This window comes from Engystomops pustulosus, chromosome 11 (genome assembly GCF_040894005.1).
Source record: "Engystomops pustulosus chromosome 11, aEngPut4.maternal, whole genome shotgun sequence".
NCBI classification, from domain to species: domain Eukaryota; kingdom Metazoa; phylum Chordata; class Amphibia; order Anura; family Leptodactylidae; genus Engystomops; species Engystomops pustulosus.
The window spans coordinates 40,782,276-41,070,633 of record NC_092421.1 but is presented as its reverse complement, the minus strand read 5'-3'; the positions used below and the strand labels follow the sequence as shown (position 1 = coordinate 41,070,633).

Below are 288,358 nucleotides of genomic sequence, written 5' to 3'. Positions count from 1 at the left end.
GAAGCCAGAAGATATGCTGGAAGAACAGACTGGCAAGGCATGGAGCTGACGGCAGACTTGGCAAAGGAACAAAATCGGACATCTTGGAAAACTGATCCATTACCACCCAGATGACTGTATTACTGGAAGAAGATGGGAGATCAGTAAAAGAGTCCATAGCTATGTAAGTTCACGGGCAAGTGGGTTTCGGCAACGGTAGGAGCAGACGTGACAACTTGTTACAGGCACAGGAAATGGAGGAACTCACAAAATCTTGGACGTCCTTGACCAGATCTGGCCACCAATAATAGAGAAATATGAGAGCAACAGATCTCTGCACCCCAGGGTGCCCAGCCACATGAGCGCAACGTCCCAAAGTTAGTTTCCTCTTTGGAAGAGCTGATCGGACATAGGTCTTGCCAGGAGGAAGCTGCCATAGGTCCACAGGAGCAGCAACAACTGGTCGTACTGGGGGAACAACATGACGAGGAGCCGGTTCTTCCCCCACAACATCAGCCGCACGTGGAACTAGTGGGACTCAAGGTCCGTAGAGAACACCTGGATATTGTCAAGATAGACCACTACACAGGAGTATAGCAAGTCTCTGAAAATGTTGTTGACGAACTCCAGAAAAACAGCTGGTGCGCTGCAGAGTACAAATGGCATGATCAAGTACTCAAAGTGCCCATCACAAGTATTGAAGGCAGTCTTCCACTCATCGCCTTTGCTGATCCGAATGAGATTATGCACCCCACGCAGGTCTAGTTTGGTAAAGACCTTGGCTCCACGTTCTGTGATCAAAGGCAAAGGATAGCGGTTCTTCACAGTGATCTTGTTTAGGCCCCAGTAATCTATGCATGGACGGAGTGACCCATCCTTTTTGGCCACAAAGAAGAACCTTGCACCGGCAGGAGAAGAGGACTTATGTATGAACCCCCTCTGTAGATTCTCTTACACGTAGGCCAACATTGCAGCGGTTTCGAATACAAACAGTGGGTACAACCAACCCCATGGAGGAGATGTGCCCAGCAGCAGGTCAATCGGGCAATCGTAGGATCGGTACATTGGCAAAGTCTCTGCTTGTTTCTCTGAAAAACCATCAGAAAAGTCCACATATAGAGCAGGGGAGGACTTCGGAAGCGAGAAGGTGGAAACTCGACAAGGTAGTTCCAGACAACGTGCCAGGCATTCCGGTCCCCAGTGGAGAACTTCATCCGTCTGCCAGTCGAGCACCGGTGCATGGCGCTGCAACCACAGAAGACCCAGAAGAACTGAAGACATGCATCGGGTAGGCACATAGAAGGAAAGTCTCTCCTTGTGCATAGGGATTCAGTGCGGTACCGGGTCAGGTATAGGAGAAGCTGCCCACTGACTGATGAGATGCCCAGCGGCTTCTTGAGATGGACTACAAGAAGATGGTACTGAGAGACCAGGGCAGCATCCACAAAGTTTCCTGCTGATCCAGAATCAAGGAAGGCAGAAGCTTGAAACTGATCACCTTTCCTGGAGATTTCAATAGGTATCGGTGCACTTCAGATAAAAAGGAGGGTGCTTGTGGATTAGGCATTCCAATATATACAGAAAATGTAATCCATGCACTCCAATATGCAAAAAAGGGTTTTACTGGGGCATAAGGCCAAACTTGAAGTGTAAACGTTTTCGGCTGGTACAACAGCCTTTATCAAACACTGAAAATGTGAACACACAAAAAATATAATCAATGATAGCAATGACACAATAGTACCTTGGTTACAAAATATAAATGGATTCAATATGCGTATACAGTCATGCGTAAAGTAATATGGATTCGTGGACTTTTACCTCCGTCCATGTGTGGAAGAATTGCCCTCATATATTTGTGATTCCACAGACATTTTAAAACGTCTGGAAGATGTGGTCCTGGAATCAGACATGTTTTTGGTCTCTTGTGATGTCGAAGGACTTTATACTTGCATAGGCCATGATTTAGGGATTAAGGCTGTAAAATTCTTTCTGGAAATTTGAGATCTAGATGAAGATCTAGTTATGTTCCTCCTGACACTGATGAAATTTATCCTCAATCACAACTATTTTCTCTTTAAGGAGAAATTTTACCTGCAGATGAGGGGGACTGCTATGGAGGCCACTTGTGCCCCCTCATATGCAAATTTATTCCTAGGACACTGGGAAAGAAATGAAGTGCAGGAAGCTATGGACAGGGCCTCAGGACAGGTGGATGAGGTTTATTGACGATGTTCTATTTATGTGGCAAGGAACTAGAGAAGGTCTAGACACGTTTTTGGAAGATCTGAACTCGAATAATTTGAACATCCGCTTAACAAGCAATGCCAGCCGAGAACATATCAAATTTTTGGATATTCGGATTGATGTAGGACAGGAGGGACATTTGAATTCAACAATTTATCGTAAAGAAACATCGGTCAATGCTCTTCTACATGCAAATTCCTTTCATCCCTCTCATACAATCCGCTCCAATCCCACAGGTCAATTTTTGAGAGCAAGGAGAATTTGTGACAGGATTTTGAAAAGGAATCGCTGATTTTAAAAGAACGGTTCAAGCAAAGAGGATATTGGGATTCAGATGTCCAAAGGGGATATTTGCAAGATAAGACATCCGATCGTAGATCCCTTCTGACCCAACAGAAGAGACGACCACAATACTCCTATCAGATCCAGAAATTGCAAAACATATAGCGAGTGCACCACAAATAACCTCCAAGAGAGCTGATACTATTGGGAACATGCTGGTGAGGAGTCACTATGCACCTCCCAAACCCAAAAAGTATATTTTTGGGTCAAAAGGGCCGGATTGGGGTTCGTTCCCCTGTGGACATTGTTCCATCTGTCCACAGATGGTAAAAACCAAAACATTCCAAGACTCAATAGGAGAACGAAGTTTTAACATCGTACACTTTGTAAATTGTAGTACTACAGGTGTGGTCTACATTGTGTGCTGTCCCTGCGGGTTGAAATATGTGGGCATGACCACACGAGAATTGAGGGTCCGCATACAGGAACATCTGAAGGACATTAGAGCGGCAGGCAAACTTCTCTCCACGGACTTGGAAAAAATAGCAAAGCTGAAACCCATTCCTAAACATGTTATGGAACATCATGAAAACAGGTGGAAGGATTTGCCTGCATATGGCATAGACAAGATCATTTTGGGAGCTCGAGGGGGTGACACCTTCAAGAAACTTGAAAGGATTGAACTAAAGTGGATAGTCAAACTGGCCACTACATTTCCCTCTGGACTAAATGAGAAATTATCATTCTCTCCATATATATAATCTTTACCCCACATCGCTGGTTTTAAATTGTCTGTTATTCCATTGTTTTAAATTCTCTGGAAGGGACAAGTATGTTGCTGTGTGATACATAGTCATGTCGTGAAAGTTTGGGCTATAAAAACTTATAACTTGGGTGCAGGGTTGATCTCTAGCCTATGTTTTCTTCTTTTTTAAGGCGAGTTTTCTTGGTGATGAGTCGTCGAACTTTATGGAGGATTTTTCTCTCCAACATTTAAGAAACAAGTTGGACAATCATGCTTGCATCGCTTCTTTCCATTGGGGTGTCCGCCACAGTTCATAAACTGACCTGGCCTTTTCTCACGGCCATTTTTTCGCATGATACTATTCAATTCACTTAAATTACTGTACCTATTGATTTGCACGAATTAGGTTTATCCACACGGGTTATAGACTCTTCAAGGTACACTTCTTCCGGCAATATAGTCCCATGCCACCCTATATCACAGCCATATCCTTAATACCACTTTATTCACACCACTAACATACATGATTATGTGATTTTCCAGCATACTCAGCACTTTAAGTACTGAATATGTATTTACTCAATTTCTCATTCTATTCACTTAATGCACTTTATGTATAGAATATTTCTCAATTTAATTTTACACACATTATCTTTTCACAGGTTTTAATTGCACTTTCTAATCTATACAGTAGCACATTTTTCTAATATATAACTTATGCTTCATACAGATATTTATAAGTAGTAATATTTTATGTAGGACATGGTAATTGTTATGTGTGCATCCAGCTCTTCAATTTTGTATTGTATTGTAGTGTTCACAGCTGTAGTTAGATAGTTTATTGTGATTCTCTTTTTTGTTTGTATTCACTATTAGCACTTTATTACAGCACTTCATGTAATGTACTCATATATAGAAGTATGTAATAGATAGATACCAGTGATATATATACATACCATTATTGTCATTGTCATATTGTGTACTTTTATATTTGCACTTTAGGGTGATTGAAAATTATTGTATTTTAGGATAAATGTGACAATAGGCCATGTTTGTTCTATTTAATTTTTATATATAATGGTCATCATTAATAATGTATCATACTTTAATACATATTTTCCATAGCTAGATTTTGTCTAACGCTCGTATTTTTGCTGCAGTCCATGTATGTTATTTGATTAAACCCAGTACACAGCTTGCCCAAACTATTGCCCTTACCTGACATGGCCAGTAACTGCGCAGTGCTTCGGCGCGTGCGCGTGTCCCGGCGGCGGTTCCGGACTACCAGTTCATGATGTCGCGCACGTGTGCGCGTCATTCGTCTTTCCGGAATCCCGGTTCCCATCCCCGGATGCGAGTATGACAACCGCGGCAATGCGCTAACACGCATATCGGCCATGCTGTTTCAATTCAGGTAAACAAACTACTTTATTGGCCCAAATCGGTCACATGATTGTGCTACTTTTGGTATATATATATGCTGTCCCTACCACACCACGGCAAAACGTGCGTCGGGGTGCTGTGGTGGTGGTCAAGCCTCTCTCCTGCAGTTTTGCACTGTCACGCCCAGGTGGGTAATATGAATTTGCACAAACTTGGTTTTGCATACTAGGTTATTACATTGTATATGTATATTGACTTGCCTTGGACCACCACATTATTTTGTGTTTTGTGGAATTTTTATGTATAATTTTTAATAATATTTGTCTTGATTGCTGTAATTCGTATACAATAAAGATTGTTGATATTTTAGTCCCAATAGTAGTTTTTGGTCTGTGACTAAGGGTTGACTTTTGTCCTATATACCTTCATTGGTATCATTACAATATGGAAAAGGACCTACACGATTAACAGATAACATTGAGGCACATGGTAGTCGGGTATCAGATGTAGCGAAGTGGTCCTCAGGTGGGGTGTGAAGCCTGATGGAGATCCTGGTTGTAGGGAGTAAAACAATTTAAAAATTAAAGTAGGAGTAATCTTACCATAGGCCAGTAGTGGGCAGAGATGCAGATTGGTGGCACCTGGGAAAAGTTCTACAGTACTCCTGGAAAAAGGCGCTAACTTGATAGTGGTTCTGCCTGCTATTTGAAGGGAGCCGCGGCTGTGAGCACGTGCTGTGGAGGACCCGAAGTTGCGTAACTCTGGTACTTCCGGATCTAGGGTGTAGTGTGGTTGGCATCACTCTGGGTGTTTGGCGTCGTTGATCAGAAGTTGCGCAATAGCCTACTTCTGGTGTCAGTGAGAAAAGGTAACTAAGGACGCTGGCTGAAGGCTGCGCTTGCGCAACTAAGCTGACAGCTGTATGTTATTATAGGGAGGTGTGGATGCAACAGAGAGATGCATTAGGGATCAAAGAACAGGGGCAATAGAGGCAGCCTGCATGGAATGTAAAATGAAGAGAAATTTATGAAAGAGGGGAAAGAGGAGGGTAAGGGGTTAGGACAAGTGGAAAAATAAAGGAAATAATAGTAGTGGTACAGGCATTTATGGAAGAAAATAGAGAAGAGAGGGGAGGGGGCTGTGTTTATCTTACCACCCCTCGAGGACTAGGACACTTATTATTAGTGATTCTGAAACGAAAAAACAAAAAATAATGGACATTGAATAGGAAATAACGAGTATAGGGCATACCTGGTTAAACAGGATAGTAAAACAGGATATGCGGTTATAGGAAACTCGCTGTATCGTATTCTCGGTTAAGTCCATGTGGTTCCCTGCTCTGTAGAGCATGGATCCAAAAGGATTCTCTCTTCTTGAGGAGTTTCACTCCTAGGTCGTGGGATATGTTCAATCACTTGGTACCGCAGTTCTGGTTATGTTTATGAAAATGATACAGGACAGGTAGTAACAGATTTTTCGTGCGGATGGTGGATTTGTGTTGACCTATTCTGGAGCCCACTGGCTGGGTGATTTCTCCTACATAAATAAGTCCACATGGACACTTGATTAGGTAGACCACAAAGGATGACAGGTGAACCGATCCTTGATCGGGAGGGTTTTACCCGTGTGAGGGGGAATTTATCTCCCTTGATAAAATTAGTGCATTGGGAGCACTGGAGGCAGGGGAAGGTGCCTTTTCGTGGAGTTTGTCGGAACCGTTTGCGAGGGACACAGGTATTGGAAGTGATGTCAGCTTTACTGAGCAGGTCTCTTAAGTTTTTTGGACGTCAAGCGCATGCCAAAGGGGGATTTTGGAATGCAGTCACAGTGGGATGAGCTTTGGAAAGAATCTTATTGCTTACAGGGTGTAATGCATGTACAAAAGGTATGCAGCGTTGTTTCTCTCATGGGTTGTGATGAATCGTGGGTGGTTGTAGATTTTTTTGGATGACCTGCTTGAGATAACCGTGTGCAAAAAAGCGTTCTGTCATTTCATTAATTATGGTAGTTTGCGTATTGAGATTACTGACGAGTTGTTTAACCTAGGAGAATTGTGAGCGAGGAATCTAGTTTTTGGTTGAGGGAGGGTGGCAACTGGTATAGTGAAGTGAGCTGTTCCGTTCAGTGGTTTTTCTATAAATGTCGGTGGGTAGTCTGTCGTGTTGGTCTTTGATGACAAGAATGTCAAGGAAGCTGATTTGTTGTGAGTCATGGTGTAATGTAAATTCCAGTTCTGGATAAATGTTGTTCATGAAGCCGTGAAATTGGTTGAGTGTGGCTATGTCGCCTGTCCAAATACAGAAGTTTTCATCTATGTATCTTTTCCAGACCATTGCGTGTTGTTGGAATAGTGGGTGAGGGTAAATGTGGCGTCTTTCAACTGAATCCATGTACCAATTGGTGTAGGGTGGGGCAACGTTGGAGCCCATGGCCATGCCTTGTTTTTGGATATAGAATTGATCCTGGAAGAGAAAGTAATTCTCCTACAGGACCAAGTGCAGGAGATCAATGTAGAATGAGATGTGTGATAGTAAATGGCCGGGGGTGTTGAGTAGGTCAGTCACTGCTGCTATGCGTTTGGTGTGTTGGATAGAGGTGGATAGAGAGGTCACATCCCAGGTGACTAGGAAGCTGTTAGGAGGTAGCGTGTCAATCTAGTTGATGATAGTTAGGAAAGAGGATGTGTCGAGAAGGAAGGAGTACTTTTTCAAGTAGACTAGAGAGGGGGGATAAAATGGAATCTGTGGATGCTACTATCGGTCTTCCTGGTGGTTTATGTAGTTTTTTTTGTGAATCTTAGGTAGTATATAGAATACCGGGATGATGTGGTGGGTATTGGTCAGGAATTTGGCGTCTTGTCGGTAATTGTGTCATTTTGGGTGCATTGTGAAATGAGGGAGGAGATGGTTTTGCTGATTATGAAAGTTGAGTCATGTGGAAGTTTGCTGTAGATCTGTTCGTCATTAAGTTGGCATAGTGCCTCTTCTATGTATTCCTGTCTGTACATAATAACCAGTGCCCCTCCATTATCTGCTGGTTTGATAATGAGGTCCTTACTATCCATGAGAAATTTCAGGGCTTGTCTGTTGTTGTCCATGTTGGAGTGTGCCTTGTATTTGCCTCGTTGGAGATAGTGCCTAAAGATATCTACATCTCTTTTTATGAGTTGTATGTAGGTTTCTACTTATGGTGAGTTTTTAGGTGGCATGTAGGTGCTTTAAGTCCGAAGTCTTAGAGTGCGTGTGTCTATGCGTGGAGGAGTGACTTTGTCAGTGGATGAGATGTCAGGTGGGAAGTCTTGGAAGTGGGCTTGTAATCTGAGGGATCGAAAAAAACGTTGAAGATCCAAATCTAATTGGAAAGTGTCGAAGTGATATGTGGGGCAAAATGATATGCCTTTCTGTAGGAGATTATATTGGGCTGAGTGATTGGGAGGAGATGTTGATTACTAAACAGTTATCGGTGGGGTTTGTGGGGGATCATACCTGGGATCTGATGGTCATCCGGATTTTGTCCCCTCCTCCGATGCCCGCCTTGTCTTCTTCTTGTTCGGTTTCTGGAGTGTTGGGCTAAAAAAGGTTCTGGGTTTATAATTTAGTTTTCTCCCCTCTCTCTACTAGCCTATGGTAAGATAACTCATACTTTAATTTTTGAATTATTTTACTCCCTACAACCAGCTACATCTGATACCCGACTATCATGTACCTTAATATTATCTGTTAATTGTCTAGGTCCTTTTCCATATTGACATATTACTTTATGCATCACTATATACTGATATGTGTTCTGTCTACCTGATTGTCTTGCAGAGACTATATATATACTATGTACGTATATTGACTCTATATGGCTTTGATCCTTCAAAGAGCGCATATTGTGCACGCATATTGAATCCATTTGTATTTTGTAACCAAGATACTATTGTGTCATTGCTTTCACTGATTATTTTTTTGTTGTTCACATTTTCAGTGTTTGATAAAGGCTGTTGTACCAAACGAAAACTTTTACGCTTTGGCCATATGCCCTAATAAAACCCTTTTTTGCATATTGGAGTGCTTGGATTACAGGTAAGCTGAGTAAGACAGGTATGTTCAGACTTGAAGAAGCTTTGTTCCCACCTAGGGAAGCTTCTTCCAAGAACCCTAGGTGCATGCGTTTCCCGGACGCTGAGGAAGGAGATGACAGGACTGAAGGAAGTGTTCCGGTCTGGCACAGTAGAGGCAGAGGTTCCCCTGATGTCGCCTGGAATGTTCCTGGGCAGACAGCCGAGCTCTGTCCATCTGCATCGGGTTCCTCTGCAGTGGTCACATGTGACTGAAGCGTCTTTGGAATGCGAAGCAAGTGTCAGACCCGGACTTGCGCTAGCTAGAGGCATTGCTCCTCAGAGAACTCCAACTGGATATAAACTGGGATCGCTCAGAGTAGACGGCAAGTCACATGCAGACAGCACATCTTTAACTTGTCCCGAAAGTTGCTTTTTAAAAGTCGCAATCAGGGCTTCATCGTTCCAGGCTAGCTCAGAGGCCAGAGTATGGAACTGAATCGCTTAGTCAGCAACAGATGAGTCCCCTTGATGCAGGTTCAGTAGTGCAGGTTCCTCAAAGATGGCCTGGAACTCAGTTAAGAAGGAGGTGATGTCAGCTGTAACCGGGTCTTCTCTGTCCCAGAGGGGAGTAGCCCATGCCAGGTCCTTCCCGGAGATTAGGCCACTGATGAATGCCACCGTTCTGTGATGAACTGTGTCGGCATAAGCTCAATGTGCAGGGAGCACTGGGTAATGAAGTAACTTGGTGTCCCCACCATATTTAGACGGCATGGATAGTCTCAGCCTTGGTTCAGCAACAGGTAAGCTAAACAGAATATCAGGAGGAGCCACAGGAGCTTGACGCTGTTGCTTAGTTGCCATCAATTGCTGCAACATAGAGGTGACTTGACCAAGCTGTTCACCTTGCACGGCAATCTGCTGGGACTGCTGATTAGCCAGTTCGGGTCGCAGGACCTTCGAGGGATCCATGGTCTGCTCTTACTATCAGGCTTTAGGGGTAGTGGACCCACTGGACCACCACGGACAATAACGTAAGCTGACACCTTGGACCGGAATCTAAGTGGAACTCGGTTTTCACCAGAGCCTGCCGCAAAGAGAGTTGGCCTTGCTGGGGCATGGTACCACCACGTCATTCGACGTGCAACTTTGTCAGCGGTGGCAGCCAAGGCGAGGTACAAAGACGTTAGGCAGAATCGTTGTCGGGGACAGGCAAGAGGTCAAGACTTGCAGCACGGGAACAGAGTCGGGGACGTAGCAAATGGTCAAGGCAGGCAGCAGAGGAGCATAGTCAGAAACGGTCACTACAGGAAATTACAATAACAGTGCAGGGCACGAGACAAAGCTTTCTCTAAGGCACAAGGCACGAAGATCCGGCAAGATGTGCAGGGCGAGGCAGGTTTATATAAAATTCTGGGAAATGGCCAGCGCCAATTAATGGTGCGCTGGCCCTTTAAATTTTCTTAAGCCGGCGCGCGTGGATGGACAGTTCCCAAGATTAAAATGTGTTTATTTTCAGAATAATTCCTTAGTTTTTACCATATAGACTATATAAAATGAAACCAAATTCATTAGAACATGATAGATTGCAAAGAACAATGCACTTGAATCGTATATACTTCAAAAAACATGAATAAAACTTAATGTTAAATGAGTACATCTAAAAAATCTGTAAAAATTAATGAGATTGAATTAATACATATTGTATTAATACATATCATATTGTAATGTAGATAAAAATGATTGTGGGGTTTGAGGACTATGAACGGAAACTTATATGGATTACCAACCTGCTTCTGACATAAACACACACAATCCAAAACTTCTGTCTTGCCGTGTAATAATTTAATTTTTTTGGCGCACATATTGTACATCTGGTATAATACTGCCGGAAGTCTGTGTGCCACATTAATCTTTTATAGTGTAGAAGATGACAGCCAGTCTAAAAACACCACAGTCATACCCTACGACGGAGGTAATAAATTCACCTGTTTCTTGGATGTATTTGGATACATCTGGATGCTGCTGTTTTTATTGACTCTTTTTGGTAGGGAAAGGAAACCATATAAAGAAGTTATCTTGGTATAATTAATGCTCTTATTCAGCATATGGTCACAGACATTCTTATGATTAGCACAGGCTTTATAAAACCAGTTATTAAAATACTTCACTGTACTGATGTTGGGCAATTGCCGCTTCCCAGTTTCAATTAGATTGAAATGTGTTTATCTATCAGCTCTACCTCTTCTAGGAGTCGAACACAAAAAAAAAAACTGTTTACCAGAATAAGAACAATACATAGCAGGGGTGTAAATACAGGGGTAGCAGCCATAGCAGCTGCTATAGGGCCCGCAGTGTCAGGGGGCCCTGGGGCCTGGCCTACCACACTAATAAAAATGAGTATATGCACCATTACATACATATGATGCTGCACAATATACATAATGTACAATGTACATAACAGTGCACATCTACCATAGTACAAAGCATAAATCTGCAGCTCAGATAAGAAATATCGATGGAAAAGGAGGGGAGAGTGAAACAACAGGACTAGGTATCTCTCACCATGCCCTGTATTTTCACCAAGTGGTCAACAGCTACTGAAACAGATCTGTTTAAGTGTATAAATGTGTATGTGTGTAAGCTTGTATAAATGTGTGAGTTTGCTAATACAGGCGGCCCCCTACTTAAGAACACCCAACTTACAAAAGGACCTCTGGATGTTGGTAATTTACTACACATTAGTCCCAGGCTATAATATAGTAGTTATCGAAGGTGTCTGCAATTTAGCTTTATAGTGACAATCCAACATTTTTAACCCCTTTCCAACATTGGACGTAAAAGTACTGCATGTCGGGAGGTGAGTTCCCGCAATATGCAGTACTATTATGTCATGCATTAAAATGATCATTGTGTCTACAGACACAAAGCTCAAGAGGAGACTGCTGTTGTCCCTGCCAGCAGACCATCTCCTGTCACAGACCGGGGGGTTACTCCCCCTCCCCATGCATACCATCGCTGCAATCAGCTGGTCAATTCAGACCAGCTGATTGCAGCAATGCAATAGTGCAATAGTTAAAAATGCTCATTGGAGCATTGCTGCGTCAAATCAGGAGGTGGTCGGTGCTGTCCATGTTAGCACCGATCACCTTCTTCTGTCTGATGTCGGAGGTGGCACATCTGCCAACCTCCTAATTGATCTGATCTGTCTGTACGACAGATCGGATCATAGCTGTCAATGCCGCTTACCAACTTTGCTTGGAGGCTGGACTGCCGGGCGGAGGGAGGAAATGATGACACACGTCATCTTTGAGGAGTGACAGCCTCTTCCGCCGGCCCTCCATCCCTGCTCCACCCCGATCTCGCTACACAGTAGCGATAATGTAATGCATGGACACCACTTAGTCCCTGCATAGTGTGCCACAGTATAAATGGTGATCGGGGCTGTGCTAGAATTTAAAAACACCCGTTCACCAGAATTTAAAAAATTCTTGACCGATATCGATCCGATCGGTTGGTGAGTAGTGACCCAGTACTTCTGATGTCCCTTTGTACCAGGTCAACATTTCCCCGGCGAGGTACCACAAATGGGAGGACGAGGAAGGACTCAAAAAAGTTCCAAATGGGGAAAATGAAGGACACAACTTATCAATGTGACACCTGTCCTGAAAAACCTGGCCTCTGCATGAAAGAGTGCTTCAGAATCTATCATTCACCTGCATTTCAGTTATAATTTTTTCACTGTGGTTACCATCTCCTTATACCCATCTGCCCTGGTGCATATCACCATTCTTCCCTTCAAAGTCCTGCTGTGTGTCCCTACAGAAGTTTATATCCACATGTGGGGTATTTCTGTGTTCATGAGAAATTGTTGAACAATTTCTGTGAAGCAATTTTTCCTTTTGCCCCTTGTGGATAACAGAAAAATATGGAAAAGTGAATTTTTGAGAAAGAATATTCATTTTTTCAGGTTTCAGCCCAAATTTCTGAACACCTGTGGAGTCCAAATACTCATTTTACACCTTGACAAAATCTGTGAAGGGTGTAGTTTCCATAATGGGGTCCTTTATGGAAGTTTTCACTGTTATGGTATTTCAGGGGTTCTCCAAATGCATCATGGCCACTGGAAACTATTTCTGTCCAAATTACCTTTAAAAAGCCAAACGGCGCTTCTTCCCTTCCACGTCCTGCTGTGTGTCCCTACAGAAGTTTATATCCACATGTGGGGTATTTCCGTGTACAGGAGGAATTGTTGAACAATTTCTGTGAAGCAATTTTTCTTTTTGCCCCTTGTGGATAACAGAAAAATTGGGATAAAGTTAATTTTTGAGGAAAAAATATTCATTTTTTCAGGTTTCAGCCCAAATTTCTGAACACCTGTGGGTTTCAAATACACATTTTACACCTTGATAAAATCTGTGAAGGGTGTAGTTTCAAAATTGGGGTCCTTTATGGGGTTTTCACTGTTCAACTATCTCTGGAGCTCTTGAAATGTATCATGGTAACAGAAAGGTATTCCAGCTAAATCGGCTCTGCAAAAACCCAGTGGTGCTCCTTCCTTTCTATACCCTGCTGTGTGCGTATAAAGCAGTTTGCCAACAAATGTGGGGTATTGCTATACTTGGGAGGAATTGCGTATCAAAATTTATGGAGAATTTTAGTATTTTATCCAATGAGAATGTCTACATTTTTGGAAAAAATCTTTAATTTTGCCAAAAAAATTTTAAATTTCAAAATTGTAAATGATTTTGTTTTAACTTGTGAAACAATTAAAGGTTTAACAAATTTCATAAAAGTTGTTTTACATTCTTTAAGAGATACATTTTCTAAAATGGAGTCATTATAGGGATTTTTCTCTCATATAGGCCTCTCAAAATCACATCAAACGTATCTAGGCCCTCAAACCATAGATTTTGGTGATTTTCACAAAAATCTGAAAATTCACTTGTATAGTTATAAGCCTCCTATCTTCCTAAAAGAAGTAAAAGATGTTTAAAAAATCATGCTAACTTTAAGAAGACTTATGGCAAATGTTAGTTAGTAAGTTATTTGGGGGGTATGGCAATCTGCCTGCAAAGCAGAAATATTTGAAGTTTGAAAATAGCGTTTCTTTCCAAATTTTCACCAATTTTTCATTTTTTTCATAACTAAACGCAAAAGATAACACCCAAATTTTTCAACTAATATAACGTACAAAGTGTCAAGAGAAAACAATGTCAAAATCACTTGGATATGTGGAAGCGTTCCAAAGTTATAACCACAGGGCAGATTTGAAAAATAGGGCCGTGTCAGGAAGGGGAAAAGTGGCTTCAGCAGTAAGGGGTTAAAATCCAATTGTCACAAAAAAATTTGACTGGACCTGCAATTATAAAGTATACAGTTCCGACTTGCATACAAATTCAACTTAAGAACAAACCTACAGAACCTATCTTGTATGTAACCCGGGGACTGCCTGTATGTATATTTCCTGAGGAGCTAGGGGGGCCCCATTCAGAAGTCTGCTATTGGCCCCTAATACACAACTATGTCACCAGAGCATAGACTCAACCTGTACCCTAACCCAAGAATCCCCTTTTTTGGGTCATTGTCAAAGTTACAGCCACCAGTTTGGGTCCTCACTACATGGCCATTAAATAGATCTCACATAAATGGTAAAATATGACAATGAACAGCAACTTGAATCTCGGGGCTATGTAAATGTATAAAGTTGTGAAAATATTCACACTTTTTTTTAGCCTGCTTGTTCCAACAATCTACAGTATTCAGTGTAATCAGATCTCGGCCAGTTAATACAGTGACAAGCACGGATACACTGTAAGACCCGCTCACAAAGCATGGCTTGTGTTTTAATAAATCCACTTCACATGCCTGCAATTACACATGGTTGAAAGCAGCAAGACAAGAGGTCAATGTTAAAGCAAAATCAACTGTACTCTAGAATTTAAAGGGCTGAACCATTACATCAAGACCTTCGTAAATTTTCTGCTAGATGTTGATCCTAAGAAATGCTTTGCATTCTAGAAGCAAACAATTGCAACCACAATGAAAACTAACATATAACCCCCCTGTAGGACAGTCTCACTGCCTATAGCAGATTCCCCCGTTTCCCCAAAAATAAGAACTAGTGCAATTTTTTTTCAAGCTTAGAAATATAAGGCCTACTTGGAAATAAGAATTCAAAGCTACAGCTTCCCCTATTCCATACATTAACATTAGTAGATCATACAGATACTACAAGAGGCTGTGACATAGGTGAAGAATCCATGGGACAAAATCACTGACTATTGCGGTACAAATGCTCTACAAGCAGCTGCCAGGACAAGACGAGCCATCGCTAAACATGAGAGACTGAGATCAATGATCCAAATAGAAAAAATTAAGCAAATTCAGTGGGGGAGATTTATCATAAGTCTCTTAGAGCTCTGGTTGATTAACCAGTTCACCACCGCCCGTCGGACATGGAGAGGGCTCACGGGCTGAGCCCTCTCCATAGCCGGTAAGTTTTTGCTGTATATTGCAGCAGAGACTTACCAGTAACACCCGCGATTGGTGCTCGATCTTGCCGAGGATCATCACTCCCCATGATCATCTCGTTTTAACCCCCATATGCTGCCATACTGTAGTATGGCAGTATACTTTATGATAGGATCTGAAAAATAGTAAAAAGATAGGTTTTTTTAAATAATAATTAAAAAAAAAAAACTTTAAAAGTTTAAATCACCCCCCTTTCCCTAGAACTAATATAAATTAACAGAAAAAATCATAAACACATTAGATATCGAAGCGTCCGAAAATGCCCGATATATCAAAATATAATAACGTTTTTTCACTGCATTTAACACTGTAACGGAAAATAGCGCCTTAAGTAAAAATGGCACTTTTTTACCATTTTGAAAAATATTTTAAAAATCTAGAAAAAAATTATCAAAAAATGAAACCACCCTCAGCTCCATACAACAAAGTATGAAAATGTTATTAACAACAGAAGAAGGCAAAATTAAAAAAAAGAATTTGTATGAAAACATTATAAAACCTATACAAATTTGGTATCCGTGTAATCGTATCGACCCAAAGAATAAAGTAGACATGTCATTTGAAATCGCTGTCAGCTATCTATAATGTTTGGACAGCTAAAAAGAGGTGTAGAAGTATAACAAATAGTATTCTTCCAGCTACAATATAATTAAATTAGGATAATGAGAATGCGATGGTGCTAGTCTGAATGGTGACATACTTTCAGCAGGAGAAACTGCGGATTAGTGCTGTTCATCGGTGGAATAACGAGTGAGAATAGTAATATTGGGAGCTCCGGTCATAGTGATAATTATTTTCTCTATTTCTGTGAGCTATCTATAATGTTTGGACAGCTAAAAAGATATGTAGAAGTATAACAAATAGTATTGAGTGCACCATTCATTATAAGTTGGGTCTGGGTTCAGCTTAAACCCCTCCCTTTTAACACTGAAAGCGCCGATTAACACTTTAGGCTGCAGTAACACGTGGCGCTAGCGCACAGGGGTGGTCCTCGGCCCGAACGCACATGCATTTCCAAAGAGACACATGCGATCGGCTTATCAATCGCATGTGTTTCCCTGGAAACACATGTGCATTCTGCCTGAGGACCGCCCCTGTGCGCTAGCGTTGTGTTATGAACGGACGCCTAGCGGTACGTGTGACCGCGGTCTGAAATGGCGCCGGCAAAACCAGAGGTATTTAAATTGCTGTGGCCGCAAGCACCATCATATTGGGGGAGGGGGGGGTCTGCGTGGCCCCAGTAATTCAAATGACAGCGGCAACACAGTTGCCACCTACACAGATTTTTAAAATTTACAGGGTCCGTCTGTCATTAATAGCAAGTATAAGCATTATTTTGTGTTTTGTGCTTCCTTCTCACCAAGGCATCAGTGAGTGAATCAAGTACATACTTATTAAAAGCTATCTAGGCGGTTGTCAGATGGTTTAGAAGCTGTATCATTTCTAGGTAATATTGCTAAGTCTCTGAACTGCGCCACTTTCTTTCAGCAATAAAGCTTTAAAGGCATTGGCACCCTCTAGTGGTCCAAGTAAGGCATTACCCACATTATAAGTTTACTTCTGCCCAACTTGTATTATATTAGGTAGCGGGGTAGTCATCTCCTGGAGTAGACAGGAGACACCACAACGACACAATCCGTTTGGTTCAACTGGCTGTAACCAGTTTTGTGTTCAATAAAATATAGTAATAAAACAAAGAACTAACAAAAATAAATCTTAGACCATCTGGCCACTAACTATACATCAGGCTCCTGACCAGAGACTGCACCTACTACACAGCCTCCCAAACAACACAGCAGTACACTCACAGTTATTTCCCCAGGTGCAGAGAGCCTTAAATTATCCCAGCACACCTGTAGACCAGGTAATGAGGACAGCCAAAACCCGGACTGTCCACATGGAGTGAGGTCCACCCTCTACTCCAGCAACACAGGTGCCTAGGTTTTTCCCAAAACCTCAATGCAGAGGTGTCTGACATACATCCTGGTTGCTTTTAGAAACTTGTAGATGTGAGGAACCTTTGGCAAATGTATACCCCATCCACCACTTCTCCTGACACTCTGTCACAATATGTAAAAAAAAAAATATTTTTTAAACTAAATATATATATATATTTTTACAAAATACATAGCTTTAGTGACAGATGAAAATTGTAAGGTATGCTGAAGTGTATAATGCATAGCTTATTGTTATACACACTAAGGGTGAAGACACACATGGCGTTTTTGGGCCGTTTTTGGGCCGTTTTTACTAAGTGCGTTTTCAGATCGTTAAAAACGCAAGCGTTAAAAAACGCATGCATTTTTTAAAAACGCATGCGTTTTTGTCCGTTTTTCCGAAATTGCGCAATGAAAAACGGACAAAAACGCATGCGTTTTCAAAAAACGCACGCGTTTTTAAAAAACGGACGCGTTTTTTAACGCATGCGTTTTTAACGATCTGAAAACGCACTTAGTAAAAACAGCCCAAAAACGGCCCAATAACGCCATGTGTGTCTTCACCCTAAGGCCGCGGTCACACGTACCGCTAGGCGTCCATTCATAACGCGACGTTAGCGCACAGGGGGAGGTCCTCAGCCCGAACGCACGTGCGTTTCCAGAGAAACGCATGCGATCGGCTTAACAGCTTAAGAATCCCTGGAAACGCATGTGCGTTCGGGCCGAGGACCTCCCCCTGAGGGCGCGTTCACACGTTGCGTTTTGACCTGCGTTTTCATTGCGTTTGAAACGCATATACAACAGCTGAGGAGAGGTGATTTGCCTAATTTCATCACTGTTAACGCATGCGTTACCAAAACGCATTGTAAACGCCATGTTAACGCATGCGTTAACAAAGCGTTTACGAACGTAAACGGTAATGTAATTAGGCAAATTACCTCACATCAGCTGTTGTATATGCGTTCCAAACGCAATGAAAACGCAACCAAAACGCAACGTGTGAACGCGCCCTGAGCGCTAGCGGCGCTTTATGACGGACGCCTAGCGGTACATGTTAATAATACAGGAGTACACAAAAAGAGGGGAGAGCCAAATGGGTGCGCTTGTAACCGGAAATGAAATAAAATCTTCAAATGTGATGGAATTCACACTATTTATTGATATCTAATGTTAAAGAAACCCCGCACTGCTCAATATATACCAATTCGATCCGTAATGTAACCAGGCCCACACACTCAATATCAATTAGGGAAAAAAAAAAGACAAGAAGGAAGTGTGTATAGTGGCCAAAAACTATATACAAGCTTTTATTTCATTTCATAATACAGTACCAAACAAAACAAGGTTAAAAACATCTAAAAAAGTACATGAGTACATGTGAAAAAGACGGTACATGTGTACCAAACCCTGATAAGCAGGTACATAACATTGCAAGAAATAGACCTTAATAAATATATATTGCCACAAGCCCCATCTGTAAACAGCAATTGTGCAAAGCAGTGTTTAAGAAAGTAACCAGTGATAACATGTAGTAGGTTGAAAAGAAAAGATGGCACAACCTAAAGAAGTCTAGCACTTAGCTGAAGTATAGTTACCACGTCAGAAAGGGAATATCCCTGGAGCATAAGGGCTAAATGGATATGGAGCAATGTATGGGAATACCCCACGCGTTCCGTCGCAAGCAGCGACTTCCTCAGGGGTCAGTTAATTCCACAATGTGTACATCTCCTATAAATACCTCCCCCAGGTGTCCACCCAGCCAATGAGAAATAAGTTACATACCCTCAGTTCAGATCCACACACCTGTGTGCTAAATTATCGGCGCGAACTGGTGAATAGTGTTTGATCACATGATTTAGGTCATGTGATATCCTATCGCGAGAAGGCGACACAAAACTGGCGCATGCGCAAGGTTCCGATTTTCTGGCGCATGCGCGAGAAACTCTCTGTGGAAAATACAAGGTAAGGAATAATGTTCATTTTAGTTATGCGCGTGCGCCAGGTACAAGGCATTATCAGCACAGGAAGACATTCAACAACAAAGTTGTAATTCTATGTAGTCCGTCTAATATCGTGCAAGAGCGACACAAAAATGGCGCACAATTAGAGCCTAAGCAACTCACACACACAATTAAGGCGCATGCGTCAAAACTTGATTTCAGTGGTGGAAGTTTATAAGGTGAGTAATAAAAAATCTGGATTATGCGCGTGCGCCAAAAATGTGTGAAGCCAAATATGTGTGAAGCCAAATATGGAAAAATACCAGGTGGAAGCGTCGATCTGCCAAAAATGCAGAAGTAAAGCATATTTATCACGATTTGTACATAAACAATATATCTAAAGGCACCAGATCGAAAAAATAACAGAATAGTATGAGCATCATAACTATATATACGGTGTAAAAAGATGTTATACTAGAGGAGATGCTATACAAGTTATTTATACTTCATTTGCAATGTAGAACAATTATTTATTTATGAGGGCTAAAGATCATATATGAGGGCTGAAAGTGGTGGACACCAATGGGGGAGGTAAAGATAACAGTATTAAAAACATAGTTGTTTGGTACAAAAAATAACAATAGTAGATCTATATACATAAATACATAAATTCATCAAGTGTATTCTTAGAGTAAAGGAAAGCACTCGTGAAACAAAGTCGTCCAAAATCAGTGCGAAACATGATATAGGTCGTGGAATTCATAAAGGAAAAGAAAAAGAAAAAAGAAAAAAACAAAAAGAAAAAAACGTAGGGGTTCCGTTCCCAGAAAACTTGAGCCTATCTTAAGATGAAAAGAGATGGTTGGTTATTTTGAACATGTCTCTGAGATGATCAACAAACTGTATGGCAGCCAGGAACAGGGGTTCTCTCTCGTTTCTCGGACGGATTTCTGTAGATGGACCTTCAAGTATGGTTTGTTGGAATAGAAGATATCACAGATTCCCAATGGTTGATGGACCGCCCATCATTAAAGGAAAAGAGATTAGTGGTGAGTGTAGATAGTCCAAGGTGTATACAATCAATGTTAGTGTTCTATAAAAAAGAAGAAATTTTACATGAATAAATGAAGAAATATACACATGTTAATAAGGTAAACCCAAGATTAATAAACTAAATCAAATCAAACCGTTTCTTATATTGGTTATTTATATTTGTATTTTTAACTATGATCTCTTATATACTTACCAGTCAAATGCTTTGTGAGGGTGTTCCAAAGTGCTATGGTTGAATCACGTGTAGCCATAATCAATGAAATAATGGCGTTTTTCCAAAGTGTGGGTGATAAGGGACCAGAAGGGTCCTAATGTCTAAAAGGGGGTAAAGGGAAGAATATATGCAATACAATACATTAAGATACCCCAAATGTGGCAAAAAAATATATAAAGTGAAAGAGACTAAAAGATGAAGAAAAGTGAAAATGTGAAATACTAAAGACCATTACGGAAAAAATAATATAACTCACCATTTTCTAAATGATTCTTATCCTAGCGTTGTTTATAAAATCCCGTGAAAAGGAGGTCCTCATTTATTCCCGTGGGTGCAATACAGCCTAGGTTATAAATCCAACGCGCCTCCCGGCGTAGTAATTCCGGTGTAGTATCGCCCCCTCGGATATTTGTTTGGGCCTTGTCAATGCCGACTATCCGAATGCCATTCGTTTGTCCCCCATGGAACCGTCTGAAGTGGGTGGCTACCGTGGATAGTGTTTTTCCCTGGCCAAAATGCTTTGTAGCATTTCTAATGCTTGAGAGATGCTGTTGTACCCTTTTCCTTAGTTGTTGTGTAGTCTGTCCTACGTATAATTTCTCGCATGGACAAATTAGGCCATAGATCACATTCTGGCTTTTGCAATTTATGTAGTTACGGAGGGTGAATATTTTATTGTTGTTGGGGCTAGTTACATGTTTCGTAGGACTCATCAGGGGGCAGACCGTGCACTCTCCACATGCATAGGAGCCAGTAATCTTAGTACCACGGTTGGATGATGTTCTTTTTCTCTGAAAGTGGCTTCTCATTAAGCTGTCCTTCAGGTTAGTCGCTCTCCTTGCGATCAACCTAGGTCTTTCCGTGATGAGAGTCTTTAGGCGTGTTTCAGCCATTAGGATGTTCCAATTGTTGTTCAGGATTCCCTTGACAGCTCCCCATTGATTATTGTATGTGGTGACTATTCCTCCTTTAAAGTCCCTAGGTTTTGTGCGTGGTCTCAAAAGGTCCTCTCTCTTACTTTGGGCCGCCCTTTCGTAGGCCCTGGAGATAGTCTTTTTGGGATATCCTCTGTTTTTGAACCGTTGGGTTAGTTCCAAGGCATTTCTGCGAAAATCTTCATCCCTAGTACAATTTCTTCTCACACGTACAAACTGACCTGTGGGTATACTGTTCCTTAGATGCTGTGGGTGGAAACTGTTGTAGTGTAGGAGACAATTGGTGGCGGTGTCCTTCCTGTATAGATCCGTATGGATATGATTATTCTGGATACTGATCTTTAAATCCAGAAAGTCGACGGAACTCTGTGAGATATGGGAGGTAAGGAAGATGTTTAATCCATTATTATTCAGTTCTTTAATGAAATCATGACAGCGTTCTATAGGTCCTCTCCAAAACAGTAGCACGTCGTCAATAAACCTATACCATCCCAATATGTGCTGTTGAAAAGCGTCAGATGGGTACACCTGTGCGTCCTCCCACCATCCCAAAAAGAGATTGGCGTAGGAGGGCGCACAGCGTGCACCCATCGCTGTTCCTGAGGCTTGTCTGTAGTACTGTGAGTCAAAGATGAAATAACTCTGTCACAGTACGAATTCCATTAATTCCAAAAGGAAGGAGTCATGTCTTCTGTCTCCTGTGCAAAATTTATCCAAATAAAAGGCCACCGCCCTAATACCATCATGGTGTGCTATGTTGGTATATAAGGCCTCGACATCGAGGGTGACAATCCATGTGTCGTCCGGTACGGTCAGGTCAGATATCTTACAGATCAAATCGGTAGAGTCTCTGATGTAAGAACGCTGGCGCAGCACCAGAGGTTGGAGGTAGTAGTCAATGTACATGCATGCTTTTTCGCAAAGGCCCCCAATCCCCGACACTATAGGCCTCCCAGGGGGGCATGTCAGGGATTTGTGGACCTTTGGCAGCATGTAAAAGGTGGGTACCACAGGATGTTCCACTGTCAAAAAACGGTGTTCATTCTTAGTAATTATGCCATAATTATAGGCAGAATGTAATATTTTATCCATCTTTCTCTTAAATACCTCAGTGGGGTCCGATGGCAGGGGGCTGTAATAGGTCCTATTTCCCAGTTGTCGTTTGGCCTCATCCAGGTACATCTTAGTGGGCCACAATACCACATTGCCCCCTTTATCCGCCTCTTTTATTATGATATTGGGGTTTTCCTTTAGGGACTTGATAGCCATTCTCTCTTTCTGAGTTAAATTTTCTTGTGTGTAGTTGTTAGATGGTAAAGCTTCAATATCTGATGCGACCTTATTGAAGAACAATTGGAGAGCTGGAATTAACCCCAAGTTCGGGGTGATTTGAGAGGGTATTCTCAGAGGACAGGGTTGCCTACCTGTACGGTTGTGTGTTTCATTTTCCTGCAGCAGGTCAAGAAGGTCTCTCAAGGTCTGGCGATCCTCATCTGGTATGTTGTCCATAAGTGACGGTTGTTGAAACATCACTTTAAACGCCAGCTGCCTGCAGAAGAGAAATACATCTTTTGTCAGCTCGAACTTATCGAGTTTGTTCATGGGAGAGAAAGTTAATCCCCTGGTCAGAACATCAATTTCAACAGGATTTGGTACATACTGTGATAGATTAATAATGCGTAATTTGTTGGTTGCAGAGCCCTGTTCATTGGGGGTGGATTCTAATTCCGTTGTTTCCCCCTCTTGTAAATGGGCGATTTGGTTCTGTTCCGTGGTTGTCTTTTTCTGGGGTTGATGGGGTCTCGATTTGCCCCTTCGGGTCTGTCGTCCAAATCGCTGCTTCCTGATAAAAAATCATCACTTGATGTACTGTCTGTGATGTTTTGCACCCTTGGTGGTCCCCTGAAAAACCTCCTGCGGTTACCCTTGTGATTCCAATTATAGGGTCTATTGCGATCAAAGTCCATTTTATCGCGTGACATTTTCTCACGTTTCTTCTGTACGACTTCCCTTTCTAGTTTATCTATGGTCTCCTTTAATTGGTTTTTGAAAGGCTGTACCATGCTTACAAGATCAAAATTATTCAATTTGTTCTCCAGTTCCTTTATTTGATCCCTAGTTTGTGCCATCAATTCTTTATCATGTGTTAATAGCATGTGCATAATGATATGGGAGCATTGTGACAGGCCCTTCTCCCAGGTCTGTTTAAACTTTTCATCCACTTCCCAAGAGGGAAAAATTTGAACTCTCAATCCCCTATGGATCAAATTCAATTTCATATACTCTTCAAGACACCTAATGTTCCAATAGGTCTTGGTTAGGGTCTTATGTGCTTCCGTTAAACCCCTTGTAACGTCTTGAAATTCATTTGAAGCAGTCCCATCTCTGGGCATATCAAACAGGGAACCAGTCTGACTGGACCAAAATGTTTCACGAGCTTTGAGATCCATCTAAAATATATTTGACAATATTTAACCATAATCGTCCCAGTGGACTGCGTGCAAAAGGGTTTATAGAAAAGGGTCTCCACAGAAAGATGAGACCCAAAACAACAACTCTAATGTTAAAGAAACCCCGCACTGCTCAATATATACCAATTCGATCCGTAATGTAACCAGGCCCACACACTCAATATCAATTAGGGAAAAAAAAAAGACAAGAAGGAAGTGTGTATAGTGGCCAAAAACTATATACAAGCTTTTATTTCATTTCATAATACAGTACCAAACAAAACAAGGTTAAAAACATCTAAAAAAGTACATGAGTACATGTGAAAAAGACCATTGTACCAAACCCTGATAAGCAGGTACATAACATTGCAAGAAATAGACCTTAATAAATATATATTGCCACAAGCCCCATCTGTAAACAGCAATTGTGCAAAGCAGTGTTTAAGAAAGTAACCAGTGATAACATGTAGTAGGTTGAAAAGAAAAGATGGCACAACCTAAAGAAGTCTAGCACTTAGCTGAAGTATAGTTACCACGTCAGAAAGGGAATATCCCTGGAGCATAAGGGCTAAATGGATATGGAGCAATGTATGGGAATACCCCACGCGTTCCGTCGCAAGCAGCGACTTCCTCAGGGGTCAGTTAATTCCACAATGTGTACATCTCCTATAAATACCTCCCCCAGGTGTCCACCCAGCCAATGAGAAATAAGTTACATACCCTCAGTTCAGATCCACACACCTGTGTGCTAAATTATCGGCGCGAACTGGTGAATAGTGTTTGATCACATGATTTAGGTCATGTGATATCCTATCGCGAGAAGGCGACACAAAACTGGCGCATGCGCAAGGTTCCGATTTTCTGGCGCATGCGCGAGAAACTCTCTGTGGAAAATACAAGGTAAGGAATAATGTTCATTTTAGTTATGCGCGTGCGCCAGGTACAAGGCATTATCAGCACAGGAAGACATTCAACAACAAAGTTGTAATTCTATGTAGTCCGTCTAATATCGTGCAAGAGCGACACAAAAATGGCGCACAATTAGAGCCTAAGCAACTCACACACACAATTAAGGCGCATGCGTCAAAACTTGATTTCAGTGGTACAAGTTTATAAGGTGAGTAATAAAAAATCTGGATTATGCGCGTGCGCCAAAAATGTGTGAAGCCAAATATGTGTGAAGCCAAATATGTGTGAAGCCAAATATGGAAAAATACCAGGTGGAAGCGTCAATCTGCCAAAAATGCAGAAGTAAAGCATATTTATCACGATTTGTACGTAAACAATATATCTAAAGGCACCAGATCGAAAAAATAACAGAATAGTATGAGCATCATAACTATATATACGGTGTAAAAAGATGTTATACTAGAGGAGATGCTATACAAGTTATTTATACTTCATTTGCAATGTAGAACAATTATTTATTTATGAGGGCTAAAGATCATATATGAGGGCTGAAAGTGGTGGACACCAATGGGGGAGGTAAAGATAACAGTATTAAAAACATAGTTGTTTGGTACAAAAAATAACAATAGTAGATCTATATACATAAATACATAAATTCATCAAGTGTATTCTTAGAGTAAAGGAAAGCACTCGTGAAACAAAGTCGTCCAAAATCAGTACGAAACATGATATAGGTCGTGGAATTCATAAAGGAAAAGAAAAAGAAAAAAGAAAAAAACAAAAAAGAAAAAAACGTAGGGGTTCCGTTCCCAGAAAACTTGAGCCTATCTTAAGATGAGCATTTGACTGAACACTAACATTGATTGTATACACCTTGGACTATCTACACTCACCACTAATCTCTTTTCCTTTAATGATGGGCGGTCCATCAACCATTGGGAATCTGTGATATCTTCTATTCCAACAAACCATACTTGAAGGTCCATCTACAGAAATCCGTCCGAGAAACGAGAGAGAACCCCTGTTCCTGGCTGCCATACAGTTTGTTGATCATCTCAGAGACATGTTCAAAATAACCAACCATCTCTTTTCATCTTAAGATAGGCTCAAGTTTTCTGGGAACGGAACCCCTACGTTTTTTTCTTTTTTGTTTTTTTGTTTTTTCTTTTTCTTTTCCTTTATGAATTCCACGACCTATATCATGTTTCGTACTGATTTTGGACGACTTTGTTTCACGAGTGCTTCCCTTTACTCTAAGAATACACTTGATGAATTTATGTATTTATGTATATAGATCTACTATTGTTATTTTTTGTACCAAACAACTATGTTTTTAATACTGTTATCTTTACCTCCCCCATTGGTGTCCACCACTTTCAGCCCTCATATATGATCTTTAGCCCTCATAAATAAATAATTGTTCTACATTGCAAATGAAGTATAAATAACTTGTATAGCATCTCCTCTAGTATAACATCTTTTTACACCGTATATATAGTTATGATGCTCATACTATTCTGTTATTTTTTCGATCTGGTGCCTTTAGATATATTGTTTACGTACAAATCGTGATAAATATGCTTTACTTCTGCATTTTTGGCAGATCGACGCTTCCACCTGGTATTTTTCCATATTTGGCTTCACACATTTTTGGCGCACGCGCATAATCCAGATTTTTTATTACTCACCTTATAAACTTGTACCACTGAAATCAAGTTTTGACGCATGCGCCTTAATTGTGTGTGTGAGTTGCTTAGGCTCTAATTGTGCGCCATTTTTGTGTCGCTCTTGCACGATATTAGACGGACTACATAGAATTACAACTTTGTTGTTGAATGTCTTCCTGTGCTGATAATGCCTTGTACCTGGCGCACGCGCATAACTAAAATGAACATTATTCCTTACCTTGTATTTTCCACAGAGAGTTTCTCGCGCATGCGCCAGAAAATCGGAACCTTGCGCATGCGCCAGTTTTGTGTCGCCTTCTCGCGATAGGATATCACATGACCTAAATCATGTGATCAAACACTATTCACCAGTTCGCGCCGATAATTTAGCACACAGGTGTGTGGATCTGAACTGAGGGTATGTAACTTATTTCTCATTGGCTGGGTGGACACCTGGGGGAGGTATTTATAGGAGATGTACACATTGTGGAATTAACTGACCCCTGAGGAAGTCGCTGCTTGCGACGGAACGCGTGGGATATTCCCATACATTGCTCCATATCCATTTAGCCCTTATGCTCCAGGGATATTCCCTTTCTGACGTGGTAACTATACTTCAGCTAAGTGCTAGACTTCTTTAGGTTGTGCCATCTTTTCTTTTCAACCTACTATATGTTATCACTTGTTACTTTCTTAACCCCTACGGGACACAGCATCTTTTGGCCTAAAGGACGCGGACCCATTTTTCAAATCTGCCCTGTGTCACTATAAGTGGTTATAGCGTGGGAACGCTATGAGAAATCCAGGGGATTTTGAGATTGTTTTCTCGTGACACATTGTACTTCAAATTAGTTTAAAAATTTGGATGAAATCTTTTGCGTTTAGTTATGAAAAAAAACAAAATTTGGCAAAAAATTGGAAAAATTCTATATTTTCAACGTTCTAAATTCTCTACTTTTGATGCAGATAGTCATAGCACCCAAATAAATTCATAACTTACATTTCCCAAATGTCTGCTTTATGTTGGCATGGTTTTTTTAAGATTCCACATATTTTACTAGAATGTTCTGAGGCTCAGAATTTAGGTATCATTTTTCACATTTTTTGTAAAATCACCAAAACCCGTATTTAGATGGACCTGCTCAACTTCTAATTGACACTGAGAGGCCTAAATAATAGCTAGACTCATAAATTACCCCATTGTGGAAACTACACCCCTCAACGTATGAAAAACCACTTTTAAGAAGTTTGTTAACCCTTTAGGTGTTTTATAGGGGTTAAAACAAAACGGAGGTGCAGTCTGAAAATTGTAATATTTTTTCACAATACACTCATTTTGGGTGGAAAATTAAACATTTACAATGGATTAAATGAAAAAAGGCTCCACAAAGTTTGATACCCAATTTCTCCCGAGTACACCGATACCCTATATGTGGTGGTAACCTGCTGTATGGGCACACGGCCGGGCATAGAAGGGAAGGAGGCGCCATCCAAATCAGATTTGCTATGTCACATTGTACAGGCTATAATTTTTTTCTTTTTTTATTGAGGACCTATAGGGGCTTATTTCTTTTGCCACATGAGATGCACTTTTCTGGTACATAATTTTGGGGCATCTATAGCTAATTGGTGAGATTTAATTAAAGCTTTGTTGGTGGAGGAAATGAAAATCGTCAATTTTTAGGAACATTTTTATGTGGTTTTTTTTGGCCGTTAACCATACCATAAAAATAGTATATTATTTTTATTCTATGGGTCGCCACGATTACAAAAATACTTCATTTATATATATTTTTAATTTTTTCCCATTTTTACTGAATAAAAAGTAATTTGGCAAAATTGTTGTTAATTTTAGCATCACCGTCTTTCATATGCATAACTTTTTTATTTTTCACCTCACAAATCTGTTTAAGGGCTTATTTTTTGCGAGAAGGATTGTTCTTTTTAGTGGTCTTATTTTAGATTGCGTAACTTTTTTAAATCACTTTTTAGAGCATTTTTAAAGGGCATTAATAAAAAATCATCTTTTTTTCAGAGAGAGTTTTTTGAGGTTGTTTTTACGGGGTTCACTTTGCGGATCTAATAACGATTCTGTTTTATTATGCAGATTGTTACGGACGCAGGGATACCAAATATGTGGGGGTTTTGTGTATTTTATTCAATTGTACTGAATAAAAACTAATTTGGAGAAAATCTTGTTCATTTTAGCATCACCATCTATTCATATGCATAACTTTTTTATTTTTTGGCTGACAAATCTGGTTAGGGGCTTATTTTTTGCGAGAACAGTTGTTCTTTTTAGTGGGCTTATTTTAGAGTGCATAAAATTTTTTAAATCACTTTTTAGAGCATTTTTTATAGGGTATTAATTAAAAATTATCTTTTTTTCGGAATGTTTTTTGCGTTTTTTTCCTCCGGCGTTTACCGTGCGGGTCCAGTAACAATTCTGTTTTATTATGCAGATTGTTACGGACGCGGCAATACCAAACATGCGGGGGTTTTTTGTGTTTTTATGTTTTTTATACTTTATTAAGTGTTTTTATGGGAAAGTGACATTTTAGGGGCTTATATTTTTATGTATTTATTTTTTATTTATTATAATGTGTAGTGTTAAGTGTTTTTGCATAATTTTACTTCTACATACTTGAACTTAAACCAGTGATACTCTGATCACTGGTTTAAGTTCAATACACTGCTCTACAATACTATTTTATTGTAGAGCAGTGTAAACTGTCTGAGCAAGCTTGCGCATGCTCAGACAGTTTACAGCCAGACCCGGAAGGGTTCTGGCTGCCATGGAAACCGGGCAGCTCCGGGGCACATGCCAGTCCTCGGAGCTGCCCAGGAGAGGATCGGATCCCCCGGTAAGCGGCACGGGGGATCCGATCCATAGGGGGAAGACCCTTACACGCCGCGGTCATGCTTGACCGCGGCGTGTAAGGGGTTAACACCCGCGATCGGAGTCGGCTCCGATCGCGGGTGTTAGCGCAGGCTGTCAGCTGTACTAGACAGCTGACAGCCGCTGCTTCTGGTACCGGCTCCGTTCGTGAGCCGGTGCCAGAAGCAGGACGTTATAGTGCGTCCTGGTGCGCTAAGTATCTAGCCACCGGGACGTACTATAACGTCCTGGTGCGCCTAGGGGTTAAACACTGCTTTGCACAATTGCTGTTTACAGATGGGGCTTGTGGCAATATATATTTATTAAGGTCTATTTCTTGCAATGTTATGTACCTGCTTATCAGGGTTTGGTACACATGTACCGTCTTTTTCACATGTACTCATGTACTTTTTTAGATGTTTTTAACCTTGTTTTGTTTGGTACTGTATTATGAAATGAAATAAAAGCTTGTATATAGTTTTTGGCCACTATACACACTTCCTTCTTGTTTTTTTTTTTTTTTTTTTTCACTATTTATTGATATAACATAAAAATCCAATGGTTACGCGTTTCGGGGAGACCCCTTCGTCAGACCAAAAGTGTGAACGCTGGGTTCTTTGGAGAGCGTAGGAGTTGCTGCAGTAACCTTGGTTTACAATTAAGAAACCTCTTTCCCTCCGATTGGATTTATTTATTTACCGCTTACTAACAAGTGGTCATCAGGTGAGCACCCACCTTCTTACCTCAATCGATACTGACCTATCCCTACGTTATTACGCGAGGCGCCGTCCTCTTCCGTTGTTGTTTTTGTTTTCTTTCTTCTAGCGGTACATGTGACCGCGGCCTAACTCCCTGATCTGCTCCATCTTAGGCACTCTGGAGCTCCATCTGGGGCGCCCTCCATGAGGGCGCGTTCACACGTTGCGTTTTGGTTGCGTTTTCATTGCGTTTGAATAGCATATACAACAGCTGATGTGAGGTAATTTGTAAACGCAATGTTAACACATGCATTAACATCGCGATTACGATGCGTTTTGTAAACGGAAACGTTAACAGTGATGTAATTAGGCAAATCACCTCTCCTCAGCTGTTGTATATGCATTTCAAACGCAATGAAAACGCAGGTCAAAATGCAACGTGTGAACGCGCCCTCAGAGCGCGTTCACACGTTGCGTTTTGGTTGCGTTTTCATTGCGTTTGGAACGCATATAAAACAGCTGATGTGAGGTAATTTGCCTAATTACATTACCGTTTACGTTTGTAAACGCAATGTTAACACATGCGTTAACAAAACGCATGTGTTAACGCTTTGTTAACGCATGCGTTTTCCATAAAAACGCTGATGCGATCGGGCTGTGGCCCGCCTCGGTGGGTGCGACTTGGTCTGCGTTTGCAAACGCAGATGAAAGTGCATGTGTGCCATTATCCTTTGAGTGATGTCACACGTTTTGAACGCGTTTTTGGCCCGTTTTTAAGCAGTCTGTCAAAAAATGGAAGAGTTTTGTGAAAACACATCAGTTTTTGACAGGTTTAACCAATTATCTCATTTCAAACTGGTCAATAAAAGCATGTGTTTTTTGACAGGACGCGTTCAAAATGCCACATGTGCCATCACCCCAATACTTAACACCTAATGACTTCATACGCAAAGCCGATAAATCAGAATGAAAATATACAATAAAACATGGTAAACTTTATTGCTGATAATCAATGTTACATAAAATACAATAAAACTGTAGGCAGTGTAAAGGGACAGACAGACAAAAAAAGAGTACACACAGTTCAATCAAGGTAACAATAAACACTAAGTATTCCCAGGTAAGTATGGCTACGGAAAGTAAATGGTGGACACAAATAACGCCACCCACACCTAAAACCGCAGTAAAATAACATAAATCCAAAGTGGAAGGCTTAGGAAAAACAAATATGCAATACAGACCAAGAGCGTGTGTACCACCCCGACACGTGTTTCGCACAATAGGCTTCTTCTGGGGGGGGAGTATACTTACAAGAATACACAAATTTAAAAATAAATAATCTTTCTATAGAAAATTGGTTACCTCACTGAGGGCGCATTCACACGTTTCGCTAGCGTCACGTTCATAACGCTGTCCCTAATGGGACTCACAGTCTAATAAACCTACCAGTATGTTTTGGAGTGTGGGAGGAAACTGGAGGACCCAGGGGAAACCCATGCAAACAGGGAGAGAACATACAGTGCCCTCCGTCCCTCAGGGCGCTAACATTACGTTAACAAATGCAAACAATAATATCATTAGGCAAATCACCTCTCATCAGCTGTTGTAATGCGTTTCAAACACAATGAAAACGCAACCAAAACGCAACTTGTCAACACGCCCTCAGGGTGATGGCACACATGGCGTTTTAAACGCATTTTTGGTCCGTTTTTAAGCAGTCCGTTGAAAAACATACGTTTTGACCATTTTGAATTAAGATAATTGGTCAAAGCTGTCAAAAACAGATGCGTTTTCAAAAAACCGATGCTTCTTTCACGCGTTCAAAACGCCACGTGTGCCATCACCCTCATAGCTCTTTCCTGCTGGATGTGACATACACTCACCGGCCACTTTATTAGGTACACCATGCTAGTAACGGGTTGGACCCCCTTTTGCCCTCAGAACTGCCTCAATTCTTTGTGGCATAGATTCAACAAGGTGCTGGAAGCATTCTTCAGAGATTTTGGTCCATATTGACATAATGGCATCACACAGTTGCCGCAGATTTGTCGGCTGCACATCCATGATGCGAATCTCCCGTTCCACCACTTCCCAAAGATGCTCTATTGGATTGAGATCTGGTGACTGTGGAGGCCATTTGAGTACAGTGACCTCATTGTCATGTTCAAGAAACCAGTCTGAGATGATTCCAGCTTTATGACATGGCGCATTATCCTGCTGAAAGTAGCCATCAGATGTTGGGTACATTGAGGTCATAAAGGGATGGACATGGTCAGCAACAATACTCAGGTAGGCTGTGGCGTTGCAACGATGCTCAATTGGTACCAAAGAGTGCCAAGAGTGCCAAGAAAATATTCCCCACACCATGACACCACCACCACCAGCCTGAATCGTTGATACAAGGCAGGATGGATCCATGCTTTCATGTTGTTGACGCCAAATTCTGACCAAGAAGTAGAAATCGAGACTCATCAGACCAGGCAACGTTTTTCCAATCTTCTACTGTCCAATTTCGATGAGCTTGTGCAAATTGTAGCCTCAGTTTCCTGTTCTTAGCTGAAAGGAGTGGCACCCGGTGTGGTCTTCTGCTGCTGTAGCCCATCTGCCTCAAAGTTCGACGTACTGTGCATTCAGAGATGCTCTTCTGAAAATCCCAGTAGATCAGCAGTTTCTGAAATACTCAGACCAGCCCTTCTGGCACCAACAGCCATGCCACGCTCAAATCACCTTTCTTCTCCATACTGATGCTCGGTTTGAACTGCAGGAGATTGTCTTGACCATGTCTACATGCCTAAATGCACTGAGTTGCCGCCATGTGATTGGCTGATTAGAAATTAAGTGTTATCGAGCAGTTGGACAGGTGTACCTAATAAAGTGGCCGGTGAGTGTATGTATTCCATAATAATAATGTTGCAAAGACAACATGTCCCGCAAAAAACAAGCCATCACACACCTCCATAGCCAAAAAAGTAAAAATGTTATGTCACCCCCCACCCCACCCCACGTAATCGTATTTACCCATAGAATAAGGATAACATGATTATTAGGCTATTGTTATGGGTGCCCCAGCGATCCATGTCACGAATCGCGGGTACACCCATGCGCCGCTATGTGGATTTTCCCCCTTGCCGTACTTACTTCTCCAGGCTGTGGTCCAGTCCATTCGGCACGGCTCCTCCAACTAGGCAACGCACTCCGGCTGCTAGGGCGCAACGACTCGTCCTGACTTAAAGGGCCAGCATCCTCCTAATTGGCAATGGCTAATCCAGCGCACCCTTATAATCCCTCCGTTCAAGTCATTTCCCTGAAGTGAAATCCCTCCTGTGTTTCCTAGTGTTCCTTCGTGTTCCTGTATTCTAGTGTTCCTGTGGCTTACCGTGTTCCTGTGGTGTTCCCGTATTCCTGTGGCGGTCCTGTATTCCTAAGCTCCTGCCGAGGTCCTGCCATCCTGAGGTCCTGCCGAGGTCCTGCTATCCTGCCATCCAGCAAAGGTCCTGCCATCCACCTGAGGTCCTGTGTCCAGCTCCGGTGGTATATCCGTGTGGGTCCTACTCCGGTGATCCATCCCTTGGGTTCCTGTGTCATCCTGTTTTCTCTTTTTCCTGCTTCCCTACCTTGGTTGCCACCGCGGGCCTAGTCGCAATCGTGGAACGACCTAGTGGCACCCCACCGCAGCAAGACCATCCCGCTTGGGGGCGAGATCTGGCGAAGACCAGATCCGCATGGTGGTCCAGAGGATCCACAGACTCTTCTCACAGAGACTTGGTGTGTATAGGTTCAGAAAAAAAAAATATTAAACAAATTTATTGAGCACAATATATACACAAAGATGACAAGAATCAGATGGAGTAAAAGCAATTAAAAGTGTACAAAACACACATCAAAATTACACATGTGGACCCCACCTAATAGGGTCCACGTACAACCACAAGTAATGTCAAGTAAAAGACTATCCCAACTATTATACATGGTGTTAAATGCAAAACAAGGGTAAACACACAGTAATAGCATGGGGAACCCCCATCAATATAAAGTCAAATGCAATATAAGTAATAAATAGAGAATGAGGCTCCCTAATGCTAGAACCAGGATCACAGACGCCAGATACAAAATACCAGAATCATGGGAATCATGGGATGGGATGGGACAGGAGACAAGTATTGTCTCAAGCTTGTGGCTGGAGGCACCTCACGCATTACATCGCAGACATGCAACTTCCTCAGGGGTAAGGTCATGTATCCTGCTAAAGCCCTGGACTGTGCCAAGGACGCACTTCAGCTACTGGCATATTTTCCCAGAATTCTTGCCCAGCATTCTCGCCCAGCATTCTCAAGAGACTGCTGCCCAAAGAAAACTTCTAGACAAACTAGCTGCCATTCTTCGATGGATGATTGACTCCCAGCTTCAGGCTCCTGCAACTCCTCCTGCTGCTCCAGTCTCCCCACCATGTTTCCCAGCAGCAGAGTATAGACCCAAATTTTCTATGCCTAACAAATTTGTGCAGGAGCTTTGTTTCCCAGTGCTCGCTACACATTGAACTAATGTCGTCCCAGTTCGCCACCGAAGGCTCTAAGGTGGCATTTGTCTTTTTTTTGCTCTCCGCAGAGGCCCTGGCCTGGGCTACTCCTTTGTGGGATAGTGGTGACTCAGTCATGGCTACCCTTACCACGTTCCTGGTAAAAATCTGGTCCGTGTTTGAGCAACCTCAAGTTCAGCTTCCACGTCTGCCCTGTGTGCCTAGAGCCGCTCCAGTCTCCGGTGTGCCAAGAGCTGCTCCAGTCTCCGGTGTGCCAAGAGCTGCTCCAGCCTGCGGCTTTCCAAGAGCCGCTCCAGCCTGTGGCTTTCCAAGAGCCCTCTAGCCTGCGGCTTTCCAAGAGACGCTTCAGCCTGCGCAGCTTCCTGGTGCTGCCCTGGCTTCCCAAGAGTCGCTCAAGCCTCAGCAGCTTCCCAGTGCTGCTCCGGTCTCCCAGGAGCCAACCCAATCTCTGCAGCTTCCCTAATGCTGCTCCAGCCTCCCAGGGGCCAACCTAGCCTCCACAGATTCCCAGTGCTTCCCTGGCCTCCCAGGGGTCAACCCAGCCTCCGCAGCTTCCCAGTGCTGCACGCTCTAAGGTGGCATTTGTCTTTTTTTTGCTCTCCGTAGAGGCCCTGGCCTGGGCTACTCCTTTGTGAGATAGTGGTGACTCAGTCATGGCTACCCTTACCACGTTCCTGGTAAAAATCTGGTCCATGTTTGAGCAACCTCAAGTTCAGCTCCCATGCCTGCCCTGTGTGCCTAGAGCCGCTCCAGTCTCCGGTGTGCCAAGAGCTGCTCCAGTCTCCGGTGTGCCAAGAGCTGCTCCAGCCTGCGGCTTTCCAAGAGCCGCTCCAGCTTGCGGCTTTCCAAGAGCCTCTCCAGCCTGCGGCTTTCCAAGAGCTGCTCCAGCCTGTGGCTTTCCAAGAGCCCTCTAGCCTGCGGCTTTCCAAGAGCCCTCTAGCCTGCGGCTTTCCAAGAGACGCTCCTGCCTGCGCAGCTTCCCGGTGCTACTCAAGTTTCCCAAAAGTCAGCCCAGCCTGCGCAGCTTCCTGGTGCTGCCCTGGCTTCCCAAGAGTCGCTCAAGCCTCAGCAGCTTCCCAGTGCTGCTCCGGTCTCCCAGGAGCCAACCCAATCTCTGCAGCTTCCCTAATGCTGCTCCAGCCTCCCAGGGGCCAACCTAGCCTCCACAGCTTCCCAGTGCTTCCCCGGCCTCCCAGGGGTCAACCCAGCCTCCGCAGCTTCACAGTGCTGCTCTGGCCTCCCTGGGGTCAACCCAGCCTCCGCAGCTTCCCAGTGCTGCTACCGCCTCCAATGGGCCAACCCAGCCTCTGCAGCCTCCCAGTGCTGCTCCGGCCTCTCAAGAGCCACTTCAGTCTCTGGCTGTACTGCTTGCAGAGGAGTCTGAGCAAGTTTTCAAAGTCCGTCTGTCAGTGAGAGGACACTTCAGACGCCTCCAGGATAGCCTCAGCTTGATCCCAGCCAGGTCCAAGTACCTCATTAGGGTTTGTCCTTTCTTCACTGTTCCTGCTCTCCCCAGTCGTCCCGTCTCTGAGAAGAATTGGAGGAGGCGGAGGAAGAAGAAGAGGGGGCTGAAGAAGAAGAGAAAAGAGGCCCTAAAGAGGGGGTCCTATCACGGGTGCCCACGCGATCCATGTCGCAGATCACAGGTACACCCGTGCTCCACTATGCGGCGTTTCACCCCGGCCTGTACTTACCTCTTTAGGCTGTGGTCCCATTCAGGCCGCACGCCTCCTCCAACTAGGGCGTGTCGACTCGTCCTGGCCAGCGTCCTCCTAATTGGCGCTGGCTAATCCAGCACCTCCCTTATAATCAGGAACCTCCCTTCACTCTCTGCCGGATCTTCAAGTCATTTCCCTGAAGTGAAAGCCCTCCTGTGTTTCCTAGTGTTCCTTCGTGTTCCAGCGTTCCCAGGTTTCCTCTGTGTGTCTGTGCTCCAGTGTTCCTCCGAGTTCCTGTATTTCCATGTTCCTGTGGCATTCACATGTTCCTGTGGTGTTCCCTTATTCCTGTGGCATTCCTGTGGCCTACCTGTGTTCCTGTGACGGTCCTGTATTCCTGTGGTGGTCCTGCCATCCCGAGGTCCTGCCGAGTTCCTGCCATCCCGAGGTCCTGCTGAGGTCCTGCGTTCCAGCAGAGGTCCTGAGGTCAGTACAGAATTGATGCTTTTCTACAGTCATGGCCATAAGTTTTGAGAATGACACAAATATTAGGCAGGCTTATGTGAAGTCACACAGGCTCACAGCCCTATAAAAACTGTTGGCCATTTGCAATCCCGGCATTTTACACTGGATGTGCTGTCTGTAGCGTCTAGCTGCTGCTAAAGTACTGTGCAGTAGCGATTTGCTCCAATCCATGGTTGTTCTTTAAGGGGGATCTGCATACCCCAAATAGCAGTTCTATTTAGTGACAAAATCGAATAGGAAGAAATCTGTTTCACATTCAAGCATCTGCAGTAGTGATTTGTGGACCTCTCACTGGGTGTCAGTTGTGGGGTATCTGTATAACGGAAATTGCCATACCTTTTTGTGTCTATAGCAGGGGTCCCCAAACTTTTTACATAGGGGGACGTTCACTGTGCCTCTCAGACCGTTGGAGGGCCAGACTAAAGTTTAAAAACAAATAGCAGTACATGTGACCGCATCCGTAATACACTGCCCCCCCCCCCCCCTCAATTATTCAATATACACCCCTTTGTGAACTATTTTATATATTGGCCCAATTAATTAATTGGGTCAATTAATTTTGAAATAAATGGGGAGCCCTCTCCATTAATTATTGAATAATGGTGCCCCACCCCCATTAATTACTAGACTGCCCCTCATAATTATTTCATATGCTGCCCCTCCATCATAAATTATTTTCTGAGGTCCCTCCATCATAAATTATTTTCTGATGTCCCTCCATCATAAATTATTTTCTGATGTCCCTCCATCATAAATTATTTTCTGATGCCCCTCCATCATTAATTATTTTCTGATGTCCCTCCATCATTAATTATTTTCTGATGCCCATCCATCATTAATTATTTTCTGATGCCCCTCCACCTTTAATTATTTTCTGATGCCCCTCCATCATAAATTATTTTCTGATGCCCCTCCATCATTAATTATTTTGTATAATGCCCCTCCATCATTAATTATTTTGTATAATGCCCCTCCACCATTAATTATTTTGTATAATGCCCAAAGCCGCCAGAATCTATTTGCTGCTGGTAAAAACAAAAACCTATACTCACCTCTGGCAGCTCCCGTGTCTTCATTCTTCGTCATCACGCGGCTGCGCCTCCAGGTTCAAGGAGCGATGTATGCTGGGGTTGTCTTCCGGCCACATTACTCCACCTGCAGTAATAGTGCTCGAGTGGCCACGTCGGCCACATCGAGCACTATAACAGTGATGGGCAGAAGCTTCCTGTCAGGACGGATGGAGGCCTCAGCAGGAGCCGCTGGCGCTCCAAGCCCTGGATGCGGCGGGGGCCGGATAAAAACGGTCCGCAGGCCGCATGTGGCCCGCATGCTGTAGTTTGGGGTCCACTGGTCTATAGTTTAGCCAGATTTACGTGTCAAATCCACAGTTTATACAGTGATTTTCTCTGTAATTGCAGAGTGTCAGTTGAGGGGTATCTGTATAACGCCAATTCCCATACCTTTATGTGGCTATAGTTTAGAGCCACAATTGCGTGTCAAATCCACGTAGTTTATACAGTGTTTTCACGGTAATTACAGAATGTCAGTTGTGGGGTATCCGTATAACGCAAATTCCCATACCTTTTTGTCGCTATAGAGCCAGATTTACGTGTCAAATCCACGTAGTTTATACAGTGTATTTCGCGGTAATTACAGAGTGTCAGTTGTGGGGTATCTGTATAACGCAAATTCCCATACCTTTTTGTGGCTATAGTTTAGAGCCAGATTTACGTGTCAAATCCACATAGTTTATACAGTGTATTTCGCTGTAATTACAGAGTGTCAGTTTTAGGGTATCTGTGTAACGCAAATTCCCATACCTTTTTGTGGCTATACAGGCAGTCCCCGGGTTACGTACAAGATAGGGTCCGGAGGTTTGTTCTTAAGTTGAATTTGTATGCGAGTCAAAACTGTATATTTTAGAATTGAAGTTCTAGACAATTTTTTTTTTTTGCCCCAGTGACAATTGGAGTTTCAAAATGGGACCAAGGATTATCAAAAAATCTTCAAATACAGACACCTTACAGCTGATCATTGCAGTCTGGGACTATAGTAAAGCGTCAAGAGAGCTTCACCAGAGGTCACAGTGGGCAGAGGGGTCCGTCTGTAACTAGGGGTCGTCTGTAAGTCGGGTGTCCTTAAGTAGAGGACCGCCTGTAGTTTAGAGACACATTTATGTGTCAAATCCACGTAGTTTATAAACCACTATGTCAGACAGAAAGGTGGCAGGTGGAGCAGGAAGAGGTCACAGCACAGTAAGGGAGCGTCGCAGCAGGGGTGACTCTGTGAGGTCAGAACTGCCGTTGTCATCTAGCGGCAGTGTGTTAATGAACAACCCAAAGGTTGTTGAATAAGTCATCCAGTTCCTCAAATATAACATCTGAAAACCCCAGCCAAGAGTTCGTGGGTTCCTCAGATAATGGCTTGTGCCGAACCGAGGTGGAGAGTTCTTCACCCTTCACCAATATGTACAACAGAAGGTGGGCCAGTCCTTGAGCTTATCAGTTTCTTCCAAGTTGCATGACAGCGTGGACGAGTGGAGCTGTAACTATGGTCTGGGACAGTACATGTCCTTTACAGCCCACTGGGTGAATGTGCTTCCCACCCAGCCACACCAACAACTTCCACAAGAGACGGCGCTTTCTCCTCCACATTGTCAAACTGCTGCTCCTGCGCCAGTGTACGCCTCCTCCTCCTCCTTCTCCATCACCACATCAGCCTCCACAAGTGCTGCTCCATAATACCACATGTGCAGGGCACAGTGGTGTCACGCAGTTCTACACCTGGTTTGCCTGGGCGAATAAAGTCACACAGGGGAGGAACCGTTCCATGTCATTCAAGAAGAAATCAATGTGTGGCTTTCTCCACAACAACTAAAAATTGGAACCATGGTGAAAGACAATGGGAGGAACATGGTGTCCGCGCTGCACCGAGGAGGGATGGCTCATGCGCCCTGCATGGCACACGTGTTCAATCTGGTAGTCAACAAGTTCCTGAAGTCTTGCACCCATCTGCAAGACATTCTAAAAATGGCCAGGACACTGTGCACGCACTTCAGCCATTCTTACAAAGCCAAGCACACCCTCCTCAAGTTGCAGCTTCAGAAAGGCCTACCCCAACATAGTCTGATATGCAATGTTTCCACCCGTTGGAATTATAGCCTTCACATGTTAGACCGCCTGTATGAACAGAGAAAAGCCATTAATGATTTTTTGATGATGCAAGCGGACCGGAATACACCCCTGTGTAACTTTGATGTAAGCCACTGGTAGCTCATGCGTGACACTTGCATTATGCCACTCTGTGGGCTCCTGCTGTTAACGCCAACTCCACACTATTACATTATGCCACTCTGCGGGCACCTGGTGCTGATGCCACCTCCACACTATATCATTGTGCCACTCTGTAGGCTCCTGCTGCTGCTGATGCCACCTTCACACTATATCATTGTGCCACTCTGTGGGCTCCTGGATGCCACCTTCACACTATATCATTTTGCCACTATGTGGGCTCCTGCTGCTGACGCCACCTCCACACTATATCATTGTGCCACTTTGTGGGCTCCTGCTGTTGCCACCTTCACACTATATCATTGTGCCACTATGTGGGCTCCTGCTGCTGCTGACGCCACCTCCACACTATATCATTGTGCCACTCTGCGGGCTCCTGCTGCTGACGCCACCTTCACACTGTATCATTGTCCCACTATGTGGGCTCCTGCTGATACTGCTGCTGCTGACGCCACCTCCACACTATATCATTGTGCCACTCTGCGGGCTCCTGCTGCTGATGCCACCTTCACACTGTATCATTGTGTCACCCTGTGGGCTCCTGCTTCTGCTGATGCCACCTTCACACTATATCATTGTGCCACTCTGTGGGCTCCTGTTGACGCTGCTGATGCCACCTCCAAACTATATCATTGTGCCACTCTGTGGGCTGCTGCTGCTGCTGATGCCACCTCCACACTGTATCATTGTGTCACTCTGCGGGCTCCTGCCTCTGCTGATGCCACCTTCACACTATATCATTGTGCCACTCTGTGGGCTCCTGTTGACGCTGCTTATGCCACCTCCACACTATATCATTGTGCCACTCTGTGGGCTGCTGCTGATGCCACCTTCACACTATATCATTGTGCCACTCTGTGGGCTGCTGCTGCTGATGCCACCTTCACACTATATCCTTGTGCCACTCTGTGAGCTCCTGATGGTGACACCACCTCCACACTATATCATTGTGCCACTCTGTGGGCTCCTGCTGCTGCTGATGCCACCTCCACACTATATCATTATGCCACTCTGCGGGCTCCTGCTTCTGCTGATACCACTTTCACACTATATCATTGTGCCACCCTGCGGGCTCCTGCTGCTGCTGATGCCACCTTCACACTATATCATTGTGCCACTCTGTGGGCTCCTGCTGCCGCTGCTGACACCGCCTCCACACTATATCATTGTGCCACTCTGTGGGCTCCTGCTGCTGATGCCACCTCCACACTATATCATTGTGCCACTCTGCGGGCTCCTGCTGCTGATGCCACCTTCACACTATATCATTGTGCCACTCTGCAGGCTCCTGCTGATGCTGATGCCACTTTCACACTATATCATTGTGCCACTCTGTGGGCTCCTGCTGCTGCTGATACCACCTCCACACTATATCATTGTGCCACTCTGTGGCTTTCCCTGTTGCTGCCACCATGTTGCTGCCACCTGTGGGCTCCTGCTGCCACCACCTCCACACTCTCATCATTGTGCCACTCTGTGGCGTTCCATGTTGCTGCCACCATGTTGCTGCCACCTGTGGACTCTTGCTGTTGCTTCTGCTGGTGCCACCTCCACGCTATTTTAATTGTGCCAGTTTGTGGCCTACCATGTTTCCGCCACCTCCATAATTTGTCATTGTGCCACTCTGCGGCCTACTCATGCTGCTGCCAACTGACCGCTGTCTCCCTGGAACACCCTGTGATTTTCAGAATGCTGTTTTCACCTTCCATCGCTCTATGACGTTGCCACTATGTTTAGTTTCCCCCTACGTTTCATCTGTCAGAAGAAATGAAAAGCCTCAGGATTGATAGCCAAAAGCAGGAGTGGATACAGGACACAGAGGACATGCAAATATCCCATTTACTGGTCATTTTGGATTCACTCCTGTTTGATTTTGGCTTTAGCAATACTGATGATGCATTATTGACTGAAAGCGGACACTGACTGACAAAATGAAAGGCAAAATGATCAGTGACGTCAATGCAGAATTACTGACGACACCCTCTGCACTCTTCTGGAGGGTTTCTACATGTATCCGCTTTTACCAGAACAGGTTCTGTCGTAATCTATGGATTTATCTGATGTCAAAGTAAAAAGTGTGCACTCTTTGATGTTATAGTGGGATCTTGGCCCTCAGCTCAGTCCTTTTGAGCTGGCACAGACATTGCCTTGTCAGGCTGCGTTCCAGCTTCGCTTATTTGGTGAAGTTGGTCTCTGTAAGTGCACATGGAAGTGAAGCGATTCTAAGAGCGTCAGCTGTCATGTGCGTGTCATACTAAAACACAGCATTGTTTGAAGACCAAACCAAGCTCCCTATGCATATTAAGCATGACACAACATTCTACAACACCCCACAGGCTCTCTGCAGCCAGAAAATACCTGTTTTTAACATGATTCGTCATGATTCGATTCGGGCCGAATCTAATTTTTTTAAAAAATTGGGACGAACCGAATTTTAACAAATTCTAACAATCTCTAGCCATGACTGTGCAGCTGCCCTCAAAAAAAAAGTTCCTTAATTTTCAACAATAGGGGATACCAACCCCAAAATGGTAACACTGGAAAAAACATCTCCTCCCGGAAAAAAAAATGCTGTCACGTGGCTCCAATAACGAAAAAGCTAAATTTTATAGCCTGCAAAAGGGGCCAACGAGGAAACTAAAATCCTGACAGCTGCAGGGTGCTCCTTCCCTTCTGGAAGTAACGGCCACATGTGGGGGGTCTGTGTACTCGGGAGAAATTGCGTAACAAATTTTAAGGTGGTTTTTCACTTTTTATCTTTTGGAAATATGTACATTTTAGGGCTAAATGAACGTATAACCAACAAAATTTGACCATTCTGAATTTCACCTCTATTTTGTTGTAAATACTTTGAAGATCTCAATCGGTTAAGAATCTTCCTAAAAGTTGTTTCTGACAAATTTGAAAATGGGTTGATAATATAGGGGTTTTTTATGTTAAGTATGTAAAATTTCATTCAAAACAGTATTTAGTCAATTCTGAAAATACGGAAAACCGATTTGTAAGCTGCGTGACATCAAAATACATTATCCAGACATTTAAAAAATTATGAAAATATAAAGTAGACATATGGGAAATGTTATTCAGCAACTTATTTAGATGGTAAATCTATCTGCCTGCAACCACAATGACTTTCGAATTTCTAAAATGGCAAATTTTTCATTTTTTTATAAATAAAACGGCAAACATTTACCACTTAAATGAAGTACAACAGAAGACTCGGAGGCAGAAAGCACAGGAGAATATTCAGACACTGGTGCAGAATCCACACAGGTACCGGTGTGAAGTATTGTTTTATGTTTAATGAAAATGTTTTTATTTTTCATATACTTGCTGAGTGTTGAAATTAAGAAGATGTTTGACTATGGCTGAAGCTGAACAAAGTCCAATGCTGTCCACCAAAGGAGTGAAAGACCCCCCACAGCTGCTGTTTGCATCTCTCTTAGTCAATGTTTACATCTATCAAGAGGGATTTACGACTGTGTATCCACTTCAGAGAAGTGTCTCCGATGCCCATGTAATAATTTACCAACCAATGGACTATGGACACTACTTCTTTATCCCTAAGTAATTTAGCCTTTGTCCTGCCCCACTGCAGATTTCTGTATAATACTGTGTGACACAAATAAAGCATCTCACATCTGCCTTACCTTTGATGGCAACAGTACGCAGAGACTGAGATATTATACCATGCGATTGTCTTGGTTTGATCTCTCCTGAGCTCAACTCTGTGAATGTTATCAGTCATTAGAGAACCTGAGGTTGTGTGAATAAGGGCAGAACTTGACAGCTGGTGCCGAACCCGGGACTACACTCGAGGAGCCGAGAGGGCCCCTGGACCGGCAATCAAGGGGTGCTTTCTAGCCATTCTCTGGACCGACCTGAGCCTGATCAACTCCACTGAACACGGTGAGTTCATTGATTTTTTGAATCTTTGTCTTACCTGTGTCGTTGGTCCGGGGTTTGAGTTAGTTGCGCTTCTGAGCCGACCCGAGGGCCGCACCTAAGTGACAGGTCTCGGACTCTGCTGTGTAGCTCCAAGAATTTATATATTGTTATAGTGTCACTGCCAACCCAGGTTACTCTAAGCCTTCTCCCGACCAGTCGTGGTTATGGTTATTGCTGCAGCGGTGAAGATCGATATTGAGTATTGAAGATATTGAGTATTGAGTTGTGTTCGGGTCTCATATAGTAGACACTGACGTTGAATTGGTTGAATTTTGATTTTGGGCGGATGGCTAGGTAGGGAGGGATAGTTAGGAGTCCCAAGCCTTGAAGCTTGAGTAGGGGCTTGGGACTGCCCCAAGCCTTGAAGCTTGAGTAGGGGTTTGGGGCCGGTACTGGTACTTTGTACTGGTACCCATGTGGTGTTGCCCATAGACCTGGTTCCTTTTTGGTAGGGACGTTAGAGAGGGATAGAGAGTCGACGCAGCACGCTGAGAAGCACAAGGCCCTCATAAGTCGTGGTAAGACGTCATGAGGTTGCAATTTCACAACCGGAGGAACCAGGGGTGATTTGACGGCGGGAGAACGTGAAACTGTATTAATTCCGGAAACTGAAACTGATTGTACATTGAGCAGCTGCTATGAAATTCTTTGTAAAGAGGACAGAAAGGGTTAAAGCTTGTCTAGGTTTCATAGTTTCATAATTTCTACGGTTGAAAAAAGACACTTGTCCATCAAGTTCAACCAAGGAAGGGAAGGGATTGGATGAAGAAGGGATTTAGGGGAAACAATTCTATATAACATAACCATCAATGTTATTTAGGTGTAAAAAGGCATCTAGACCCTTCTTGAAGCTCTCTGCTGTCCCTGCTGTGACCAGCGCCTTAGGCAGGCTATTCCACAGAGTGACAGTTCTCACAGTAAAAAAGCCCTGTCGCCTCCGGTGATTAAACCTTGATTTCTCCAAACGGAGACAGTGCCCCCTCGTCTTTTGATTTGATCTAATCTGAAACAACTTACCACCATATTTTTTGTATGGACCATTCATATATTTAAATAAATTAATCATGTCCCCTCGTAGTCGTCTCTTTTCCAGACTAAATAAATCTAGTTGTTTTAATCTTTCCTCATAACTAAGACCCTCCATACCCCTTATCATTTTTGTGGCTCTACGTTGAACCCTCTCCAGCTCCAGGGCATCCTTTTTATGGACCGGTGCCCAGAACTGGACAGCATATTCCAGGTGTGGCCGAACCAGTGCCTTGTATAGTGGTAATATTACATCCCTATCACGAGAGTCCATACCACTTTTGATACATGACAAGATCCTACTGGCTTTAGAGGCAGCTGATTGACATTGCATGCTGTTATTCAATTTATGATCTACTAGTACCCCCAGGTCCTTCTCAACAAGGGACTCTCCCAGATTTACTCCCCCAAGGACATATTTTGCCTTTGGATTATTGGCCCCCAGGTGCATAACCTTACATTTATCCACATTAAACCTCATTTGCCAAGTGGATGACCAAACATTCAGTTTGTCCAAGTCACCCTGCAGCCTATGAACATCCTCCATAGACTGTATTATACTACACAGTTTGGTGTCATCTGCAAAAATAGACACAGTGCTATTAATTCCTACCTCTATATCATTAATAAATATATTAAATAGTAGTGGGCCAAGCACAGAACCCTGAGGTACACCACTCATAACTGGTGACCATTCAGAGTATGAATCATTGACCACAACTCTCTGGATACGATCCTTCAGCCAGCTTTCAATCCAATTGCAAATGATTTCTGCCAAACCAACAGCCCTAATTTTACCCATCAGGCGTCTATGAGGGACAGTGTCAAATGCCTTTGCAAAGTCCAAGAACACAATATCCACAGCTGCTCCTCCATCCAGACACCTGCTCACCTCTTCATAGAAGCAGATAAGGTTAGTTTGACAACTTCTATTCTTAGTAAACCCATGCTGGCTGTCACTTATTATACTATTTGATGTCACATACTCCAGTATGTAGTCTTTTACTAACCCTTCCAATACTTTCCCCACAATGGAAGTTAAGCTTACAGGCCTGTAATTGCCAGGCGAAGTTCTAGAGCCCTTTTTATATATTGGCACCACATTTGCCTTGCGCCAGTCACTTGGTACCACACCAGACATTACGGAATCCCTAAAGATTTTAGACAGCGGTACAGCAATAACAGAACTGAGTTCTTTAAGAACTCTGGGGTGTAACCCATCTGGTCCAGGAGCTTTGTACACATTGGTTTTATTGAGCTTAGATTGTATAATGTCTACATTTAGCCAGTCTAGTATATTACAGGGTGCATGACCCGCACTGGCACCACCCAAGTCAGAAGTTCTCTCTTCTATTGTATAAACGGAGCTAAAAAACCTATTAAGTAACTCCGCCTTCTCTTGGTCTCCAGTCACCGATGCCCCATTTTCAGAATAAAGGGGTCCAACCTGTTCTGACCCATTTTTTTTTGCATTGATATACCTAAAAAATTTCTTGGGATTTGTTTTGCTATCTTTAGCTACCTGTCTTTCATTTTGTATTTTGGCTGATTTGATTTCTTTTTTACAGATTTTGGTAAGTTTTTTGTAAGTATTGAAAGCCTCAGGTGACCCGTCAGATTTATATTTTTTAAATGCCCTCTTTTTCTCATTAATTGCCCTTTAAACTGTAGCTGTAAGCCACGCGGGGTGTAATCTAGCCCGTCTATACTTGTTACCTATTGGAATAAATTTAGAAGTATAAAAACCCAGGATAGATTTGAATTTCTCCCATTTAACATTAGTATCACCATGTGACAGTATCTGATCCCAGTCTATATCCTGTATTGCTGCCCTGAATTTTTGGAAATTAGCCCTCTTAAAATTCAAAGTTTTCGATTTTCCCACCTGTTTCTGCTTTTTAAAGTTTACGAGGAAAATAATTATATTATGATCGCTGTTCCCAAGGGGTTCCCTGATACTGACATTTTGGACAATCTCCTCATTGTTAGAAATCACAAGGTCCAACAATGCGTCACCTCTTGTGGGATCTTCTACAATCTGCACCATAAAATTATCCTGCAGAAAGTTGATAAAATGTCTCCCCTTCATAGATGAAGACGAGCCCTGACCCCAATTTATATTTGGAAAGTTAAAGTCTCCCATTATCACTACGATCCCCTCCTGTGCAGCCCGCTCCATCTGTTTATATAGGTGACCCTCTATTTCCTCAGAGATGTTAGGGGGTCTATAAATTACACCAAAAATAATTTTTTCAAAGCTCTCTTGGCTTTGAATTTCAACCCACAAAGTTTCAGCCTCCTCACACTCTGAGACCACAGACTCATTCACAATCGCTTTTAAGTCTCTTCTGACATACAGACATACACCACCTCCCCTCCTATTTGCCCTGTCTTTCCGAAAGAGTGTAAAACCTTGAATATTAACAACCCAATCATGCGATGCATCAAGCCATGTCTCTACTACACCAACAACATCTAACTGTTCCTCTAATATCAGAGCCTCAAGCTCGCCCATTTTGCCTGTGATACTTCTGGCATTTGTGAACATACAATTTAATTTTCCACAGTTATTTATCTGATTTAAAGTAATTTTACTGGCACATATATCCTCACCACTGTTCTGCAACTTGTGGATCTCCTTATCCACTGCCTTGGTCCCACATACACCGCCCACCTCACCACCCACCAACATAACCTGCCCCCTCTCTGACCTGTCTACCCCTTCAGTTTCTTCCTTTTCCTCCTCCCCCGAGCCTAGTTTAAATACTCCGCCACCCCTGCTAGGATCTTCTCCCCCAGCACAGCAGCCCCCCTTCCACTTAGGTGCAAGTTATCTGCAGAAAACAGCTTGTACCCCAGTGAAAAGTCAGCCCAATGCTCTAGGAACCCAAATCCCTCTGCTCTACACCAGGATCTGAGCCATGCATTTAACTCCCTGAGCTCCCGCTGTCTGCTCTGTGTAGCGCATGGCACAGGTAGGATTCCGGAGAATACTACCTTGGAGGTCCTTTCCTTAAGCTTTGAACCTAGTTCTTTAAAATTATTCTTCAGGCTCCTCCACCTACCATCTATTCTGTCATTGGTGCCAACATGGACCACGACAGCTGGGTCTTCCCCAGCCCCTCCCAGTAATTTATCCACCCTTTCCACCACATGCCGAACCCTAGCACCAGGGAGACAGCAAACCATTCGGTTGAGGCGGTCTTGGCGACAAATTATTCTATCCGTCTTCCTGATTATAGAGTCCCCTACAACCACTAGCTGCCTTGGCTTACCTGCACTCCCATCCACCCTACTACTAGCTGGTCTGCTCCCCCGGCTGTGAGGGAGAGCAGGATCCGCTAGGGCTGCCATTTCTGACACTGACGTCCTTACATCATTGCACAATTTTGCAATTTTGCTTGGATGTTCAGAGTCAGAGTTGGCCTTCCTTTTCTTTGACCCCTTCCTACTCCCTCTATTTATAGTAACCCAGCTACCCACCTGGCCCTGCTGGCTTTCCTCTCCACCCTCCACTTCTACCCCGCTTATTGCTTGCTCAGTGAGCAGCATACTCCTCTCAAGATTGTCAATTGCTCGCAGCCGTGCAATATCTTCCTCCAGATCTCTAACACGAGCTTCCAGTAGAAAAATATGGGCACATCTGTCACAGCGGTATTCACCCTGGAACTCCTGCTCCAGCAGTGTATACATGCGGCAGAGTGTGCACTGGAGCATACCACCAATCTTGCTAGCCATATCCTAGTAACAAAACTGTGATGAGTATATAAATCAAGAGATATAAAATGTAGGTTACTTACAGTTCTGTGGACTTCTCTTTTTCAAACTCCGCTTTTTTCAACTCACTTAAGTTCACTAGCCACTTAAAATCACAAGCCAAAACTGAGCGAGCTCAAAAGTGAGTTGCTAGACCTTAATTTATCAGGTGTGAACACTAATCCCTCCTCCCAATTAGCAGACCAGGCAAAGAAAGGAAAAAAAAAATCTATTTAAATTGTGACACTAAGAAAAGTGCTATTACCTATATACTCAGTCCACAATCACCCAAACAACAGATTCACTCTTAACACACACAAAACTCCGCTTTTTTCAACTCACTTAAGTTCACTAGCCACTTAAAATCACAAGCCAAAACTGAGCGAGCTCAAAAGTGAGTTGCTAGACCTTAATTTATCAGGTGTGAACACTAATCCCTCCTCCCAATTAGCAGACCAGGCAAAGAAAGGAAAAAAAAAATCTATTTAAATTGTGACACTAAGAAAAGTGCTATTACCTATATACTCAGTCCACAATCACCCAAACAACAGATTCACTCTTAACACACACAAAACTCCGCTTTTTTCAACTCACTTAAGTTCACTAGCCACTTAAAATCACAAGCCAAAACTGAGCGAGCTCAAAAGTGAGTTGCTAGACCTTAATTTATCAGGTGTGAACACTAATCCCTCCTCCCAATTAGCAGACCAGGCAAAGAAAGGAAAAAAAAAATCTATTTAAATTGTGACACTAAGAAAAGTGCTATTACCTATATACTCAGTCCACAATCACCCAAACAACAGATTCACTCTTAACACACACAAAACTCCGCTTTTTTCAACTCACTTAAGTTCACTAGCCACTTAAAATCACAAGCCAAAACTGAGCGAGCTCAAAAGTGAGTTGCTAGACCTTAATTTATCAGGTGTGAACACTAATCCCTCCTCCCAATTAGCAGACCAGGCAAAGAAAGGAAAAAAAAAATCTATTTAAATTGTGACACTAAGAAAAGTGCTATTACCTATATACTCAGTCCACAATCACCCAAACAACAGATTCACTCTTAACACACACAAAACTCCGCTTTTTTCAACTCACTTAAGTTCACTAGCCACTTAAAATCACAAGCCAAAACTGAGCGAGCTCAAAAGTGAGTTGCTAGACCTTAATTTATCAGGTGTGAACACTAATCCCTCCTCCCAATTAGCAGACCAGGCAAAGAAAGGAAAAAAAAAATCTATTTAAATTGTGACACTAAGAAAAGTGCTATTACCTATATACTCAGTCCACAATCACCCAAACAACAGATTCACTCTTAACACACACAAAACTCCGCTTTTTTCAACTCACTTAAGTTCACTAGCCACTTAAAATCACAAGCCAAAACTGAGCGAGCTCAAAAGTGAGTTGCTAGACCTTCATTTATCAGGTGTGAACACTAATCCCTCCTCCCAATTAGCAGACCAGGCAAAGAAAGGAAAAAAAAAATCTATTTAAATTGTGACACTAAGAAAAGTGCTATTACCTATATACTCAGTCCACAATCACCCAAACAACAGATTCACTCTTAACACACACAAAACTCAGCTTTTTTCAACTCACTTAAGTTCACTAGCCACTTAAAATCACAAGCCAAAACTGAGCGAGCTCAAAAGTGAGTTGCTAGACCTTAATTTATCAGGTGTGAACACTAATCCCTCCTCCCAATTAGCAGACCAGGCAAAGAAAGGAAAAAAAAAAATCTATTTAAATTGTGACACTAAGAAAAGTGCTATTACCTATATACTCAGTCCACAATCACCCAAACAACAGATTCACTCTTAACACACACAAAACTCCGCTTTTTTCAACTCACTTAAGTTCACTAGCCACTTAAAAGACTTAAAGTCTTTGTTTAAAAAGTCCTCCTGGAGGCAGAGATAAGGGAGCTAATTATAGGGGATCTATTGCAAGAGAATCTTACTGACAATGGCCATGTCTGTGTGATTCTTTACGTACACATTATTTAATATATATATTTATATATATATATATATATATGTTAATATCCAATTTGGAGCAGAGATCAATACATTCATAGTGGCACACAGGTTTTAGTGTGCAATCCAAAATAGTTACTGCAATAATTTGCTGCCAGAGCAGAGTACAGGGTTGTGCAGCCGCAAGAATGGACTGTCTGACTGAATAACGCAGGAGGTGGGGACTGCAGCCCCATAAAAAGGTAAGAAAATACATGTCATCTTGCCTATAAAACCTCCTGTGTCTCCGGTCAGGATAGCTATATAGTCGGCTTCTCACCTGTACAGTTTTGACCAAAGTAAAGCTCTGGTTATTGAACCTGGTCATATACAAGTATTGATCTTCTGTGGGTTGCTAATAGTTAGGAGTTGTGTAGTGAAGTCATCAGCCATCATCTGTCTCATTAGTTATTACACCATCATACAGGCTGATGTATAAGATATTTCCCCAGCAAGAAGCAGAAGTCAAATATTCCTGCTGGAATAATAAATTATCAAAAAGGAAAGTGCAACATCCCCCACCGGGGCCTAGCCCTTGAGGTGAGGCCTGGAGACAGCCGGGGCCCGCGGTACCGGAGTGGCTGGCGGTTGCGGCCTAAGCACGCTATGGTCACGGTGCTTGGTACGGGGGAACCGGAGGGCTGTCCTACAGCCTGGCAGGTCTCCAGCAGGGTGGTGTTGGCAAGAAAAGATGAGGGAGAGGCTGCTACAGCGGATCTCCCTGGGGCAACCCCTTAATGTCCCGAGTGTGAGTCTCTGGGTGATGGACAGGGTGCCGGTGATGAAGGCAGGGGTAGTAGCAGGGACCAGACGGAGGCAGAAGTTGAAGAAAACAACTTACAGTTCGTTTATTGGAACCGCAGGAACATCAGCAACATGCCTTTAACAAGATGGTGGAGTACTGGAGAGGTATTTGGAGGGAGCCACAGGATGTAGTTCACCAGCCTGGATGTATAGGGCAGGCTGGGAGGCAGCTGTGTCCTTAGAGGAGGCTTCAGCTCGGTCCTGGATCTCTTCAGGTATCACCCTTGAAGGTAGGATGATACCCCTTTTCCTCACTACACTAGCTCTAGTCTAATCTTCCACTTCAGGCAGGGGCTAGGCTCTTCCTGCGCTGGTCTGGTATGCTAGAGACTCTGAGCTGCTGCTCAGCTAACTACACTCTGCTTATGTCCTACAGACCCAGAGGGCCTGACTAGGACCGGTCTCTCTCCTGAGAGAGATTTCTCTCTTTCTCCTCTGGGGAGAGTCTCCTCTAGAACATTCTGGGCTAGGGGGTTTTATTACCTCCCTTTGGTCAGGTGGTGGCTGCTCCTCCAATTACCTCTCAGTGCACAGAGACAGGATGTAACACAGACATTGGTCAATAGCATCTTGCATTATACAAAATACTTAACCTCTGCCTTGCCAGGCAGGATTAACCACTGCAATTTCCCCTTGATCCTATAAGGACCATGTAGTGTAATGTGATGTTACCTACAGGTGGGACGTATTCGCAAGCACTACCTCGCCATTGCATCGGCGAGGGTGTTGCAAAAGCAACAAAGATATAGTAGGTTGTAAATTATGAGATCTGGGTGGAGGATCCCTTAGAGTGCCCGCTTAGCTCAGAGTGCTTGATAGAAAGAGACGGGTGATAAGAGACAGTTCAAAGTTGTTGTTGTGGAAAGCAGTTTGAAGAAAAAGAGATTTTATGTGTTTTTGATCCCTGAAACAAAGAATAAAGATGGCAGAGCAGTGTCCTGCTAGACTCCACCCCCTTTATCGCATATCATAAGAAGGGTGGATTAATGGAGTCAGGAGAGACTTGTTATAATTATTGTTTAAGGTTAAAGCCACTCCCCACAGTGTATTAATGGCGGCCATCTTTAAACAGCATACCTGTGGCCGAGCCCGGCAGCCATTTTATAGTCACTTGGAGGGTGTGGTTTCTCAAGGTTTTGAGGTTGGTCATCTGTGGCTTTGCTCTGTTGGAAGCCATAGAAGCTGGTTGGGGATAATAAATTTTGAGAACAGTATGTTGTTGAAATTCAAGAGTAGGAAATGTCAGTGATATTGGGAAACTGAACTTTGTTCAGGTGTTATAGAGAGGATCCTAGAACTGAATAGTGATGTTTGTATGTTTCATGGTTAAAGAAACCCCCTGTGGTTGGAAAGATTATTCATACAAGGCAGTGGGCAGTAGAAGAATTGATTTTAAAATAACATTTGTAAAAAGGTATTCCCTTGTATTACTTTGTTTTACCCCTGAGACTTGTAGTCCGACAGGGGGAGACAGGGGGGGATGAGACTGCAATGATAAGACAAGGTTGGCAGCATTCCAGCCCATAGCAAAGTGTTATATTGTCTTGTCAGATAGAAGGTCAAAGGGGGAGACTATGAGATTCTCCTCCCCACCCTCCAAGCAGCAGTGAAGAGAAAGATTAGAGAAAAACTCAACAAAGCTAATTACATTTCATCAAGTTATTGGTAACCAGTGACATTAGAAACTATTTTTGAGAAGTTAATTTGGTTTACTTTGTGAGCAAGTGTTGAGTACCAAAAGATCGTGATTTATTGTTTTCTAATATTAATCTTTGTGGAATTATGTCCCTGAATATTCTGCAGTGCAGTTAAAATTCTCTTACCCACAAATGTAGGACAATTCCACATTTATCTGCAGAAGTTAAAATTCCTTGCCCCAATAAAAGAAAATGTATCCATTAAGATTGAGGATTTTCTGTTTGCAGAAGTAGTGTCCCATGATTATAGAGCAAGCAGTTGCCGCCAATGTCACACTTATTGGCTCAAATTCTGTACTTTTTGTATTTTTGCATCTAGATTTGTATTTGTTTTCACACAGTAAGGGAAGTAATCTGTGTGGTAAGTCTTGCCACCAGGTGTCCAGTTTTCTACAGCAGTTATACTCTCAAAGAGTAGAACAGTAGTCTAGTTGTTCTGTTTTTATATGTTTATGATCAAGCCACCTGACCTGATTTAAAACCTGATCTAAACTTATATTGTCCCCTTTGTGTTTTTTAGCCCAGAGAGCTGATTCAAGATCAAGGTTCTCATGTTATGTATAACCACTGTTTTTCCCTCAGTTTATTCTGGAGACAGTTTAGAGCTCAGAAATATCAGCAGAACTCCATATAGATAATTCTAAAAAGACCAGTGATCCAAGGTCACCAACAGTGAGAGGTACTGGCTCTATGCCAAGGACAGTACAGGAAAATGATAAAGGCTCATGGCTAGAGATGAGCGAACATGCTCGTCCGAGCTTGATGCTCGGTCGAGCATTAGGGTACTCGAAACTGCTCGTTGCTCGGACGAATACTTCGCCCGCTCGAGAAAATGGCAGCTCCCGCCGTTTTGCTTTTTGGCGGCCAGAAACAGAGCCAATCACAAGCCAGGAGACTCTGCACTCCACCCAGCATGACGTGGTACCCTTACACGTCGATAGCAGTGGTTGGCTGGCCAGATCAGGTGACCCTGGGATAGACTAGCCGCTGCCCGCGCTGCTCGGATCATTCTGTGTCTGGATGCCGCTAGGGAGAGAGCTGCTGCTGGTCAGGGAAAGCGTTAGGGTGTTCTATTAGCTTACTGTTAGGCAGGAGTGATTCTCAAAGAACCCAACAGCCCTTCTTAGGGCTACAATAACGTTCTACTTTTTTTATTTTAATTTGCATCTAGTACCATTTTGTGAGGAATTAGCAGGGGGACTTGCTACCGTTGTGTTTAGCTCTTAGTGGCACACATATCCATAGCAAAGACCGAAGTGGGAAAATTTAGTAGGGGTTGGATTTCAATTAGGCACTAACTCAGTGTCATCTCATCTGACAGTAGTGTGCTTTGATACTTGGCTAGAAAATAGCCATAGGAGAATACAAAGAGCTTACTTACGCATACAGTAGCGTTCTATATATTTGATTTCTGGTTGATCTGCTGGTGGCTGTACTTTCTGCAGTGCATGTACTAGCCAATTCTGAGCAATTTGTAGTGAGACTTGCGACCGCTGTGTTCTGCGCTTAGTGACGCACATATCCATAGCAAAGACCGAAGTGGGAAAATTTAGTAGGGGTTGGATTTCAATTAGGCACTAACTCAGTGTCATCTCATCTGACAGTAGTGTGCTTTGATATTTGGCTAGAAAATAGCCATAGGAGAATACAAAGAGCTTACTTACGCATACAGTAGCGTTCTATATATTTGATTTCTGGTTGATCTGCTGGTGGCTGTACTTTCTGCAGTGCATGTACTAGCCAATTCTGAGCAATTTGTAGTGACGAGACTTGCGACCGCTGTGTTCTGCGCTTAGTGACGCACATATCCATAGCAAAGACCGAAGTGGGAAAATTTAGTAGGGGTTGGATTTCAATTAGGCACTAACTCAGTGTCATCTCATCTGACAGTAGTGTGCTTTGATACTTGGCTAGAAAATAGCCATAGGAGAATACAAAGAGCTTACTTACGCATACAGTAGCGTTCTATATATTTGATTTCTGGTTGATCTGCTGGTGGCTGTACTTTCTGCAGTGCATGTACTAGCCAATTCTGAGCAATTTGTAGTGAGACTTGCGACCGCTGTGTTCTGCGCTTAGTGACGCACATATCCATAGCAAAGACCGAAGTGGGAAAATTTAGTAGGGGTTGGATTTCAATTAGGCACTAACTCAGTGTCATCTCATCTGACAGTAGTGTGCTTTGATACTTGGCTAGAAAATAGCCATAGGAGAATACAAAGAGCTTACTTACGCATACAGTAGCGTTCTATATATTTGATTTCTGGTTGATCTGCTGGTGGCTGTACTTTCTGCAGTGCATGTACTAGCCAATTCTGAGCAATTTGTAGTGACGAGACTTGCGACCGCTGTGTTCTGCGCTTAGTGACGCACATATCCATAGCAAAGACCGAAGTGGGAAAATTTAGTAGGGGTTGGATTTCAATTAGGCACTAACTCAGTGTCATCTCATCTGACAGTAGTGTGCTTTGATACTTGGCTAGAAAATAGCCATAGGAGAATACAAAGAGCTTACTTACGCATACAGTAGCGTTCTATATATTTGATTTCTGGTTGATCTGCTGGTGGCTGTACTTTCTGCAGTGCATGTACTAGCCAATTCTGAGCAATTTGTAGTGAGACTTGCGACCGCTGTGTTCTGCGCTTAGTGACGCACATATCCATAGCAAAGACCGAAGTGGGAAAATTTAGTAGGGGTTGGATTTCAATTAGGCACTAACTCAGTGTCATCTCATCTGACAGTAGTGTGCTTTGATACTTGGCTAGAAAATAGCCATAGGAGAATACAAAGAGCTTACTTACGCATACAGTAGCGTTCTATATATTTGATTTCTGGTTGATCTGCTGGTGGCTGTACTTTCTGCAGTGCATGTACTAGCCAATTCTGAGCAATTTGTAGTGAGACTTGCGACCGCTGTGTTCTGCGCTTAGTGACGCACATATCCATAGCAAAGACCGAAGTGGGAAAATTTAGTAGGGGTTGGATTTCAATTAGGCACTAACTCAGTGTCATCTCATCTGGCATAGTAGTGTGCTTTGATACTTGGCTAGAAAATAGCCATAGCAATAGGATAGCATTGTTTGGTTTTAAAAACTCAAAAAAAAACAAAAAACACAAAAAAAAAAAAAAAACACAAAAAAAAACAAAAAAAAGTAAAAAAAAAAATAAAGTTATAACTCTCATTTTAAAAATGTTTAACCCGAGGGCTAGGGGTAGAGGACGAGGGCGGGGACGTGGGCGTCCAACTACTGCAGGGGTCAGAGGCCGTGGTCCTGGGCGGGGTGAGACACCACCTGCTGATGAGGGAGCAGGGGAACGCCGCAGAGCTACACTCCCTAGGTTCATGTCTGAAGTTACTGGGACTCGTGGTAGAGCACTGTTGAGGCCAGAACAGTGCGAACAGGTGATGTCGTGGATTGCTGACAATGCTTCGAGCAATTTGTCCACCACCAGTCAGTCTTCCACGCAGTCCACCCATGTCACCGAAATCGCCACTCCTCCAGCTCCTGCACCTCAGCCTCCTCCCCCCCAGTCTGCCCCCTCCCAGGAAAATTTGGCATTTGAACCGGCATACTCTGAGGAACTGTTTTCTGGACCCTTCCCACAGTCACAAACCACTTGTCCGGTTGCTGCTGAGCAATTTTCCGATGCCCAGGTTTTCCAACAGTCACAGTCTGTGGGTGATGATGACCTTCTTGACGTAGTGGAAGTGTGTAAAGAGGTGTCCGACGATGAGGAGACACGGTTGTCAGACAGTGGGGAAGTTGTTGTCAGGGCAGGAAGTCCGAGGGGGGAGCAGACTGAGGGATCGGAGGATGATGAGGTGACAGACCCAAGCTGGGTTGAGAGGCCGGGTGAACACAGTGCTTCTGAGACGGAGGAGAGTCCTCGACCAGAACAGGTTGGAAGAGGCAGTGGTGGGGCCAGACGGAGAGGCAGGGCCAGAGCTGGTGCATCAGCGCCAAATGTGTCAACTAGTGAAGCTCCCGTGGCGAGGGCTCCTGCGGCGAGGGCTAGATCTTCAGAAGTCTGGAGGTTCTTTAAGGAAACACCGGATGACCGACGGACTGTGGTGTGCAACATTTGCCAAACCAGGCTCAGCAGGGGTTCCACCACTACTAGCTTAACTACCACCAGTATGCGCAGGCATATGAATGCTAAACACCCCACTCAGTGGCAACAAGCCCGTTCACCTCCGGCCGTGCACACCACTGCTCCTTCCCCTGTGTCAGCTGCTAGTCAGCCCCCTGCCCAGGACCCTGCCACAAAAACCCCATCGTCGCCTCCACGATCCTCCACAGCATCCACCAGCGTTCAGCTCTCCATACCCCAGACGCTGGAGCGGAAACGCAAATATAGTGCAACCCACCCGCACGCCCAAGCCCTTAATGTGCACATCTCCAGATTGCTTAGCCTGGAGATGCTGCCCTATAGGCTAGTAGAGACCGAGGCCTTTCGCAACCTCATGGCGGCGGCCGCCCCTCGGTATTCGGTCCCCAGCCGCCACTACTTTTCCCGATGTGCCGTCCCAGCCCTGCACCAGCACGTGTCAGACAACATCATCCGTGCCCTGACCAACGCCGTTTCTGACAAGGTCCACCTGACCACGGACACGTGGACGAGTGCTGCTGGGCAGGGCCACTATATATCGCTGACGGCACATTGGGTTAACTTGGTGGAGGCTGGGACCGAGTCTGACACTGGGGCTGCTCATATACTGCCGACGCCGAGGATAGCGGGGCCTACCTCGGTCCAGGTGTTTCAGGCCTACTATGCCTCCTCCTCCTCCCACCCCTCCTCCACCTCCTCCTCCGAACTACCATCCGTGGGCACGGCGCCATCAGTCGGTAGCTCTAGGCACAGCAGCAGTGCCGTCGCTAAGCGACAGCAGGCGGTGCTCAAACTGCTGAGCCTAGGCGACAAAAGGCACACCGCCCAAGAGCTATTACAGGGCATCACGGCGCAGACTGATCTGTGGCTGGCACCGCTGAACCTCAAGCCGGGAATGGTTGTGTGTGACAACGGCCGTAACCTGGTGGCGGCTCTGCAACTCGGCAGACTGACACATGTGCCATGCCTGGCCCATGTGTTAAATCCTCAAGACATACCCCAATCTGTCTGATTTGCTCACGAAGGTGCGCCGCATCTGTGCGCATTTCAGGAAGTCCAGCCCAGATGCTGCCACTCTCAGGGCAGCGCAGCGCCGCCTCCAACTGCCCGCTCACCGACTGTTGTGCGACGTGCCCACGAGGTGGAATTCAACACTGACCATGTTATCCAGAGTTTACCAGCAGCGCAGAGCGATTGTAGACTGCCAGATGTCAACTTCCACCAGAACTGGTAGTCAGGTCAGTCAGCTTCCTCAAGTCTACAATGAGGAGTGGACGTGGATGTCTGATATCTGTCAGGTGCTGAGTAACTTTGAGGAGTCAACACAGATGGTCAGTGGCGATGCCGCCATCATCAGCCTCACCATCCCGCTGCTTGGCCTGTTGAAAAACTCTCTGGTCAGCATGAAGTCGGAAGCTTTGCGCTCGTCACAAGAGACAGGGGAAGAATATTCCCTTGTTGATAGCCAAAGCACCCTCAGGTCTGTTTCTCAGCGCATATCGGAGGAGGTGGAGGTGGAGGAGGATGAGGAGGAAGAGGAGGAGAATGTTGGTGAGACACAAGAGGGGACCATTGTTGAGTCCTTTACTGTTCAGCGTGTATGGGCAGAAGAAGAGGAGTTGGAGGAGTTGGAGGAGGAGGAAATGGACAGTCAGGCCAGTGAGGGGAGTGAATTCTTACGCGTTGGTACTCTGGCGCATATGGCAGATTTCATGCTAGGCTGCCTATCCCGTGACCCTCGCGTTCAAAGAATTTATTCCAGCACCGATTACTGGGTGTTCACTCTCCTGGACCCACGGTACAAGCAAAATCTTTCCACTCTCATCCCTGCAGAGGAAAGGAGTGTGAGAATGCATGAATACCAGCAGGCCCTGGTGCACAAGCTGAAACAGTATTTCCCTTCTGACAGCGCTAGCGGCAGAGTGCGTAGTTCTGCGGGACAAGTAGCGAGGGAGAGTAGGCGAGCAGGCAGCTTGTCCAGCACTGGCAAGGGTACGCTTTACAAGGCTTTTGCCAGCTTTATGTCACCCCAGCAAGACACTGTCACCTGTCCCCAGTCTCGGCAGAGTAGGGCTGATCTTTACAGAAAGATGGTGAGGGAGTACGTAGCTGACCATACCATCGTCCTAAATGATCACACAGCTCCCTACAACTACTGGGTTTCAAAGCTGGACATGTGGCACGAACTGGCGCTGTACGCCTTGGAGGTTCTTGCCTGCCCTGCCGCTAGCGTCTTGTCCGAGCGGGTTTTCAGTGCAGCTGGTGGCATCATCACCGATAAGCGTACACGCCTGTCGACTGACAGCGCTGACAGGCTGACGCTTATTAAAATGAATAAAGGCTGGATTTCTCAGAATTTCCAATCTCCACCAGGTGAAGGAAGCTCAACCTGAATAATTGATCCACTCCTCCTCCTCCTCATTTTCCTCCTTCTCCTCCTCTTTGTACAGTAAAGCAGAGGAAAATGGCTATTTTTTGACAGGGCCCACTGGCTCTTGCTATAGTACTTCATGCATTTAATTTTTCTGGAGGGCCACCTACCCGGTCCTCTGTTTGAAACAATTTTTGTGAGTGCCACATACAGGCACTCAATCTATTCCATTTTACTGCAGGGCCACCTACCTGCTCCTCTGGTTTGAAACATTTTTGGGACTGCCACATACAGGCACTCAATCTATTCCATTTTACTGGAGGGCCACCTACCTGCTCCTCTGGTTTGAAAAATTTTTGGGACTGCCACATACAGGCACTCAATCTATTCCATTTTACTGCAGGGCCACCTACCTGCTCCTCTGGTTTGAAACATTTTTGGGACTGCCACATACAGGCACTCAATCTATTCCATTTTACTGGAGGGCCACCTACCTGCTCCTCTGGTTTGAAAAATTTTTGGGACTGCCACATACAGGCACTCAATCTATTCCATTTTACTGCAGGGCCACCTACCTGCTCCTCTGGTTTGAAACATTTTTGGGACTGCCACATACAGGCACTCAATCTATTCCATTTTACTGCAGGGCCACCTACCTGCTCCTCTGGTTTGAAAAATTTTTGGGACTGCCACATACAGGCACTCAATCTATTCCATTTTACTGCAGGGCCACCTACCTGCTCCTCTGGTTTGAAACATTTTTGGGACTGCCACATACAGGCACTCAATCTATTCCATTTTACTGGAGGGCCACCTACCTGCTCCTCTGGTTTGAAAAATTTTTGGGACTGCCACATACAGGCACTCAATCTATTCCATTTTACTGCAGGGCCACCTACCTGCTCCTCTGGTTTGAAACATTTTTGGGACTGCCACATACAGGCACTCAATCTATTCCATTTTACTGCAGGGCCACCTACCTGCTCCTCTGGTTTGAAACATTTTTGGGACTGCCACATACAGGCACTCAATCTATTCCATTTTACTGCAGGGCCACCTACCTGCTCCTCTGGTTTGAAACATTTTTGGGACTGCCACATACAGGCACTCAATCTATTCCATTTTACTGGAGGGCCACCTACCTGCTCCTCTGGTTTGAAAAATGTTTGGGACTGCCACATACAGGCACTATCCAAATTAAATTGTCTCCATAGCAGCCTCCACACGTTGTCTCCATTGCTACCTCCAAAAGTCGTCCATATAGCTGCCTCCATACATCGTCCCTTTATCAAACGAGGTGTGTCAGGCAGAAATTTGGGTTGTTTTCATGGATTACACATCAAAGTTGTTAACTTTGTCGCCACCCTGCTGTGTTATCCACAAAATATACTGGCAAACTTTTACCATTTAGGGATATTATTTCAGCGCTTCTTGCGCATCTGTTTACATTCCCCTCACCCGCCATATCCTAAACTTATAAGAACGCTACTACACTTGATCTTATACAAAAGGTTCTTAGAAGTGCTGTTTGGGGAGTAGCCTAGAGACAGGGGCTTGAATTGGCGAAAGCTCGCCTGGCAGCGGAGCGCCAGCTCCATGCGCATCATGCGCTTCTTGCGCATCTGTTTACATTCCCCTCACCCGCCATATCCCAAACTTATAAGAACGCTACTACACTTAACTTGGTGCAGGCTGGGACCGAGTCTGACCCTGGGGCTGGTCATATACTGCCGACGCAGAGAATTGCGGGGCCTACCTCGGTCCAGGTCTCAAAGGCCTACTATACCTCCTCCCACCCCTCCTCCACCTCCTCCTCCTCCGAATTACCATCCGTGGGCATGGCGCCATCAGTCGGTAGCTCTAGGCACAGCAGCAGTGCCGTCGCTAAGCGACAGCAGGCGGTGCTGAAACTGCTGAGCCTAGGCGATAAAAGGCACACCGCCCAAGAGCTATTACAGGGCATTCCACATCAAAGTTGTTAACTTTGTTGCCACCCTGCTGTGTAATCCACAAAATATACTTGCAAACTTTTACCATTTAGGGATATTATTTCAGCGCTTCTTGCGCATCTGTTTACATTCCCCTCACCCGCCATATCCTAAACTTATAAGAACGCTACTACGCTTGATCTTATACAAAAGGTTCTTAGAAGTGCTGTTTGGGGAGTAGCCTAGAGACAGGGGCTTGGATTGGCAAAAGCTCGCCTGGCTGCAGAGCGCCAGCTCCATCCCAAGATCCAACTAACATAGTTGCAGCACCTTTAATCTACTACTAGTTCACTGCCTCCATAATAATAATAATAATAATCTTTATTTATATAGCGCCATCATATTCCGTAGCGCTTTACAAATCATAGGAAACAAATACAAATGTATTGTAACAGAGCACAACATTTGTATGGAACAACAGGAGTGAGGTCCCTGCTCGCCAGAGCTTACGGTTTATGAAGATGATGGGGTAACACGAGGTAAAAGAATATTTAACGGTCAAGCCATTCTTCTTAGGGAATAGAACAAAATATAATAAATGGAATTGCTGTCGCTTGAACCACTCAGCCGTCATCTTATATACCAGGTCCAGGGTGAATGGGACTGCAGAGAAGTCTGGTGCCTGTTGGTTGCTGGATAACAGATGGGAGGACGACACAGGACGGGTTAGTAGAAGAGTTAAAACTTCATGCAGTTAATGAGTGTTATAGGCTTGCCTAAAGAAATGGGTTTTAAGAGCACGTTTGAAACTTTGGAGGTTAGGTATTAGTCTGATAGTCCAGGGCAGAGCATTCCATAGAATTGGTGCAGCTCTAGAGAAGTCTTGGAGACGCGAGTGGGAGGTCCGCACTAGGGTAGAGGTTAATCTAAGATCACTGGCGGATCTAAGAGCACGGGTTGGGCGATAGACTGAGATAAGAGAGGAGAGGTAGGGGGGTGCAGCATTATACAGAGCTTTATGGATGAGGGTTATTATTATTTTAAACTGTATTCGAAAGGAGACTGGCAGCCAGTGCAGCGACTGGCATGAACTGTAAGCATACATGGTCCCCTTATCAAACGAGCTGTGTCAGGCAGAATTTTGGGTTGTTTTCATGGCTTCCATGTTAACTTTGTCGCCACCCTGCTGTGTAATCCACAAAATATACTGGCAAACTTTTATCATGTACCGATATTATTTGAGTGCTTCTTGCTCACCTCCTTTGGTTCCTCTCTGACACCCATTGGTTTGAAGCCTGAGTCCAATTAGGGTATGTCGCCATGCCACTCTCTAGCCTGCTGCCGCTGCCTCTGCCTCTGCATGCCGTCCCCTGTAGTGTCAGGGTCAATTATTGGATGTTTTACATGCTATCTAGCTTCATTCTGTCACTCTGTCATGGCCATGCTGTTGCCCATAATTTCGGCATAATGGTGCGATTAAGCAGCCTCAGAGGCATCCATGCATGCTGCCCCTGCTGTTTCCTGTCCATTTCCGTGGTGTTTCCATCCTTTTCTGAGGTTCCCAGGTGTTTGGCCAAGCTTCCCTGTGCAGAGCCTTGGTCCCCTTGAAAAATGCTCGAGTCTCCCATTGACTTCAATGGGGTTCGTTATTCGAGACGAGCACTCGAGCATCGGGAAAAGTTCGTCTCGAATAACGAGTACCCGAGCATTTTAGTGTTCGCTCATCTCTACTCATGGCTTATCATTTAGTGAGATGAGACCCTCTAGTGTTTGAGCAGATAGTGGCAGCTTATTCATTGTTATAATTATCTCTCAGATTTTTAGCAAATTGCAGTTTATGTACCATATAATATTTTAGCTGTGTGCTCATAAGTGCAGCCCAAACACTTAAACAGCCTGGTACTAATGTTTACAATATGTTTTCTTTTTATTTCTGAGCAGATTTTGTCCTTTTATATGCATCCAGTTGACATACTGCCTTTGGAGCAAGGGGGGGAGAAGATCCAGGTATTTGGTTAAATTTAATTTACTTTCCTCCTCTTATGGAGAACCATGATTATGTGGGATTTTCTCACAGATTCAGTACCCTGACCTTATACTCTTTGTGGATGGTTCCAGGTATTAATATGAAGGTAAATGTTATTAACATGTTATATACTGTCATTGCACAACCCAACAAGGAACCAGGTATAAGAAACAGAAGCACTTCCATTACATATTACATTAGTGGAACAGAACTGAAAGTATTGATAGAAGTACGTCCCTTAGCTTAGGGTAAGACAGATATAGCATGTACACAGATTCAAGGTACGTTTGGAACAGCTTATGTTAACAGCCCTATGTGGAAAGCCAGAACGTTCATCACACCAGCAGCAGGCACCTAGTGAAACATGCAGACCTAAGATACTTGGAGAGGCTACTAGAGCTTACAGCAGTAGCTATTGTTAAAAGTAAGGCACACGCCAAGGTGAACAGAAACACAAGGGAATGACTAGGCAGATAGAGCAGCCAAAGAAGCTGCCAGGACGTCTGTACCCTTAGTCGCCACCATGACTGTGTTGCCAGCTGAGGAAACCTCTACCTTGGTAAGTCCTAACATGCTACAGGTCCTGCAAAAGAAATGCTACAAGCGGCAAAAGAAGGACAGAAGATGAAGCAAGAAGAAGGTGCCAGTCTGATCTGTGGACAATGGATTCTTTACAACCTATTGTGACCCAGGTGACTTATGGTTATATCTACCAGTCTGTGAAGCTTTCACCACAGCACAAGATTTTTGTATCTTTCCCAGAGAGAAGTGTATTGACTATGTTCTGTTCAAAAATGGTCTACAGGTATGAGTGACCAGAGGTGCTTTAAAGGTACCCACTTCTCAAGAGAAGTTTAGATTGAGGGATATATTAGGTAGTCACATCCCACCCCATCCACAAAGTAGCAGGAAGGTTAAGAGGTTGAATGGGACTCTGAAACTAAAGATCTAAAAGGCAATGGTGGAGATGGGGAAACCATGGACCGAGGGTCTACCATTAGCCATTAGCCCTTTCTGTAAGATATAGGCCAGTAAAAAGACAGGATTGAGTCCCTACAAGATTTCATTTTGTTTGGTTCCTAGATTAGGATATTATTGTTCACAGTTGCTCCAAATGCAGTATGTGAGACTTGGACTGTATGATAACTAGAGATGAGCGAGCACTAAAATGCTTGAGTGCTCGTTATTCGAGACGAACTTTTCCAGATGCTCGAGTGCTCGTCTCGAATAACGAGCCCCATTGAAGTCAATGGGAGACTCGAGCATTTTTCAAAGGGACCATGGTTCGGGAATAAAATGTGTTAATTAATTGAAAAAGAATGTCTTCTGATAAGTTATCAGATGTATGCAAACATCTGCAATCTATTCTTCACTGTTCCGCGCGTATATTATCTCCCGACAAGTTAGCAGATGTGAAGAACAGTGAAGAATAGGATCATTTAAGTGAAAAACACAGTGAAGAATAGATTGCAGATGTTCGGCACATCTGCTTACTTGTCGGGAGATACGCTGTCTCCGTGCCCCGATGTCTCCGTGCCCCGCTGTCTCCGTGCCCCGCTGTCTCCGTGCCCCGCTGTCTCCGTGCCCCGCTGTCTCCGTGCCCCGCTGTCTCCGTGCCCCGCTGTCTCCGTGCCCCGATGTCTCCGTGCCCCGATGTCTCCGTGCCCCGATGTCTCCGTGCCCCGATGTCTCCGTGCCGCTCCGTGCCGCTCCCCGATGTCTCCGTGCAACGATGTCTCCGTGCGGCTCCCCGCCGCTCCCCGATGTCTCCATCCCCCGCTGTCTCCGTGCCCCGCTGTCTCTGTGCCCCGCTGTCTCCGTGCCCCGCTGTCTCCGTGCCCCGCTGTCTCCGTGCCCCGCTGTCTCCGTGCCCCGCTGTCTCCGTGCCCCGCTGTCTCCGTGCCCCGCTGTCTCCGTGCCCCGCTGTCTCCGTGCCCCGCTGTCTCCGTGCCCCGCTGTCTCCGTGCCCCGCTGTCTCCGTGCCCCGATGTCTCCGTGCCCCGATGTCTCCGTGCCCCGATGTCTCCGTGCCCCGATGTCTCCGTGCCGCTCCGTGCCGCTGCCTGATGTCTCCATGCTGCCGCTGCCCCATGTCTTCGTGCTGCCGCTGCCCCATGTCTCCGTGCTGCTCCCCGGTGTCTCTGTGCTGCTCCCCGGTGTCTCTGTGCTGCTCCCCGGTGTCTCTGTGCTGCTCCCCGGTGTCTCTGTGCTGCTCCTCGTTGTCTCTGTCCTGCTCACCGTGTTCTGCAATGTGTTCTTCACACATATATATTGTTCTTCACATACTATTTTGTTCGCACCGTTCCGCGCGTATCTCCCGACAAGTAAGCAGATGTGCCGAACATCTGTAATCTATTCTTCACTGTGTTTTTCACTGTGTTTTTCACTTAAATGATCCTGTGGTCACTGTGTTCACTGTTTTTATTCTATTCTTCATTGTTCTTCACTGTGTTTTTTTAATTAAATGCTCGATCTCGAGCAGGAGAAATACGCGTCCGAGCAACGAGCCATTTCGAGTACCTTAATACTCGAACGAGCATCAAGCTCGGACGAGTATACTCGCTCATCTCTAATGATAACCTTACACATGCACTGTACTTAAGTATGTTTTTGAGTTTTCTCTTTCATGAGCTTCAACCTGGAGATCTGTTGGTGATAAAGAGCCATGTGAGGAAGAGAAATGATGATGATGATGCCTTCCAGGTGTTGTGGACAACAAGCACTTCAAGACAGCTAGAAGAAAGACCTAATCAGATTCACTTAAGTCAAGTTTTGTTACTTTTATGCCTTATTAAAGTTTTGATGGGGATTAATAAACGACTTAGGGAAACAAATTAACTGTAGCATTGACCACCCATGGGACTCTTATATCTTGGTGGCTAGGTGATTGGCGGTCAGCCCTTAAACGACTAGGATTGTTTCTCTTAAAGGTGTCCTTATTAGTCCTTCCATTATTCTGTTTTCCATTACATTTTGGTCATATCAGAAATACACTTACAACATCCCCCACCGGGGCCTAGCCTTAAAGGGGAGGCCTGGAGACAGCCGGGGCCCGCTGTACCGGAGTGGCTGGCGGTTGCGGCCTAAGCACGCTATTGTCACGGTGCTTGGTACGGGGGAACCGGAGGGCTGTCCTACAGCCTGGCAGGTCTCCAGCAGGGTGGTGTTGGCAAGAAATGATGAGGGAGAGGCTGCTATAGCGGATCTCCCTGGGGCAACCCCTTAATGTCCCGAGTGTGAGTCTCTGGGTGATGGACAGGGTGCCGGTGATGAAGGCAGCCGTATTAGCAGGGACCAGACGGAGACAGAAGTTGAAGAAAACAACTTACAGTTCTTTATTTGAACCGGCAGGAACCGCAGCAACGTGCCTTTAACAGGTAGGTAGGGTGCCGAGATGTGAGTTGGAGGGAGCCTCAGGAGATAGTTCACCAGCCTGGATGTAGAGGGCAGGCTGGGAGGCAGCTGTGTCCTGGTAGGAAGCTTCAGCTTATCCTGTAGGGCTTCAGGTATCACCTTCAAAGGTAAGATGATACCCCTTTTCCTCACTACACTAACTCTAGTCTAATGCTCCACTCTTCAGAGGCAGGGGCTAAGCTCTTCCTGCTCTGGTATGGGCTAGACAGAGATTACTCACTCACTCACTGATTCTCCTACAACAGAATCTCTCTGAATCCTTACTAGAATAATCTAGTCTCCAGAATATTCCTGGCCAGAGGTTTTATTACCTCCCTTTGGTCAGGTGGTGGCTGCTCCTCCAATCACATCTCAGCTTACAAAGGACAGGATGTAACACATATCATTGGACAACAGCATCTTGCATCATACAAAATACTTAACCTCTGCCTTGCCAGGCAGGATTCACCACTGCAATATCCCCTATGTCCTATCAGGACCATGTTGTGTAATGGGATTACATTCAGGTGGGACGTATTCGCAAACCCTACCTCGCCATTGCATCGGCGAGGGTGTTGCACACTGAACTCCAAAGGGCTCTTCCTCTGATAATGAGTGCAATAGGTTTCACCTGTGGGAACATTGGATTTTTAGTCCCCACTTAAAAACCCAAGTGGTTTATAAGGATATTTAGAAAGGGAAAGAATAGGAGGAGTCTATTCGGCAGATAAGTCCAAGTACAAAGGGGGGTGGAGCACAAGGCTCTGTCCGTCTCAAACTGGTGAAGAAATCCTATCCCCTTCCCCACTGCTGACTAACTCCTAAGGGATTAACTGAGGTGTGAGGGAGAGATAAAATAAAATCATTTTAGGGGGGACTGTGAAGTATTGTTTTATGTTTAATGAAAATGTTTTTATTTTTCATATACTTGCTGAGTGTTGAAATTAAGAAGATGTTTGACTATGGCTGAAGCTGAACAAAGTCCAATGCTGTCCACCAAAGGAGTGAAAGACCCCCCACAGCTGCTGTTTGCATCTCTCTTAGTCAATGTTTACATCTATCAAGAGGGATTTACGACTGTGTATCCACTTCAGAGAAGTGTCTCCGATGCCCATGTAATAATTTACCAACCAATGGACTATGGACACTACTTCTTTATCCCTAAGTAATTTAGCCTTTGTCCCGCCCCACTGCAGATTTCTGTATAATACTGTGTGACACAAATAAAGCATCTCACATCTGCCTTACCTTTGATGGCAACAGTACGCAGAGACTGAGATATTATACCATGCGATTGTCTTGGTTTGATCTCTCCTGAGCTCAACTCTGTGAATGTTATCAGTCATTAGAGAACCTGAGGTTGTGTGAATAAGGGCAGAACTTGACACCGGCCTCACACAAGTTTATTAAAAAAGTATTATTCCAAGCCTTGAGCCCAATAGCAAAGGACTTAGCTGAGATAAAAACTGATATCAAACATCTTGGGCACAGGCTTGAATTAGTGGAGGCCTCACAAAATGATATGCTGCAATACAAAGCCAAAGTTAAAGAAGCCATGTCCATCCATTACACACTAATTAACGAAGCCCTGACAAAACACATTAACACATTACTGCATCAAGCCTGAAAATGACTGCATCCTCTTTTTTCTACATTTTTGCATTTGGGATGATACCCCTTTCCCATATGGAAAAGAATAGGGATTTTAACAGACAAAAAGATAGGGAAACCAAAGCCTTAATCTTGAAATGACAGACTTAATTATCGCTTCACGCAATGTTAGGGGACTAGGCACACCGCAAAAAAGAAGCCAAGTGATACACCTTCTAAAGAGACAAAAATCATCTATCATATTGTTACAAGAAACACACTTTAAAAATAACAAGATTCCAAATCTTCCCACTAGAGGTTATAGATGGTGGTACCACAGCACATACTCCAAAGCAGCTAGAGGAGTGAGCATAGCCATTAATAAGAACCTACCACTTATAATCACCGCCGAACAGAAAGATGGAGAAGGGCGATTTTTTATTAAGGGCAAACTTGGGGATGAGCCCATCACAGGAGCAAACTTATACGCACCTAACCTAAGACAGCACAAGTGGATTGCCCAGACGCTAGAGAAACTAAAAGATTTTGCAGAAGATGCCCTTATAGTAGGAGGGAACCTGAATCTAACCCTCAACCCTGACCTTGACTCCAATGGGGGGAGTCGCACTTCACACAAGAAGACGGTAAAAGTAACCAAAGCTCTAGAAGCTCTTAGTTTAACAGACACATGGAGACTCCATCATAAAGACAACTGAGATTATACGTACTATTCAGCCACACACCAAACATACCACAGAATAGACTACGTATTCACGTCCCAAAGATATAGTCAATCGATGGTGAAAGCAGACATAGGTCCAATATTATTATTAGACCATGCGGCCATTTCTGTGACTATAAATTTAAAAAACTTCAGTAAGGGAGAGTGGTGCTGGAGACTAAATGAGACCTTGATCGCAGATCCAGCACACGCAGCGAGAATCGAAGCACAGCTTAGATCCCATTTCTCACATCCTACTAATACACAATTGTCTAAACCTTTCCAATGGGAAGCACATAAGTTGATAGCCAGGGGAGAATTGATCTCCATAGGTTCATATGTACAAAAACGCCATAGGTAACAATTTGATACGCTATTTAAGCAAATTGCTGATCTAGAAACATCACACAAAAAACTTGCCAAAGAGGAAACACTGCAAGAAATTATTTCATTATGCAACCAGGTGAGAGACATACTAAACGCTAAATCAACAAAAGCTTTTCAATCTTTAAAATGTAAACAATACGCACACGGAGATAAGGGTAACAAACTAATGACAACTTTAATACAAAAACAAAGAGAAAAAACATATATACATTCAATAACGAATAAAAACAATATAAAGCTCACCAAGACTGACCAGATTGCTGACGCGTTCAGGGAATTTTTACGAAGATTTATATAACTTGCCTAACCCAAAAGATACACATCAGGGGGAAGAATGGAAAAGAAAGCTTAACTCATTCTTAGGGGAATGTAAATTACCTACACTTGAATCTGAGTTAGCAATGAACTTAATAAAGCCCTTTACAAGTGAAGAGCTTGAAAAAGTTCTCCAATCCATAGCAATAGGCAAGAGTCCAGGCCCGGATGGCTTAACTATTGCCTATTATAAAAAATTCAAACACATCCTACTCCCGCATTTCACATCAGTATGTAACTCATTATTACAAGGGCAGTGGATTAAAGGGAAAAAAGTGGAGCTTCCTCAGTGCGCTGCTACATTGATTTCAGGTTCAACCAATGTTTGATCACAAAATTATTTTATTCAACAAAGTGTCAATTAATGAACAACGTGTTTCGGGGGCAGACCGCTCCCTTCGTCAGGTTCTTAAATATTCGTGATCTAGTTGGAGGAGGAATATAGCTGATTGAAAAGCAGTGGTAGTCTCGTTTCACTGCAGCAGCAAACCCTTTCTCTCCAAGCTTCCAAGCTCCTTCCAGGAGGAACCGGTAGGAGCACTGCAGGTTCTCTAACTTCAAAGTTAATTTCGCGAAATCTGAAATTTTGAATGTCTCAGTCCCTCACAAAAAAATGCAGCTACATTGCAAAAAGACTCTCCCTTTAAATGGCCAAAAAAGTCTATTAAATATTTAGGAATTCAGCTAACAGCAGATCCAAATCAACTTTACAAACTGAATTATGAACCTCTGTTGAAAGATCTTCAAAAACAACTGTTAGAACTTAGAGTACCATATATGTCATGGTGGGGGAGGAAAAATCTGCTGAAAACATTCATAGTTCCAAAAATATTATACTTATTTCAGACGGTCCCAATTTGGTTACCCAAATCATATTTTGGGAAAATCAATAGACTATTCTCTTCCTTAATATGGCAGAACAAAACACACATTAGACGGGTTCAACTAACACAAAATCCTAAAAAAGGAGGCATTGGACTGCCAGACATCCCTAACTACTACTATGCATGTCAGGTGGCCAGGTGGATCCTTATTTCACAAGCCCCTGATCACTCGCTGTATACCATCTTAGACAACGCTACAATAGATGAGGCGGATAGGGCCAGAATATGGGGAATGAAAAACTATTATGCTAACACAGTCCTTAAAAGCTTACTCCATAAAGGGCTAATAGGATCATTGGAAGTATTGGGGAAGAATTGTAAACTACATTCGGATGCTCACTCACTCCTACCTCCTAGCTAAATGGTTGTTCCCAGATAGAATAGAATTTAGCTCATTCTGGAAAAGTTTGCGACACCACAGTGTAGGGTCCTTTTTCTCAATAGACACAGAAACAACCAAAGAATATTTTCCACAAAAAACAGGTCTTCTTTTAAACAATTTTCTCCATATACGAGACTTTGTCAAAACATGCGAAAAGTATAGGAATTGTAATGAAGAGAAGACATCATGCACTTGGTTAGAAAATCTTTGTGCCAGAAAACCCCTAGAAAAGAAGCTTTTTTCAGCTACTTACAATGCTATCCAAAGTCTCCATACATTAAACAAGCCAGGCCACCTGGTGAAATGGGAGGAGGAGATACAAGAAAAACTTCTCTGATGAGGATATTAAAGCTATGCTGAAATACTCAAATGGCTTCTTCAGATGTGTTAGAGTAGGGGAAAATCATTATAAAATTATATCAAGGTGGTACAAAACCCCCAAATGGCTCAATATGATTAACTCTGATATACCAGCATGTTGCTGGAGAGACAATCCTGATATAGGAGATATGTCCCATATCTGGTGGTAATGCCCGAAACTGTTACCCTTCTGGGAAAAGGTTTTAAATTGGACAGAAAAAATTTGTAAGTGCTCCATGCCAACATCGCCAAGCGTAGTACTACTTGGGAAACCGTGCCAGTCTAATATATGGAAGAAAGGTTCTCTGGTGCCCTTCCTCATTTCAGCAGCCAAACTAATTATTCCGACACTCTGGAAGACAACAGAAACACCCTCTATTGCCCAATGGGTGGCAAAAGTTAATGAGAACGTAACAAAAAAACGGGGCAAAACATCAATACTGAGGAAAGTCAACACATCTATATAGATCAATGAACAAATAGGAGAGAAAAGCAGATGTGTATGTATGAAACATTCTTTATTAAACACAAAAAGGGCATGAATAAAAACATTTAAAAACCCAAGTAAAGAGGGTGTACAGTCACAAAAACTCCCCAAGAAATGTTGATATGGTAATAACAAAGATAGTAGGCAAATGAGATGGGTAGGCAAATAAATATACAATATCAGTGCAATACAAGCTATAAATAATAAAAGACCACAATCTCATACATATAATAAAGCTACATTACCGTTGGTAAAACCCAGGGGAGGATAGAAGACTTCGTCAGGGGTTGTGGTGTAGTGGTTAGTGTACCCTTAAATAGCCCCAAAGGAAGTCCTGATGCGACTCAGCCTTGGAGCCGGGACGCCAGCATTGCGCGACGTCACTTCCGGTTTCGACCGGAAGTGCGTCAGTATGCACATGACTCATGCGGCCCATTGAACAGGCGGGGTATGCGTGTCAACTCCAGCACACCCCGTCCAGTACGGGCCAATACGAAGAAGGAGGACGTGCCAAGAATCCATGGCAACGTGAGTAATACTACCGAGAGATAGAGGCAGTGTCTAAAAACGGCGCAGAATCAGAGTAAGTACAACAATAACTAACGGCGTATGGAACGGAAAACGGAGTAGTTAGTGACCAGATCGATTTAAAATAAATCATTGCATGAGCTTAGATCAAGCCAATATAAGAAAACAAGAAGATATCTATGTCCTTGAGTTATATTATAAAAAGTAATGAAGCTCATATAGTACAATGAAAAGGAAAGAAAATTATCATTATGCAGAAAAACGGCGCAATTACAGTGATAAAGTGCTGAATAATATCTAGTGCTATAGACTTTGTGCAAAATACTGCAAATACAAATATATTAATAATTTGCATACCTGGGTAAGGCAAACCATATAAAGTGCCAATGTGAGGTAAAAATAAAACATAGATCCAAGTGATGAAAGATATGCAGTGTGGCGACACGAACAACGGCGCAAATAGAAATAATGATATTAATAGTATCAAAGTGGTGGATTAAGAGAATGCCAGGTAAGTATCACATGCCATAAACGTCGTAAATTAACCCTGCAAAAAAAGGAAATAGCGAAATGAAATAACCTGTTGATGAAGCCTGTCGACCACTGAAGTAACCAGGAGAAGAAGTGCAATATATAAAAAAGTAAAAAAGTAATGAACTGAGTTTTTGTGACTGTACACCCTCTTTTCTTGGGTTTTTAAATGTTTTTATTCATGCCCTTTTTGTGTTTAATAAAGAATCTTTCATACATACACAAAAGTTAATGAGATATACAGATTTGACGAGTTGATACACTGGGAGTTAGGTACAAGGGAAAAATTCTTGCGGATATGGGGACAGTGGCGAACAAACAGCTCATCCACACGTGAGGTCTCATAGCGACAAAAATAGTCCCATAGTAATAATAAAGTAATAGAGTAAATCCCATATACAGGAACGATTGAATAAGAGGTCATTATCGGCTAAGCAGTCATAATATGCTTGTAATGTTATCAAGTTTATCTGACAATTCATCATTAGTATATTGTCTTTGTTATCATAGATACACCCTTCTTTTTTTTCTTTTTTTCCTTTCAATACCCCACTGCTCTCCCCTTCAGAAATTTGGGATATTCAAATGAGGAAATGTGTATGTTCATTTGTACCTAATAAAAACAGTTTCAAAACAAACAATAAATTAGGGCTGTTGTATATTTATTGGTGTGCTGTGCAATTCTTCTGCTATTATTCCAGTAGAATAGTATATAATGAAGGGGTGTTTTTTATGTGGGGAGCGTGCGGTCAGTTGTGTTGTGAGGGTTATATATTGTTTAGGAGTGTTATTATCCAGGTGACTTTATACTGTAAGTGACTGTGGTATTTTTAGGGACGCCGGGTGGAGATGCTGCACAGAGCTGAAGATATCTGGCCATGAATTCAGCAGTGATACGTCATGGATTGGAGAACCTGTTATAAATTCCTACTGATGGAAGAGATTGTCATCTATAAGGTACTAGATGCCACTAATGACTCTCAGAACCTGTAGTCAGTCACACAGTGTCAGTGAGCCTCCCTGTGGGTAACATTCTGCTCATATTTGCCAATATATTAATGCTGCCCCCACACATTAGTCAGTGTAGTATCAGCAGCCGCACAGTAGCCAATATAGTTTCAGTTCACAGTAGCCAATGGTCACATTGCCCCCGACAGCCATTAACTAAAGTGCCAGTCCCCTGTAGCCACGATAATGCCACCAGTACTTACACTACCTGCCCCCAGTAGACAGCTACAAGGATGCCCCCATAAGCCAGTAATCACCATGATTCCCCCAGTAGTCACAGAGATGGCCACAGTAGCCACAATAATTCCCCTAGTAGTCACAGTAATTTCCCCAGTAGACAGTAGCCACAGGGATGCCCCCAGCAGCCAGTAGTTGTAGTGATGCACCCAGTAGCCAGTAGTTTTAGTTATGCAACTAGTAGCCATAGAGATGCCCACGATGTGTAATGTAGGTGCTGCAGCTCCAGCAACATTTTTTCCATGTCCCCAGTAACCAGTAGTTGTAGTGATGCCCCCAGTAGACAGCAGTAGTAGTGATTCCCCCAGTAGCCATAGTGATTCCCCCAGTAGTCACAGTGATGCCCCTAGTTGCCAGTAATGATGCGCCCAGCATCTGTAGGGATGCCCCTAGTAGCCAGTAGTTGTAGTGATGCCCCCAGTAGCCATAGGGGTGCTCCTAGTAGTCAGTAGTTTATGGATGACCCCAGTAGCCGGTAGTTGTAGTGATGTCCCTGGAAGCCATAGGGATGCCCATAGTACCCAGTAGATGTAGTGATGCTATCAGTGGTAGTGATGTCTCCCGTAGCCAATTATATAAACAAACTCTACCACCCATAATCCAGCTCTGTTGATTGATGTACACTTGATGTATCTTGCTGTATCAGTCTACTGTCTATAGTGCTTAATCTTCCAAAGCATATAAACCAGGAAGTAATTTACAGGATGAAAATAAAACTGATAAACAAAGACGCAAAAATTGTTTTTCAATGAGATCTTGATGTAGTTACACAAAGTAAACAGATGGTGGCAACATATCCTTACAGATTTTTGTCTTGGATTCTATGCATGGAACACAACAGAAACAACATGCAAGACACAATCTATCTTCATCAACTCAACAGCACCTACACTTAAAAAATATATAAGAAGAATATAGCAAGATGGAAATAACCAGCTTAGACCTGTTCACAATTATCAAAAATAAACAACCCCAGCACTGTAATTTTTGACTGGAAAGAAAACAACATAATGACAACTACAGCATTAAATAATAAAGTTAATGCTAGACACTTTAATAAGGTAAGTAGCCTATAAAAAAAAGTTTAGAGTACAAGTATATTAATCTGTTTTCTGTAATTTACAGAAAAGTTTTTTCCAGTCAAAACTTGTAATCCAGTAATCAGGTTTTTGGGTTTTGGTATAGGGTTGGTACTGTACCTAAATTCCTATGACCCCTATTTAATCTTAGTTAGTTGTTTACTATTATGCACAATATTCTTACCGTATATACTTGAGTATACTCGAGCCTAAACAAAATTAACATTGTACTCACCTTTCTGATGCCCTCTTCATCTTCTTGCTTTGGATGCTCCGATGCCTCTTCAGATGCTCTTTGGGTCCTTCGGCTCCTCTTCAGTTCCCCTCGCAATGCCCCTGGCACACAAACAATGACGTCAGCAAGCGGCTGGTGTCATTGTGTGCGCAAGCCGTCCACAAGGGCCCAAAAAGAACTGAACAATCTGATGAGGAGCTGTACATGTGAAGAGGACCCAGAGCATCCGAAGCAAGAAGAGGATCTGCGGGGGCTGTCGGAAAAGTGAGTACAGTGTTTATATTTTTTATTAAAGGCTTCGCTTACTCGTTGCAGTGGCTGTCCGGCTACATACTGCAGGCGCTGGCTGGCTATATACTGTTGGGGCAGGGGCTGGCCGGTTATCTACTGGGGCAGCTGACTGGCCCTATACAGCAAGGGCTGGCAGGCTATATCCTGGGGAGACCAGGGAGGGGTGACTGGAATGGCGCTAGCTGGATGGTAATCGTTCAGGAAAGGTGTCCACACTGGTGCGGTGGTGGAGATGGTGCGTCTCCGACACGCGTCATCAATAAATCAACATTTAAACCAATACTTATGAAGTGTGGACAACTTTCCTGAACAATTACCATCCAGCAAGCGCCATTCCAGTCACCCCTCCCTTGTCTCCCCAAATACTAACCACTGAGTGCAGTCTACACACAGTGGGGCAGATTTATCAAGTGTCTGAAAGTCAGAATATTTCCAATTGCCCATGGCAACCAATCACAGCTCCCCTTTAAAATATTCATGAGCACTGGTGAAATGAAAGCTGAGCTGTGATTGGTTGCCATGGGCAACTGGAAATATTCTGACTTTCAGACTGCTTGATAAATCTGCCCCAGTATCTGACTGTTGGACAGCTCCTCCTGGATATTTAATGAGGTAAGGTAAACCCCCACCCTAATAGGCATAAATAGGGGTCTCCACCATTTGATTGTGTTTTATCTACCTTAGAGGAGCACAATCTCGCTTTTGTATCTCCTAATGCTAGAAGGCTATATACTGGGGGGGCTAGCAGGCTATATACTGCAGGGGCTGGGAGGCTAAATACTGGGGGCAGGGTCTGGCAGGCTAAACACTGGGGGGGGCAGGGGCTGGCAGACTATATACTGTGGGCAGGGGCTGGCAGGCTATATACTGTGGGCAGGGGTTGGCAGGCTATATAGTGGGGGGCAGGGGCTGGCAGGCTTTATACTGGGGGCAAGGGCTGGCAGGCTATATACTGGGGGATATAGTTTTTAAAATCCTAATCCTCCAGGCTTCTCTTGTCCTCCAGACCTCTCTATCCTTTTCTGACAGGCCCCAAGGTCACACTACAGTGGCAGCCAAGGTCACACTACAGAAACATGATCCAGGATCAACGTCAGGAACAGTCATGGAGACAGGGCAGGCAACAGAGATGCAGAGGTCAGGTCCAAGGTCACAACTAGAGGTCAAAGCAGAACGGGAACGGGAACAAGGAACGCCACAGGAACTCACTGGGAAGCTTTCTCTAGGGCTAATGAGCGCAAAGGTCCGGCGGGGAGTGAAGGGAGCTAACGGTCTTTATGGGAAAGCCAGAAGTGCCAGTGTGCTGGCCCTTTAAATTTCTGAGTGCCGACGTGTGCACGCCCTGGGGAGCGGGGACGCACGGGCGGCCTGAGTTGGCCTTGAGCAGCCTCGTTGGAAGGTAAGTGAGGGACGGTGGGCGGTGCGCCGCCATGGAGGCATCGCAGGGACACCCATGACATCTTTTACAGATCCATCCTAACCAAAGATTGATAGAAAGAACCAGGTTTTTCTTGACACCAAAAGACTTATTTTTGTGCAATACTTCTCATTTTTCTATTTAATGTCCACACTTGTCAAAATAAAGGTGTTCTACAGGGGGCCACTAAAATAATGATTTGGCAAATTTATTTTACTGGAAACCTTTGTTCAATCTTTTACTGAGCTGATGAGAAGTCCTCATGTGGTTCATGATGAGCCAATCCATCCCACAACCCTATAACTTTCGGTGCTCGGGTATATTGATGCTTTTGTTCTTTTCTAGTGATTTGTCATGGGGATTGTCTGCAATTCTGTTTAGCAGGGTTAAACATTTACAATTATATAAGCCACCAATAAAACACTGTTAATTAGACATAATGGATCATTGCTTAATTGAGCATACAGTACAGCATAAATCCCATGTGGGTGAGTACTACTTAAGTGCTAGTGGTGAAATGGGACAATATAGAAAAGAAAACTGGACTCTGACTGGAAATTTAACATCTTGTCAATTAAACTCCAGCTCCTACACAGCATTGCACCTTTAAATTATTTCATTACATTCCGATTTTTTTCAAAGTCAGGCCCTAGATATATTCACATCTCCCATGGGTCCTTTAACTAAAAAATCCTCTAGAAGAATATTAGAAAAAAGGTGGAACTTTATTTTTAACAGTTTTAAAAGTTCTCTGGAGTAAAGAAAAAATACACTGGGCAGCAGCAGCGCCATTCTGCACTTCTTGTGAACCCCACCAGACATTATCCACAAAACTACTGAAGCTGACATTGGTCTCAACAGCAGGGTCATATTAAGGTTGGTGGGGCCCTCAATGAATGTAGTATACATACACATCCTGCTGCTCACTATCCACTATCTACCCAGTAATACATCTACAGACAGCCGCACAACCCCACAACAATACATCTGTATAGATCTGCCAACCGTACAGTACTACATGTATATACAGCCACCAACCCCACAGTAATACATCTATATATAGCTGCCAACCCCCCAGTAATACATCCATATACAGCCACCTCATCCCCAGTAATATATCTACATACAGTCACCTCACCCCCAGTAATACATCTACATACAGCCACCAACTCCACAGTAATACATCTATATACAGCCACCAACTCCACAGTAATACATCTATATACAGCTGCCAAAACCCCACTAATACATCTACATACAGACACCTCAACCCCAGTAATACGTCTACATACAGCCGCCTAACTCATAGTAATACATCTACTTACAGCCTCCTCATCCCAGTAATAAATCTACATACAGCCGCTTCACCCCCAGTAATACATCTATACAAAGACCCCCAGACAGACGCCCCCAACCCCCCTCCACAGGCAGAGTCCCCCGGCCCAGCCAGATGCCCCCCCCCCCCCTCAAAGGCAGAGACCCCCCACCCAGATAGATCGACCCTTCCTTACAGGCAGAGACCCCCAGCCTTGAATGATCGACACTCCACCCCCCAACAGGTAGAGACCCCCAGCCCAGACAGATATCCCTGACAGACTTCTCTAATAAATCAAAGAATACTCTGGGGTCCAGAGAAAGACAGTCATCTCAGTACCTGCAAGCGCCAACACACTGTCCAAGAGACCAAGTACAATACTGACTGACATTGTCATTTGGTGGAGGCTCACCCACCTCAGGAGCCTCACCTGTAATCCGGCCCTGCTCCACAGTCATGTGAATGATGTCATCCGTCAGGACCAAAGAAGTTGTAGGCAATTTAGCAGGTTAGCAAAGTTTTATTTATTTTCTCATTTACTTTGACAATTTTGGACAATTTTCCTAAAATCTCAAGAAAAACTTTCTCTATGTGTTATCTATTGTATTTTTTAAAACACTCCCCCAATTAAGTGCAACGCTATCTGGATTTTACAGCATTTTTACTATACTATTTTTGTGAAGACCTCTATTCCTATAGTAACCTCTTAATGACTAGGAACTTTTCTGTTTTTACATTTCTAAAAAAAAGTCAAAATGTGATGGAAAGGACACAGATAACAATTTCCTACAGTCTTTGTTTTTTAAAGGAGTTCTTGCAACTTATGATGCTATCCCTTATCCATAGGATAGGGGTAAATAGGGTTATTGGTTAGGTAAGGTCTGACTGCTGTGACCCAAACAACAAGAAATAGGTGATTGGTGAAGCAGTAGGACCTTTATAAATCCTAGAAATGTTTTTAACTCAGACACTTCTGATAAATTTCCCCCATGGTTCCTAAGAATACAGGTGGGGAAATACTATTTTTCCAATGTTTCTGTTTCAGCACATTCTGTTTTTGTGGCATGGACAAATGACTGATTCAGCCATTTTGACTTGTCTATGTCACTGAGGCCACTGAGGTTATGTGTCCCATGTGAAGAGGGCAGCATGTAACCAAGAAAACTCTTGGTTAATTAGAAGACTAATTTAATTAAATTCTATGTCGGTTTCATAAATTTTACATAGTTTAAAAAACCTCAACAACACATTTATGAGACAAGGGACCAGTAGCCAAATGAGCAGGACATGGTGAAGAGCATGATTGTGCCATGATAGCTTTAACACAAGGGTTTTAGTGAGGACCGGGCTGTGCATATACATGTATTCAAGAACGGCCTGAGATATTGGCTTTCAGCAATGAGTTAAAATATCCTATAACTGCAAACTCCATATTATGCTGAAATGAAAGCAGGTTAAAAAGAACTTCTAAGAGACCTGATATACCAGGTGGGCACTTGATAAATTGCTTATTCATTGGAACTGTAATTAGCATTCTTTAGTTTAAAATATTCTAAAGGTGAACCTATATTTTCATCAAATTAGTCATTTTGTAGCCCTCTGCTAAACACCCCCTTTTATTTGCACGTGTGTGCACTCAACCTAAAGTGAAAATAGTCCTAAAAGCTTTGGAGGGCTCTTTGGCATTAATAAAAAACAGACATTTCTATTAAAGCATTTATTGAAGTAGTGCATTAAAACCAATCAAGATGTTTCCACTGCTAAAAACACCTCTCTGGCAAGTGTCCCTCATTCAGCTTTGACAATGTCTTCACACAGCGCAGGGTTGCATAATGTGTAAGCCAGAGGCAATTTTTACCAAATTAAAGTCTGTCTCTTTACACAAAACTCATCATTGTCAAAAATGTAAAAGATTTGTAAAATCTAAACCAATTCATCCCTTAAGATTAAAGAATTATAAAACCAGACGGTGGGTGTAAAAGTCAGAATATGAACAGTCTTCAAAAACCACTATTAAAAGGCAGTTGACAGAGAAAATCTGTCTCTTACTATACAACAGGAGTATAAACTGTTACTTATAGAATATCTTTAAAAAGACAGCAGTAGGCCCATAATGAGAACTTTAAATTGGGGCCCAATATACCTAAACTCTTGCTGCCACCCCACCCCTCAACTCTTACATTACACTTGAGAATATAAATATATGCTGCAAAGACACAATCACAAAGAACCATACTCATATATTGTATATGTACAATACAGTATATATTGTATATGTACAGCAGCCTCTCTTCATTCATGAAATGTCCAGCAGCCACCCCTTAATAATGAAATGTTCAGCAGCCACCTCTCATACATGAAATGTCTAGCAGCCTCCCATAACTCATGAAATTCCCAGCAGCCTCCCCTCATTCATGAAATTTCCAGCAGAGTCACATGTTTTATAATATGTCCAGCAACCTGATCTCATTCATGAAATTTTCAGCAGCCTCCCATTATTCAATAAATGTCCAAAAGCCTCCCCTTATTCATTACATTTTTAGCAGCCTCCCCTCGTTCAGCAGCCTCTCATTACTTGTGAAATGTTCAGCAGCCACTCCTCATTTATGAAATGTTCAGCAGCTACTCCTCAATTAGGAAAAGGCCAGAAGCCTCCCCTCATTCATGAAACGTCCAAAGCCTCCCCTCATTCATGAAATTTTCAGCAGCCTCCGCTTATTCGTGAAATTTTCAGCAGCCTCCCCTCATTCATGAAATCTCCAGCTGCCTCCCGTCACTCATGAAATGTTCAGCAGCCTCCTATTATTCATGAAATGTCCAGAAACCTCCCATAATTCATGTAATTTTCAGCAGCCTCCCATCATTCATGAAATGTCACAAAAAGCCTATTAACATTCATAAAATTTCCAGCAACCTCCCCTCATTTATGAAATGTCCAGAAGCTTCCCGTCATTCAAGAAATGTTCAGCAACCTCACAACATTCCTTAAATATCCAGCAGCCTCCACGCATTCATGATATGTCCAAAAGCCTCCCTCATTAATGAAATTTTCAGAAGCCTCCGCTCATTCATGAAATGTCTAGTATCTACCTTCCCAACATTCATGAAATGTCCAGCAGCCTCACAACATTCATGAAATGTCCAGCAACCTCCAAACATTCATGAAATGTCTAACAGCGTATCAACATTCATAACATTTCTAGCAACCTATCATTTATGAAATGTCCAGAAGCCTCACATCAATCACGAAATGTTCAGCAACCTCCAGTAATACATGTAAATATTAACACATTAAATATCCAGCAGCCTCCTCACATTTATGTAATATCTGGCAGCCTCCAGTCATTCATGAAATGCCCAGCAGCCTCCCATCATTCATGAAATGGCCAGAAGTCTGCCCTCAGTAATAAAATGTTCTGCAGCCTCCAGTAATACATGTAAATATCCAGCAGCCTCCCCTCATTCATGAAAAAAACCTCATTGCTTACCATCCTACATCCCAAAAATCGCCATGGCTTCTCTCTTTCTCCAGCTTCCAGCTGCAGCACAGGCAGACATACTTTCATGCGCTGTGCTGCCAGATAACATCATTGAGTGTGCTCAGGTAGAGCGTATAAACATCTAGCACTCTAGCAATCAATTGTATATGTGTCTTCATTGAGTTGTCCAACAACCCTGAATCACTCATGAAATGTTCAGTGGCACCCCCTCAATCATTACACGTGGAATGGGAGATCTCTTCAGTCACGGCGCTGCGACATCCAAAAGCCACTCGCAAACTGTAGGTAGACTTTTAATTGTTTTTATTGGATCACTACGCGTTTCGGCCCTGATCCGCAGCCTTCTTCAGGTTTAAAAGACATATACACCTGGGCACAATGTACTGAAAAGGCGAAAAAGGCGAGTATCTGGAAAGTTGCACAAAATAAAAAGAAATTTATTTTGTCTCAGAGTTCGCTGTAATTTCTTGCCAAAGCAGTTTAAATGACTAAATTAGGCCTTATATGTGCATGATTGTCTCTTTTCATTTTGTACAAGGAATTTCACACTGACTTTTGAAAGAACCGCTGAGGTCAAAATGACCACTATACCTCAGTAAATTCATAAAGGGGTTTCCTAAATGTGGGTAATTGTTGGGGTGTATTATGTACTTTTTTGAGAGACTCCTTAGCACCAGAACCAACCTTAGTACATCAGCACAGAATCAAAATTGCATAACCACATAGTGCACATAATTACAGCATTAGAACCAAGCTCTGCATATCAGCAGATGGCAAATGAGAAGGCTCTAGGACCCAAAAAATAGGCTCCAGGTCTTTAAAAATAGGGCGACAATCTGCTGGCCAGACTACAACAGCCCCTGCTGATTGCCGAAGTGGAGGGTCATCTACCTAACTCCATGTTAGAAGCCACAAGTCTGATCCATCAAGACCAGGTAGGATTTGTGCTCTAAATATGCAGCCTTTAACATGTAACGTCTCTTCCGGAAGCCCCAGACTGCCCCTGATAGCCCCGGCATTCATGTAGTGGTCTACCTAGATACAGCAATAGTATTTGATACTGTAGAATGGGAGAATATCTTTGGGTTGTTTTGGGGAGGATGGGATTGGGCTCCAAATTTATGACATGGGTTCAAGTAAAGGAAATCTACCATCTTCTTATATTTGCTAACCATGGCCACCTCCTTTTAAAAAAAACGACTTTATAATTATGCTAATGCGCATGAAAAGCTACTGGTGTGATTCCGAGAGTCCCGCTGTGCTGCCGATTCACAGGCTGTTACAGTGTGCATGGAGTGAGACAGTCTAACAGCTTCTGCATCTGCACCATGGGGGGGGGGCTCTGGGAACGGCTCAAGTAGCCTATTAGGCTCATTAGCATAATTTTAATAGTTACATTTATGGTTCAGTAAAGGTTTATTGATAACAGAATATAATAACAGTACAAGGACCAGGGGACTTACATAGCGGTCAAAATGTTCGGGACGCAGCCGTATAATGCAGTGTAGAATAGAAGCATGTAACGCTTTTGCGCGTGTCCTGGGCACCTCTCACAAAAGAACTGCAGAACAACAAAAGGAGAGAAAAAAAAAGCCACAATGGGTAGACAGGTTGGAGAAGGTGGGGGGATGAGGGGGATGGGGGGTAGGAGTGGCGCCCCTGATTTAGATCAAAAGGATAGGGGTAGTACATTAGTGGTTTAGGAATTGCTACAAAGCGATTTGGTCGCGAACCTACCCCATGCCATCAGGACGTTAGCGGGGAAACCCTCAGCGACTCCCAGTCAGTTATAGAAGGTAACCAGAACATCCCAGGCAGGTCTCTAGAAGAAGGGAAACTATATTCTATGTCAACCAATAGTTTGTCTTTGTTTCCTAAGCAATGTCTAGGATATGTTTGCAGATTGATGCCCAGTGATAGCGAGTGAAATCTGGCAGCAACGCCCCCCCACCCCCACTCCCGTCTTCCTTATGTCTAGTCAGCAGGCTGTGTTTCAATTGAGGAGAGGACTCTTTCCATATAAATTTTGTGGCCAGCTTACAAAAAGATGTCAGTAGATCTAATGGGACTGCCTGAAAAATGTACACAATTTTGGGTAGCGAGTAGAGATGGGCGGATTTATGTTAATTCAATTCGACCCAGTTCGCCGCATTTTCAGAAAAAATTTAATTTGAACTGTATTGAACCATAACGAATCACCAAATGTGACATAATGGTACGTCACATGCCGGGTGCGGGTGCATGGAGAGGGTAAGTCTTTGCTGCATATTGCGGCTTCAAACAAATGGTGGCGCATGGACATAAGGTCATCAAAGAACGGCGATCCGTCGCAATGACAGCGTTGGGTCTTCCAAACACCCAAGGCTGCCTCGGTCTAAACCCTTGTAATGAATGAGGAGGGAAATCCCCATGTACTGCCATAATGTAGTATGGCAGCATATGATAGGATCGATCAAATAACCTGGGGTTAAAACACCCTAGGGAGTCTGAAAAATAGTAAAAATAAAAAAAGGTGTAAAAAAAATCACCCCCCTTTCCCTAGAACCGATATAAAAATAAATAAACAGTAAAATCATAAACACATTAGGTTTTGCCGCGTCCGAAAATGCCCGATCTATCAAAATATAATAACATTGTATAGTACTTTAACCCTGTAATGGAAAATAGCACCATACAGTGAGGAACACTACAGCCATACAGTGAGGAACACTACAGCCATACAGTGAAGGACACTACCTCCACACAGTGAGGGACACTACCACCACAAATTGAGGGACACTACCGCCATACAGTGAGGGACACTACTGCCATACAGTGAGGGACACTACTGCCATACAGTGAAGAATACAGCCATACAGTGAGGTACACTACCGCCACACAGTGAGGGACACTACCCCTATACAATGAGGAACACTACCGCCATACAGTTAGGAACACTACCTCCATACAGTTAGGAACACTACCACCATAAATGAGGAATACTCCCGCCACACAGTGAGGGACACTACCCCCATAGAGTGAGGAATACTTCCCCAATACAATGAGGAACACTACCTCCATACAGTGAGGAACATTACCTCCATACAGGGAGGAACACTACCTCCATACAGTGAGCGACATTACCTCCATACAGGGAGGAACACTACCGCCATACAGTGAGCGACACTACCGCCATACAGTGAGAGACACTACCCCCATACATTGAGGCATACATCCCCAATACAGTGAGGAATGCTACCACCATACAGTGAGAAACACTACTCCCATATAGTGAGGAATACTACCCCATACAGTGAGGAATACTACCGCCATACAATGAGGAACACTACCCCCATACATTGAGGCATACATCCCCAATACAGTGAGGATTGCTACCACCATACAGTGAGAAACACTACTCCCATATAGTGAGGAATACTACCCCCATGCTGGGAGGAACACTACCGCCACACAGTGAGGAATACTACCCCCATACAGTGAGGGACACTACCACCATACAATGAGGAACACTACCCCCATACAGTGAGGAATACTACCGCCATACAATGAGGAACACTACCTCCATACAGTGAGGAACACTACCGCCATACAGTGAGGGACATTACCGCCATACAGTGAGGAACACTACCTTCATACAGTGAGGAACACTACCGCCATACAGTGAGGAACACTACCCCCATACAGTGAGGAACACTACCCCCATACAGTGAGGGACACTACCCCCATACAGTGAGGAATACTACTGCCATACAATGAGGAACACTACCTCCATACAGTGAGGAACACTACCGCCATACAGTGAGGGACATTACCTTCATACAGTGAAGAATACAGCCATACAGTGAGGAACACTACCGCCACACAGTGAGGGACACTACCCCCATACATTGAGGCATACATCCCCAATACAGTGAGGAATGCTACCACCATACAGTGAGAAACACTACTCCCATATAGTGAGGAATACTACCCCATGCAGTGAGGAATACTACCGCCATACAATGAGGAACACTACCCCCATACATTGAGGCATACATCCCCAATACAGTGAGGATTGCTACCACCATACAGTGAGAAACACTACTCCCATATAGTGAGGAATACTACCCCCATACAGTGAGGAATACTACCGCCATACAGTAAGGAACACTACCGCCATACTGTGAGTAACACTACCTCCATACAGTGAAGAATACCACCATACAGTGAGGAACACTACCGCCATACAGTGAGGAACACTACACCCATACAGTGAGGAACACTACAGCCACACAATGAGGAACACTACAGCCACACAGTGAGGGACACTACCTCCATACAGTGAAGAATACCACCATACAGTGAGGAACACTACCGCCATACAGTGAGGAACACACTTCTGCCATACAGTGAGGAACACTACCCCCATACAGTGAGGAACACTACACCCATACAGTGAGGAACAGTACTGCCATGTTCCTTTCTTCTTCCCAGAGTTCTCTGCCCCATTTAACACGTTGTGCTCGTGGCCATTTTGCTAATAAAGGGGAAAAAAAGTAAATAAATTCTAAATTCCTTCATTTGTTAATCATCAAATCCAAGTTTTCCTGAAAACAAATTTAGAATCCTTAGAATCAATTCACCCATCTCTATTAGCGAGTCCTTATTTTAATAGCTCGATTTAGAAGGAAGGAGGCCAAATATACGACCTTAAATTCATCAATAACCTAAATAGAGCGAGTCAAGGAATTCTCAAGGAGTCTCCAAGAAATAGCAGCGTATAATGGCACCTTTTCTTCCAGTACACCATACTTTAAGACCATGATATCTGCAAACCCTCTTATTGTGCCATGATATCTGCAGAACCTCTTCAGATATTTGTAGTTGAAACATGCTGTGGAGGCACAGAGTCGGGTTTCTTCTAAGGAAATACACTCATCAGTGACACTTAAAGTACATCTACTGTCAGTTTACCTGTCAGTAGATGCTTCAATACACCTTCCCGTCCTGTGTCCATTGGCAATAACCCTCATTTTCGATCTTAAGAAGTGTTAGATTTTGTAGAAATAAAGCTTCATAAACTATGCTTCTCCACCGATAAGCATGGCCAACACCATGCTAACAGAGGCGGTGACATCACCGGTATGCAGTTAGCAAGTGTGATAGGCCTGCCTAATTAAATTAGTTCCAAGAAAATGTTTGAAGCACTGGGGGTTGGGTATTAGTCTGATGGGCATAGTGGAAGACCGATTAGTAGGGAGTTACAGTAGTCTAGACAAGAGAGAATCAGAGCGACAATTAGTGTTTAAGAGGTTTCAATTGTAAGAAACGGTCAGAATCTAGAAATATTTGTAAGGTGCGTCCAGCAAGAGCGAGCAAGAGATTGAATATACGGTGTAAAGGAGAGGTCAGAGTCCAACACAACCCCAAGACAGCAGGCCTGCTGCCTTGGGGTTATGATGACAGCACAGATAGAAATGGAGAGAACGGGGTTAGGTAGAACGTGGAAAGACAAGAAGTTCTGTTTTAGAAGGATTAGGTTTCAAGAAAAGAGAGAGCATGATTTTAGAGACAGCAGAGAAGCGGTCACTGGTGTTCTGCAGTAAGGCAGGAATGATACTACGTCCAGACTTATAAAGCTGGGTATTATCAGTATAGAGATGATACTGAAAAACAAATCTGCTGATGGTTTATCCAATGGGAGAAGTATAGAGGGAAAAGAGAAGAGCACCTAGGACTGAGCCCTGAGAAACCCCGACAGTGATTGAATGTCCTGGTGGACTTAAATATATTGCAAATTGAAAACTCATATAGGTGAACATTTTGGAAATATCGGAAAGGGTAGTTCATTCACTTTCTAAACAATGGGACACATTTACTTATCCGGTCCCTCGGAGTTCCCAGAAAGTGCATTGTCCGACAACAATGCACTGTGCCGCGATTCACAAAGATCATGCGCCTGATATTCTGCATGTGTCGCTCCCCGCTCAGGTCCCCCCGGAGTTCATCTTCTTCCCGGTGTATGTAAGTGCATTGGTTGCGACACAATTTTAATCTTAAATCCCGCGATCAGTCCGAATCAGCCCGCGCCTCGATTTCTGACGCATGAAAGCCGGCGCTGCTACGCCAAAATCCAAACACGAGCGGCACAATCCCCTCCTAAATACCTGTCTGGAAAATGTCGGGAAGTTCGACGGAAATGCAATCCACAGACCCTTAGTAAATAAGCCCCATTATGCCAAAATCCATGCGCAAGGGGCACAATCCGAGGGGCACAATGTTTTATGTAATTGAAATAGTTAATAAACACTGAAGAAGAGAATATGACATCTACCCATCTCATATGCAACCACTTTGGGTGAGCCAAAGAGATCCAACCCCTGGGTATATAATTCCCCCTTTGGAACTCATGCTGTAAGTATGTGCTCAAGAACATGTGGAAGACCGTCCTATCTTTGACCCAGTATTAGTTACTGTGGTCCCTATTAGAAATTGCACAAATACTTATTGTCTAGAGGTTGCAGAATCTGTCTACAACTTTAATTGTTAGCTTACCATCAGGATGGGCCGTCAATATCTGATGAGGGCCCTGACCAGCTGTAGTAGTGGCTGCACATTGTACTTGCAATATCCCTTTCATTACCTTCACATCTAAATGACGAATGCTGTAAATTTAAGTGTTATGTGTTAACCTTTTAATTGCATGTGACGGCAGTGCTTACATTTTTTGTGGCTCATAGGCACCATCATCTTGGACACAAACTATTTTTGGGGGTAGCATGTTTGATTGCTATTATAAATCTATGATTATGGCCAGGGGCTTCGCTAGGTCAAGAGAGCCGGGGCTCGTACCCCGGATCTTTTGGCTTGAGCCCCGGATCTCCGGGCATCCTACCCTCTCTCATCACGATCTCAGGACACAGATCGTTATGAGAATATGTGCAGCCTCTGGGCGAATAATACTCCAGAGGCTGAAGGACCTTTGATGATGTCATGGTCACATAATCTGCCGTGGAAAGCAGTGCACACACAGAGCTGCATCAGTGAGGTGAGGGGGGACTGTGTGGGGGCACATTACCTACTGGGGGGCTGTGTGGGGACACATTACCTACTAGGGGGATGTATGGGGGCACATTACCTACTGGGGGGCTGTTTGGGGGCGCATTACCTACTGGGGGGCTGTGTGTGGTCATATTACCTACTGGGGGGCTGTATGGGGAACATTAAAGGGGGTAGCTGTGGGAGAAATTACTGGGGTAGCTGTGGGGGACAATACTGGGAGGCTGTGGGGCACAATACCGGGGGTTTGTATGGGGGACATTTGGAGGGGGGTTGTATGGCGGACATTACTGGTGGTAGATGTATAGGGGTCATTACTGGGTGGCTGTGTGGTGGATATTACTGGGGGGCTGTGTAGGGCACATTACTGGGGGTAACTGTGTGGGTCATGTTACTGGGGGGTTGTGTGGGGAACATTTTTTGGGGTGTGTTCACACGTGGCACTAGGACAGTCCTCAGTTTGATCTCATTTGCGTTTCTAGTGAAACCAGTGTAATGGGTAACAAGCTCCTGGTGTTGTTTAAATGCAAGCCTTACAGTATTTGGGGAGATTGTTAGGGGCAACAGCAGGATAACATGGTCCAAGATGTAGGGACAATGAGGAACATAAGATGTGGTGATGCTGGCCCTAATGGAGAAAATGGAGGACACGTCACCTGTAGTCACTGGAGGGAAAAAGTAGGGATTTCTCTTGTGGTTTCTGTAGCTGTATAGAACCTCAGTAAAGTTGTTATTGGCATAACCACATGTGAGGGGGTTATATACAGGAGGGGGCATTACTGTAAGACCGCTACATATGCTTTGGGGCCCGTGTCCCGGATCTTTTACCACCCTAGCAATGCCCCTGATTATAGCAGTCTTTAGATTATTGGACTTCCTTCTCTGCTCCAAGAAACCTCTTTACTAGAGAGTGACTCAAACCTCAACCAGTCATCATATCCACAACTACAATCATAAAAATACCCTTGAGGGAAAATGGATGGAATGGGAATGGATGAAAAATGTTTGATTGAGTAAATTTTTCTTTGTTTGCCTGTTGTTGACCCTGTAACGCTGACGTCTTTTCTCGTTTTTGCATTGTATTTTTTATTTTACTCCATCCCAATTTCCATATATTTTTATTTAGGCTGCAAAACTATACACTCACCGGCCACTTTATTAGGTACACCATGCTAGTAACGGGTTGGACCCCCTTTTGCCTTCAGAACTGCCTCAATTCTTCGTGGCATTGATTCAACAAGGTGCTGGAAGCATTCCTCAGAGATTTTGGTCCATATTGACATGATGGCATCACACAGTTGCCGCAGATTTGTTGGCTGCACATCCATGATTGGTTTGAGATCTGGTGACTGCGAAGGCCATTTGAGTACAGTGAACTCATTGTCATGTTCAAGAAACCAGTCTGAGATGATTCCAGCTTCATGACATGGCGCATTATCCTGCTGAAAGTAGCCATCAGATGTTGGGTACATTGTGGTCATAAAGGGATGGACATGGTCAGCAACAATACCCAGGTAGGCTGTGGCGTTGCAACAATGCTCAATTGGTACCAAGGGGCCCAAAGAGTGCCAAGAAAATATTCCCCACACCATGACACCACCACCACCAGCCTGAACCATTGATACAAGGCAGGATGGATCCATGCTTTCATGTTGTTGACGCCAAATTCTGACCCTACCATCCGAATGTCGCAGCAGAAATCGAGACTCATCAGACCAGGCAACGTTTTTCCAAACTTCTACTGTCCAATTTCGATGAGCTTGTGCAAATTGTAGCCTCAGTTTCCTGTTCTTAGCTGAAAGGAGTGGCACCCGGTGTGGTCTTCTGCTGCTGTAGCCTATCTGCCTCAAAGTTTGACGTACTGTGCGTTCAGAGATGCTCTTCTGCCTACCTTGGTTGTAACGGGTGGTGATTTGAGTCACTGTTGCCTTTCTATCAGCTCGAACCAGTCTGCCCATTCTCCTATAACCTCTGGCATCAACAAGGCATTTCCGCCCACAGAACTGCCGCTCACTGGATGTTTTTTCTTTTTCGGACCATTCTCTGTAAACCCTAGAGATGGTTGTGCGTGAAAATCCCAGTAGATCAGCAGTTTCTGAAATACTCAGACCAGACCTTCTGGCACCAACAACCATGCCACGTTCAAAGGCACTCAAATCACCTTTCTTCCCCATACTGATGCTCGGTTTGAACTGCAGGAGATTGTCTTGACCATGTGTACATGCCTAAATGCACTGAGTTGCCGCCATGTGATTGACTGATTTGAAATTAGGTGTTAACGAGCAGTTGGACAGGTGTACCTAATAAAGTGGCCGGTGAGTGTATGTATCCACAAATATCACTGCAAAAATACCAGTAATGCAACCTATCCCTAATAGAGCTATTTCTTCAGAAAAAAAAGTAAAAAGTTATCAATGCTAAGAGGTAGAAAGGTAAAAAATGGCCACTTATTGCAGAATGTTAGCCCACATGTTGCCGACCTTCTCTTAAGTACATACAAAATGAAACAATAAAAATATTTAAAGAGGTTTTCACCCTGAAAAAATAATTCCATTTCCACAGGGTAGGGGATCAGTATCTAATTTCTGGGGGTCCATGGAGATCATAACAAAGGGGGCTCTCTATGCACTTCAATGAAACCTCTGGTATACGTTCTGCAGCCCGAATAGTAGTACTGGTAGACTCATTGATATGATGAAGGGAGAAAGGGGGTGCAAAATTCAGACTATTAGACACTTATACCCAATACCGTATATACTCGAGTATAAGCCGACCCGAGTATAAGCCGAGGCCCCTAATTTTACCACAAAATACTGGGAAAACCTATTGACTCGAGTATAAGCCGAGAGTGGGAAATGCATTGGTCACAGCCTCCCCAGTACATAGCCAGCCAGCCCCTGCCCCAGTGTATATAGCCAGTCAGCCCCTGCCCCAGTGTATATAGCCTGCCAGCCCCTGCCCCAGTGTACTGTATATAGCCTGGCAGCCCCTGCCTCAGTGTATATAGCCTGCCAGCCCCTGCCCCAGTGTATATAGCCTGCCAGCCCCCGCCCCAGGGTATATAGCCTGCCAGACCCTGCCCCAGTGTATATAGCCTGCCAGACCCTGCCCCAGCGTATATAGCCTGCCAGACCCTGCCCCAGTGTATATAGCCTGCCAGACCCTGCCCCAGTGTATATAGCCTGCCAGTCCCTGCCCCAGTGTATATAGCTTTCCGGCGCTGCCGGACAGATCGCACGGAAGATATACAGGGGTCGCCGAAAGGTGAATTTAGATATATTTATTTTTTTGACTTGAGTATAAGCTTGGGTTTTTCAGCACATTTTTTGTGCTGAAAAACTAGGCTTATACTCGAGTATATAAGGTAATTGATTTTCATAAACTGTATTAGTAATAATAATAATAATAATCCCATTAATTCAAACAAAAATACATTATTTTAATAGAGTAGATGGTGAAATAAACCTGGTCATCAACACTACTAATCGATGTATTAAACCTTTCAGTATTTTTACTTACTATTGCTGATATTTGCTGGTATTAAGAAGCCGGACCTTATTATAAAATACAGATGCATTGCCCATTCTGCCCATGCAGTGAGTCTGCAGTGACGCAGACTTTCAGCATAAGATGATCAATTTCTTGATTTATTGAAGCACCTAAATTAATTTAGCAATATTTTACAAGCATAATTCAGCTCAGCTTTAACTGTAACAAATGACATCTGGCTCCCCAGAGACCAGAACAAGAAAAACTACTCCAGCAATTCCCAGACATGACCCAGCCCAGTTCCATTTAAGAAATAGGAAATTGCCATATCTCTGATTAAAAGCGGTATTTTAATCAGATAAAGTGCTTTATAAAGTTACAGCCAAGATGCCAATGCACTTACTCAGCTTTTCTACGGCATAACATTAATCCCCACACAGAGAACAAATGGCAATGGTAGAAAATAAGATATGAATATTAAGTAAGCCTGTTTATAAAGTATTTAAACTGCCTGTCCAATGAATAATACACATCTCAAGGATTCAGGGACAAAAATAATATGCAAAGAACATAACCTTCACATCTTAAAGGAAATCTACCATCAAAATCCACCATGATAAACCAGGCACTCCTACTTAACTATAGGCTTCTTCCTTCTAAAATCACATTTTAGCATAACACTGTCTTCCCTCCCCCTCTGGCCTCTCAGCACGTCCCCCTTCCTCTGCCTCATGTAATCTCACTGTAGCACATTAAGGCTTCATTCACCGTGTACAGATGCAAGAGAGATACGCTCCTATCTTTCCCCGTGTTACGGCGCCATTCACCACACCACTGTTCCTCCTCTCCATTGCGGTGAATGTATGCCCACCATGTTCATGTGAATGAAGCCTAAGGCGCCGCGATGGAGAGGAGGAGGGGTGACCCTTACCCTCTCCATTGAAATGCACGGCGTATGGGAAGTAACACGGGAAAAGATAGGACACATCCTATCTGTTTCCCATGTATGGAGCGGTACGGGGCGACACGTGTGTACGGCCTAAGTTTCAGCACACAGTGGACGGGGAAAATGCTCCTGCGCAGTGTAACAGCCTGTGAATCTGCAGCACGGAGGTACTCGTATAACACCCCCCAGAGCCTTTCAGGGTCATTAGTGTTATTGTAAAAGTTGATTTTAGAAGAAAGGGAGCCATGGATAACAAATATAAGAAGATTACCACAGTCACTGTGCCTGGATCTTTGTGTGAGTGTCCTCAGATTTTTATGCTTGATTCTTATTGAATCCACATTGAAGGCACTAATACCAACAGAGGCAAAACCTGTTAGATATTGTTTTTAACTCCTTAACGCTCTGCGCCGTAGCTCTACGGCGCAGAGGTATAAGGGATGTATGAAGAGGGCTCACGGGCTGAGTCCTCTTCATACAAAGGTGGGGGTTTTTGCAAAATGCATAAAACCCCCACCGCTAATAACCGCGATCGGTGCTAGCGCGGGCGCCGCCATCTTTTTTTCGATCGCCACGCCCCCGAACGTCATCGGGGGGCGGCGATCGGTTGCCATGGTAGCCTCGTGTCTTCTTTTGACACGAGGCTATCTGGCAGCTGCAGATTCGTTACAATGAGCCAGTGGCTCATTGTAATGAATGTGCTGCAAAAATGCCATATATTGCAATACAGAAGTATTGCAGTATATGGTAGCAGCGATCTGACCATCTAGGGTTAATGTACCCTAGATGGTCTAAAAGATAGTGAAAAAAAAAAGAAAAAAAAAAGTTTAAAAAATAAAAAAAATTAATAAAATATTAAAAGTTCAAATCACCCCCCTTTCCCTAGAACGGATATAAAACATAATAAACAGTAAAAATCACAAACATATTAGGTATCGCCGCGTCCCAAAATGCCCGATCTATCAAAATATAAAAACGGTTACGGCCGGCGGTGACCTCCGAGACGGGAAATGGCGCCCAAATGTCCGAAATGCGACTTTTACACCTTTTTACATAACATAAAAAATGAAATAAAAAATGATCAAAATATCGCACAGACCTCAAAATGGAAGCAATGAAAATGTCGCCTCATTTCGCAAAAAATGACACCTCACACATCTCTGTGCGCCAAAGTATGAAAAAGTTATTAGCTTCAGAAGATGGCAAAAAATTTTTTTTCTTTTTTGTACACATTCGTTTAATTTTTGAAAATGTATTAAAACACAATAAAACCTATATAAATTTGGTATCACCGCGATCGCACCAAACCAGAGAATAAAGTAGGCGTGTTATTTGGAGCGAAGAGTGAAAGTCGTAAAAACTGAGCCCACAAGAACGTGACGCACGTGACGTTTTTTTTCAATTTTTCCACATTTGGAATTTTTTTTCAGCTACGCAGTACACGGCATGTTAAAATAAATAACATCACGGGAAAGTAAAATTTGTTACGCACAAATAATAAATTTGTTACGCCGCGTCCCAAAATGCCCGATCTATCAAAATATAAAAACGGTTACGGCCGGCGGTGACCTCCGAGACGGGAAATGGCGCCCAAATGTCCGAAATGCGACTTTTACACCTTTTTACATAACATAAAAAATGAAATAAAAAATGATCAAAATATCGCACAGACCTCAAAATGGAAGCAATGAAAATGTCGCCTCATTTCGCAAAAAATGACACCTCACACATCTCTGTGCGCCAAAGTATGAAAAAGTTATTAGCTTCAGAAGATGGCAAAAAAATGTTTTTCTTTTTTGTACACATTCGTTTAATTTTTGAAAATGTATTAAAACACAATAAAACCTATATAAATTTGGTATCACCGTGATCGCACCGAACCAGAGAATAAAGTAGGCGTGTTATTTGGAGCGAAGAGTGAAAGTCGTAAAAACTGAGCCCACAAGAACGTGACGCACGTGACGTTTTTTTTCAATTTTTCCACATTTGGAATTTTTTTTCAGCTACGCAGTACACGGCATGTTAAAATAAATAACATCACGGGAAAGTAAAATTTGTTACGCACAAAATAAGCCCTCACACAGGTCTCTACACGGAAAAATGAAAAAGTTATGGATTTTTGAAGTTGGAGAGCGAGAAATCGGCCGAAAAACCCTGCGTCCTTAAGGGGTTAAGGGGAAACAGCAGTTAAGGGCAGTAGAAGGTAAAATAATGGGTGAAGACCCAGTCTGGCCCTGAGGCTCTTCAGAAGGAGAGGTTTATATATAGGGGGAAGTACTGATGCTTTTACATAGATTTATAGTTTTATTACATCTATATACTATATTCTGCATTTTTATGTAATGAGAATATTTTCTGGACCTGATGAAGGCAATGGTGTGTTTCCAAAACATGTTGTCCTACTGTATATCTGCTGATACAAAACTTGTTCCCTGAGCAGCACATCAACACATGGTTAGTTTTTAGTTTTGGATACCAGGAGATGCTGCAGCCAAGATGAGCAGTTCCTCGATTGGGCACTGTACTATACTTTACCTTTTACGGTACACAGTGTGATGATCCATTCTCTCTTCACATGACCAGGATAAGTCATCATGGTGTTCTGGGTCAGGAAAAAAATGGCATTCAAAATAGAGGACTGTGATTCACTGAAATGAACTGTAATATAAAGGAGATCTAGATTCAAATTGTTAGCAGTTGTGGCAATGGGTCAGAGCCCTAATGATAATATAGTCCACAATATAATCTTTCCCTATAAGCAAAGAAACAAACTACTATTCCATGAGTGCTATGGTTTACATGAACTATACTATGCTGCAGACGGTGTGAGATATCAGCCCCGGAGAGCTGTTACCATATGCAACATCCCCCACCGGGGCCTAGCCTTTTCTTAAAGCCTGGAGTCAGCCGGGGCCCGCAGTACCTGAGTGGCTGGCGGTTGCGGCCTAGGAACGCTAGTGTCACGGTGCTTGGTCTGGGGAAGGGGAGGGCTGTCCTACAGCCTGGCAGGTCTCCAGCAGGGTGGTGTTGGCAAGAAATTATGAGGGAGAGGCTGCTATAGCGGTTCTCCCTGGGGCAACCCTTTGGTGTCTAGAGTATGAGTCTCTGTGTGGTGGACAGGGTGCCCGTGATGGTGACAGCCGTAGTAGCAGCGACCTGTCGGAGGCAGACGTTGAACAAAAATAACTTACAGTTCTTTATTGGAACCGACAGGAACATTAGCAATGTGCCTTAACAGGATGGTGGAATGCTGGAGATGTAGTTGGAGGGAGCCACAGGATGTAGATCACCAGCCTGGATGCAAAGGGCGGGCTGGAAGGTAGCTGTGTCCTTGTAGGATGCTTCAGCTTTATCCTGGATTGCTTCAGGTATCACCCTTGAAGGTAGGGTGATACCCCTTTCCTCACTCACTAACTCACTATTAGCTCCACTCTTCAGGCAGGGAGCTGGGCTCACCTGCTCTTGGTCTGGTGTGCTGGCTGCACAGACTTGCTTAGCTGAACTGAGCTGTGTCAGCTCTAGCCTAAGACTGACTTCACTGGATTCATTCCAGTCTTCTTCTGCTTCTAGAAGTTTCCTGACCAGGGGTTTTGTTACTCCCACTGGTCAGGTGGTGGCTACTCCTCCAAGTGTAACACATGTGATTGGCTGACACATATGACATCACACAAAACACTTAACTCCTGCCTTACCAGGCAGGTTCTACCACTGCAGTGTTCCCCTGTGTTATCTAGGGACTATGTGGTGACATGCTATGGGGCCATCAGACCCTACACAGGCTGCAAGCTACATGGTGGGACGTATTCGCAAACACAGCTCTGCCTTGCATCGGCGAGGGCGTTGCACATATATGTGTATAAATGTTGTCATCAACAGCAAGACTGGGAAGAATGCATTTATATTTTAGGATTAAGTCCAAATCCAGCTACAATACTGAAATATAAATGCATTTTTCAAAGCCTTACACAGCTCTCCAGGACTAGTGCCTAACACAGTCTACAGCTCTCTATGGTCACAAGTAGTGAGAGATTCCTTTGAATCACCTATATGATCTCCAGTATTTTAAATTTCCATTCAATATTTTGTTTCCATTCATAAATCATTTCCACTTCATAAACCTGGCATCTTATCATGTAGTTTACATAATTAACTTTCCCTTCTTGGTATTTGAATTTCATATTTGAGGAGTGTATAAAGCTCTGGTAAAGAGGTATGTTTGGTAAGAGTATGGTGGTCTTATAAAGGTAATATGATGTGATATTATGTGCCCTTTAGCACAGGGCTAGTATAAACCAACTGTAATTGTAGATGATGCAAGAATGGTTTTCTTCATCACTGACCATCACCCTGATGTATTGTCAAATATGTCCTGCCAGCCTGAACACTGCTACGGGTATCAGATGTTGTCTTCTAGCACAGCAAGGCTATGGTAGAGGAGGCTGGAAAACTCAGATAACCAGCAGCCAGATCTTCTGTAAGGATTCAGCAGGAGGTAGCAGCAGGGTAGGGCGAGTGTGTACAACACTCTGGTTCAAGGCCTCATAATGTATTTCGTTTCTGTTCTTCCTAGTATCTATTCACAACACCCACTGATCTAATTATTGATGACCTATCAATTTATTTTAATTTATTTATTCTCCTGCCTTTACTGGTGCTTTGGGAAATCGACTACTCTGCTCACAATAAATCCTGCCCCTGCAATTCCCTCTTTTGGTAATCAATAATCAGTCACATATTGCCAGTACTATGAAGTGCAGATAAAGGCCCTGTTACTGATGCTACATTGATGCCCGGGAATTCCAAGATACAACTGTGTGTTTGTAGCACTGTTATGCTTCATACAGCATTGTACTGCAGTATTAGGATAAGCCTAAGTGATCTAGGGCAGGTGTTAGGGGGGCGGCAAACTGGACATTTGTGGGCAGAGGATGTATTCCTCTTTTAATACGCCTTGGTTGAACTCCTGAGAGAAGTTGCTTATCATCTATATATCTATCATCCAGGGGTGGACCCGCCATCAAAACCTCAAGGGAAATTCTGGTTGGGCTGACTGTGTTGGGCTGATGTGGGGCTGGTCTGGTGTCTGATGTAAGCCAGCTTATACTTAGGTAAAATAAAAATAATAAACTATGTACTTTCTCCAGTGCTGCCGGCAGCATGAGCTGACAACCGGACTGGGGGGGGGGGGAGGCCTGGATGCCTGTATACGGGGGGGGGGGGGGGGCTGGCTGCCTGTTTATTGGGGGGGGGGCTGACTGGCTGCATACTCGGGGGGCTGGCAGGCTGCATACTGGGGGGGCTGGCAGGCTGTATATTGGGGGGGGGGCAGGCAGGCTGTACAGTGGTACAGTGGGGGGAGCTGGCAGACTGTATACCGGAGCGGGCTGCCTGGCAGGCAGTATACTGGGGAAGGGGGACTGTCAGGCTGTATACTGGGGGGACTGGCTGGCTTGGCTATATACTTTTCCATCTCAGAAATTTCTGCACCAACTAAAAAAAGCAGCACTAAAAATCTGTAGAAATGCACAGTATAAACACAATCTTGTAGCTCACATATTACATCTTTCAACCCCAAGATTTATTTTTTTATTTTTTTTGCATGGCATTAAGGCATGAAAAAGTGGCAATTCCTGGCGTCAGTGTAAAATTCCGGAGTGTGGGCAGGGGCTCTCCAAGCAGACACTACATGATTGGTAGACAATGACAATGTGGTTAGATTATCACGGTCCAGGTTTATATACACTTTTATTTACCTTCTGAACATTGTACTAGTATCTGACACCTAAAAAGAAAGATGAGACAGATCACAGATGAGAGATGATGAGATCCACAAGATGCATAGAACACACAATTACATTCTCAGCTTTGCTATCTCAGCCATAACATACACTGTCAGCACTGCTGTGCCTCCCTCTCCTGGATAAAGACGTTGGGGCACATTTACTTACCCGGTCCCTGCTGTCTGCCAAAAATGAACTTTGCCGCGATTCACAGAGATTGTGCGCCCGATTTCCTGCATCTGTCGCTTCCCCCACTCAGGTCCGCCGGAGTTCACCTTCTTCTTCCTGCTGTATGTAAGTGCATGTTTTGTGACAATTTTAAAGTTAAATCCTGCACGATTTCTGTTGCATGAAAACCGGCGTGATCGTGCGACACAATCCTATTTTAACCCCTTCCTGATTGTAATGAATGAGGAGGAAAATCCCCATATTCTGCTATACAGTAGTATGGCAGTATATGATAGGATCGATCAGACAACCTAGGGTTAAAGTACCCTAGGGAGTCTGAAAAATAAAAGTAAAAATAAAGAAAATGTTAAAAAAAAAAATATAGAATAAAAAAACCAAAAAATTCAAATCATCCCCCTTTCACTAGAACTGATATAAATATTAATAAACAGTAAAAATCATAAACACATTAGGCATCGACACTCCGAAAATGCCCAATCTATCAAAATATAATAATGGTTTTTCACTGCGTTTAACCCCGTAACGAAAAATAGTGCCTAAAGTCAAAAATGGCACTTTTTTGCCATTTTGAAAAATTTATCAAAATCAATAAAAAGTGATCAAAAGTTCGCATAGTCCTAAAAATTATAGCCACCACCTGCAGCTCTGTACACCAAAATATGAAAAAGTTATTGCGCCAGAGGACAGGAGGTTTTCATTTTTGTAAATGTATGAAAACATTATAAAACCTATACAAATTTGGTATCCACGTAATCGTACCGACCCAAAGAATAAAGTAGACATGTCATTTGGGGCGCACAGGGAAAGCTGTAAAATCCAAGTCCACAAGTAAACGTTGCAAATTTTCACTGCATTTGGACATTTTTTCCCGCTTCCAAGTACACGGCATGGAATATTAAATACCGTCACTGTGAAGTGCAATTTGTTACGCAGAAAATAAGCTGTCACAGAGCTCTTTATGTGGAAAAATTAAAAAGTTATAGATTTTTGAAGGTGGTGAGTGAAAAATGGAAGTGAAAAAACAAAAAAGGGCAAGGTCGTTTTGGTCGCACCTGTCCCAGCCGTGCGAAACCCGAAAACGACAGAATATCTGAAGAAAGTGCGGTCCACGGACCCTCAGTAAATAACCTCACTATCTATCTGTAGCTTGTATAGTATGTCTTCTCCCTCTGCTGTTGCATGCTGGCAGGAAATATCTCTGTAAGTATGTAAGCTTTTCTTAAAATGCAGGGGGAGGGGCAGATGCAGAGAGGAGCTCACTGCAGCATTATACAGTAGAACAATCTGTCCTGTCCAACCCTAGACTTCTGGTTTACGGTCAGATCCCAGGGCAGCCAAAATTGTATACAACAGGACTAATAGAGACAGGTTGGAATTACAGGCGGTCCCCTACTTAAGGACACCCGACTTACAGACAACCCATAGTTACAGACGGACCCCTCTGCCCCCTGTGACCTCTGGTGAAGCTCTCTGGATGCTTTACTATAGTCCCAGACTGCAATGGTCAGCTGTAAGGTGTCTGTAATGAAGCTTTATTGATAATTCTTGGTCCAATTATACCAAAAATTTTGAAACTCCAATTGTCACTGGGGCAAAAGAAAAAAAATTGTCTAGAACTTCCATTATAAAATATACAGTTTCGACTTACATACAAATTCAACTTAAGAACAAACCTCCAGACCCTATCTTGTATGTAACCCGGGGACTGCCTGTATATATGTGAAATACAGAATTTTTATTAATAACAGTGAATTAGAGAATGTGTTAATTTGTTATCCTGAGAAATTTGACTTCATGGGAATACCCCATTAAATATTCACTCCGGAAGTACAATATGTCACACAAAAAATTAGCCCTTATACAGCTCTGTTAATGGAAACATATTAGAGTTATGGCTTTTGAAACAAAAGGACCAAAAAATGGAAACGCAAAAACAGAAAAGGCAAGGAGTTAAGTGCTGCAGATCATAAATCCACAGTGGAAAGTTATTATCATAGTGGGGGTTTTTTTACCCACAATGTGTGTATTTTCACAAATCCCATAAACTATACTGCTGCAGATTTACCACAGGAAAATGGTGCTCAACCAATCTCCGTGGTAATACGCAATGTGCACATGTACCCTTTTTCAGGTGAACTATCAAGTAGCAGATATTTGGGCAGATTTACTTACTTGGTCTTGTTGCGATCCAGTGGCGCATTCTCAGTCGAGGATTGGGGTCTTGCGCCAGATGTCCACCAGGTGTCGCTGCTGCGCTGAAGTCCGCTGGAGTTCACTATCCTATTCCTGGTGCAGGTAAGCGCGTGTCAAGCGACACATTTTTTTTTTTTAATCCCCGGTTTTTCCTACTTTGTCAGGTTTTCTGACGGCCATGCCCCCGATTTCGGTCGCTTGCATGCCTGCGCCGATGCGCCACAATCCGATCATGTGCGCCAAAAACCCGGGGCAATTCAGGGAAAGACGTCGCAAATCGGAAATATTCGGGAAACCCGCCGTAAAAGTAGCGATTCGGGCCTTTAGTAAATAACCCCCTTTGTTTCAACATTTTTGGAGACTTTTCCAAGCACTCGACTGCTTTTTGACAAAAGAACCAATTTCAGCTGAACAGAAATTATTTTCATTCATCCATAAAGTGGTTTTACCACAATGACAAAACTCTAAAATATACTTAGCTTTTCAAAAAAAATACAGCATTTCACAGATATAATTCCAACCTGCCTCTATCAGTGCTGCTGTTGTATATTTTGGGTGTCTGTGGAGATGACCATAAACTTTCTGGTTAGGTGAGCTGAGTGTATAATTGTGCCTTATATCCATCTAATGACTATGGTCTCATCTCCAGTGGCGTAACTAGGAGAGGCAGGGCCCCATAGCAGATTTCTGAATGGGACCCCCTTCTCCTGAAGGTGCATTCACAGGTGGCGTTCTGATATATGCTTCTAAAACGCATGTGTTTTTATGTGACTATGCGTTTTCCAGCTTTAAAGCGTTTTTATTCATTGCTGAAGTGTAAGCAATGTGTCCTAATGTTAACACAACTGATTACATATCCGGCAATGAAGGAAAACACTTTCAAAGCAGGAAAATGCTTAGTAACATGAAGACACATTAACTTTTTAGCACATGTCAGAACGTATGTGGCAGGACACCATGTGTTAAAGTACCTTTAAAAAATATATACATATTTGCACACACACATATTTATACAATCACACTCATTAATACGCTCATACATACACGCATTTATATACTTACATACACACACATAAAGTTCTACACTCGTACCCACACCTTTATATACTCTTACATATGTACATACAACATACAGATATAAACTCATACGCACACATAAATGTACTCACATTTATACACTAACACATACCGTATATACACACACATATATACAGTTTTCTGGCGTAGAAGCAGTGGATTAATCACAATCTCTTGCGCAGTGCAAGAATTTGCAATTAAAATCGTTATTACACCACCTCCACACCATGTGGAGGGGGCGTAGAGGGGTGCGGTGGCTGGAGGAGAGGGTGGGCACATGATTGCAGGTTTTTGCTGCCCGCCAGCAGCAGGAAAAGGAGATGTCCGGGGGTGGCCAGTGGAGAAGATGCCTAGCAGGGGCCCAAGGACCCGCTGCCCGCTGACAGCCAGAGGAGGTGATACCTGGTGATGGCCTGAGGATAAACTGCTCGCCGACTGCCAGAAGAGAAGCTGCCCGGTGGTGGCCCGAGGATGAGCTGCCCGGTGGTGGCCCGATGACGAGCTGCCCGGCGGCAGCCCGAAGCGGATCTGCCCTGCGGTGGCCCGAAGATGAGTTGCGTGGCAGCCGGCAGAGGAGTTGCATTGGGGGTCAGCATCGGGGGTCAGCCCAGTGGCAAGAAGGTGAAGTGCACACTGTGCAAGCGCTAGGTCAGGGATGTTCAGAGAGGGTATTCATAGGAGGACAGGCCCTAAGCAGTGCGAGCCCCATAGCAGCCGCTGCTCATCCACTGCTCATCTCTATTTTTCTATTTGTCAGACATTAGTAGAATGTTCAGAAGTTAAATAAAAGTGCAGCTAAACCATGTAGCATGATAATCTAAGCACATTGTCAGTACACGGCATCTCATGAGCATAGCACAGAGAAATCAGGGCATGTCTGCTCAGCTAGTGCCCACCCACACAGCTGAATCTTATAGTGAGCAGCTAATGCAGTGATAAAAGCAAAAAGCAGCAATAAAACTGAGTAAAATTGCAAAGTAAGGGGTTAAAAGTTATCTTTATCCTGTAAGCATCACTTGAGGATTAATATTGAGGACTTTCTTTCATGGAATAAACCCTTTAAACTTTGTGGTGTCTTGCTGAAAGTGAAATTGGTATTTAAGTGAGAGTACAGAAGAGACTATAGGCGTACTTCAGGGAGAGATTTCTGGGTTACCGAGCTTTCCTTGACTACACAATTGGTTACACATTGATAAATTATATTTAGGGATGGCAAAAGTTGGATACATATATCTAAATAAATCCCTTTCATCTCTTCCAAGCTGAGCATAGTCAGGCAGATTTGCCTCTCACGGCCCTTAGAAATGGAATAAAAACCATATGAAAGTGTAATAGAGATATATATACAAATTATAAAATAAATAGAGTGGGTAAGTTGACTGTTACACCATCTATTCTCCCTCTTTGCAACAAAATTTTCCGGGATCTGGTAAAGCTGGGTAATTAGCACACGTGGTGTTCTACAGCATTTTTTGTAAAATTGGCAGGAAAGGTTTTACACAAAATGCTGCCAAAAAGCAATGGACCATGAGATTAATGAAAACAACATGTAGTGTAACCCATACATATAATTCACAAACATAAGTGAATTCCTTTGGGATTGCTTCAGCAGTGAACAGTTAAAGGGGTTGTCCACTTTCAGCAAATAATTGATATTATTTGTGTAATGAGAAGTTATACAATTTTCCAATATACTTTCTGTATCAATTGCTCACTGTTTTCTAGATCTTTGCTTGCTTTGCTGCTATAGAAAGTTTCTTTGTTTACTTCCAGTGGATATAATTTGTCCATGGTGATGTGATATAGACATGCACGAGCCCTTACTATCACACATCTCCTATTACTCTCAGTGATACTAATGGTTCGTGCACTGTATGTCCATCACATCAACATGGACAGATTATATCCACTGGAAGTAAATAGAGAAGCTTATTATAGCAGGACAGCAAGCAGAGATCTAGAAAACCATGCGGAATTGACACAGAAAGCATATTGAAAAATTGTATAACTTCTCATTACACAAATAATATCAATTATTTACTGAAAGTGACCAACCCCTTTAACCCTTTTACCTAGACTTAAAGTTTAATGCCACAGCTGATAGGAGCCAAACTGCAGATGAATAGATTCTGTTTTGCTATGGAATATACAGTATAGAAAACTGAAAGAGCATCTCTGGTTATAAAATAACAGAGAAAAAAAATTCTCTCTTTTCTCTGTTTTTGCCATAAATTGTCCCACATGTAGACTAAAAAAAAAGGATTGGTTTAGTAGAACTCTCTTTATCAATCTCACGGAATGGGGGTTGGCAGTGTGGAAGAGAAAAGGTTAACATTCTACATGACAAAGAAAGAATACTCCAACCCAGAAAACAAGTGTCTAGAGCAAGGGATTACCTCTCCTATGTATGATGCTGAAGAAAACAGGATAAGGGGAGGGTCAACTGTTAGTAATTGGTTAAGGTTCTTCCATGTGTTAAATTAGCATAAGGAGACGCCGCTCCCAAAGTAGCCACTTGGGGGCCAAAGCTAACTGTGCGTCACAGCCTTCAGTAGAAAGAAAGTATAGGAATCAAGAAGCATGCAACTCAATCTGTGCCAATGGCATCACAAAAAGGAAGGATGGATGTTGCTTGGGTGAAGTGGATACCTCTCCAATGGTTCAATCACAGCGAGATATGAAGCTCAAATCAAGAAGCAGCAGCCAGCACTAATTAAGATCTTCTCCTGTATGGATGAGGCTGCGCTCCTCTGCTCACTTGCTCAGCATTCAGAATCTGCTGTGAGGATGCATCTCGTGGACTGCAATTGATTTAAGAGCACACCACAAAGTAAGTGTTTTCTCCTCATTTCCTAGCACACATCCTAATATACAGGGGTCTAGATTTGCAGAATGCGATGAAGATCTTAACTCCAAATATTCATTTAGAATTACATCTACAAAAAGTTAGAACTTATTTATGACCTATGTATAATTTTGAATAGAAGAGTGATGTAGATGCATGGATTTTCCGGCTTTTGTCTGACTTATCTTTTTGGCTGACTTCCAGCTAACTTATCAAGCGTTACACAATATATATGTCATATACATTATAAATACCTTTATCCATTCTTTTTTTTACAGCACCTTAGAGTAACACCCTGTTCATGGACCATCTGATCTCCTGAATGCTCCCTTTAGGCTCCAAGCTGTTCTCCTGAGACTTGTTGTGCTACGTGAGAAAGGACTGCCTGGATTTTCTGCTGTTTGAGCTTTACCTGTGAGAGTTAAAAACATGGCTTCAGAGAATACACCAGGGACAGCCAAGTCCGCCGTGGAGAAACTATCCAATGCCATGGGTGAAAGAACTAAACAAATTGGCTCAGCCATGAAAGAAGCCCCCCATCAGAGGAGACTTATCCTGTTCATTGTCTGTGTGGCACTTTTCCTTGATAATATGCTTTACATGGTGATCGTGCCCATCATACCAGACTATATACAAAGTATGAGACTAAATAGTGAAAAACACTTTAGTGAAATAAATTCTAGTTCTTACTCCAATAAATCGATCATCAGACCCCCCTACCCAACAGAGAATGAAGACATCAAAATAGGAGTGTTGTTTGCTTCCAAAGCTATCCTACAGCTGCTCGTCAACCCTCTAAGTGGTACTTTTATAGACAGGGTTGGCTATGACATTCCTCTATTCATTGGACTCATTGTTATGTTCCTTTCGACTGTTATATTTGCATTTGCAGAGAATTATGCTACGCTCTTTGTAGCAAGAAGCCTACAAGGTTTGGGATCTGCCTTTGCAGACACTTCTGGGATCGCTATGATCGCAGACAAGTACACAGAGGAAGCAGAGAGAAGTAAAGCCTTGGGCATAGCCTTAGCATTTATCTCATTTGGGAGCTTGGTTGCACCACCTTTTGGAGGCATATTATACCAATTTGCGGGTAAAAGAGTACCATTCCTTATTCTAGCTTGTATTTCCCTCATTGATGGTGTGCTCTTATTAGTAGTCATAAAACCCTTTGCTAATCGGACTAGAGAAAACATGCCGGTGGGCACACCCATTCACAGACTAATGATTGACCCATATATTGCAGTCGTAGCTGGAGCACTAACCACCTGTAACATTCCTTTGGCATTTTTGGAGCCCACCATAGCAAACTGGATGAAAACAACTATGGGAGCCTCTGAGTGGCAAATGGGTCTTACTTGGCTGCCAGCTTTCTTCCCTCATGTTCTAGGCGTTTATATCACTGTAAAGCTTGCAGCCAATTACCCTCAATATCAATGGTTCTATGGTGCTATAGGAATGGTTATAATTGGTGCCAGTTCATGCACAGTACCGGCTTGTAAAAATTTTGAGCAGCTTATCATTCCCTTGTGTGGTTTATGCTTTGGTATTGCCTTGGTAGACACTGCACTGTTGCCCACTCTCGCCTTACTTGTAGATCTACGCCATGTCTCTGTGTATGGAAGTGTCTATGCTATTGCAGATATATCTTACTCTGTGGCTTATGCTCTTGGGCCTATAGTTGCCAGCCAGATTGTGCACACTACGGGTTTCACTCAGTTGAACCTTGGTATGGGCCTCGCCAATGTTCTCTATGCCCCTGCTCTTTTGTTCCTCAGAAACGTGTGCCAAATGAAGCCATCCCACTCAGAGAGAAACATCTTGCTTGATGAGGGACCTAAGGGCTTGTATGATACCATTAAAATGGAAGAGCGCAGGGCTAAGTCCAACAAGGGCTTACATAAAAGGGAAAATATACAGGACAATTCTATGGAAAATTACAACGGAGCCCAAACAGGTAAATACATGTCTGACGAGGAATCCTCTGAATACGAGTATAGCTAGACAATGCTAATGGGGATGACACTACAGAATCAGCCATATCTTTATGCACCAACATGTCATTCATAACTTGTACTTTTCATACTCAAAATTTACTATGCTTTTTTTTTCCCTTAACATTTGATACTGTCATAACGTTAAAGTCAATCATACTAGCTAGTAATATACACCACTCCAAGAGAAGACTAGGTGCAGTATTGTGGAACTGTTTAACTGTCTATTTTTAAAGCCAATATTGTGTGAAATACTGTATATCTGTACAAAAAAAGATAAGCTATATAAAATAATACTGTGGCATATTCAGGGAAATAAAGTTGCTAAATATTGTAAATCTCTCTAGTTTGTGACTTCATTGTATTAACCCCTTCTCTATAAATCTCTATTCCTAACGCACAGTGAAAATAAATTATTGATATGAAAGAGAGAAATTACATTAAGTGCATATTTACTATACATCTATGGGAAGGCAGTGCATATATACTAGTTATGAGTATATGGCTAGCTCTTCAACATTTTGAGCTCAGAGCATCATTAGTCTTCCAATTGATGGACCTGCTTCCCAATTCCTGATTACTTTAGAAAATAGGGCTTTTCTATCAATAAATACATAATACAGAGTGTCCATCAAACGTCTTGGAGGATGACGGCTCTCAAGAAGTCTAGAGGAAGCCCATTAATCACGCTCCCACTCGCATACACTTCTCACAATCCAATAGATCATAGACCACTTCTAATAGGAAGAGTCCAAATGTTGAAACGTTTTTCATTCAGAAATCACATAGCAGAAATCACTTATGGCTTCAGATTTTGTCTGACTCATTCATACATTAGTCTTGCCACAGATCCCATTAAAAATGTTTCAGTGATACTTTTTTACAAATTTGATGTACTAGTCTATACTGCCTAGAAGTCTTCTACATAAACTTTGCATGCTGCTCAATAGATCAGTGTTTCTGCATTGCAAACTCGACCCTCTAGTCTGAATTATGTTTTTGTGTAGGGAGCCATCAATGTAAAATAAATTCCATTAAATTACCTATACCTTATTTTGCATGAATCGTAGATATAATAAAAAATTGTTCATCATTGTAACCTTCTTAGCTTTCAATATTTTAAGATTTGTATAATCTGAAATGTATAATCAGAAAAGTTGGACATTTATCCCATCTTTGACTGTAGAGTGACCACACTAGTAATAAGTCTAATAACAATTGGTATAGTAAAGTGACATCATGCCAGTCATCTTCTAGAACTTTTCAAGTGTCTAAGGATATGAATGAAGTTGCTTTCTGGTAGAAGGCAGGTTCTCCAAGCAGGTTTTGTCTCCAACAACTTAAATGTGTACGAATAGGAAAATGAAGGGAGGAGTTATATACCAAGAACACCAAAGGTGGGCAGGAAGAGGTGGCTGGGGGCAGATCTTCCATAACACTAGTGCCTTGGTCCAGATCATGTAATGCTACGGAAAGGCACTGTCTTCTGGGGTTAGGAATTATTCCATGGACAGTGCCACTATCTGCTTGTGGTGGGGACAGCACTAGCACCCTGGACAGCGCCGTCTTCTAGCAGGTGGGGAAATGCTAAGTACCATGGACAGCAGCACAGGCGTCACCATCAGGCTCTCAGCTGCTACTGTCAGTCCACATCTACTTTGTGCTTCTGTGAAGACTTTCTGAAACGGATCAATTGTGTGAAGAAGGTAAGCGCTTGCATTACTTAATTGTAACATTTTATACTGTAAGGCTTTTAAAGTTTGAATAATCTGGAGTCTTGTCGCCTTCGTATTGTATGAAATGAAATGCTTGGTAAATACAATTGGCACAATTGGAAGCTGTACAATGTTTCAGTGGCTTCAGAATTCCAATACATCTAGCTTTCACTTGAGACAAATAAATATATAATTTTGAGCTTTAGTAGTGATCCTTTTAGATCTATCATATTATGATACGGTTACTAAAACAAAGCACACGATCCTCACTATAATAGCCAATGTACAGAAATATAAATGCAAAGTTGTAAGAGTTAAAGAATCCTCTTAACAGTTTAATAGACAGAGAAAACTTTGGGTCTGAACACTGAGTATCCAATTGATGCTTTCTGTGGTTTCCTTAATAATTAATGAAGCCGGTGAGATCTCATCAGCAACCTTATCTACTCATCATTGCTATTTAGTACACTGCACAGCTTTGCAATACTTGTACACTGTAGCGAGCACAGACAAATAACCAGGAAAATCATCAGGAACACAAGCTGCAATTTGTAGTAATGAAATTATGTAAGTAAGTGAGTTACACTGCGGCAATGTATTTTTCATTTCTCTATAGACAGAATCTACATCTTGCCAGAGATTTCACTTCAAGCCGTATACTGTAAAAGTCAGTCCTTTTGAAAAACTCAGATCCTATCTTTTAACAATACTTTCCTTTGAATTTGTAGCAACCTGGCCAGCTATGTAGATGTAGATCATTCACTTGTTGAAAACCTACAATTATGAGGAAACTTAAAAGATTTTTATGATGGTGTCAAAAAACTGTCTACGGGAAGTAATAAATATTAAAATCCATCCTATGAGTAGAGTGGATGAAGACACTATATACTGCTTATTATTTCTCTTGTCTACTTGGACCATTGTTGGGTTATAATTCTTGCTGCTATTTGTTTCTGAAGACATTTTATGTGCTATAAATCACTTGTGGCAATCCAGCTCATGTTTATTGTTTTTGGGGGTATTCAGTACCTGACATTTATTTGCATCATGCAGAGTGGTATCCTATAAAGTCGTCTCCATCATCCCTTATTCATTTTGTGCCGTAATTTACGGCTGCATGGTTCACAGTCAGAGAAAATAATGTACATTCAGAGTCTTCATTTGTTTTTGGCTCCACTTATTATTCCAAAAGTAAACTGGAAACAAATTTAAAAAAAAATACTTTTGTAGTAGTAGCCCTGAGGACTCAGTTTGTGGAGTTAAGACAGAACCAGGGCATTAAGGAGAGTGCTAGATATGTGAGGAAATGATATTGAGATGCTAAAAAATATCAATAAAACACATGTTAATGGTTAAGTAGAAGGAAATACCTATCAACCTTATACAATGATCCCTAGCTATGAGGATTAAAGACGCTTTGGCCACAGGGAGATGCATGGCTATGTCTAGTCAGGTAATACAGGTAATTTAGTTAGAATTTATATTCAGAGACCAGACATGTATCGCTCAGCATGATCTGATTATATGTCACAGTCAAGTGAAAGTGATGGTTGGTATTATATAGAGCTACACAAAAGGGTCTAATTCAGTGGTAGGAGGAATCCTCCTAGGACAATTTCTTATGATCTATTAATAAACTGCAAAAGAAGACATTTTATTGTGTGTTCATTAAATCTGTATACACTAATCACCTTTTTACCAAATTCTTGTTCACAGTGATACCTTCACAATGCAAAAGATATAAATTCTTTTTGCCTGTATGGGTGTAACATATTTAGATAAAAAACATGTGACTGGGGACAAACACAAAAACTTACAGCACGAAATGAAGACTGAATAGTTGTCTCATCAAAGACCACCCCTCATAGATAAGATGCTATACCTCAACTTTTGATGGCCGGGCTAAATTGTCGTATTTTAACGTACTGTAATATTTTCATTTCTACAAGCAGCCATCTTTCATTTTAAAGCATATGTACAGAGGTTGAATTAATACAACCCAATTTACACAATGGATGCAGTGATCAAGCACTGACTACAAAAAGTCCATTTTGAATCATTTAGTCCAGTGATGATGTCCTGGCACAGGGGCATGTCACGTCTGGTTCCAATTTCTAATTTCCAAAAACAATTCTTTCAATCTATTATAATTTTAATAATCCTGGCCTGCGAAATGAGTTATAAGAGTTACACTATTACCATTAAGCTATTCAAGATTCTAAGACCCAGTTGACATCTGCATTTGAAGTTCAGTTATTTAGTGGTTGGGTATTAAGATGTATTTAAAAGAAGGGGAAAAGAATTTCCTTTAACTTGATTTTGAATAAAACCATGTTTTCATTTTCCACAATTTTTGCATTCATTCTGCCTGGAAGCTAGACAACATCTTTGTTTCCCCAGAACATTAGTTGGGTCGTTGACTAAAAGAGAACCTCTCACCAGGAAGGTCATTTTTACATGATGATAGGTTCTAATAGCCTGGCTTGTTGAGTTCAAAAATGCCTTTTTAGTGCATCTAAATAATTCTAATATTTTTAATTGTTTCTTTAAAATCCCCTGGCTACCTGCCTGCAGTGTATTGTGAGTCCCAGTGGTGGGCTGGTTCAAATTAGCATTGCTTGCAATGAATGCTGAGGCGAGGTAGTAGGGGAGGGCTGGAGGGAGGTAGTATGGGAGGGGCTGAGGGAGGTGGTTGACAATGAGTGAGGAGGAGGGAGAAGGTATTGGAGAGAAGATGACTAGTACCATTTAAACTGCCCCACCTGGGACTTGCCACACACTGCTAGCAGGGAGCCAGGTGATGTTAAAGAAATGATTAAAAAGTTAATGCAATTATTGAGATGCATGGCAAAGGAATTTTTAATAAACATGCCAGAGTGTATTGGAACCTTTCAGCAGGTAAAAATGACTTTTTGGATGACTGATTCCCTTTATGGTTGTGGCCCAGTTCACAACTTTGCTAGTGACTTTAATTTGTAAAACAATAGTAACAGAAGTCTAAAGGATGCAGTCAAAGGACTTGAACGCATCCCCTAGTCTTCATTTGCACCACTTTCATTGGTGCTACTGTTATTTGAACGGAGAACTGAACAGGAGCTGCAGCTTTATTTTTTCTGTCTCAAATAATGAACAACTAACAGAAGTAATACTAACTGACACTAACGGAACTCATTCCAAGTCCACTGATATCAATGGATATTTTATTGGATCCATTAGACTTCTGTTAGTATTGATCTATAGAAAAGTGGAAGTGTGTATAAGTTTCAATACATTTACTCCTCCTCTTAATACTTAACTCTTAAAAATTAACAAAAGTGACAACCTCAAATCATTCTATTCCATTCGAATCTCAAGGTTGACAGATAGGCGTGGAAAGGAAGTATTTGAATTATTTCAAATATTAGCGCCCATAACGTACTATCCCCACATTAGTCGGTAGAGGACAATAAAACTTTTCTGATACAAGATTTGAGTATTGCAGCTCATGTGTAACAAAAATACAGAATTGATTTTAGCATTGAGCAGCTCACACAAAATGACCTCCAAATCTTAATTACAAACTTTACCCAATTGCGTAGAAGATTCGGCCACATTAGGGTTCAGGACCATTCAAGTAGTTCATGAATTTTTGTTTTTCTGTCCATGTCCAGATGGATTCAGGTGGAATTTACAGTACTATGGGAATAGTGATTATTAAATACAACATAATTGTTCCAATAACATTTTTAAGTTCATTGTTTTTATATAAGTGTTTTCCAACCTAAACCAGAACTTCAGGCTTATATTTATTGATGGACACCAATATCAGTTCTGTAGGGATGCAGACGAGTAACTGCAGCTCAGCTCCAATCCATGTGGGAGATGAGAGGCAGTTACACGGCTTAGCTGTTACACACAGAATAGAGCCATCTGTTTACAGCTTCATTCAATGCCATAAGCCTCATGCATATGATTGTGTTTCCTCAGGTGATACAGTGGATGATTTTGTGGCTGTCTCATGGCTCCATCCATTTCTATTGGCTCATACACACAGCTGATGATTCCTCAGCCCTGTATCCTCAACCCCTGAGAGAAAACTTTTAGCTGTGTTTGTGGTTCTGCTCTCCCATAAAAGTCTATGGGGCTGTGAAAAATAAATGCAGTTTGCACCAGGTTATCAAATTGTTTTGTGCCCTATTCAATTATACGGCGCAAAAAAATTGAGAAAAATTGAGAAAATGTGCATATATAAGCTCCTATTTTTTTGTTGCACTTTTAGTATACTCAGTGCAACACAATTGTGTCAGATTCTAGACCTAAATCTGTCTCAAACTTTAGGTGCACAGTTTTCTAAAGTGTCCGACTAAATGCAACCGCAACACAATTGTGGTGCAAACAGATAATAAATGCATGTGCAAGCTCCAAAGATACTTTTTTATGCAAACATAGACAAATAACTGGCACAATAATATGTCAGTCTTGTCCATTTTTGCAGAGGGTTGCCAGGTAACAAACTCCCGTTTTTTTTATGCAATAAAGGACGACACATAGAATACACAGAGGCCTACACACAGTCCTAAAAAAACAGCAAATTGGGCCATTGGAAAAAACGATGGTGTGCAGGAGGCCTTAGTTTCAGAGATGGAGAAATCCATGTATAGCTGATCACTGTAGCACTGGAAGTTAAACCCCTAACATTTTAATATTGATGAGCTCCACTGGGTATGGAAAGTATTTAGACCCCCAGAAGTTTTTTACTCTGTGTTTTATTGCAGCCAATGGGTAAGATCAATATTGGTCTTTTTTCACTCATTAATGTACACTCAAAAACTGAAAGGTAAGCTTTAGAAGTTATTAAACAAGAAAAATGGAAATATCACATGGTCATAAATATTTAGACCCTTTGTTCAGTATTGAGTAGGAGCACCTTTGGAGCCAGTACAGCCATGAGTCTTCTTGAGAATGATGAGAACAAGTTTTCACACCTATATTTGGGAATACTCTGACATGCTTCTTTGAAGATCCTCTCCAGTTCCCTCAGGTTATATAGTGAACGTTGGTGGAAGACATTTTCAAGTCTCTCCAGAGATACTCAATGGGTTTACGTCAGGGCTCTGGCTGGCCCAGTGAAGAGTGGTCACAGAGCCACTGCTTTGTTATTTTAGCTGTGTGCTTAGGGTCACTGTCTTGTTGAAAGGTGAACCTTCAACCCAGTCTGAGGTCCAGAGCACTCTGTAAGAGGTTTTTGTCCAGGATATCACTGTACTTGCCACATTAATCTTTCCTTTAATTGCAACCAGTCATCCTGTCCCCGCCCCCATGGTATGATGCTGCCACCACCATGTTTCACTGTTGGATTGTATTTGGCAGGTGATGAGCAGTGCCTGGTTTTCTCCACACATACTGCTTAAAATTACCACCAAAAAGTTCAGTCTTTGTCTCATCAGCCCAGAGAATCTTATTTCTCATACTCTGCAAGTCCTACATGTTTTTTTTTGCAAACTGTATGTGGGCTTTCATATGTCTTGCACTGATGAGAGGCTACCATCGGCACACTCTGCCATAAAGTCGCAACTGGTGAAGGCACTGTGATCTTGGGGTTCTTCTCTACCTCTCTCACCAAGGCTCTTCTCCCACGATTGCTTAGTTTGGCTTGATAGCCAGGCCAAGGAAGAGTTGTGGTCATCCCAAACCTCTTCCATTTTAGTCTTATGGAAGCTACTATGCTATTAGGGACCTTGAGTGCTGAAGAAATTATTTTGTAACCTTGGCCAGATCTGTGCCTTGCCACAATTCTGTCTCTGAGCTTCTTGGGCAGTCCCTTAGACCTTATGATTCTTATGGGCCCTGATATGCACTGTGAGGTCTTACATTTACAGGTGTGTGCCTTTAATAATCAAGTCTAATAAATTTCATTAAAAACAGCTGGACTCCAACGCAGGAGTAGAAGCATCTCAAGCAGTATCAGTAGGAAACGGACAGAATTCCATTTAAATATGAGCATCACAAAGGGTCTGAATACTTCTGACCATGTAATATTTCAGTTTTTCTTGTTTAATAAATGAGCATAAATATCTACATTTCAGTTTTTTTCGGTGAAGAAGGGGTCTAGAGTGTACTTTAATGAGCAAAAAAAGAACTTTTTTGATGTTACCAATGAAATGAAGAGTTAAAAATTGTAAAGGGGTCTGAATACTTTCTGTACCCACTGTATCTTATGGATCCCAGGAAACCCATTTAAAAAACTTTCCACTCCCTACTGTCATTCATACCTCAAAGAAGTGCGGTCTAGGGAAAGGTATAGTTTTCTATAACTCTCGTCTACTGCTATAATTGGGGGTAGATTTATGCGAATTCTGGCATAATTTACATATTGAAATAAGCTGCTTAAAACACCTTGCATCTGGTACAACAAAGGGGTCATGATGTCATTAAAAAGGGTTTGCAGTTATTCGGAAATATTGGAACATACTGATAAAGCTAGCAAACACTGCACTGCCATATCCCTACGAACGCTGGACCAAGCTTACAGCAGTCCGGCATATTCATGAGGGGGGCGTTCCAAGGAGGCAGTCACCGCCAGTATATGGTGTGGGCGGGGTGGTCTGGGGGAGAAGCAGAGGAGATGGGAGTGCCTCAAACTGCATACACATGAATACGCCAGACCGCTGTAAGCTTGGTCCAAAGTTCGGAGGGAAATGGCAGTGCAGTGTGGGCTAGCTTTATCGGTATGTTCCGATAAAGCTAGCAGTTTAACGCTACTTTTACTAGGGTAGGGCTAGGGAGCTGCTTACTTTAGTAAGAAGCTCCTAGAGCAGTGATGGCTAACCTATGGCACTGGTGCCAGAGGTGGCACTCAGAGCCCTTTCTGTGGGCACTCAGGCCATCACCAGAGATGACTCCAGGTATCTTCCTGCAGTCCCAGACAGCCCAGGACTTGCTGTGCACAGAGCTATTTTAAAGTGACAGCTCTACCTGGGACTAATTCTGCTTTATTGGTGTCCTCAGGGTGCCGGTATCAATGAAAGCTGTGACAGAGAAGGGAGTATAAATCACAAATTAAATTTCTGTGTTGGCACTTTGCGATAAATAAGCGGCCCTTTGTTGTAGTTTGGGCACTCGGTATCTAAAAGGTTTGCCATCACTGTCCTAGAGGGTTTAGAAACTTGAGAAAACAGAAATATATTTGTATTCATCGGTAATGCGCAGTGCAATATTGGTGCAAAATAAAATCACTGCAAAATATTGTACTTTAAGTCATAAAATAAAGGTTTAGCTATCAATTCAACAGTAAGAATATTCTTTATATTTCCTGTGTGTATTTTTTCCAACAGATTTTACAACCTTGGAGAAAAGTATTGTGTTTATCATAAAAAATGCCTGTATTAAAGAAAGCCACACTTGAAAAATCTGCAAGCAAGGGCAGCGAAGAGACAGAGGTATGACACGTGCATGTTAAAATAATTAGCATTTCTAAAGGACAACTTTATGTTTATATAAGTTTTAATGCTTCAACACTCACCTAAGCTATCCTGTAGTTTAATAGAATTATATCCATGGTATATTGAAGAATTATTTGGTTAGTATACACACAACAGTTGAGCAAAATCTGGATATAGCATACAAGTCTGTTTAGGGATTAAAATTATGTCTTCCATTTGCAGCATCACTCTGTGTATCACATGTTCTGAAGCCGCAGCAGCATAGAAGACATTACGTAGCAGTAATGCACATCCGTAAATATAGCAATGGGATTATCCTCTGGCACAGCTGTGCCTTTCATTCCCCTAAACTAGCAGCTGGAAGTGTTTAATAAAGGCTGTGGACCAGCCGAAAATGGTCACGATTTTTGTTCTATGCAGCAATTAAATTGATTCACCTTGCATCATTACCGGAGTGCCAGAATTTATGGTTTTAAAAAATGTTGTGCACGAATCTTCTCATGTTTTCTATAGACAATTTTGAAACCCTAGGTTTGGTATGTGATGTCCAATACAATTTGCAGTACTTCTGTACTGCACCCCATTCTTAGTGCAGTACTACACCCCATTCTTTGAACTTACATTCAGTCCATCCAGAGGTTCGCATGTGTACACTACTTTCTGTAATTCCAATTTTGTTTCTGTGAAACACACAACATAACATAAAGATCCTGTCCCTCTCACTTAACAACAATTGTCGGTGACTGGTGGGTTGAACAGGAGGCATTGCACAACCAAAGAACAAAATTTATGTCCAATTTTAAATTTTTTGCCACATTCCACATGCCACAGATTGGAGCCAGGAACGTCAAATTTGATCATTTTTTCAGAGCACTGCAACATCTGCTTCATAACCGTATAGCTTGTCCTTCTTGATGTTACAATTTCAATGTTGAGGAGTATAGAAACAGATGCGATAATAACATGATTCAAGCACAGTTTTTTAGATTCAGTAAAACCTCTTAGATCACTTGCAGTGACCCAATCCCTTATTTTGCTGTTCTTCCTGGTGACGTTATCATTTATGCAGCCTTAATATCAGCCCATATAGAGGGATCAGTAAGGTGCAGATACATTTTAAGTAATTCATTAACCATGTGATTCTGCACCAAACAGAATGCTCTCTGCTTATCAATATCCCATCCAGCACTTTTTCTCATGCTTGGTAAACTGACTCAACATAAAGCTATTTCTTCCATTATACATTGAAAACAAGCAGGCAATTTAATGTACCTTTATACAGTATACCTATAAATAACCCCCTCATCCACCCTGTCCAATAAATAAAGTAACAGCATCATCAGCCTCATAATCTGGCTTGTGATGACTCCTAACACTAGTACTTACATACCACAGTCTATTGTGTCTAATGTATTGTGGTGCCTTCTGCCAGCTAAATAATTGTTATAAGAGTCTAAATGCCAAACCTCTGTATGATTGATATATACTCTACAATGTAAAATATTATAAAAAAGAAGGCTCCTGGTTCACACACTACTGATATTTTCCAGTATGCTCTTTACAGATGCTGTTTAGCAATACAATTATAAAAAAAAACATGAAAGGAAGCCTATCATAAGGAATCTACCTATTAAGGTAGATCTGTTGGTAGGTTCTTCCTTTTGTGCTCTGGCCTAAACCATTTGTTTTTAACCATATGATATGATATGAACCTAATGTGAATTATCGGTAGAGACTACTGGGGTGTGAAGTAGCCACTCCGGGCTGTGGGAGTAAAGGCTTCTCCATGCTACTGAAGTCTCTGCTGCCCAACCTTGTGTGTCCTTGACGTGCTCCTTATCTAGCTTTAACTTGTGCACAACCAGCTTCTCTGGAGCTCTGCACATGCGCAGCTCTGTATCTTTGAGACATGAACTTGTGCACAACACAAGCAAGATCAGGAGCTCGCCTAGGATGCGCATGGTGGCCGAGGACAGCTCATTAAAGGGGTATTCCCACAAAGACAAGATTCTCATACTAATATAATATACTCAGGATAACAAAATAGCACATTCTCTAGCTCAATCTTATTAACGAAAGTAAAGCATTTCACAGATATAATTTCAACCTGTCTCTATTAGTCCTGGTGTATACAATTTCGGTTGCCCCTGGATCCAACCGTGATTATGGTCAGGTAGGACAGATTCTTCTCATGAATAGCTTCTCTTGTCTGCTTTCTTTCTGTATGCAGCTGTGTCCCTTGCCCCATGGGAGTGGCCAGTGAGGAGTGGTTTCCCCCCACCATCGGGAAACTGCTACATCATGCATCAATTTCAAATTAAAAAAACTTCCATATCCCCATATCTCCTCCCACCAGTTGCCTACCCCCTCAGGACATTATACATGTTTGCACCACTACTCACTGGCCACTCCATGGGACTAGGGGCACAATTCTGCAAACAGAAAGGTAAACTTTAATCTAACTTATCTTTTTTTTCAGAAAAAGACAGTTTTACCATACAAATTCTATGGCAATGTGTACACTATTTTATAGGGACATGTGGGCGCCAGAAACAAGGCTCCTGATGACAGGTTCTTTTTAAGCATTACCAAATAATAGCAAGTTTGTACTTGCTAGTATTTATCACTTAAAACTTTGCCTTACAGTCTACATTTCTTCTGTGTTCTCAGCCATAAATTTGCTGACATCAGTCAGTTCATCTGAAGGCAAAGTACAAGTTTCACTGTTTGCATTTTGGAGATTTCATTCCTTTCTACTATTAAATATACATTACATAAAGAGGCAGGAATGATACCACAAAGCTCATGCACTTGATATGGGGCCCAGAAAAAAGTGTTGCCTGAAGGTTCATTATTTACTCCCTTTATCCTCACCTTTACTGTCGATATAAAGCTCAATTATTATACAGTATAAGTAGAAATGAAAAGGATAAATGATTCCAACCAATTGTCCTCTTTGGTGTTTTTCCGAAAATAGTTATGTACTAAACCAAACATGTCTCTTCGATCCAGGCTATGTTATAATGAAAAATGACATCTATACCATATGTTGTGGCTGCAGAAATACTAATAGAAGCAAACACATAAGAACAATTCAAATCTCATTTCTTCTGATTTTTTCAGGAATTACCCAAGCTTCCAGTGCCGCCGCTGCAGCAAACTATGGATATGTATCTAAAGTGCATGAAGCACCTGGTCTCTGAAGAACAGTATAAAAAGAGCAAAGCAATTGTGGAGAAATTTATCATGCCTGGTGGTGTGGGGGAAATGCTACAACAAAAACTGCTGGAGCGCCAAGAGAAAACTGAAAACTGGGTGAGAATTGTTATCTCATGCCTAAACATATGTAAGAAACCATACAAAGGCCATAACAACATCTCAAGTATGAACAAGCTAAGGGCTCTTCCACATTGGCTTGTGTGCAAAAGACAGATGGTAGACCCACAGTTTTGTCAGTTAGTGAGAACGGGACCCCCTGTTCTCCAAATCACTGGGGTTCCATTCTTATGGTCCGTAATTAGTGGTGGTCCCATCATTCTGACTCTTACTGACCAGATTGTTATGCCCTATCCTCTGGATGTAACCAAGGATAATAGAATTTGTGCTTAATGACCAATGTGTGACAGGGTTTCAACAATCCTCAGTTGAGTAGAAAAAATCTGTCCAATAGGGAAATCAACGCCCATTTTTCACTAAAATTTAACTTTTATTCATGTATCTAAAAGATGGATTTCTGATCATCCAACGGAACAATGTGTATTAAAACTAACAGACAGTAGTACATGGCAGCTTCCTAAGTACAGAAACACAGGCTAGTCAAGAGTAGCACAGTCAGTAGTCGTAGGTATATTTATGAATAGCTATGGTGTATTGGTCTATAACGCCTGGCTATTCAGCCCGGACCATATTTAATTCATCAAACTGAGCGACCAAATATCAGTAGGATTCCCCCAGACTCCCTATCAGTCACCCACGGATACAGCACTAGGGGGGGCTACTTTGCTTTTAATACTTTTAGATTCAGCAGTGTACACAAGCAACTCTATTAGGGAATAATACATAGTGTCAATCAGTGATGAAATGAGTGTCTATCAGTCTTAAGGAAATTCGTAGGAATCCTCCCTTTCCTTTACCCCCACCCTCCCCCTTTAGCATGTTGAGCATGTTGAGCATGTTGAGCATGTTGTTAGGGAGATCGACTATCCCTTTGGTCCCCATGTGCTGTATTCGTGGGTGACTAATAGGGAGTCTGGGGGAATCCTACTGATATTTGGTCGCTCAGTTTGATGACTAAGTTATGGTCCGGGCTGAATCGCCATAGTTATGCTTGAATATACTTACGACTACTGACTGTGCTACTCTTGACTACCTTGAGTTTCTGTACTCAGGAAGCTGCCGTGTACTACTGTCTGTTAGTTTTAATATACATTTTAGTGACAAATGGGCGTTGATGTCCCTATTGGACAGATTTGTCTTTCTAATTAACTATCCTGTGGGTTGTATATAACATGCAATCAAGGTAACATGGTTTAACTCTCCTAGAAGTCTCAACTCCTGAGATTCCAGCATCAGACTCAACTGCAGCATCAGACAGGTTGATAATTCAGGTGTTGCTAACTATTTTGTCTAACTCTGCACTGTCATTATAGACACTTTCAATAAAAATGCCCAGCAGTAAACACAATGGGACACATTTACTAAGGGGTTTGCACGTTCTTCATGGCTAAACGGCTTGAACAGGTATTTAAGAAGTGTCTGCTCTGGGATTGTGACTAGAGATGAGCGAACATGCTCGTCCGAGCTTGATGCTCGGTCGAGCATTAGGGTACTCGAAACTGCTCGTTGCTCGGACGAATACTTCGCCCGCTCGAGAAAATGGCAGCTCCCGCCGTTTTGCTTTTTGGCGGCCAGAAACAGAGCCAATCACAAGCCAGGAGACTCTGCACTCCACCCAGCATGACGTGGTACCCTTACACGTCGATAGCAGTGGTTGGCTGGCCAGATCAGGTGACCCTGGGATAGACTAGCCGCTGCCCGCGCTGCTCGGATCATTCTGTGTCTGGATGCCGCTAGGGAGAGAGCTGCTGCTGGTCAGGGAAAGCGTTAGGGTGTTCTATTAGCTTACTGTTAGGCAGGAGTGATTCTCAAAGAACCCAACAGCCCTTCTTAGGGCTACAATAACGTTCTACTTTTTTTATTTTAATTTGCATCTAGTACCATTTTGTGAGGAATTAGCAGGGGGACTTGCTACCGTTGTGTTTAGCTCTTAGTGGCACACATATCCATAGCAAAGACCGAAGTGGGAAAATTTAGTAGGGGTTGGATTTCAATTAGGCACTAACTCAGTGTCATCTCATCTGGCATAGTAGTGTGCTTTGATACTTGGCTAGAAAATAGCCATAGGAGAATACAAAGAGCTTACTTACGCATACAGTAGCGTTATATATATTTGATTTCTGGTTGATCTGCTGGTGGCTGTACTTTCTGCAGTGCATGTACTAGCCAATTCTGAGCAATTTGTAGTGAGACTTGCGACCGCTGTGTTCTGCGCTTAGTGACGCACATATCCATAGCAAAGACCGAAGTGGGAAAATTTAGTAGGGGTTGGATTTCAATTAGGCACTAACTCAGTGTCATCTCATCTGGCATAGTAGTGTGCTTTGATACTTGGCTAGAAAATAGCCATAGGAGAATACAAAGAGCTTACTTACGCATACAGTAGCGTTCTATATATTTGATTTCTGGTTGATCTGCTGGTGGCTGTACTTTCTGCAGTGCATGTACTAGCCAATTCTGAGCAATTTGTAGTGAGACTTGCGACCGCTGTGTTCTGCGCTTAGTGACGCACATATCCATAGCAAAGACCGAAGTGGGAAAATTTAGTAGGGGTTGGATTTCAATTAGGCACTAACTCAGTGTCATCTCATCTGGCATAGTAGTGTGCTTTGATACTTGGCTAGAAAATAGCCATAGGAGAATACAAAGAGCTTACTTACGCATACAGTAGCGTTCTATATATTTGATTTCTGGTTGATCTGCTGGTGGCTGTACTTTCTGCAGTGCATGTACTAGCCAATTCTGAGCAATTTGTAGTGAGACTTGCGACCGCTGTGTTCTGCGCTTAGTGACGCACATATCCATAGCAAAGACCGAAGTGGGAAAATTTAGTAGGGGTTGGATTTCAATTAGGCACTAACTCAGTGTCATCTCATCTGGCATAGTAGTGTGCTTTGATACTTGGCTAGAAAATAGCCATAGGAGAATACAAAGAGCTTACTTACGCATACAGTAGCGTTCTATATATTTGATTTCTGGTTGATCTGCTGGTGGCTGTACTTTCTGCAGTGCATGTACTAGCCAATTCTGAGCAATTTGTAGTGAGACTTGCGACCGCTGTGTTCTGCGCTTAGTGACGCACATATCCATAGCAAAGACCGAAGTGGGAAAATTTAGTAGGGGTTGGATTTCAATTAGGCACTAACTCAGTGTCATCTCATCTGGCATAGTAGTGTGCTTTGATACTTGGCTAGAAAATAGCCATAGGAGAATACAAAGAGCTTACTTACGCATACAGTAGCGTTCTATATATTTGATTTCTGGTTGATCTGCTGGTGGCTGTACTTTCTGCAGTGCATGTACTAGCCAATTCTGAGCAATTTGTAGTGAGACTTGCGACCGCTGTGTTCTGCGCTTAGTGACGCACATATCCATAGCAAAGACCGAAGTGGGAAAATTTAGTAGGGGTTGGATTTCAATTAGGCACTAACTCAGTGTCATCTCATCTGGCATAGTAGTGTGCTTTGATACTTGGCTAGAAAATAGCCATAGGAGAATACAAAGAGCTTACTTACGCATACAGTAGCGTTCTATATATTTGATTTCTGGTTGATCTGCTGGTGGCTGTACTTTCTGCAGTGCATGTACTAGCCAATTCTGAGCAATTTGTAGTGAGACTTGCGACCGCTGTGTTCTGCGCTTAGTGACGCACATATCCATAGCAAAGACCGAAGTGGGAAAATTTAGTAGGGGTTGGATTTCAATTAGGCACTAACTCAGTGTCATCTCATCTGGCATAGTAGTGTGCTTTGATACTTGGCTAGAAAATAGCCATAGGAGAATACAAAGAGCTTACTTACGCATACAGTAGCGTTCTATATATTTGATTTCTGGTTGATCTGCTGGTGGCTGTACTTTCTGCAGTGCATGTACTAGCCAATTCTGAGCAATTTGTAGTGAGACTTGCGACCGCTGTGTTCTGCGCTTAGTGACGCACATATCCATAGCAAAGACCGAAGTGGGAAAATTTAGTAGGGGTTGGATTTCAATTAGGCACTAACTCAGTGTCATCTCATCTGGCATAGTAGTGTGCTTTGATACTTGGCTAGAAAATAGCCATAGGAGAATACAAAGAGCTTACTTACGCATACAGTAGCATTCTATATATTTGATTTCTGGTTGATCTGCTGGTGGCTGTACTTTCTGCAGTGCATGTACTAGCCAATTCTGAGCAATTTGTAGTGAGACTTGCGACCGCTGTGTTCTGCGCTTAGTGACGCACATATCCATAGCAAAGACCGAAGTGGGAAAATTTAGTAGGGGTTGGATTTCAATTAGGCACTAACTCAGTGTCATCTCATCTGGCATAGTAGTGTGCTTTGATACTTGGCTAGAAAATAGCCATAGGAGAATACAAAGAGCTTACTTACGCATACAGTAGCTTTCTATATATTTGATTTCTGGTTGATCTGCTGGTGGCTGTACTTTCTGCAGTGCATGTACTAGCCAATTCTGAGCAATTTGTAGTGAGACTTGCGACCGCTGTGTTCTGCGCTTAGTGACGCACATATCCATAGCAAAGACCGAAGTGGGAAAATTTAGTAGGGGTTGGATTTCAATTAGGCACTAACTCAGTGTCATCTCATCTGGCATAGTAGTGTGCTTTGATACTTGGCTAGAAAATAGCCATAGGAGAATACAAAGAGCTTACTTACGCATACAGTAGCGTTCTATATATTTGATTTCTGGTTGATCTGCTGGTGGCTGTACTTTCTGCAGTGCATGTACTAGCCAATTCTGAGCAATTTGTAGTGAGACTTGCGACCGCTGTGTTCTGCGCTTAGTGACGCACATATCCATAGCAAAGACCGAAGTGGGAAAATTTAGTAGGGGTTGGATTTCAATTAGGCACTAACTCAGTGTCATCTCATCTGGCATAGTAGTGTGCTTTGATACTTGGCTAGAAAATAGCCATAGGAGAATACAAAGAGCTTACTTACGCATACAGTAGCGTTCTATATATTTGATTTCTGGTTGATCTGCTGGTGGCTGTACTTTCTGCAGTGCATGTACTAGCCAATTCTGAGCAATTTGTAGTGAGACTTGCGACCGCTGTGTTCTGCGCTTAGTGACGCACATATCCATAGCAAAGACCGAAGTGGGAAAATTTAGTAGGGGTTGGATTTCAATTAGGCACTAACTCAGTGTCATCTCATCTGGCATAGTAGTGTGCTTTGATACTTGGCTAGAAAATAGCCATAGGAGAATACAAAGAGCTTACTTACGCATACAGTAGCGTTCTATATATTTGATTTCTGGTTGATCTGCTGGTGGCTGTACTTTCTGCAGTGCATGTACTAGCCAATTCTGAGCAATTTGTAGTGAGACTTGCGACCGCTGTGTTCTGCGCTTAGTGACGCACATATCCATAGCAAAGACCGAAGTGGGAAAATTTAGTAGGGGTTGGATTTCAATTAGGCACTAACTCAGTGTCATCTCATCTGGCATAGTAGTGTGCTTTGATACTTGGCTAGAAAATAGCCATAGGAGAATACAAAGAGCTTACTTACGCATACAGTAGCGTTCTATATATTTGATTTCTGGTTGATCTGCTGGTGGCTGTACTTTCTGCAGTGCATGTACTAGCCAATTCTGAGCAATTTGTAGTGAGACTTGCGACCGCTGTGTTCTGCGCTTAGTGACGCACATATCCATAGCAAAGACCGAAGTGGGAAAATTTAGTAGGGGTTGGATTTCAATTAGGCACTAACTCAGTGTCATCTCATCTGGCATAGTAGTGTGCTTTGATACTTGGCTAGAAAATAGCCATAGCAATAGGATAGCATTGTTTGGTTTTAAAAACTCAAAAAAAAACAAAAAACACAAAAAAAAAAAAAAAACACAAAAAAAAACAAAAAAAAGTAAAAAAAAAAAATAAAGTTATAACTCTCATTTTAAAAATGTTTAACCCGAGGGCTAGGGGTAGAGGACGAGGGCGGGGACGTGGGCGTCCAACTACTGCAGGGGTCAGAGGCCGTGGTCCTGGGCGGGGTGAGACACCACCTGCTGATGAGGGAGCAGGGGAACGCCGCAGAGCTACACTCCCTAGGTTCATGTCTGAAGTTACTGGGACTCGTGGTAGAGCACTGTTGAGGCCAGAACAGTGCGAACAGGTGATGTCGTGGATTGCTGACAATGCTTCGAGCAATTTGTCCACCACCAGTCAGTCTTCCACGCAGTCCACCCATGTCACCGAAATCGCCACTCCTCCAGCTCCTGCACCTCAGCCTCCTCCCCCCCAGTCTGCCCCCTCCCAGGAAAATTTGGCATTTGAACCGGCATACTCTGAGGAACTGTTTTCTGGACCCTTCCCACAGTCACAAACCACTTGTCCGGTTGCTGCTGAGCAATTTTCCGATGCCCAGGTTTTCCAACAGTCACAGTCTGTGGGTGATGATGACCTTCTTGACGTAGTGGAAGTGTGTAAAGAGGTGTCCGACGATGAGGAGACACGGTTGTCAGACAGTGGGGAAGTTGTTGTCAGGGCAGGAAGTCCGAGGGGGGAGCAGACTGAGGGATCGGAGGATGATGAGGTGACAGACCCAAGCTGGGTTGAGAGGCCGGGTGAACACAGTGCTTCTGAGACGGAGGAGAGTCCTCGACCAGAACAGGTTGGAAGAGGCAGTGGTGGGGCCAGACGGAGAGGCAGGGCCAGAGCTGGTGCATCAGCGCCAAATGTGTCAACTAGTGAAGCTCCCGTGGCGAGGGCTCCTGCGGCGAGGGCTAGATCTTCAGAAGTCTGGAGGTTCTTTAAGGAAACACCGGATGACCGACGGACTGTGGTGTGCAACATTTGCCAAACCAGGCTCAGCAGGGGTTCCACCACTACTAGCTTAACTACCACCAGTATGCGCAGGCATATGAATGCTAAACACCCCACTCAGTGGCAACAAGCCCGTTCACCTCCGGCCGTGCACACCACTGCTCCTTCCCCTGTGTCAGCTGCTAGTCAGCCCCCTGCCCAGGACCCTGCCACAAAAACCCCATCGTCGCCTCCACGATCCTCCACAGCATCCACCAGCGTTCAGCTCTCCATACCCCAGACGCTGGAGCGGAAACGCAAATATAGTGCAACCCACCCGCACGCCCAAGCCCTTAATGTGCACATCTCCAGATTGCTTAGCCTGGAGATGCTGCCCTATAGGCTAGTAGAGACCGAGGCCTTTCGCAACCTCATGGCGGCGGCCGCCCCTCGGTATTCGGTCCCCAGCCGCCACTACTTTTCCCGATGTGCCGTCCCAGCCCTGCACCAGCACGTGTCAGACAACATCATCCGTGCCCTGACCAACGCCGTTTCTGACAAGGTCCACCTGACCACGGACACGTGGACGAGTGCTGCCGGGCAGGGCCACTATATATCGCTGACGGCACATTGGGTTAACTTGGTGGAGGCTGGGACCGAGTCTGACACTGGGGCTGCTCATATACTGCCGACGCCGAGGATTGCGGGGCCTACCTCGGTCCAGGTGTTTCAGGCCTACTATGCCTCCTCCTCCTCCCACCCCTCCTCCACCTCCTCCTCCGAACTACCATCCGTGGGCACGGCGCCATCAGTCGGTAGCTCTAGGCACAGCAGCAGTGCCGTCGCTAAGCGACAGCAGGCGGTGCTCAAACTGCTGAGCCTAGGCGACAAAAGGCACACCGCCCAAGAGCTATTACAGGGCATCACGGCGCAGACTGATCTGTGGCTGGCACCGCTGAACCTCAAGCCGGGAATGGTTGTGTGTGACAACGGCCGTAACCTGGTGGCGGCTCTGCAACTCGGCAGACTGACACATGTGCCATGCCTGGCCCATGTGTTAAATCTGATAGTTCAGCGTTTCCTCAAGACATACCCCAATCTGTCTGATTTGCTCACGAAGGTGCGCCGCATCTGTGCGCATTTCAGGAAGTCCAGCCCAGATGCTGCCACTCTCAGGGCAGCGCAGCGCCGCCTCCAACTGCCCGCTCACCGACTGTTGTGCGACGTGCCCACGAGGTGGAATTCAACACTGACCATGTTATCCAGAGTTTACCAGCAGCGCAGAGCGATTGTAGACTGCCAGATGTCAACTTCCACCAGAACTGGTAGTCAGGTCAGTCAGCTTCCTCAAGTCTACAATGAGGAGTGGACGTGGATGTCTGATATCTGTCAGGTGCTGAGTAACTTTGAGGAGTCAACACAGATGGTCAGTGGCGATGCCGCCATCATCAGCCTCACCATCCCGCTGCTTGGCCTGTTGAAAAACTCTCTGGTCAGCATGAAGTCGGAAGCTTTGCGCTCGTCACAAGAGACAGGGGAAGAATATTCCCTTGTTGATAGCCAAAGCACCCTCAGGTCTGTTTCTCAGCGCATATCGGAGGAGGTGTAGGTGGAGGAGGATGAGGAGGAAGAGGAGGAGAATGTTGGTGAGACACAAGAGGGGACCATTGTTGAGTCCTTTACTGTTCAGCGTGTATGGGCAGAAGAAGAGGAGTTGGAGGAGTTGGAGGAGGAGGAAATGGACAGTCAGGCCAGTGAGGGGAGTGAATTCTTACGCGTTGGTACTCTGGCGCATATGGCAGATTTCATGCTAGGCTGCCTATCCCGTGACCCTCGCGTTCAAAGAATTTATTCCAGCACCGATTACTGGGTGTTCACTCTCCTGGACCCACGGTACAAGCAAAATCTTTCCACTCTCATCCCTGCAGAGGAAAGGAGTGTGAGAATGCATGAATACCAGCAGGCCCTGGTGCACAAGCTGAAACAGTATTTCCCTTCTGACAGCGCTAGCGGCAGAGTGCGTAGTTCTGCGGGACAAGTAGCGAGGGAGAGTAGGCGAGCAGGCAGCTTGTCCAGCACTGGCAAGGGTACGCTTTACAAGGCTTTTGCCAGCTTTATGTCACCCCAGCAAGACACTGTCACCTGTCCCCAGTCTCGGCAGAGTAGGGCTGATCTTTACAGAAAGATGGTGAGGGAGTACGTAGCTGACCATACCATCGTCCTAAATGATCACACAGCTCCCTACAACTACTGGGTTTCAAAGCTGGACATGTGGCACGAACTGGCGCTGTACGCCTTGGAGGTTCTTGCCTGCCCTGCCGCTAGCGTCTTGTCCGAGCGGGTTTTCAGTGCAGCTGGTGGCATCATCACCGATAAGCGTACACGCCTGTCGACTGACAGCGCTGACAGGCTGACGCTTATTAAAATGAATAAAGGCTGGATTTCTCAGAATTTCCAATCTCCACCAGGTGAAGGAAGCTCAACCTGAATAATTGATCCACTCCTCCTCCTCCTCATTTTCCTCCTTCTCCTCCTCTTTGTACAGTAAAGCAGAGGAAAATGGCTATTTTTTGACAGGGCCCACTGGCTCTTGCTATAGTACTTCATGCATTTAATTTTTCTGGAGGGCCACCTACCCGGTCCTCTGTTTGAAACAATTTTTGTGAGTGCCACATACAGGCACTCAATCTATTCCATTTTACTGCAGGGCCACCTACCTGCTCCTCTGGTTTGAAACATTTTTGGGACTGCCACATACAGGCACTCAATCTATTCCATTTTACTGGAGGGCCACCTACCTGCTCCTCTGGTTTGAAAAATTTTTGGGACTGCCACATACAGGCACTCAATCTATTCCATTTTACTGCAGGGCCACCTACCTGCTCCTCTGGTTTGAAACATTTTTGGGACTGCCACATACAGGCACTCAATCTATTCCATTTTACTGGAGGGCCACCTACCTGCTCCTCTGGTTTGAAAAATGTTTGGGACTGCCACATACAGGCACTATCCAAATTAAATTGTCTCCATAGCAGCCTCCACACGTTGTCTCCATTGCTACCTCCAAAAGTCGTCCATATAGCTGCCTCCATACATCGTCCCTTTATCAAACGAGGTGTGTCAGGCAGAAATTTGGGTTGTTTTCATGGATTCCACATCAAAGTTGTTAACTTTGTCGCCACCCTGCTGTGTTATCCACAAAATATACTGGCAAACTTTTACCATTTAGGGATATTATTTCAGCGCTTCTTGCGCATCTGTTTACATTCCCCTCACCCGGCATATCCTAAACTTATAAGAACGCTACTACACTTGATCTTATACAAAAGGTTCTTAGAAGTGCTGTTTGGGGAGTAGCCTAGAGACAGGGGCTTGAATTGGCGAAAGCTCGCCTGGCAGCGGAGCGCCAGCTCCATGCGCATCATGCGCTTCTTGCGCATCTGTTTACATTCCCCTCACCCGGCATATCCTAAACTTATAAGAACGCTACTACACTTGATCTTATACAAAAGGTTCTTAGAAGTGCTGTTTGGGGAGTAGCCTAGAGACAGGGGCTTGAATTGGCGAAAGCTCGCCTGGCAGCGGAGCGCCAGCTCCATGCGCATCATGCGCTTCTTGCGCATCTGTTTACATTCCCCTCACCCGGCATATCCTAAACTTATAAGAACGCTACTACACTTGATCTTATACAAAAGGTTCTTAGAAGTGCTGTTTGGGGAGTAGCCTAGAGACAGGGGCTTGAATTGGCGAAAGCTCGCCTGGCAGCGGAGCGCCAGCTCCATGCGCATCATGCGCTTCTTGCGCATCTGTTTACATTCCCCTCACCCGCCATATCCCAAGCTTATAAGAACGCTACTACACTTAACTTGGTGCAGGCTGGGACCGAGTCTGACCCTGGGGCTGGTCATATACTGCCGACGCAGAGAATTGCGGGGCCTACCTCGGTCCAGGTCTCAAAGGCCTACTATACCTCCTCCCACCCCTCCTCCACCTCCTCCTCCTCCGAATTACCATCCGTGGGCATGGCGCCATCAGTCGGTAGCTCTAGGCACAGCAGCAGTGCCGTCGCTAAGCGACAGCAGGCGGTGCTGAAACTGCTGAGCCTAGGCGATAAAAGGCACACCGCCCAAGAGCTATTACAGGGCATTCCACATCAAAGTTGTTAACTTTGTCGCCACCCTGCTGTGTAATCCACAAAATATACTTGCAAACTTTTACCATTTAGGGATATTATTTCAGCGCTTCTTGCGCATCTGTTTACATTCCCCTCACCCGCCATATCCTAAACTTATAAGAACGCTACTACACTTGATCTTATACAAAAGGTTCTTAGAAGTGCTGTTTGGGGAGTAGCCTAGAGACAGGGGCTTGGATTGGCAAAAGCTCGCCTGGCTGCAGAGCGCCAGCTCCATCCCAAGATCCAACTAACATAGTTGCAGCACCTTTAATCTACTACTAGTTCACTGCCTCCATAATAATAATAATAATAATCTTTATTTATATAGCGTCATCATATTCTGTAGCGCTTTACAAATCATAGGAAACAAATACAAATGTAATGTAACAGAGCACAACATTTGTATGGAACAACAGGAGTGAGGTCCCTGCTCGCCAGAGCTTACGGTTTATGAAGATGATGGGGTAACACGAGGTAAAAGAATATTTAATGGTCAAGCCATTCTTCTTAGGGAATAGAAAAAAATATAATAAATGGAATTGCTGTCGCTTGAACCACTCAGCCGTCATCTTATATACCAGGTCCAGGGTGAATGGGACTGCAGAGAAGTCTGGTGCCTGTTGGTTGCTGGATAACAGATGGGAGGACGACACAGGACGGGTTAGTAGAAGAGTTAAAACTTCATGCAGTTAATGAGTGTTATAGGCTTGCCTAAAGAAATGGATTTTAAGAGCACGTTTGAAACTTTGGAGGTTAGGTATTAGTCTGATAGTCCAGGGCAGAGCATTCCATAGAATTGGTGCAGCTCTAGAGAAGTCTTGGAGACGCGAGTGGGAGGTCCGCACTAGGGTAGAGGTTAATCTAAGATCACTGGCGGATCTAAGAGCACGGGTTGGGCGATAGACTGAGATAAGAGAGGAGAGGTAGGGGGGTGCAGCATTATACAGAGCTTTATGGATGAGGGTTATTATTATTTTAAACTGTATTCGAAAGGAGACTGGCAGCCAGTGCAGCGACTGGCATGAACTGTAAGCATACATGGTCCCCTTATCAAACGAGCTGTGTCAGGCAGAATTTTGGGTTGTTTTCATGGCTTCCATGTTAACTTTGTCGCCACCCTGCTGTGTAATCCACAAAATATACTGGCAAACTTTTATCATGTACCGATATTATTTGAGCGCTTCTTGCTCACCTCCTTTGGTTCCTCTCTGACACCCATTGGTTTGAAGCCTGAGTCCAATTAGGGTATGTCGCCATGCCACTCTCTAGCCTGCTGCCGCTGCCTCTGCCTCTGCATGCCGTCCCCTATAGTGTCAGGGTCAATTATTGGATGTTTTACATGCTATCTAGCTTCATTCTGTCACTCTGTCATGGCCATGCTGTTGCCCATAATTTCGGCATAATGGTGCGATTAAGCAGCCTCAGAGGCATCCATGCATGCTGCCCCTGCTGTTTCCTGTCCATTTCCGTGGTGTTTCCATCCTTTTCTGAGGTTCCCAGGTGTTTGGCCAAGCTTCCCTGTGCAGAGCCTTGGTCCCCTTGAAAAATGCTCGAGTCTCCCATTGACTTCAATGGGGTTCGTTATTCGAGACGAGCACTCGAGCATCGGGAAAAGTTCGTCTCGAATAACGAGTACCCGAGCATTTTAGTGTTCGCTCATCTCTAATTGTGACGCATGTGACCCTTTTGTGGTGCTGGCTTCTATGTGACACAAATTAGGGGGCGTGCCATCGGTCGATCGAGCGCTGTATTGAACTTTCAAATTGTGTTAAAGATGCACCACAGAAAAAGATGGCGAATTGCCAGACCAGTGCGGGGAAGCAACACATTCATGATTTCAGGCGCACGCAGCATTATAGATAGATAATGGACTTTCGAGTGACCTGGTAAGTAAATGTGTCCCAATGGGGTACATTTACTAAAAGTAGTACAAACTGCACTTACAGTGAGTTTGCCTGTGTATAATGCATGGTTTGACACAAAGGGGCTTATTTACTAAGGGTCCCACGGTCGCATTTTTGTCGGGTTTCCTGACTTTTTGGGGATTGCACCAGGGATTGTGTCGCACGTGATCAACTTGTGTCGCAATCATGCCAGCTTTCACGCAACACAAATCGGTGGACGAGCTCCCGGACAATCCGACGGATTCGGACTATGTGGGGGATTTAACATTTAAATTTGTGTCGCATCCAATGCACTTACATACACCGGGAGGAAGAAGGTGAACTCCGGCAGACCTGAGCGGGGAAGCGACACAAGCAGGATATCTGTTGTACGATCTTCATGAATTGTGGCAGGGTTCATGCTCGTCGGACAGTCCGGATCGGGGATCGTGCAGGGACCGGGTAAGTAATTGTGCCCCAAAGTGTCGCGTGTGCCACAATTGTGTCTCGTGCACCAGAAATGTGTCTCAGACACTTCTTATATGACTGTGCAAGAAAAGAAAAGAACAAGCAAAGTCGGACAAAAAACTGGCGCATGACCCGTAGTAAATGTGGGCCAATGAGGTCTTACATACCCAAAGAATAGGCTCCATGCTCACAAAATTAGGAAATGAAAATAAATCACCTTTCAGGTCCCCTGCAGTTAACTGTGTGCTAAAATAGTAAAGCAGCAGATCCTGTATCTGTCTAACATGAGGCTGCAAGAAGATACCGAAGTCACAGAGAAGATCTTACAATATTTTAGTACATTACCTCTAATCCCCACATATAACCGTATTAATGGGAAAAATTCTGCATTCTAGAGACTTCTAAAAAGTCCACATTCATTTGTGCGATGACAAACATGAAGACAAATTTTAGGGTCAAGCTGCAATTTGTAGCTAAAGACTGATCAATAAGTCCAGCAATTGATTACTGTCTTGTTCCTACCGGAGGATTATTTTGCAAGTGCATTGTTCATAACTAGAATGAAATATACAAAATGTCTCAGTATCATTCATATTTCCCTTCATTGATTGGATTGTTCTCCCTAGGTAAATGTACGATACATAGTAATGACATGATCAGTCTTCATAATCTGTATGTCAGGAAGCAGTTCCTTGTTTTTACTAGGATTTTATTTTAACATCATGCCAAAGGAACTAAGAGTAAAGAAAATCCCCACCTTATCTTACGGTTTCTTCCTTATTTCAGATACACCAATACTGGCTCGATGACATGTATCTAAATAACCGTCTGCCTCTCCCGGTAAACTCCAGTCCAGCAGTAATATTCGCACGTCACAACTTCCAGGATGCCAACGATCAATTGAGGTACTGTAATAGAATAAAAAGCTTTCCTTCTGTTATTACGATCAAGCATAGTAATAGTGTCTGTAGTTTACATATCACATAGACAAAGACTACAAGCTAAATGTGACAATGCAAATGACCATAAATTATGTAGTAAGACTACTGTAAGGCGTCTGTTATATAGTAAAATCCTGAACATGAATAGAAACAATAGAAACCTTTGTGTACACAAAACACAAAGAAGTCTCTTTAATTCTCCCACAAACATCAGATGTAAAGACCAAAATAAAAATTCACCTTTTTATACTTCATCAATGCAAATGTGGTGTATTAAAATGTGTTTAAGAGGTCGGAGCTCAACACAAAGGGCTATCTCATATGATATAAAGATTCTTATCTGCTCACCAGAAAATACAAAGAAAAGGTTCTATTTAAACAGGATCCAGGATACTTCCTGGGCACTGCAAACCTGAATCAGCTAATGCAGTGCCCAGCAAGCCAAGAAGTCTCTCCATATTTGATGGCAGGATGCACTGGATAAGAGGCTGGTGCTCCGATCACTTAACACCACACTTAAAGGAAATCTACCACCAAAATCCAGTGTGATAAACCATGGACACTTACTTACTCATAGCTCCAGGCACTGTGACTGTAGTAATCTTCTTATATTTATTATCTATGACCTTCTGCCTTGTAAAATCAACTTTTAAAATAATGCTAATAAGCCAGAAGAAGGAAGGAGCCATGACAACTATATATGAGTAAGTGTCCCAGGTTTATCATTACAGATTTCGATGGTAGATTTCCTTTCACAATTCTATCAAGATTTCTGTGGGCTTTTAAAAAACATTGAGAACCCCATCGACTGTTCAAAGAGGTATATATTTGTAGAAAGTGAGGAGGGGGAGAGTGTGTGGGAGTAGATATGAGAAAGTTAAAACATAGCTTTTATTTGGGATTTCTGATAAAATATACATATAAGGCCTCTTGCACAAGAACCGTTATAGCCGTAACTCGGGCGAGCATGTGGCTGGGTGCAGGAGAAAGGAGAGGGGAGTGCTCTTCACCCCTCCCTTCTCCATAGAAAGTTGAGTGTCTGCTGCCATGATACGGCAAAATATAGGACATGTTATATACTTTGGTCACAGTGTGGTGAGACACTGGGGCACATTTACTTACCTGTCCCAGCGGCGCAAATCCCAAAAATGTCGGGAAGTCCAATGGAAATGCGATCCGAGGACCCTTAGTAAATAAACCCTATTGTGTCCTTTCCGTAACCCAACCAGGTGCATGATCTGGCTACAAAATATTGAGCCTTATTACCACCCCCCATGAGATTCTGTGAAGGTTTTTGACAATTGGCACAAAATGCTGAAAGAATAAAAGGTATCTCAGATGTAAAGAACAATGTCAATGTGAGACATCCACTTGGAATACTATACAAAGCCTCTTTCTCACTGCAGGCTTCCTTATACAAAGCAAGGGGTTCACAGTGTATAAACCTAATCTCTATTGCCTTGCCTGTAAATAAGCTAATACAGGCAGTACAGTAGGCTGCAGTTGGGGAACCTGTGTGAGGCAGCCCACTGTAAGCGAAGACTGATCGTCTCTCCCTAACTCCATGTCCTGCACAGCATCCTACACCCTTCCCTTCAACCTACTGTGCCAGCCAGTATACAGAGGAGTGCCACATGCAGCTGATCAGTTGGCAGGTTTTCAGTAGGTGAACTTAGCAATAAACTCCTTTAATTATCCTACTTAAAAATATCTATTACCCAGGTAGTTCATTGTGCCATGGGACGTTGCGGAAAGCATTTCCCCTGCTATTTATCCAATATGTAATGTTGATTTGTATCGTTAATTAGATGAATTGCCATCCATGTAATACAAGGATAGTTCTAGTTCATTCAAAGGTTCAGTGGGTTTCCAAATGAATGAGAGAATCAGTTTTATAATGATAGGAGATATTACTGGTGGGGGAGTTCCTATAGATCTTTTGCAATATTAATCACAATCTAAAGAAAAAAAGTACATAGAATAAAGTAGACTGTGCAGGCAAATGACCACTACAAATACTACTGGCTATTTATAAAAAAAAATATTTATGTGTTTTATAATTTTTTTTTAATTTTACAAAACATTTAGCCCCATAACGAAATACTTGTGTAGTGTATGTAGTTTAGTGTATTACACTGTAATTAAATAGACCTCCGGCAAGACCTAATACACATACACTGGCAACAGACCTGAGGCATTCACTGAGCCCCATCTACCCCATGTAATGAAATCAGCACCCTACAATCATGTCTGTGGGAGTACTGATGACTGACAGAAGGAGCCCCCTCCCTCTTAAACCACATAGATGACACGGTCTCTGAGTGCAACATCTAAGTAGTTGAATGCAGAGGAAGTGATGATTTCAGTTCATGGGTATTAAGAGCCATAGCTGGGCTATGATGGACACTTGTACATGTGTCATTAAAAGGAGTATCGAGTATGTAAAATGTTAAGGCGTCATGAATAGAGATGAGCGAACACTAAAATGCTCGGGTACTCGTTATTCGAGACGAACTTTTCCCGATGCTCGAGTGCTCGTCTCGAATAACGAACCCCATTGAAGTCAATGGGAGACTCGAGCATTTTTCAAGGGGACCAAGGCTCTGCACAGGGAAGCTTGGCCAAACACCTGGGAACCTCAGAAAAGGATGGAAACACCACGGAAATGGACAGGAAACAGCAGGGGCAGCATGCATGGATGCCTCTGAGGCTGCTTAATCGCACCATTATGCCGAAATTATGGGCAACAGCATGGCCATGACAGAGTGACAGAATGAAGCTAGATAGCATGTAAAACATCCAATAATTGACCCTGACACTATAGGGGACGGCATGCAGAGGCAGAGGCAGCGGCAGCAGGCTAGAGAGTGGCATGGCGACATACCCTAATTGGACTCAGGCTTCAAACCAATGGGTGTCAGAGAGGAACCAAAGGAGGTGAGCAAGAAGCGCTCAAATAATATCGGTACATGATAAAAGTTTGCCAGTATATTTTGTGGATTACACAGCAGGGTGGCGACAAAGTTAACATGGAAGCCATGAAAACAACCCAAAATTCTGCCTGACACAGCTCGTTTGATAAGGGGACCATGTATGCTTACAGTTCATGCCAGTCGCTGCACTGGCTGCCAGTCTCCTTTCGAATACAGTTTAAAATAATAATAACCCTCATCCATAAAGCTCTGTATAATGCTGCACCCCCCTACCTCTCCTCTCTTATCTCAGTCTATCGCCCAACCCGTGCTCTTAGATCCGCCAGTGATCTTAGATTAACCTCTACCCTAGTGCGGACCTCCCACTCGCGTCTCCAAGACTTCTCTAGAGCTGCACCAATTCTATGGAATGCTCTGCCCTGGACTATCAGACTAATACCTAACCTCCAAAGTTTCAAACGTGCTCTTAAAACCCATTTCTTTAGGCAAGCCTATAACACTCATTAACTGCATGAAGTTTTAACTCTTCTACTAACCCGTCCTGTGTCGTCCTCCCATCTGTTATCCAGCAACCAACAGGCACCAGACTTCTCTGCAGTCCCATTCACCCTGGACCTGGTATATAAGATGACGGCTGAGTGGTTCAAGCGACAGCAATTCCATTTATTATATTTTTTTCTATTCCCTAAGAAGAATGGCTTGACCATTAAATATTCTTTTACCTCGTGTTACCCCATCATCTTCATAAACCGTAAGCTCTGGCGAGCAGGGACCTCACTCCTGTTGTTCCATACAAATGTTGTGCTCTGTTACATTACATTTGTATTTGTTTCCTATGATTTGTAAAGCGCTACAGAATATGATGACGCTATATAAATAAAGATTATTATTATTATTATTATGGAGGCAGTGAACTAGTAGTAGATTAAAGGTGCTGCAACTATGTTAGTTGGATCTTGGGATGGAGCTGGCGCTCTGCAGCCAGGCGAGCTTTTGCCAATCCAAGCCCCTGTCTCTAGGCTACTCCCCAAACAGCACTTCTAAGAACCTTTTGTATAAGATCAAGTGTAGTAGCGTTCTTATAAGTTTAGGATATGGCGGGTGAGGGGAATGTAAACAGATGCGCAAGAAGCGCTGAAATAATATCCCTAAATGGTAAAAGTTTGCAAGTATATTTTGTGGATTACACAGCAGGGTGGCGACAAAGTTAACAACTTTGATGTGGAATGCCCTGTAATAGCTCTTGGGCGGTGTGCCTTTTATCGCCTAGGCTCAGCAGTTTCAGCACCGCCTGCTGTCGCTTAGCGACGGCACTGCTGCTGTGCCTAGAGCTACCGACTGATGGCGCCATGCCCACGGATGGTAATTCGGAGGAGGAGGAGGTGGGGGAGGGGTGGGAGGAGGTATAGTAGGCCTTTGAGACCTGGACCGAGGTAGGCCCCGCAATTCTCTGCGTCGGCAGTATATGACCAGCCCCAGGGTCAGACTCGGTCCCAGCCTGCACCAAGTTAAGTGTAGTAGCGTTCTTATAAGCTTGGGATATGGCGGGTGAGGGGAATGTAAACAGATGCGCAAGAAGCGCATGATGCGCATGGAGCTGGCGCTCCGCTGCCAGGCGAGCTTTCGCCAATTCAAGCCCCTGTCTCTAGGCTACTCCCCAAACAGCACTTCTAAGAACCTTTTGTATAAGATCAAGTGTAGTAGCGTTCTTATAAGTTTAGGATATGCCGGGTGAGGGGAATGTAAACAGATGCGCAAGAAGCGCATGATGCGCATGGAGCTGGCGCTCCGCTGCCAGGCGAGCTTTCGCCAATTCAAGCCCCTGTCTCTAGGCTACTCCCCAAACAGCACTTCTAAGAACCTTTTGTATAAGATCAAGTGTAGTAGCGTTCTTATAAGTTTAGGATATGCCGGGTGAGGGGAATGTAAACAGATGCGCAAGAAGCGCATGATGCGCATGGAGCTGGCGCTCCGCTGCCAGGCGAGCTTTCGCCAATTCAAGCCCCTGTCTCTAGGCTACTCCCCAAACAGCACTTCTAAGAACCTTTTGTATAAGATCAAGTGTAGTAGCGTTCTTATAAGTTTAGGATATGCCGGGTGAGGGGAATGTAAACAGATGCGCAAGAAGCGCTGAAATAATATCCCTAAATGGTAAAAGTTTGCCAGTATATTTTGTGGATAACACAGCAGGGTGGCGACAAAGTTAACAACTTTGATGTGGAATCCATGAAAACAACCCAAATTTCTGCCTGACACACCTCGTTTGATAAAGGGACGATGTATGGAGGCAGCTATATGGACGACTTTTGGAGGTAGCAATGGAGACAACGTGTGGAGGCTGCTATGGAGACAATTTAATTTGGATAGTGCCTGTATGTGGCAGTCCCAAACATTTTTCAAACCAGAGGAGCAGGTAGGTGGCCCTCCAGTAAAATGGAATAGATTGAGTGCCTGTATGTGGCAGTCCCAAAAATGTTTCAAACCAGAGGAGCAGGTAGGTGGCCCTGCAGTAAAATGGAATAGATTGAGTGCCTGTATGTGGCAGTCCCAAAAATTTTTCAAACCAGAGGAGCAGGTAGGTGGCCCTCCAGTAAAATGGAATAGATTGAGTGCCTGTATGTGGCAGTCCCAAAAATGTTTCAAACCAGAGGAGCAGGTAGGTGGCCCTGCAGTAAAATGGAATAGATTGAGTGCCTGTATGTGGCACTCACAAAAATTGTTTCAAACAGAGGACCGGGTAGGTGGCCCTCCAGAAAAATTAAATGCATGAAGTACTATAGCAAGAGCCAGTGGGCCCTGTCAAAAAATAGCCATTTTCCTCTGCTTTACTGTACAAAGAGGAGGAGAAGGAGGAAAATGAGGAGGAGGAGGAGTGGATCAATTATTCAGGTTGAGCTTCCTTCACCTGGTGGAGATTGGAAATTCTGAGAAATCCAGCCTTTATTCATTTTAATAAGCGTCAGCCTGTCAGCGCTGTCAGTCGACAGGCGTGTACGCTTATCGGTGATGATGCCACCAGCTGCACTGAAAACCCGCTCGGACAAGACGCTAGCGGCAGGGCAGGCAAGAACCTCCAAGGCGTACAGCGCCAGTTCGTGCCACATGTCCAGCTTTGAAACCCAGTAGTTGTAGGGAGCTGTGTGATCATTTAGGACGATGGTATGGTCAGCTACGTACTCCCTCACCATCTTTCTGTAAAGATCAGCCCTACTCTGCCGAGACTGGGGACAGGTGACAGTGTCTTGCTGGGGTGACATAAAGCTGGCAAAAGCCTTGTAAAGCGTACCCTTGCCAGTGCTGGACAAGCTGCCTGCTCGCCTACTCTCCCTCGCTACTTGTCCCGCAGAACTACGCACTCTGCCGCTAGCGCTGTCAGAAGGGAAATACTGTTTCAGCTTGTGCACCAGGGCCTGCTGGTATTCATGCATTCTCACACTCCTTTCCTCTGCAGGGATGAGAGTGGAAAGATTTTGCTTGTACCGTGGGTCCAGGAGAGTGAACACCCAGTAATCGGTGCTGGAATAAATTCTTTGAACGCGAGGGTCACGGGATAGGCAGCCTAGCATGAAATCTGCCATATGCGCCAGAGTACCAACGCGTAAGAATTCACTCCCCTCACTGGCCTGACTGTCCATTTCCTCCTCCTCCAACTCCTCCAACTCCTCTTCTTCTGCCCATACACGCTGAACAGTAAAGGACTCAACAATGGTCCCCTCTTGTGTCTCACCAACATTCTCCTCCTCTTCCTCCTCATCCTCCTCCACCTCCACCTCCTCCGATATGCGCTGAGAAACAGACCTGAGGGTGCTTTGGCTATCAACAAGGGAATATTCTTCCCCTGTCTCTTGTGACGAGCGCAAAGCTTCCGACTTCATGCTGACCAGAGAGTTTTTCAACAGGCCAAGCAGCGGGATGGTGAGGCTGATGATGGCGGCATCGCCACTGACCATCTGTGTTGACTCCTCAAAGTTACTCAGCACCTGACAGATATCAAACATCCACGTCCACTCCTCATTGTAGACTTGAGGAAGCTGACTGACCTGACTACCAGTTCTGGTGGAAGTTGACATCTGGCAGTCTACAATCGCTCTGCGCTGCTGGTAAACTCTGGATAACATGGTCAGTGTTGAATTCCACCTCGTGGGCACGTCGCACAACAGTCGGTGAGCGGGCAGTTGGAGGCGGCGCTGCGCTGCCCTGAGAGTGGCAGCATCTGGGCTGGACTTCCTGAAATGCGCACAGATGCGGCGCACCTTCGTGAGCAAATCAGACAGATTGGGGTATGTCTTGAGGAAACGCTGAACTATCAGGTTTAACACATGGGCCAGGCATGGCACATGTGTCAGTCTGCCGAGTTGCAGAGCCGCCACCAGGTTACGGCCGTTGTCACACACAACCATTCCCGGCTTGAGGTTCAGCGGTGCCAGCCACAGATCAGTCTGCGCCGTGATGCCCTGTAATAGCTCTTGGGCGGTGTGCCTTTTGTCGCCTAGGCTCAGCAGTTTGAGCACCGCCTGCTGTCGCTTAGCGACGGCACTGCTGCTGTGCCTAGAGCTACCGACTGATGGCGCCGTGCCCACGGATGGTAGTTCGGAGGAGGAGGTGGAGGAGGGGTGGGAGGAGGAGGAGGCATAGTAGGCCTGAAACACCTGGACCGAGGTAGGCCCCGCAATCCTCGGCGTCGGCAGTATATGAGCAGCCCCAGTGTCAGACTCGGTCCCAGCCTCCACCAAGTTAACCCAATGTGCCGTCAGCGATATATAGTGGCCCTGCCCGGCAGCACTCGTCCACGTGTCCGTGGTCAGGTGGACCTTGTCAGAAACGGCGTTGGTCAGGGCACGGATGATGTTGTCTGACACGTGCTGGTGCAGGGCTGGGACGGCACATCGGGAAAAGTAGTGGCGGCTGGGGACCGAATACCGAGGGGCGGCCGCCGCCATGAGGTTGCGAAAGGCCTCGGTCTCTACTAGCCTATAGGGCAGCATCTCCAGGCTAAGCAATCTGGAGATGTGCACATTAAGGGCTTGGGCGTGCGGGTGGGTTGCACTATATTTGCGTTTCCGCTCCAGCGTCTGGGGTATGGAGAGCTGAACGCTGGTGGATGCTGTGGAGGATCGTGGAGGCGACGATGGGGTTTTTGTGGCAGGGTCCTGGGCAGGGGGCTGACTAGCAGCTGACACAGGGGAAGGAGCAGTGGTGTGCACGGCCGGAGGTGAACGGGCTTGTTGCCACTGAGTGGGGTGTTTAGCATTCATATGCCTGCGCATACTGGTGGTAGTTAAGCTAGTAGTGGTGGAACCCCTGCTGAGCCTGGTTTGGCAAATGTTGCACACCACAGTCCGTCGGTCATCCGGTGCTTCCTTAAAGAACCTCCAGACTTCTGAAGATCTAGCCCTCGCCGCAGGAGCCCTCGCCACGGGAGCTTCACTAGTTGACACATTTGGCGCTGATGCACCAGCTCTGGCCCTGCCTCTCCGTCTGGCCCCACCACTGCCTCTTCCAACCTGTTCTGGTCGAGGACTCTCCTCCGTCTCAGAAGCACTGTGTTCACCCGGCCTCTCAACCCAGCTTGGGTCTGTCACCTCATCATCCTCCGATCCCTCAGTCTGCTCCCCCCTCGGACTTCCTGCCCTGACAACAACTTCCCCACTGTCTGACAACCGTGTCTCCTCATCGTCGGACACCTCTTTACACACTTCCACTACGTCAAGAAGGTCATCATCACCCACAGACTGTGACTGTTGGAAAACCTGGGCATCGGAAAATTGCTCAGCAGCAACCGGACAAGTGGTTTGTGACTGTGGGAAGGGTCCAGAAAACAGTTCCTCAGAGTATGCCGGTTCAAATGCCAAATTTTCCTGGGAGGGGGCAGACTGGGGGGGAGGAGGCTGAGGTGCAGGAGCTGGAGGAGTGGCGATTTCGGTGACATGGGTGGACTGCGTGGAAGACTGACTGGTGGTGGACAAATTGCTCGAAGCATTGTCAGCAATCCACGACATCACCTGTTCGCACTGTTCTGGCCTCAACAGTGCTCTACCACGAGTCCCAGTAACTTCAGACATGAACCTAGGGAGTGTAGCTCTGCGGCGTTCCCCTGCTCCCTCATCAGCAGGTGGTGTCTCACCCCGCCCAGGACCACGGCCTCTGACCCCTGCAGTAGTTGGACGCCCACGTCCCCGCCCTCGTCCTCTACCCCTAGCCCTCGGGTTAAACATTTTTAAAATGAGAGTTATAACTTTATTTTTTTTTTTACTTTTTTTTGTTTTTTTTTGTGTTTTTTTTTTTTTTTTGTGTTTTTTGTTTTTTTTTGAGTTTTTAAAACCAAACAATGCTATCCTATTGCTATGGCTATTTTCTAGCCAAGTATCAAAGCACACTACTATGCCAGATGAGATGACACTGAGTTAGTGCCTAATTGAAATCCAACCCCTACTAAATTTTCCCACTTCGGTCTTTGCTATGGATATGTGCGTCACTAAGCGCAGAACACAGCGGTCGCAAGTCTCACTACAAATTGCTCAGAATTGGCTAGTACATGCACTGCAGAAAGTACAGCCACCAGCAGATCAACCAGAAATCAAATATATAGAACGCTACTGTATGCGTAAGTAAGCTCTTTGTATTCTCCTATGGCTATTTTCTAGCCAAGTATCAAAGCACACTACTATGCCAGATGAGATGACACTGAGTTAGTGCCTAATTGAAATCCAACCCCTACTAAATTTTCCCACTTCGGTCTTTGCTATGGATATGTGCGTCACTAAGCGCAGAACACAGCGGTCGCAAGTCTCACTACAAATTGCTCAGAATTGGCTAGTACATGCACTGCAGAAAGTACAGCCACCAGCAGATCAACCAGAAATCAAATATATAGAACGCTACTGTATGCGTAAGTAAGCTCTTTGTATTCTCCTATGGCTATTTTCTAGCCAAGTATCAAAGCACACTACTATGCCAGATGAGATGACACTGAGTTAGTGCCTAATTGAAATCCAACCCCTACTAAATTTTCCCACTTCGGTCTTTGCTATGGATATGTGCGTCACTAAGCGCAGAACACAGCGGTCGCAAGTCTCACTACAAATTGCTCAGAATTGGCTAGTACATGCACTGCAGAAAGTACAGCCACCAGCAGATCAACCAGAAATCAAATATATAGAACGCTACTGTATGCGTAAGTAAGCTCTTTGTATTCTCCTATGGCTATTTTCTAGCCAAGTATCAAAGCACACTACTATGCCAGATGAGATGACACTGAGTTAGTGCCTAATTGAAATCCAACCCCTACTAAATTTTCCCACTTCGGTCTTTGCTATGGATATGTGCGTCACTAAGCGCAGAACACAGCGGTCGCAAGTCTCACTACAAATTGCTCAGAATTGGCTAGTACATGCACTGCAGAAAGTACAGCCACCAGCAGATCAACCAGAAATCAAATATATAGAACGCTACTGTATGCGTAAGTAAGCTCTTTGTATTCTCCTATGGCTATTTTCTAGCCAAGTATCAAAGCACACTACTATGCCAGATGAGATGACACTGAGTTAGTGCCTAATTGAAATCCAACCCCTACTAAATTTTCCCACTTCGGTCTTTGCTATGGATATGTGCGTCACTAAGCGCAGAACACAGCGGTCGCAAGTCTCACTACAAATTGCTCAGAATTGGCTAGTACATGCACTGCAGAAAGTACAGCCACCAGCAGATCAACCAGAAATCAAATATATAGAACGCTACTGTATGCGTAAGTAAGCTCTTTGTATTCTCCTATGGCTATTTTCTAGCCAAGTATCAAAGCACACTACTATGCCAGATGAGATGACACTGAGTTAGTGCCTAATTGAAATCCAACCCCTACTAAATTTTCCCACTTCGGTCTTTGCTATGGATATGTGCGTCACTAAGCGCAGAACACAGCGGTCGCAAGTCTCACTACAAATTGCTCAGAATTGGCTAGTACATGCACTGCAGAAAGTACAGCCACCAGCAGATCAACCAGAAATCAAATATATAGAACGCTACTGTATGCGTAAGTAAGCTCTTTGTATTCTCCTATGGCTATTTTCTAGCCAAGTATCAAAGCACAATACTATGCCAGATGAGATGACACTGAGTTAGTGCCTAATTGAAATCCAACCCCTACTAAATTTTCCCACTTCGGTCTTTGCTATGGATATGTGCGTCACTAAGCGCAGAACACAGCGGTCGCAAGTCTCACTACAAATTGCTCAGAATTGGCTAGTACATGCACTGCAGAAAGTACAGCCACCAGCAGATCAACCAGAAATCAAATATATAGAACGCTACTGTATGCGTAAGTAAGCTCTTTGTATTCTCCTATGGCTATTTTCTAGCCAAGTATCAAAGCACACTACTATGCCAGATGAGATGACACTGAGTTAGTGCCTAATTGAAATCCAACCCCTACTAAATTTTCCCACTTCGGTCTTTGCTATGGATATGTGCGTCACTAAGCGCAGAACACAGCGGTCGCAAGTCTCACTACAAATTGCTCAGAATTGGCTAGTACATGCACTGCAGAAAGTACAGCCACCAGCAGATCAACCAGAAATCAAATATATAGAACGCTACTGTATGCGTAAGTAAGCTCTTTGTATTCTCCTATGGCTATTTTCTAGCCAAGTATCAAAGCACACTACTATGCCAGATGAGATGACACTGAGTTAGTGCCTAATTGAAATCCAACCCCTACTAAATTTTCCCACTTCGGTCTTTGCTATGGATATGTGCGTCACTAAGCGCAGAACACAGCGGTCGCAAGTCTCACTACAAATTGCTCAGAATTGGCTAGTACATGCACTGCAGAAAGTACAGCCACCAGCAGATCAACCAGAAATCAAATATATAGAACGCTACTGTATGCGTAAGTAAGCTCTTTGTATTCTCCTATGGCTATTTTCTAGCCAAGTATCAAAGCACACTACTATGCCAGATGAGATGACACTGAGTTAGTGCCTAATTGAAATCCAACCCCTACTAAATTTTCCCACTTCGGTCTTTGCTATGGATATGTGCGTCACTAAGCGCAGAACACAGCGGTCGCAAGTCTCACTACAAATTGCTCAGAATTGGCTAGTACATGCACTGCAGAAAGTACAGCCACCAGCAGATCAAACAGAAATCAAATATATAGAACGCTACTGTATGCGTAAGTAAGCTCTTTGTATTCTCCTATGGCTATTTTCTAGCCAAGTATCAAAGCACACTACTATGCCAGATGAGATGACACTGAGTTAGTGCCTAATTGAAATCCAACCCCTACTAAATTTTCCCACTTCGGTCTTTGCTATGGATATGTGCGTCACTAAGCGCAGAACACAGCGGTCGCAAGTCTCACTACAAATTGCTCAGAATTGGCTAGTACATGCACTGCAGAAAGTACAGCCACCAGCAGATCAACCAGAAATCAAATATATAGAACGCTACTGTATGCGTAAGTAAGCTCTTTGTATTCTCCTATGGCTATTTTCTAGCCAAGTATCAAAGCACACTACTATGCCAGATGAGATGACACTGAGTTAGTGCCTAATTGAAATCCAACCCCTACTAAATTTTCCCACTTCGGTCTTTGCTATGGATATGTGCGTCACTAAGCGCAGAACACAGCGGTCGCAAGTCTCACTACAAATTGCTCAGAATTGGCTAGTACATGCACTGCAGAAAGTACAGCCACCAGCAGATCAACCAGAAATCAAATATATAGAACGCTACTGTATGCGTAAGTAAGCTCTTTGTATTCTCCTATGGCTATTTTCTAGCCAAGTATCAAAGCACACTACTATGCCAGATGAGATGACACTGAGTTAGTGCCTAATTGAAATCCAACCCCTACTAAATTTTCCCACTTCGGTCTTTGCTATGGATATGTGCGTCACTAAGCGCAGAACACAGCGGTCGCAAGTCTCACTACAAATTGCTCAGAATTGGCTAGTACATGCACTGCAGAAAGTACAGCCACCAGCAGATCAACCAGAAATCAAATATATAGAACGCTACTGTATGCGTAAGTAAGCTCTTTGTATTCTCCTATGGCTATTTTCTAGCCAAGTATCAAAGCACACTACTATGCCAGATGAGATGACACTGAGTTAGTGCCTAATTGAAATCCAACCCCTACTAAATTTTCCCACTTCGGTCTTTGCTATGGATATGTGCGTCACTAAGCGCAGAACACAGCGGTCGCAAGTCTCACTACAAATTGCTCAGAATTGGCTAGTACATGCACTGCAGAAAGTACAGCCACCAGCAGATCAACCAGAAATCAAATATATAGAACGCTACTGTATGCGTAAGTAAGCTCTTTGTATTCTCCTATGGCTATTTTCTAGCCAAGTATCAAAGCACACTACTATGCCAGATGAGATGACACTGAGTTAGTGCCTAATTGAAATCCAACCCCTACTAAATTTTCCCACTTCGGTCTTTGCTATGGATATGTGCGTCACTAAGCGCAGAACACAGCGGTCGCAAGTCTCACTACAAATTGCTCAGAATTGGCTAGTACATGCACTGCAGAAAGTACAGCCACCAGCAGATCAACCAGAAATCAAATATATAGAACGCTACTGTATGCGTAAGTAAGCTCTTTGTATTCTCCTATGGCTATTTTCTAGCCAAGTATCAAAGCACACTACTATGCCAGATGAGATGACACTGAGTTAGTGCCTAATTGAAATCCAACCCCTACTAAATTTTCCCACTTCGGTCTTTGCTATGGATATGTGCGTCACTAAGCGCAGAACACAGCGGTCGCAAGTCTCACTACAAATTGCTCAGAATTGGCTAGTACATGCACTGCAGAAAGTACAGCCACCAGCAGATCAACCAGAAATCAAATATATAGAACGCTACTGTATGCGTAAGTAAGCTCTTTGTATTCTCCTATGGCTATTTTCTAGCCAAGTATCAAAGCACACTACTATGCCAGATGAGATGACACTGAGTTAGTGCCTAATTGAAATCCAACCCCTACTAAATTTTCCCACTTCGGTCTTTGCTATGGATATGTGCGTCACTAAGCGCAGAACACAGCGGTCGCAAGTCTCACTACAAATTGCTCAGAATTGGCTAGTACATGCACTGCAGAAAGTACAGCCACCAGCAGATCAACCAGAAATCAAATATATAGAACGCTACTGTATGCGTAAGTAAGCTCTTTGTATTCTCCTATGGCTATTTTCTAGCCAAGTATCAAAGCACACTACTATGCCAGATGAGATGACACTGAGTTAGTGCCTAATTGAAATCCAACCCCTACTAAATTTTCCCACTTCGGTCTTTGCTATGGATATGTGTGCCACTAAGAGCTAAACACAACGGTAGCAAGTCCCCCTGCTAATTCCTCACAAAATGGTACTAGATGCAAATTAAAATAAAAAAAGTAGAACGTTATTGTAGCCCTAAGAAGGGCTGTTGGGTTCTTTGAGAATCACTCCTGCCTAACAGTAAGCTAATAGAACACCCTAACGCTTTCCCTGACCAGCAGCAGCTCTCTCCCTAGCGGCATCCAGACACAGAATGATCCGAGCAGCGCGGGCAGCGGCTAGTCTATCCCAGGGTCACCTGATCTGGCCAGCCAACCACTGCTATCGACGTGTAAGGGTACCACGTCATGCTGGGTGGAGTGCAGAGTCTCCTGGCTTGTGATTGGCTCTGTTTCTGGCCGCCAAAAAGCAAAACGGCGGGAGCTGCCATTTTCTCGAGCGGGCGAAGTATTCGTCCGAGCAACGAGCAGTTTCGAGTACCCTAATGCTCGACCGAGCATCAAGCTCGGACGAGCATGTTCGCTCATCTCTAGTCATGAAGTTTCAAAGGCTTTGTACACTGAGTCCATTTAAATTAATTTGGGGTAAGAAATATTAGCAAAATGCCTTTCTAAAATTAAAACGTAACTTTTAATATATATCGGTAAAACCACAATTCACACTATAGTTGTAGTACACAAATGGTTAACAGACTATGATGTCACACAACCTAGTGAAAGAAACAATCACAAAGAGACAACAAATTGTCCTGCGTTAACCTTATATCCTTTCTAGCACAGCATAAGTGCCAATGAGCACACACAAGTAGAGGAACATGAATAATAGGAAGAACAGGTTTGAACTCACCAGTCTTCTTTCAGCAGTTCAAGGATTATGGAAATCAGGTCCAGAAGCAACCTAATTGTCCCTATTATAACTTTTGCCAATCCCTGTATATTTGCTCCCAGCCCTTACAAGGGTGGTTGGTCCCAATTCTGCCCCTATTCGTGCCTTGTGTGCCCTAAAGCTAAAGGATATGGTCTACATCTTTTTCCTACACATTCGTGCAAGAGTATATATGCAATCATCAGGGGAACATACATCAAAACTTCTATTTTTTAGATCAATGCTATTGTGCTAGCTAAAACTAGGTGAACAGTAGCCCAACACATAGGGGCTTATTTACTTACTTATTACATTTTCGGGGATCGCGCCACTGGGACAGTCATTTAGAAGGGGATTGTGTCGCACGTGATCGTATTTTGGTGCATCGGCACCGGCTTTCATGCGATAGAAATTGGGGGGCGGGCCGTCGGACGATCCGATTGATTCGGACTGAGTGTGTGATTTAACTTTAAAATTGTGTTGCAAGACAATGCATTTACATAAACCGGGAAGAAAAAATGTACTCCGGTGGACCTGATGGGGAAAGCGACACATGCAGGAAATCGGGCACGCGATCTTAGTGAATCGCACCTGAGTGCATGATCGTCGGACACTCCGTATTGCAGGAACTCTGGCGGACGGGTAATAAATGTGCCCCATAGTATTCGTGGAACAGGCAGTGGCTCGTCTAGCATTAGATCTGTGAACCTGAGGCAGAAAAACACAAAACAGTCACGTGCAACACAAATGTGACGTTGACGCTTCTTAAATACTGTACATGTGCAAGCAGTTTGCACTGAAAAGAACATGCACAGTCCGACAGAAAACTGGTGCAAGACCCATTGTATTGCAACCTTCATGATGAAAGTGCAAACTAAAACTAATGCACATTGCACCAGTTTTTAAGATATCTGGGCCATTATGTTGAGTAAAATTGACATTAAAAATTAGCAATGAATCCCATGCTGCTATTTATCTAATTGCTTTCCAAAGTTTCCACTTTTTTCTTACTCCCAGTTTCCTCTTCACACTTCCAAAATGAAGCCTCAGACATCCATTGGTTAAAGATGGACCCCACTGTCTGGAAATCACTGAGCCATAATTTCCTGCATGCTGAGAGAACAGGAGTGACAAGGCATTAATGATCTGGTTGTTGCATTAATGATCTGGCCTTTTGGTTAAAATGAAGGGGAGGTTCCTACACTGTAGCTTGACAACTAATACTATTGCTCTTTACTTCTAGGTTTACTGCTAACCTCATCTCAGGAGTTCTTGATTACAAGACCTTATTGGACATGTAAGTCACATTCTTTGGATAAACTCAACAATAGAAATATTCTGTGATATAATTAAAGAGTGACTGTTGTTTAAAATAATTTTTAATTCTGTGTTCATTTGGGGGGGGGTATTATTCTAAAATACTTTACTAGGAAATTTAGCTTAGTTTGTAAATTAACAGCCTGCGAAGAGCTGCAGGTTTCACATATTGATATTATATCTATGAAATAGGTTTAGTGGGGAGTTTTTCATTGTGTCCTGGTTGAGTCCAGATACGGCAGATAACTGTTCCATTCTCTGTTCATCAGCTCCTGTAAAGAACTGATACTTGTGGATGCAAATACTGAGGAACTAATCTTAAACTAAGTCATCAATAGTTTAGCCTGCAAAAACCTTTTTTTAAGGTTATACCACTTAACAAGGCCACCTTACTTATGGCAACTCTTGTACTTATGGGTTGATAGGAAGAGATACAATCACCTATACTCTGATGCAGTGTTCCCCAACCTTTTTATATCTGGGGACTGGCTGCACCCAAAATTTTTTACCAGGGAACAGGCCGGCTAACCTTGTTACCATGGTTCCTGGAAAACAGAATTGTGTGCCCCGCAAATAGTTAATATCTAACCCCAACCAATATAATGTGCCATTTTCCTAATAACATGTCCAGCACTGGCTATCCCTCACTAATAACATATCCAGCAGCGGCCTCCACTCACTAATAACATGTGCAGCAGTGGCCACCCTTCACCAATAACATATCCAGCAGTGGCCTCCCTCACTAATAACATGTCCAGCAGTGGCCTCCCTTCACCAGTAACATGTCCAGCAGGGGCCTCACTTTACTAATAAAATGTACAGCAATGGTCTCCCTCCCAATGAAATGTCCACAGCAAAGTCCCCCAAAGAAATGTCTACAGCAGAGACCCCCAATGCAATGCCCAGCAGTGCTCCCCGTTCACAGCGGAGATCCCATAAAAATAAAGAAAACACCTACCTGCATCGCTCCTCTTTACCCCTCAGCTCCAGCTTCTCAGCAGTGCGAGCAGAGGCACGTCTGTGCTCTCTGCCACACGCACCCGCGATTCCAGCGGGTATGCACGGCAAAGAGCATAGACCCCGCGCTGCTGAGAAGCTGGAGCTGCAGGGTGAAGAGGAACACCGGAGGTAGGTTCTGATTTATTTTAAGTTTCATATACCAGTGGTCTTCAACTGCCGGAACGCAGCCCGGGACTGGGTGTTCCACGGCCCGGTCTTGGGCTGCAGCCTGGCAGTTGGAGACTGCTGCTCAGATGCACTTTTATAGAAAATTGCTGTAGGTAATACTTGTTTTAGGAAGGCCACTGAGCAAGGGAAAAAAACTTAATTAAATAAATACAAATGAAACTATTTTCTGTACAAATAATGTAAATGTCTACTTATGTCATGTTGTAAATAACAGTAGTAACCCTAATTTTACAGTGCAGAGGAATAGCTCTCAGGTTTAGAATCACACCTGATGTGCCTATGTGACAGATGAACAGTTCCCCATGGGAAGACAACATCTGATGGATGAAGGGCTACTGTAATTTATGTGTTAACAGCATGGGGAAAACGCAAAATGGGAATCTCACTGATGCAACCCAATGAGCCTTCCTGTTATTTGCATCACAGTATTTGTAATGGATTCAAGTTTTACTATGCTAAAAATGTATGATGAATGTGTATTTCTAAAAAAGTGAACATTTGCCTTTGGAAATGACATAATGTAGTCAGATAGGCTTTGTAAGCTAGAATGCTTGACACTCACAGTACAGCAGTAAGAATTTGGTTTGAGAAGACCCGTTAACTTACGGGTTTGGCTGAACTGGAGCGCTCAAAAGAACCTTTATAAATGCCAGCAGTGCAAGCATGCCTCCATTTTCCCAATGATCATCGCTCGCCAGTGAGGTCACAGGGAGAATCAGTTCTCTGGAAAATGGCGACACACCAGCGCTAGCACCAATCACAAATGCTGACCAAGGGATGTGAGCCTGAACACTGAACTTCTGTCTGAAGTCCGGGTTTGGGAACATTGCGGGTTGTACAACCTTATTACGACCCTAAAACTAATCATTTATGGTATAATATGGTATTTTCACATTTTTTGGCAAGCATCAGGATTTCACTGATCCATTTTAAACTGATCAGTTTTTTTGGTCAGATCACTAAGGTGAACAGTGTTTCTCACTTATTCACAATGATTAGGAACAAAAATATGGATTTACAGTATACTTCTGGTTTATCTGAATCTTTCTGTATTAGCTTTTAATTTATAGTTGTACAGGTCACTTGGGGCATATATATTAAGATACTATCTAAATATCAATATGACAACATTTGGGGATTAGAGGGAAATAACCAGTTTCTTTTATTGTTTTAGGCATGCTCTTCCTGTAGACTTCGCTCGAGGTCAGCTGTCTGGACAGCCTATGTGCATGAAGCAGTACTATGGACTATTCTCTTCGTACCGTCTTCCAGGGCCATCAAAGGATACACTTGTGGCTCAGGAAAGCAGTATTATGCCTGAGCCAGAGCACATCATTGTTGCATGTAACAATCAGGTATGTTTTTTAATGGAATAACTGGGTTCTTTGTTCCTATCTGTATGTACTGCACATGTACAGCATAAATTTGACCTCAAGCAAACCCTTAAACTTGCCTTATGACCAAACTCCTGGCATGAATTATTGCAACTTGATGAATTTTTGTTACTTGAAATCCACATACTACTCCATCTAGCTGCCAATGAGAGTTAAACAAGACAAACTCTGAAGCATTAGCTGACCATCCAATGTAGTTGGGGGACACCAAACCTTCGCCTGAAGACATATGTTAATGTAGAGAAGGATCAGTTGTTGGATTTCCCAATATGCTCAATCTTTGCTTCCTTAAAGGTGGAGAAAAGCTGACTCAATGAGGCTGGTTTTGGTTGCCTGACCCAGACATATTGCCAGCCGTACAGCCAATTTGGCAAATTGATGCCCCTAGCAACCAGCCATGGCTTTAAGTGTTCCCTGGCCAATTATGGCCATCCCTGGGCGCTAGGGGCGTCAAATTGATGGATTGGCGCCATCAATCCAGCAATATAATTGGGTCTTGCGTTCAGTGGCTGGTGATTTCTAGTTGTATGGTAACTTCTGGTGATATATAGTAATGGAGAACAATAATGGAGAAATTTTTTGTTTGGTATTATTTTATTGGCACTGATGTTTCTGTGAATACTATATATGATGTCCAAGTTATATAATGGAGACTATGCAATGATCACAGACAGTTGACGTCTGCATCTTATTAATTATGCATTTGTTTAGGGTTAGTCAAATTCAATTCTTCCTTTGGACACTCATGTTTTACATCCTACAAAGATTTAAAGGCACCTGTTAGACCTCTCCCAGAGGGCACTTGTCGTAGCATATCAATACCATATTATACCATATCATATCATACCAGATCAAAACTTCATTCTTTCAGTGATGCGGGTATAAAGAACAGACACAAAAGTTGTAATAGACACCCTTTAAAGGATATGCCCACCCTTATTTTCTTTCTTTTATCATAAAAGGTGGTTTTGATTACACATTTACAACATTGCTGTAGTGCATAACTATAAATCTCCATGGTAAAAGCCAACAATCAAACCTTGTGTACTCTAATATTGTGATCACACTCTCTATTCCATTTTCCTTCTTCGTCTTGCCTCTTCACATTGTTTTTGTATGCCTGAAATATGGGGAACATTTTGTGTTATGCCTCTTACACATTGCCTCATTTTGCTTCTCCAGTTTTTTGTGTTGGATGTTGTTATTAACTTCCGTCGTCTCAGTGAGGGCGACTTATTCACTCAACTTAAGAAAATTGTTAGAATGGCAGAAAATGAAGATGAGCGCCTTCCACCTATTGGATTATTAACATCGGATGGAAGAGCAGAATGGTCACAAGCAAGGGAGGTGCTAATGAAAGGTAAGCTATTTTGTTTCAAAGACATACACGAAAATGTCAAATTCTAACTAACTTAATGAGAAAAGAGTAAAAATTGATACCCTAAAAGAATCATAGAGATGTATGCTGGGCATGTGAGAAAAAAAAGCAATCCCTGATTTTGAGCAGTCAAAGCAGCTGTTTCTTTGGGAATTGATAAAATCTATATAACATATCACGACCTTTATACTAGTGCTACTGACACCAGACATGGCCAAAATTGTACTTTACTATGCTACAGTACATCAAAATATTATGAGAATAAATAAAAGGGTGCTACAACTTGCAGGTTATGTGTATCTATAAGGGAAAGAATGGCTTACAACAAGGATAATAAGCATTATTCATTATTACTCATCTCCCCAAATTCCAGTCACCGCAATTCCAACACTTTTTCAGTAGAGGCAGACAAACCCTGAATGCTGGAAATTTACTCTACTGTAATGATCAACTGTCAGGTGTCTGCAATGAAGCACTTGATTCATTGCTCCCTTGTCAACCCAACATTTTAATAAATATAACAGTTCTAACTTACATCGATCTGCATATTAACTGCAGCAGCTAGTGGGGGCGGCAAGTAGCCCCTGTGAGCCCTCAGAGATAAGAACTCCCCTGCTGCCGGCAACTTGCCTGAAAAACAGAAGACAACGAGCAGGTAGGTGGATCTGCAGGGGCTACTGGGAAAAGGGAGTAGTCTTCCCACCCCAGGAGCCACTGCTATTAATTTGCTTACCGATATAACTGAATAAAAGATTTAAGTAAAGAGGGTTTGGGTATAGTGTCGGGAGGGGTAACGTACCTCGAGAACTATTTCAGAAAGTAGATTTCCTTTAATTTAAGAACATATGTATCTAATACGGGGACTCCCTGTATATGGAAAACCAAAAAAATAACTTCTCATGCACATTAAATTTAATCAGAGATGCTTGTTTATATATTTGCATATTTGTCTAATTGAATGTATTTAATAAATTTCCCATATCATTTAAGAAAAAAATCCTCAACCCTAGCAAGACATAACCAGGTTATCCAAGAAAACAATCCATGCTTATAAAACAGGACTTTTCTAAGGGAAACAAAATAACAGCAGCAGTTGGGAGTCTGAAACTTAAAGGTCCAAAGGGTAAATAAGGCCCAAATATAATCAAAGCATGAAATACAACATTTTTTTTAAAGCTAATGAAATCGCTCGCTGAGATTTACAAGGTTCCTGGAGCCCATCTGTTAACATGACAAGCCATAACAAACTAAATAAGGCTAAGCTTGGTGAATGATGAAAAAGCAGAGCATAAGTGAACTAAGGACAAAGAATTATTAAATGATCAATAATGTATTTATTTACCACATTTACCAAGTAATCAATAGTGTAGTTACAGGATGCAATGACCTGCTAATATCGCTTTACTGCAGGGTTTAAGAATCCCATATACCAGTGATGGCGAACCAGGGATCGAGTGCCCAAGATACAACCAAAATCCACTTATGTACCATGAAGTGCCAACATGGCATTTTAAGCAGCAATTTACTGCTACCTGTTCTTCCACATCTTTCAATTGTATCAGCCCGAGTCCACCAATAGAGTTGAAGGAAGGAGGGCAAATTCAGACTCTCATTGTAGCTTCTCTCCAGGGTCTCTGTAGAGGAAGAACAGTGGGTCAAGCAGAAGGACCTCCAAAGATAATGCAATTTTTTCCCACAGTTCCAAACAGCCAGTGAAGTGTTGCTTTAAAATAGCGCTGAGAGCAGCATCTCTTGAGTTGCCTGGGACTGCAGGAAGATTTGGTGGATTTGTTCCTGTCTGGTGAACTCTGTCCTGGGGTGATAACCTGAGAGCCCACAGAAATGGCTCCGAGTGCCACTTCAGGATTTCCCAAGCTCATATTTATAAAATTGCTGAGAAGTAATTGAGTTAAAAGAGCATATACTATACATGGATTAAAGTGGCACAGATGGGAAACAGAAGCATATCTGATATCAGGAACAGAGATCAGGAGAAACCTCAAATGAAATCAAAATAAACCAGAAGCAATGACCAAGAAAGGCAGTGTCAGATATTAAGCCAGGGTACAGACCAGATGGATGGAACAGTATTTAAAGGAAATCTACCAAAAACCATCATGATAAACCAGGGGCACTTACCTATAGATCCAGGCACTGTGACCGAGGTCACCTATATTTGTTATCCATGGCCTCCTTCCTTCTAAAAATCAACTTTTACAGTTATGCTAATGATCCTTAGGGGCTACCTGAGCCTCTCTGTGATCTGACATTACAGACTGTTACACTGTCTCACCCTCAGCCCTGCTCCCTCAGTATATGTGCAACTGAATGAGGAGGGAGTAGGATGGAAGGTGAGGTAGAGTAACAACCTGTGAAGATGCAGCATAAAAGGTCTCATCCTTGGAACCCTTCAGGCTCATTAGCAGAATTTTAAAAGTTGACTTTAGGAGAAAGGAGGCCATGGATAACAAATATAAGACAGTCACAATTTCCTGGATCTATGATTAAGTGCCCCCATATCATGCTTTATGGTAGAGGACAGGCTGAGTTCACATCACTATATGGAGTTCACAACACATTCAGATGGTCACTGTATCAGAATTAAACCAAGCACAGAAATCAGAAAACTCTTGAAATGGAACAATCAGTAGTTATAAATTGTTATAAAGTACAGAAAGAACTGATATCAGGAAGTATACATTAATCCATACACAGTGTGGAAGGGGGGGAAGGGTATTAATACAGACGCAGGGGCAACCATTTTTTACTAAAAGGTCCCAAATCTGGTGAAGCACTTGTGTGCCAGAATAAAATCTCTGCAAAATTGAAACAGATGTGGATTATAGGTATAACGGTAGGGGCTATAGTACATGCATCAGCTCACCCCTGTTCCCTACCAACTTTTTGCATCAGTGCCATTACTTTGAGCCAGGAACTGCAACCTTTTTCATTCCTTGTACACTAGAAAACATATGTAAACATTTCAGAAAAAAAAGGAATGTTTTCAGCTCACCCACTTCTTGTAGCCATGGGTTTGCCGACTATGAATAAGAACAATATTTAGGTCGAAACGCGTCAGTTTCTATTCATGATGGTACCTTTTTAAAACGATTTTAAGAGGATGAAATAAATATAAGTTTTACTATAACTATTTGCCTCCATACCTGCCTGGTTGCTGGATTCCCCCTCTTTCTCGATTACATATGTAAACATTTCAAAAGAGAAATTTATTCAATGTATACAATTTATATTCACATGGAACCGTAATGGTGTCTTTTTTTCTTAATCTCAGCTAGGGAAAGACTTACAGTAAGACAACACTTTCTACTGACAATAAACCCTCCATATCTGTTTTTTGGTACTCTGTTCCTCTGTTAATAGAAAGCTTCTAATGCACCTCTCTCCGACTATAGCAATTCTGAAAAAGAAATGTTGGTGGTGCAGCTCTACAGACTTGGGAACTTCTGTACATTTCTCAAAAGTGGAAATCTACCAGTGTTTCCTAAATGTTTTATGCATTTTATAGATTCCACAAACCGTGACTCGCTGGATATGATTGAGCGCTGCATGTGTCTAGTCTGCTTGGATGCGCCAACAGGACTGGAGCTAAATGAAGCCAATAGAGCACTGCAACTTCTTCATGGTGGAGGGTATGACAAAAATGGAGGCAATAGATGGTACGACAAACCTATGCAGGTAATTGGATATTGCACAGGGTGTTTTGTACTGTTTATTATTACATTAAGACATCCAGACATGACAACAATATAATAATCAATATAATTTTATTTAACTATTTTAGAATTCATACTGCTATCAAGGTTCTCTACTTTGTTAGATTGTGTCAAGTATTTAATTCTGGATCTTGTTCAGATATCTGGAAAGTAAATATGCAGATGTTCCAGTACAAGCATACATCAGAAAATAGACAACTGGGAATTTACGTAGAAAAAGAACCACTTCCATCTGTTCGCAACCTCAGACTTACCAAAGTAATCAGATATGATCCCATAAGGACTTTTCTTAACTATCTTCTTGGCCAGCATATAAGAAAACTAAATAAGATACATGTTCCAGAAGTTTGTTTTAACCCTATGAAGAGGTGGTCAATATTTATTTTGTTGCCCATTTTTTTATCCCTGAAGGACAAAATGCATTTCCAATTTCAGCATAAGTCTATGTTTTTCTACAGTGTGGTCACTATGACACCCTGGAGGACAATTCTTGTGCACCGGCATATGATGAAAGCCCCACCTTGCCCGACGTATTGGGCAGGCGTCACCTAACATAGAATTGCGCCATTACATGTGACCGGTCAGGCCTGAACGGTCGCTGGGTATAGCAAGGGCACAACCATGCCGTCACTTACACTCCTCTGTGCAAACTTGTGTAAAAGCCCAGTTTCCCCCACTATCTTTATTCACCAGGTTAGCACAAGCACAAACACACCAAATTTCACAGTTATTACTATTTTTTAATATTAAAAATTTTAGGAAAGGGGTTTATATTTCCGAGGGAGTTAAAGTTTTAACAGCTTACTATCACTTTGATGCCTTTTCATGTCCAAATTTCTACCAGGATGTGAAAAGAAAGGGCAGGATTCACCCCAGGAGCCTAATCAAATGGATGAATCTTCTCCTACCCAGCACCTACCCAGTCAGTACTAGTACTATGCCAGAGGATATGGAGTCAGAAAGGAGCCAATTGACTGGTGTTAATTCTTCAATTACAGAAGTGATCAAAAAAGTCAGATCCAAAATGGTACCAATAAAAAGTTAAACTCTTCCCGGACAAAAATAAACCATCACACAGCTCCATGGAGCAAAAACATAAAGATTTTTTGTCCCCCAAAGATGGCACTGCAAAAACTACAGAATTTACCCCAAAAGAAATTTGAAGCCATTCAAAGTAAGGAATGGTTTAAATAATTGACTTTTCCATTGATGTGCCCATCATACTTAATAGGGTTCTGTGATTGGTGGGAATTAATTTATAACATCTATGTATACCCCCAAAAGTAGGAAACGCCTAAACATAATGGGGTTGGTTTTTACACAGGGTAAAATTGCAATATTGTTATGTTTAGCTTGAGTTTTTTAACGTAGTCATGATTTTTTTCTCATGTGTTTATTAGCTCTACATATTTTCATAGTTTCCTTTTGTACCATATATACTCGAGTATAAGCCTAGTTTTTCAGCACAAAAAATGTGCTGAAAAACCCTAACCCCAACTCTGCTTATACTCGAGTCAAGGAAAAAAACAAAAAGTGAACTCACCTTCTGACGCTCCCCGGCATCCATCGCGGCTCTAACATCGGGTCCTGGTCTGTCACATTATTTGTGACGTCAGCCGCATCAGCGCACACTATGATGTCAGCTTGCGGCTGACGTCATGGTGCCTGCGACAGATCGGGAGGGGCTGGCAGGCTATATACTCGAAGGGGCAGGCAAGCTATATACTCGAGGGGGCAGGCAGGCAGGCTATATACTCAAGTGGGCTGGCAGGCTATATACTCCAGGGGGCTGGGAGGCTATATACTTGAGGGGGCTGGCAGGCTATATACTTGATGGGGCTGGCTGGCTATATACTCCAGGGGGCTGGCTGGCTATATACTCCAGGGGGCTGGTTGGCTATATATTCCAGGAGGTTGGCAGGCTATATACTGGGGAGCTGTGACCAATATATTTCCCACCCTTGGCTTATACTTGAGTCAATAGGTTTTTCCAGTTTTTTGTGTCAAAATGAGGGGTTTCGGCTTATACTCGGGTCAGCTTATACTCGAGTATATATGGTAACAATTTTACTTACTCCCAGTGTGTGAAACCCAAAACCAATGTGCATCAAGGTAGAAAGTAAAATATTGTACTGTAGTATACAGCCAGCCCCCTATAGTATACAGCCAGCCAGCCCCCTTTAGCATACAGCCAGCCAGCCCCCTTTAGCTTACAGCCAACCCCCTTAAGCATACAGCCAGCCCCCTTTAGCATACAGCCAGCCAGCCCCCTTTAACATACAGCCAGCCCCCTTTAGCATACAGCGAGCCAGCCCCTTTAACATACAGCCAGCCAGCCCCCTTTAGCATACAGCCAGCCAGCCCCCTTTAGCATAAAGCCAGCCCCCTTTAGCATACAGCCAGCCAGCCCTCTTTAGCATACAGCCAGCCCCCTTTAGCATACAGCCAGGCAGCCCCCTTTAACATACAGCCAGCCAGCCCCCTTTAACATACAGCCAGCCAGCCCCCTTCAGCATACAGCCAGCACCCAGTTTGCCCAGCACATAAAAAAATAAACTTACATACTCACCTTCTGGCGGTCGTGATGCTCCCGTCCCTGCTGCTTCTCTTCTGTCTCCTCTCTGCTGTAACAGCCGGCAGAGAGATGTCCATGTGCTTTGCCGGCCAGCGCACACTATAAAGTCATCAGTGGCGACACCACCACATCATAGTGTACGCCAGCCGGCAGAGCCCATGGACGCATCTCTGCAGTCTAATACAGCATAGAGAAGACAGAAGAGGAGCCGCGGAAGCCTCGCTGAGCATCGGGGGCACCGGAAGGTGAATAAGTAAGTTTATTTTTTATTGACTCGGTGAGGTTTTTCAGCACATTTGTGCAGAAAAACTTGGCTTATACACAAGTATATACGGTACCCCAAAATGTGTTTGCCTCTTCAGACACTAACATCACCCAACTACATGTTACAGACAGAATAATAGTGTCCGTTTTAGAATAACATAAAATTATAGTAAAAAAAATAGCTTAAATGTTAAAAAAAAAACATATTTATGATGATTTTATCAACTTTTTAGGCTAAAAAATCCACTCCAAAAAATAAAAGAATTTTGCACTTTTTGACTCTACAAAAAACATTAGATGAGTTCAAATACAATCTTTTATTAGATATGGATTAAAAACTATATTGTAAAGAAAACCCGGGCCTTGGGCTCATATTTGCCACAGCAAAAAAATAAACAAGATTAGACTCAATGTCAAACAGGAGTAACGCCATCCACAATATAGTACAGAAAAAAGGGTTGCATCTTACCACTACTACTGGCGACAGTATAAGCAGATGGGTGGGTAGTCGGTTTGTTCCTCACAAAGATACAGGTACACAGCAGATGAGGGTCCAATTCATCCTTCCAAAAGTCTGGATAGCTGTCCCTACTCCCCTTCTTTATATGACTCCCGCCCTTACAAGGGCAGTACCCAGTACTGACACCTATTCACACCCCGCACCCCTCCACCCTGATGCGTTTCTTCCTGTCATCGGATTCTTCAGAGGGTATGAAGTTGAGTGGATGCATTAAGTAAGTATTAAATGCCCCCAGTTAAGTGGGTCATTGTGGCGTATCTGTGATGAGCGGGTGATGGTCACACCTCGCTCCGCAGGTCTGCCTGGTGTCGGACACCTGCACAAGCTGCAGTGATAGTGTGGTCGCTAACTAGAAGGATGAATTGGACCCTCATCTGCTGTGTACCTGTATCCCTGTGAGGAACAAACCGACTACCCACCCATCTGCTTATACTGTCGCCAGAAGTGGTAAGACGCAACCTTTTTTTCTGTACTATATTGTGGATGGCGTTACTCCTGTTTGACATTGAGTCTAATCTTGTTTATTTTCTTGCTGGGGCAAATATGAGCCCAAGGCCCGGGTTTTCTTTACAATATAGTTTTTAAGGCATATCTAATAAAAGATTGTATTTTAACTCATCTAATGTTTTTTGTAAACTCTCCTATTTCTTGCTATTGTTAATATTGACTAAATGAGAGTATAAGGGGTCAGTGTGTGACGCACTGAGGTGGCCATTTGGTGGCAACTATTGGTCTTGCTGTTTACACTTTTTGATTCTAGTCCAAAAAATTGAAAAGAGCTTACAAAAGAAGGGAAAATTAACTGGCCCTGAAAAAGTTAAAGAAAGGCTGCCAGCAACTTACTTATATGGTAGATGTGCCCAAAAAGTTCAAATAATGTTTCCTTTGTTTCTTTCTCCTTATCAATATAAAATTTTACACAAACTTAATACAAACTGTGACAAATTTGCTAATGACACTTAACAAATGGAATACTGAATGACTGTGACCCCAGAACTGTTATTTAACGCAAAACCAAGAATGGTCATTAAAAGGAAATCTACCATGAAAATCAAGCAAGATAAACCAATGACACTTATCATATGTACCCGTGTATAAGCCAAATTTTTCTGTACAAATAATGTGCTGAAAAACACCACCTTGGCTTATGCACGATTGTATTAAATAAAACAACTTCCATTCTCACCTTCTTGTGCCGAATGATGCTCCCCGTGGTTTGTCTTCTTTTAGGTGTTCATCTGTAACAAAATGGGCAGAGACGCATCCATGTGCTCTGCCCATCAGCGCATACTATGATGTGGCGGTGTCGCAACTGCTGACATCATAGTGTGCACTGGTGGGTAGAGCACATGGACACGTCTCTGCCCTTTTTGTCACATATGAAGAGATGAAGGCAGGGGAGCCACAGGGTGCCGGAAGGCGAGTATAGTAGTTTTTTTGGTGCAGGGCGTTTCATAGGTGGGTGTTTGTTGCAGGGCATTTCATAGGAGGGGCTGACTGTAGATTATTTCATCAATGGGGGAGTGACAGCAGGGCATTTCATTACTAGGGGCTCTGCTGCAGGGCATTTTATTGCTGGGGGCTCTTCTCCAGAGCATTTCATTACTGGGGAGGCTGCTGGGAATTTCATTACTCGGGGAGGTTGCTGGGAATTTCATTACTCTGGGAGGCTGTGACCAATGCATATCCCACCCTTGGCTCATACTCGAGTCAATAAGTTTCCCAGTTATTTGTGGGGCCTCGGCTTACACTCGGGTCGACTTATACTCGACTTATACTCAGCTTCACAGGCACAACCCCAAACCCAAAATCTAAATATATCTAGAATGTTGTACTAATTAATTTGGAATAAAAATAAAAACTGCAATTGATATGATGTTTGATTTGGTAAACCGCTACCCCTCCTTCTCGAACATAAGAATTGATTTACGTGTATTTGTCAATTTACATACTTTGTAATGTCAGCATGAATGCAAACCCAATTAGTGTAAAAAGTTATTCCTATAATTTGTTTTTGTTTTGTGTTGTACTATTGGGGCCTCTCAGCTACATACGTTCTGTGCTTTTCCAGTCTCCTATCATTTCAACCTGGATTAGTATGTCCCAGTGACTGTGGATTATACATTCAAAAGTACCTCTATTACCCCAGAAATTATTCCCAGAGTTATTAGTAAGTTTGGTTAGTAGGCTTTCTCATTAGATTTTAGTTTCAAGTCTAACTTTACTTAACCTCTTAATGACACGAGACGGCTGTGGAAGTTTGGAGAGGGCTCACGGGCTTAGCCCATCAATCCAGCATTAAAAAGTCAGCAGGGCTTGGGCGCCGCCATGTTGGATTGGTTAGTCACTCCCTGTGACGTCATCATCACCTAAACATGTTAGGTATATTCCGCATCTCAAAATCTCTGATCTATCAAAATATAATAACGCTTATTCTTTGCATTTAACCCTGTAACGGAAAATAGCACCCAAAATCGAAAATGTAATTTAAATGTAAATTATAAAATGTAAATTAAAATGTAAAGTATAAAAAGGGATCAAAAGGCCGTACAGTCCTCAAAGTTTTGGTAATTTTGTCATCAAAGTGAAAACGTCATCAAAAGTTAAAAAATTACACCACACACAGGACCAGAAGATGTCAAAATAAAGAATAGATTTTTTTGTATTTTAATTTTTGTGAATGTATCAAAACATTAAAAAACCTATATAAATATGGTATCTTCGTGATCATACCGACCCAAAGAATAAAATAGACATTTAGGGCACATAGTAAAAGCTGTAAAATCCAAGCACACAAGAATTGGCGCAAATGCTGTTTTTACCAATTTCACTGCATTTAGGATTTTTTTTTCTGCTTTTCAATACACGACATGGAATATTAAATGCTGTCACTATGAAGTGCAATTTGTTACGCAGAAAGCAAGCCCTCACACAGCTCTGTACATGGAATGGATGGATTATTGAAGATGGGGAGTAAAAAAATAAAACTCAAAAATTAAAAAGGGCCTGGTCGTTAATTGGTTAATAAAGCTGGCTTGTAACCTTTTTGGATTTATTTATTCTCTAAAGTATCAACCTCTTTTTGGTATTCATACAATTATGTACAATTATGATGCTGTATAGGTATATTCTCTAACCGAATACAGTACAGACCAAAAGTTTGAACACACCTTCTTATTCAAAGAGTTTTCTGTATTTTCATGGCTATAAAAAGTTCAGATTCACACTGAAGGCATCAAAACTATGAATTATCACATGTGGAATTATATACTTAACAAAAAAGTGTGAAACAACTTCAAATGTCTAATATTCTAGGTTGTTCAAAGTAGCCACTTTTTGCTCTGATTACTGCTTTGCACACTCTTGGCATTGCCCACAGATCCCATGATAACTTGTGTTCTCTCTCAAAGTAATAGAGCATTAAATTTATTTAGTTTCCCACAAGTAAATCCAGAGAACACTGCACAGTGCACATACAGCATGTACATGGAGACAGCCTGGCAGCTTCCATCACAAGGAGGAGCAGGGAACATGTAACAAGTGAAATAAATGATAAGTAACCCAGTTACAAGCAGTCTATAAGGTTTAATAGCTTATCTGGACAGAGCTGATACTGCCAAGGATAAGGTGGGGGAAGTGAGCAGTGAGAAGAGCAAAGACAGACAGAGAAACTTCTGTGGAATCACAGACTGGGATGGAGGGACTGATAGGGGAGATCTTGTACCTCACTATTCTGTGCAGGAGACATCTGCATACACATCCAGCTCTGCTGCATTCACTGTTACATGACCTCCTCTGTGAGCAGGGAGCAGCAGCTCATCCCCTCCCATGAATCCGTAGTTTGTTTACACTTTGTTTCTCTGCCGGATTCCAGGACGTATCAGCACATGGAGAGGAGGCTGCAATTGCAGCGCTAAGGTAATCTGAGGGTTATAGCAAGGAAACTACTGAATATAGGTAATAAAGATAATAGGCAAATTTGTTTTACATCCCAAGAGCTATTGATTTGTGGAAAACCAAAAAACCTTTTAAGTCTAAAAAATTAGCTGTAAGAAGGAGTAAAGTCTAATAGGAAGTCATTCTCATTGATGTTTGCCAAAAACAATTTTAATGACCCCCTACCTATATAAAGATAATATCATAAATAAACCCAAGCCACAGCGACAAATTTGTGACCATCACCTATCTATGTTTAAACGTAAAATGTCTCATCATATAAAAAAATAGTTATGATTCAAAGTAAATTGGATACTTTCTTGTATAAATGTAATCTTTATACCAGGTATCTTGCTTGATTTCTCCATAAACAGAGCAGGTTACCAAACACTGGTATTTTCATCTTGCTTTTAATTGGAGATTTCTGTGAGACAACCCCTAGCCAGGTACCAACGAAGCATAAGAGTCACCCAAATTTATTCAATCTATATTTTTAAAGCTGAAATTACTAACTACTTGGAAATCAAGCTGTACTGATACACTAGAGCTATTAGATGAGCAGCCTACTAAACATAAGTATTCCATAAAAAGTTCCTGTATTTATCTGACATGGCCAAAAGAGTAACTTAAAAATTAGAAGTAAACTGCAAGGTAACCACTTATGTACTGTATGTATTAACCCCTTACTACTACGTCACATGCAGGCTGCGGGGGTAACGGACTGAGACCTCTCTATACAAGGTGGGCATATTGCAGCAAACACCCACCGGTAATACCCGCTATTGGTGCTGGCTTTAAATGCCTTCGGTAAAACTGCCAGAGGCATTTAAATCTTGGTGGCACATGGGGGGGATCGCCCCTTCCTCATGACGCCATCGGGGGGCGGTGATTTGCAAATTGTGATGAATGGGGAGGAAAATCCCCATGTACTGCCATATTGTAGTATGGCAGTATATGGTAGGATCTATCAGACAATGTAGGGTTGAAGTACCCTAAGGGGGTCTCAAAAATAGTTCAAAGAGGAATTTTAAAAATGCAAAAAAATTATATTGAAAAACCTAAAGATTCAAATCACCCCCCCCCCCCTTTCTCTGGAAGTTATGTAAATAAACAGTAAAAATCCTAAACATGTTAGGTATCGCCACGTCCTAAAATGTCCAATCTATCAAAATAATATAATATCCACCATTTTCACTGCATTTGGATTTTTAACCCCGATTCCCATTACATGACATGGAATTTTAAAATACCATCACTATGAAGTATAATTGGTTACACAGAAAACAAGCCCTCATACAGCTCATTACATGGAAAGTTGTGGATTTTTGAAGGTGGGGAGTAAAAAATTTGAACACAAAAAGAAAAAGGGCCTTGGCCCTAAAGTTCTTACACACATACACTCAAAAAAAATAAATAAATAAAGGGGAAAAAAAAAAAAAGAATTCCAAAGAGTCCAGTGCAGGACGTGGGGAATATACAGAGCCTGGCACCTCTAGGACTGGACAGGCACAGAGCCTTGGGTTAAATGTTTTCCATGCCAAATGCATTTAATCAATCTGTAAAATTTCTTAAAAATAAAATGATGACCCAGATAGTGAAACACAGCTGTTTTAATAGGGGACATTTACTTACCAGGTCCCTGCGCAATCCCCAATCCGGACTGTCCGACGAGGATGAACTCTGCCACGATTCATGAAGATAGTGCGCACGGTATCCTGCATGTGTCACTTCCCCAATCAGTTCCGCCGGAGTTCACCTTCTTCTTCCCGGAGTCTTATATAAAAGATATAAATACCATTTTGGTATAACATCAATCTTCAGTCTGTGGGAAAGGCACACACCCACATGATTTACTTAGGAGCTCACTATGGGAAATGATATGCTATTTTTCTTGCAATAATTGTGAAATATTTTTCCAACATTCTAAAAATTATTTGGAATACAAAATCAAATTAAGCTAAAAAGCAAAACATTCATTCACAATTGATGGAAGTTAGCAGTCACTATCAGGTTGGCAGCAACAGCAGAAGTTCACAGAAAATATCATGTCTTATTCAGGAAATGTACCCAGAGATTCGGTAGATCCACAAGACAACTATTTACATTTTTGGCAGCAATGAGCAGGATTCTGATCAAGCAGCTTGCCCTTTATTCCCAGGATAACAAAATATTTGGGCAGTTTTAAAATCATGAAATGTAAGTCAAATGAAAGACCTTGGATAAAGAAAGATAAAGGAGAAAAATGGGAGGATGGTAAAGGAAACCGGGGGAAAGAATCAAATAGCTTGTTCTTTCATGGGAGAGGGAATATGTTATACTGGCTAATAATTTTTGTATTTTCTCATTTTTTTAGTTTGTTGTAGGGAGAGATGGAGTTTGTGGAACCATATGTGAACATTCACCCTTTGATGGAATAGTGCTTGTACAATGTACAGAACACCTGCTGAAATACATGTGAGTTAACGCTCAACTCAGATGAGAGATGTTATGAAACTTTATACCGTACAGTAGTTCCTATAGTATGTTTAAATGACTGGGGTTGTTGGCCTGTAAATAATACTACAATGTATACAACTGATAAATGACAACCGATTTCTGTTTTTAGAGTTGAAGATGTTGGAAAGAACAAAATTATAGGTGTCAATATAAAAAAAAAATCAACATTTTCATTTACTTTTTTTTTTTTTATTTATGTTTGTGACAGTCTATAATATCTTAGGAAAAAATAACATACAAACCCTGAAAAAATACTCAGTGCCTAATAAATGAGTAGTAAAAGATTTCAGAAACCTTTTACGCCTTGTTATGAAAAATACAACCACTTGTACTAAAACTCGTTCAAAATACTTTTCAAAAAATCTAAAAGAGGGGTGTACAACCTTTATAGGTCACCATTTCGTGGCGCTGCATCAACATCGAGAGTACACCACAAAATGCCACCCCAGAAACCACTAATACATTTGTACAATAAAAATGATAACACTACACTATAAATACAAATACAGTGCACAAAGCAGACAATAATAATAACGGAAATCATCTAAAGGAGATAAAAATAATGGTGACCCCCCCTACAGAAGACAGTAATAATGCTGAAGACCCGGTAACAGACATATAAAAATTAAGACCCCTCACAGCAAACTATAATACTGAAGACCCCAAAGTTGACTGCTATAATGCAGGAGACCCCCAAGAGCTGACTATACAGAAGAGCTGAATATACTATACAGGAGACCTCCGCCCAGAGCTAACTATACAGAGGCTACACACACCAAGTTTTAACTATGCCGGAGACACCTCCCCCGCTCCCAGAACTGATTATACAGGAGAACCCCCAGAGCTTACATTAATACTGCAGCCACCCCCAGAGTTGAGGAAGCGGCAGCACTCAGCACTATAAAGCATCTAGGGACACATGAAGACATTAATTGGGGGACACATATCTGACTTTTCTCTCCCCCTCGCCAGGTCTCTGGAAGCATTTCATAGGAAGGAGGGGGTGGCTCTCTCACACTTAAGCAGTGTGTGGGCAGGGCTGTCAGCAAGAGCATAACTTTAGGGGGTGCAGAGGTTGCGATCGCACCTGGGCCCAAGAGGTTTAAGGGGCCCTTATGGTGTCACTTTCCCATATGAGAAGACTATTACTATAAACCATACATAATAGTCGGTGGCCTTGCACAGACTTTGCACTGGGGCCCAACAGCTTCTAGTTACGGCACTGGCTGTCAGTGTGCAGTGCAGACTCTGAAGGAAGCAACTTCCTTGAAGAGTCTGTGCAGCAGGTAATAATTGTGAATACCAGGGGCACTGTAAGACCCCCAGTACTGCACCCTGTCAGAAGCCAATCTTACTTACTATCTGCTGCACTGGGATCTAGGATATGCTGGAAGCTGGTTGAAGGCCACAGGTTATGCCCCCCTGATCTAAAGGGTCTGCTTACAGGAAATGTTAAAAAGTGGATCAGTTTCTGTTTATATCCAGATTTCAGTTGCCTTCTACTTCCAATATTCCGGACATTTACATGTGGCCAAATGTGGCTTCCCACAAATTAATTTATAGTTTACAATTGGCCTAAATAGAGTAATTGGTGCAATAATAATAATACTATAAAGATGAGAATTATTTAACCATTATTGAAATCCAAGAAACCTACAGTTCTCCCATTCACAAACATCTGGTAAGAATTACATGACGAAGTTCTGATTCTAGGACTGGCAAGATGTACAACTATACTTTACTACTATTAATACCTTACATTTTGGCTGAGGTGCTATCATTCTGATAATGAGACACATTCAGTACTTCAACAGTACTGACAATAAAATGCAGGCTATGTGTGTTAAAATCTTTAGAATATAAATATTCTTCCAGAAGCTGAACCCCCAGACATCATCTCCAAACTACTGCTGCATATTTGACTATGTTTAATGTGATATACAACGTATTCTGGATTTGTTATTTTACAGTTGTCACACCATTGCTTACATTATAATTATAATGTTCTCTATCATCTATTCCTACCACTTAATATTCCTCAGTAATTCAGGCATCATTCTGAACTACAGGATTAACAAACTTCTGACTATACACCCTTAACCTGTTCATACTTTCTTGTCAGATAATGCAATAATAACTGAATACCTGTAATGTAAAGTCTATCATAATTAGCAGTAGTACACATTTTCTCTCCTGCAATCTGTACTCTGTAGATGGAAGAAAAAAAGCAAAGATTAATAAAATCCTGTGATCCTCCTCTTTCTCACAATAATAGCCAGCCATGACAGATAAATTTACTCTGCCTATTAGACTAACTAAAAGGTCTTAAAGGGGTTGTCCAAGATTAAGAGAGAAAAAAAAGTCCTCAGACGTTTTTATTACTCAATCACATGATCTTTGTGAATATTGTTGCTATTCCTGGTAACTCTCAGCCTTCATTAGTTACCAGCCTGTATAGATTTTATGTTGATGCCAGGCTACTCACTTTTTTCCCACTTCTGATACAAAGTTGGATGTTCATTGGGGAGTTACCATAATGTAAAACACCTTTAATTTAAACAAGTGTTGTTCATTGCCAGACGTGATGAGAGAACAGTGGAGAGATAAATCACTGCACAGTTCTCTCTATAACACAAAATTTAGGCATGGAGTGTATTCAGACTACTCTCCTGTCCTACCTGGATCACACAGATTGGTAGCAGCTGTAAAGAACCTGACAGGCCTCTCATTGATCAGGTAAAGTGTTTATGAACTGTAGTGCTATTTGTTCATTTTGACTGCAAGCTACAAGATGCAGGGTCCACAAACTCTTGCAGAAAATATAGAAGGATTCTGTTGATTCAGTTCACACAACAACTTATATACATAACTATGTTCTCACTACAGACTACAAAGCAACTAGTCACAGCTTAGACTTGTACTATAAAATATATTATCCCTTAGCAAAAGGTCAGGAAGCACACTGGGACAATCTACGAAGCAAAACAGATGCAGAAAGCGAGTTTTCTATCAAATGGGTACAGAGGATCAGCAGGGTAGAGACTTGAAGGTATGCTTCTGTATAGATATAAGAAATAGTTCTACCCTACAAAAGGAACTGTTATCTTCTCAATGATTCTATTCAAGTTGAGAAGGGGGGAAACAGCTTCAATGACACATAGATATCTCAGTTTAGTCACTCAGTCAATTCTGATATCTTCTGTCTTCAAATTCCAGGAAAAATAGTCCCAAAAAACTGGTCAGAGCAGACTCTGTAAGTGAGCTCCCTGCACCCAGAAGGCTTAGGTGGAAATGCTCCCCAGAAATTCAGGGACACTTGGCTTCATCAGCTGAAAAACTTCAAAGGTATGTAGTAGCTTTTATTTAAGACATATCTTGCCCACTGCAAACTGATTCCACAAGAATATCCAAATTTGACTAGTTGAAATAGAGTAAAAAAATATATGTTTACTGTGGTTATGGGAAGGTTATAATGAGCCCCTACATTATACAGACAGTTTAGACCTTCATAATGGGCTGGTTATTTTTTGTTTTTCTACAAATACAATTTTTTGGAGATTTTTTTGTACAAATGTTTTTCATTCTTCTAATTATTAAAACATAATAAAACCTACAGTATATACATTTCACTGTTATCATAGTGACCACAATAATCAAGGGGGAGAGTAATTTGGACCACAAAGTGAAGAAAAAAATAAGCCAAAACCATTTATTTGTCAATTCAATTTCATTGCATTTGGAAGTTTTCCCGCATCCAATTACATTGCATGAAATATTAAATGTTGGCACTAGAAAATCCAAATTGTTATGCAAAAAACAAGCCCTCATATATCTCCGCAAATTAAAAAATAAAATATTTTGGGTCTGTAGGGTGTAGGGGAGCAAAACGCAAATGCTAAAATAGAAAAATGGCCTGGAGTAGCATAAATAACTATAGGCAGCTCTGATTGAGCAATAAAAATGCCATCACTGCATGCAAAGATGTCCAGGCTAATAACTTATATAAAATTATAAATGTCTCTGTAGACAGAAATCTAAAAAAAAATATGGATGTAAAACTATGGAGCCACAAAGTACAACAAAAATCTATAAACTGTACAATAAAGAGTACAAATAATGGAGTAGCACTGTGAGTACAAGGGATCAAGCCCCAATAAGGGTACAAGCCTTCAACAAACCCTATCCACAAGAATGTAGTAGACAATATCCAAAAAAGACACAGAGAAGCAGCACTCCAAGCAAATAATGCTTTTTATTCAACCATGGCAAAAGGAACAATGTTTCAGCTCCTCAATGGAGATATTTTCAAGCATAATTATTACTATATTACTGTTACTTTACTATACAAGCATGATGAATGCCATAAAAATTAAATATAAACTCTATTGCATTTTTATTTTTTACAAAATTCTCTAAACAAATAAATTTATTAACATTTTTCAATTTATTATTTAAAAAAAAAACCTTGTGAGGAAAACAAAATGCCACCATAATTGCAACAACAAACAATAGAGAAAGAGAAAAAAAATAGCACATTTGACATTTACCACCTTTTTCCCCATCTTATTTTGATGTAACTTATTTTTTTTTTACATAATTGTTATTTACCATTAAATAGCCCCAATTAAAAAATTGCCCTCAAATGGCACTTGAAAAGAGAAATGAGAAAGATACATGTCTCAGGGCGTTGTCCCACGTTGTGTTGTGGCTTCGTTTGCAAACACAAACAAAACGCAACGTGGGACAGCGCCCTCAGAGTGGGAAACAATAGTGGAGGTATTTGGTAATGTGTTTCTAGATTAATTATGTTTCTCACCTGTTTTTTTAACTCCCACTCCTTATCTACCAAAGATAGACCATGCACCTAGACATAAATTCTTCACTTACTGTACCAGAGCTATGAGGTATGAAGACTGTCATGATAAGACGCCCCTGTGGTAGTATTACAGAAATTATACAATATTTTATTGATTTAGTACAACTTTTCTAGCACAATCCTAATTTGAAAATCCTGATGACACTTTAGGAGTCAGGAAAAGATCTGTTATAAAAAAAACCCTTGGCCTGTGCCTGCTGACCCCAGGGGAGCATGGAGTACAAAGGACAAAGTGAAGAGTTTGTTTATGCAAAAAAGTGTGGCCATTCTCACCTTCCAGACCAATGATTTCTGTGCATAGCATTAAAAGGAAGGTCTATTTGTATACAAATGGAGAGCCTCACCTAGCTTCATTCCCCCCAAAATTGCAACAATTACAAAGTAATAGTTAAGTGTAGTTATGAGCCCATGCTATCAAGATAGGATCAGAAAAGTTATATACATTTTCCCCAAACCTCAGGGCTATGCGGGAACATGTGAGATCCCATAACCCCCTGATTTTGAGTGAAGTGCCACCAAGTTTGGTATGGGGGGCAATAGAGAATAGAGTTATGAGTTTCTATAACGATCAACTTACAAACACAACATCACAAGCTGGGAGGCAGGAGGAAATATAAATAAGTATAAATAATTTGGCTATGCACATGCCCATTGTCAGTCACTTTGAAACCCCATTGTCATTTGGTAAGGTTGCCCATAATTCTTTTGCTGGGTCTTACAGCACGGATAGCTTTCAACTATTCAGTAGTAAGGATGTTTGTTTTTATCCATTTTTAATTTATAACTGTGTATGTATACATGTTTCTGTAACCATTCTTAGTGTTACTTTACTGTAAATTCTTCTTCCTTCATTATTTGTCTTGTATTCCCAAACTTTCTGGGGGTTCAACTAGTTGGGTAACATGTAGAAGGCGGGGTAAAGGGAAGAGTTACAGAGAGTCTGGTCCTGATCTGGTGCACCCCAATAAGTTTGCCAGGCTGGTGGCTGAGGGGGATATCAGCTCTCGAGTAGCAATGCCGCAGCAACCAGGGGAATGTCTGCTCTAGTAAGAAGGTTAATGGGAGCACAGGCAAGGTCAGTCAGGTGCTGGTAGAGGGAGATTCGATTATTAGGGGAACAGACAGGGCAATCTGTCACAAAGTCTGTGCATACCGAACAGTGTGTTGTTCGCCGGGTGCTCGGGTTCAGCATGTTATGGATCGGGTTGACAGATTACTGGGAGGGGCTGGTGAGGAACCAGCGGTCATGATCCACATTGGCACTAATGACAAAGTAAGAGCTAGGTGGAAGGTCCTTAAAAAATATTTCAGGGATTTAGGCCATAAGCTGAGGACAAGGCCCTAAAAAGTAGTTTTCCCTGAAATACTATCTGTACCGTGTTCCACACCAGAAACGCAGCGGGAGATCAGGGATGTTAATAAGTGGCTCAAAAGTTGGTGTAGGAAGGAGGGCTTTGGGTTCATGGAGAACTGGGCTGACTTTGCTGTCGGCTACAGGCTCTACAGTAGGGATGGGCTGCACCTTAATGGGTAGGGTGCAGCTGTTTAGGGGGAAAAATGTCTAGAAGGTTGGAGGAGTGTTTAAACTAGAGACCAAGGGGGAGGACAACTACAGTTGTGCAAAAGACAGTGTAGATACAGAGCTGTGAAGAGTCATAGTCCATGGGGGAGGAAGGGAGGCTGGAATGAGATTGGGGAGTAAGAACAAAAGGAATAGGGATAGGGAAAACCATATAAAGTGTATGTACACAAATGCCAGAAGCCTCACAAACAAAATGGAGGAACTGGAACTCTTAATGTTGGAGCGCAAATATGATATAGTGGATATCAGCGAGACATGGCTGGACAGAAGCTATGACTGGGCTGTTACTATAGACTGTCTTTTCCCAGGAAAATCCCCTGGTGGAAGACACAATGAGGAATGATGTAAATTCTCTTTGGAATGTCAACAGTTTAACGCAGGAAGAGTTACGGCGCCGCCTTGCAACCACTAAGATACATAAATCACCGGGGCCAGATGGCATACACCCCCGGGTTCTGCATAAACTATGTACCGTGATAGACAGACCGTTATTTCTAATATTTGAAGATTCACTGAGGACTGGTTATGTTCCACAGGACTGGCGCATAGCAAATGTGGTACCAATATACAAAAAAGGATCAAAAAGCGATCCTGGAAACTACCGACCTGTGAGTTTAACTTCTGTGGTGGGGAAAATATTTGAGGGTTTTTTTAGAGATGCTACAGTATCTCACTGTACATAACGTTATAAGCCAGCGTCAGCATGGGTTTATGAGAGATAGGTCCTGTCAGACTAATTTGATTGGTTTCTACGAGGAAGTAAATTCCAGACTGGATGTGGGGGACGCTGTGGACATTGTATATCTGGACTTTTCAAAGGCATTTGACAAAGTGCCGCATAAAAGGTTGGTACATAAAATGAGACTGCTGGGACTAGGGGAAAATCTGTGTATTTGGGTAAGTAATTGGCTTAGTGATAGAAAACAGAGGGTCGTCATTAATGGCACATTCTCAGATTGGGTTGACATTACCAGTGGAGTGCCTCAGGGGTCAGTATTGGGGCTCTTTCTTTTTAATATTTTTATAAATGACCTTGTAATGGGTTTACACAGTCAAGTTTCAATATTTGCAGATGATACTAAGCTGTGTAAAGTAATAAATACTGAGGTCGATAGTTTAGCATTACAGAGAGATTTGTGGAAGCTTGAGGAGTGGGCAGAGAAATGGTTGATGAGGATTAATGTAGATAAATGTAAAGTTATGCACTTGGGCCATGGAAACAAAAAGTATAATTATGTTCTAAACAGTCAATTACTTGTTAAAACTGGATCTGAAAAGGACTTGGGGCTATTGGTAGATAGTAAACTTAATTTTAGTGACCAGAGCCAGGCGGCTGCTGCTTAAGCAAATAAAATAATGGGATGGATCAAGAGAGGAATTGATTCTCATGATAGAGACTTAGTTTTGCCCTTATATAAATCCCTGGTCAGAGCACACATGGAACAGTTTTGGGCACGAGTATTAAAAGGACATAGTAGAACTGGAAGGGGTGCAGAGGAGAGCAACCAAGATTATTAGGGGAATGGGAAGACTAGAATACAATGAGATTACAAAATTTAGGATTATTCAGTTTAGAAAAAAGACGACTGAGAGGAGACCTCATTACAATGTACAAATACCTGAATGGACGGTACAAGGATCTCTGCAAAGATCTTTTATACCTAGGCCTGTGACCAGGACAAGGGGTCATCCTCTATGCCTACAGGAGAGGCGATTCTACCATCACCATAGACAAAGGTTCTTTAGTGTAAGAGCAGTGAGACTGTGGAACTCTCTGCCGCAGGAGGTTGTTATGGCGAACTCTATGTACATGTTCAAGAGAGGCCTGGATGCCTTTCTGGAGAGAAAAAATATCATGGGTTATGGGGATAAAACATTTATTTAATTCTTAAAGGTTGCACTTGATGGACTTCTCTTCCAGCCTTCTGTACTATGATACAATGATCTGACAAATGTATGTTTTATATCGGCAATGCATATCCGTGTATTAAATATTTAAAACTTTATAAATCTCTACTTGTAGAGAGATAGCGTTACCAATATTAATTAATTGACTAGCTTATTGGTTTATCTGTAATTTGATTTTCTAAATTGTTGAGGGATTTACAGTATGTAGGCAGGTGCCAATTTGCCTTCTTATTATAGTTTATAAGTAAAATAAAGGTGTAAGTAAAGCAATAAAAGGTTTGATTAAGTGCCAGGGTTTAGAGAGTATAATTGTTTGTAAAGGTGCCATCTTTTGTAGATAGGCGGGGCTTTATGTAGCACATTGTGAGGCTCTCCAGTTTAAGTGTACTCTGTGACATGACTTGAGAGTTTGGGTTCATCACAACCCCATTGACTTTTTAAATGACCCTTTTCACTGTTTAAAATAACATTTTTCAAAAACCTTAAAATCTAAATACTTAATTAGACTGTTACATTTTTGAACTTGTTATTTCTAGGACCGAGGGCAAAAAAGTGATTGGGCTTTAAGGGGTTAAATTGTATGACTTTCAGCAACAAAAAAGTGTATAGTAGATAAAAATCTCTGAAATAATGTATTTCCATAGGTTTGTGTATAGAACTCATATTTTATCTTTTTTTGCAGGATAGTGAATAATCTTGATTTCACAGTGTACAGATTTAAAGGTTACGGAAAAGAGTTTATAAAAAAGCAGAAGATGAGCCCAGATGCTTTTATCCAGATATCTTTACAATTGGCGTTTTATAGGCAAGTAAACTATTATCTATAAAGGTACATTATGTTATAATATACTTAAAGGGGTTGCCCACTTTATCTCAAGTTTTTTGTAATGTGTGGTGTGGGGCAGGATATTAGGTAATTCATCAATATGCATTTATTAATAGTTCTGCATTGCTTTCTTGATATAAAGTGAAGGCTCTGTAGTGCAATTTTAGCCGAGCTATAATATCCTTATAAGTTAGTGCTAGTTGCTTTAAGGTCTCAGAAATTGCACACAGCAACTGATTACCTCTGCCTTTCAGTGATCTATTTAGGATGTGGTCTCACGTTCCGCTAGTGCAGGGATCAGAAACCTTTTTGGCTGAGAGAGCCATGAACGCCACATTGTTAAAATGTTATTTCGTAAGAGCCGTTCCATATGCACATGCCCCCCCAGTAGATATGTAGTCCCAGTGTCACGGGTGCCCCTGCGATCTAGGTCTCGGAACACAGGCACACCCTTAAAAGGCCAGTGCGCCACTGATTGGCGCTGCCCACTTCCCGGGTTCCTATAAAGACCTGTGGCTCCCAGCATTCCCCGCCGGATCTTAGTGCTTCATGCCTATAAGGAAGCTTTCCACAGTGTTTCCTTCCCAAGTATGAACCTCCCATTGTGACCCCGGACCTGTTCCTGATTCTGCTCCCTTGCCGCCAGCCCTAATCTCTTGCTCCCTCCCCGACCTTGCATCATTGCCGCCTGCCTGGACCGTCTGCCTGTTCCTGACCACGAGATTGCCTAGTGATCCTGTACCTCGACCTTGGAAGCACCGTGGACAAGTCGCACCTGTGGAATGACCTGGTTGTACCACGCTGTAGCAAGACCATCCTGCTTTGTGGCGGCATATGCTATCGAGCAGAAGCCAACCCCCAGAAACTCAAGTTGCGTTTTTAGATGCAATACAAGCGCCACCTGTGATCGCACCCTTATAGATCACTAAAAGGCAGAGAGAATCAGTAAGGTTTAGGCCAAATGCACATGGTTGTGTGCAATTTCAAAGAGCAAGAAAACGGTGTGACCGTGCTCTCATGTGTCGGAAAGGCAGCGTGGAAGTGAGCTGTAGAGATTGGCACTGAGATACTTCTAATTATGCAATAAGTAGGGTAGTTTTATACAATGAGATCCATGTACAGCAGGTGGGCAGCAGGGGCAAATAAACAAGAGGCACACTGTCAGCGCTAATCGCTTCAGCTCTGTTCCGCTCTCCCTTCTGGCACAAAATAGTTCACTGAGGAGCTGCCTGCATAGGTAGAAGCTATTGTGACTAGGGCTGGCAAGAAAATAAAAATGTAATAGGCAGTTAAGTATTTATATAATTAGCACCATAGAGGTGATAGAAAAGGCTCTTTACAGATAACAGATCTCCATGTTCAGCATGTATACAGTAGTGGACTATAACATTTTTGGCAGTTTTGGCGGTAGCCCTGGGTCATCTAAATCACCACCTTTTACACATGAAATCCTCGTAGTCTGTTCAGGATCTCAATACAAATGTACACAAAAGCCCATTCAGGACCCTTGGAGGACCTAAAACCGCAGATTGAAAACAGCAGAAGGGACGCAAAGAAGCTTGTATCTGGTACCAGATGTAGTAAGTTAATTCCCGACATACAGCCCAGGACCCATGGTGGTTTTAATCCGCTCCTGCATGTTTTGTACGGATATTCCCTATCGAAGCCCAGCAAGAGCATTTACAAGAAAAAAATCGAATTATATTAATAAAGTCATGTTATTCATATTCCCTATACAATCTTAAAAAAATTGGGAACATTAAGTTATTCAGTTTTCCTGCAGGGAGCTCGCTGGTTGATCATGGCTCCCCCTGAAAATATCCGTTTCTTGCTGAAGGGACCCACAGAATAATTGTATTTGAAAGTGGTTGTATCTGATGAGATAATCCTTTTCAATAATAAAAGGTATTATTTAATATGGTGTTTTTAATAAACATTAAGACACATTTAAGAACATGGCTAAAAATTATAAGAAATGCTTCTGTTGAATAAACAAACAGCAAGCAGCCAAAATGTCCTCATAATATTGCCTGATATCCTTCTTCATTATACTCTATGCAGATGCCACAGAAAGCTGGTTCCAACGTATGAAAGTGCCTCCATACGCCGATTTCGAATGGGGAGAGTAGATAACATAAGATCATCCACTGCTGAAGCCTTAGCATTTGTAAAGGCAATGATGGATGGTAAATCTACAATATCGGTAAGATTATTTGATTTTCTATTCATAGCCACTATTTGTAAAATTGTTTGAAGGGTATTTAATCTTTTGACAAACTTTGCAGAAATTAATTGTATACGCAATGTGTGTACTTGAGAAATATATTTTGTCAGGGGGGGGGGGTCACTATGTTACTTGTAGCCCTCATTCTAGTTGTGCCAATTTGCGGTCCTGGGTGGAGATCTAGCTGCTGTGACTCACTGCTTTCTCCCCTCTGCACACAACTTTTATGTCATCTAATAGCTCATTAAGCTTCTTTCGTTCTTGATGGAATTCTAAGAGCCAAGTAAATGGCCAATTCATCAGTTTTGCATCAGTTATTTATTCTCTGATAAACCATATTGCAATTTTTCTTGTAGTTATAAGGACTGTTAAATTCTGCAATCTTTTGACAAACTTCAGAGTGACTCTTCAGGAAACGCTGGTGTATGAGAGGAGCGGCAGTATTTTTTTTGTTGAACTGAGTGTCAATATTTTGCGACATTATTATTGTATTCTGTGAAGTTATTATTGTGACTTCAGCTAAGGGCATTCGGGCCATAGCGGCTTCCATCACTTCCCATAAGTTTTAGCTCTCCTCTCATGCATTATTTCTAGCAGTCAGCCAATCAGGACACATTATCTCAGGCTGAATCATCTTTTAAGTTTTACTGCAGCACAACACAGATGACCCTATCCTAACAGATAAATTCAATGTCATTTTTACATCCATGCGAACATGAATTACAGTTACAGTTACCTATACACATATATTATTACACAAACTTAGGTTACATTCATATGGGGGACGTCAAACCTATATACATCCCCCATAGACAGCAATGTGCGCATGGTGCCGTATGGGAGCGTTACAGTTCAGCACATGTGCGGCACCGTTCCGTAGCTGGGAGAAAAAAAGGACATGTCCTATCTTTCCCCATAAAATGGTGCCGTGCACCATACATTGCTATAGAGAGGGGCGGGGGCCCTTCCGGGCTCCGACATGTGCCTGCCATGCTACAGTACGGCGGGCACATCGTCGAGTGAATGGAGCCTTACAGAAACATCTATGCACTGTTACAAATAGAGACCTAGAATCAAAGGACAATAAGAAATAAGACATAGAAATAAGGATAGCCTTATGACTTCAATATACACTAATTGTTTTCATGGATGTGTCAGCCAGGCTGTTTAGCAGATGCCATCCCTCTCCCCTTCTCCCAAGATAGGGGAAGAGATCTTTGAAGATGGGAGTACAGAGAATGGAGAAGACATAGCACACACAGAAGTAAATAGTTTTCATCTCATCTATCAGATTGCTATGCTGCAATTCTGTAAACATTAGATTTTTTTTTAATTAATTGAGCAGCTGCAAGGGAAGGAGGTGAGCTGTATGTGTGAACATAAGAGCAAAGTGTAGACTGGACAAGGCAGGCATGATTTTACTCTACAGATTATTCGTATCAACTAGAATGCAGGGCTAAATGTTAAGATGCTGAGGGAGGCAGAAAACAAAGAATTTGCAGAGAAACACTTGTAATAAGGTAATGAATGGCTATTGAAAACATTTTTCAGTTATTGTAGCTATAGTAAAAACGTATAAACTTTACAGTTACGCTGTAAGACAATTAAAAGCCATCTAACATCAGAATTAAGGAGTGTAACCCAAGCACACTTACATGCTGGTGTGTGTCCCTTCTAGGAGTATCTGCTCTTCTTTAAGCTTCTTATGCCCTTTAAACATTATGCAAATGAGTTTGAGGGACTCCCGGCTCAATTAACACTTGTGGAGCCTGCATGACAAAAGGGACACAGAGGGAGATGTATAAAAAGTAAAAGTGAAAAGATCAGTGCAGAGCCAGACACCAGAGTCATATTCTGCACCACATAAATCATGCTGGATGGTGTATATGGAGTAGTATATAACTGTGGAGTTGTACTTCAGACAAGATATTAATTTGTCAGAATTGACAGAAACTGTCGCACAGACTGAAGTTTTGGGCACCTGGATAAGAGCTCATCCCCTGCCCCCCCCCCCCCTGGCCATGCCCCTTTTTCAGGCAAGACGGAAAATTGGCCAAAAAATTGGCCAAAACATTGACAGATCCATTGGAAACAGGGAGTTGTCTTAATTGAACAATCTCTTTAACGAATATTAACATTAATCACATTTATTTTTTACATTTACAGGACTCAGAGAAAATGGAATATCTTAGAAGTGCTATTGCAGCACAGACAAATTACACTATTCTAGTAAGTGATAACATTTTAAAATTATGTAAATGTTTCTGTATGCAAAAGAACATATAATGACAAATATTGCAGCATTATTGTAAAACCAGCACCGTCATGGGTGCTCCTGCGACCCATATAGCGGCTCAACCGTGCTCCTCTCCCCCTGCTTGTGCGCCGCCAGAGCTTCTTATCGCTCCCGGCTCCTGCTCCATCCTCTTTGGCCGTGCGTTCGCGTCCCTGACTTCTAGGGCGCACGTGCCGGCTTCAGAACATTTAAAGGGCCAGTGCGCCATTAATTGGCGCTGGCCATTTTCTTGAAAACGATTTAAGTCTGCCTTCCTGCAAGCCCTGCCGGATCTTAGTGCCTATGCCTTAGAGAAATCTCCCCAGCAATATTCCTGCGTTCCTGTGTCTCCTGCATTCCAGTGTCTCTAGCATTCCTCTGTGTTCCTGTGTATCCTACGTTCCTGCTCCCATGTGTTCCTTCTCCTGAATTCTTCTCCTGCGTTCCTGTGTGCCTGTGTTCCCCTTTCCATCTGCCTGGACCTCCCGTTGTGGACCCCGGATTGGACTTGATCTTGCATCTCTGCCACCTGCCCTGACCACGAGACTGTCTTCCGCTAAGGTACCTCGACCTTAGCTGCCACCGTGGGCTAGTCACACCTGTGGAACGACCTGGTGGTAGCAAGACCCTGCCGCAGCAAGACCATCCCGCTTTGAAGACGAGGTACCACTTAGACTCCGGTCCTAAGTTTCAGCTAGTATCACCTCCCAGGGTTGTCCAGAGGATCCACTCATCCCACATTCTGACAAGCACAAGGGCCATCTGTACATACCAGTAGGTAAAAAACATGTCTGATAACACATTGTTTCTAATCTCTAACCAAATCCTCCCATGTCATGTTATTTGCTCACATTTACAAGTGAGTTAATGTAATATATACTCCTGATAATCCATTCCAAATAGTTTAAGTAAATGCAGTGGGTTATTCAGGGAAATATTAGTTGTTTTAAGAATCCCCTATGACATGACATTGATAAATGTTGCAAAATGTCAGCATTCTCCAAATTGTTAATACTGAAGCAACGTGACATTTAATTTCATTTATTAGCCGATCTCCATTAATGAGGTTGAATGGTAGTGGATGTGACAGAATACATTTGTATTTATTCTATTTTGGGGGTTATAATTCTATAGATATTTGTCTCTATAAAACAATGAGACTGAATTTATGGATGAAATTTAAATAGACCCGTGGACATGAAAATATTTTATTTTTACTGAAGGTTAATATTACCCCTCTTACTATTTTTGAGGAGCAATTTTAGCAGAGGAATTGTACACAATTTTCAGTAATACACATATATAACTCATAATTCTATAATGTTAATAGAAACTATTTACACAAAAAAATCCTTACAGCCTGTGTCTTTGTACTTAAACAGCACACTGAGGCAGTTATAATAATTTTACATCATTCATTAAATAAAGGTTGCACAACCGTTTTTCAATACCTCAGAAGGTTCAACCTACAGACTATGATACTGCCCCCACACCAGACCAGATTTTGGCTGATGCCGGTGCAACCCAGACAACACTACAACTGACACCACCTTCCTCCCCAGACTAAATTACAGCTGATGCTGCCGACTCCCAGACCAGAATATGGCTGATGCCACCAACTCCACAGTAAAGCTTATGGCTGGTGCCGTCAACTCCCACGAAGCAGACTATGGCTGACACTGTTGACTATCCCAGAGCAGTCTAAAGCTTACATCACCAATACCCCCAGACCAGACTGTGGCTGACACCGCCGACACCCTCAGACCAGACCCAGAATTATCCTGCTAGCCTACCCAGATCAGACTATGGTGCTATGTTGCTGTGTTGGATAAACAGCTTTTTTACTTTTGTTTTTTGGTGGGTGATAACGATTTAATTTTTTGGACTTTTCTTTTGAATTTGTGTTTTTTTTAATTATTAGGTGATTTATGTACTGCTCTTATGACAACATCCCAAAGGATCACTGTTAGCAGTGATCTGTGTACACAGACATGCAGAAAAGATGCGTACTACATCTTCTCAACTTGCATCTAACCCTTCTGCTTAAGGAATCAATATGAATGCTGTGCTCAGGGGCTGCTGTAACAGTGGACTGATTGGATCCCTTTAACACTGACAGCCTAGATACTGCCGATGGCTATGCGTGCATGTGTGCATAGTACCATTAGGATGGTGAGGTCTCCTCCCTTCCAAAGCTCCGCCGTGCAAGGTCATGTGACCGGAGAATCAGCAGCCAACATTAAATAACACTGCTTGTATAGGTATACAATTCAGTATTTGTGCATTTAGCATTTTTGTTTACTGCAGTGACATTACTCACATTACAGTTGCTTATTTACTATTAACATTGGGATTTGGGGGATCTTTTGTCTTCATCCCCCCTTCTGTTTGGGTTTTTTTAAAATGTTTTTGTATTCTTTTTTCGTCATCAATAAAGCTTGACTTGTTCTACTATCGCATCTACCTCTCTCTTCTAATAAGATAATGCAAGCATTTTTCTCAGATGTGGGAACATACCTTATTTCCCTAGCCTTTCTGAATTTCACTGCTAACACTACCTTTGTATGAGAAGTTATTGATTTCACCCTAATGTCTATACAGCCTGACAGTACTAAGAAAGGTAAAGAAATTAAATCTTGTTTTGTAAAGGATAGAAAACATTTATTTATTATTGGAATAATCAAGAAGACCCATTCTTCTTCACAATAAATTAGAGTATTGGCAAAGAGTTATTATTTTCAGTAATTCCATTTAAAAAGTGAAACTCATACATTACATACATTTATTAATGTCACGGGCACGGATGCCCCTGCGACCCATATCCCGGGTAGCAGATGCACCCGGGTTGCTCCCGATGCTCCAAGTTCCCCCCTGCAAGGTAACTCATCTCTCCCGGCTCCAGTGGCAGTCTCCACGGCTCCAGCGGTCCGGTGCCACGGGCAAAATCTGCCCCATTATACTGTACAGTGTGCAGTATAATAAATATTTAAAGGTGCACATACTCCATTCTTTAGTGTGGAAGATGGGATGTTGGGGCCCCTTGATACTGTGTGCCCCATAGCAGCTGCTCTGGCTGCTTCCACTGTAGTTACGCCCCTAACCACAAAGAGGGTAAGCCACAAAAGGTCATTGCTAAAAAATCTGGCTGCTCACAGTGTTGTATCAAAGCATGTTAATGGAAAGTTGAGTGGAAGGAAAAAGTGGGGTAGAAAAAGGTGCACAAGCAACATGGATACCCGCAGCCAAGATAAGATTGATTAAAAAAAAAAGGCCATTCAAAAATTTGGGGGGAGATTCGCAAGGAGTGGACTGCTGCGGTGCATCAAGAGCAACCACACACACAAGTGTTGGATTCCATGTGTCAAGCTGCTCTTGACCAATAGGCAATGCCAGAAGTGTCTTACCTGGCGTACTGGAACTGGACTGTTGCTCAGTGGCCAAGGGGTTATTTTCAGATGATAGTGATAGTTTGGATTTCTTTTGTAAATCAAGGTCCCAGAGTCTAAAGGAAGAGTAGAGAGGCACAATCCAAGCTGCTTGAGGTTTAGTGTGAAGTTTCCTCAATCAGTGATGTTTTGAGGAGCCATGTGTAGGTCCACTGCATTTTATCAAGACCAAAGTTGGCACAGCAGTCTACATGGAGTTTTAGAACACTTCATGCTTCTCTCTGCTAACAGGCCTTTTGGAGATGGGATTTTCATTTTCCAGCAGGCTACTGTCCATACTGCCAAAAGTACCAATAACCGGTTTCATAACCACAGTATCACTTTGCTTTATTGTTCAGTAAACTCAAATGACCTTAACCTGACCATAGAGAATCTACAGTCTGAAGGAAAATGAGAGACCTCAGACCCAACAATGCAGACTAGTTGAAAGCTGCTATCATACAACCTGAGCTTCCATAACACCACAGCAGTGCCATCAACTGATCGGCTCCATGCCACACCACACTGATGCAGTCATTCGTGTTAAAAGGAGCCCTGGCCAAGTATTGATTACATTTACTGTACATACTTTTCATGTGGCCAACTTTTCTGTGTTCAAAAATTTTTAGAAAGTCTTCTGAGATAATGCCCTAGATATATTATGGCTACTCCGCCAAAAATAAGCTCAGTGAAGGCTCAAGATGCATACCATACAGTGGCATCCATCTACATCTGAACTTTTTCACCAGAGGCCATAATATAGTTTTCAGCAGGAAGCAGAATGAATAGGCACAGTCTACTACACTCTTTCATCCTGTGTTTGCTGCTGTATGTGACAAATAATGATGAAACTGAGGAACAGTATATGTCTATGGACATGTTAAGCGTGTACATCAGGAGCTCTCCTAGCGTACACATGGAAAAAGACCAAAAAACAAGATATAAATGCGGCCTAATAATGCAGATACATCAGTCGATATACATATCTTCATTTTATATCTGGAAAATACCAGTATTACATTTTTAAGTGTTTTGTTTTCCAACTCAAATTCAGCTAAAAGTTCAAGGAATATTCTACCAAACCTGTATTTGGGACCAGAATGTATTTTAAGACCAGGAATTCCTGTGAAACAGTTAGTTGGTTGATGACCCACAGTGTCAGCTAATTGCGTTGGTTTAAGGCTATCCCCAAGGGGTGTTCTCCAAATGTCCCCATCAATATTCACCCTTTAACTTCTACACAGGGATCTAAACTTCCCTGCAACCAGGAAACAAGAGCAATATATCAGGTAGTGGTCTGGCAGAATTCAAGATACAGGCCAAAGGTCAGGGCAGGCAAATATGGATCAGGGTCAAGGTCAATTCAAACTGAGGTTATCAGCATAAGTTGGGTAGCAGAATTGCCATAGAAAAGAATTAAGGTTAAGGCACAGGAGTTCAGACAATATCATTAACGCAAAGGACAGCAGGAATATTAACGTCCAAGAACTCAGTACAAAATCCTGATAGCAAAAGTATAGATCATGTGTCTAGGAGCAGCAGCCAGACGCCAGGGAGGAGTGAGGACTGCAGGGACAACAGCGACTGTGCCCATGATACAGTGGTGGGCAATTATCATCGTTACAGCCTGAATCAACAATCCATATATTTAATCTGTTTTCGTGTCAAAAAGGTTTCACTTCCGTAACTATGCCTTTTTTGGCAGTTAACGACATGCAACTTTTTGGAGCACAAACACGCACATCAGACCTGTCAGAATTTTTTATAAATTCCCGCTAGAATAACCCATTTTATTATAGACTTACTTCTCTCTTTTCTCTCAGGCCATTACAGGAATGGCAATTGATAACCACTTACTAGCTCTGAGAGAGTTAGCACGAGAACACTGCAAGGAGCTGCCTGAGGTTTTTACAGATGAAATGTACTTGTCAAGCAATCGATTTATACTCTCTACTAGTCAGGTAAGAGCTTCACATATTTCTTTTACAACAAGAGTTGTTTTTATATTTTTACACTGTCTTCTGCCCATAGAAATTGGGCTTCCACCTTGCCTGTGACATCATCTATTGTCAGTAGTGATGTAATGATGGGTCAGTGTTATCTATATAGAGGTCATTGTACAGGCAGGGGGAGGAGATAAGCTGTGACATCATCTATTGTCAGTAGTGATGTAATAATAGGTCAGTGTTATCTATATAGAGGTCATTGTGCAGGGAGGGGGGAGATAAGCTGTGACATCATCTATTATCAGTAGTGATGTAATGATGAGTCAGTGTTATCTATATAGAGGTCATTGTACAGGGAGGGGGAGATAAGCTGTGACATCATCTATTGTCTGTAGTGATGTAATGATGGGTCAGTGTTATCTATATAGAGGTCATAGTACAAGGAGGGGGAGGAGATAAGATGTGACATCATCTATTGTCAGTAGTGATGTAATGCTGGGTCAGTGTTATCTATGTAGAGGTCATTGTACAGGGAGGGGAAGGATATAAGCTTCAACATCATCTATTGTCAGTAGTGATGTAATGATGGGTCAGTGTTATCTATATAGAGGTCATTGTATAGGGAGGGGGAGGAGATAAGTTGTGACATCATCTATTGTCAGTAGTGATGTAATGATGGGTCAGTGTTCTCTATCTAGAGGTCATTGTATAAGGAGGGTGAGGAGATAAGGTAAGCTGTGACATCATCTAGTGTCAGTAGTGATGTAATGATGGTCAGTGTTATTTATATAGAGGTCATTGTACAGGCAGGGGGAAGAGATAAGCTGTGACATCATCTATTGTCAGTAGTGATGCAATAATAGGTCAGTGGTATCTATATAGAGGTCATTGTACAGGGAGGGGGAGGAGATAATCTGTGACATCATCTATTGTCAGTAGTGATGTAATGATGGTCAGTGTTATCTATATAGAGGTCATTGTACAGGCAGGGGGGAGATAAGCTGTGACATCATCTATTGTCAGTAGTGATGCAATAATAGGTCAGTGGTATCTATATAGAGGTCATTGTACAGGGAGGGGGAGGAGATAATCTGTGACATCATCTATTGTCAGTAGTGATGTAATGATGGTCAGTGTTATCTATATAGAGGTCATTGTACAGGCAGGGGGGAGATAAGCTGTGACATCATCTATTGTCAGTAGTGATGCAATAGTAGGTCAGTGGTATCTATATAGAGGTCATTGTACAGGAGGAGGAGGAGATAAGCTGTGACATCTATTGTCAGTAGTGATGTAATGATGGGTCAGTGTTATCTATATAGAGGTCATTGTACAGGGAGGGGGAGGAGATAAGCTGTGACATCATCTATTGTCAGTAGTGATGCAATAATAGGTCAGTGGTATCTATATAGAGGTCATTGTACAGGGAGGGGGAGGAGATAAGCTGTGACATCATCTATTGTCAGTAGTGATGTAATGATGGGTCAGTGTTATCTATATAGAGGTCATTGTACGGGGAGGGGGAGGAGATAAGCTGTGACATCTATTGTCAGTAATGATGTAATGGTGGGTCAGTGTTATCTATATAGAGGTCATTGTACGGGGAGGGGGAAGAGATAAGCTGTGACATCTATTGTCAGTAGTGATGTAATGATGGGTCAGTGTTATCTATATAGAGGTCATAGTACAGGGAGGGGGAGGAGATAAGATGTGACATGATCTATTGTCAGCAGTGATGCAATGATGGATCAGTGTTTTATCTATATAAAGGAGATTGTACATGGATAAGCTGTGACTTCATCACAGTTGACAAGAGTCAGTAGTGATGTAATGACTGTGGTTTCTATAGAGGTCAGATGTTCTATTGTAATCCTGTGTGTGATGCAAATGCAGCAAAGAAAACCTCACAAAATAACAATTTCAGTCTATTATTGGGCTTAGTGGCCAGAGTTAAAATAGAAGGATATAGTATTTTTTCTAAAATAATCATCAAGGACCCCAAAGAAATAAGTTTAAAATTTCGGTTTTACAAATTAGGTCATTTTTTGGTGACACATTGGTCACAAGCTTTACATTTTGAGCTCATTATCACAAACATTTTGCAACATATTAAAAGGTTTAAACCACCCACTCCACTTTTGAAAAATGGGTGTAAAAGAGGGCATGGTTAGCCACTATACTCTAGATTTACTTTAAAAACTGTAGGAGATACATGAGAGACACTTTTTATGCGGATTCAGGCTGCATGCACACTGCCGTGAGCCCGCCGCACCGTAGCACGGCGGGCACACGGCAGCGTGGGGCGATGTATGGCCGTGGCGCCGTAATACGGGAAAAGATAGGACATGTGCGGCACCGTACCTCTCCCGTAGGGCGCCGTGAGCCCATAGAAGCGTATGGGGGATGTATATCAGCCGCATATACGTCGGCCGTATATACGTCCCCCATACTGTAGTGTGAATGCAGCCTTACAGATATGCTAAATCTTTCATACGCCATTTGATATCTTTGGCACACATTGTGGCAAAGCATAGTTCAACAAAACTGACTTACCCTCATGATTATTTAACCCTCATTTTTACTCGTAACAGTTAAAATATGTATCCCCTCATTTAAAGACCAATAGGTTTTTATTGTTTTGACACAACAGAAGTCTTTGGCACCCATTCACGTTGTTAAACGTGTTCAGATGTTAAAACATCTTTGAACATCATCAAATCAAGTTTGATGCATTTTGAAACAATCACTGTTCATAGACTTAGCCTAAAATACTGTAGTGTCATTGAACATAGTATTTAAGCAGTGTTGTAATCTGTACAGTAGACACACACCTCCAAGACAACAAAACACAAGTTACGTTTTAACAAAGATAGACTGATTGTTGTGCTAAATGTGAGGATGCTCGATTTAATTTATGCAAGTATTTATATAAAACCACACATTTTCATTGTTGATTACTCTACAATATAACCTTTAATACGCAATTTAAAAAGTTACAAGAGCCATTTATAGGCTAACCAAATCAGCATCAACCGAGTGGCACCGCCACACCTATACCAACAAGAGACTGGCCGGGTCTACTGAGCAACAGGCCACTGCTTGGCTCATATCTGTCACCCTCGCTACTGAGAGGACAGTTAACTATTTCTAGTGTCCCCTGATGAACCCCACATGCTGTGGGAAGAAATGCATACATTTTTTGTCATTTATTACAGTTATGCCCTAACTGGGGGATTTATGGCCTTATTTCATATTGTAGGGAAAATGCAGTTATCAGGGTCAGCGTGGGACCGCCCATTGTCAGGACCCTGCTTATTGCTTCTGCACCCCTGGATCACAGTACCTGAAACTGCAGGACTGGGCGAGATTGTTCCAATATTTTTTCACTACACTGTGTATATGATGCTAAACATATTAACTCTGTATTATGCAATATCATTACACAAGAGATGGTGTGGGACCCTTCTATCTGGCACATGCTTATTTATGAACTATATCCCTATAATTGGTATTTCGGTCTCTTGTGGGTATAACCGTATAGGTGTGGCGGCGTTACTCAGTTGATGCTGATTTGGTTAGCCTATAAATGGCTCTTGTAACTTTTTAAATTGCGTATTAAAGGTTATGTTTTATAGACCCATCTTGCTTTTCTCTATATTAAATATTGGATGGTCAGTGCTGGTCATTGCTTGATCCATGTGGAAGGACTATCTGGTTTAGTCGTAGGCCCTTGGGTTAAGTGTTTTTTTTAAGAAACAGTGGTCACATATAAGTGATGGTTGTGCTGTTACTATCACGCAATTTGTGGCCATTTTTTTATATTCTGAACACTATTTGCTCATTTATTGTTAATTACTCTAAAAACATATGATATCAAAACTCATTTAAACTGTGAGCATGACCACAGTGTATTTAGCTATGTGTCAAGCTTGAAACCTACAATACAATAACAAAACAAACCTCTCTTTCATCTCCATAGTAATGATTATTACTTATGAGGACATGCAAGGATATACTGGCAAGGATATACTATCTAGGGTATCCACAATTTTTTCCCCAAAATTAAGGTCACCCAGCACTGTATTAAAAGTTTCCAAACTTTTTTCTTCAAATATTAAAATTAATAGCCTGAGGCTATTACTAAGAGCCATGTAAGCGCTTGAAATGAGTCAGCTACAATGCGCCTATTTGTATGAATATGAAATGTAATATTTGAAGAATAAAGTTTACATCATTTTCTGGAAAAATGGACTAGGTCGTTGCGATCACGTGAACCATTGGCTACTGGTAATACAAACCAGATTCCCACTCGGTCTCAACCAAAAAAAATTATCTTATATACTTGTATTAATATACGGTAATATACTTCTGTATCTAAAGTTTTGTATTTGAGACATCAGTCTATCTTTGTTAAAATGTAACTTCCGTTTTATTGTCTTGAAAGTTTTGTGTCTATTGTAAAGATTCCAACACTGCTTAAACACTCTGTTCAATGACACTACTTTAGGCTACGACTAAGAACCGTGATGGATAGAAACATGTCAGACATATGAATTAGTGACGTCCAAAGATCTTTTTAATATTCCTCTAATAAAGTGGATTTTTAACTCAATTTCTTTTTCTGCTATGTTCTGGAAGCTGGATATTCCCTGCTGCTATTTTAGAAAATATGATGGTGTCTGTATGATAATTTAAATTGAAGGCAAAGTCATGTGAGGCAAATATTGGTTCAAAATTCTATAAATGATTCTATGGTGAACGTTGGGTGTCTCAGTAGAACAATAGATGTTTTGTTTTATTATTTCCTGAAAGAATGAGTCACTCATACTAATACCTAATGGGATCACACAAGTGCTCTGGTGAATCAGACTTGTGGTTTTAACAATGTTCAGAAGAAAGATGCAAACAAATATTACAGCAATGCAAAAATACTTTAAGCCTGTGTATAGGACATATTTTAAAGCTGTCACTTTAATCGATGTATCTACCCACACTTATATTCCCACCTATCTGTTGAGAGAATGTTCAAACAAGATCGATTCACTACTCCAATGTTTTGCGCCCCTTAATAGCTGTCACTCTACTGCAAGTAGTGTAAAATTATTTCCCTAGCACCCCACTATTCTAGAGCAATCAATAAAAATTAATATTAATATTAAATATTTTTGGAGTTCTACTGGGTGGAGCTCCATCTGATAGTAGAAACCCTAATAAATATATTGGATACTGAAACTATGCTAAATAAGCGCTGTCAGATGGGGCAAACAAAGTGGAACAATACAAAGATTGCTTGGGAATTGAGAAGGTTAGAGAATTAATTTTAGCTGTGCCAGAATCGGAGGAAAAATGCATTTTGAAGTAGGCAGCGTTCAAGCTGATGAAGATGGTGAAAGGTCCTCTTGAGACTACATGCACACCAATTTGCCTTCAAGGAGTCAAAGAGGCGGACAGTTAAACAGTGAAATCAAGTTGGGGAGCTCTGAACGCCTCCTCCTTTGATTGACATCATTCATTGGACTTCTGGAGATCTGGTTAGTGATGTCTCTGGATGCAGGACCATCAGGGGGCTTTCTGAGGAAGAGGGAGCTTGACTTCAGTGCTTAAAATCTCCGCCTCATTTACTTTATACAAGTTTATATACCACACTGGGTCATGAAAGAAACCCGATTTGGAAGCTGCTTGGCAACATATTGGTATTGGTTTATTAGGTCAATTTGTGGTGATAGGTTCAAGGTTAAAGAACACAAATATACATTTACTATATAAGCTCAGAAAACATAAATTGCTTAACAGAAGACAAAAAGTTAAGAGCCTTTCTTTAAAAGGCATTTCATATCATTTTTAAAATTCATGTTTTTATTTGTCTTTATATAATAACGCTTTCTATAATATAATTTGCATATGAGCCTCAGGGTTCTTGTGTCCATCACAGGATCCCCTTTTGGCCCCTTCGGCAGCGAATTATGCAGTTCTCCCTATGGAAACTATGCCCGACTCCACCCTCGGCACCCCAACCAGAGAGCCGGTGATGTCAGCTGGCACTCGGCAAATCCCTCGAATGCACAGTTTTCTCATCACTGCATTACTGGCTGCAGATTGATGAAACGTCCTTGCATGCCCAGGAACTGCTAAGGCTGCCCCTCTTGTAGGCAAAGGGGACGAGGAGGCTGACATAAACACTGACATAGCAGCCAACAGGGGCAAGAATGGACTCCTGTGACACACAAAGGAGCCTCTGAGGCCCATTTGAATATTGCATATAAGTCCCTTTACTCTAAAAAAAAAAAAAAAAGCCAAACTGCTAAATTAACAGCATGTGAGGGTACTTAGGTTAAAAGCACAGCATCCTTCTGGTAGATTTTCTTTAATATAGTTTGTGGTGTTTTTTCTCAAACAACCTTTTGTTGCGATGTATAATATCTAGTGAAAATTATATATTTTTTTTTTCAGGTTCCTACCACAATGGAAATGTTTTGCTGCTATGGTCCAGTAGTGCCCAACGGATATGGTGCCTGTTACAATCCGCAGCCTGAAAGTATACTCTTCTGCATCTCAAGTTTCCGAGACTGCAAAGAAACTTCATCCGACACGTTTGCCAAGGCAGTAGAAGAAAGTCTGACTGCCATGGGGGACCTGTGTGTACAACATAATACTAAGGCTCAGACACCTGTGAAGGAAAGAAAATCTCAGCAAGAAAATGGACACAGGACCTAGGTTACGATTCAGCAAAATGCATACTTGATATATTATTTACTTTCCCAAAATATACTATATTTTTGAATGCATATTTTTGGGTAGAAGATTTGCTTGAGAAAAAAAAACATTATAAACTAGTAAAAGCTCACCACTGTAAGCAAACATTGAAACAACAAAAAAAACTAAAATGTAATTTTTCTAATTAAGGATTGACTACCATCACTAGGTTGGTGACTCAGAAATCTACTGCTGTGGCCCATAAGTGTTATACACACCGATGTGGGCAACGGCCTTTATGTATGTACTGTTGGTAAAATCAGTCCAGAATCTGTCTATCTTTCTTGCCATGGTTGTAATGGGAACCTGTCACCAGGAATGTCATTTGTAACTGGTTCCTATAGGCTCTGCTATAAACTCTAATGACTTTAAAAATGCCCTTTCATGTTTCTGAATCATTTCTGTATTTTAGTTTAATATATTAAACATTAACTGGCTCTCTGCCAGTACTGTCCAGCAAGTCACGCAATCGGGGGGTCAGCTCCAATTTCCCGTTTCTTCAATTCTGCTTGGGTACGAGTGATGATAAGGGGACTTAGGCCAATGGAGTAGTCCCACCCCCTATGATGCGCTGTATGGTGCTGGCATGGAGCCAGGTAATGTGTAATATGCTTTTATAAAGTACTGGAATGATGCAGAATGCCAGCAACGTCATTTTTAAACTCATCAGTTTTAAATCTCTAATCAGCTAAAAATGATATACCTGGTGACAGGTATCCTTCAAAATTACTCTTGCAGAAGGTGCTCCAACGTAGCTAAAGCACCATTATTTGAGGCCTACTGGCATGTGGAAGGCAAAAAAAAATTTCATCAGCTTAATTCATCTAAATTTCAACATATACAAAAACAATGAGGCAGGGCAACACAGTGAAAAGGGAATCCAGTTCCAATATGGGTTCAAACTTCAATAGACTAGACCCAAAGTTCACAACAAAATAATCAAAAGCAGATAAAACATATCAGCTCCATCAAGCCCAGAAGGTTTAGTTGGATAATCCCCAGTATTAGATGCTGGAGAATAAGAAACAATACATTGAGGCTATGTGCACACATTGCGGATTGTCACCCGGATGTTGCAGGGTTTTTTTTTGCAGATTTTCATTTTTTTCCTGTCTCTTTAGGCGGAGGCAATTCTGCATCATATCAGCACATTGATATGATACAGGTTTTCACCCACATAGACTTCAATGTAAAAGAAATGCATGGAGGAAAAAAAAAAAGAATAGTGTGTGAAATTAAGTTTTATTTTCTGCACTGAGCAACATGTATTTATAAGGTGTCTGCATTAGTTTTGTGTGTAGGCTTTTCAAGACATAAAATGTGCACCAAAAGGGGTGTATTAGTGCTAAGTCAGACCATGCGCCAAAATTCTGCAGCATGAACAAAGTCCACTAAAAGATATGGTGCACACTTCTTGAGCAGTGCAGGGGGCACCAGATTCATGAAGAACATGCACAGCAATTCAAGAACCTGCGCCCTCTGCACACTCCACAGGAAAACTCCATATAGTGCAGTTTGCACTGTTTTTGATAAATATGGGCCACTGTCTACATTACCTTTTCCAAATTGCTTTCACTTTAATGCTAATGTATGAACTTGCTCATCGGTGGGGGCCTCAGTGATCAGGCCCAGGTACCTCAGTCAGACCTTTTGTCGCTCCTGGAGATTAATGGACCAGACAGCCGTGCATAACCGTTCTGCTCCATACATCTCAATGGAGCTGACGGAACTTGCCCAGCGCCCGTGGATAGGGTCTAACTTGGTTCGTGGGAAAACCCCTTTAGATGTGGAGTTTAGTGACATGAGGTCATACTAAAATGTGAGCCACTGTTTATCTTTATTATTTATGAGAAATCACATGATAACAGTGGATTCTCCTATAATAAAGCAGCCTAGTGCCAAATTTACTATTTTACCTGTAGGGACTGCAATAAGAATGGCGTCATGACTAAATCCGAAATCTTAGATTATTTTTCCATTAGATTGTATCTAAAATTAATTATACCTAACAAAATAATATTGTATAAATGATAATGTTATGTAATTATGTAAATAACGGAGGATTTGATTAGCGTTGCTGAGGTCTCTTGTTAGTGGAAGCATTCAGCAATTATGCTGTAATAAGCAATACCTCAAATACATTTCCTACACTTAATTACATTAGAAAAAGCATTGGTGGAGGGAAACTATTCCATATTGTACTGTACATTTTTGTATTTGCTTTGCTGTAGCGTTACTGTAGGAAGTATTTTGATAGCAATATGTCATCTGAGAGCACACCTGTAGGATGTGAGTGGTCTGTCATTAAAGAGAACCCGTCATGCAAAATAACCCCCCTAAACTAAATATATTTTCATAAACTGCCATTAGAGAGCATTGCCTCTATCCCTTCATTGTCCCTCTACATGCCTGTAAACCTAAGCAATGAGGTCCTAAAGCTGTATGCAAATGACCTGTGAAATGTCCAATGAAGCATTAGCATATTCAAGCTGTCCACTCTATTCATGAGTGGGAGGCACAGCCACGCCCCCAGTGCTTGACTGACAGCCTGTATAATGGTGTGAGGCTGTATAATGATGTGCTTCCTGGTGCTGGCGGCCACACCCCCAGTGCATGACTGACAGCCTGTATAATGATGTGAGGCTGTATAATGATGTGCTTCCTGGTGCTGGCGGCCACACCCCCTGCAGCCTCTGTGTGTGTATAGGAGAGATACAGCAGCTCTAGGCAGCCATGTTACAGCAGAACATGTCAGATTCATGTGTAGCTGATGTCTGTGTCTCTCACCTGTATATTAGGAGGATGCAGCATGTCAGCAGATACTAGCTATGCTTTACTATACATTACACACAGACATGAGCAGGGGGAGGAGAGGGGAGGGGTAACAGGGGTGACATCACTGCCTCTGACCATGTGACCAGCCTCATTTACATGATAAAGAATAGATGATTTTACAATGATTAATGTATGAAATAACTAGATAAAGGCTGGGATGGATCCTTGTGAGCTGCTCCAACAGGTGACAGAAATAGTGACAGAGACCTGATGACAGGTGTCCTTTAAGGCAAGACAATATGGTGGCCCATACAAATATTTACAAAGCAAAAGAATTCTGCACATAGAAAATAATACAATGTATTAAACTACATTCACTTTATTGAAAACACAAAACACTGCTGTTTCATTAAAACTATATATTGCATCACAAGTGAAAGAAATGGCCCTGGCACTTTGAAGGAGCTTTTAACTTTATATTGTAGGTTTAATTTGTCATAAGGTATAGCATCCATTTAATATTCCGGTCGTGTTTAGGCTCTCCTGAGCCTTTTTCAACAGCTGAGCTGATAAGTGGTAGATTTCTTTTAGACCTCCTTTAATCCCTTAGTGCCGTTACCTTTTTACACTTTTGTGTTTCCGTTTTTTTACACCCGCCACTAATCCCCAGTCAGCACCGATCGCAGGTGTCTACCAAGCAAATGCAACTTCCATCAAGGAACCAATCGTTGTACCCCTATAAGAGCAATGGGGGCGGTTGCTAGAGCAGCTGGGAGTCTCAGCTAGCCTCTCAGGCCTGTCATTTAGTCTGATCTCTAAGTGTCCGCTGGAGATCATGTGCAAAATTGACATATACTGCAGAGCAAGCAGACCCCCTCAGAGGTCTAAAAATAATTTAACTTTTTTTTTTTTATAATAAATTTAAAAAAAAAGTTCACCCCTCTTTTCCCAGAACCCTAGTGTGGCAGGTGTTTTAAAGGGTTTATGTGCTTTTTGCAATCTATGCTCTTTTTTCAAATAAAGAAATATTTTGATACATGGTGTTGTGTTTTAGGGGTTAGAGTTTTCTTCGTCAGTAACCAATACCATGTATATATTTGGATGGTGTTTGTGAGAATAATTAGTAGAATCCTTCTTCTTTATAGACTTTTCCATACGAATATTTAAAAGATTACTAAGACTTTTAAAAACTGATTACTTTTCCCATTACCTCAAACTTCCAAATAAGAATGAAAGACTAATAAGGTTGTAGGGAAATTGGGAAATTGAGATGTAAAAAGTGAGAGCAGCTGATTTTGATGTATCATTTCTCATGTAAGATATTGGCACAGATTATCATTTCTGTACAGATGTTAAAGATGTTACTACATTACTGGAGTCCATGTGGTGTATAGTGTCCTGTAAAACACCAAGTGGGCATTAGGGGAGCATGCCTGATGGCGGCGTGGGCCTTCCTGCCTACGGAGGTCCAGGCACAGGTTTTAGGTAGTGCACAGGTACGGGGCAGGGAAATTTCCCCCTCACTCCGCCACTCCCCACTTGGGATGGAGGTGGCTTAAGGGTGGGAATAGGTGCAAATCATGGTTATTCAGCAGAATCACAAAGTCACAAATAAATTATCTTGTAACATCAGTTACTTTACACCATAAATGACTTCCAAAAATCAATTATTTATTTTATATACTTTAACTGGATCTGCTATGGCTGCTACCCCTATAGTTACGCCCCTGCTTCTCAGCCAAAATGCTTCTGATAAATGGTGGGAGAATTGAGTATTACCGTATTACCCGTCTGAAAAAATGCTACAGTGACCTGTGTCCTCTTCATAGTCTATAAATCAGTGTAATGTATATAAGTTATGCAGTCTTTAACCCCTTAACGCTCTGCGCCGTAGCTCTACGGCGCAGAGGTATAAGGGATGTATGAAGAGGGCTCACGGGCTGAGTCCTCTTCATACAGAGGGGGGGGGTTTTGCATTTTGCACAAAACCCCCACCGCTAATAACCGCGGTCGGTGCTTGCACCGATCGTGGCTATTAACCCCCTAAACGCCGCCGGCAAAGTCGCCGGCGGCGTTTAAAAGACGGCGGGGCGCGCGGGCGCCGCCATCTTTTTTTTGATCGCCACGCCCCCGAACGTCATCGGGGGGCGGTGATCGGTTGCCATGGTAGCCTCGTGTCTTCTTTTGACACGAGGCTATCTGGCAGCTGCATATTCGTTACAATGAGCCAGTGGCTCATTGTAATGAATGTGCTGCAAAAATGCCATACATTGCAATACAGAAGTATTGCAGTATATGGTAGCAGCGATCTGACCATCTAGGGTTAATGTACCCTAGATGGTCTAAAAGATAGTGAAAAAAAAAAGAAAAAAAAAAGTTTAAAAAATAAAAAAAATTAATAAAATATTAAAAGTTCAAATCACCCCCCTTTCCCTAGAACGGATATAAAACATAACAAACAGTAAAAATCACAGACATATTAGTTATCGCCGCGTCCCAAAATGCCCGATCTATCAAAATATAAAAACGGTTACGGCCGGCGGTGACCTCCGAGGCGGGAAATGGCGCCCAAATGTCCGAAATGCGACTTTTACACCTTTTTACATAACATAAAAAATGAAATAAAAAATGATCAAAATGTCGCACAGACCTCAAAATGGTAGCAATGAAAACGTCGCCTCATTTCGCAAAAAATGACCCCTCACACATCTCCGTGCGCCAAAGTATGAAAAAGTTATTAGCGTCAGAAGATGGCAAAAATTTTTTTTTCTTTTTTGTACACATTCGTTTAATTTTTTAAAATGTATTAAAACACAATAAAACCTGTATAAATTTGGTATCACCGCGATCGCACCGAATAAAAGAATAAAGTAGGCGTGTTATTTGGAGCGAAGAGTGAAAGTCGTAAAAACTGAGCCCACAAGAACGTGACGCACGTGCGGTTTTTTTTCAATTTTTCCACATTTGGAATTTTTTTTCAGCTTCGCAGTACACGGCATGTTAAAATAAATAACATTACGGGAAAGTAAAATTTGTTACGCACAAAATAAGCCCTCACACAGGTCTGTACACGGAAAAATGAAAAAGTTATGGATTTTTGAAGTTGGAGAGCGAGAAATGAGGCGAAAAACCCTCCGTCCTTAAGGGGTTAAAGGAAGAACCGTTTTATGCATAATGAGGATTGTGCTTGTGTTATATAATATGACATTTCAGAAGTGTGTTACCAAAAGACACAAACTCACTGTTTCTGTTTCACAAAACCAACATAGAGGTGTGTCACGTTTGTTGTGTGTGCTAACTATTGCGATCTCATGCCCTGGATAAGCCCTTAGGTCAGCGACACTCGGCCATGTATTGTCCATTTGTAGAATGGCAGGCACACGGCTGCACTAAATTAAAGAGAACCCGTCATGCAAAATAACCCCCCTAAACTAAATATATTTTCATAAACTGCCATTAGAGAGCATTGCCTCTATCCCTTCATTGTCCCTCTATATGCCTGTAAACCTAAGCAATGAGGTCCTAAAGCTGTATGCAAATGACCTGTGAAATGTCCAATGAAGCATTAGCATATTCAAGCTGTCCACTCTATTCATGAGTGGGAGGTAGAGCCACACCCCCAGTGCATGACTGACAGCCTGTATAATGATGTGAGGCTGTATAATGATGTGCTTCCTGGTGCTGGTGGCCACGCCCCCTGCAGCCTGTGTGTGTGTGTATAGGAGAGATACAGAAGCTCCAGGCAGCCATGTTACAGCAGAACATGTCAGATTCATGTGTAGCTGATGTCTGTGTCCCTCACCTGTATATTAGGAGGATGCAGCATGTCAGCAGATACAGCACACACTAGCCATGCTTTCCTATATATTACACACAGACATGAGCAGGGGGAGGAGAGGGGAGGGGGAACAGGGGTGACATCACTGACTCTGACCATGTGACCAGCCTCATTTACATAATAAAGAAAAGATGATTTTACAATGAATAATGTAAGAACTGACTAGATAAAGGCTGGGATGGGATCCTTGTGAGCTGCTCCAACAGGTAGTAGTGACAGGACAAGTGACACAGACCTGATGACAGGTGTCCTTTAAATACTTTTTAACAGATCAGCGCCTAAAAACATTATTTTAACAGATCATGTGGCTGATCTGCAAAATCGTAGAGCCTGACCTAGTCTGAACCCTTTTTCTTGGATCACTCATAGCAGATAGTTCACAAAGATCCATAACAAACTGTGACAAATCGGGGCACATTTACTTACCCCTCCGACGGAGTTGGAGTCGGACGATCATGCACTGTGCCGCAATTCACTAAGATTGTGATTTACTGCATGTGTCGCTTTCTCGCTCAGATCTGCCGGAGTTAATCTTCTTTTTAGTGATGCATGTAAGTGCAATGGAATGTGACTAGGGGTGGAGGGGGTGCAGAGGTTGCGATCGCACCCGGGGCCATGAGGTTTAGGGGGCCCTTATGGTGTCACTTTCCCATATGAGAATACTATTACTATAAACTATACATTATAGTCCGGGGCCTGGCACAGATTTTGCACTGGGGCCCATCAGCTTCTAGTTTCGGCACTGAATGCGACACAATTTGAAAGTTAAATCCTGCGCTGTCCGAATCAGTAGGATTGTCTGATGACACGCCCCCAATTTGTGTCTCTTTGAAGCTGCGCTGTGCCAAAAACTATACAATCCCAGCGCAGGAACCGTTTAAATACCTTTCAAACCCGCGCAATCCTGTGAAAAAAACAAACAATCCGACAAAAGTGCGATCCGGGACCCTCAGTAACTGAGCCCCATCGTCTGTAATTTGCCCGAATGGTACGCAGGTAGCCTTCCACATTGAGCAGACATCTGAATAATGACATACACTCTCATTTCTTCCTAGCATCGGGTGCTTTGTGCTTTCAGTGTTTTACTGTAACTTCAAAAATTATGATATTGCTGTTAACTCATGTAATCTGCTTAATAGGTGCAGCTAAAATTATACTTACATACAAGATATTTCCATTATTTTAGCAGTGAGCAACTCGTAAAAGAGTGTAACATTTTATTTTTTTACAATATAATATAGTATATTGTTTCACAATGAGATACATTCTATCACCTTGAGAAAAAAGTATGTAAGAGAAAAAGTCCTTTAAAATAATAAAAATATATGTTATTTTTTAAGTTTGTATTGTGTCATTTCAGCAGTATGTGTGGAAGTGTCCATATAGGAAATGGTTGGGTGTCCATGATAAGTACATACAGGGAATCTGCCAGCTCCAAACTCCCAGCATTGTATATGACCTGCTATAAGCTTCCCAGGTGCTTCCCAGGTGTCCCTTTCCAGTTTTTCTACAAATAGGGTGCGTTCAAAAGTTCAGTTTTTCGGATGCAGTTTTTGAAGCCGAAAGTAGGTGAGGATCATAATGGGTGAGAACATATCATTGAGAGAAGATGCTTTCCTCTTCTTTTCACACCGCTCCTGGTTCGGACATCGAAAACTGCCTGTAAAAAACGGATTGTGTGAACGCACCATATGCACCATGAATCTCACGTGCTCTGACATGCGCTTTGGGGTCTTAGGGTGAAGTCACACATGGCATTTTTGGTCAGTTTTTAAGCATGCGTTTTCAGTCCATTTAAAAACGCATGCATTTTAATAACACTTGTGTTTTTAAAATGATCCTTTTTTTTACCATTTACCATGCGTTTGGCTGCTTTGAACATAATTATTAAGATAAACAGCTTCGAAGCAGCCAAACGCACGGTAAACGGTAAAAAAAGGATGCGTTCTTATACGCAAAACATACGTTTCCATAGAAACGCCGATGCGATCGGGCCGAGGCCCGCCCCGGTGGGCTCGACTTTGTCTGTGTTTGCAAGCGCAGACAAAAGCGCCACGTGTGGCGCTGGCCTCAGGGTGATGTTACACGTGGCATTTTGAACGCGTTTTTGGCCCATTTTTAAGCAGTCCGTCAAAAAATGCATGCATTTTTTAAAAACACATCTGTTTTTGACCACTTTTAATTTAGATAATTGGTCGAACCTGTCAAAACCTGATGCGTTTTTCAAAAATGGACGCGTTTTTAAACACATGCGGTTTTTGACGGACTGCTTAAAAACGGGCCAAAAACGTGTTCAAAACGACACGTGTGACATCACAGAGGGAAATGGACAGTGATTTAAATATGAATGTCACAGCAAAGGGTCAGAATACTGAGGCCATGGTCACACGTTCTGCTTGCGTTGGGTTCAACGTCTCGGCCTGTTTGCATATGCAATTCCATGCGGTTGTTAGCCAGGCCCAGGTGTCTTGCATTTAAACAATACAAACTTCGGGGCCTGGTTACAAATAGCAAGTGTTTCCCTAGAAACGATCAAACTGAGGCCACCCTCCCCCCCCATCAACACAACGCTAGCGGAATGTGTGATTGTGGCCTTAGGCCGGCGCCACACAGGGCGCTTTGTCTGCGCTTGCAAACGCAGACAAAGTCGCGCCCACCGGGGCGGGCCTCGGCTCGATCGCATCGGCGTTTCTATGGTAACGCCTGCGATCGGGAACGAGCCGCCGGTGTTTTGCGTTAATTTAACGCGAAACACCGGCGGCTCGTTCCCGATCGCAGGCGTGTGTCCCGATCGCCATGTATGTCTTCACCCAAATGCATGGTAAACGGCCAAAAACGAACTGAAAACGGATGTTTGAAAACGGACCAAAAACGCCATGTGTGGCATCACCCTCAGGTAGCGCTTTGCCCGGGGCGGGCAGCGGTTGTTTTGCGTTAATTTAATGCAAAACACCGGCGGCCCGCCCCGGTGAGTGCGGCTTTGTCTGCGTTTTCAAACGCAGACAGAGCGCTACGTGTGTCATCAACCTTATACTTTTGTATGCAAAGACAGGCAATCAGAGGCCGGTGTCTTGTATTGTGGAGATACAATACACCGGGCGCTGATAGCCGCAGGCCGCCCCAGTGCGCTCTGATTCGCTTGTGAAACGACATCAAAGAGCTAACGTTTTTGCTTAAAAACGGCCCAAAAACGCTTTCAAAACGGATTCAAAATGCCACGTGTGCATTTAACGCAAAACACCAGCGCCTCGTTCCCAATCGAAGGCGTTTTCCATAGAAACGCCGATGCGATCGGGCCGAGGCCCGGTGGGCGCGGCTTTGTCTGCGTTTTCAAACGCAGAGAAAAGGGCTACGTATGGCACCAGCCTAAGTGATCGTCAGTGGGCTGCAACAATCCGAAAACGGAATCATCACGTGACGTGCGGCAGCAGCCTCTGGGGGTTTCCAGATGTTGTCAAAGCCCTTGAAAACACAATCCACAAGGAATCCGTTTTTGTACAACTCGAGTTCTGGGCACACATGCAAACACATCCTTTATACCCCAATACATGTGTTTGCATACCAACATATACACGTAGTATATTCAGCCACATCCTGCTTATTACATGTTCCTTTGCTGGACGACTAAACATTTTATAACTATGTCAGCTCACAGTGTGTGTGTGTGTGTGTGTGTGTGTGTGTGTGTGTGTGAACGGGCGCTGACAGAAGTCGCGGACACGCGCGCCCCCGGAGCTCACCTTGTAGTGAGGCGCGGCCATGGTTGCCATGGGGATCGTGAAGCACAGCGGCGCGGACATGCCGGAGAAGGCTGCGGTAACTGTGCGGTTCGGTCCGTACAGGAACGGCTCCGGAGTAGTAGAGCACCGTGTATCCAGGCTGCAGGGGCTGCGAGGTAGGTAGGTTGGTGGGTGCAGGTCGGTACGTGCTGTCCCAGAAGGCAGTGCGCGGGCACAGCTCAGGCTGCTAACAAACTCCTGCATCACACTATCAAATATCCTAAAGAAAGTGCAGATAGGAGAAATGACCGAAATCTAACCCAGAATGTCACCAAAAAAACTGCTAAACCAATGGTTTGGTGTGACCCCAACTCAGGAGGCAGATTTAACTTTTTTTTTTTTTTAAATATAAAAGGTCAAGGCAGCGGCACACAGCTCTATAAGAGGGCACCGAGCACACAGCTCTATAAGAGGGCACCGAGCACACAGCTCTATAAGAGGGCACCGGGCACACAGCTCTATAAGAGGGCACCGGGCACACAGCTCTATAAGAGGGCACCCGGCACACAGCTCTATAAGGGGGCACCGGGCACACAGCTCTATAAGAGGGCACCGGGCACACAGCTCTATAAGAGGGCACCGGGCACACAGCTCTATAAGAGGGCACCGGGCACACAGCTCTATAAGGGGGCACCGGGCACACAGCTCTATAAGAGGGCACCGGGCACACAGCTCTATAAGAGGGCACCGAGCACACAGCTCTATAAGAGGGCACCGGGCACACAGCTCTATAAGAGGGCACCGGGCACACAGCTCTATAAGAGGGCACCGGGCACACAGCTCTATAAGAGGGCACCGGGCACACAGCTCTATAAGAGGGCACCGGGCACACAGCTCTATAAGAGAGCACCGGGCACACAGCTCTATAAGAGGGCACCCGGCACACAGCTCTATAAGAGGGCACCCGGCACACAGCTCTATAAGAGGGCACCGGGCACACAGCTCTATAAGAGGGCGCACAGCTCTATAAGAGGGCACCCGGCACACAGCTCTATAAGAGGGCACCCGGCACACAGCTCTATAAGAGGGCACCGGGCACACAGCTCTATAAGAGGGCGCACAGCTCTATAAGAGGGCACCGGGCACACAGCTCTATAAGAGGGCACCCGACACACAGCTCTATAAGAGGGCACCGGGCACACAGCTCTATAAGAGGGCACACAGCTCTATAAGAGGGCACCGGGCACACAGCTCTATAAGAGGGCACCCGGCACACAGCTCTATAAGAGGGCACCGGGCACACAGCTCTATAAGAGGGCACACAGCTCTATAAGAGGGCACACAGCTCTATAAGAGGGCACAAGGTTCTATAAGAGGGCACCGGGCACACGGCTCTATAAGAGGGCACCGGGCACACAGCTCTATAAGAGGGCACCGGGCACACAGCTCTATAAGAGGGCACCGGGCACACAGCTCTATAAGAGGGCACACGGCTCTATAAGAGGGCATTGGGCACACAGCTCTATAAGAGGGCACCGAGCACACAGCTCTATAAGAGGGCACCGGGCACACAGCTCTATAAGAGGGCACCGGGCACACAGCTCTATAAGAGGGCACCCGGCACACAGCTCTATAAGGGGGCACCGGGCACACAGCTCTATAAGAGGGCACCGGGCACACAGCTCTATAAGAGGGCACCGGGCACACAGCTCTATAAGAGGGCACCGGGCACACAGCTCTATAAGGGGGCACCGGGCACACAGCTCTATAAGAGGGCACCGGGCACACAGCTCTATAAGAGGGCACCGAGCACACAGCTCTATAAGAGGGCACCGGGCACACAGCTCTATAAGAGGGCACCGGGCACACAGCTCTATAAGAGGGCACCGGGCACACAGCTCTATAAGAGGGCACCGGGCACACAGCTCTATAAGAGGGCACCGGGCACACAGCTCTATAAGAGAGCACCGGGCACACAGCTCTATAAGAGGGCACCCGGCACACAGCTCTATAAGAGGGCACCCGGCACACAGCTCTATAAGAGGGCACCGGGCACACAGCTCTATAAGAGGGCGCACAGCTCTATAAGAGGGCACCCGGCACACAGCTCTATAAGAGGGCACCCGGCACACAGCTCTATAAGAGGGCACCGGGCACACAGCTCTATAAGAGGGCGCACAGCTCTATAAGAGGGCACCGGGCACACAGCTCTATAAGAGGGCACCCGACACACAGCTCTATAAGAGGGCACCGGGCACACAGCTCTATAAGAGGGCACACAGCTCTATAAGAGGGCACCGGGCACACAGCTCTATAAGAGGGCACCCGGCACACAGCTCTATAAGAGGGCACCGGGCACACAGCTCTATAAGAGGGCACACAGCTCTATAAGAGGGCACACAGCTCTATAAGAGGGCACAAGGTTCTATAAGAGGGCACCGGGCACACGGCTCTATAAGAGGGCACCGGGCACACAGCTCTATAAGAGGGCACCGGGCACACAGCTCTATAAGAGGGCACCGGGCACACAGCTCTATAAGAGGGCACCGGGAACACAGATCTATAAGAGGGCACCGGGCACACAGCTCTTTAAGAGGGCACACAGCTCTATAAGAGGGCACACGGCTCTATAAGAGGGCATTGGGCACACAGCTCTATAAGAGGGCACACGGCTCTATAAGAGGGCACCGGGCACACGGCTCTATAAGAGGGCACCGGGCACACGGCTCTATAAGAGGGCACCGGGCACACAGCTCTATAAGAGGGCACCGGGCACACAGCTCTATAAGAGGGCACCCGCCACACAGCTCTATAAGAGGGCACCCGCCACACAGCTCTATAAGAGGGCACACGGCTCTATATGAGGGCATCGGGCACACAGCTCTATAAGAGGGCACCCGGCACACAGCTCTATAAGAGGGCACCCGGCACACAGCTCTATAAGAGGGCACCCGGCACACAGCTCTTTAAGAGAGCACACAGCTCTATAAGAGGGCACACGGCTCTATAAGAGGGCATCGGGCACACAGCTCTATAAGAGGGCATCGGGCACACAGCTCTATAAGAGGGCATCGGGCACACAGCTCTATAAGAGGGCACCCGGCAAACAGCTCTATAAGAGGGCACCCGGCACACAGCTCTATAAGAGGGCATCGGGCACACAGCTCTATAAGAGGGCATCGGGCACACAGCTCTATAAGAGGGCACCCGGCACACAGCTCTATAAGAGGGCACCCGGCACACAGCTCTATAAGAGGGCACCCGGCACACAGCTCTATAAGAGGGCATCGGGCACACAGCTCTATAAGAGGGCACACGGCTCTATAAGAGGGCATTGGGCACACAGCTCTATAAGAGGGCACCCGGCACACGGCTCTATAAGAGGGCACCCGGCACACGGCTCTATAAGAGGGCACCCGGCACACAGCTCTCTAAGAGGGCACCCGGCACACAGCTTTATAAGGGGGCACCCGGCACACAGCTCTATAAGAGGGCATCGGGCACACAGCTCTATAAGAGGGCACACGGCTCTATAAGAGGGCATCGGGCACACAGCTCTATAAGAGGGCACACAGCTCTATAAGAGGGCATCGGGCACACAGCTCTATAAGAGGGCACACGCCTCTATAAGAGGGCATCGGGCACACAGCTCTATAAGAGGGCACACGGCTCTATAAGAGGGCACACGGCTCTATAAGAGGGCACACGGCTCTATAAGAGGGCATCGGGCAAACAGCTCTATAAGAGGGCACCGGGCACACGGCTTTATAAGAGGGCACCGGGCACACGGCTCTATAAGAGGGCACACGGTTCTATAAGAGGGCATCGGGCACACAGCGCTATAAGAGGGCACCCGGCACACAGCTCTATAAGAGGGCACCCGGCACACAGCTCTATAAGAGGGCACACGGCACACAGCTCTATAAGAGGGCACACGGCACACAGCTCTATAAGAGGGCACACGGCTCTATAAGAGGGCATCGGGCACACAGCTCTATAAGAGGGCACCCGGCACACAGCTCTATAAGAGGGCACCCTCCACACAGCTCTATAAGAGGGCAATGGGCACACGGCTCTATAAGAGGGCACCCGGCACATAGCTCTATAAGAGGGCACACAGCTCTATAAGAGGGCATCGGGCACACAGCTCTATAAGAGGGCACCCGGCACACAGCTCTATAAGAGGGCACACGGCTCTATAAGAGGGCATTGGGCACACAGCTCTATAAGAGGGCACCGGGCACACGGCTCTATAAGAGGGCACCGGGCACACGGCTCTATAAGAGGGCACCGGGCACATGGTTCTATAAGAGGGCACCCGGCACATAGCTCTATAAGAGAGCACACAGCTCTATAAGAGGGCATCGGGCACACAGCTCTATAAGAGGGCACCCGGCACACAGCTCTATAAGAGGGCACACGGCTCTATAAGAGGGCATCGGGCACACAGCTCTATAAGAGGGCACCCGGCACACAGCTCTATAAGAGGGCAACGGGCACACGGCTCTATAAGAGGGCACCCGGCACATAGCTCTATAAGAGGGCACATAGCTCTATATGAGAGCACCCGGCACACAGCTCTATAAGAGGGCACCGGGCACACAGCTCTATAAGAGCGCACCCGGCACACAGCTTTATAAGAGGGCATCGGGCACACGGCTCTATAAGAGGGCACCCGGCACACAGCTCTATAAGAGGGCAACGGGCACACAGCTCTATAAGAGGGCACCCGGCACACAGCTCTATAAGAGGGCACCCGGCACACAGCTCTATAAGAGGGCATCGGGCACACAGCTCTATAAGAGGGCACACGGCTCTATAAGAGGGCATCGGGCACACAGCTCTTTAAGAGGGCACACAGCTCTATAAGAGGGCACACTGCTCTATAAGAGGGCACACTGCTCTATAAGAGGGCATTGGGCACACAGCTCTATAAGAGGGCACACTGCTCTATAAGAGGGCACCGGGCACACAGCTCTATAAGAGGGCACCGGGCACACAGCTCTATAAGAGGGCACCCGCCACACAGCTCTATAAGAGGGCACCCGCCACACAGCTCTATAAGAGGGCACACGGCTCTATATGAGGGCATCGGGCACACAGCTCTATAAGAGGGCACCCGGCTCTATAAGAGGACATCGGGCACACAGCTCTATAAGAGGGCACACGGCTCTATAAGAGGGCATCGGGCACACAGCTCTATAAGAGGGCACACGGCTCTATAAGAGGGCATCGGGCACACAGCTCTATAAGAGGGCACACAGCTCTATAAGAGGGCACACGGCTCTATAAGAGGGCACCCGGCACACAGCTCTATAAGAGGGCATCGGGCACACAGCTCTATAAGAGGGCACACGGCTCTATAAGAGGACATCGGGCACACAGCTCTATAAGAGGGCATCGGGCACACAGCTCTATAAGAGGGCACACGGCTCTATAAGAGGGCATCGGGCACATAGCTCTATAAGAGGGCACACGGCTCTATAAGAGGGCATCGGGCACACAGCTCTATAAGAGGGCACCTGGCACACAGCTCTATAAGAGGACACCCGGCACACAGCTCTATAAGAGGGCACCGGGCACACAGCTCTATAAGAGGGCACCCGCCACACAGCTCTATAAGAGGGCACCCGGCACAGAGCTATATAAGAGGGCACACGGCTCTATATGAGGGCATCGGGCACACAGCTCTATAAGAGGGCACCCAGCACACAGCTCTATAAGAGGGCACCCGGCACACAGCTCTATAAGAGGGCACCCGGCACACAGCTCTATAAGAGGGCACCCGGCACACAGCTCTATAAGAGGGCACACGGCTCTATAAGAGGGCATCAGGCACACAGCTCTATAAGAGGGCACACGGCTCTATAAGAGGGCATTGGGCACACAGCTCTATAAGAGGGCACACGGCTCTATAAGAGGGCACCCGGCACACAGCTCTATAAGAGGGCACCCGGCACACAGCTCTATAAGAGGGCATCGGGCACACAGCTCTATAAGAGGGCACACGGCTCTATAAGAGGGCATCGGGCACACAGCTCTATAAGAGGGCACACGGCTCTATAAGAGGGCATCGGGCACACAGCTCTATAAGAGGGCACACGGCTCTATAAGAGGGCATCGGGCACACAGCTCTATAAGAGGGCATCGGGCACACAGCTCTATAAGAGGGCACCTGGCACACAGCTCTATAAGAGGGCACCCGGCACATAGCTCTATAAGAGGGCACCCGGCACACAGCTCTATAGGAGGGCACCCGCCACACAGCTCTATAAGAGGGCACCCGGCACAGAGCTCTATAAGAGGGCACACGGCTCTATATGAGGGCATCGGGCACACAGCTCTATAAGAGGGCACCCAGTACACAGCTCTATAAGAGGGCACCTGGCACACAGCTCAATAAGAGGGCACCCGGCACACAGCTCTATAAGAGGGCACACGGCTCTATAAGAGGGCATCGGGCACACAGCTCTATAAGAGGGCACACGGCTCTATAAGAGGGCATTGGGCACACAGCTCTATAAGAGGGCACCCGGCACACGGCTCTATAAGAGGGCACCCGGCACACAGCTCTATAAGAGGGCACCTGGCACACAGCTCTATAAGATGGCACCGGGCACACAGCTTTATAAGAGGGCACCGGGCACACGGCTCTATAAGAGGGCACCTGGCACACAGCTTTTTAAGAGGGCACCCGGCACATAGCTCTATAAGAGAGCACACAGCTCTATAAGAGGGCATCGGGCACACAGCTCTATAAGAGGGCACCCGGCACACAGCTCTATAAGAGGGCATCGGGCACACAGCGCTATAAGAGGGCACCCGCCACACAGCTCTATAAGAGGGCACCTGGCACACAGCTCTATAAGAGGGCACACGGCACACAGCTCTATAAGAGGGCACACGGCACACAGCTTTATAAGAGGGAACACGGCTCTATAAGAGGGCATCGGGCACACGGCTCTATAAGAGGGCATTGGGCACACAGCTCTATAAGAGGGCACCCGCCACACAGCTCTATAAGACTGCAATGGGCACACGGCTCTATAAGAGGGCACCCGGCACATAGCTCTATAAGAGGGCACACGGCTCTATAAGAGGGCATCGGGCACACAGCTCTATAAGAGGGCACCCGGCACACAGCTCTATAAGAGGGCACACGGCTCTATAAGAGGGCATTGGGCACACAGCTCTATAAGAGGGCACCTGGCACACAGCTCTATAAGAGGGCACCTGGCACACAGCTCTATAAGAGGGCACCGGGCACACGGCTCTATAAGAGGGTACCGGGCACACGGCTCTATAAGAGGGCATCGGGCACACAGCGCTATAAGAGGGCACCCGGCACACAGCTCTATAAGAGGGCACCTGGCACACAGCTCTATAAGAGGGCACACGGCACACAGCTCTATAAGAGGGCACACGGCACACAGCTTTATAAGAGGGAACACGGCTCTATAAGAGGGCATCGGGCACACGGCTCTATAAGAGGGCATTGGGCACACAGCTCTATAAGAGGGCACCCGCCACACAGCTCTATAAGAGGGCAATGGGCACACGGCTCTATAAGAGGGCACCCGGCACATAGCTCTATAAGAGGGCACACGGCTCTATAAGAGGGCATCGGGCACACAGCTCTATAAGAGGGCACCCGGCACACAGCTCTATAAGAGGGCACACGGCTCTATAAGAGGGCATTGGGCACACAGCTCTATAAGAGGGCATTGGGCACACAGCTCTATAAGAGGGCACCTGGCACACAGCTCTATAAGAGGGCACCGGGCACACGGCTCTATAAGAGGGCACCGGGCACACGGCTCTATAAGAGGGCACCGGGCACATGGTTCTATAAGAGGGCACCCGGCACATAGCTCTATAAGAGAGCACACAGCTCTATAAGAGGGCATCGGGCACATAGCTCTATAAGAGGGCACCCGGCACACAGCTCTATAAGAGGGCACACGGCTCTATAAGAGGGCATCGGGCACACAGCTCTATAAGAGGGCACCCGGCACACAGCTCTATAAGAGGGCACCCGGCACATAGCTCTATAAGAGGGCACACGGCTCTATAAGAGGGCATCGGGCACACAGCTCTATAAGAGGGCACACGGCTCTATAAGAGGGCATTGGGCACACAGCTCTATAAGAGGGCACCCGGCACACAGCTCTATAAGAGGGCATCGGGCAAACAGCTCTATAAGAGGGCACGCGGCTCTATAAGAGGGCATCGGGCACACAGCTCTATAAGAGGGCACACGGCTCTATAAGAGGGCATCGGGCACACAGCTCTATAAGAGGGCATTGGGCACACAGCTCTTTAAGAGGGCACCCGGCACACGGCTCTATAAGAGGGCACCCGGCACAAAGCTCTATAAGAGGGCATCGGGCACACAGCTCTATAAGAGGGCACACGGCTCTATAAGAGGGCATCGGGCACACAGCTCTATAAGAGGGCACACAGCTCTATAAGAGGGCATCGGGCACACAGCTCTATAAGAGGGCACTCGCCTCTATAAGAGGGCATCGGGCACACAGCTCTATAAGAGGGCACCCGGCACACAGCTCTTTAAGAGGGCACACAGCTCTATAAGAGGGCACACGGCTCTATAAGAGGGCATCGGGCAAACAGCTCTATAAGAGGGCACCTGGCACACAGCTCTATAAGAGGGCACCGGGGACACGGCTTTATAAGAGGGCACCGGGCACACGGCTTTATAAGAGGGCACCGGGCACACAGCTTTATAAGAGGGCACACAGCTCTATAAGAGGGCACGCGGCTCTATAAGAGGGCACACGGCACACAGCTCTATAAGAGGGCACACGGCTCTATAAGAGGGCATCGGGCACACAGCTCTATAAGAGGGCACCCGTCACACAGCTCTATAAGAGGGCACTTGCCACACAGCTCTAGAAGAGGGCAATGGGCACACGGCTCTATAAGAGGGCACCCGGCACATAGCTCTATAAGAGGGCACACAGCTCTATAAGAGGGTATCGGGCACACAGCTCTATAAGAGGGCACCCGGCACACAGCTCTATAAGAGGGCACACGGCTCTATAAGAGGGCATTGGGCACACAGCTCTATAAGAGGGCACCGGGCACACGGCTCTATAAGAGGGCACCGGGCACACGGCTCTATAAGAGGGCACCGGGAACATGGTTCTATAAGAGGGCACCCGGCACATAGCTCTATAAGAGAGCACACAGCTCTATAAGAGGGCATCGGGCACACAGCTCTATAAGAGGGCACCCGGCACACAGCTCTATAAGAGGGCACACGGCTCTATAAGAGGGCATCGGGCACACAGCTCTATAAGAGGGCACCCGGCACACAGCTCTATAAGAGGGCAACGGGCACACGGCTCTATAAGAGGGCACCCGGCACATAGCTCTATAAGAGGGCACATAGCTCTATAAGAGGGCATCGGGCACACAGCTCTATAAGAGGGCACCCGGCACACAGCTCTATAAGAGGGCACCGGGCACACAGCTCTATAAGAGCCCACCCGGCACACAGCTTTATAAGAGGGCATCGGGCACACGGCTCTATAAGAGGGCACCCGGCACACAGCTCTATAAGAGGGCAACGGGCACACGGCTCTATGAGAGGGCACCCGGCACACGGCTCTATAAGAGGGCACCCGGCACACAGCTCTATAAGAGGGCATCGGGCACACAGCTCTATAAGAGGGCACACGGCTCTATAAGAGGGCATCGGGCACACAGCTCTTTAAGAGGGCACACAGCTCTATAAGAGGGCATTGGGCACACAGCTCTATAAGAGGGCACACTGCTCTATAAGAGGGCACCGGGCACACAGCTCTATAAGAGGGCACCGGGCACACAGCTCTATAAGAGGGCACCCGCCGCACAGCTCTATAAGAGGGCACCCGGCACACAGCTCTATAAGAGGGCACACGGCTCTATAAGAGGGCATCAGGCACACAGCTCTATAAGAGGGCACACGGCTCTATAAGAGGGCACCCGGCACACAGCTCTATAAGAGGGTACACGGCTCTATAAGAGGGCATTGGGCACACAGCTCTATAAGAGGGCACACGGCTCTATAAGAGGGCACCCGGCACACAGCTCTATAAGAGGGCACCCGGCACACAGCTCTATAAGAGGGCATCGGGCACACAGCTCTATAAGAGGGCACACGGCTCTATAAGAGGGCATCGGGCACACAGCTCTATAAGAGGGCACACGGCTCTATAAGAGGGCATCGGGCACACAGCTCTATAAGAGGGCACACGGCTCTATAAGAGGGCATCGGGCACACAGCTCTATAAGAGGGCATCGGGCACACAGCTCTATAAGAGGGCACCTGGCACACAGCTCTATAAGAGGGCACCCGGCACATAGCTCTATAAGAGGGCACCCGGCACACAGCTCTATAGGAGGGCACCCGGCACAGAGCTCTATAAGAGGGCACACGGCTCTATATGAGGGCATCGGGCACACAGCTCTATAAGAGGGCACCCAGTACACAGCTCTATAAGAGGGCACCCGGCACACATCTCTATAAGAGGGCACCCGGCACACAGCTCTATAAGAGGGCACACGGCTCTATAAGAGGGCATCGGGCACACAGCTCTATAAGAGGGCACACGGCTCTATAAGAGGGCATTGGGCACACAGCTCTATAAGAGGGCACCCGGCACACGGCTCTATAAGAGGGCACCCGGCACACAGCTCTATAAGAGGGCACCTGGCACACAGCTCTATAAGATGGCACCGGGCACACAGCTTTATAAGAGGGCACCGGGCACACGGCTCTATAAGAGGGCACCTGGCACACAGCTTTTTAAGAGGGCACCCGGCACATAGCTCTATAAGAGAGCACACAGCTCTATAAGAGGGCATCGGGCACACAGCTCTATAAGAGGGCACCCGGCACACAGCTCTATAAGAGGGCATCGGGCACACAGCGCTATAAGAGGGCACCCGGCACACAGCTCTATAAAAGGGCACCTGGCACACAGCTCTATAAGAGGGCACACGGCACACAGCTCTATAAGAGGGCACACGGCACACAGCTCTATAAGAGGGAACACGGCTCTATAAGAGGGCATCGGGCACACGGCTCTATAAGAGGGCATTGGGCACACAGCTCTATAAGAGGGCACCCGCCACACAGCTCTATAAGAGGGCAATGGGCACACGGCTCTATAAGAGGGCACCCGGCACATAGCTCTATAAGAGGGCACACGGCTCTATAAGAGGGCATCGGGCACACAGCTCTATAAGAGGGCACCCGGCACACAGCTCTATAAGAGGGCACACGGCTCTATAAGAGGGCATTGGGCACACAGCTCTATAAGAGGGCACCTGGCACACAGCTCTATAAGAGGGCACCTGGCACACAGCTCTATAAGAGGGCACCGGGCACACGGCTCTATAAGAGGGCACCGGGCACACGGCTCTATAAGAGGGCACCGGGCACATGGTTCTATAAGAGGGCACCCGGCACATAGCTCTATAAGAGAGCACACAGCTCTATAAGAGGGCATCGGGCACATAGCTCTATAAGAGGGCACCCGGCACACAGCTCTATAAGAGGGCACACGGCTCTATAAGAGGGCATCGGGCACACAGCTCTATAAGAGGGCACCCGGCACACAGCTCTATAAGAGGGCACCCGGCACATAGCTCTATAAGAGGGCACACGGCTCTATAAGAGGGCATCGGGCACACAGCTCTATAAGAGGGCACACGGCTCTATAAGAGGGCATTGGGCACACAGCTCTATAAGAGGGCACACGGCACACGGCTCTATAAGAGGGCACCCGGCACACAGCTCTATAAGAGGGCACCCGGCACACAGCCTTATAAGAGGGCATCGGGCAAACAGCTCTATAAGAGGGCACGCGGCTCTATAAGAGGGCATCGGGCACACAGCTCTATAAGAGGGCACACGGCTCTATAAGAGGGCATCGGGCACACAGCTCTATAAGAGGGCATTGGGCACACAGCTCTTTAAGAGGGCACCCGGCACACGGCTCTATAAGAGGGCACCCGGCACACAGCTCTATAAGAGGGCATCGGGCACACAGCTCTATAAGAGGGCACACGGCTCTATAAGAGGGCATCGGGCACACAGCTCTATAAGAGGGCACACAGCTCTATAAGAGGGCATCGGGCACACAGCTCTATAAGAGGGCACACGCCTGTATAAGAGGGCATCGGGCACACAGCTCTATAAGAGGGCACCCGGCACACAGCTCTTTAAGAGGGCACACAGCTCTATAAGAGGGCACACGGCTCTATAAAAGGGCATCGGGCAAACAGCTCTATACGAGGGCACCTGGCACACAGCTCTATAAGAGGGCACCGGGCACACGGCTTTATAAGAGGGCACCGGGCACACGCCTTTATAAGAGGGCACCGGGCACACAGCTTTATAAGAGGGCACCCGGCACACAGCTCTTTAAGAGGGCACACAGCTCTATAAGAGGGCACACGGCTCTATAAGAGGGCATCGGGCAAACAGCTCTATAAGAGGGCACCTGGCACACAGCTCTATAAGAGGGCACCGGGCACACGGCTTTATAAGAGGGCACCGGGCACACAGCTTTATAAGAGGGCACCCGGCACACAGCTCTATAAGAGGGCACACGGCTCTATAAGAGGGCATCGGGCACACAGCTCTATAAGAGGGCACACGGCACACAGCTCTATAAGAGGGCACACGGCACACAGCTCTATAAGAGGGCACACGGCTCTATAAGAGGGCATCGGGCACACAGCTCTATAAGAGGGCACCCGGCACACAGCTCTATAAGAGGGCACTTGCCACACAGCTCTAGAAGAGGGCAATGGGCACACGGCTCTATAAGAGGGCACCCGGCACATAGCTCTATAAGAGGGCACATAGCTCTATAAGAGGGTATCGGGCACACAGCTCTATAAGAGGGCACCCGGCACACAGCTCTATAAGAGGGCACACGGCTCTATAAGAGGGCATTGGGCACACAGCTCTATAAGAGGGCACCGGGCACACGGCTCTATAAGAGGGCACCGGGCACACGGCTCTATAAGAGGGCACCGGGCACATGGTTCTATAAGAGGGCACCCGGCACATAGCTCTATAAGAGAGCACACAGCTCTATAAGAGGGCATCGGGCACATAGCTCTATAAGAGGGCACCCGGCACACAGCTCTATAAGAGGGCACACGGCTCTATAAGAGGGCATCGGGCACACAGCTCTATAAGAGGGCACCCGGCACACAACTCTATAAGAGGGCAACGGGCACACGGCTCTATAAGAGGGCACCCGGCACATAGCTCTATAAGAGGGCACATAGCTCTATAAGAGGGCATCGGGCACACAGCTCTATAAGAGGGCACCGGGCACACAGCTCTATAAGAGGGCACCGGGCACACAGCTCTATAAGAGCGCACCCGGCACACAGCTTTATAAGAGGGCATCGGGCACACGGCTCTATAAGAGGGCACCCGGCACACAGCTCTATAAGAGGGCAACGGGCACACGGCTCTATGAGAGGGCACCCGGCACACGGCTCTATAAGAGGGCACCCGGCACACAGCTCTATAAGAGGGCATCGGGCACACAGCTCTATAAGAGGGCACACGGCTCTATAAGAGGGCATCGGGCACACAGCTCTTTAAGAGGGCACACAGCTCTATAAGAGGGCACACTGCTCTATAAGAGGGCACACAGCTCTATAAGAGGGCATTGGGCACACAGCTCTATAAGAGGGCACACTGCTCTATAAGAGGGCACCGGGCACACAGCTCTATAAGAGGGCACCGGGCACACAGCTCTATAAGAGGGCACCCGCCACACAGCTCTATAAGAGGGCACCCGGCACAGAGCTCTATAAGAGGGCACACGGCTCTATATGAGGGCATCGGGCACACAGCTCTATAAGAGGGCACCCAGCACACAGCTCTATAAGAGGGCACCCGGCACACAGCTCTATAAGAGGGCACCCGGCACACAGCTCTATAAGAGGGCACACGGCTCTATAAGAGGGCATCAGGCACACAGCTCTATAAGAGGGCACACGGCTCTATAAGAGGGCATCGGGCACACAGCTCTATAAGAGGGCACACGGCTCTATAAGAGGGCATTGGGCACACAGCTCTATAAGAGGGCACACGGCTCTATAAGAGGGCACCCGGCACACAGCTCTATAAGAGGGCACCCGGCACACAGCTCTATAAGAGGGCATCGGGCACACAGCTCTATAAGAGGGCACACGACTCTATAAGAGGGCATCGGGCACACAGCTCTATAAGAGGGCACACGGCTCTATAAGAGGGCATCGGGCACACAGCTCTATAAGAGGGCACACGGCTCTATAAGAGGGCATCGGGCACACAGCTCTATAAGAGGGCATCGGGCACACAGCTCTATAAGAGGGCACCTGGCACACAGCTCTATAAGAGGGCACCCGGCACATAGCTCTATAAGAGGGCACCCGGCACACAGCTCTATAGGAGGGCACCCGCCACACAGCTCTATAAGAGGGCACCCGGCACAGAGCTCTATAAGAGGGCACACGGCTCTATATGAGGTCATCGGGCACACAGCTCTATAAGAGGGCACCCAGTACACAGCTCTATAAGAGGGCACCCGGCACACAGCTCTATAAGAGGGCACCCGGCACACAGCTCTATAAGAGGGCACACGGCTCTATAAGAGGGCATCGGGCACACAGCTCTATAAGAGGGCACACGGCTCTATAAGAGGGCATCGGGCACACAGCTCTATAAGAGGGCACCCGGCACACAGCTCTATAAGAGGGCATCGGGCACACAGCGCTATAAGAGGGCACCCGGCACACAGCTCTATAAGAGGGCACCTGGCACACAGCTCTATAAGAGGGCACACGGCACACAGCTCTATAAGAGGGCACACGGCACACAGCTCTATAAGAGGGAACACGGCTCTATAAGAGGGCATCGGGCACACGGCTCTATAAGAGGGCATTGGGCACACAGCTCTATAAGAGGGCACCCGCCACACAGCTCTATAAGAGGGCAATGGGCACACGGCTCTATAAGAGGGCACCCGGCACATAGCTCTATAAGAGGGCACACGGCTCTATAAGAGGGCATCGGGCACACAGCTTTATAAGAGGGCACCCGGCACACAGCTCTATAAGAGGGCACACAGCTCTATAAGAGGGCACCTGGCACACAGCTCTATAAGAGGGCACCTGGCACACAGCTCTATAAGAGGGCACCTGGCACACAGCTCTATAAGAGGGCACCGGGCACACGGCTCTATAAGAGGGCACCGGGCACACGGCTCTATAAGAGGGCACCGGGCACATGGTTCTATAAGAGGGCACCCGGCACATAGCTCTATAAGAGAGCACACAGCTCTATAAGAGGGCATCGGGCACATAGCTCTATAAGAGGGCACCCGGCACACGGCTCTATAAGAGGGCACACGGCTCTATAAGAGGGCACACTGCTCTGTAAGAGGGCACACAGCTCTATAAGAGGGCATTGGGCACACAGCTCTATAAGAGGGCACACTGCTCTATAAGAGGGCACCGGGCACACAGCTCTATAAGAGGGCACCGGGCACACAGCTCTATAAGAGGGCACCCGCCACACAGCTCTATAAGAGGGCACCCGGCACAGAGCTCTATAAGAGGGCACACGGCTCTATATGAGGGCATCGGGCACACAGCTCTATAAGAGGGCACCCAGCACACAGCTCTATAAGAGGGCACCCGGCACACAGCTCTATAAGAGGGCACCCGGCACACAGCTCTATAAGAGGGCACACGGCTCTATAAGAGGGCATCAGGCACACAGCTCTATAAGAGGGCACACGGCTCTATAAGAGGGCATCGGGCACACAGCTCTATAAGAGGGCACACGGCTCTATAAGAGGGCATTGGGCACACAGCTCTATAAGAGGGCACACGGCTCTATAAGAGGGCACCCGGCACACAGCTCTATAAGAGGGCACCCGGCACACAGCTCTATAAGAGGGCATCGGGCACACAGCTCTATAAGAGGGCACACGGCTCTATAAGAGGGCATCGGGCACACAGCTCTATAAGAGGGCACACGGCTCTATAAGAGGGCATCGGGCACACAGCTCTATAAGAGGGCACACGGCTCTATAAGAGGGCATCGGGCACACAGCTCTATAAGAGGGCATCGGGCACACAGCTCTATAAAAGGGCACCTGGCACACAGCTCTATAAGAGGGCACCCGGCACATAGCTCTATAAGAGGGCACCCGGCACACAGCTCTATAGGAGGGCACCCGCCACACAGCTCTATAAGAGGGCACCCGGCACAGAGCTCTATAAGAGGGCACACGGCTCTATATGAGGTCATCGGGCACACAGCTCTATAAGAGGGCACCCAGTACACAGCTCTATAAGAGGGCACCCGGCACACAGCTCTATAAGAGGGCACCCGGCACACAGCTCTATAAGAGGGCACACGGCTCTATAAGAGGGCATCGGGCACACAGCTCTATAAGAGGGCACACGGCTCTATAAGAGGGCATCGGGCACACAGCTCTATAAGAGGGCACCCGGCACACAGCTCTATAAGAGGGCATCGGGCACACAGCGCTATAAGAGGGCACCCGGCACACAGCTCTATAAGAGGGCACCTGGCACACAGCTCTATAAGAGGGCACACGGCACACAGCTCTATAAGAGGGCACACGGCACACAGCTCTATAAGAGGGAACACGGCTCTATAAGAGGGCATCGGGCACACGGCTCTATAAGAGGGCATTGGGCACACAGCTCTATAAGAGGGCACCCGCCACACAGCTCTATAAGAGGGCAATGGGCACACGGCTCTATAAGAGGGCACCCGGCACATAGCTCTATAAGAGGGCACACGGCTCTATAAGAGGGCATCGGGCACACAGCTTTATAAGAGGGCACCCGGCACACAGCTCTATAAGAGGGCACCTGGCACACAGCTCTATAAGAGGGCACCTGGCACACAGCTCTATAAGAGGGCACCTGGCACACAGCTCTATAAGAGGGCACCGGGCACACGGCTCTATAAGAGGGCACCGGGCACACGGCTCTATAAGAGGGCACCGGGCACATGGTTCTATAAGAGGGCACCCGGCACATAGCTCTATAAGAGAGCACACAGCTCTATAAGAGGGCATCGGGCACATAGCTCTATAAGAGGGCACCCGGCACACGGCTCTATAAGAGGGCACACGGCTCTATAAGAGGGCACACTGCTCTATAAGAGGGCACACAGCTCTATAAGAGGGCATTGGGCACACAGCTCTATAAGAGGGCACACTGCTCTATAAGAGGGCACCGGGCACACAGCTCTATAAGAGGGCACCGGGCACACAGCTCTATAAGAGGGCACCCGCCACACAGCTCTATAAGAGGGCACCCGGCACAGAGCTCTATAAGAGGGCACACGGCTCTATATGAGGGCATCGGGCACACAGCTCTATAAGAGGGCACCCAGCACACAGCTCTATAAGAGGGCACCCGGCACACAGCTCTATAAGAGGGCACCCGGCACACAGCTCTATAAGAGGGCACACGGCTCTATAAGAGGGCATCAGGCACACAGCTCTATAAGAGGGCACACGGCTCTATAAGAGGGCATCGGGCACACAGCTCTATAAGAGGGCACACGGCTCTATAAGAGGGCATTGGGCACACAGCTCTATAAGAGGGCACACGGCTCTATAAGAGGGCACCCGGCACACAGCTCTATAAGAGGGCACCCGGCACACAGCTCTATAAGAGGGCATCGGGCACACAGCTCTATAAGAGGGCACACGGCTCTATAAGAGGGCATCGGGCACACAGCTCTATAAGAGGGCACACGGCTCTATAAGAGGGCATCGGGCACACAGCTCTATAAGAGGGCACACGGCTCTATAAGAGGGCATCGGGCACACAGCTCTATAAGAGGGCATCGGGCACACAGCTCTATAAAAGGGCACCTGGCACACAGCTCTATAAGAGGGCACCCGGCACATAGCTCTATAAGAGGGCACCCGGCACACAGCTCTATAGGAGGGCACCCGCCACACAGCTCTATAAGAGGGCACCCGGCACAGAGCTCTATAAGAGGGCACACGGCTCTATATGAGGTCATCGGGCACACAGCTCTATAAGAGGGCACCCAGTACACAGCTCTATAAGAGGGCACCCGGCACACAGCTCTATAAGAGGGCACCCGGCACACAGCTCTATAAGAGGGCACACGGCTCTATAAGAGGGCATCGGGCACACAGCTCTATAAGAGGGCACACGGCTCTATAAGAGGGCATCGGGCACACAGCTCTATAAGAGGGCACCCGGCACACAGCTCTATAAGAGGGCATCGGGCACACAGCGCTATAAGAGGGCACCCGGCACACAGCTCTATAAGAGGGCACCTGGCACACAGCTCTATAAGAGGGCACACGGCACACAGCTCTATAAGAGGGCACACGGCACACAGCTCTATAAGAGGGAACACGGCTCTATAAGAGGGCATCGGGCACACGGCTCTATAAGAGGGCATTGGGCACACAGCTCTATAAGAGGGCACCCGCCACACAGCTCTATAAGAGGGCAATGGGCACACGGCTCTATAAGAGGGCACCCGGCACATAGCTCTATAAGAGGGCACACGGCTCTATAAGAGGGCATCGGGCACACAGCTCTATAAGAGGGCACCCGGCACACAGCTCTATAAGAGGGCACACAGCTCTATAAGAGGGCACCTGGCACACAGCTCTATAAGAGGGCACCTGGCACACAGCTCTATAAGAGGGCACCTGGCACACGGCTCTATAAGAGGGCACCGGGCACACGGCTCTATAAGAGGGCACCGGGCACACGGCTCTATAAGAGGGCACCGGGCACATGGTTCTATAAGAGGGCACCCGGCACATAGCTCTATAAGAGAGCACACAGCTCTATAAGAGGGCATCGGGCACATAGCTCTATAAGAGGGCACCCGGCACACAGCTCTATAAGAGGGCACACGGCTCTATAAGAGGGCACACTGCTCTATAAGAGGGCACACAGCTCTATAAGAGGGCATTGGGCACACAGCTCTATAAGAGGGCACACTGCTCTATAAGAGGGCACCGGGCACACAGCTCTATAAGAGGGCACCGGGCACACAGCTCTATAAGAGGGCACCCGCCACACAGCTCTATAAGAGGGCACCCGGCACAGAGCTCTATAAGAGGGCACACGGCTCTATATGAGGGCATCGGGCACACAGCTCTATAAGAGGGCACCCAGCACACAGCTCTATAAGAGGGCACCCGGCACACAGCTCTATAAGAGGGCACCCGGCACACAGCTCTATAAGAGGGCACACGGCTCTATAAGAGGGCATCAGGCACACAGCTCTATAAGAGGGCACACGGCTCTATAAGAGGGCATCGGGCACACAGCTCTATAAGAGGGCACACGGCTCTATAAGAGGGCATTGGGCACACAGCTCTATAAGAGGGCACACGGCTCTATAAGAGGGCACCCGGCACACAGCTCTATAAGAGGGCACCCGGCACACAGCTCTATAAGAGGGCATCGGGCACACAGCTCTATAAGAGGGCACACGGCTCTATAAGAGGGCATCGGGCACACAGCTCTATAAGAGGGCACACGGCTCTATAAGAGGGCATCGGGCACACAGCTCTATAAGAGGGCACACGGCTCTATAAGAGGGCATCGGGCACACAGCTCTATAAGAGGGCATCGGGCACACAGCTCTATAAAAGGGCACCTGGCACACAGCTCTATAAGAGGGCACCCGGCACATAGCTCTATAAGAGGGCACCCGGCACACAGCTCTATAGGAGGGCACCCGCCACACAGCTCTATAAGAGGGCACCCGGCACAGAGCTCTATAAGAGGGCACACGGCTCTATATGAGGTCATCGGGCACACAGCTCTATAAGAGGGCACCCAGTACACAGCTCTATAAGAGGGCACCCGGCACACAGCTCTATAAGAGGGCACCCGGCACACAGCTCTATAAGAGGGCACACGGCTCTATAAGAGGGCATCGGGCACACAGCTCTATAAGAGGGCACACGGCTCTATAAGAGGGCATCGGGCACACAGCTCTATAAGAGGGCACCCGGCACACAGCTCTATAAGAGGGCATCGGGCACACAGCGCTATAAGAGGGCACCCGGCACACAGCTCTATAAGAGGGCACCTGGCACACAGCTCTATAAGAGGGCACACGGCACACAGCTCTATAAGAGGGCACACGGCACACAGCTCTATAAGAGGGAACACGGCTCTATAAGAGGGCATCGGGCACACGGCTCTATAAGAGGGCATTGGGCACACAGCTCTATAAGAGGGCACCCGCCACACAGCTCTATAAGAGGGCAATGGGCACACGGCTCTATAAGAGGGCACCCGGCACATAGCTCTATAAGAGGGCACACGGCTCTATAAGAGGGCATCGGGCACACAGCTCTATAAGAGGGCACCCGGCACACAGCTCTATAAGAGGGCACACAGCTCTATAAGAGGGCACCTGGCACACAGCTCTATAAGAGGGCACCTGGCACACAGCTCTATAAGAGGGCACCTGGCACACAGCTCTATAAGAGGGCACCGGGCACACGGCTCTATAAGAGGGCACCGGGCACACGGCTCTATAAGAGGGCACCGGGCACATAGCTCTATAAGAGAGCACACAGCTCTATAAGAGGGCATCGGGCACATAGCTCTATAAGAGGGCACCCGGCACACAGCTCTATAAGAGGGCACCCGGCACACAGCTCTATAAGAGGGCACACGGCTCTATAAGAGGGCATCGGGCACACAGCTCTATAAGAGGGCACACGGCTCTATAAGAGGGCATCGGGCACACAGCTCTATAAGAGGGCACCCGGCACACAGCTCTATAAGAGGGCATCGGGCACACAGCGCTATAAGAGGGCACCCGGCACACAGCTCTATAAGAGGGCACCTGGCACACAGCTCTATAAGAGGGCACACGGCACACAGCTCTATAAGAGGGCACACGGCACACAGCTCTATAAGAGGGAACACGGCTCTATAAGAGGGCATCGGGCACACGGCTCTATAAGAGGGCATTGGGCACACAGCTCTATAAGAGGGCACCCGCCACACAGCTCTATAAGAGGGCAATGGGCACACGGCTCTATAAGAGGGCACCCGGCACATAGCTCTATAAGAGGGCACACGGCTCTATAAGAGGGCATCGGGCACACAGCTCTATAAGAGGGCACCCGGCACACAGCTCTATAAGAGGGCACACAGCTCTATAAGAGGGCACCTGGCACACAGCTCTATAAGAGGGCACCTGGCACACAGCTCTATAAGAGGGCACCTGGCACACGGCTCTATAAGAGGGCACCGGGCACACGGCTCTATAAGAGGGCACCGGGCACACGGCTCTATAAGAGGGCACCGGGCACATGGTTCTATAAGAGGGCACCCGGCACATAGCTCTATAAGAGAGCACACAGCTCTATAAGAGGGCATCGGGCACATAGCTCTATAAGAGGGCACCCGGCACACAGCTCTATAAGAGGGCACACGGCTCTATAAGAGGGCACACTGCTCTATAAGAGGGCACACAGCTCTATAAGAGGGCATTGGGCACACAGCTCTATAAGAGGGCACACTGCTCTATAAGAGGGCACCGGGCACACAGCTCTATAAGAGGGCACCGGGCACACAGCTCTATAAGAGGGCACCCGCCACACAGCTCTATAAGAGGGCACCCGGCACAGAGCTCTATAAGAGGGCACACGGCTCTATATGAGGGCATCGGGCACACAGCTCTATAAGAGGGCACCCAGCACACAGCTCTATAAGAGGGCACCCGGCACACAGCTCTATAAGAGGGCACCCGGCACACAGCTCTATAAGAGGGCACACGGCTCTATAAGAGGGCATCAGGCACACAGCTCTATAAGAGGGCACACGGCTCTATAAGAGGGCATCGGGCACACAGCTCTATAAGAGGGCACACGGCTCTATAAGAGGGCATTGGGCACACAGCTCTATAAGAGGGCACACGGCTCTATAAGAGGGCACCCGGCACACAGCTCTATAAGAGGGCACCCGGCACACAGCTCTATAAGAGGGCATCGGGCACACAGCTCTATAAGAGGGCACACGGCTCTATAAGAGGGCATCGGGCACACAGCTCTATAAGAGGGCACACGGCTCTATAAGAGGGCATCGGGCACACAGCTCTATAAGAGGGCACACGGCTCTATAAGAGGGCATCGGGCACACAGCTCTATAAGAGGGCATCGGGCACACAGCTCTATAAAAGGGCACCTGGCACACAGCTCTATAAGAGGGCACCCGGCACATAGCTCTATAAGAGGGCACCCGGCACACAGCTCTATAGGAGGGCACCCGCCACACAGCTCTATAAGAGGGCACCCGGCACAGAGCTCTATAAGAGGGCACACGGCTCTATATGAGGTCATCGGGCACACAGCTCTATAAGAGGGCACCCAGTACACAGCTCTATAAGAGGGCACCCGGCACACAGCTCTATAAGAGGGCACCCGGCACACAGCTCTATAAGAGGGCACACGGCTCTATAAGAGGGCATCGGGCACACAGCTCTATAAGAGGGCACACGGCTCTATAAGAGGGCATCGGGCACACAGCTCTATAAGAGGGCACCCGGCACACAGCTCTATAAGAGGGCATCGGGCACACAGCGCTATAAGAGGGCACCCGGCACACAGCTCTATAAGAGGGCACCTGGCACACAGCTCTATAAGAGGGCACACGGCACACAGCTCTATAAGAGGGCACACGGCACACAGCTCTATAAGAGGGAACACGGCTCTATAAGAGGGCATCGGGCACACGGCTCTATAAGAGGGCATTGGGCACACAGCTCTATAAGAGGGCACCCGCCACACAGCTCTATAAGAGGGCAATGGGCACACGGCTCTATAAGAGGGCACCCGGCACATAGCTCTATAAGAGGGCACACGGCTCTATAAGAGGGCATCGGGCACACAGCTCTATAAGAGGGCACCCGGCACACAGCTCTATAAGAGGGCACACAGCTCTATAAGAGGGCACCTGGCACACAGCTCTATAAGAGGGCACCTGGCACACAGCTCTATAAGAGGGCACCTGGCACACAGCTCTATAAGAGGGCACCGGGCACACGGCTCTATAAGAGGGCACCGGGCACACGGCTCTATAAGAGGGCACCGGGCACATAGCTCTATAAGAGAGCACACAGCTCTATAAGAGGGCATCGGGCACATAGCTCTATAAGAGGGCACCCGGCACACAGCTCTATAAGAGGGCACCCGGCACACAGCTCTATAAGAGGGCACACGGCTCTATAAGAGGGCATCGGGCACACAGCTCTATAAGAGGGCACACGGCTCTATAAGAGGGCATCGGGCACACAGCTCTATAAGAGGGCACCCGGCACACAGCTCTATAAGAGGGCATCGGGCACACAGCGCTATAAGAGGGCACCCGGCACACAGCTCTATAAGAGGGCACCTGGCACACAGCTCTATAAGAGGGCACACGGCACACAGCTCTATAAGAGGGCACACGGCACACAGCTCTATAAGAGGGAACACGGCTCTATAAGAGGGCATCGGGCACACGGCTCTATAAGAGGGCATTGGGCACACAGCTCTATAAGAGGGCACCCGCCACACAGCTCTATAAGAGGGCAATGGGCACACGGCTCTATAAGAGGGCACCCGGCACATAGCTCTATAAGAGGGCACACGGCTCTATAAGAGGGCATCGGGCACACAGCTCTATAAGAGGGCACCCGGCACACAGCTCTATAAGAGGGCACACAGCTCTATAAGAGGGCACCTGGCACACAGCTCTATAAGAGGGCACCTGGCACACAGCTCTATAAGAGGGCACCTGGCACACGGCTCTATAAGAGGGCACCGGGCACACGGCTCTATAAGAGGGCACCGGGCACACGGCTCTATAAGAGGGCACCGGGCACATGGTTCTATAAGAGGGCACCCGGCACATAGCTCTATAAGAGAGCACACAGCTCTATAAGAGGGCATCGGGCACATAGCTCTATAAGAGGGCACCCGGCACACAGCTCTATAAGAGGGCACACGGCTCTATAAGAGGGCACACTGCTCTATAAGAGGGCACACAGCTCTATAAGAGGGCATTGGGCACACAGCTCTATAAGAGGGCACACTGCTCTATAAGAGGGCACCGGGCACACAGCTCTATAAGAGGGCACCGGGCACACAGCTCTATAAGAGGGCACCCGCCACACAGCTCTATAAGAGGGCACCCGGCACAGAGCTCTATAAGAGGGCACACGGCTCTATATGAGGGCATCGGGCACACAGCTCTATAAGAGGGCACCCAGCACACAGCTCTATAAGAGGGCACCCGGCACACAGCTCTATAAGAGGGCACCCGGCACACAGCTCTATAAGAGGGCACACGGCTCTATAAGAGGGCATCAGGCACACAGCTCTATAAGAGGGCACACGGCTCTATAAGAGGGCATCGGGCACACAGCTCTATAAGAGGGCACACGGCTCTATAAGAGGGCATTGGGCACACAGCTCTATAAGAGGGCACACGGCTCTATAAGAGGGCACCCGGCACACAGCTCTATAAGAGGGCACCCGGCACACAGCTCTATAAGAGGGCATCGGGCACACAGCTCTATAAGAGGGCACACGGCTCTATAAGAGGGCATCGGGCACACAGCTCTATAAGAGGGCACACGGCTCTATAAGAGGGCATCGGGCACACAGCTCTATAAGAGGGCACACGGCTCTATAAGAGGGCATCGGGCACACAGCTCTATAAGAGGGCATCGGGCACACAGCTCTATAAAAGGGCACCTGGCACACAGCTCTATAAGAGGGCACCCGGCACATAGCTCTATAAGAGGGCACCCGGCACACAGCTCTATAGGAGGGCACCCGCCACACAGCTCTATAAGAGGGCACCCGGCACAGAGCTCTATAAGAGGGCACACGGCTCTATATGAGGTCATCGGGCACACAGCTCTATAAGAGGGCACCCAGTACACAGCTCTATAAGAGGGCACCCGGCACACAGCTCTATAAGAGGGCACCCGGCACACAGCTCTATAAGAGGGCACACGGCTCTATAAGAGGGCATCGGGCACACAGCTCTATAAGAGGGCACACGGCTCTATAAGAGGGCATCGGGCACACAGCTCTATAAGAGGGCACCCGGCACACAGCTCTATAAGAGGGCATCGGGCACACAGCGCTATAAGAGGGCACCCGGCACACAGCTCTATAAGAGGGCACCTGGCACACAGCTCTATAAGAGGGCACACGGCACACAGCTCTATAAGAGGGCACACGGCACACAGCTCTATAAGAGGGAACACGGCTCTATAAGAGGGCATCGGGCACACGGCTCTATAAGAGGGCATTGGGCACACAGCTCTATAAGAGGGCACCCGCCACACAGCTCTATAAGAGGGCAATGGGCACACGGCTCTATAAGAGGGCACCCGGCACATAGCTCTATAAGAGGGCACACGGCTCTATAAGAGGGCATCGGGCACACAGCTCTATAAGAGGGCACCCGGCACACAGCTCTATAAGAGGGCACACAGCTCTATAAGAGGGCACCTGGCACACAGCTCTATAAGAGGGCACCTGGCACACAGCTCTATAAGAGGGCACCTGGCACACAGCTCTATAAGAGGGCACCGGGCACACGGCTCTATAAGAGGGCACCGGGCACACGGCTCTATAAGAGGGCACCGGGCACATGGTTCTATAAGAGGGAACACGGCTCTATAAGAGGGCATCGGGCACACGGCTCTATAAGAGGGCATTGGGCACACAGCTCTATAAGAGGGCACCCGCCACACAGCTCTATAAGAGGGCAATGGGCACACGGCTCTATAAGAGGGCACCCGGCACATAGCTCTATAAGAGGGCACACGGCTCTATAAGAGGGCATCGGGCACACAGCTCTATAAGAGGGCACCCGGCACACAGCTCTATAAGAGGGCACACAGCTCTATAAGAGGGCACCTGGCACACAGCTCTATAAGAGGGCACCTGGCACACGGCTCTATAAGAGGGCACCGGGCACACGGCTCTATAAGAGGGCACCGGGCACACGGCTCTATAAGAGGGCACCGGGCACATGGTTCTATAAGAGGGCACCCGGCACATAGCTCTATAAGAGAGCACACAGCTCTATAAGAGGGCATCGGGCACATAGCTCTATAAGAGGGCACCCGGCACACAGCTCTATAAGAGGGCACACGGCTCTATAAGAGGGCACACTGCTCTATAAGAGGGCACACAGCTCTATAAGAGGGCATTGGGCACACAGCTCTATAAGAGGGCACACTGCTCTATAAGAGGGCACCGGGCACACAGCTCTATAAGAGGGCACCGGGCACACAGCTCTATAAGAGGGCACCCGCCACACAGCTCTATAAGAGGGCACCCGGCACAGAGCTCTATAAGAGGGCACACGGCTCTATATGAGGGCATCGGGCACACAGCTCTATAAGAGGGCACCCAGCACACAGCTCTATAAGAGGGCACCCGGCACACAGCTCTATAAGAGGGCACCCGGCACACAGCTCTATAAGAGGGCACACGGCTCTATAAGAGGGCATCAGGCACACAGCTCTATAAGAGGGCACACGGCTCTATAAGAGGGCATCGGGCACACAGCTCTATAAGAGGGCACACGGCTCTATAAGAGGGCATTGGGCACACAGCTCTATAAGAGGGCACACGGCTCTATAAGAGGGCACCCGGCACACAGCTCTATAAGAGGGCACCCGGCACACAGCTCTATAAGAGGGCATCGGGCACACAGCTCTATAAGAGGGCACACGGCTCTATAAGAGGGCATCGGGCACACAGCTCTATAAGAGGGCACACGGCTCTATAAGAGGGCATCGGGCACACAGCTCTATAAGAGGGCACACGGCTCTATAAGAGGGCATCGGGCACACAGCTCTATAAGAGGGCATCGGGCACACAGCTCTATAAAAGGGCACCTGGCACACAGCTCTATAAGAGGGCACCCGGCACATAGCTCTATAAGAGGGCACCCGGCACACAGCTCTATAGGAGGGCACCCGCCACACAGCTCTATAAGAGGGCACCCGGCACAGAGCTCTATAAGAGGGCACACGGCTCTATATGAGGTCATCGGGCACACAGCTCTATAAGAGGGCACCCAGTACACAGCTCTATAAGAGGGCACCCGGCACACAGCTCTATAAGAGGGCACCCGGCACACAGCTCTATAAGAGGGCACACGGCTCTATAAGAGGGCATCGGGCACACAGCTCTATAAGAGGGCACACGGCTCTATAAGAGGGCATCGGGCACACAGCTCTATAAGAGGGCACCCGGCACACAGCTCTATAAGAGGGCATCGGGCACACAGCGCTATAAGAGGGCACCCGGCACACAGCTCTATAAGAGGGCACCTGGCACACAGCTCTATAAGAGGGCACACGGCACACAGCTCTATAAGAGGGCACACGGCACACAGCTCTATAAGAGGGAACACGGCTCTATAAGAGGGCATCGGGCACACGGCTCTATAAGAGGGCATTGGGCACACAGCTCTATAAGAGGGCACCCGCCACACAGCTCTATAAGAGGGCAATGGGCACACGGCTCTATAAGAGGGCACCCGGCACATAGCTCTATAAGAGGGCACACGGCTCTATAAGAGGGCATCGGGCACACAGCTCTATAAGAGGGCACCCGGCACACAGCTCTATAAGAGGGCACACAGCTCTATAAGAGGGCACCTGGCACACAGCTCTATAAGAGGGCACCTGGCACACAGCTCTATAAGAGGGCACCTGGCACACAGCTCTATAAGAGGGCACCGGGCACACGGCTCTATAAGAGGGCACCGGGCACACGGCTCTATAAGAGGGCACCGGGCACATGGTTCTATAAGAGGGCACCCGGCACATAGCTCTATAAGAGAGCACACAGCTCTATAAGAGGGCATCGGGCACATAGCTCTATAAGAGGGCACCCGGCACACAGCTCTATAAGAGGGCACCCGGCACACAGCTCTATAAGAGGGCACACGGCTCTATAAGAGGGCATCGGGCACACAGCTCTATAAGAGGGCACACGGCTCTATAAGAGGGCATCGGGCACACAGCTCTATAAGAGGGCACCCGGCACACAGCTCTATAAGAGGGCATCGGGCACACAGCGCTATAAGAGGGCACCCGGCACACAGCTCTATAAGAGGGCACCTGGCACACAGCTCTATAAGAGGGCACACGGCACACAGCTCTATAAGAGGGCACACGGCACACAGCTCTATAAGAGGGAACACGGCTCTATAAGAGGGCATCGGGCACACGGCTCTATAAGAGGGCATTGGGCACACAGCTCTATAAGAGGGCACCCGCCACACAGCTCTATAAGAGGGCAATGGGCACACGGCTCTATAAGAGGGCACCCGGCACATAGCTCTATAAGAGGGCACACGGCTCTATAAGAGGGCATCGGGCACACAGCTCTATAAGAGGGCACCCGGCACACAGCTCTATAAGAGGGCACACAGCTCTATAAGAGGGCACCTGGCACACAGCTCTATAAGAGGGCACCTGGCACACAGCTCTATAAGAGGGCACCTGGCACACGGCTCTATAAGAGGGCACCGGGCACACGGCTCTATAAGAGGGCACCGGGCACACGGCTCTATAAGAGGGCACCGGGCACATGGTTCTATAAGAGGGCACCCGGCACATAGCTCTATAAGAGAGCACACAGCTCTATAAGAGGGCATCGGGCACATAGCTCTATAAGAGGGCACCCGGCACACAGCTCTATAAGAGGGCACACGGCTCTATAAGAGGGCACACTGCTCTATAAGAGGGCACACAGCTCTATAAGAGGGCATTGGGCACACAGCTCTATAAGAGGGCACACTGCTCTATAAGAGGGCACCGGGCACACAGCTCTATAAGAGGGCACCGGGCACACAGCTCTATAAGAGGGCACCCGCCACACAGCTCTATAAGAGGGCACCCGGCACAGAGCTCTATAAGAGGGCACACGGCTCTATATGAGGGCATCGGGCACACAGCTCTATAAGAGGGCACCCAGCACACAGCTCTATAAGAGGGCACCCGGCACACAGCTCTATAAGAGGGCACCCGGCACACAGCTCTATAAGAGGGCACACGGCTCTATAAGAGGGCATCAGGCACACAGCTCTATAAGAGGGCACACGGCTCTATAAGAGGGCATCGGGCACACAGCTCTATAAGAGGGCACACGGCTCTATAAGAGGGCATTGGGCACACAGCTCTATAAGAGGGCACACGGCTCTATAAGAGGGCACCCGGCACACAGCTCTATAAGAGGGCACCCGGCACACAGCTCTATAAGAGGGCATCGGGCACACAGCTCTATAAGAGGGCACACGGCTCTATAAGAGGGCATCGGGCACACAGCTCTATAAGAGGGCACACGGCTCTATAAGAGGGCATCGGGCACACAGCTCTATAAGAGGGCACACGGCTCTATAAGAGGGCATCGGGCACACAGCTCTATAAGAGGGCATCGGGCACACAGCTCTATAAAAGGGCACCTGGCACACAGCTCTATAAGAGGGCACCCGGCACATAGCTCTATAAGAGGGCACCCGGCACACAGCTCTATAGGAGGGCACCCGCCACACAGCTCTATAAGAGGGCACCCGGCACAGAGCTCTATAAGAGGGCACACGGCTCTATATGAGGTCATCGGGCACACAGCTCTATAAGAGGGCACCCAGTACACAGCTCTATAAGAGGGCACCCGGCACACAGCTCTATAAGAGGGCACCCGGCACACAGCTCTATAAGAGGGCACACGGCTCTATAAGAGGGCATCGGGCACACAGCTCTATAAGAGGGCACACGGCTCTATAAGAGGGCATCGGGCACACAGCTCTATAAGAGGGCACCCGGCACACAGCTCTATAAGAGGGCATCGGGCACACAGCGCTATAAGAGGGCACCCGGCACACAGCTCTATAAGAGGGCACCTGGCACACAGCTCTATAAGAGGGCACACGGCACACAGCTCTATAAGAGGGCACACGGCACACAGCTCTATAAGAGGGAACACGGCTCTATAAGAGGGCATCGGGCACACGGCTCTATAAGAGGGCATTGGGCACACAGCTCTATAAGAGGGCACCCGCCACACAGCTCTATAAGAGGGCAATGGGCACACGGCTCTATAAGAGGGCACCCGGCACATAGCTCTATAAGAGGGCACACGGCTCTATAAGAGGGCATCGGGCACACAGCTCTATAAGAGGGCACCCGGCACACAGCTCTATAAGAGGGCACACAGCTCTATAAGAGGGCACCTGGCACACAGCTCTATAAGAGGGCACCTGGCACACAGCTCTATAAGAGGGCACCTGGCACACAGCTCTATAAGAGGGCACCGGGCACACGGCTCTATAAGAGGGCACCGGGCACACGGCTCTATAAGAGGGCACCGGGCACATGGTTCTATAAGAGGGCACCCGGCACATAGCTCTATTAAAGAGCACACAGCTCTATAAGAGGGCATCGGGCACATAGCTCTATAAGAGGGCACCCGGCACACAGCTCTATAAGAGGGCACACGGCTCTATAAGAGGGCATCGGGCACACAGCTCTATAAGAGGGCACCCGGCACACAGCTCTATAAGAGGGCACCCGGCACATAGCTCTATAAGAGGGCACACGGCTCTATAAGAGGGCATCGGGCACACAGCTCTATAAGAGGGCACACGGCTCTATAAGAGGGCGTTGGGCACACAGCTCTATAAGAGGGCACACGGCTCTATAAGAGGGCACCCGGCACACAGCTCTATAAGAGGGCACCCGGCACACAGCTCTATAAGAGGGCATCGGGCAAACAGCTCTATAAGAGGGCACGCGGCTCTATAAGAGGGCATCGGGCACGCGGCTCTATAAGAGGGCATCGGGCACACAGCTCTATAAGAGGGCACACGGCTCTATAAGAGGGCATCGGGCACACAGCTCTATAAGAGGGCATTGGGCACACAGCTCTTTAAGAGGGCACCCGGCACACGGCTCTATAAGAGGGCACCCGGCACACAGCTCTATAAGAGGGCATCGGGCACACAGCTCTATAAGAGGGCACACGGCTCTATAAGAGGGCATCGGGCACACAGCTCTATAAGAGGGCACACAGCTCTATAAGAGGGCATCGGGCACACAGCTCTATAAGAGGGCACCCGGCACACAGCTCTTTAAGAGGGCACACAGCTCTATAAGAGGGCACACGGCTCTATAAGAGGGCATCGGGCAAACAGCTCTATAAGAGGGCACCTGGCACACAGCTCTATAAGAGGGCACCGGGCACACGGCTTTATAAGAGGGCATCGGGCACACGGCTTTATAAGAGGGCACCGGGCACACAGCTTTATAAGAGGGCACCCCGCACACAGCTCTTTAAGAGGGCACACAGCTCTATAAGAGGGCACACGGCTCTATAAGAGGGCATCGGGCAAACAGCTCTATAAGAGGGCACCTGGCACACAGCTCTATAAGAGGGCACCGGGCACACGGCTTTATAAGAGGGCACCGGGCACAAGGCTTTATAAGAGGGCACCGGGCACACAGCTTTATAAGAGGGCACCCGGCACACAGCTCTATAAGAGGGCACACGGCTCTATAAGAGGGCATCGGGCACACAGCTCTATAAGAGGGCACACGGCACACAGCTCTATAAGAGGGCACACGGCACACAGCTCTATAAGAGGGCACACGGCTCTATAAGAGGGCATCGGGCACACAGCTCTATAAGAGGGCACCCGGCACATAGCTCTAGAAGAGGGCACACAGCTCTATAAGAGGGTATCGGGCACACAGCTCTATAAGAGGGCACCCGGCACACAGCTCTATAAGAGGGCACACGGCTCTATAAGAGGGCATTGGGCACACAGCTCTATAAGAGGGCACCGGGCACACGGCTCTATAAGAGGGCACCGGGCACACGGCTCTATAAGAGGGCACCGGGCACATGGTTCTATAAGAGGGCACCCGGCACATAGCTCTATAAGAGAGCACACAGCTCTATAAGAGGGCATCGGGCACACAGCTCTATAAGAGGGCACCCGGCACACAGCTCTATAAGAGGGCACACGGCTCTATAAGAGGGCATCGGGCACACAGCTCTATAAGAGGGCACCCGGCACACAGCTCTATAAGAGGGCAACGGGCACACGGCTCTATAAGAGGGCACCCGGCACATAGCTCTATAAGAGGGCACATAGCTCTATAAGAGGGCATCGGGCACACAGCTCTATAAGAGGGCACCCGGCACACAGCTCTATAAGAGGGCACCGGGCACACAGCTCTATAAGAGGGCACCGGGCACACAGCTCTATAAGAGCGCACCCGGCACACAGCTTTATAAGAGGGCATCGGGCACACGGCTCTATAAGAGGGCACCCGGCACACAGCTCTATAAGAGGGCAACGGGCACACGGCTCTATGAGAGGGCACCCGGCACACGGCTCTATAAGAGGGCACCCGGCACACAGCTCTATAAGAGGGCATCGGGCACACAGCTCTATAAGAGGGCATCGGGCACACAGCTCTTTAAGAGGGCACACAGCTCTATAAGAGGGCACACTGCTCTATAAGAGGGCACACAGCTCTATAAGAGGGCATTGGGCACACAGCTCTATAAGAGGGCACACTGCTCTATAAGAGGGCACCGGGCACACAGCTCTATAAGAGGGCACCGGGCACACAGCTCTATAAGAGGGCACCCGCCACACAGCTCTATAAGAGGGCACCCGGCACAGAGCTCTATAAGAGGGCACACGGCTCTATAAGAGGGCATTGGGCACACAGCTCTATAAGAGGGCACCGGGCACACGGCTCTATAAGAGGGCACCGGGCACACGGCTCTATAAGAGGGCACCGGGCACATGGTTCTATAAGAGGGCACCCGGCACATAGCTCTATAAGAGAGCACACAGCTCTATAAGAGGGCATCGCGCACACAGCTCTATTAGAGGGCACCCGGCACACAGCTCTATAAGAGGGCACACGGCTCTATAAGAGGGCATCGGGCAAACAGCTCTATAAGAGGGCACCGGGCACACGGCTCTATAAGAGGGCACCGGGCACACGGCTCTATAAGAGGGCATCGGGCACACAGCGCTATAAGAGGGCACCCGGCACACAGCTCTATAAGAGGGCACCTGGCACACAGCTCTATAAGAGGGCACACGGCACACAGCTCTATAAGAGGGCACACGGCACACAGCTTTATAAGAGGGAACACGGCTCTATAAGAGGGCATCGGGCACACGGCTCTATAAGAGGGCATTGGGCACACAGCTCTATAAGAGGGCACCCGCCACACAGCTCTATAAGAGGGCAATGGGCACACGGCTCTATAAGAGGGCACCCGGCACATAGCTCTATAAGAGGGCACACGGCTCTATAAGAGGGCATCGGGCACACAGCTCTATAAGAGGGCACCCGGCACACAGCTCTATAAGAGGGCACACGGCTCTATAAGAGGGCATCGGGCACACAGCTCTATAAGAGGGCACCCGGCACACAGCTCTATAAGAGGGCACCCGGCACATAGCTCTATAAGAGGGCACACGGCTCTATAAGAGGGCATCGGGCACACAGCTCTATAAGAGGGCACACGGCTCTATAAGAGGGCACCGGGCACACGGCTCTATAAGAGGGCACCGGGCACATGGTTCTATAAGAGGGCACCCGGCACATAGCTCTATAAGAGAGCACACAGCTCTATAAGAGGGCATCGCGCACACAGCTCTATTAGAGGGCACCCGGCACACAGCTCTATAAGAGGGCACACGGCTCTATAAGAGGGCACCTGGCACACAGCTCTATAAGAGGGCACCGGGCACACGGCTCTATAAGAGGGCACCGGGCACACGGCTCTATAAGAGGGCATCGGGCACACAGCGCTATAAGAGGGCACCCGGCACACAGCTCTATAAGAGGGCACCTGGCACACAGCTCTATAAGAGGGCACACGGCACACAGCTCTATAAGAGGGCACACGGCACACAGCTTTATAAGAGGGAACACGGCTCTATAAGAGGGCATCGGGCACACGGCTCTATAAGAGGGCATTGGGCACACAGCTCTATAAGAGGGCACCCGCCACACAGCTCTATAAGAGGGCAATGGGCACACGGCTCTATAAGAGGGCACCCGGCACATAGCTCTATAAGAGGGCACACGGCTCTATAAGAGGGCATCGGGCACACAGCTCTATAAGAGGGCACCCGGCACACAGCTCTATAAGAGGGCACACGGCTCTATAAGAGGGCATTGGGCACACAGCTCTATAAGAGGGCATTGGGCACACAGCTCTATAAGAGGGCACCTGGCACACAGCTCTATAAGAGGGCACCGGGCACACGGCTCTATAAGAGGGCACCGGGCACACGGCTCTATAAGAGGGCACCGGGCACATGGTTCTATAAGAGGGCACCCGGCACATAGCTCTATAAGAGAGCACACAGCTCTATAAGAGGGCATCGGGCACATAGCTCTATAAGAGGGCACCCGGCACACAGCTCTATAAGAGGGCACACGGCTCTATAAGAGGGCATCGGGCACACAGCTCTATAAGAGGGCACCCGGCACACAGCTCTATAAGAGGGCACCCGGCACATAGCTCTATAAGAGGGCACACGGCTCTATAAGAGGGCATCGGGCACACAGCTCTATAAGAGGGCACACGGCTCTATAAGAGGGCATTGGGCACACAGCTCTATAAGAGGGCACCCGGCACACAGCTCTATAAGAGGGCATCGGGCAAACAGCTCTATAAGAGGGCACGCGGCTCTATAAGAGGGCATCGGGCACACAGCTCTATAAGAGGGCACACGGCTCTATAAGAGGGCATCGGGCACACAGCTCTATAAGAGGGCATTGGGCACACAGCTCTTTAAGAGGGCACCCGGCACACGGCTCTATAAGAGGGCACCCGGCACAAAGCTCTATAAGAGGGCATCGGGCACACAGCTCTATAAGAGGGCACACGGCTCTATAAGAGGGCATCGGGCACACAGCTCTATAAGAGGGCACACAGCTCTATAAGAGGGCATCGGGCACACAGCTCTATAAGAGGGCACACGCCTCTATAAGAGGGCATCGGGCACACAGCTCTATAAGAGAGCACCCGGCACACAGCTCTTTAAGAGGGCACACAGCTCTATAAGAGGGCACACGGCTCTATAAGAGGGCATCGGGCAAACAGCTCTATAAGAGGGCACCTGGCACACAGCTCTATAAGAGGGCACCGGGGACACGGCTTTATAAGAGGGCACCGGGCACACGGCTTTATAAGAGGGCACCGGGCACACAGCTTTATAAGAGGGCACACAGCTCTATAAGAGGGCACGCGGCTCTATAAGAGGGCACACGGCACACAGCTCTATAAGAGGGCACACGGCTCTATAAGAGGGCATCGGGCACACAGCTCTATAAGAGGGCACCCGGCACACAGCTCTATAAGAGGGCACTTGCCACACAGCTCTAGAAGAGGGCAATGGGCACACGGCTCTATAAGAGGGCACCCGGCACATAGCTCTATAAGAGGGCACACAGCTCTATAAGAGGGTATCGGGCACACAGCTCTATAAGAGGGCACCCGGCACACAGCTCTATAAGAGGGCACACGGCTCTATAAGAGGGCATTGGGCACACAGCTCTATAAGAGGGCACCGGGCACACGGCTCTATAAGAGGGCACCGGGCACACGGCTCTATAAGAGGGCACCGGGAACATGGTTCTATAAGAGGGCACCCGGCACATAGCTCTATAAGAGAGCACACAGCTCTATAAGAGGGCATCGGGCACACAGCTCTATAAGAGGGCACCCGGCACACAGCTCTATAAGAGGGCACACGGCTCTATAAGAGGGCATCGGGCACACAGCTCTATAAGAGGGCACCCGGCACACAGCTCTATAAGAGGGCAACGGGCACACGGCTCTATAAGAGGGCACCCGGCACATAGCTCTATAAGAGGGCACATAGCTCTATAAGAGGGCATCGGGCACACAGCTCTATAAGAGGGCACCCGGCACACAGCTCTATAAGAGGGCACCGGGCACACAGCTCTATAAGAGCCCACCCGGCACACAGCTTTATAAGAGGGCATCGGGCACACGGCTCTATAAGAGGGCACCCGGCACACAGCTCTATAAGAGGGCAACGGGCACACGGCTCTATGAGAGGGCACCCGGCACACGGCTCTATAAGAGGGCACCCGGCACACAGCTCTATAAGAGGGCATCGGGCACACAGCTCTATAAGAGGGCACACGGCTCTATAAGAGGGCATCGGGCACACAGCTCTTTAAGAGGGCACACAGCTCTATAAGAGGGCATTGGGCACACAGCTCTATAAGAGGGCACACTGCTCTATAAGAGGGCACCGGGCACACAGCTCTATAAGAGGGCACCGGACACACAGCTCTATAAGAGGGCACCCGCCACACAGCTCTATAAGAGGGCACCCGGCACACAGCTCTATAAGAGGGCACACGGCTCTATAAGAGGGCATCAGGCACACAGCTCTATAAGAGGGCACACGGCTCTATAAGAGGGCACCCGGCACACAGCTCTATAAGAGGGTACACGGCTCTATAAGAGGGCATTGGGCACACAGCTCTATAAGAGGGCACACGGCTCTATAAGAGGGCACCCGGCACACAGCTCTATAAGAGGGCACCCGGCACACAGCTCTATAAGAGGGCATCGGGCACACAGCTCTATAAGAGGGCACACGGCTCTATAAGAGGGCATCGGGCACACAGCTCTATAAGAGGGCACACGGCTCTATAAGAGGGCATCGGGCACACAGCTCTATAAGAGGGCACACGGCTCTATAAGAGGGCATCGGGCACACAGCTCTATAAGAGGGCATCGGGCACACAGCTCTATAAGAGGGCACCTGGCACACAGCTCTATAAGAGGGCACCCGGCACATAGCTCTATAAGAGGGCACCCGGCACACAGCTCTATAGGAGGGCACCCGGCACAGAGCTCTATAAGAGGGCACACGGCTCTATATGAGGGCATCGGGCACACAGCTCTATAAGAGGGCACCCAGTACACAGCTCTATAAGAGGGCACCCGGCACACATCTCTATAAGAGGGCACCCGGCACACAGCTCTATAAGAGGGCACACGGCTCTATAAGAGGGCATCGGGCACACAGCTCTATAAGAGGGCACACGGCTCTATAAGAGGGCATTGGGCACACAGCTCTATAAGAGGGCACCCGGCACACGGCTCTATAAGAGGGCACCCGGCACACAGCTCTATAAGAGGGCACCTGGCACACAGCTCTATAAGATGGCACCGGGCACACAGCTTTATAAGAGGGCACCGGGCACACGGCTCTATAAGAGAGCACCTGGCACACAGCTTTTTAAGAGGGCACCCGGCACATAGCTCTATAAGAGAGCACACAGCTCTATAAGAGGGCATCGGGCACACAGCTCTATAAGAGGGCACCCGGCACACAGCTCTATAAGAGGGCATCGGGCACACAGCGCTATAAGAGGGCACCCGGCACACAGCTCTATAAAAGGGCACCTGGCACACAGCTCTATAAGAGGGCACACGGCACACAGCTCTATAAGAGGGCACACGGCACACAGCTCTATAAGAGGGAACACGGCTCTATAAGAGGGCATCGGGCACACGGCTCTATAAGAGGGCATTGGGCACACAGCTCTATAAGAGGGCACCCGCCACACAGCTCTATAAGAGGGCAATGGGCACACGGCTCTATAAGAGGGCACCCGGCACATAGCTCTATAAGAGGGCACACGGCTCTATAAGAGGGCATCGGGCACACAGCTCTATAAGAGGGCACCCGGCACACAGCTCTATAAGAGGGCGCACGGCTCTATAAGAGGGCATTGGGCACACAGCTCTATAAGAGGGCACCTGGCACACAGCTCTATAAGAGGGCACCTGGCACACAGCTCTATAAGAGGGCACCGGGCACACGGCTCTATAAGAGGGCACCGGGCACACGGCTCTATAAGAGGGCACCGGGCACATGGTTCTATAAGAGGGCACCCGGCACATAGCTCTATAAGAGAGCACACAGCTCTATAAGAGGGCATCGGGCACATAGCTCTATAAGAGGGCACCCGGCACACAGCTCTATAAGAGGGCACACGGCTCTATAAGAGGGCATCGGGCACACAGCTCTATAAGAGGGCACCCGGCACACAGCTCTATAAGAGGGCACCCGGCACATAGCTCTATAAGAGGGCACACGGCTCTATAAGAGGGCATCGGGCACACAGCTCTATAAGAGGGCACACGGCTCTATAAGAGGGCATTGGGCACACAGCTCTATAAGAGGGCACACGGCACACGGCTCTATAAGAGGGCACCCGGCACACAGCTCTATAAGAGGGCACCCGGCACACAGCTCTATAAGAGGGCATCGGGCAAACAGCTCTATAAGAGGGCACGCGGCTCTATAAGAGGGCATCGGGCACACAGCTCTATAAGAGGGCACACGGCTCTATAAGAGGGCATCGGGCACACAGCTCTATAAGAGGGCATTGGGCACACAGCTCTTTAAGAGGGCACCCGGCACACGGCTCTATAAGAGGGCACCCGGCACACAGCTCTATAAGAGGGCATCGGGCACACAGCTCTATAAGAGGGCACACGGCTCTATAAGAGGGCATCGGGCACACAGCTCTATAAGAGGGCACACAGCTCTATAAGAGGGCATCGGGCACACAGCTCTATAAGAGGGCACACGCCTGTATAAGAGGGCATCGGGCACACAGCTCTATAAGAGGGCACCCGGCACACAGCTCTTTAAGAGGGCACACAGCTCTATAAGAGGGCACACGGCTCTATAAGAGGGCATCGGGCAAACAGCTCTATACGAGGGCACCTGGCACACAGCTCTATAAGAGGGCACCGGGCACACGGCTTTATAAGAGGGCACCGGGCACACGCCTTTATAAGAGGGCACCGGGCACACAGCTTTATAAGAGGGCACCCGGCACACAGCTCTTTAAGAGGGCACACAGCTCTATAAGAGGGCACACGGCTCTATAAGAGGGCATCGGGCAAACAGCTCTATAAGAGGGCACCTGGCACACAGCTCTATAAGAGGGCACCGGGCACACGGCTTTATAAGAGGGCACCGGGCACACAGCTTTATAAGAGGGCACCCGGCACACAGCTCTATAAGAGGGCACACGGCTCTATAAGAGGGCATCGGGCACACAGCTCTATAAGAGGGCACACGGCACACAGCTCTATAAGAGGGCACACGGCACACAGCTCTATAAGAGGGCACACGGCTCTATAAGAGGGCATCGGGCACACAGCTCTATAAGAGGGCACCCGGCACACAGCTCTATAAGAGGGCACTTGCCACACAGCTCTAGAAGAGGGCAATGGGCACACGGCTCTATAAGAGGGCACCCGGCACATAGCTCTATAAGAGGGCACATAGCTCTATAAGAGGGTATCGGGCACACAGCTCTATAAGAGGGCACCCGGCACACAGCTCTATAAGAGGGCACACGGCTCTATAAGAGGGCATTGGGCACACAGCTCTATAAGAGGGCACCGGGCACACGGCTCTATAAGAGGGCACCGGGCACACGGCTCTATAAGAGGGCACCGGGCACATGGTTCTATAAGAGGGCACCCGGCACATAGCTCTATAAGAGAGCACACAGCTCTATAAGAGGGCATCGGGCACATAGCTCTATAAGAGGGCACCCGGCACACAGCTCTATAAGAGGGCACACGGCTCTATAAGAGGGCATCGGGCACACAGCTCTATAAGAGGGCACCCGGCACACAACTCTATAAGAGGGCAACGGGCACACGGCTCTATAAGAGGGCACCCGGCACATAGCTCTATAAGAGGGCACATAGCTCTATAAGAGGGCATCGGGCACACAGCTCTATAAGAGGGCACCGGGCACACAGCTCTATAAGAGGGCACCGGGCACACAGCTCTATAAGAGCGCACCCGGCACACAGCTTTATAAGAGGGCATCGGGCACACGGCTCTATAAGAGGGCACCCGGCACACAGCTCTATAAGAGGGCAACGGGCACACGGCTCTATGAGAGGGCACCCGGCACACGGCTCTATAAGAGGGCACCCGGCACACAGCTCTATAAGAGGGCATCGGGCACACAGCTCTATAAGAGGGCACACGGCTCTATAAGAGGGCATCGGGCACACAGCTCTTTAAGAGGGCACACAGCTCTATAAGAGGGCACACTGCTCTATAAGAGGGCACACAGCTCTATAAGAGGGCATTGGGCACACAGCTCTATAAGAGGGCACACTGCTCTATAAGAGGGCACCGGGCACACAGCTCTATAAGAGGGCACCCGCCACACAGCTCTATAAGAGGGCACCCGGCACAGAGCTCTATAAGAGGGCACACGGCTCTATATGAGGGCATCGGGCACACAGCTCTATAAGAGGGCACCCAGCACACAGCTCTATAAGAGGGCACCCGGCACACAGCTCTATAAGAGGGCACCCGGCACACAGCTCTATAAGAGGGCACACGGCTCTATAAGAGGGCATCAGGCACACAGCTCTATAAGAGGGCACACGGCTCTATAAGAGGGCATCGGGCACACAGCTCTATAAGAGGGCACACGGCTCTATAAGAGGGCATTGGGCACACAGCTCTATAAGAGGGCACACGGCTCTATAAGAGGGCACCCGGCACACAGCTCTATAAGAGGGCACCCGGCACACAGCTCTATAAGAGGGCATCGGGCACACAGCTCTATAAGAGGGCACACGGCTCTATAAGAGGGCATCGGGCACACAGCTCTATAAGAGGGCACACGGCTCTATAAGAGGGCATCGGGCACACAGCTCTATAAGAGGGCACACGGCTCTATAAGAGGGCATCGGGCACACAGCTCTATAAGAGGGCATCGGGCACACAGCTCTATAAGAGGGCACCTGGCACACAGCTCTATAAGAGGGCACCCGGCACATAGCTCTATAAGAGGGCACCCGGCACACAGCTCTATAGGAGGGCACCCGCCACACAGCTCTATAAGAGGGCACCCGGCACAGAGCTCTATAAGAGGGCACACGGCTCTATATGAGGTCATCGGGCACACAGCTCTATAAGAGGGCACCCAGTACACAGCTCTATAAGAGGGCACCCGGCACACAGCTCTATAAGAGGGCACCCGGCACACAGCTCTATAAGAGGGCACACGGCTCTATAAGAGGGCATCGGGCACACAGCTCTATAAGAGGGCACACGGCTCTATAAGAGGGCATCGGGCACACAGCTCTATAAGAGGGCACCCGGCACACAGCTCTATAAGAGGGCATCGGGCACACAGCGCTATAAGAGGGCACCCGGCACACAGCTCTATAAGAGGGCACCTGGCACACAGCTCTATAAGAGGGCACACGGCACACAGCTCTATAAGAGGGCACACGGCACACAGCTCTATAAGAGGGAACACGGCTCTATAAGAGGGCATCGGGCACACGGCTCTATAAGAGGGCATTGGGCACACAGCTCTATAAGAGGGCACCCGCCACACAGCTCTATAAGAGGGCAATGGGCACACGGCTCTATAAGAGGGCACCCGGCACATAGCTCTATAAGAGGGCACACGGCTCTATAAGAGGGCATCGGGCACACAGCTCTATAAGAGGGCACCCGGCACACAGCTCTATAAGAGGGCACACAGCTCTATAAGAGGGCACCTGGCACACAGCTCTATAAGAGGGCACCTGGCACACAGCTCTATAAGAGGGCACCTGGCACACAGCTCTATAAGAGGGCACCGGGCACACGGCTCTATAAGAGGGCACCGGGCACACGGCTCTATAAGAGGGCACCGGGCACATGGTTCTATAAGAGGGCACCCGGCACATAGCTCTATAAGAGAGCACACAGCTCCATAAGAGGGCATCGGGCACATAGCTCTATAAGAGGGCACCCGGCACACAGCTCTATAAGAGGGCACACGGCTCTATAAGAGGGCACACTGCTCTATAAGAGGGCACACAGCTCTATAAGAGGGCATTGGGCACACAGCTCTATAAGAGGGCACACTGCTCTATAAGAGGGCACCGGGCACACAGCTCTATAAGAGGGCACCGGGCACACAGCTCTATAAGAGGGCACCCGCCACACAGCTCTATAAGAGGGCACCCGGCACAGAGCTCTATAAGAGGGCACACGGCTCTATATGAGGGCATCGGGCACACAGCTCTATAAGAGGGCACCCAGCACACAGCTCTATAAGAGGGCACCCGGCACACAGCTCTATAAGAGGGCACCCGGCACACAGCTCTATAAGAGGGCACACGGCTCTATAAGAGGGCATCAGGCACACAGCTCTATAAGAGGGCACACGGCTCTATAAGAGGGCATCGGGTACACAGCTCTATAAGAGGGCACACGGCTCTATAAGAGGGCATTGGGCACACAGCTCTATAAGAGGGCACACGGCTCTATAAGAGGGCACCCGGCACACAGCTCTATAAGAGGGCACCCGGCACACAGCTCTATAAGAGGGCACCTGGCACACAGCTCTATAAGAGGGCACCGGGCACACGGCTCTATAAGAGGGCACCGGGCACACGGCTCTATAAGAGGGCACCGGGCACATGGTTCTATAAGAGGGCACCCGGCACATAGCTCTATAAGAGAGCACACAGCTCTATAAGAGGGCATCGGGCACATAGCTCTATAAGAGGGCACCCGGCACACAGCTCTATAAGAGGGCACACGGCTCTATAAGAGGGCACACTGCTCTATAAGAGGGCACACAGCTCTATAAGAGGGCATTGGGCACACAGCTCTATAAGAGGGCACACTGCTCTATAAGAGGGCACCGGGCACACAGCTCTATAAGAGGGCACCGGGCACACAGCTCTATAAGAGGGCACCCGCCACACAGCTCTATAAGAGGGCACCCGGCACAGAGCTCTATAAGAGGGCACACGGCTCTATATGAGGGCATCGGGCACACAGCTCTATAAGAGGGCACCCAGCACACAGCTCTATAAGAGGGCACCCGGCACACAACTCTATAAGAGGGCACCCGGCACACAGCTCTATAAGAGGGCACACGGCTCTATAAGAGGGCATCAGGCACACAGCTCTATAAGAGGGCACACGGCTCTATAAGAGGGCATCGGGCACACAGCTCTATAAGAGGGCACACGGCTCTATAAGAGGGCATTGGGCACACAGCTCTATAAGAGGGCACACGGCTCTATAAGAGGGCACCCGGCACACAGCTCTATAAGAGGGCACCCGGCACACAGCTCTATAAGAGGGCATCGGGCACACAGCTCTATAAGAGGGCACACGGCTCTATAAGAGGGCATCGGGCACACAGCTCTATAAGAGGGCACACGGCTCTATAAGAGGGCATCGGGCACACAGCTCTATAAGAGGGCACACGGCTCTATAAGAGGGCATCGGGCACACAGCTCTATAAGAGGGCATCGGGCACACAGCTCTATAAAAGGGCACCTGGCACACAGCTCTATAAGAGGGCACCCGGCACATAGCTCTATAAGAGGGCACCCGGCACACAGCTCTATAGGAGGGCACCCGCCACACAGCTCTATAAGAGGGCACCCGGCACAGAGCTCTATAAGAGGGCACACGGCTCTATATGAGGTCATCGGGCACACAGCTCTATAAGAGGGCACCCAGTACACAGCTCTATAAGAGGGCACCCGGCACACAGCTCTATAAGAGGGCACCCGGCACACAGCTCTATAAGAGGGCACACGGCTCTATAAGAGGGCATCGGGCACACAGCTCTATAAGAGGGCACACGGCTCTATAAGAGGGCATCGGGCACACAGCTCTATAAGAGGGCACCCGGCACACAGCTCTATAAGAGGGCATCGGGCACACAGCGCTATAAGAGGGCACCCGGCACACAGCTCTATAAGAGGGCACCTGGCACACAGCTCTATAAGAGGGCACACGGCACACAGCTCTATAAGAGGGCACACGGCACACAGCTCTATAAGAGGGAACACGGCTCTATAAGAGGGCATCGGGCACACGGCTCTATAAGAGGGCATTGGGCACACAGCTCTATAAGAGGGCACCCGCCACACAGCTCTATAAGAGGGCAATGGGCACACGGCTCTATAAGAGGGCACCCGGCACATAGCTCTATAAGAGGGCACACGGCTCTATAAGAGGGCATCGGGCACACAGCTCTATAAGAGGGCACCCGGCACACAGCTCTATAAGAGGGCACACAGCTCTATAAGAGGGCACCTGGCACACAGCTCTATAAGAGGGCACCTGGCACACGGCTCTATAAGAGGGCACCGGGCACACGGCTCTATAAGAGGGCACCGGGCACACGGCTCTATAAGAGGGCACCGGGCACATGGTTCTATAAGAGGGCACCCGGCACATAGCTCTATAAGAGAGCACACAGCTCTATAAGAGGGCATCGGGCACATAGCTCTATAAGAGGGCACCCGGCACACAGCTCTATAAGAGGGCACACGGCTCTATAAGAGGGCACACTGCTCTATAAGAGGGCACACAGCTCTATAAGAGGGCATTGGGCACACAGCTCTATAAGAGGGCACACTGCTCTATAAGAGGGCACCGGGCACACAGCTCTATAAGAGGGCACCGGGCACACAGCTCTATAAGAGGGCACCCGCCACACAGCTCTATAAGAGGGCACCCGGCACAGAGCTCTATAAGAGGGCACACGGCTCTATATGAGGGCATCGGGCACACAGCTCTATAAGAGGGCACCCAGCACACAGCTCTATAAGAGGGCACCCGGCACACAGCTCTATAAGAGGGCACCCGGCACACAGCTCTATAAGAGGGCACACGGCTCTATAAGAGGGCATCAGGCACACAGCTCTATAAGAGGGCACACGGCTCTATAAGAGGGCATCGGGCACACAGCTCTATAAGAGGGCACACGGCTCTATAAGAGGGCATTGGGCACACAGCTCTATAAGAGGGCACACGGCTCTATAAGAGGGCACCCGGCACACAGCTCTATAAGAGGGCACCCGGCACACAGCTCTATAAGAGGGCATCGGGCACACAGCTCTATAAGAGGGCACACGGCTCTATAAGAGGGCATCGGGCACACAGCTCTATAAGAGGGCACACGGCTCTATAAGAGGGCATCGGGCACACAGCTCTATAAGAGGGCACACGGCTCTATAAGAGGGCATCGGGCACACAGCTCTATAAGAGGGCATCGGGCACACAGCTCTATAAAAGGGCACCTGGCACACAGCTCTATAAGAGGGCACCCGGCACATAGCTCTATAAGAGGGCACCCGGCACACAGCTCTATAGGAGGGCACCCGCCACACAGCTCTATAAGAGGGCACCCGGCACAGAGCTCTATAAGAGGGCACACGGCTCTATATGAGGTCATCGGGCACACAGCTCTATAAGAGGGCACCCAGTACACAGCTCTATAAGAGGGCACCCGGCACACAGCTCTATAAGAGGGCACCCGGCACACAGCTCTATAAGAGGGCACACGGCTCTATAAGAGGGCATCGGGCACACAGCTCTATAAGAGGGCACACGGCTCTATAAGAGGGCATCGGGCACACAGCTCTATAAGAGGGCACCCGGCACACAGCTCTATAAGAGGGCATCGGGCACACAGCGCTATAAGAGGGCACCCGGCACACAGCTCTATAAGAGGGCACCTGGCACACAGCTCTATAAGAGGGCACACGGCACACAGCTCTATAAGAGGGCACACGGCACACAGCTCTATAAGAGGGAACACGGCTCTATAAGAGGGCATCGGGCACACGGCTCTATAAGAGGGCATTGGGCACACAGCTCTATAAGAGGGCACCCGCCACACAGCTCTATAAGAGGGCAATGGGCACACGGCTCTATAAGAGGGCACCCGGCACATAGCTCTATAAGAGGGCACACGGCTCTATAAGAGGGCATCGGGCACACAGCTCTATAAGAGGGCACCCGGCACACAGCTCTATAAGAGGGCACACAGCTCTATAAGAGGGCACCTGGCACACAGCTCTATAAGAGGGCACCTGGCACACAGCTCTATAAGAGGGCACCTGGCACACAGCTCTATAAGAGGGCACCGGGCACACGGCTCTATAAGAGGGCACCGGGCACACGGCTCTATAAGAGGGCACCGGGCACATGGTTCTATAAGAGGGCACCCGGCACATAGCTCTATAAGAGAGCACACAGCTCTATAAGAGGGCATCGGGCACATAGCTCTATAAGAGGGCACCCGGCACACAGCTCTATAAGAGGGCACACGGCTCTATAAGAGGGCATCGGGCACACAGCTCTATAAGAGGGCACCCGGCACACAGCTCTATAAGAGGGCACCCGGCACATAGCTCTATAAGAGGGCACACGGCTCTATAAGAGGGCATCGGGCACACAGCTCTATAAGAGGGCACACGGCTCTATAAGAGGGCGTTGGGCACACAGCTCTATAAGAGGGCACACGGCTCTATAAGAGGGCACCCGGCACACAGCTCTATAAGAGGGCACCCGGCACACAGCTCTATAAGAGGGCATCGGGCAAACAGCTCTATAAGAGGGCACGCGGCTCTATAAGAGGGCATCGGGCACGCGGCTCTATAAGAGGGCATCGGGCACACAGCTCTATAAGAGGGCACACGGCTCTATAAGAGGGCATCGGGCACACAGCTCTATAAGAGGGCATTGGGCACACAGCTCTTTAAGAGGGCACCCGGCACACGGCTCTATAAGAGGGCACCCGGCACACAGCTCTATAAGAGGGCATCGGGCACACAGCTCTATAAGAGGGCACACGGCTCTATAAGAGGGCATCGGGCACACAGCTCTATAAGAGGGCACACAGCTCTATAAGAGGGCATCGGGCACACAGCTCTATAAGAGGGCACCCGGCACACAGCTCTTTAAGAGGGCACACAGCTCTATAAGAGGGCACACGGCTCTATAAGAGGGCATCGGGCAAACAGCTCTATAAGAGGGCACCTGGCACACAGCTCTATAAGAGGGCACCGGGCACACGGCTTTATAAGAGGGCACCGGGCACACGGCTTTATAAGAGGGCACCGGGCACACAGCTTTATAAGAGGGCACCCGGCACACAGCTCTTTAAGAGGGCACACAGCTCTATAAGAGGGCACACGGCTCTATAAGAGGGCATCGGGCAAACAGCTCTATAAGAGGGCACCTGGCACACAGCTCTATAAGAGGGCACCGGGCACACGGCTTTATAAGAGGGCACCGGGCACACGGCTTTATAAGAGGGCACCGGGCACACAGCTTTATAAGAGGGCACCCGGCACACAGCTCTATAAGAGGGCACACGGCTCTATAAGAGGGCATCGGGCACACAGCTCTATAAGAGGGCACACGGCACACAGCTCTATAAGAGGGCACACGGCACACAGCTCTATAAGAGGGCACACGGCTCTATAAGAGGGCATCGGGCACACAGCTCTATAAGAGGGCACCCGGCACATAGCTCTAGAAGAGGGCACACAGCTCTATAAGAGGGTATCGGGCACACAGCTCTATAAGAGGGCACCCGGCACACAGCTCTATAAGAGGGCACACGGCTCTATAAGAGGGCATTGGGCACACAGCTCTATAAGAGGGCACCGGGCACACGGCTCTATAAGAGGGCACCGGGCACACGGCTCTATAAGAGGGCACCGGGCACATGGTTCTATAAGAGGGCACCCGGCACATAGCTCTATAAGAGAGCACACAGCTCTATAAGAGGGCATCGGGCACACAGCTCTATAAGAGGGCACCCGGCACACAGCTCTATAAGAGGGCACACGGCTCTATAAGAGGGCATCGGGCACACAGCTCTATAAGAGGGCACCCGGCACACAGCTCTATAAGAGGGCAACGGGCACACGGCTCTATAAGAGGGCACCCGGCACATAGCTCTATAAGAGGGCACATAGCTCTATAAGAGGGCATCGGGCACACAGCTCTATAAGAGGGCACCCGGCACACAGCTCTATAAGAGGGCACCGGGCACACAGCTCTATAAGAGGGCACCGGGCACACAGCTCTATAAGAGCGCACCCGGCACACAGCTTTATAAGAGGGCATCGGGCACACGGCTCTATAAGAGGGCACCCGGCACACAGCTCTATAAGAGGGCAACGGGCACACGGCTCTATGAGAGGGCACCCGGCACACGGCTCTATAAGAGGGCACCCGGCACACAGCTCTATAAGAGGGCATCGGGCACACAGCTCTATAAGAGGGCATCGGGCACACAGCTCTTTAAGAGGGCACACAGCTCTATAAGAGGGCACACTGCTCTATAAGAGGGCACACAGCTCTATAAGAGGGCATTGGGCACACAGCTCTATAAGAGGGCACACTGCTCTATAAGAGGGCACCGGGCACACAGCTCTATAAGAGGGCACCGGGCACACAGCTCTATAAGAGGGCACCCGCCACACAGCTCTATAAGAGGGCACCCGGCACAGAGCTCTATAAGAGGGCACACGGCTCTATAAGAGGGCATTGGGCACACAGCTCTATAAGAGGGCACCGGGCACACGGCTCTATAAGAGGGCACCGGGCACACGGCTCTATAAGAGGGCACCGGGCACATGGTTCTATAAGAGGGCACCCGGCACATAGCTCTATAAGAGAGCACACAGCTCTATAAGAGGGCATCGCGCACACAGCTCTATTAGAGGGCACCCGGCACACAGCTCTATAAGAGGGCACACGGCTCTATAAGAGGGCATCGGGCACACAGCTCTATAAGAGGCCACCCGGCACACAGCTCTATAAGAGGGCAACGGGCACACGGCTCTATAAGAGGGCACCCGGCACATAGCTCTATAAGAGGGCACATAGCTCTATATGAGAGCACCCGGCACACAGCTCTATAAGAGGGCATCGGGCACACAGCTCTATAAGAGGGCACCGGGCACACAGCTCTATAAGAGGGCACCGGGCACACAGCTCTATAAGAGCGCACCCGGCACACAGCTTTATAAGAGGGCATCGGGCACACGGCTCTATAAGAGGGCACCCGGCACACAGCTCTTTAAGAGGGCAACGGGCACACGGCTCTATGAGAGGGCACCCGGCACACGGCTCTATAAGAGGGCACCCGGCACACAGATCTATAAGAGGGCATCGGGCACACAGCTCTATAAGAGGGCACACGGCTCTATAAGAGGGCATCGGGCACACAGCTCTTTAAGAGGGCACACAGCTCTATAAGAGGGCACACAGCTCTATAAGAGGGCATTGGGCACACAGCTCTATAAGAGGGCACACTGCTCTATAAGAGGGCACCGGGCACACAGCTCTATAAGAGGGCACCGGGCACACAGCTCTATAAGAGGGCACCCGCCACACAGCTCTATAAGAGCGCACCCGCCACACAGCTCTATAAGAGGGCACCCGGCACAGAGCTCTATAAGAGGGCACACGGCTCTATATGAGGGCACCCGGCACACAGCTCTATAAGAGGGCACCCGGCACACAGCTCTATAAGAGGGCACCCGGCACACAGCTCTATAAGAGGGCACACGGCTCTATAAGAGGGCATCGGGCACACAGCTCTATAAGAGGGCACGCGGCTCTATAAGAGGGCATTGGGCACACAGCTCTATAAGAGGGCACACGGCTCTATAAGAGGGCACCTGGCTCTATAAGAGGGCAACCGGCACACAGCTCTATAAGAGGGCACCCGGCACACAGCTCTATAAGAGGGCATCGGGCACACAGCTCTATAAGAGGGCACACGACTCTATAAGAGGGCATCGGGCACACAGCTCTATAAGAGGGCACCCAGCACACAGCTCTATAAGAGGGCACCCGGCACACAGCTCTATAAGAGGGCACCCGCCACACAGCTCTATAAGAGGGCACCCGCCACACAGCTCTATAAGAGGGCACACGGCTCTATATGAGGGCATCGGGCACACAGCTCTATAAGAGGGCACCCAGCACACAGCTCTATAAGAGGGCACCCGGCACACAGCTCTATAAGAGGGCACCCGGCACACAGCTCTATAAGAGGGCACACGGCTCTATAAGAGGGCATCAGGCACACAGCTCTATAAGAGGGCACACGGCTCTATAAGAGGGCATCGGGCACACAGCTCTATAAGAGGGCACACGGCTCTATAAGAGGGCATTGGGCACACAGCTCTATAAGAGGGCACCCGGCACACGGCTCTATAAGAGGGCACCCGGCACACAGCTCTATAAGAGGACACCCGGCACACAGCTCTATAAGAGGGCACCCGGCACACAGCTCTATAAGAGGGCATCGGGCACACAGCTCTATAAGAGGGCACACGGCTCTATAAGAGGGCATCGGGCACACAGCTCTATAAGAGGGCACACGGCTCTATAAGAGGGCATCGGACACACAGCTCTATAAGAGGGCACACGGCTCTATAAGAAGGCATCGGGCACACAGCTCTATAAGAGGGCACACGGCTCTATAAGAGGGCATCGGGCACACAGCTCTATAAGAGGGCACCTGGCACACAGCTCTATAAGAGGGCACCCGGCACATAGCTCTATAAGAGGGCACCCGGCACACAGCTCTATAGGAGGGCACCCGCCACACAGCTCTATAAGAGGGCACCCGGCACAGAGCTCTATAAGAGGGCACACGGCTCTATATGAGGGCATCGGGCACACAGCTCTATAAGAGGGCACCTGGCACACAGCTCTATAAGAGGGCACCCGGCACACAGCTCTATAAGAGGGCACCCGGCACACAGCTCTATAAGAGGGCACACGGCTCTATAAGAAGGCATCGGGCACACAGCTCTATAAGAGGGCACACGGCTCTATAAGAGGGCATTGGGCACACAGCTCTATAAGAGGGCACCCGGCACACGGCTCTATAAGAGGGCACCCGGCACACAGCTCTATAAGAGGGCATCGGGCACACAGCTCTATAAGAGGGCACACGGCTCTATAAGAGGGCATCGGGCACACAGCTCTATAAGAGGGCACATGGCTCTATAAGAGGGCATCGGGCACACAGCTCTATAAGAGGGCACACGGCTCTATAAGAGGGCATCGGGCACACAGCTCTATAAGAGGGCACCCGGCACACAGCTCTATAAGAGGGCACACAGCTCTATAAGAGGGCACACGGCTCTATAAGAGGGCATCGGGTACGCAGCTCTATAAGAGGGCACCTGGCACACAGCTCTATAAGATGGCACCGGGCACACAGCTTTATAAGAGGGCACCGGGCACACGGCTCTATAAGAGGGCACCGGGTACACGGCTCTTTAAGAGGGCACCTGGCACATAGCTCTATAAGAGAGCACACAGCTCTATAAGAGGGCCTCGGGCACACAGCTCTATAAGAGGGCACCCGGCACACAGCTCTATAAGAGGGCATCGGGCACACAGCGCTATAAGAGGGCACCCGGCACACAGCTCTATAAGAGGGCACCTGGCACACAGCTCTATAAGAGGGCACACGGCACACAGCTCTGTAAGAGGGCACACGGCACACAGCTCTATAAGAGGGAACACGGCTCTATAAGAGGGCATCAGGCACACGGCTCTATAAGAGGGCATTGGGCACACAGCTCTATAAGAGGGCACCCGCCACACAGCTCTATAAGAGGGCAATGGGCACACGGCTCTATAAGAGGGCACCCGGCACATAGCTCTATAAGAGGGCACACGGCTCTATAAGAGGGCATCGGGCACACAGCTCTATAAGAGGGCACCCGGCACACAGCTCTATAAGAGGGCACCCGGCACACAGCTCTATAAGAGGGCATCGGGCACACAGCTCTATAAGAGGGCACACGGCTCTATAAGAGGGCATCGGGCACACAGCTCTATAAGAGGGCACATGGCTCTATAAGAGGGCATCGGGCACACAGCTCTATAAGAGGGCACACGGCTCTATAAGAGGGCATCGGGCACACAGCTCTATAAGAGGGCACCCGGCACACAGCTCTATAAGAGGGCACACAGCTCTATAAGAGGGCACACGGCTCTATAAGAGGGCATCGGGTACGCAGCTCTATAAGAGGGCACCTGGCACACAGCTCTATAAGATGGCACCGGGCACACAGCTTTATAAGAGGGCACCGGGCACACGGCTCTATAAGAGGGCACCGGGTACACGGCTCTTTAAGAGGGCACCTGGCACATAGCTCTATAAGAGAGCACACAGCTCTATAAGAGGGCCTCGGGCACACAGCTCTATAAGAGGGCACCCGGCACACAGCTCTATAAGAGGGCATCGGGCACACAGCGCTATAAGAGGGCACCCGGCACACAGCTCTATAAGAGGGCACCTGGCACACAGCTCTATAAGAGGGCACACGGCACACAGCTCTGTAAGAGGGCACACGGCACACAGCTCTATAAGAGGGAACACGGCTCTATAAGAGGGCATCAGGCACACGGCTCTATAAGAGGGCATTGGGCACACAGCTCTATAAGAGGGCACCCGCCACACAGCTCTATAAGAGGGCAATGGGCACACGGCTCTATAAGAGGGCACCCGGCACATAGCTCTATAAGAGGGCACACGGCTCTATAAGAGGGCATCGGGCACACAGCTCTATAAGAGGGCACCCGGCACACAGCTCTATAAGAGGGCAGACGGCTCTATAAGAGGGCATTGGGCACACAGCTCTATAAGAGGGCACCTGGCACACAGCTCTATAAGAGGGCACCTGGCACATAGCTCTATAAGAGGGAACCGGGCACACGGCTCTATAAGAGGGCACCGGGCACACGGCTCTATAAGAGGGCACCGGGCACATGGTTCTATAAGAGGGCACCCGGCACATAGCTCTATAAGAGAGCACACAGCTCTATAAGAGGGCATCGGGCACACAGCGCTATAAGAGGGCACCCGGCACACAGCTCTATAATAGGGCACCTGGCACACAGCTCTATAAGAGGGCACACGGCACACAGCTCTATAAGAGGGCACACGGCACACAGCTCTATAAGAGGGCATCGGGCACACAGCTCTATAAGAGGGCACCCGGCACACAGCTCTATAAGAGTGCACCCGCCACACAGCTCTATAAGAGGGCAATGGGCACACGGCTCTATAAGAGGGCACCCGGCACATAGCTCTATAAGAGGGCACACGGCTCTATAAGAGGGCATCGGGCACACAGCTCTATAAGAGGGCACCCGGCACACAGCTCTATAAGAGGGCACACGGCTCTATAAGAGGGCATTGGGCACACAGCTCTATAAGAGGGCACCTGGCACACAGCTCTATAAGAGGGCACCTGGCACACGGCTCTATAAGAGGGCACCGGGCACACGGCTCTATAAGAGGGCACCGGGCACACGGCTCTATAAGAGGGCACCTGGCACATAGCTCTATAAGAGAGCACACAGCTCTATAAGAGGGTATCGGGCACACAGCTCTATAAGAGGGCACCCGGCACACAGCTCTATAAGAGGGCACACGGCTCTATAAGAGGGCATCGGGCACACAGCTCTATAAGAGGGCACCCGGCACACAGCTCTATAAGAGGGAAACGGGCACACGGCTCTATAAGAGGGCACCCGACACATAGCTCTATAAGAGGGCACACGGCTCTTTAAGAGGGCATTGGGCACACAGCTCTATAAGAGGGCACCGGGCACACGGCTCTATAAGAGGGCACCGGCACATAGCTCTATAAGAGGGCACCTGGCACATAGCTCTATAAGAGAGTACCCGGCAGACAGCTGTATAAGAGGGCATTGGGCACACAGCTCTATAAGAGGGCATCGGGCACACAGCTCTATAAGAGGGCACCGGGCACACAGCTCGATAAGAGGGCACCCGGCACACAGCTCTATAAGAGCGCACCCGGCACACAGCTTTATAAGAGGGCATCGGGCACACGGCTCTATAAGAGGGCACACGGTTCTATAAGAGGGCATCGGGCACAAGGCTCTATAAGAGGGCATCGGGCACACAGCTCTATAAGAGGGCATCTGGCACACATCTCTATAAGAGGGCACCCGGCATACAGCTCTATAAGAGGGCATCGGGCACACAGCTCAATAAGAGGGCACCCGGCACACAGCTCTATAAGAGGGCACCCGGCACAGAGCTCTATAAGAGGGCACACGGCTCTATATGAGGGCATCGGGCACACAGCTCTATAAGAGGGCACCGAGCACACAGCTCTATAAGAGGGCACCCGGCACACAGCTCTATAAGAGGGCACCCGGCACACAGCTCTATAAGAGGGCACACGGCTCTATAAGAGGGCATCGGGCACACAGCTCTATAAGAGGGCACCCGGCACATAGCTCTATAAGAGGGCACCCGGCACATAGCTCTATAAAAGGGCACCGGCCACAAAGCTTTATAAGAGGGCACCCGGCACATAGCTCTATAAGAGGGCACCGGCACACAGCTCTATAAGAAGGCACACGGCTCTATGAGAGGGCACACGGCTCTATAAGAAGGCACACAGCTCGATAAGAGGGCACCCGGCACACAGCTCTATAAGAGCGCACCCGGCACACAGCTTTATAAGAGGGCATCGGGCACACGGCTCTATAAGAGGGCACACGGTTCTATAAGAGGGCATCGGGCACAAGGCTCTATAAGAGGGCATCGGGCACACAGCTCTATAAGAGGGCATCTGGCACACATCTCTATAAGAGGGCACCCGGCATACAGCTCTATAAGAGGGCATCGGGCACACAGCTCAATAAGAGGGCACCCGGCACACAGCTCTATAAGAGGGCACCCGGCACAGAGCTCTATAAGAGGGCACACGGCTCTATATGAGGGCATCGGGCACACAGCTCTATAAGAGGGCACCGAGCACACAGCTCTATAAGAGGGCACCCGGCACACAGCTCTATAAGAGGGCACCCGGCACACAGCTCTATAAGAGGGCACACGGCTCTATAAGAGGGCATCGGGCACACAGCTCTATAAGAGGGCACCCGGCACATAGCTCTATAAGAGGGCACCCGGCACATAGCTCTATAAAAGGGCACCGGCCACAAAGCTTTATAAGAGGGCACCCGGCACATAGCTCTATAAGAGGGCACCGGCACACAGCTCTATAAGAAGGCACACGGCTCTATGAGAGGGCACACGGCTCTATAAGAAGGCACACGGCTCTATAAGAGGGCACCCGGCACATGGCTCTATAAGGGCGCACCCAGCACTCAGGTCTTTAAAGGGCACCAGGCACATAACTCTATAAGAGGGCACCCGGCACATAGCTTTATAAGTGGGCACCCGGCATTTAGCTTTATAAGATGCGCAAACAGCCCCTCCCACCCCCGTGGTCTGCTGCTGGTGTCCTCCATATCAGTTCCAATCCTGTGGCTGCATTTACACAGGGCCTTTACATTGCGTCTTTAAAAGCAGTTCAACAACTGAGGGGAGGAGACATGTCCTATTCCTGGACATGTTCTTGCAGGTTCGGTCCTATAGCAATCAATAGAAAACGTACTATACTTAGGCCACTTTATGATTTCTGCAGGAATCCATTGCATTTTTCATCGTATGTGCATGTATCCATAACCGTATTTGTATAAAATACGGTGGTACGGATGGTAAATGATAGATGGCTGTCAGAATGCTCCAACCACTGGTTTTGGTCTCTCTGGATTCTGCATGGAGATATACAGCTGTATATAGTGCCAGGGCTGGGACAAGGTACTTTGGAGCCCTAGGCATACGATCAAAATTTAACACACCCCCCCCCCACCCATAATCAACACAGCCAAATTGGGGCCAATCCTAATAAGAAAAATGAAATGCCCCCCATTAAAAATATTAAGAAAGAAATCTCAGTGGCCAACTGATATGGAAACATCTTCAATATGTCCATCCAGTGAAAATAGCTGCAATGCTTATACCAAAAAGATAAACCTGCCAAGAATATAGCAAACACATAAACATATTCCAGCAATGAATATACCAATTATAAGGCTTCACATATAAATATTCACCAGCAATGAATAAACAGCACATAATAATAATAATAATAATAATAATAATAATAATAGACCAAAAATTAATTTACTACACACATCAATATATACCAGCATTATATGTCTTATAGGTATAGTATAGGTAGCCCATGCCCTGAGTATATAGCCAGCCAATATATATCCAGCCAGTCCCATAGTATATAGCACGCCAGATCCCTGCCCAGTAGCATATAACCAGCCAGACCCCTGTAGTATATAGCCAGCCTGCCACCTGTAGTATATAGCCAGCCTGCCCCCTGTAGTATTTAGCCAGCCAGACCCCTGTAGTATATAGCCAGTGTGCCCCCCCCCTGAAGTGTATAGCTAGCATGGCCCCCCTGTAGTATAAAGCCAGCCTGCCCCCCTGTAGTATTTAGGCAGCCTGCCCCCATGTAGTATTTAGCCAGCCTGCCCCATGTAGTATTTAGCCAGCCTGCCCCCTCTGTAGTATATAGCCAGTTTGCCCCCCCCCTGTAGTATATAGCCAGTTTGCCCCCCCCCCTGTAGAATATAGCTAGCATGGCCCCCCTGTAGTATATAGCCAGCCTCTGCAAAAAAAAAATAACAATAATACACTACCTGTGCAACCGCATGGTCCGTCACAATGCTCCGGCTTCCTTTCGCTGCACATAGCAATAAGCGTTATGTGTATCTATGTATGTGTATATATGTGATATGTGTATCTAAGCTATTGAGGGATCCCCGCTCTGCATGGTGCACAACCGTATGCAGCACATATTTTAACCGTTCCCTTAGACTTCGATGGGATATACGGAACGGAAATACTGGATAAAATATTTCTTTGCTCTATATTTCTTTACATCTCGCTCATGGTACGTTCCAATGGTGGATAATATAACCATGTAAATAGATGCCGTAGCAGGTCAATATGAAAATGATACCAAGATTGTGTAAACTAGTGATGAAACACAGATTGTGGCCTACTACCAGTATAGAACACATATATGTATAAAATGGAGAAAAGAGCACACTTCCCAGCACCTGCCCCAAAACGTGTTTTGGTCAAAAGACCCTTTTACCAAGGTTCTAATCACTATAAAAATGTGGTGGCAAATGGTGGCTCACCCCGATACGCAGCAACACCCAGCATGCGCACTACATAGATGAGACTTGAGTGAAGTTGGCCCCCCCACCTTGTCCAAATCAAACAAAATTGGTGTCAAACGTTTGTGCTACGTTTGTGCTGCTTTGTACTGCTCAATTTTTTGTTTGTGCTGCTTTTGTTTTTAATAAATGAACAAAAAATTAAAGGTCAAAAGTTCAACTAGCCCCCCCACATTAACCGAATCAAACAAAACTGGCGTCAAACGTTAGTGCTATGTTTGTGCAGCAAAATTTTTCATTTGTGCCGCTGAAAACGTAGCACAAATGTTTGACACCAATTTTGTTTGATTTGAATAAGGTGGGGGGGGCAACTTCACTCAGGTCATAGATAAGGCGCACAAGACATACTTAAAAAGGTAAAGAGAGAAACTTGTCTATAGATTATGGTATGAGATGGAATACCTATAACCTCTGTCTAGCATGCCATGAAAAACAGAATATTCATAAAAAGTTTGTCAATATATAATAAATAAATAATAATTCATGAGCATAAATAAATATATAGATATACATAAAAAAATGATGAAAAGTCAAGCACATGAAAAATACAAAAAATTATTACAAAATAGAAACAAAAACAATATGTGAATAGTGTGAATGTGAACACTATCAGTGTAAAAAACCTGTATCAAAAAATGTGTATACATGTGTTAATGTGGTAAAAATAAGACAAGTGAATTTGTTGTGTATGAGAAAACCTCTGCAGTGGGTGCAGTGACTGTTAATCAAAAAAGTTGGTGAAAAACATGTGCCAATAAATGACAAATATAATAATAATAGTGCCGCCATGTAGTATAAAATGCATACAGAGTGCCGCCATGTAGTATAAAATGCATATAGCAGGCCACGGAGGGGGGGGGGGGAGTGGAGGGAGTAAGGAATGGAGGGGGGGTTAGAGAGCGGAGGAGAGGGGGGGGGAACGGGATGGAGGGAGTGGAGCGGAAGCGGAGAGGGAGAAGGGGGGTGGGTGCACCTTATGCACGATTAAGTTATATGGAGAGGACTCACAAGCTGTACCCTCTCCATACAGGACAGGTATCTGACAAGGAAAAATTACCATAAATATGTAGAAATGTAGATGATTTTCACTTAAATGCAGATATCCACAACTGCAAAGAAATATGATCTGTGAACAGCTTTCTGGAAATACTAAATGTCCTGCTTCCTGCTATATTGATTTCCCCTATAGCAGACCCTTAAGTGATCTTTTCACAACATCTTGAACTTCAGGACGTACAGGACATGAATCTGGCAGCTTTTAAAGAGACTCTTCCATTAATACTGTCCTATAAATGCTGCTCAGAAGGTGACCTTGGCCAGAAGTGATGTATACTGTGCTGTACCTTCACCGATCAGAGGCAAAGGAGATTTTGCATCCCCTGATTGATAAGACTGATAGTCACGCTGTTGCGCTGATCCATTAAAGGATTAAAAAACATTGCTACTTTCTTCTAAAAATAGTGCTGCACTATTTGAACTTGTTCCACTTAACTAATTACAATACTTAAAATGAATAATACACTTGCACTTTTTGTGTAGCCACTATACACTGACAAAATATCTGACTCTGCACTGGGCACTAGAACATTACTTAATACTGCCAAAAGATGTAACCAACCTACCAATGTAGGTTGGAGGGCTTTGGGTTCATGGAGAACTGGGCTGACTTTTCTGTCGGCTACAGGCTCTACAGAAAAAAATGGCTAGAAGGTTGGAGGAGTGTTTAAACTAGAGACCTGGGGGGAGGGCAACTACACTTGTGCAGGGCAAATAGACAGTGAAGATAGAGAGCTGGGAAGAGTCATAGTCCATGGGGGAGGAAGGGGGGCTGGAATGAGATTGGGGAATAAGAACAATAGGGATAGGGAAAACCATATAAAGTGTATGTACACAAATGCCAGAAGCCTCACAAACAAAATGGAGGAACTGGAACTCCTGATGTTGGAGCGCAAATATGATATAGTGGGTATCAGCGAGACATGGCTGGACAGTAGCTATGACTGGGCGGTTACTATAGATGTTATAGTCTTTTTTTTAGAAAGGATCGTATAAATAAAAAAGGGGGAGGGGTTTGTTTATATGTGAATTCTTGCCTCAAGCCCGTCCTGCGAGATGACATCGGTGACACTAATGCAAATGTGGAGTCCCTATGGGTGGAGATAAGGGGAGGGAAAAAGAATAAAAAAATATTACTAGGGGTTTGTTATAAGGCTCCAAATATAATGGAGGCAGCAGAGGAAATGGTGATAAGTGAAATGGATGCAGCTTCAAAGCATGGTGAAGTACTTATCATGGGGGACTTCAATTACCCACTGGGGGCAGAAACCTGCAGGTCCTACAAAGGCAGCAGGTTCTTGTCAACAACAAAAGACATTTACCTGTCGCAACTAGTCCTGGAGCCAACAAGAAGGGGGGGGCACTGCTGAACCTTATCCTTACCAACAGACCTGATAGGGTATCAAAACTACAGTTTGGGGGGAATCATAATATCATTGATTTTGTATTACGCTTTACTAAGAGCATTAGGGAAGGGACAACAAAAACTCTAAGCTTCAGGAGGGCAAATTTTCAGCAACTAAGAGAAGACCTTAAAGGCATAGACTGGGACAATGTTCTCAAAGACAAAAGCCCCCTCCCCAAAATGGGACTTTTTCTCATGTATTCTAAAAAAGTCCTGTGAAAAACACATAAATTATGGGAAAAAGCATAAGAGGAACAAGAAAAAAACTAGTCTTGTAAGGAAAGCAATAAGCGAGAAAGATAAGGCATTTAAGGTGCTAAAACGTGAAGGTAGCGATGAGGCATTACAGGATTATAAAGAGAAAAATAAATCCTGTAAAAAGCAGATAAAGGCTACAAAAATGGAGACTGAGAGGAAAATTGCCAGGGAGAGCAAAAGTAATCCCAAATTATTTTTCAAGTACCGTATATACTCGTGTATAAGCCGAGTTTTTCAGCACAAAAAATGTGCTGAAAAACGTCCCCTTGGCTTATACACGAGTCATACAGTCATAAAAAATCTTTAAAAAATAATAAACTTATATACTCACCCTCCGGTGTCCCCGACCTGCAGCGCTGCTCCCCCGATGTCCGCGCGGGTCCTCTTCTGGCTCCCGCGGCTGTCTTCTGTCTTCACTAACTTCGTGCCGGGCGCCGCCATGTTTTTCCTCCAGGTGGTGCCTAGTATGATGTCAGCAGCGGCGCGTCATACTAGGCGCCGTCCAGGGGAGAACAATGGCGGCGCCCGGCACGAAGTTAGTGAAGAAAGAAGACGGGCGCGGAAGCCAGAAGAGGACCCGCGCGGACATCGGGGGAGCAGCGCTGCAAGTCGGGGCCACCGGAGGGTGAGTATATAAGTTTATTATTTTATATTAATGCTGGGCTGGCTGTATATAACTGGGGGCAGTGCTGTAAACTACTGGGGGCAGTGCTGTAAACTACTTGGGGCAGTGCTGTAAACTACTTGGGGCAGTGCTGTATACTACTGGGGGCAGGCTGTATACTACTGGGGGCAGGCTGTATACATACTGGGGGGGTCTCTGATTAATGCATTTCCCACCCTCGGCTTATACTCGAGTCAATAGGTTTTCCCAGTTTTGATGGTAAAATTAGGGGTCTCGGCTTATACTCGGATCGGCTTATACTCGAGTATATACGGTATATAAACGATAAGAAACTAAAAACAGAGTGTGGGCCCCTTTAGGAATAACATGGGGGTCATGGTGGAAGGAGATGAGGAAAGGGCCAATGTACTGAATGTCGCCTTCTCAACTGTCTTTACCCAGGAAAATCCCCTGGTGGAAGACACAATGAGGAATAATGTAAATTCTCTTTGGAATGTCAACAGTGTAACCGAGAAAGAGGTACGGCGCCGCCTCACAACCACTAAGATAGATAAATCACCGGGGCCAGATGGCATACACCCCCGGGTTCTGCATGAACTATGTACCGTGATAGACAGACCGTTATTTTTAATATTTGAAGATTCACTGAGGACTGGTTATGTTCCACAGGACTGGTTCATAGCAAATGTGGTACCAATATACAAAAAAGGATCAAAAAGCGATCCTGGAAACTACAGACCTGTGAGTCGAACTTCTGTGGTGGGGAAAATATTTGAGGGGTTTGTTAGAGATGCTGTCCTCGATTATCTCACTGTGCATAACCTTATAACCCAGCGTCAGCATGGGTTTATGAGAGATTGGTCCTGTCAGACGAGGAGGTAAGCAAGACTGGACCTGGGGTACCCTGTGGATGTTGTATGTCTGGACTTTTCAAAGGCATTTGACACCGTGCCGCATAAAAGGTTGATATATAAAATGAGACTGCTGGGAATATGAGAAAATCTGTGTATTTGGGTAAGTAATTGGCTTAGTGATGGAAAACAGAGGGTCGTCATTAATGGCACATTCTCAGATTGGGTTGATATTACCAGTGGAGTCCCACAGGGGTCAGTATTGGGGCCACTTCTTTATAATATTTTTATTAATGACCTTGTAGTGGGTTTACACAGTCAAGTTTCAATATTTGCAGATGATAGTAAGCTGTGTAAAGTAATAAATACTGAGGCCGATAGTTTAGCATTACAGAGGGATTTGTGGAAGCTTGAGGAGTGGGCAGAGAAATGGTTGATGAGGTTTAATGTAGATAAATGTAAAGTTATGCACTTGGGCCATGGAAACAAACAGTATAATTATGTTCTAAACAGTCAATTACTTGGTAAAACTGGAGCTGAAAAGGACTTGGGGGTATTGGTGGATGGTAAACTTAATTTTAGTAACCAGAGCCAGGCGGCTGCTGCCAAAGCAAATTAAATTATGGGATGTATCAAGAGAAGAATAGATTCTCATGATAAAGACATAGTTTTGCCCTTATACAAGTCCCTGGTCAGACCACACATGGAATATTGTGTACAGTTTTGGGCACCAGTGTATAAAAAGGATATAGTAGAGCTGGAACGGGTGCAGAGGAGAGCAACCAGGATTATTAGGGGAATGGGGGGACTAGAATACACTGACAGATTACAAAATTTGGTATTATTAATTTTAGAAAAAAGACGACTGAGGGGAGACACCATTACAATGTACAAATACCTGAACGGACAGTACAAGGATCTCTCCAAAGATCTTTTTATACCTAGGCCTGTGACCAGGACAATGGGGCATCCTCTGCGACTAGAGGAGAGACGATTCTACCATCAACATAGACAAAGGTTCTTTACTGTAAGAGCAGTGAGACTGTGGAACTCTCTGCCGCAGGAGGTTGTTATGGAGGACTCTATGTACATGCTCAAGAGAGGCCTGGATGACTTTCTGGAGAGAAAAAATATTACGGGTTATGGGGATAAAACATTTATTTAATTCTTAAAGGATGGACTTGATGGACTTGCGTCTTTTTCCAGCCTTATATACTATGATATTATGAATATACTTCCAGAGGGTAAGAGTAGAATTAACAAATGGTGAAACGATAGTATGTTCGGTACCTGTGGGATAGTTCTACATAGGCTCAGACTGAAATCAAGCGAAGAGACGGGAACGGGCCCCGGCAGGCGGTTACAGTTCCTTATGTAATCCAATTGTACAGTCTGGTGGAGTTGGTTACATCTTAAGGCAATATTCAGTAATGTTCTAGTGCTCAGTGTAGAATTACATTGTTTGTCGGTGTATAGTTCTGCATATACTAGCTACAAAAAAAAAAAACAGGTGTATTACATATTTTAAGTTGAGACAGAATTTATTTGTGTTCTTCATATCCGGATGCAGGGCACCGGATTACACCAACTGCTTCTTCCCAACCTATCCTTGTTACCTGCATTCCGCGCCAAGGTTTGCTGTACATTTTAATTACAATATTTAAACCTGCCCTGACCTTTTGCCTCTTTACAAGAGCTCCTCCTGCTGTGACCTTAGCCTGTCCCCTGACTCAGTCTCTAACGGTCAACCTTAACCTGCATATATCAGCTCTCACCAACCAGATACTTAAAAGGTAGTGACCTGATGGTCTCCCTGCAGCTAATTGCAGATCCCTATACACTCCCTGGACAATTCCTCAGGAATTCCCCCAGGCCATATCAGTTTAATATGCTACACCAGTCGGTTATCGATTGTTCATTATTTACATTTTTAATGTGTAACTTTGTGAATTAAAACAATACATCATAAATTGGTACAGCTGTCTGACCTGGTCACGGGTATTTAGTTATGAAGTTATAATGTCTGCTCATGTTTCCACGAAATTGGAGCTTCTATGTATTTCATTACATGTCAGATAAACACACTGTGGTCGGTCTCAGGGGAGGAGATATTAATGGTTACCCTAATGCATTAGTAGTACAAAATGAAATAATTTCGTGTTTACATGTAACATAAGCCCCTCAGCAGACATTACTCTAATACATCGTGGTAGGTTTTAAAGCATTAGTTCTTCTTAGTATGTGTTTGTGTCAAAGTGTAGAGAGTGGCTTTTTACTTGACAGTTGGCCACTTTACCGCTATAATTATTATAGTTATCATATAACAAGTAGTGTCAAACAGACCCAAATCGTAAAGTTCAGATTCATACTGAGCTTTGTGGGTTTGGCTCCACTTCGCCCTGCAGTTAACTCCATAAATCTACCATTTAAAGAAATAAACACCTACAAATACTCACCTCCACTCCTCTTCATCTTGATCCTGGCAGTGTTCTTCGATAAGCTTGACACTCCGGGATCACTGAGAAAAGAAACCTATAATCAGCTCCGGGCTGCTAACTATGCACCCTCTCTCCTTATCTTCTGGGTGGGTTGGTGGTCGGCCATAGACTGGTCATAGTGGCTGGTGGTCGGCGTAGACTGGTTTGGGTGGCTGGTGGTCGGCCGTAAACTCGTCTGGGTGGACGATGTCGGCCCTCTTCTGCACTGTAGGTTTTCATTTCTGAGAAAACTAAAAAAGGTTGTGCACCCTTTATTTAATGCATTATGTAAAAATATACTATAATTTCTACAATTTTCTATTTAAGAGCAGAAAACAGGGGCTGTAATTATTTTCTTGCAAAAAAAACTTGCTTATTGCCCTTCTGGAAAAGTGTTAGTGTGACCACTGGTCTGGGGTGTAGAGGCCTGGTTAGGGAACCAGAACCACTCTAGGTTTGCATAAATAATTGCTACCTTAAGACAACTTGCCTTTTAAATTGCAAAGTTTTCTAAAAATGTATGGAAAATTACCTTGATTGGAAGACGTGCTGAGATGCGGTCTGCACAGTTTACTTCACAAGTGATACTAAAAATCCTGCAATCATAATTGCACAGTTTGCGCTCACTTAGACAAGCTAATTAAACAACGAGGAGTGGACACATGCCAACATTACAAAGGGACAGAAAGTAATTAGGCAAATTAGAATATATTTTTTTTCAATGTCATTATTATTATTATTTTTTATCAACAGTTGTTTTTGATTCATTAGGTTTAATTTATTTACTTAATACTCTATGAATGACTGAAGCGGTAAATAGACATATGGAAGAATACAACAGGCTTTTATATGCTAATTGATCCATGTAGACAGAGGCATGTGGAACTTAAAGGAAATCTACTATCAAAACCCAGTATGATAAACCAAGGACACTTACTCATAGATCCAGGCACTTTGGGGAAGATTTATCATATGATGAAACCCTGTCCTTCTGGCACCACCAAATACATCAGGATGCTCCTGATGAATGTTGTCCTGTGACTGAGGTAATCTAATTATTTTTGTTATCCATGGCCTCCTCTGTTCTGTAGCTTCTCAGGCTATCACACTGTGCAGGAGCACTTCCCCACATTGAAACTCAAGGCTGCCATGAGATTACCACCCTCCCTATGGTAACAGCGAGACTGTTTGAAACCAAAGCACCAAGGGGCCCCCCAGAGACCAAGGATAAGAGGGTAAGAAGATTACCACAGTCACGGTGCCTGTGTCTATGAGTAAGTGTCTCTGGTTTATCATGAGGAATTTTGATGGTCGATTTCCTTTAACCCCTTCCCGACTTGCGCCATGGCTTACCGGTAACACCGGGTGTTTTCCCGACGATCACCGCCACCGATGCATGGGCACCACCATCTTGCCAAGGATCATCACTCCCCGTGACGTCATCAGGGAGCGGAGATCTGTCGCCATGACAGCCTCGTGTCTTTCAAAGACCAGAGGCTACTTTGTTTTACCCCATTCATTACAATGTGCTATCACTACACTGCTATACTACACTGTAGTATGGAAGTATATGATGGGATCGATCAGACAACCTCGGGATAAAGTACCCTAAAGTAAAAGTAAAAATAAAAAGAAGATAAAATTATAATTAAGAAAACGTAAAAATTCATATCACCCCCTTTCCCTAGAACTGATATAAATATTAATAAACAGTAAAATCATAAACACATTAGGTATCGTTCCATCTGAAAATGCCCGATCTATCAAAATATAATAACGGTTTTTCACTGCGTTTTACCCCGTAGTGGAAAATAGCGCCCAAAGTCGAAAATGGCACTTTTTTGCCATTTTGAAAAATATAAAAAATCTATAAAATGATCGCACAGTCCTAAAATGATAACAATGAAAGCGCCATCAAAAGTCGCAAAAAATGACACCACCCTCAGCTCCGTACACCAAAGTATGAAAATGTTATTGGCGCCAGATGACAAAATGAAAAAAAAAAATTTTTGTACAGGAGGTTTTAATTTTTGTAAATGTATGAAAACATAAAACCTATACAAATGTGTTATCCCCATTATCGCACCGACCCAAACAATAAAGTAGACATGTCATTTGGGGGGCACAGTGAAAGCTGTAAAATTCAAGCCCACAAGAAAACGTCATTAATGCGTTTTTTCATCATTTTCACTACATTTGGAATGTCTTTCTCCAGGAATAAGTTCAGTAATATGATTGGAAGTAGTTATCTCTTTCAGCTTTGCTCCCTGAATTAAAATACCATAGTCAAATCAAATATTAATAATGTATTAAATATTATAATTCTGACCTCCGTAACCTTTGAGTAGTAGATTACAATACAGGCATTTTGGGCAGTGTACCAGGGCCCAGGCCTTCGAAGGGGCCCATGGCCAACCAAACCACCCACTAAATGTTGTACTGAAAAGGACCCTCATCCTTCCAGACCCTATAATATTCATACAGCCCAGGTCCCATGGCCGTCTCAATCCTCCCCTAGTAACTTTTTATGCTTTGGTGTACACAGCTGTATTAGGTACTGATGTTTTCATTGATACCATTTTGGAAAATGTACAACTTTTTGATTTTTTATAGGTGGCAAAATAGGGGGAAAACAAAGACACCACACTGTTAGAGATGTCCTCCTTCCTTCTAAAATCCACTTTTAAAATTTGATAATGAGCAAGAAGGACTCTTTCTCACAGTCACAGTGCTTGGATCTATGGGTAAGTGTTCCTGGTTTATCATGATGGATTTTGATGGTAGATGTCTTTTAAGTGTTTGTACGTTGAGGATGGAGTTCATAGTCTCATCTTGACAAGTATCCAACATACTCTTTAAACAAATAGATTTCAAATTGTTTGATTCCTAATGCCGGAAGAGTAGATCTTTATTACATCGTCATGATAATTCCGGACCTTAAATGACCTGTATATCGGCTTCTGATGTATTCCCAATACAGCTTCCATCAGATATTTATTTTCAATCAGGAGGCAAAAGGCAAATGTGTCATAAAGAAGAGCTTTTAACTTGTTGTGGGGATCTTGTCTTGTATGTTCTCCAGATTACTTTTCTTCATTTTAGAGAGACAATAACACCCAGATGAGCAGTAGTCTCCTTACTGCCATCCCAAGTCAGGCCCATGCACAAGCACCACCTCAAACAGTGGATTGTTACGGGTGCCGGACCCCCAACTCCTCTAATACTGATCTGTTTTTAAAAAGATCTACCATCAAAATGAAGCATGGATAAACATACACTTAGAGATCCAGGCACCGTGACTGTGTAATCTTAATACATTTTTTTCATCCATGGCCTAAAGATTTACTTTTAGAGTTATGCTAAATTACCAGAACACCTCCATGCTGTAGCGTCAGAGGCTGTTACACTGTTTCCTCTTCTGCTCCCTCAGCACTCCCCCCTATCTCTGCCTGATGTAATCTCACTGTAGCAGTGCATGTTTCAACACACAGTTGGAGTGGGGGGACTACTTTTGCACAGTGTAACAGCCTGTGAAGCTGCAACACTGAGGGTTTCAAGTAAAACTCAGATAGCACTTTATGCTCATTTACATAATGGTAAAAGTTGATTTTAGAAGGAAGGAGGCCATGGATAACAAATATAATAAGATTGTCACAGTCACGGTGCCTGGAGTAAGTGCCCCTGTTTTATCATGATGGATGTTGGTGGTAGATTTCCTTTAAAGGAAATCTTCCATTTGTATTTATGCATTATGAATCAAACACTGAGAATGCTGTAGCTACAGTGATGCAGAAGAATATCTTGCAGAGTGGTTTTGCTGGAAAAAAAACTTATAAAATTCAGAATATTGGGAAAGCTTGGTTGCCTGCTGCCTGCCCTTCATAAACACATCACACAAGGAGCTTCCTGAACTGTCCAGACATGACTAATCAACCTGAGCTGGATCACTCATACTTAGCAGCTGGGGGATGGTGCAGCAAATGATTACTTCTGCCTGTAAGGGACAACACAATGATTACATCATTCTCTGAAGCAGTGCAAGTGGTGAAGCAGCAAGCCAGGCCCAGGAGTGACAGACTCATTATCCTGAATGTTATCCTTATTTTCAGCAAAACCACTCAGCTCAGGGATTGAACAAGATATGATCCTGCATCACTGTACCTACAGCAGTCTCAAGGTATGTTTGCTTCACAATACTTAAAAACTAATGGTATCTTTCCTTTTAGATACTCTTGATTTGTATTAGTCTTCAGGTCACTGCAACTGTGTCATTACCTGTAAGAACCTGATTTACTAATCGTTTTTTGTCTCTATTATTTGCAGCCGTCCTGGTGTCAGGTGGACACACAGTATTCTTAGAGGAAATTCTAGATCTGGATATGGTGGAACTTCTAGTGAATGGAGAGACTGTATTTCAGTGTAATATCAGGGAACTTGACTTTGGTAAGAATATATTTTCCATTCTATTTGTCACAAGAAGAATATTAATAATTGTTTGAAATTGGTTGAAAACTGATTGTTTACAGCAGTATCTGACCATTATATTGCTATAACCTTTATGGAATCAAACTCTTTCTGTATCACAAGGTGCCCAATAGTCATAATTTACCCCAATGAAAACTCTACAATGTAAGTCTTTATATGTAATCACCAGTGTTTAGGATCATGTGGCTGGAAAGGATATTTGTAGAGAATGAATATTACAACAATAGGTAGTTTCAGTAAGTTCAGATATATAAAAATATAGTTCATTGCACAGCCATTAGTGCCAATAAATTTTACTTAACAATCATCATAAGAAACTTCAACATTGAAGGGACTGAGTGATTATAATTGGCTGTATATGGATTCTGTATGACGCACTGTTATAATTGTTTTGTGTGTTATTTTTGCATTTTAGGAGGTGATGGCAAGATGGACCCACTTTGTGAAGAAGCAAGACAGTCTGTGCTAAAGGCCTATTAATGTTACCATTATGCTGTATATTTGAGCCTAGTTATCATCCATACACCTACCACTTCAATACTGTGCGCAGGGGAGGAAAATTGTATTTTAGTCAAAATAGAAAACCCCTACATTAAACAGAATTATACACAATTGAAACCATCATGGGAAAGTACTCACTGTATCAGATTATACTGCCTGTTTTTCTAATAATTTTTGCAATGTAAATTCAACATTTAGTTCATTAGAACAAGTTAAAACAAAGCAATAACTTCTAAGGTGCTGATATCTGCATTGTGGTATGAACTCAGATTCAAAGGAACAAATACAGGGTTTGTTAAAGAGGCAGAATTATTTATTTGCTTGTTACAGTAAGGTGCTATAGGAGTGGATTCTCTAAGCCATGATCTCCTCAGCGCTAGCTGGACAGGGATGTGGTATCTGAGGGAACCCCTTACCTGTACCTTACACGAAATCTACCATCAAACTCCATCATGATAAACCAGGGACACTTACTCATAGATCCAGGCACCGTGACTGCGGTAATCTTCTTATATTTGTTATTCTTGGCCTCCTTCCTTCTAAAATAAACATTTACAATTATGCTAATGAGGCAGAAAGCCTCTGGGGTTGCTACCAGAGGCCCTCTGTGCCTAGTCTTCACAGGATGTTGTTACATCACAGTCTCACCCTCCTCCTTCTAATCTCGACCATAGTTTTTCTGTATCATTAGTATAATTTAAAAACATTGATTTTAGAAGCAGGGAGGCCATCAATCACAAATATGAGAACTTTGCCTGCATCTTAAAATCAAGCATGACTTTAATGGTAGATTTTCTTTAAACACTCAGTGGTATGGGCTTTACTGCAGGTGGTGGCCCTCAGAATTGCCATGAATTTGCATTTGTAGCTGCTGCAGTAGAGGGGCCAAAGCTTGTCACCTGGAGAAGGATCAGGATGTGGCGGCCAAATACCTGAGTGAATCTGCATGCCCTAGAAGAATAAGATGCCTGCAGCTTAAGATGCTTTATTCCGGCATCCAGGTCCTCAGCACAAGCAGGTGGCAAGTTTCTGTGTAGGAGATTAAATGATAAAGAACACAACCTCAATAAAGGATATTTTAACCCCTTATCTTCACACCTGTTGTCCACATGAATGCCCAGGCTGTTTTTCAGTTTGTTTAATCAATTCCTCCTACTGGTTATAACATTTTTTTTTGGGACGAAGTGTAGTTTTTTAATTGCACAATTTTGTATTTCATTCAGTGGATGCTCATTAATTTACACTATGCCTCCATATTGACAGAATAAATCCAGACATGTAGATATTTTTACTAAATTATTAAACAAGGAAAACTGAAATATCACATGGTCATACGTATTCAGACCCATTGCTGCTGTCCATTTCCTTCTGATCCTCCTTGAGATGGCTCTACTCCATCATTGGAGTCCAGATGTGTTTATTCTACTGATTGGACATGATTAGGAAAGGCACATACTGTACCTGTCTATATAAGATCTCACATTGCATGTAATAGCACATAAGTATCATAAGATCTAAGGAACTGCCCAAGGATCTCAAAGACACAGATCAGATGCAAGGCACAGATCTGGGCAATACAAAAGAATTTGTGCAGCACTCAAGGTTCTTAAGAGGTCCCTAAAAGCACCTGAATCTCAGAGGTTCACCTTCCAACAAAACAATGACCCTAAGTATCTCTGGGGAGACTTGAAAATGGCTGCCACCAGTTTTCACCATCCAACTGGAGAGGATCTGCAAGGATGAGGCAGAGAATCCCCAAATCCAGGTGGAAAAACTTGTTGCATTATTCCCAAGAAGATTTCTAGCCCAAAAGGTGTTTCTACTCAATACTGAGCAAAGGGGCCGAATACTTATGACCATGTGATATTTCAGTTTTTCTTTTTTTTAATAAATTAGCAAAAACATTACATGTTTTTCTGTCAAGATGGGGTGCAGAGTGTACATTAATGAGCAAAAAAAAGAACCTTTTTGATCTTACCAATTGGCTGCAATAAAACCAAGAGTGAACATTTTTAAGTGGTCTGAATACTTTCCCTACCCACTATATGTCCTACTGTTGAACTTTTATTAACCCCTTCGGTTATAAATGTAAAAAAAAGAATGCAAATCCGACATTGTTTTTTCTAATGAAATTTAAAAAAAAAATTTTTTTGTAGGACCTAAATAACAAAACCCTTTTTACACGGGGTCAATATGCACACAGCGATACCATTTAAAAAAAAAAAAATTACTTTCATTTGCAGAATGAAATCCTTTTGGGAAAAGAAAAAAAGCCTCATACTTAAACTAAATTTTTATAAGAGGCCAACCCCTCCTTTAAGTAAATGTCTCTTAAGGTCACGCCCAGTGAAGTAAACCTTACACATTGGGGGTCATTTACTAAGGGCCCGATTCGCGTTTTCCCGACGTGTTACCTAAATATATCCGATTTGCGCCGATTTTCCCTGAATTGCCCCGGGTTTTTGGCGCACGCGATCAGATTGTGACGCATCAGGACTGGCATGCAAGCGACGGAAACCGGGGGGCGCGGTCGAACAAAAACCCGACGGATTCGGAAAAACCGCCGCGTTTAAAAAAAAAATTGGTTGCACGCGTCATACTTACATGCACCAGGAAGAGATCAGTGAACTCCGACGCAACTCGGCGCAGCAGAGACACCTGGTGGACATCGGGCGCAGGACCTTCATGAATCGCTGGAAGACCCGAACGCTCGTGCGAGAAGCCGGTGCTGGAACGCGATCGGACCGGGTAAGTAAATGTGCCCCATTATCTACAGGCACTGTTCAGCAATGTAAATACTAGAGCGGATGATGTAAATATGCCATTACACAAACAAATGTATCAAGACACAACAAGATTTACTACGCCTTTTGTTTCTGAAATCTAAGCCGACCTGATTCTGGGGTAAGGGTATAATTAACATTGTCTCAGCAGCACAACACAATATAAAGCACATTTTCTGCAGAGTAATTTACAATTTGTCAGCGAATAACACAAAGTATTATTAAACATATTCTTCACATTTCTTTTTCCAGCAGGAAAATGTAACTTTCATGTAATTTTTCTTGTTGGTGATTATTTAAAGCCTCCACAAAGTAATTACCCTATAAAAACTTGTTGATGTGACAAGGTTTCTCCTACCGTGTATTACAGATTAATCCAAACAGCGGTACACAGCAAATAATTTCCCTCCAAACTTTTCTTTCTTGAGAAAAACAAGTACTCGCTTTGTAGATGGCAAATTTAAAGGGGTTTTCCAGGATGAAAATATATATCCTGACATAAATAAGGTTAACAATAAGCAATCATCAAGTTGTATATTATATGTTATGAATTTATTTATCTCTGTACATACGAATCTGAGAACAGCTTGGTGTTAGACCTCCTGCCCCTTTAACCAGGACCTTCTTGCTAGTCTTTTCCCTATCATGTAATGCAAACTGTCCTGCAGACACTCACTACATTTTATGTGCAAACTGGAATCAAGTTTCCCCATTCATTCCTATGAGACTGGGAAAACTCGCTCGTGGATCACGCATAAGATGTAGTCCAACCATCCCTTTCTGAAAAATTCTCTCCTCAACTGATCTGTTGTGGATTAACAACTGGAGGATTATAGATTTTGTGTCTTTTTGGTGAGATTAATAGGTTCTTATGATGTTACATATTTTTGGAAAAAGCGAAAGCCACTACAATCATGGTCTTCCATTCAACGCACAGTTTTTGATAGTTTGAAGAGTTTAAATATTGTAACCTATAAAAAAGGCTCTAGGAGTTGCCGCGAAGTACAATAGGAACGCCAGAGCTGCTTCTTCCCCGGACCGTCCTGCCCACTCCATAGGCCAGTGGTGACTGGCGAGCTTCATGCTGCAGTCACCGCCTCCTAGTCCTCCTCATGAATACTCCAGACTACACTTTGAGTGCAGTCCGGCGTTCCTATCGTACTTTGCGGCAGTGCTTTATCAGAGGGTTCTTACTTTAACAGATACAGGCGTCGCAGCGCCGGTGGGAGGGGATGGGGTGTTCCCTCCAGTATGTCCTTCTCTCTACAAGAAATAAGCCCATTGAAGTTAATAATTGCATGAAATAAACTTCCCGGATGCCATCCTAGTGCTGTCAGGTTTTCCTGCACGCATTTCAAAGTAGTAGCTGTAAAAATCTGAGAAAACCAAAGGCTGACGAAAGAACTTGATGGCTGGATAGCACTAGGACTGAACTCTGACCAAATTTGTACAATTTTCAATTCAGCCTGAAATCGTTCGGATTACAGAGACCTGATTGGATACACAGTAGAACTGGCATTTTTGAGTAAGAAGCAAAAAAACTCTTAAACATTTTATACCCAGAAAAACCTTACACTATAGCTAGTGGTCCAGGGAAGAGAATAAAATATCATTCTGTCACATGAACACACAGTAAAAAGCTTTGCATCATTAGATGAGATTTTTTGTTAGTACCTAGATGTCATTAGAAAGAGAAAAACAAAACAATTCCACTAATTACTGCCGTGCACCAGTACATTAGACCCATTATACATCTCTAGCTCAACATTAGAACAAATAATCCAATCTGAGCCCCTGGTTAATAGCTTTCTGTCAAACGTAAGAAGTTCAAAGCAGCCGTAGTGATGATGTCAGACAGATCAGTCACCATTAAGGGGCAATCAGATTTTTCTTGTGCGCAAATGAACACTTTTCATTAGATTATTGAGTCATCAAATGCTCATAACTTTGTGTTAGATATTAACTTCAAAGTTTAGACGATTTAGACTTTATACTACTTTTCTGTCATTTTTAGAATTTTTAGTATCTTATGCTCAAATGGATTTTCTACCACAAACATGGAAGGAAAGTGTTTGAATGCATTTTTTTTGCTCCTCTCATAGATGTGAAATAACTCCTGAATAACGATGAGCAGGCCACCAATAGGATTGTCGCTTCCTGATGACATCACGGGGAGAGACAATCCTCGGGCAAATGCCAGCAGTGTGTGGCGGCCTTGCCAGCACCTATTTTGAGTGATACCAGTGGGGGTGAGCATTTGGGTTGGGTACCAGAACCTAGACTGGAATTCTGGGTCTGGGTCTGAATCCCTACTCCTCATGTTCTCTTTACTTGGCAGTCCAATACGAGGACTAACCAGGGCTATTCCAGTGCCTGCACAGCTTATATTGAGGAATTCTCCTAACCTATGTGGGCACCAAGCCTGAAGGAAATAAAAACTGTGAGAAACGGAAAGACACAATGAGGTTTAACAGGCCGATAAACAAAACACTGAAAAATTATAGGGGGTTCAAACTTTTAAAGGAACTATCCAGTCAGAGCTAATTCATTGAATAATGCCTGATGCAGGGCAGAAAGGGAGGAGCAGGGCTTATTTCCTTTGTATTCCTAGAGTCCTGCTCCTCCCTTCAGGCCCTGCACAAGGTATAACTCACTGAATCACCTGTGATTGGAGTCTTTCTTTAAGTGTAGGTGTTTATACAAAATACAGCAAAGCATTATTAGAACCTAGCGTTACAGATGGACATGAACCATCAGAAAGCTGGAAAAGAAGTAGCACACAGAAAACACTGCAAAGTACAAAAATAACCACAAACTTATTAAATTACTGCAGGAAAATGTTTACGGAAATAATATCATTGGAAAACCAAAACCACTGTAGTATTTATGTAACTAAAATTTTGACAAACTTGCATAAATGAATAGTGCAGATGATAACAGTACAGTCTGTAATATACATTATTGTAGAAATCTGTCCCTGTGACCTTTCTTTCCCCTGTCTTTTGTCCATCTTTAACCCCTTCCCATCGATGCCCTTTTTTACATTTTTGCATTTCCATTTTTTGCTTCCTTCCTTTAAAAATCCATAACTCTTTCATTAATTTTTCTGGGTAAGGAGTTTTGAGAGAGCTTGTTTTGTGCATAACAAATTCTACTTCCTAGTGGTGGTATTGAATATTCCATGGCGTGTACTTGGGAGCAGGATTAAAAAAAATTACGAGTACAGTGAAATTGACAGAAAAAACAATGCATTGGCCCCAGTTTCTTGTGGGCACCGTTTTATTTTTTACTGCTTTCAATTACACCTCTCCTTAAGTTTCTGGGTTGGTAGCATCACAGGGATACAAAATGTATATACCTGTATATACTCGAGCATAAGCCAAGACCCCTAATTTCAACACAAAAAAACTGGGAATACCCATTGACTTGAGTATAAGCCGAGAGTGGGAAATGCATTGGTCACAGCCTCCTGGTATATAGTCTGCCAGCCCCTGTAGCATATATCCTGCCCAGCCCCTGTAGTATACAGCCTGCCCAGCCCCTGTAGTATACAGCCTGCCCAGCCAGAGGAGCCGAAGAACCCGAAGAGGATCCGAAGGACCCGAGGTGGCACTGGAGCATCGGAGACAGAAGAGGACCTACAGGTGACGTCAGAAAGGTGAGTTTTGAGCACAAATTTTGTGCTGAAAAACTAGGCTTATACTTGAGTATATATGGTAGTTTTTAAGAGAAAAAAAGATTTTTAAAAATTTTTTAAGTTACAAAATAGTGAAAAAGGGGCAATTCGGACATTTGGTCACTATTTTCCATTACGGGGTTCACCACTGAAAAAAATAGTTTTTATGTTTCGACAGATTAGGACTTTTATGCGATGATAACCAACATGTTTAGAATGTTTTAGGGTTATTTTTATATCAGTTCTAGGGAAATGGGGGTGGTTTGAAAACTATAGTGTTTTCATTTTTTTTTTAAATTTTAACTGGAGACCCCCTAGGCCAGTGATGGCGAACCTTTTTGAGCCTCAGTGCCCAAACCTCAACCAAAAGCCACTTATTTATTGCAAAGTGCCTGCGCAGCAATTTAAGAAGTAATGCATTTCTCCTTGTTTATTGACAACTTTCAATCCTTCAGCCTCCCAAGGGCACCAATGCAGTTGAAAGGAGGAGGGAAAATTCATCTATCATTGTAGGAAGATTCTGTAGGAAGATTCTTTGAGTTCTGTCTGGTGAACTTTATTCTGGGGTGATGTCCTGGGTGCCCACAGAGAGGGCTCTGAGTGCCGCCTCTGGCACCAGTGCCATAGGTTCGCCACCACTGCCCTAAGCTACTTTAAACCTAGGTCTACTAATCATTCCTACTGATCATATCTGTATTGCAGTATATGGTGCTTTTATGGGTGACCTGTTAAAATGTGCCACTAGCACACTGTAACAGATCTTTACAATTTTCAATGCCTGGAGTCTAGGAAAGACTGTCATGGAGATGGATCATTGCTCCCCAAGGACATCAAGGGGAGCGATGGTCCCTCCAAGATGGCCACACTCACAGGCCACTGGTGCTAAGGGGTTTCTGTTATTCAGCTGTATGTACTCCAGAGCTATGTGATGGAGTATTTTCTGTGTAACAAATTACACTTTAAAATGGTGGTATTTAATATTCCATGCCGTGTACTGGCAAGCGGGAAAAAAATTCCAAATGCAGTGAAATTGGTAAAAAACGCATTTGTGCCATATTCTTGTGGGCTTGGATTTTACGGATTTCACTCTACGCCCCAAATGACATGTCTACTTTATTCTTTGGGTCGGTACAATTACGGGGATAACACCTGATAAATTAAGGTCTAGCAACTCACTTTTGAGCTTGCTCAGTTTTGGCTTGTGATTCTAAGTGGCTAGTGAACTTAAGTGAGTTGAAAAAAGCAGAGTTTTGTGTGTGTTAAGAGTGAATCTGTTGTTTGGGTGATTGTGGACTGAGTATATAGGTAATAGCAAGGCACTTTTCTTAGTGTCACAATTTAAATAGATTTTTTTTTCCTTTCTTTGCCTGGTCTGCTAATTGGGAGGAGGGATTAGTGTTCACACCTGATAAATTAAGGTCTAGCAACTCACTTTTGAGCTTGCTCAGTTTTGGCTTGTGCTTCTAAGTGGCTAGTGAACTTAAGTGAGTTGAAAAAAGCAGAGTTTTGTGTGTGTTAAGAGTGAATCTGTTGTTTGGGTGATTGTGGACTGAGTATATAGGTAATAGCACTTTTCTTAGTGTCACAATTTAAATAGATTTTTTTTTTCCTTTCTTTGCCTGGTCTGCTAATTGGGAGGAGGGATTAGTGTTCACACCTGATAAATTAAGGTCTAGCAACTCACTTTTGAGCTCGCTCAGTTTTGGCTTGTGATTTTAAGTGGCTAGTGAACTTAAGTGAGTTGAAAAAAGCGGAGTTTTGTGTGTGTTAAGAGTGAATCTGTTGTTTGGGTGATTGTGGACTGAGTATATAGGTAATAGCACTTTTCTTAGTGTCACAATTTAAATAGATTTTTTTTTTCCTTTCTTTGCCTGGTCTGCTAATTGGGAGGAGGGATTAGTGTTCACACCTGATAAATTAAGGTCTAGCAACTCACTTTTGAGCTCGCTCAGTTTTGGCTTGTGATTTTAAGTGGCTAGTGAACTTAAGTGAGTTGAAAAAAGCAGAGTTTGAAAAAGAGAAGTCCACAGAACTGTAAGTAACCTACATTTTATATCTCTTGATTTATATACTCATCACAGTTTTGTAACTTGGATATGGCTAGCAAGATTGTTGTTATTCTCCAGTGCACACTCTGTCGCATGTATACACTGCTGGAGCAGGAGTTCCAGGGTGAATACCGCTGTGACAGATGTGCCCATATTTTTCTACTAGAAGCTCGTGTTAGAGATCTGGAGGAAGATATTGCACGGCTGCGAGCAATTTACAATCTTGAGAGGAGTATGCTGCTCACTGAGCAAGCAATAAGCGGGGTAGAAGTGGAGGGTGGAGAGGAAAGCCAGCAGGGCCAGGTAGGTAGCTGGGTTACTGTAAATAGAGGGGGTAGGAAGGGGTCAAAGAAAAGGAAGGCCAACTCTGACTCTGAACATCCAAGCAAAATTGCAAAATTCTGCAATGATGTCAGGACGTCAGTGTCAGAAATGGCAGCCCTAGCGGATCCTGCTCTCCCTCACAGCCGGGGAAGCAGACCAGCTAGTAGTAGGGTGGATGGGAGTGCAGGCAAGCCAAGGCAGCTAGTGGTTGTAGGGGACTCTATAATCAGGAAGACGGATAGAATAATTTGTCGCCAAGACCGCCTCAACCGAATGGTTTGCTGTCTCCCTGGTGCCAGGGTTCGGCACGTGGTGGAAAGGGTGGATAAATTACTGGGAGGGGCTGGGGATGACCCAGCTGTCGTGGTCCATGTTGGTACCAATGACAGAATAGATGGTAGGTGGAGGAGCCTGAAGAATAATTTTAAAGAACTAGGTTCAAAGCTTAAGGAAAGGACCTCCAAGGTAGTATTCTCCGGAATCCTACCTGTGCCATGCGCTACACAGAGCAGACAGCGGGAGCTCAGGGAGTTAAATGCATGGCTCAGATCCTGGTGTAGAGCAGAGGGATTTGGGTTCCTAGAGCATTGGGCTGACTTTTCACTGGGGTACAAGCTGTTTTCCGCAGATAACTTGCACCTAAATGGAAGGGGGGCTGCTGTGCTGAAGGAGAGGATCCTAGCAGGGGTGGCGGAGTATTTAAACTAGGATCGGGGGAGGAGGAAAAGGAAGACACTGAAGGGGTAGACAGGTCAGAGAGGGGGCAGGTTATGTTGGTGGGTGGTGAGGTGGGCGGTGTATGTGGGACCAAGGCGGTGGATAAGGAGATCCACAAGTTGCAGAACAGTGGTGAGGATATATGTGCCAGTAAAATTACTTTAAATCAGATAAATAACTGTGGAAAATTAAATTGTATGTTCACAAATGCCAGAAGTATCACAGGCAAAATGGGCGAGCTTGAGGCTCTGATATTAGAGGAACAGTTAGATGTTGTTGGTGTAGTAGAGACATGGCTTGATGCATCGCATGATTGGGGTGTTAATATTCAAGGTTTTACACTCTTTCGGAAAGACAGGGCAAATAGGAGGGGAGGTGGTGTATGTCTGTATGTCAGAAGAGACTTAAAAGCGATTGTGAATGAGACAGTGGTCTCAGAAGAGTGTGAGGAGGCTGAAACTTTGTGGGTTGAAATTCAAAGCCAAGAGAGCTTTGAAAAAATTATTTTGGGTGTAATTTATAGACCCCCTAACATCTCTGAGGAAATAGAGGGTCACCTATATAAACAGATGGAGCGGGCTGCACAGGAGGGGACCGTAGTGATAATGGGAGACTTTAACTTTCCAAATATAAATTGGGGTCAGGGCTCGTCTTCATCTATGAAGGGGAAACATTTTATGAACATTCTTCAGGATAATTTTATGGTGCAGCTGGTAGAAGATCCCACAAGAGGTGACGGATTGTTGGACCTTGTGATTTCTAACAATGAGGAGATTGTCCAAAATGTCAGTGTCAGGGAACCCCTTGGGAACAGCGATCATAATATAATTATTTTCCTCTTAAACTTTAAAAAGCAGAAACAGGTGGGAAAATCGAAAACTTTGAATTTTAAGAGGGCCAATTTCCAGAAATTCAGGGCTGCACTAGTGGATACAGACTGGGATCAGATACTGTCACATGGTGATACTAATGTTAAATGGGAGAAATTCAAATCTATCCTGGGTTTTTATACTTCTAAATTTATTCCAATAGGTAACAAGTATAGACGGGCTAGATCACATCCCGCGTGGCTTACAGCTACAGTTAAAAGGGCAATTAATGAGAAAAAGAGGGCATTTAAAAAATATAAATCTGATGGGTCACCAGAGGCTTTCAATACTTACAAAAAACTTACCAAAATCTGTAAAAAAGAAATCAAATCAGCCAAAATACAAAATGAAAGACAGGTGGCTAAAGATAGCAAAACAAATCCCAAGAAATTTTTTAAGTATATCAATGCAAAAAAAAATGGGTCAGAACAGGTTGGACCCCTTTATTCTGAAAATGGGGCACCGGTGACTGGAGACCAAGAGAAGGCGGAGTTACTTAATAGGTTTTTTAGCTCCGTTTATACAATAGAAGAGAGAACTTCTGACTTGGGTGGTGCCAGTGCGGGTCATGCACCCTGTAATATACTAAACTGGCTAAATGTAGACATTATCCAATCTAAGCTCAATAAAATCAATGTGTACAAAGCTCCTGGACCAGATGGGTTACACCCCAGAGTTCTTAAAGAACTCAGTTCTGTTATTGCTGTACCACTGTCTAAAATCTTCAGGGATTCCGTAATGTCTGGTGTGGTGCCAAGTGACTGGCGCAAGGCAAATGTGGTGCCAATATATAAAAAGGGCTCTAGAACTTCGCCAGGCAATTACAGACCTGTAAGCTTAACTTCCATTGTGGGGAAAGTATTGGAAGGGTTAGTAAAAGACAACATACTGGAGTATGTGACATCAAATAGTATAATAAGTGACAGCCAGCATGGGTTTACTAAGAATAGAAGTTGTCAAACTAACCTTATCTGCTTCTATGAAGAGGTGAGCAGATGCCTGGATGGAGGAGCAGCTGTGGATATTGTGTTCTTGGACTTTGCAAAGGCATTTGACACTGTTCCTCATAGACGCCTGATGGGTAAAATTAGGGCTATTGGTTTGGCAGAAATCATTTGCAATTGGATTGAAAACTGGCTGAAAGATCGTATCCAGAGAGTTGTGGTCAATGATTCCTACTCGGAATGGTCACCAGTTATGAGTGGTGTACCTCAGGGTTCTGTGCTTGGCCCACTACTATTTAATATATTTATTAATGATATAGAGGTAGGAATTAATAGCACTGTGTCTATTTTTGCAGATGACACCAAACTGTGTAGTGTAATACAGTCTATGGAGGATGTTCATAGGCTGCAGGGTGACTTGGACAAACTGAATGTTTGGTCCTCCACTTGGCAAATGAGGTTTAATGTGGATAAATCTAAGGTTATGCACCTGGGGGCCAATAATCCAAAGGCAAAATATGTCCTTGGGGGAGTAAATCTGGGAGAGTCCCTTGTTGAGAAGGACCCGGGGGTACTAGTAGATCATAAATTGAATAACAGCATGCAATCAGCTGCCTCTAAAGCTAGTAGGATCTTGTCGTGTATCAAAAGTGGTATGGACTCTCGTGATAGGGATGTAATATTACCCCTGTACAAGGCACTGGTTCGGCCTCACCTTGAATATGCTGTCCAGTTCTGGGCACCGGTCCATAAAAAGGATGCCCTGGAGCTGGAGAGGGTTCAACGTAGAGCCACAAAAATGATAAGGGGTATGGAGGGTCTTAGTTATGAGGAAAGATTAAAACAACTAGATTTATTTAGTCTGGAAAAGAGACGACTACGAGGGGACATGATTAATTTATTTAAATATATGAATGGTCCATACAAAAAATATGGTGGTAAGTTGTTTCAGATTAGATCAAATCAAAAGACGAGGGGGCACTGTCTCCGTCTGGAGAAAACAAGGTTTAATCACCGGAGGCGACAGGGCTTTTTTACTATGAGAACTGTCACTCTGTGGAATAGCCTGCCTCAGGCGCTGGTCACAGCAGGGACAGCAGAGAGCTTTAAGAAGGGTCTAGATGCCTTTTTACACATAAATAACATTGATGGTTATGTTATATAGAATTGTTTCCCCTAAATCCCTTCCTCATCCAATCCCTTCCCTTCCTTGGTTGAACTTGATGGACAAGTGTCTTTTTTCAACCGTATAAACTATGAAATTTGTATAGATTTTATTATGTTTTCATACATTTAAAAAAATTAAAACCTCCTGTACAAAATTTTTTTTAGGGGATTTTGCCATCTTCTGGCGCTTATAACTTTTTATACTTTGGTGTATGGAGCTGTGGGTGGTGCCGTTTTTTGCGGATTTTTTGCGTTTTTTATAGAATATTTTAAAAAATTTTTAATGGCAAAAAAGTGCCATTTTCGACTTTGGGCCCGATTTTCCGTTACGGGGTTAAACGCAGTGAAAGACCGTTATCATATTTTGATAGATCGGGCATTTTTGGACGCGGCGATACCTAATGTGTTTGTGATTTTTACTTTTTATTTATATTTATATCAGTTCCATGGAAAGGAGGGTGATATGAATTTTTAGGGTTTTTTATTATAAATTTTTTTTTTTACTTTTTTTTAATTTTTACTATTTTTTAGACTCCCTAGGGTACTTTAATCCTAGGGTGTCTGTACGATCCAATCATATACTGCCATACTACAGTATGAGTGAATTTTACTACTCCTACATTACAATGTGCTGATAGCACATTGGAATAATTGGGTTAACCCGAAGTAGCTTCGGGTCTCCGTGAGACCCGAAGCTACCATGGCAACGGATCGGCGCTCCCCGATGACGTCACGTGTAGCGACAATCCTCAGAAATATGGCGGCGCCAGCACTGATTGCGAGCGTTACCAGTAAGCCTTTGCTGCAATATGCAGCAAAGACTTAACGGCTATGGAGAGGGCTCGGCCCGTGACCCTCTCCATGCACCGGGACCCGGCATGTGACATACTATTACATCACCTGTCGGTAAGGGGTTAATGACGGAACCTATATTATATTAGAGAGAGAAAGAGGGTACAAGGGGCACAACTTATTAGGTTTTATCTTGTAGCAGTAGTAGGTGGGGTGTATATGACCCTTTCCAGCCAAATTCTTCTTTTGGAGAAATATCGCATATAGGTGAATGCAAGTGGTGGTGCTCAAAATTCTGACTGACACAGGACAGAGCATTAAAACTTTTTTTCTCTTTCTTCCTGTTAATGACGGAACCTCTTACAGATATTCCCTAGATAGTCATGTCAGTGAGCTGAATCATCAAGGTGTGAAAAGAGCTTATCTATGTGCACATGACCTTGTGCAAAAATGGGCCACAAAACAGTAAATGTTTGTGACCTGTTTCAGCCAGGTGGATATGGGAGGAGTTGCACGATGACCGTGTACAACAGACCTCTATGGGGGCCATGTGTATTTATAAACATTAGGAAAAATTGCTGTATAAGAAAAAGATTTAAACAATTGTGATCCAAGAAAGTTACCACAAAAATAAAGGTTTAAGTTCAATCCCTTAATAGTGTAACCCATGATGTACTCACACGGGTGACCTTACTTCTTCTCCCTTTTCTCAGCTGTTAGCTTCTGAGCGGTTTCTGGAGCTACCTGTGACATCACTTTTGTCACAGTCTATGGGAATAGTCCCTTGGGACTAAAGTCTTGTGGACTCCCTGGACCACCGCGGGAGATAAAGATGCCAGCCGCAACCCGGGAGCGGAGTCTAAGTGGACTCCTGGTCTTCGTCAGAGCCTGCCGCAAAGCGGGATGGTATGCTCCGGCAGGGAGCCATCAGGCCGCTCCACGGGTGCGACTAGGCCCATGGTGGCAGCCAAGGTAGGGACAAGGGGACCACGGAAAGGCAGGACCACGGGAAGGCAGGACCACGGATAGGCAGGACCACGGATAGGCAGGACCTCGGGAAGGCTATTGAGTTACCAGACCGCCACATGAACACCGGACCACCACAGGATAACAGGACCGACAAGGGGACACAGGAATCACCACAGGAACACGGGAATCACCACAGGAACACGTGAATCACCACAGGAACACAGGAATCACAGAATACACGGGAATCACAGAATACACGGAGGCGTCTGGAAACGCTCAGAAACAAGGAGGGCTTTCTCTTCAGTAACAGGACATGAAGATCCAACAAGGGATGCTGGGAGTTGCCAGGCTATATGGCCGAGCCGGGAATGCCAGCTCCAATAAGGGGGAGGCTGGCCCTTTAAATTCTTAGAAAGTCGGGCGCGCGTGCCCTAGAGGGCAGGGGCCTGCGGCCTAGTCCGCGAGGAGGAGCCAGGGTCCGGAACCAGGAACCCAGAGAGGAGACATGGATCACCGAGACATGGATCTCGGGGTCACCCGTGACAACGTTCCCTACAAGATATTCTGTGAGGGAGAAGGAGTGATTACAGTCATGGCCATAAGTTTTGAGAATGACACAAATATTATATTTTCACATGATCTGTTGCCCTCTGGTTTTTATGTGTGTTTGTCTCTTGTTTTTATCACATACAGAAATACAAGTGCAATCATATTATGAGTAACAAAAGCTTTTATTGACAGTTACAAT

The 288,358-nt window shown here is 45.2% G+C and overlaps 3 protein-coding genes and 1 long non-coding RNA gene across 4 annotated transcripts; 3 read left to right on the top strand and 1 right to left on the bottom strand.

Annotated features, from left to right (window-relative positions):
• Nucleotides 1-96,298: 96,298 nt before the first annotated feature.
• LOC140106493 (uncharacterized) lies at nt 96,299-109,459 on the bottom strand. Its single transcript, XR_011850792.1, has 3 exons — nt 109,395-109,459; nt 106,060-106,217; nt 96,299-96,379 (listed from the first exon to the last, which is right to left on the bottom strand). It is a non-coding gene; the product is annotated as an uncharacterized lncRNA (long non-coding RNA).
• Nucleotides 105,500-108,576, top strand: SLC18A3 (solute carrier family 18 member A3). Its single transcript, XM_072130958.1, has 2 exons — nt 105,500-105,790; nt 106,084-108,576. Exon 2 carries the CDS (start codon nt 106,235-106,237, stop codon nt 107,807-107,809), a length of 1,575 nt encoding a protein of 524 aa, XP_071987059.1. The 5' UTR covers nt 105,500-105,790; nt 106,084-106,234; the 3' UTR covers nt 107,810-108,576.
• On the top strand, nt 109,242-202,095 carry CHAT (choline O-acetyltransferase). Its single transcript, XM_072130957.1, has 15 exons — nt 109,242-109,505; nt 116,828-116,932; nt 120,059-120,250; nt 134,328-134,446; nt 150,808-150,861; nt 153,244-153,424; nt 154,646-154,823; nt 158,368-158,537; nt 168,224-168,324; nt 171,583-171,711; nt 177,415-177,537; nt 179,620-179,761; nt 181,949-182,011; nt 187,306-187,443; nt 193,879-202,095. The coding sequence occupies exons 2-15, from the start codon at nt 116,870-116,872 to the stop codon at nt 194,140-194,142; spliced, it is 1,917 nt and encodes a 638-aa protein (XP_071987058.1). The 5' UTR covers nt 109,242-109,505; nt 116,828-116,869; the 3' UTR covers nt 194,143-202,095.
• Nucleotides 202,096-204,529: 2,434 nt separating this feature from the next.
• On the top strand, nt 204,530-273,441 carry C11H10orf53 (chromosome 11 C10orf53 homolog). The gene is made up of 3 exons (XM_072130959.1): nt 204,530-204,689; nt 272,659-272,778; nt 273,236-273,441. The coding sequence occupies exons 1-3, from the start codon at nt 204,554-204,556 to the stop codon at nt 273,298-273,300; spliced, it is 321 nt and encodes a 106-aa protein (XP_071987060.1). The 5' UTR covers nt 204,530-204,553; the 3' UTR covers nt 273,301-273,441.
• Nucleotides 273,442-288,358: the final 14,917 nt, after the last annotated feature.

Excerpts from the sequence above, each read along its gene's own strand:
- SLC18A3 (XM_072130958.1), top strand. The coding sequence starts at position 106,235 with ATGGCTTCAGAGAATACACCAGGGACAGCCAAGTCCGCCGTGGAGAAA.
- CHAT (XM_072130957.1), top strand. The coding sequence starts at position 116,870 with ATGCCTGTATTAAAGAAAGCCACACTTGAAAAATCTGCAAGCAAGGGC. Across the intron at positions 154,824-158,367 it reads AAGGGAGGTGCTAATGAAAG|ATTCCACAAACCGTGACTCG; the intron begins GTAAGCTATTTT and ends TGCATTTTATAG. Across the intron at positions 171,712-177,414 it reads TCAGCTGAAAAACTTCAAAG|GATAGTGAATAATCTTGATT; the intron begins GTATGTAGTAGC and ends CTTTTTTTGCAG.
- C11H10orf53 (XM_072130959.1), top strand. The coding sequence starts at position 204,554 with ATGGTTGCCATGGGGATCGTGAAGCACAGCGGCGCGGACATGCCGGAG. Across the intron at positions 204,690-272,658 it reads CAGGCTGCAGGGGCTGCGAG|CCGTCCTGGTGTCAGGTGGA; the intron begins GTAGGTAGGTTG and ends TATTATTTGCAG. Across the intron at positions 272,779-273,235 it reads TATCAGGGAACTTGACTTTG|GAGGTGATGGCAAGATGGAC; the intron begins GTAAGAATATAT and ends TTTGCATTTTAG.